The sequence below is a fragment of the Lagenorhynchus albirostris genome, chromosome 1 (genome assembly GCF_949774975.1).
Source record: "Lagenorhynchus albirostris chromosome 1, mLagAlb1.1, whole genome shotgun sequence".
NCBI lineage: Eukaryota > Metazoa > Chordata > Mammalia > Artiodactyla > Delphinidae > Lagenorhynchus > Lagenorhynchus albirostris.
Window position 1 is genome coordinate 162,461,339 of NC_083095.1, and position 285,172 is coordinate 162,746,510.

Consider the following 285,172-nt stretch of genomic DNA (forward strand, 5'->3'; position numbering starts at 1 on the left):
AGAACCTAGAAGGGAAGAAGGGAAAAGCTTTCTGCCCCTACACTGTCAATTAATTTTTTGGCCTGACTTGGGATTCCACAAGGGTCTTGTGTTCTCTCAGAAGAGATGACAAGGATCTTATCCTTCTCATTCTCATCTTCTTCAGGGACTTTGGACTTCTAGCCCCTCTGGCTGAGGCCAGGTCATAGCCTGTTGTTGGGCCCCAGCTAGAATAAGTTTATATGTTTTCTCCCTTTTCTTGGGTTATCATTCCCCCTCTTGTTTTAATAAGAATTAATTTTAGAAGAGGTGGTTTGGTGGGCTATTGGTGCCCATTTGGTGCCTTTTATATTAAACCTCCTCTTTTATATTATCTCTAATTAGCCAAGAGTATTTTTGGAACACATACTATGTGCAGAACTAGGAATAAAAAGTAAATTAACCATGTCTCAACTTTCTGGGACATGTTTGGATTTGGGATAAAGAAAAAGTGCTGGAGATGGATGGTGGTGATATTTGCACAACAATGTGAATCCACATAATTCCACTTAAAAATTATGAAAATGCTACAATGAGGTATCACCTAACACTGGTCAGAATGGCTATCATCAAAAAGTCTACAAATAATAAATTCTGGAAAGGGTATGGAGAAAAGGGGACCCTCCTACACTGCTGGTGGGAATGTAAATTGGTGTAGCCACTATGGAAAACAGTATGCACATTCCTTAAAAAACTATAAAAATAGAATTACCATATGATCCAGCAATCCCACTTCTGGGCATATATCCAGAGAAGATGAAAACTCTAATTTGAAAAGATACATGCTCCCCAGTGTTCATAGCAGTACTATTTACAATAGCCAAGACATGGAAGCAACCTAGTGTCCATTGACAGAGGAATGGATAAAGAAGATGTGGTATATATATAATACAATGGAATATTACTCAGCCATAAAAAGAGTGAAATAATGCCATTTGCAGCAGAATGGATGAACCTAGAGATTATCATACTAAGTGATGTAAGTCAGACAAAGACAAATATTATATGATATTGCATATATATGGAATCTAAAAAATAGTACAAATGAACTTATTTACAAAACAAACAGACTCATAGACATAGAAAACAAACTTATGGTTACCAAAGCGGGGGGGATAAATCAGGAGTATGGGATTAACAGATACACATTACCATATGTAAAATAGATAAACAACAAGGATTTACTGTATAGCACAGGGAGCTATATTCAATATCTTGTAATAATCTATAATGGAAAACAATTTTAAAAAGAATATATATGTATATGTGTGTGTGTGTATCTCACCGAATCACTTTGCTGTACACCTGAAACTAACATAATATTGTAAATCAACTGTACTTCAATAAAAAATTATGAAAATGGTAAATTTTATGTTATGTATGTTTTACCCCAATTGAGGGAAAAAACTTTTCAGGCAACAATACACCCTAAAATCAACTGAGGAAAACATTTACAAAGTGATAAACCAGCAAATGTAATGGAGTGCATGAATTTAAAGGGATACTTGAGTAAAGTAGACCAAACACTGAAACAGCCTTTGTGCTAGTTTTGAAGGAGGTAAAGAACCCGTAGATTGGAGAATTATAACAATGAAAGAGATGGCGTGTGCAAGGAGAACAATAGATCAGATCCAATACAAAGCAAGTTTCTAAAGGGGAGGGTCTGTCAGAAAGGCAGCCCTCACACTACTGACCAACCTGGGCTTGGGAAGTGTTTGCTGGAGGAATGAGGTGATAAGGAATCGCAGGGAAAATGGTGAAAGGAGAAGTCTCTGCAGGTGGCTGGTGACTATGAGGGATCAACCAGCCCCTTGCTTTGAGTGAGTAGAGAGGTATTGTCTTGATTCAAAGTGACTTTCTGCTAAGTATTCTGGTATTATTACTGTGAAGTTACTGAAAGGAAACTCCTGGAGACCCCTGAGGGGTGAGCTGTTGGAGAGACGGTTAGAAAGGGCCAGAAAAGGTGTACTCATTTCTGGGCCCACTGCCCGACCATGTATCTCTGCCCTGTGCAGGAGCTGGGAAAGAGCTGGAGGTGGGTTTGGGAGCAGAAGCCGGCTCTTACTGGGGAGCCCAGCATGGTCAAGGGATTTGTGGAACAGAGCCAAAAACCTGCTGGGAAGCTGATATGAAACAGGTGGCTTTCCTAAAAGGTGTTATTTATGAGGAGGACCCCAGATTTGTAGGGGGACCTCACTTAGAACAACTGGCGGATGAGCTGAGCTTTATTGGAGGCAAAGATGCTACGAACCGGAGCCACTGTGGCCTCCCAGATGGGGCTGGGGAAGAGGTTGGGAGTGGGGCTGTGTCTGATAATCTCAGCATGCCATTCGAGGCATCTGGGGCAGGCCTGGCACGTAGTAGGCGTTCAGTAAATATTTGCTACATTGAAATGAATTGAAAACCCACTTGTTTCTATTCCGTATTTGCTTTTTGTTTGTCTTCGTTTTGCTCTTAGTTTTCTGGTGAAGAGTTATGACATTTTTTAAAAGAGAAGATATTTGATTCAGCTAAATCCAGCTAAAAGGGGGTGGATCCACATCTAGAACAGAATGGCACCCCCCGCCCCCTCCGGGGGCGCTGCTAATGGCCACTCTTTCACCCTCACAGGCTCCCTTTCCTCCCCTATGCCTTCCTGCATCCCACCTCTGCTCCCATGACACGCTCTCCCTGTGTTCAGATATTGTCTTGCTAATGGCTCCCAAGTCTCCCATCCCGGCTCTATGCCTGCCATATCTAACTGCCTACTGGACATCTCCGCTTGCTTGTTCCTCAGTATCCTGCATCTCAGCATGTCCCAAATTGCACTCGTCATCTCTCCTCTCTGATTCGCTGCTGCCCCTCTCCCTCCAGGATTCCATGTATCCTTGAGACATGTCATTATGTGGACAACACCTCGAGTTGGAAACCTCAGTGCCACACATGACTCCACCATTTTCTTCATTCATCCTCAGTCTTGTGTCTACCTCAGACATGACTCTGGAATCTCACCTCACCTGTCCAAGCCTGCCCCATCCCAGCTATTCCAGATACAAACAGGTACCTCTCTGTTCTGCTGCTGGTGTCAATCAGAGGCAATTCATCCATACAGCTCCAGCCCCTCTCAGAGAGATCTAGCAAGCTTTAGAATTGATTCCTTCTGCCCTGTGCTCAAAGGAGGTACAGAACTTCCTTGGCTCCACAGATTTCTTGGGTTTCTTAGTTCCCCTCCGGAGCCCTAAGTCTCAAGAACGCCTAGCCAACAAGCTAGGGAGAGTGTGTTCCTTTTTGTTCCTACCAGTTCCCGAGCTCCTGGGGCTCTGGGTCTCACATCCACTTCTTTTGGGGGCACTATGAGGCTTAGAGCCGTGGCTGGCAACCTTGGCTGCACATTGGAACCACCTGGGGACGATTACTGATGCATGGGTACCCACCAAACCAATTAAATCATTCTCTCTGGAGGTGGGGCCCTGCCACTGGCATTTTGTCACGGCTCTCTAGGTGATTTTAATCCCCAGCCAAGGCTGTGAATGACCGGTTTAAAACATCTATTTCCACTCTCTCTGCCTTGGGGTCTCAGAATTACGCCCCCTCTCCAGCTTTGCAGCCTGGCCCTTTCAAGTTTTTCTCCAGGGATAGCAGCTTAACTTGGAATGACTCTGCTACATCCTTGACTATTTTTCATCCAACAATTCATCCATCTATTCTGTACCTGGCACTGGGAAACAAATATAACCACATGCTTAGAGTGGGCATCTATTATTTGGGGGCACCATCCTGTGTCCATTTACTTTGATTTTCCCAACCCTTGGTCTTCCTTTGGCTGTCTGTTTCATTCCTACTCCAGTCCATGGCCTTCTGTGAGAAGCTCACTCCAGGGCTACATACATGTGGCCCAGACTAAGCCAATAAGGGTGTTTCATCCTCTGGCCACAGCGATTGGCTCAGGGATGGGCCTGTGCCCCAAGTCAGGCCAGTCAGGCATAGTGCAACTCAATTCTGGGACTTTGGTTTGGGGGTTTGCTCATTTCTTGCTACATATGAATGTGAGACCAGAGCCAAGAAGAGAGCTTGTCTGAGGATGAGCCCAAACAGAGCAAGGAAAGCCCAGGGAGGGACCCTGCCCTCGACTGTCTAGTGGAGGAGGCTCACCTGTTGACACATCCCAAAGGAGCAGTAAAGCGATAATCAGTGAGTTACCTCAGGGCAGTAGAGCAGCATGACCTGGATGTCCCTGGGGGGCACTAGACTGCCCATAGGGTCATTTCTATTTTTGCCTCTTGTAGTTAAATTCTGTGGGGAGGCAGCCAGTGAGGCCCAGCCTCTCCTCAAAGCCGTTGGGTTGTTTGATGATTGACCCCTCTGCCCAGGAGCTGCAGCTTCCCAGGGCCCTGCATCGCAGGAGGTCGCTGGTTCCTCCCTCCTCATTCAGGCTCCCATCCCTTATGGGAGGCTGATCAAGACACTTCCTCTTCTTCTGTGGTGACCTAAATCGGAAGGAAATCCAAAAAAGAGGGGATGTATGTATATGTGTGGCTGATTCACTTTGCTGTACAGTAGAAACTAACACAACATTGTAAAGCGATTATACTCCAATAAAAGTTAATTATAAAAAAAAAAGACACTTCCTCTCCTTTTCTGGCCTTGGCTGAAACCTCACTTAGATCCTCCTAACAAATTTCTCTTGACTCCAGCCTTTGCCTCTCTGGACCATTCTCCCTACTGCTGCTAGAGAATATAAGATGCTAATCTGATCACACCAGCCTCCTACTTCAGAATTTTCACTCGCTCCCTGTGGCCCTCAGCATCAAGTCCAAACTCCTTAACATGCCCCTGAGGTCTTTCACAATGTGGTACCAACTTACCTCTCATGCCTGGTCACTTCCTACCACACACTATTGAGCTAAACACGTGGATATTCCCTATCATTCCCTGTATGAATCATACCCTTTAATGCCCCCATACCTTAGCTTATTGGCCTTCTCTCCCATACATCCTTTAAGATCCCACTGAGATGTCCCCTTTCTGAAGCCTTCCCCAGATGAAGTCAATATCTCATGGGACTTCATTCATACCTTGGTTACATTATATTTTGCTTATTAGGTTGTTTGAGGACATAGATTGGTCCTCAATCTATGTCAGAATTGGTGCTAAGTTAAGGTTGAATGAATGAATGAATGCTTTCAGAATCCTCAGAGGCATCTAGGACAGATAGACTTAGGAGAGCCCTGGATGAAAAGAGTAGAGGACAGTTGGGATGTTGGAAGCCATTTAGAGCTCATCTCTCCAAGAGCAGGCCCTCAGTCAGATTGGAAACAGAGGGGCTGGGGCTGGCATCTTAACGAGATGGTCCATAGTCTTCTCTGACCCTCAGGTGCCCTTCAGAGAAATGCTGAAGCTATGAAGAGCTTTGGACACAGGTTGGCAAAATGTTACCAGTCAGGAAGTGCATGAGCTGTTTCCATACAGTTTCAGAATCCTCAAACAAATTTAGTTTATTAATTTTCAGTCTTTTTTTTTTTCTTTTCTTTTTGGCCGCACCAAGCAGCATACAGGACTTCCCCGATCAGGGATCAGACCCGCACTCCCTTCAGTGGAAGCACGGAGTCTTAACCACTGGACCACCAGGGAAGTCCCCGCCGCCGACCACCATTGTTAACATCTTACATTACCACGGAACATGTCTCATAAGGGAGGAACCAACACTGGTACATTACTATTAACTAAACTCTAGACTTTATTTGGATTTCACAGATTTTTCTTCTCTCTCTTCCAGGATCTAATACAGTATTTAGTAAATCATCATGTCACCTTAGTCTCCTCTGGTCTGTGACAGTTTCTCAGTCTTTCCTTGCTTATCATGACCTTGACAGTTTGGAGGAGTACTGATCAGGTAGTTTGTAGAATGTCCCTTGATGTGGATTTGTCTGCTGTGTTTATCATGATTAGACTGGGTTATGGGCTTAGGGAGAAAATAACATACAGGTGAAATATACTTCTCATCACATCCTATCAGAGGGTATGTGATACCAACATGGTTTCTCACTGGTGATGTTAACCTCGATCACTTGGTTAAGGTAGTGCCTGCCAGGTTTCTCCACTGTAAAGTTACTGTTTTTCCCTTTCCATTCTCTATTCTTTAGAAGCAAAACATTAGGACATTAAGACCAGCCTACTCTCAAGGAGGTGGAGGAGGGGAGTGTTAAACGTTACCTCCTGGAGGGGCGAGTATCTACACGTATTATTTGAGATTCTTCTGTAGGGAAGATGTGTCTCTTCCCCACTTATTTAATGATTTACATTAGTATGGACTCATATGTATTTATTTTATATTTTGCATTATAATCCTGTACAACGTTATTGATTTTTTTTTACATCTTTATTGGAGTATAATTGCTTTACAATGGTGTGTTAGTTTCTGCTTTATAACAAAGTGAATCAGCTATACATATACATATGTTCCCATATCTCTTCCCTCTTGCATCTCCCTCCCTCCCACCCTCCCTATCCCACCCCTCCAGGTGGTCACAAAGCAGCGAGCTGATCTCCCTGTGCTATGCGGCTGCTTCCCACTAGCTATCTACCTTACGTTTGGTAGTGTATATATGTCCATGCCACTCTCTCGCTTTGTCACAGCTTACCCTTCCCCCTCCCCATATCCTCAAGTCCATTCTCTAGTAGGTCTGTGTCTTTATTCCCATCTTACCCCTAGGTTCTTCATGACATTTTTTTTTCTTAAATTCCATATATATGTGTTAGCATACGGTATTTGTCTTTCTCTTTCTGACTTACTTCACTCATTGATTGTGTTGCTCAAATTGTTCCAGCTTTGGCCATTGGGAGCTCTTTCAGTTAGCTCCTGTATCCCTTCCATGTACCGCCATCCCTTAGCTAGTGGGGAGCAGCCGCATAGCACAGGGAGATCAGCTCAGTGCTTTGTGACCACCTAGAGGGGTGGGATAGGGAGGGTGGGAGGGAGGGAGACGCAAGCGGGAAGAGATATGGGAACATATGTGTATATATAACTGATTCATTTTGTTGTGAAGCTGAAACTAACATACCATTGGAAAGCAATTATACCCAATAAAGATGTTAAAAAAACCCCAAAACATACTGCCATCCCTTCGGTTTTTTGAGTACCTCCTTACTTTCTGGTACTACAAGATGCTTTATATTGGTCTTGTATTTTCCTTGCCCCAGACGACACTCAGCCATTTCTCCAGGAGCTAACTTTTGAGATACAAGAAGCAGAGATGTGGAATGTTACCCTCCTAGGCACAGAGGGTGCACAGTGCTTATCTGCCCGGGGTGCTTGGGAGATTTGCTGGCAATACAGAGGAACAGTACAGGTGGAGCCGCTCCCTGTTTCCGTAGTTTCACAGGCTTGTATAGCTCTCTGGTGAGCCATCCACGGTTCTTCCATCTGCCCCGGTTAGAGCGCAGAATGTCCCTCAGACCGGCTACTCATGCCGGGCCATCAGACTCTGGAGCCTCTGCTGCCCACACACAGTGGCAGGAACTCCAGGTCCCTGAGGTTGTGCTGGTCAAGGTCTGGCCTCTCAGACTTCTGGGGACATCTCTGCCCTGCTCATTCCCAACTCTGGGTCTATCCAAATGCCGGTTTTTATTTTCCCAAGGCTGTTGTTTCAAAGTTGGCTTCTACCCCACCTCCTCTCTCTCATGCACGTTCAGTAGGTGTCCTTGCTTCCGTTAGAAAAAGGAGCCCACCAGGCAAGTGTTCCCTCCACCTCTCTCACCTTCCCCTGTGGACCCTTCTCCCCCCTCCAAGGCCAACGCCTCCGCCTGGGCCTGGACCCCATCCTCTCCCGGTTTCCCCAGGACCTCCCCTTCCTTCTCACATCTTCAGTCTTGTCCCCGCTCACTGGCTCTTCTTTGCTCAACCTAAAAGGATCCTCAAATCTCTTGCCCTTAAAAGAGTCTCTTCGGCCTCGCCTCAGCCTCCAGCCAGCATGGCATCCCCTTGACTGCGGGCCTCTTGATAGGAGAGACTTCACCAATCATTTCCCTTGACAACTGGGGCCACGAAGACCACGTTGATGGGAGATTTTCCACAGAAAAAGGGTGACTGTATTGGCTTCAATGGAGGGAGGAGGTACTGATAGGGAAATTAAGTGGCCTCTCTCTAGGGAAGATTCCAAGATAGTGGAATACTACTGACAAGAACCTGAAGCTTAGACAAGGCTCTGGGTGTCTGGGAAAGCTCCTGAGAGGCAGGACCCGTCCTAGGCCTGGAGTTGGGGTTGAAGGAGAGGAGGCCGCTCCCTACGGGAACAGCAGCCCGAGATTGGAGGAAAAGAGGGGCATCCACTTCCAAATCTTGTCTGATCCACCCTTTTCTCTGCCCGTAGGGAAGCCTTTGCCCAGAGTGACAGCCACTTTAATCATGGAGGATTTAACCTCACCTGGGCTCACACCTCTAGCATTGCCCTGCTTTCCGCTGACTGTGTGAAGCAGCCCAAGTGATTCACCAGCCCCACCTGTTTCACCTCACTACATCTTCCCAAGGTAACTTGGGTGTGCCCTTTCCATCAGTGGAGAGAAAGGAAACTCCCATTCAGGGTTTGGGATACTACTTGGCCCAATGCACTGTGAATCTATCTTCTGGTACTTCTATTCCAGCCGATCCTGCTTCTGCCATTCATCCCCCTTCTGCTGACTTCTCCCTTTGACACTGCCAGAAACCCGCACCCCTAACCAGCTTCACCTGGCCTTTGGAATTCAGCTTGTGATAAGTTTCCTCCAGGACCAAATGCTTATCTAGTCCTGGCTCTAAACAGACTTACCTGTGCTTACAGACCCTGGCCAATTCTGTGTATCTGTGGCCCAACCTATTTGCTAATTCATTCATTCAACAAATATATATATATATATTTGTGTGTGTGTGTGTGTGTGTGTGTGTGGTACGCGGGCCTCTCACTGTTGTGGCCTCTCCTGTTGTGGAGCACAGGCTCCGGACGCACAGGTTCAGCGGCCATGGCTCACGGGCCTAGCCGCTCCGCGGCATGTGGGATCTTCCCGGACCGGGGCACGAACCCGTGTCCCCTGCATCGGCAGGCGGACTCTCAACCACTGCACCACCAGGGAAGCCCTCAACAAATATTTATAGAGGACTTTCAGGTACAGTTTGAGGCACTGGAGAGACAATGATGGGCAAAAAGATATGGCTTCATAGAGTGTGCAGATGTGCCTGGGAGACATACTAAATAATTTCACAAATATAAATTACAAACAATAATTTCAATGAAGAAAAAGTACAGGAGTTCACAGTCTTGTCTGGGGCATTAGGTAAAGTGTTCCACAAGGAAGTGACAGTTTAACTGAGATCTGAAAATGAGTAGGAATGGACTAGGCAAAGGGGCTGGGGTGTCAGAGACAAGAGAGGACAAAATCTTCCCAGACTGACAGAATGGCATGGGCTGAAGGGAGGATGGCCAGTTGGCTGGAGTGCAGAAAGCAAGGGGAGAAAATAAGAGGAGAAAAAGCTGGAGAGGGCAATGGGGTTACAATGCGGCAGGGCCTTACAGCCATGTTCAGTATCTTGTCTTCATCCCAAGGACAGTGGGAAGGAAACCACTGGAGCATTTTAAGAAGAGTGGTATGATCTGATTTGTAATTGAGAAAATTACTCACAGGGAGTCGCTAGCCACATGAGAAGACCCTGAGGGTTAGCAGGTGAAGTTGTGGTCCCAGGAGACATGAGGGTAGGGTTGGGGTGTTGGCCCTCCTCTATATGCTTGTTCCTTGACTTTTTTACTGTCCTGAGTAAAAAAAATCCTGCCCAGGCTCATGTGGGCAGTATGTTCTCAGCAGAAAATGATCCTGCGAAAGGCCCAGAGGGGGGATGAAGATTAGGTTAGTCCCAGTGTCGGCCTTTAGTAGGGGATCCGGACCTGATACGTGGAAAGGAGATTAAGACTGCCCTTCTTTAAGCTCCACTTTTGCCATCTCCATTTCCCTTGCTCTAAGCCAAGTTGATTAAGCCCCCATCCCATCTTTACCCAGGGAAGAGCCCAGAACACCTGCTGCGGGTGTAGGATCCTCCCTGCCCTGCTGGCTTCCAGAATTTCATGGTGGGGGTACCCTGAGCCACCCACCTGGCGGTGGGCGGCAAGATGAAAGGGGGCTATAAGGAGGGACACAGCCGTGCCCATCACAGATTCTGAAGACCTTGAGCTCAGATCTGAATGTGTGACCTTGGGCAAATCACTTCCACTCCTGGGGCCTCGTTCCAGCATCTGCAAACTAAGGGTCGCCCCAAGTCCCCTCCAGCTGCGAGCGGGCCTCTGAATCCCCGCAGGCTGGATGCTTGCTCGCGGCACTGCGCCAAGCCCCCGGGTGGGCGTGGGGCGGGGGCGAGCCAATGCCGAATCTCAAAGGTAAGGGGGTGTGCTCAGGAGGGGGGTGGAGACCGCGGGGCGGCGCCGGGAGGACGCCGCACTCACGGCCGCGCTCCCAGCCCCTCGGCTGGGCGCCGGCCCCGGGGGCCAAGAGGTTACGTAAGGAGCCGGGCGGCGGGAGCGGGGCGGGGCGGATACCGCCCGAGCGCAGCAGCCCAGCCCCCGGCGGCCAAGACCCCGCCCGCCCGCCCGCGCCTGGTGGCGGCGGCGGCGGCGGCGGCAGCGGCGGCAGGCGCGCAGCCCCGCGGAATGGAGCGGCGCCGGGGCTGAGCCGGGCGCGCACGGGCTGCCGCATGTGCCGCGCGGGGAGCGGCTGCAGAGCGGGCGGAGAGCGAACACGAGAGGCCCCGTCGGAGCGGCAGCCGGAGCAGCGCCGGAGATGGGGTGAGTGAGACCGCGCCGCGCGCGCGCCGCGCGCGCCCCGCGCGCAACCCCAGAGGGGCTGCGGGGCCGCGGCTCGCGTCTCCCGGGCTCGGAGCCCCGAGAGCGAGCGCGCCCCTACACCCCGCGCCGGGACCCTGGAGCCAGCGAGCAGTCGGCTCCTGAGAGCCTGAGGCCGCCTGACTCCGCGCCCTCCGGCCCGGCGCGCGGACACCGGCCAGGGGCACCCCGGCCTGGGCGCGGACTTTCAGCTCCGCGCCCGTGGCCTTTCCCCTCCCAGGCAGCCCGGGCACGGGCGCGGGGGCACCGGGCGGGGACAGGCACCCTGGCCGGCCTCCGTGCTTCGGCCATTCCGTGGTCCCCTCGCTCCGGGCGCGATCAACTCCAGGGCCTGTGTTTTGGAGTCTAAGAAGCAGTTAGTCTTTCTGCACGATTGGGTTTATTACAAACAAAATGAAAATCGAAGTTTTCCTGGAAAGGGAACACACCAGATAATAATAATCCCCAGTGTAGTAATAGTGGACTTTGAGTCTGCTTTGAGATGACTGAGGATGTGTAGATAAGGCTTCAGTCTTTGAAACAACTGAGTTGATGCTCAGGAGAGAAGTTGAAGTACTCTGTCGAAGTGACTAATGCTTCTGAGTATATAAAGTAATTTAAAAAGCAGAATTGATTTCTCCTTGGCGTCTCTCTGAGCAGTAGGCGCTGTGAGTCAGGCAGCCGCTGTGCTAATCACAAAATTAACTCCTTACATCTGCTTACCCGATGTGAGCCCATATTGATGATGTGCTGTGCACACTCAGGGAACGGTTGCTATTCCCATTGTACAGATAAGGAAACTGAGGCCTGAGTGGTGGGGTGATTTCTCCCAGGTTGGGCAGGCAGCTGATAAGTGTTTGTAGAAGGACGCTGAGCGCATCGGCAGAGGGGAAGCCACAGCCTGCCTGTGGGCTTGGGAGTGGGGGGTGGGTAAGTGAGCCAGAGTTCCTGAGTCTCTGTGTCCCCTGCTGCTAAGTTTAGCGGCCTTCAAACAGCTTCTCAAGACCCAAAGACTGCTGCTGGGTGGGTCTAGAGAGCTTGCTTTCCTGTATGGGATTGGTGAGGAGTGGAAAGGGGAAGGATTGTCCTGGTGGCCTGACCCAGCTCTCATGGGTCAGTGGCTTTGTAGCACCTTACTCCTTACTTTACTCCAGGTAAGTTTCTGGAGTAATTCTACCAAGTGAATTTTATCTGTGTGGTCTGTAAAGTGTTTGGAGGAAACAGAGGGAGGTCAAGAGGAATTTTGAGAAGGGAAGTGTGAGAACTCCAGACCAACATGGGCAGGTCAGGGGGGACAGAGAGGGGCCAGGAGATTTGCTTAAGACATTGGTGCGGATCCAGGTTTCACACATGCAGAAGGTGTGAGTGATTCTACCAGAGGCACCCTGGCTGGGAAGCAGTTTTTCTGTAACATTGCCAGTGACCTCTTGGTCAGCGATGAAAGGGCTGCTCTTTGTGCAGTGGGAAGCTTTGAGGCTCTCAGATTTCATACTTTAAAAAAAAAAAGTATGGGAAGAAGGAGTTCGCAGATGTAGGTCTCAAGATGGAAGATAAAAGGGATCTGGGTAATTTTAACACTCTCTCTCCCCCCTCCCCCCAGCCAACACAAAACCAACCCAACACACTTGCATGATCAAAAACAAATATTTAAGTTCTGTGGTTGAGAACAAATAGTTCTGTGGAAATGAAAACGTTTACTCATAAAAGCTTAAAGAAAATGTCAGAAAATAATTTTTGTTTGTAGAGAAGCAGGGAGGAGTAGCTTGGAGATTTTGTTTAAACATTGAATATGCCTTTCATGTAATTTTAACATCATCTGATAAATATCTATTACTCACTTCTTGTAGGTAACGGTTGATTTGTAACTCCTACCTACTTCTGCCATTTTAATATATCCACCTCTTCTATAATTTATTTGAACGTACAAACCATGGCTGTAAGTTGAGATGGAGCTAAGGGCTGGGTAAGCAGTACAGACAGAGGAGGGTGGAGGGAGCCATTTTAACCGAAAATAGAACCAATGTCATCCTTTCCGAGAGTTGAGTAGGATGGAGGGGGATGAACCAAGAAAGGGCAGCCAGTAGAAAGTCTTGCTGTGATCCTACAGCTTTGTCATGGCTCTACTGTCTAGACATGACCAAGATTTAAGGGAAAAAAACAAAAAAACCCTGAGTTTATCTCTTCCCCACTTAAGATGCTTTTCCTCATTCAGATGTTCACTGCTATTTCCCGCTTCTCTTCTGAGAAGTATTTTGCATTAAGTGTGTGGTTTCCCCAGTAAGTTTGTGTTCTCACTCCCCAAGGAAGCTGCTTCATACCTTCTCCCCTTCTCAGACCTCTCTCTCCTCCCCATGCACACCTTGCATCCCTTTTCATTGACCAAATAGAGCCACAGTCCAAGGAAAAGCCTCATCTTCCTGCCACGCCTGCAGTCCCGTGTGCAGCTGCTCCTGTGTTTTCCTTCCCACCTGTTGTCCTACCAGAGGCTCACCCCTCCTGGCGGACCATTCATCCCATCCCCTTTCACCTTGTCAGGGAACATTTCTTGTTCTCTCACCTTCCTCTCTCTCCAGGGTCTTTCCCATCAGTGCACAAACATGTTTTAGTTCAGTGCTGTCCAGTAGAACTTTCCACACTGATGGAAACATTCTGTATCTGCGTGGTCCAGTACCGCTGCCACCAGCCACATATGGCTCTGGGGCACTTGAAATGTGGCTAGTGCGACCGAGGACCTGAATTTTTAATTCAAGTTTAAATAGCCACAAGCGGCTAGTGGCCACCATATCGGACAGCACAGCTTTAGCATCTCTCGTTTTACATCCCTGTCCTTCTTCTGTTCCACCTCTTTGCTCCCCTTCACCTGAAAACATCTCAAAAGAGATGTCCAAACCCACTGTCTCCATCCATTTCCTTCACCTACCATTTGTTAGCCCTTCACAGTCTACAGTCTGGCTTCTGTCCCCACCTCTTCACCAGAACTGTTCGGTCACTGATGACCTTGTCATTGTCTTCCTGCCCTTCTCAGCAGCCTTCCTTCACCATGGCCACTCCCTCCTCCTTCCCACCACGCTCTCCTGGGTTTCCCCTTCCCTTCCTGACAGCTCCTCTTCAGTCTCGCTGCTGGTTGCTCCTCTGTCTGACCTCAGTGTGATGGGGTGGGTTGTTTAGGAACTTGTCCTGCTTCCTTCTTGCTGTCAACACTCTCTTCCTAGGTAATGTTATCCTATCCCACCCCCACCCCCCATGGCTTTTTAAAATTTTTTAAGTTTTTAAATTTTTATTTATTTATTTTGCGGTACGCAGGCCTCTCACTGTTGTGGCCTCTCCCGTTGCGGAGCACAGGCTCCGGACGCGCAGGCTCAGTGGCCATGGCCCACGGGCCCAGCCGCTCCGCGGCACGTGAGATCCTTCCGGACCGGGGCGCGAACCCGTGTCCCCTGCATTGGCAGGTGGATTCTTAACCACTGTGCCACCAGAGAAGTCCCCCCATGGCTTTAAATACTCTCTATATGCTGGTGACTCCCATGTTTGTATTTCTAACACAGCCCTTTCTCAGGGCTTCCTGCTCTTGTCCACGCATGGAGCTCTTGATATTCCTTCCAGATCTCTCCTTCCCTCTTTCTTCCCCATCCCAGTCCATGGCCCCACCGTCCACCCATTTGCAAGAGTCGTCCTTGATTCTTCTCTCCCTTACCCCTGACATCCAGGCTGTCAGTGGGTCCCAGGGGTTCTGCTTCTGGGATATTATCTGGGGTGCATTCTCCTCTCCCTAGAATCATAGCTCCTACTCCAGTCCTGGCCACTGTAGCCTCCTTCCTGGACTAACTTCCTAACAGTCCCCCCAGCTTCCACTCTGGGGTGTCTCCAGTCCATTCTCCACATGGGAGCCCGAGTGATCGGCTTTTCAATCAGGTCACATCACTCTTTTCCTTAAGCACCCTCCAGCCGACAGGCAGCTGGCTTGTGCCCCGCCATCCCAGTCACTCTGGGCATCCCTCACTGCCTTCTGCTAACACTGGCCTCCTTTCTTTTCTTGCCCTGCCTGGGAGGTCTTTGAACTTGCTCTTCCCTCTTCCTGGAATGTTCTTGCCCTGACTCTGCAAATACCTTCCTCCTTCTCATCCTTGGCATTTTGGCATCAGGATCTCCTGCTCAGGGAACTTTCCTGACCACCCCTGTTAAATGCTGACAGTAGCCACACTTTGTTCCCACAATTGCTCACCACAGCACACCTGCTGTCTTTTGAGTTTTACCCCCTTGTTTATCATCTGCCTTCCCCAGTAGCATCCCTAGAGGACAGGGTCTTCTGTTTTTCACCAGTGAATCCCAACAGCTAGCACAGTGTCTAGCACCTAATAGGTCCCCAATAAATTTTTTGGTTGAGTTAATGCTTGAATGTGGTGGGCAGCCTTGCTTGGATTATGGCCTGGAAGCTGTGGATTACCTTTTATATAGCACACTAAATTGAGAGTTGCAAGGGCCAAGAGAGAAAGAAATCACATTTGGATGCAGTTTTCTTTTAATGCTAGAGCAAGCCATTTAGCTTTTATTGTGACTTGGGTTCATTTTCAGGCTGTCGGCTCTCACCCGATCACTGGGGTTGTAAATTACCTTTTTACCCGCCTGCAGAAGGCTAACAGAAAAGCCAGCTTGTCTGCTGTCGTGGCTTGTGGATGATTTTGTCAGTGTTTACAAACAAGATCTACTGTATTTCTGTTTGGCTTCAGTTTACACTCATTTGTTTTGTTCAGCCAAGATTACGTTGCGATGTAACCATCTTGGTTATCTAACACCGTGGGCCTTCTTTTGGTAATCTATACCGATTAGCTTTCTTCTGATGACCATTCCTTCTCCTTTCATTTTCCACTCCCTCTGAATCACACCTAATTACATAGTTCCTACAAATTACAGACTTTTCTTTGGGGTTTGTGTTGACTAAAATAGATAACAGTCTCTCAGATATATTGAGGAAACTTGTCTTCTCTTGGTCCTGTTGTGGGGTTTTTTGTTTTGTTTTGTTTTTTAATTTATTTTGGGCTGCACAGCGCGGCTTTGGGATCTTAGTTCCCCGACCAGGCCCACGGCAGTGGAATGCAGAGTCCTAACCCCTGGACCACCAGGGAAGTCCCTTGTTGTGGGTTTTTTAAGCTTTTTGAGGTTCGCTCAGTCTCTTCGTCTGTAAGGCAGTTGGAGAGTCTACTGGGGATCCGGGATGAGCAAACCTACTAGTTAGTTCCTGCCCTTGTGGAGTTTTGAGGAAGAGGAGATAAGCCACATATACAAGTACCAGCTTTATGTGTGAGTTTCAACAAACTATTGTAATCCATAGGGTGTCAGAGGAACTATCTGGGGAACTTAGGAAAGATGCCCCAGTACGCTATGGGGAGATGCTTAGGGAGAACATTAGCATGTAGGATCACCCTCATCATTTAGAAGCCCTTAGCGTCACCCTGAGTGTCAGAGATGGAAAAATACACAGTACTTGGCATGGGGTAGACACTAAGTAAATATGTACTGAACGAATGAGTGAATAGGAATAAATGAATCCTCACTTTGGGTTGACTTTCACTTTGGGAAGATGCCATCATTCTTGTTGGAAACAGTCCTGAAACACCTGGCCTTGAAGGTTTTAGAATGGAATTGAGGGCACGTTTGCTGCCTGTGCACAGTCCCCTGAAGGAGGACCCAGAGCAGAGCAGGTGGTTTGTTTTTGTCCGCTGGACTCAATGATTTGTGTAAATTACTAGGTTTCTTTTCTGTAATGGCTTCTGGGGAACTTAAGAGACAGATGTGCGGTCCCCCTTAGCAAATTTATCAGACCTCATCCTTTACCTTTATTCCTCATTCAGTTGTATGGCCCTGCCCTTGTTTTACCTTCACCCTTTTTCATCTACCGCTTTTTTTTTAACAAAATGTAAATAGCTTTGCTTTTTTCTAATTATAAAAATGTTACATGTTCCTACTAAAAAATAACAGCATAAAGGAGGAAGTGAAAATTACTTGTCATCCCACATTGCAGGGATAACCTCCATCAGCAATCGTATGTCTGTCTTTGCAGACTTTTCCATGTATTGGAATATATATGTCTCCGTGTCTAGATCTATGTCTACATAAAACAAGTATATTTTTATCCAAATGGAATCATATCATACATCTGTTTTGTAACATAAGTTTTTCAACTTAAAATACCTTGAATGGACATCTTTCCACGCCAATCACTATAAATATACATCATCATTTAAATCCAAAACTACTTCTGATTTGTCATTTTGCTGAATTTTATACATCCTTGCAAACCTGCTTAAGTCCTTTCTAGAACAAGGCAGGGTATAATTTAAAAAATAAAAACGACATTTTGATAATCTTTTAAAGCAGTTGTTTGCTTTAAATGAATTGCTGAAGGAAAGAAATGGTAGAGGAAACCAGGATCACAATTAACGTTGGGTAATTTGCAGTGACTGTGTAATTTTGAGTGAGTCACTGCTCCTTAGTGAATCTTGGTAAGAACACCAAGGATTCGTCGTTGTTGCTAAGGGTGTTGGTGGACCAGGACCCAGCTGCTCAAACTGTTTCTGCTTGTTTGGAAATATCAGGGCAGAGTAATTCTGCTTTAAGACCTGGAGGAGAAGGCGCTCTACAAGCAGAAAGCACCCGTGCCCACCCCTGAGCACCCCTTCTGCTGCAAAGCCCTTTGTCTGGTGGGCATCAGGCCCCTCCTGCAGAGAGGCTTCCCTTGGCGAGGGGATTGGCAGGGACACACATACAGGAGGGACGGGTACAGTCCCTGCTTCAGTTGTCAGGCAATTAAAGAAAAACACCTGGGTAAATCCTGTGACATGTTACTCAGCCAGCATTGGCGTCTAAAACCTTTGGAGAAAGACTTCCTTTTGGCATATGGAGTGGGGCTGGGAGCTCCTTTTCCCTTTGAAAAGAAAAACTTCCTTCACCTTTGTCAGACGAAAGTGAACAGCAGCCCCCAAACAGATTTACAATGGAGAAAAAGCATTTTTCAGAGTATTCGAACTCTCAGGTGTAACAAGTCCTGACCTTGTGGGTCTTGAGGGTTAGACTTTGGTTTTTTTCTAGCATGAAGATACATTAAGCAAAAAGCAGCCTCGAGAGGAATTGAGGCAAAGAGCTTCTTTCTAAATTCGCATGGGTTTGGAGACGCTGGTCCCCAAGCCCCGTGTGTTCTGTGTCTGCACTTCCAGGTATTGCTCACGCAGGCTGCCCCCAAGTCGTATTTATAGGCTTGGAGGCACGCGCTGGCAGCAGGAGCCGGTGTCCTATAGCGGGTGTGCGTTGTGTGGGAACAGTGTCAGGTTGGAAACCTCTGCTGAATGTACGATGAAGCCTCCAGAAGTTCTGCCGCCGGGTGCTGTTAGTCATATGGTATCATTCTGGTAGAATTTATTTAAATTATATTTCAAATTAGCTTGTTAGAATAAAAATACACGTGTGGGGAACACATTTAGACATTTGTCAACGACTAGAGATTTTTTTTCTATTTAAACAGTTTTATTCACAAGCCTGGTTGATTGTCTTCTTCTTCTTCTTCTGAGGAATTGGGGACTGTGGCGCCCCCTCACCCCATGGAGAAAAGCTTAGGATAAGGCATCGCCACCAGCCAAAGCAGTTAGCTTGAGAGCTGTGTAGTAAGAGACCCTTTGGTACCCAGGTGCCTCCCAGCCGAGTTGAGGCTGAGGCCCAGCTACCAGGGGGGCTCTGACGGTCCCTTTTTTGTTGCCTTGTCCTGGGGAGATCTTGGTCCAGATCACCAGTGAGGGGCAGACCTGCCCAGCCAGCCCTTTGTCCTCCTTCCTCCCTTTGTGCTCTGGGGGAAATCTTGTCTGTGGGTTTTGGGGTAGGGGTTGTCCACAGGGATCCAATTAATGAGGAATATTGTAGACCCTGCTGCCCAGGCATTAGATCCCTTTTGGGACTTTTAATTGGGAAAACTTTTAATTGGGGTTGTTGAGATAAATGGAGAACAGGAGAGTTGTTTGTCCTGGGGGGGCGTGGGGTGATGGAGAAAAGGTCCTCCTGGGGAAGAGGAATGGAGCCTGTTTCGGGAGGCTCCAAAGGGCAGGAAAAGGAGGTCTCGGTGGAGGCGGCATCAAGGCTGATTTCAGGTCATGGGCCTGAGGATGAGCTCTAACCCCTCCGAGCGGACTGAAGATGAAACTGGCTGTCTCGGGCTTCCCTGGTGGTGCAGTGGTTGAGAGTCCGCCTGCCGATGCAGGGGACACGGGTTCGTGCCCCGGTCCGGGAGGATCCCACATGCCGCAGAGGGGCTGGGCCCGTGAGCCATGGCCGCCGAGTCTGCGCGTCCGGAGCCTGTGCTGCTCAACGGGAGAGGCCACAACAGTGAGAGGCCCGCGTACCGCAAAAAAACAAGAAAACAAAAAAACTGGCTATCTCAGCAAGATGAGTCCATTGTCATGGAAGGCCACCTGTCAGGGGGGCTCAGTACAGACCCCAGCCCCCCTGGTTGGCTGTGTGAGCTTGGACAAGTCATTTTATCTCTCTAAGCTTCACTGTCTTCAGCTGTTAAAGGACTGAGACGATTAATGAGAAAAATGTGTGTAAAGCGCTTAGCACAACGTCTCACACATAAATATTTCATCAGTGGTGGCCAAATTCACCGTGATCATCATGATCATTTCCGTTTTGGGTAGGAGGTTGGCAGGTGTACTCCTCAAGGTACTCCTGAGGTACCCTATGGAGTACATGGTTGGGAATGGTCCATTCTTCATCTTTAATCCTCTTGGGCGCTCCCCTGAGTCCTCAGCTGCTGGCCAGTCCTGAGTACTGCCAAGGTTGGTTCCCTGTCACTGGGTGACCCGGAGAATATGCGGTTTGCCTTCTGAAGCTCTCGTTCGTATCACTAAAGCCTCTCCAGTCGTGCGGGTGGAGGAATGTTACCAGTCCGTGGACACGGAAGGTTAGGAAGCTGACCCACCCATCCCAACAAGAAAGCCAGTCTACCAACCAGTTGCTTTCATGGGGAGGTGCAAGTGTGGACAAAAAACCCAAGGAGCTCTCCCCGTTGTGGGCATCAGACTAGGGATTTGTGTTGCTGGTTAGGGAACCCTTCATTGTATATTCATTCTCTTATTCTTTCAAGGAATCGTGGCCATCTACCTTGTGTCAGGCACTGTTGTAGGTGCTGGGAACAAACACAATGATGACCATTCATGGTCCCATGATGCTTGCAGTCTAGTGGGGAGGTGGACATCAACCAAACATTACCTAGTGGACTAACGTGGGAGGGATATGGGACCAGGGGCCATGTGGACTAGACAGTAGTTGGTTTCAGAGGCTCATATCTCTGATTCCCACCCACTTATATGGATCTGAACTCCTTTCTCATCACCCTTCATCTGTTCATCAGCTCCTGTAGCTTTCTTTTTTATAATTAAAAAAATTTTTTTTAATTAATTAATTTTATTTTTGGCTGCATTGGGTCTTTGTAGCTGTGAGCGGGCTTTCTATAGTTGCAGCGAGTGGGGGCTACTCTTCGTTGCAGTGCATGAGCTTCTCATTGCAGTGGCTTCTCTTGTTGCCGAGCACGGGCTCTAGGCACACGGGCTTCAGTAGTTGTGGCTTTCTGGCTCTAGAGCACAGGCTCAGTAGTTGTGGCACACAGGCTTAGTTGCTCTGCGGCGTGTGGGATCTCCCCGACCAGGGCTCGACCCTGTGTCCCCTGCATTTGCAGGCGGATTCTTAACCACTGTGCCACCAGAGAAGCCAATCCTGTAGCTTTCTTGACTCTTTGACCAATGACCATCCCCTAGCTCTTGAGCACCCTCTCTGGGCCAGGCTCCAGGAGGACAGAGGTTGTTAGAACAGGGTCCCTGCCCTCCTGAGGCAGATGGATGGTGGGCAGCTAATTAGGGCAGTGAGATTAGCCCTTGTATTGAAATATGAACAAGGATGAAATGCTTAACTCTGCAAGAAGTTAGAGAAGGCTTCTTGAAGGAGATGACCTTGGAACTGAGTCTTGAAGGACGAGTAGGAGTTTCCCAGGCAGACAGAAAGGCAGGACAAGGCGAAGCATTTAGATGGAGAGAGCTTCCCATAGGAGGCAGTGGAGTATGGAGGTCAAGAACAGAAACCTTGTACTCAGGCCTGGCTTGGCCATTCGCTGGCTGTATGACTTGGAGCAAGATACTGACCTTCTTTGACCTTCAGTTTCCTCATCTGTGAAATGGGAATGATAATAGTACCAACGTCATAGTGTGGTTGTGAGGATTAAATGAAATACACATTGTGATGTGTGTTAGCTGTTAGTAGTGGGCAGGGAGGTGAGAAAGAATGTGAAGTACATGCTGAGTGTGGAGAAGGGGTCAGGAAGGTATAGACATGAAGGAAAGGCCTTTGTGCCAAGTGGTTGGGACTTCATCCTGTGGGTGGCAGGGAGCCAGTCATGGGTGAGGCTGGAGGTGGGGGGAGCAGTTAGTCTTGGTACCAGAGAATGAGGCCTGACCCCCAGGGCAGTGGCAGGCAGTGGGCTCAGAGAGGAAGAGGTGACTTGGGGTAGGAGGCAGAAACATGCTGTATCCCATGGAATTGGACTTCAGTCTATACATAATGAGGGAACACTTTCCGTTTTGAAGAGAAGAATGTTACTTGCGTTAGGAAAATTATTCCAGAGATGGTAATGAAGGGTTGCATAGAAAGTTAAGAGATTAGAGGAAAGAGACCTCATAGGAACTAGCCACAGTCAGGCAAGAAATGTTGAGAGCAGAAAGAAGATATGGCACAGACTTATGTAACGTAACCTTGCCCTGTTCTGTTCCAGATCTGAGGCGGCTTCTAGGAATGAACATAATACAATAAAATAGAAAAATATATGTAAGACACCTTGCTGGAGGTGAGAGGTAGAAAGCTTGAACGTCTTTCCTATAGAGTCGCTAAGTTAGGACACAAATTAAACTATTATTTAATGAGAACTTAGTGGGTTGGAGTTACCATGCAGAGTGTGTCTATATAATATCTCATTTAATTCTCACAACAACCCTCACTTTCATAGTTGGAGACACTGGACTTGAGAAATCAGTAATCTGTTCAAGCTCCTAGCCAGGAAGTGGCAGAGTTGGAAACCAAGTTCAAGCCTGTTTGAGAAGCAGAATCCATGTTCTTGAGATGCACTTTCTGGAGGCCAGAGACGCCCTGAGAGTCAGGTGGGAGGTGGACACACGGCTCTTGATTGTTGGAATGAGAGAAAGGGAGAGGCAGAGTTGCCAGCAATTCGGATATTTCTAGACGGTATGGCTGAGTGGTACGGTATGAGTGGTACGGTATGATGGTGGTACCATTAACCAAGATTGGGAACACAAGAGGAGGTGCAGTTTTGGGAAGGGAATTGATGAGGGTTTAGTCTGGGGTGATTATGGTAAATTTCCACTTGTGGTGTGTCATATGGAGTGGCCTCTGTCAGTAGAAATTCAGCCCTAGCACTTAGCAATGCACTTAGCAATTAGGATAGAATCAGAGGTACAGCAATTAGGATAGAATCAGAGGTACAGATTTGAGAGCCATCACCTCTGAGATGGATTTGATCAGCCAAGGAGAGAGTGGGTCAAGAAGGTGAAGATGGAACTCTGGGAAAGGATGACAGTTGAAGAGAAGGAAAAGAAGCCAGTGGGTGAGTCTTAGAGGTGATGACATTGGAGGAAGGCTGGAGGAGAGAGGTGTCGCGGAAGCCAGGGAAGAGGAGGCTGAAAAGGGAGGTGTACTCAACAGGAGTGAAGACCTCAGAAAGCTGGGTGGGGACCCAAGGTGCATGCTGCTAAATACACTGTGAGGGTGGGAGTGTTAGGGCACTGATGGATTTTAAGAGCAGCTTCAGCCTAGTGTGAAGGCATAAATCCATCTGCAGTGATTTAAGGAGTGAGCATGTGGTAGGGGAATAGAGAAGTCTGGCTGGAGATGAAGGTGAGTTTGAGGATGAGTCAGGGTAGAAGGAAGGCTGGTTTTTATTTCATAATTGAGCATGTTGCAAGTCTGAGGGGGAAGGGAAAGGAGGAGGTTGAAGGCATTAGAGAAAGATGAGAGGCAGTGAGGTTGGAGGCAGGCGGGAACTAGAACAAGAGCTTTCGGCTGGGAGGGTCATCCTTAGAGACCAGGCAAGGTACAGGTATGGAGGCATTTTGAGGCTGTGGTGGAAAGGGGAATGAGGGAGCTGGGTCGACTGGTTTTTTTCATTTTATTTATTTTTGGCTGTGTTGGGTCTTTGTTGCTGCGCGTGGGCTTTCTCTAGTTGCGGCGAATAGGGGCTACTCTTCGTTGCGGTGTGCGGACTTCTCACTGTGGTGGCTTCTCTTGTTGCGGAGCATGGGCTCTAGGCACGCGGGCTTCAGTAGTTGTGGCATGTGGGCTCAGTAGTTGCAGCACACAGGCCCTAGAGCATGCGGGCCTCAGTAGTTGCGGCACATGGGCTCAGTAGCTGTGGCGCACGGGCTTAGTTGCTCCGCGGCATGTGGGATCTTCCCGGACCAGGGCTCAAACCCATGTCCCCTGCCTTGGCAGGCGGATTCTTAACCACTGTGTCACCAGGGAAGTCCCAACTGGCTTTTCCTTCTCAGTGTGAGCTAAGGAATTGATCTGAGAACCAGGCGGTAGTTTGGGAACAGAGGAAATGGTTTGGTACAGCTGGTTGTTGGGGGTGGGGCAGGGAGTTAGCTGGGGCCAATACAGATTTGTGAGCAACCTGAGGGACTAGTTGGAGATTCAGGAATGTGAGTTTGCAAAGGTGCCAGTTGCCACAGCTAGACTACTTGCCAACATCCAAGCGACCTGGGGGCAGGAGCAGAGGCAAGCAGTCCCAGACCCAGATGATGGGCAGTCAGAGACGGCCACCCTGGTTGGATTCCAGGTGCTTTGCTCTCCGCAGCTGTCGGGGATGCTGCGTAGGAGGAGGGGAGAGCCTGCTTCATCCCCATCAGTCCCTCTTTTGCTTTCGCTTCTCTGGGTAGCCAGTCACTGTTCTGTTGTTAATAATTCTTCCAGACCTTTTCTAAAAAATGCATTAAAGTTCTTGCCAGCATGACCTCTTTGAGTAATGAGATCTGTAAGTTTATTAACCTCTGTGAGAAGTGGATTTCCTTGCTCCAGGGGAGCAGATAATCTCTTGGAGGGAATGAACATTAATGTGGTGACCCGCAGGGTCAGCTCGACACCTGAGGGCAGAGGCAGGGTGGGGATGGCTTATCTGTGCCCTCTCCCCCACCATCTGATGTAGGGTGTGTCCCATGGAAGATGGACTGAGGGCTTCTGCACAGCGCTGTCTCCTTGACCTCACTCTGAGTCTTGCAGTGGCCCAAAGCTGAGATGGTAAGAAAAACCAGACCATAACAAAACCTCATTTCTTTTGATGAGTCTGATTCTCTAAGTATGAGAAGGGGAAGGGAGGGCATGGGAGCACTGAGTCTTACGCAGACAAGAATATCTAGACTGTGGGTCAATTCACAGGGCGCCCAGCTAAGTAGCAATGATTCATGACTTCGTCTTCTTTAGTTTGGCGTTTCCAGCCTGCTCTAACCTAGCCTGACCTACCCGTCTTCTGTGTACCTGAATACTTGGCCCATGCCCCTCTATATTGTTTATCACATAAAACATTTGATTATAAGACAATGGGTTTTTTTGTTTGTTTGTGGCATGTTTTGTTTTGTTTTGTGGCACGCGGGATCTTAGTTCCCTGACCAGGGAATCGCACCTGCACCCCCTGCATTGGAAGCACAGAGTCTTAACTACTGGACCGCCAGGGAAGTCCCTATACTACAATGTTATATCAACATAATCTCATAATCTGCTTCCCCCCAGTCCTTGCGAACCAGACCAGCACAGTCCAATAGAAATATGAAGGCCACATATGTAATGTTACATGTTCTATGGTCCATTTAAAAAAAAGCGAAAGAAACAGGTGAAATAAATTTTAATGTATTTTAAACAAATACATCCAAAATATTATCATTTTAACATTTAATGATTTAAATCAGACATGGTTCCTCTTATTCCCATGGAATTTACATTCTAGTGAGGGAGACAGATTCCGCCTGTCTCTGCCCACTCCCAGCCCTCGCCTCCCCCCAACAACAACAACAACAAAACCTCTTAAAAGCATCCACAAATAAAGTAACTGCAAGTCATGCTCAGTGCCATGAGAGAGAAGCAAGGGCTGAGACTGACTTTAGAATGTATGTTTATGAGCTGCCTCTGAAGAGGTGACATTTAAGCTGCTACATCACGTGAAGAACAGGAGCAGACCATTCTAGGTGGAGGAGCAGGTGTAAAGACCCAGTGTGGGAAGGAGCTGCCCAGAATGCTTGAGAAATTGAAATCAGACCTGTGGGGCTGGCTGGCAGCAGTGAGGGGAGGGTGCCCAGTCTGAGGTTGGAGAGAAGTAGGAAGGAATGAAGGTGGACAGGACCTCATAGGCTGTGGCATGGACTATGGTGTTTGTTTGTTTGTTTGTTTTTGCGGTACGCGGGCTTCTCACTGTTGTGGCCTCTCCCGTTGCGGAGCACAGGCTCCCGACGCGCAGGCTCAGCGGCCATGGCTCACGGGCCCAGCCGCTCCGCGGCATGTGGGATCTTCCCGGACCGGGGCACGAACCCGCATCCCCTGCATCGGCAGGCGGACTCTCAACCACTGCGCCACCAGGGAAGCCCTGGACTATGGTTTTTATTTGAGATACCGTGAGATTGGATAAGACTGAAGGTTTTTTTAAAAATTTATTTTTGGCCGTGCTGCGTGGTGTGTGGGATCTTAGTTCCCTGATCAGGGATCGAATCTGCACCCCCTGTATTGGAAGCACGGAATCACAACCACCTTACCGCCAGGGAAGTCCAAGACTGAAGGGTTTTAACAGACCTGCGACACGGCCCTTCCTAATTTTTAAGAAGACTTTTCTGGTGCTCTGTGGAGAATGGAATGAAGAGGATGAGCCCTGAGCAAGAAGAAGTGATCGGGTTCCTGGGTTCCAGTTCAAAGAGGATGCTGGCTGAGCCTCAGGTTGCAGAGGGGAGGGAGTGAAGTGGGCAGATTCCACAGATGGTTTGGAGAACTTTCAGAGGGATTGGATATGGGCTAAGGTTAAGGGAGAGGGAGGAAATAAAGAGGACCCATTTGGTTTGGGGGTTAAGCAAACAGTAGGTGTAGGGAGGCCTACCGGAGGAGCAGGTTAGGTGTGGAGTGGGTGAGAAGGTCAAGTAACTGCATCATGTTGAGCCAGAGGTTGTGAGTGGAGCTGGGCAGAAGGCAGTGGATTGTACGCAGCTTGGGCTCAGCGGAGGTCAGACTGGAGGTAGATTGCGTGAGGTCACGATGGATCGGGAGGGTAGGCAGAGGGGGAGAGGGCTCAGGAACACCCACTGTCGAGGAGCCAGTAGAAGAGGAGGAGCCAGCAAGGAAGACAGAGGAGGAACGCCCGGGGAGGGAGGAGGAACTGGGGCCGTGCCTCCAGGAGGAGGGCTTGGGCATCAGTGTCAAGCGCTGCTGAGAAGTGGCCTGGGACTGGGTGCCATGGTGGCCGCTGGTGGCCCTGACCTCAAACCAGTCAGCGACGAGGTGGGGCCGGACACCAGGTGGGCTGAAAGTTGAATGGGAGGCTGGAACAGGGGTTGCGTAGGGGATGCGTGGACCACTTTTTCAAGAAGTTGACTGTTTAGGGAGCAGAGGAATGAGACAACATGAGAGGCTGTGGGTAAAGGGGGAAGGTATTTAAGATAGGAGAACTCCAGCATGCAGGAATGCTGCCCAAGATAAGCGAGGTGACAGAGGAGCCCAGGCCTTGAGAAGATGACAGGCATGGGGCTCAGGGCATCAGGGGAAGAATTGTCCCTTGGAGTGGGGAGAGGGAGGCACCCTCTCCTGGAAAGGAGGGAAGGAGGCCACAGTGGGAGCAGATAGAGGCAGGTCTGGGTGGGGTGGAAGATGCATGAGTTCCAGTCCAAGCCTCCTGTTTTCTCCATGATGTTTGAGACAAGGTCATCAGCTCACAGAAAGGGTGGAGGGGCTTCCCTGGTGGCGCAGTGGCTAAGAATCCGCCTGCCAATGCAGGGGATGTGGGTTCGAGCCCTGGTCTGGGAAGATCCCACCTCCCGCGGAACAACTAAGCCCGTGCGCCACAGCTACTGAGCCTGCACTCTAGAGCCCACGCCACAACTACTGAAGCCTGCGCGCCTAGAGCCCGTGCTCTGCAACAAGAGAAGCCACTGCAATGAGTAGCCCCTGCTCGCCACAACTAGAGAAAGCCCACGCGCAGCAACGAAGACCCAACGCAGCCAAAAATAAATAAACAAATTAATTAATTAATTGAAAAAAAAGGGTGGAGGACTGGGTGTGGGAAGTTTGAGAAGAAGAAAAAGGTGTGAAATTGGGAGCAGGTGGTAAGCCTCCCAGAGAAACTCAGGCTTTGTGGGCCATTGCAGAGTGACAGTTTGAGGTCCGAGAACATGCCTTTAAAGTGAAACATGTCCACCCAATTTTGTGATGTTGCCCGGTTGCTTGGATGTGGGCATGGGAAGCGGATGGCAGGACGCATCAGGCTGAGTGGCAGGGTATTCCCACGGGGTTGGGAACAGTGATAGCCCGTGGGAAGGGTAGGGGCCATTCAGGGAAGGAAGGGAAGTCACTGAAGGGCATGGGGAAGAAGGCATTGGACTGGCGGAGGTCAAGGGGCTGAGTCCAGGGTGCTGGGGGCTATCCGTGTGGTGACAGGAGGTGGCTGGAAGAAGCAGCTGGGCTCGGAGCTGAAGCCCCTAATCAATGACCGGATCAATGACCGGAAACACCTGGAGGCTGGTGAGGGTGGGGAGGGGAGGCAGGTGGCTGGAATGGCCTCGCCTTCAAGCGCTCAGAGAGAGCCACGTGCTGGGGGGGGCCACAAGGACACCAGTCGCCCGTCTCCCCTTGTGTTCTGCTTTTGTGGGAGGCGAGAGGAGCAGACTGGCTGTGCGTGGTGTGCGGAGTGCTATCCTCAGGGACCAGCCTAGTGTCAGTTAAGGCATGAAGGTGAAGGGAATATTCTGGCTGGACAGCTGGTGCCCGCTGATTTCAAGGACTTCAGTGAGGCCACAGAGGATTTGAGAGTGTAGGGAGGAGCGAAGGACTGGCTCCGATTTGGGGATGAACAGAGCAGGGAGGACCGAGAGCCTGGATGATGCTGGGTGACTCAGAGGGTGTGGCCTCCTAGCTCTCCCCGAGGTAAAGGGGTGGGAAGTGGGGCAGATCTTCCCGAGCATGTGAAAGACTTGGGGATTTTGAGTTGATGGTGAGTTCCATGTGAGTCCGCCCAGGTGGTGTGGTTGTCTCGAAGGCTGGCTAAAACTTTGAAGACCTCAGTCGAAGTATGAAAATAGCTATAATAGAGGTGATGGGTCTGCTTCACTCTGCATCTAGAATGTTGTATTTGGTTCTGGGTGTCAGAGTTCATCCAATTTAGAAGGGAGAGCAGAGCAGGAGGGGTCTGGACACATGTTTCCTGAGGATGATTTGAAGGAAGTTTTCTTAAAATGAAGTCCCTGTATGCAGTTCAGGGGTCTGTGAACACCCCTCCCCACAAACTGTATGAGCATTGTGTATGTGCATGTGCTTTTCTAGGGAGGATGGCCATAGTTTTTTGTGGGTTTTTGCCATAGTTTTTTTTTTTTTTTTTGGTACACGGGCCTCTCACTATTGCGGCCTCTCCTGTTATGGAGCACAGGCTCCGGACGTGCAGGCTCAGCGGCCATGGCTCACGGGCCCAGCCGCTCCGCGGCATGTGGGATCTTCCCGGACCGGGGCACGAACCCGTGTCCCCTGCATCGGCAGGTGGACTCTCAACCACTGCGCCACCAGGGAAGCCCTGCCATAGCTTTTTAATCAGATATTCTAAGGGGTCCTTGACTCAAAAAGAGATTAGAACCACTTGTTTAAAGGATTTGGGCATGTTCAGCTTAGAGAGGGGAGAATGTGGGCCAAGAGGTAGGGGGAGGAGAGAGCTGTTTCCATGTAGGTGAGCACTGCCATTTGGAGGAGGGGGATTTGCTCTTGTGGACACGTCTGGGGGAACTCCGGCCAGTGGGAGGGAGGCACAGGCAGCCAGGTGGGTGTCTGAGGGAGCCTGAGGGCACCTGTTACAGGTTGGGTATATACACAGGGCAGGGACAGAAGGAGGTGGCCTGTGATGGCTGCAGAAGCTTTGTCCAGACCTTCCTGTTCTGAGGGGCACACAGCTCTGGGCACTGCCAGGTTTTCCTGTCCTCGGGAAGACCGTGTTGTGGGCCGAGCTTCGCTGGGAGAGATGAACCCTCTGCACATGCTCAGGTGTGCGGCTCTGGGGTGCAGAGGCCCCCTGGAAACGTGCCTGCCTTTTTGGAGACAGTGCATTAACTGTCCTTTTAGGGAGTGGGCCCTCCACCCATCCTGGGGCCTCAGGTGACCCCTCTGAGGTGTGGGGACGTGTTCCTTGGGCATTGCCATGGGGTGTGCCTAGCCCCTCCCCATGTCTTATCCGGGGCTGTGAGCCCACCTTTGTGGGCCCTCAGGTGCCCACCTAGATGGCCTGTGGCATCTCTTCCAGGATGTGGAGTTGGGTGAGACGAGCACTGAGTTGGACCTGGGGTTGAGCAGTGCTTCCTGTCTTAGGGGGGCCCTGTACCTCCCTGCAACCAGCGTGTTCCCAAGCAATAGTTGGGCTCCTACCTGACTTTGGCACCAACAGAATCTGATCTGCTAAATTTGAAAGTGACTCCCATGGGACAAAACTGATGATTAATCGAGTTTGGCCTTTGTCAGGGCTTCCTCCCTGTTTTTTCTTCTCTGTTTTTTTTTTTTTTTTTTTTTTTTTTTTGCTGTACGCGGGCCTCTCACTGTTGTGGCCTCTTCCGTTGCGGAGCACAGGCTCCGGACGCGCAGGCTCAGCGGCCATGGCTCACGGGCCTAGCCGCTCTGTGGCATGTGGGATCTTCCCGGACCGGGGCACGAACCCGTATCCCCTGCATCAGCAGGCGGACTCTCAATCACTGCGCCACCAGGGAATCCCTGTTTTTTTTTTTTTAAAGCAGGCATGTTTCACCAAGGATGGAATATTCTGGAAAATTGGAATTGGAATCCCGCAACCTGATTGAAAGCCATATCCCTTACTTCAAGGGAGGGAGCTAAAAAAACCCCACTCCTTGGCTTCTCCCGTGAATTTTAAATATTCTGAAAGCTTTGCCCACAAAGGAAACAATGCCTCATTCCTTACATAATTAAGTAGAGTACACCAAGCATGGCTGTGTGGCCCAGGCCTGGTCATACTGTACCTCTGGGAGCCTCTCAGGGGGAGAGCTTGGTTGGGTGCCCAAGGAGGTTCTCCTCATAGAGAAAGGGATGCAGCTTCAAACAGCTGCCTTGCAAGCACCCGGCGAAATTGGCACAGCCCTGGAAATGTCACGAAAGCGGATGAAGGTGTCATGTGATATAATGCAAGTTTTCCCCTGAGAGGCTGCATCCATCAGCTGTTTGTATCAGCCCCGTGAATTCTTAGTTGGTCTTATTTGTCCCTTCACTGCCACGTGACTGCACACGTGAGATGACCGTGTCCTCGGGCCACATCTGCATCCTCCCAACCACTGTAGTGTTGGCACTGGTTTCTATATGTACTTGGTGGAGATTTCTGGAGACTCTGCAGGGGAGAGAAGGCTACTTTATCTTCTGGCGGATGACCCTCCCCTCAGGAGCCATGGTGGCATCTCAGAACTGGCCGATTATTTCCCAGCTTTCTTCCTGTTCTGTAATTACACAGGTTCTTTATCTGTGAGGCCACAGAATGGTCTGCTGGACAGACGTAGGTCATGCCAGACGGTCATTGTGGTGTCTTACTTGGATTCTGTAGAAGATTGAGTTCTGCCAGGAGGAAGGGAAGTAATATTTGTTGATTATCTATAGGCGTTATTTCATTTAAGCTTCATGTTTTATGGATAAGGAAATGAGCTCAGAGAGGTTACGTTACTTGTTTAACGTCACACAGCCAGGACTCTGAGTGGGCTGGTGGTTATATACGTTGTATTACTCTGAGACTTTTACAGTTCCATGACAAAAACAATCTTTGTTTCAAAAGTACCACTTGAGGTTTAAAAGAAAAGAGATGTGTTTAAGGAAGCTCTGTGAGCACACCTTCCAAAGGGCAGGGGTAATAAACAGGTATTTAGTCTGATGTGAACCCATGGCTGTTCATGCAGCTGAGTTTTCTTTTTCTTTCCTTCCTTTTTTTTTTTTAATCCAAAATGTGTTTATTGGGGTGGTTTCCCATTCATCTTGATTCAGGGTGCTTTTAGTGCTGCCTCTGTCTGAAGGAGCATCCTCCTGTAAGCCTTGCTTTTCCTCCTGTAGGCTGGCAGAGGACAGTAGAGCAGCCAACGCACAAAACTGTGCACGGCTAAAGACGGTGGTGATTTTATAGCGTCCTGGGCATTTCACATCCATGAAATAGGAATTGGGGCTCTGCACCAGGCGCTTCTTCTTGTGTTTCCTCTTCTCCTCCTCTGGAGAGGGATGAAGGAGATCCTTTGCAAGAGGTGTATTCTCGTGGGGAAGTCATCACCACCGGAATGCAGCTGAGTTTTCTACAGATTTTGCCCTGAATCTACCGAACCCATTCCTTTTCTCATCCTTCTCTCTTCCAGTTTCTCCCTGGTCCTTTTTCTCAGATTTCAGTCGAGGTTCTCAGAATGACTTAATTCTTCGGTCTTCTTGAGTTGTATGTTGCAATCACATCTATTAAGACAATGTTCAGATCACGTAGTAGGCATCTGAGTCCCCAGTAAGTAAACCTGTTAGGCTGGGTCTATGTCGGATGAGTTATATCGACATTAATCTTGACGCAGAGCAGGGTGGTAAGCTCGCCAAAGCCCACATTGCTCTCACCTGCTTTCTGGCTGTGAATCAGGATCTCGCCCACACTTGCCAGGGGTTCAAGCTTTAGCTGATTGCCTGCATTGTTTGTCTGAAAGATGCACGAGAACTTTTTTTCCCCCCAAGTGTCCTGGCAGCTTTGCTGTAGCTGGGCCTCTCCTGGCTGTAATAGAAGGAGCTGCCTGTCAGGAACCGGAGCTGGAAGGTGCTTGAGGGATGTGATTTTCAGGACTGGTTTCCCTGTCAGCACTTTATCTCCACAAATGGGAGTGCTTTTCAAGCTCCTCCATCCTAGGTGAGAGGTCAGACTAAGTCTGAAGTAGTGACATTTGGTTCTGTTTGTGCATCTTACAAAAATCGTTTGGTTTCTTTGTATGTTTTCTTCCTAGAGCAAATCCCTTACCCACGAATGGCTAAACTAACCTAGTGAGTCATGAGTGCAGCTTGAAGGGGAAGTCACAGACTGAAATTATGATCTGAAACCTAGATAGGATCTCGTTAAGTGTCTTTTGCTGGGAGGAAGTTCATGGTTGAGCGTCTTCTAGGTAATCCGTTTTTAGAATGAACTTTTTCAGGTAGCCTCTGAAACTCTTCTTGGTAACAGGTAAAACGAATTTCCCCCACATCCATGGGATCAAATGTTTGCATGGCAGCAGCAGGAAGCACTGTTTATGCTCAGATCTCCGTGCCTATGGGCTTCTGATGCTTCATGCTTGGGTTTATCAGAATCAACAGCTTTATCTAGGTCACCTGTATGCAGGTGGCAGCCAGTGGGAACAGAGCTGCATCCAAGCAGTCTGGGTGGAAGTTACCCTTGCGAGCAGCGGGTTTAGCCCAGCAATGCAGTTCTTGAGTATGAACTTTGCTCCTCCGTTCCCTCAGTTACGTAGTATTTACTGAGTACTTCCAGGGGTGACCTAGATGGATTTGACCTCTGTCCTTGTAGAGCTTACCGTATAGCAGGGGAGATGGAGATTGAATAATTACAAAAGTAAAAGTCATTCATTCAACAAGTGTTTGTTGAGTATCTCGTATACCAGGTGCTGCACGTGGTGAACCAGATAAGAATCCCTGCCTTTGTGACACTTACATTTGAACGAGACACACGATAAACCAAACTGTAACAAAGAAGTAAATTTTATGGCATATTGGAGGTGACAAATGCCATGAGCAATAGAGCAGGTAAAGGTGACTGGGAGTAGGAACCGGGCACGGTGGGTGAGTGGGTGCCAGTTGCAGAGGGTGGGACGCATGGAATGAAGATTATAGACGGGTTTGGAGTTATTGATAAATGACAGGTTTTGACAGGGAGTTGGAGAGGCTGAGGGGGGTTCAAGCAGTTAGGAGGCCAGTTGGAAGGATCATGTATGTGTGGGTCGAAATGACTGAGAATCGGGAGAGAGAGGGCCTGTGATCCTGATATCATCCAGAAACGAGGGGGACTGACACGGGGTTGGTGGTTGACAGCAGCAGTGAGGGGTAGAGGATGACAGAGTCTGATGACAAGAGATTGAAGACCTGGGACTTTGAGGGAGGAAAGAAGAGGTAGAGAGGAGCCTGGTCATCCAGCTGTGCTCTGCAGGAGAGGTACAGGGTGTCGCGAGGGCAGATGGTAGGGGTGTCTGGCCTGGAAGGGAGAGGCTGGGGAAGGCTTCTGTGATAATTTATAATAAATATGTATTTGATCTTCGTCTTGTTCCTGGCACAGAGCTCCTCAAACCCTTGGAATTTCCTGTGAAGAGAGCCTTACAGGTGTCTTGTTATGTTAATGAGGTGACTGGGAAAGCACCTGAGGATGGGGGACCCAACCACATGATTAGAGGGTTGGAACTTTCAGCCACGCTCCCCCACCTCTGGGGAGGGGAGAGGGACTGGAGGTTGAATCGATCGCCAGTGATGTCATCAGTCACGCCTCTGTAACGAAACCTCCATAAAAACCCGAAAGGGGAGGGTTCAGGGAGCTTCCAGGTTCGTGAACACGTGGGCATTTGGGGCGAGTGGCGCTCAGAGAGCGCAGGGACGTTCTGAGTCCTTTTTCTATACCTTGCTCTATGTGTCTCTTCCATCTGGCTGTTCCTGAGTTATATCCTTTCATAATAAACCAGTGATCTAGTGAGTAAAATGTTTCTCTGAATTCTGTGAACTGCTCTAGCAAATGAATCAAACTGTTGAGACCTTGAATCTGTCGCCAGCTGGTGAGAAGTGCAGGTGGTAACTGGACTTGTGATTGACATACGAAGTGGGGGCGGGAGGGGGTCTTGTGGGACTGAACCTGTAACCTGTGGGATCTGACCCTCTCTGCGGGTGGATGGTGTCAGAATTGAGTTGGATTGTAGGACACCCAGCTGGTGTCTCAGACAGTTGCTTGGTGGTGTGGGGGGAAACCCACACATTGAAATTGGGTGTCGGGACTTCCCTGGAGTGGTTAAGACTTCGCCTTGCAGCGCTGAGAATGTGGGTTCCATCCCTGGTTGGGGAGCTAAGATCCCACATGCCGCGTGGCCAAAAAACCAAAACATAAAAAAAAAAAGAAAAAGTGTTGTAACAAATTCAATAAGGACTTTAAAAACGGTCCACATAAAAAAAAAAAAACCTTTAAAAAAAAAAAAAGAAATCGAGTGCAGAATCTTAGCTTTCCAGAGGAAGTGCTGTTTGAGAGGGTGGTGGGTGGGTAGATGTGGTCCAGAAAGGTCAGTAGGGAGCACGAACTCTGGAATGGTCAGGAGGAGGCCTGGCTCACAGATCAGGGGTGAGTGTGGACAGGAGCTGGAGAGACAAGGGGGTTTCCTGAGTTAGTTGTTTAGTGCTGCAGTGGGAAGAGACCTGTTTGGGTGACTGGTGGCTGCATAGAGACCCAGGTGGGCCAGATGGACATTCTCTGTGGCCACCCGGGAGGCCAGCTGTTGAAGCACCAGGTGGGCCCGCTGCTGCCTGCTGCTCCATCTTACTGCCTGGTGGGTGGTTCATCAACATGGTCCAGACAGGCCCCAGGGGCACCTTTAGGAGTTGTGAGCCTTTGGCCAGGAACCTGAAGGTTTGGGGGACTCAGGAGGTATTTTCTGGGTTTTCTCCTGACTGTGGAGACTTTGGGAAGGACTGTGGGGTTGCTGCTGGTGAGCAGGATTTGGATTTCTGGATCATTCCTTAAGGCCTGGGATGACAGCCTTGGTAAGAGATGGATAAGGATGAACCTGTTTGCCCAGAGATCCGCTGAGGTCCTCAGGAGGGCTTCTGCCTGAACATGGTGGCAGGGGAGGCAGCCTGGGGAGGAGGGTCAGGGAACACAGGTGTGGGGCCTCATGGCACAAGTGGGAAGGGAGCCTGAGGGGTGTGTTGGGTTTAGGTGACCCAGGTGACTCCCGCCTGACAACTTTGTGTGCCCTTGGGTGCATTACTTAATCTTTTCCCCCTGTTTTCCTCTGTAAAATGAAGACACAGGCACTGATTCTCAAGGTTGTTGGGAAAATGAGGTGAGCTATGTATGTCAGTGCCCAGCACGATGCCAGACACCAACAGGTGATCAATACATGCCAGGACCTCTAGGAAATACCTTTTCCGAGGTACTGCCGAGATCTGGTGAGTGGGTCTCAGCATTGCTCTAGGACGTGGAAAGGCATTTCCTATTTAAAGACCAGATGCCTTAGGAGAGGCACACGAATTGCGCTGCAAATGTGAGTGTGCGTGGAAACCCGTGAATCTGAGGATGGAAGCTTGATGCAGAGCGCTTGGAGGAGATAAAAAGGAAGTGGGGAGAAGTCTACACACAGGCCATCTGGGCCTTTGGAGGGGACGGGCAGTGTGTCCTTGGTATATGGGAAGGAGCACGGGCTGTTCTGGGCACACGTAGGCCCCAACTGTCTGGACACCTGCTAGCTGCCTGGGTCTGCTAAAAGTCGAGTGTCAGACCTTTTCCAAAAGGGAGAAAAACCTGTAGAAGATCCAGTATGATAAATAGCCCCCATCTGATTCATCATAACCAGAGCACAGTGGGATAGGAAAACATGTCATTCTTCTAATAGTCACTTATTTCTGTCTACTGAAGACCTACCAATGCTGTGTACATTTCCTTCCAAACCTAACGAAGTATAAATGGAACTTGACTGCCTGTTTGCTCGGACCCTTTTGTTCTCTCTCTGCACCCTTCTGTCTCACCCCCTTGTTTTTTTTGTTTTGTTTTGTTTTTGGGCTGCGCCATGCGGCCTGCAGGATCTTAGTTCCCCGACCAGGATGGACCCTGGGCCACGGCAGTGGGAGTGCCGAATATTAACCCCTGGACTGCCAGGGAATTCTCTCACCACTTTGTTAAGACATGTCTTCTGGGTGCCAGGCTCTGGCTGTGACATGGCACATAAAATGTAGTCCTGGCCCTTAAGCTCACCCCGGTAGAGCTGTGCTTTCAGGCCAGGCAGAGTGCATTGGGAAAGGTCATTTGTGCAGCACCTGGGGTAAAGGGAGGAGTTGCTGGTGGAAGCCGTAAGCTGGGCCTCCAGCTGTCCTGTTGCGGCCTGGAGCTGAGAGGGTCAATATATCTCTGCATGCCTCTGTGTGTGTCTGTGTGCATGCACGTGTGTATGTGTGCTTGTGTGTATGTGTGCCTGGAAGGAAAACATTACCTAGCAGTTCTGCTGTAGAGAGGGGTTCCCACTGCTTCCAAACAAAGGTCTGCTTGTTTGCCCCGTGGAATTTCACAGGGGTCACACCAGCCAGCGACTAGTCCCTCTGGGCCCTCTGTGACTTGGGTTCACTCAAAGCTCTGGCCACAACTTCAAACACTTCCTCTATCAAGGTGCTGCAGGGGCTCTGGAAATGAAGACCTGATTCCTGCCCAAGGGGGCTTACAGTCCAATTTGGGGGGTACAGCACACCCATAGCTACCCAAAGACAAGTCAGAATAATATGAGGGCCACAGAGGAGACACAGAAAGCTGGGCTCCAGAGAGAGAATCCAGTCTGGTGGTGGACCCAGGTGCCCCTGATGGAAGAGGTGACCAAATTGCACTTTGTCTTGAAAGATGGTAGGATCCTGACCAGTGGGGGTGGGCTAACTGGGGGGTGGCCGTGAACAAGGGGGCATTCCAGGGGGAAGGCACAGCTCCTCTGAAGGCACAGGTATGGGTGAGAGGAACTTCTGTTTTGTTAATCCTGTACATTGGTGCAGGGGTTGATAGGGAAGAGGAGACAAAGGCTGGGTGAGGTCTTGGATTTGGGCTCCGGGGCTGGGGGGCTGCCTTCACAGCCCTTGTATGAATAGCTAGACAGAGCAGACGCCCGTGGTTGATCTGAATGGGGTGCAGTTGACGCTCTGTAGTACAAGGGAATCCAGCACAAAAAGGCTCCCTTTACTCGTGTATCGCTCGTTTGAGGTCCACAAGGGCTGACTTTCTATTGAACGTGGCCTGTCTCAGCTCCTGCGGGGTCAGCATACACCTGGTGCCATGCGGTTCTGCGGAGCCTCGGGCACGAATTATTTTTGTGCTCCTTCAAATGCCCGTGTTTATTTTTAAACTTGAGCCTTGGTGAGGCAGGGATGTGTCATGCAGGCTTCGCTTTTGAGTGAAAAGGTTCTCTTGGGCTAATGGAACCTGCAAAAGATGTTCCCCATTTAACACTGTCCCTTCTCTTCATTTCATGTCCCAGTGCCTGTATTCCGGCCTTATAGGGAAGGCCACAGAAGTAATCTGCTTTTTAAAAAAAAATCCTGGAAAGAGGAAACCTGCATGCAGTCTGCCAGTCTCATAACTCGCACTGGCAGATCTGTGTCAGGAGGGGCAGTGCTCAGACAAGGAGGGTCTGTGTGCGTCGGAGGTGGGTGGGAGGTGACAAGCTGGGATGTGAACCCGAAACCTGCCGTCCCCACTCCCACTTCCCACCAATGGGAGCCCATGGACAAGGGGCTTAGAATAGAACGTCTGTTATCTTTGCGGCATATGCAAGTTATAACTGAAAAGGTAATGAGATTAACTTAGAGTCCAAGAGGAAGGATTCAGCGCATGTGCCTCTGTCTACCCTTCCTCCCCAGAACCCATTAAAATGATAATAAAGAGATTATTAAAAATATAATCCTATGACAGCAAAGTGAATGGGAGGGGATTAGCAGCAGCTGAGAGATTGCAACAAATTTCTGGACGATAGAAAGCAGGTGGAGGTATGGCCACATCAGACATGTAGCAGAGAAGCCCCAGAGCCCAGTGGGCCCGAGTGGAGCGGGCCAGTCTGCCCTGCCCAAGAACCCCAGAGAGCCTCTCAACTAAGCCTGCAGGTCCATCCCAGGGCAGAAATGAGACGTGATGCTGAAAGCTGGGACTTTAATGGAAGGTCTCAGGGGAAAATGAGGACAGGTGAACTTCGTTGGCAGAGGCAAGGCTGGGGGTGTGGGTGCTGGCCTTCTAGAACAAAGCCTTCCTTCGTCCGGCGTGGATCTGGGGTCAATGGATGGTGTTTGAAGCCATGGTACCTACTCAGTTAGATTAGCTGGGGAGGGAACGAGGAGTGCTCTCACGCTGAGGAATCAGAGAGAGGAAGAGGCAGCAAAATAAACGTCTAATCAGGTAACATGGATGAAAGACAATCAATAGTAAAGCCAGGCCTTCAAGACACTGAGGGAAAATAATTTTGTAACCATTGGAAAAAATTTTTATATCCTGCAGAGTAGACTGAAAAATGTCCCCTATAAATATCAGGCCCTAATCTCTGGAACCTGTACGTGTTACCTTATAAGGTAAAAAAGGGTCTGTGGATGTGATTAAGGGGAGGATCTTGAGATGAGGAGATTATGGCGGATTATCCTGGTGGGCCCTGATGCAATCACACGTGTCCTTATGAGGGAGAGACCTAAGGAGATTTTACTATACACAGATACAGAAGAGAGATGGGGACATGAAGACCTCAGCAGAGAGAGATTTGAAGATGGAGGGAGAGGTCAAGGAATGCAACCCTAGAAGCTAGCAAAGGCCAGGAGTCGGATTCTCCCCTCAAGCCTTTGGAGGGAGCTTGACCTTCCTGACACCTTGGTTTTAGCCCAGTGAAACTGATTTCGGACTTCTGGCTTCCACACTGTGAGAGAATAATCCTGTTGTTTTAAGCCACCCAGTTGGTGGTCATTTGTAGCCCTGGGAAGCAAATACACCTAGCCCAATTCATCCAGTGTCAGGGGGGAAGAGTGGAGGCAGTTACAGGTCTGCAAGGACTTAAACGTTTACCTCCCACTCATTCTGAGGGTCTACACCAGCCAAACAAGGGTGAAGCCTATGAAGGAGGCAGTTGGGGGCAGAAAGAGAATTGGTAGCTTCTGGGAGCCTGAAGAAAAGAACTTCCAGACAGACGGCTGTGAGTGGGCCTCAGAAGCACCCAGTCCAAATTAGAACTGGAAGTCGTCAGCTCCAAGAATAATATCTCCAGGACAGAGACTGGAATGGATTCCAGGAAATGTTCAGAATGAACAAGAAGCTGGAAGACCACAAGGGTTATAGGAAGATGGGCTGTGTTTCTTTTCTCAATAGGAAAAAGAAGGCAATAGAAAAATGCCACCAAAAAGAAAAATGACCGCAAGCCTGTTGTGATCCAAATGTGAAACGCACTAAGATACCACCACCACCTGCTTTGAACAGCGGGGAGAGAGCTGGAGAGGAGAAGCTTCTCTTTGACCTGGATGCTGGGAACTTTTCCCTTGGAGGAGCACTTGGCTCTTGACATTGGAACTGTACAGAAGGAACTAGAATTCCTGGCACATTTCTTGGCTCTGCAGGGAACAATATTTATATAGTCATAATAATGTTCTCTTTTTAAATGGTGATATAGTGCTTTACTGTGGTAATGTATTAACTGAACTCTTCCTGGACATTCCATTTAATTCCTGGTTGACTCTTTGACTTTTTTTTGTTGTTGTTGTAACTAATGCTGGAGTCTGAGGTCAGTTTGACCCATGAAACCTCTTAGTGGGGAGAGTTGAAGAACTGAATTGTGAGACTAGTCATGTGTAATCATGCACCTGAGGCGCCCCAGGTGGAAGAGTGATGGCGGGATTCTGGACGGAGGTGGTTTCGTGGCCCACCTAGACTGTCCCCATTACTGGGCCTTGGTCCTCCTGGATCCTTTCCTGGTGAACAGCCTGGTGCTGCTTCCCGGAGCAGTGGCCTGTGGGCAGAAGGGGGTGTTGGGTGGGGCAGGCACGCGGCCTTACAGGTGGTGCAAACGGGAGAAACCTGAGCTTGTTTAGATGCCGACAGAAAGGATCCAGGAACAGAGAGAGGCTGTGGTTGTAAGCGAGGCCAGAGTTGCCCAATCTTCTTAACATCATGGACACACGGAAAATATTTGTACAGCTCATGGGTAAACGGACGAGACTGCTCATGGTCAGAAGTGACCAGCCCGGGCACTCCAGTCGTCCCCGGCTCTGCTGTGCACCCGAGGGTTGAGGAGATCCCCTTGTCAACAAGCTCCTTCCTCCCAACGCCATGACATCTTTGTACAAATGAGAAAAAAGCCACTTCTTTCTCAAGACACCTTCCAGACGCCTGCTTTCTGCCAGGCAGTTGACAGAGTCAGTGTGCAGAGCTTTTATGAGCCACACCGCCATGGATGGATGCCCTCCGAGTTCTGTGCCGTGCAGACTCCTGGCTCAGCACACCTGTGGCCCATTTGAGGACGCTGCTAGGAAGAAGGTTAAGGGCCTGAGCTGCAGGGGAGCGGACAGAGGCCAGAGATGTTCCTGCTGTGTGCTGGCATGAGACTCCTCAGGATTCTGCCGTGCTGACAGAGCCGAAGGTGGGAGCGCCTGAAATAGGGCTGCAGGGAGGTGAGGTGTGGGCGCCACGTTCAGGAGAGACACCTGGGCTGTAGGCAGCCATCTCGGCATCATCACGAGGAGATGGTTCTTGAAGCTGTGGAAGTGAGCGTCTGGAAAAGCTCCATGGAGAAGAACTTGGGAACAAGCAAGTAAGCCCCTGTGGATCACCCAGCACCCCTGCTAAGGTGGGGCCTGATATTCAAGTAGAACCTGGAAATGAGCCCCCAGTGGGAGGGGAATCTGAGCCCTGTGATGCCCTGTCCCATGGCTTTTGGGCACTGTCCCAACCAGATCGAGGATCCCTGGCAAAGACCTCTGACTGCTGTACCTGAGCCCTCAGGTCTGCACCCTTAGGTGCTGGATTTCTTCACCCAGTACTCACTCGGTGTCACTGCCAGTATGTGCTGTCTGGGACAGCGTCTCATTCATCTCTCTGTCCCTAGGGCCAAGTGTTAGATTTTTGAAGGGCTTTTAGGAGTGTAGATAGAGGTCTGGGCCTGGATGCTTGGAGGATGCAGGGCTCCAGTAGCCCTGCCTGCTCTTGGCCCCGGGTGTCCTTGGGAATCCACTGCCCGGGTGTTCTCCACAACTCTTGACTCTGAGCCGCTCCATGGAGTGTAGGGTCCAGTCCTGTAGAGCTCTGGCCTCGCCAGCTGTCCCAGGGACGCTCTCCGGAACTGAAGGAGGCCTGCTTTGGGGCCCTCACACCTGAACTCTTGGGCCAGATGAGCTGTTTACACATTTGCCCTTGACATTGTGGGTAATAATAGAAAGGAATTTTTGCTTCGTTGGGCACATCCGATATAATTTCCACATTACATCGAAGACAAATCATTTAGTTCAGCAAATATTTTGGACCAACTGTGTGCATGGGACTGCAGCAAATAAAAGGCTGGAGAGAGGTGCATTGTTTCTGCATGTCAGAGTAAACTCACGGTGGCTCTAGAACAAGGGATTTATTTTTATTTACTAGGCTTCCTTCTCTTAAGACATACAGTGTTTCAGCCTCATCATGTTAACCGCTAAACATGTCACTTCTGCCTTACGTGGTGCTGGGACTTGTTGCTGTCCCCACGGGGGCAGGTCCTCTCTGCTTGCGCCTTCCCGTGTGTCTTTGGCGTCATGTGCAGTGTCCTTGGGTGCAAAGGAAATGGCTGTCCAGCAGTTCCCACCCAGGGGCCTGGGAGGGTAGGAACCAGTGTCCAGGCTATTTTATTATTTCCCCAAGACAAAGGGCAGTTGTTCTGCTTTAGGCTGCTTGGGCAGGTAACTAACGTACCTTCCTTTTTGGCTGGAATCCTATCAGTTCTTGAGGCCACCTTGGTGAAATCCTGCTGATTAGAAAGCTATTTGGGAGTTATACATGACTTCAGTCATAAAGAAGTGAGAAAACAAATTATTCTTTCATAAATACTGCCTGGAAGGTCAAAATCTTTCAATCAGTGGGGTCCACAGGGAAGATACGAATAATGAATGGCCACTTCTTGGTCAGTAGGTTGGAAACCAGTGGATTAACTGTGAGTTAGAAACAAGCCCAAACAACCACTGAAAACGAGGGTTCTGGCTCTTTCTAGGGCAGTCCGTGGCTTGGAGATGTCCAGCCCAGCTCCTGCACACTCAGAGGGCACCTGGGGTCTCAGTTCTGTTGGGGCCAAGTCCCTCTCCAGCTTCTGTCATTTCTGTTCCCTTGCTAGCTAAACTTTTAAAGAAAGAACAGTTTACTGAGGTATAAATGGCATACAAAAAGCTGTACATATTTGATGTACACAACTTAATGAGTTTGGAGATAAGAACACACCTGCGAAACTATCACCACAGTCTATGCCATAAACAAATCCATTCCCTCCAAAAGCTTCCTCCTGCCCTTCTTGCTTATTATATGTGTGTGTGACATAAGAACACTTAACAGAAGATCTTTGCAAAATGGTAAGTATACAATATAATGTTAACTCTTGGCACCGTGCTTTTTTTTCTTTTCTTTTCTTTTTTTTTTTTTTGGCTGCGCGGCATGGGGGATCTCAGTGTCCTGACCAGGGACTGAACCCGTGGTGGAAGCATGGAGTCTTAACCACTGGACCGCCCGGGAAGTCCCTGTATACATTTCTTCAGAGCACCTACCCCTCTCCCTCTGTCAACCGTGGTGTTTGGGGTCCTCTCACACCTGTCTTATTTGGTCCAGGTGGTTCTACACTTGACCTCTCAGTTGGGAAGCGAGCGACACCGGCCTCTCTCTTGCCCAGACATAATTTCAGGTTGTAGCAAGGCTCACTGTCTTCACCTCACGTGCATTCAATAACCCTCATTTCTCCCTTTGCCAGAGAAAACCCCAGCTCTGTCGTCACCGTTCCCTGGTCTTCCTCATGCACACACAGGTAGCTCCAGAGCTCCCTGGATTCTGAGGCAGAGGCCGTGGTGGTCTTGTTCTGGGGAATTCCCAATGGTCAGCACAGCTCTCCTATGGAGCTGTGGAGTAGATATTTGCTAAGTTAATATATATGTTTATTAGTATGCATATTTATAAGAATGAGATCTTAGTAGGATGCTTTTTTGTAAGCTCTTTTCATTTTAATATTATATGTCCTTAGTAACATCTATAGTCCTAGTGTTGGCGAGCTTTTGTTGGAACTCTGGAACCTATGAGTTCTTGTTTGTTTGTTTGTTTTGTTTTCTTTGAAGAAGAGATTTTGAGGGACACTGAAGCCCTTCAAGTCCTAGCTGTTCTGTTCAGAAGGAAAGGGGACACAGACTGTACTCAGCAACCCCTGTTGGCCTCCTTATTCAGTAACTTCTGGATGTAAATCATTGAATGATAATTTAATGAAGTAAAGAATAAATCATGATGGGTAAAGGAAAAAAGAACATCTTTCCATGTTAGTAAGCACTGCAAGTTTTAAAGGCTGAGGGGTATGTCTTGCATGGGTATATTACACTTGATTTAAACAATCCCTCACTTTGGAGCATTTAGGTTATTTACAAGGATTGTGTGTGTGTCGGGGGAGGTGTGTGTAATAAACAGCTCTTCAGTGACTGTCCTTTTGCCCTCATACCTTTGCACGTCCTCATTTATTGCCCTTGAATAGGTTCCTAGAAGTGGAGTTGTTCGAAATTGAGTTATTTGTAGGGAGGTGGATGGACCTAGAGTCTGTCATACAGAGTGAAGTAAGTCAGAAAGAGAAGAACAAATACCGTATGCTAACACACATATATGGAACCTAAAAAAAATGGTTCTGAAGAACCTAGGGGCAGGACAGGAATAAAGATGCAGACGTAGAGAATGGACTTGAGGACCCGGGGAGGGGGGAGGGTAAGCTGGGACGAAGTGAGAGAGTGGCATGGACATACATACACTACCAAATGTAAAATAGATAGCTAGTGGGAAGCAGCCGCATAGCACAGGGAGATCAGCTCGGTGCTTTGTGTCCACCTAGAGAGGTGGGATAGGGAGGGTGGGAGGGACACGCAAGAGGGAGGGGATATGGGGATGTATGTATATGTATAGCTGATTCACTTTGTTATACAGCAGAAACTAACACACCATTGTAAAGCAATTATACTCCAATAAAGAAGTTAAAAAAAAAAAAGTGGAGTCGTTGGCTTCAGGAGAACGCATTTTTTTTTGGCCTCATGCAGCATGTGGGATCTTAGTTCTCCCACCAGGGATTGAACCCATGCTGCCTGCAGTGGAAGCGCGGAGTCTTAATCACTGGACCGCCAGGGAAGTCCCAGGAGAATGCAGTTTTAATCAATTTATTACTGATTCAATAAATTGCCTCCCAGAGAGCTCTCCTGGTCATACCCCATTAGTAGTGTAAAAGAGACAGATGCGTTCCACTCTAGCAGGCTGGATTTTTTTTTTAATGTTTTTTTTTTATTGTGGTAAAATGTACACAATATATGATGTACCACCTTTTTTTAAATTTTATTTTTTTTATTTTGGTTTTTTGGCCGTGAGGCATGTGGGATCTTAGCTCCCCGACCAGGGATTGAACCTGCACGCCCTCGCATTGGAAGGTGAAGGCTTAACCACTGGACCACCAGGGAAGTCCCTGACCATTTTTAAGTGTGCACTTCACTGGCATTAAGTGCTTTCACATTGTTGTACAATCATCACTGCCATCCATCTCCAGAACTTTTTCAGCAGGCAAGTGGTTTTTGTTTTTGTTTTTGTTTTTTTAGTCTTTGCAGTTTGATGCTGAAAAACCTCTCACTGTTTTAGCTCACAGTTCTTTTTTACTGAGAAGGTGCAACTTGCTGTCAAGTGCTGTGGACACTTTTGTGTCTCTGTGCTCTCTGCAGTCTTCAGCATCCTCGGAGCCGCTAGAGGCTCTGGACAGCTCCCTCCTTGAAGCTTTGAGCTCCCGGGCTTGGTGTTGGCCGTCTTCCCTGGCTTCCCTCCCGCTTGCCCAGCTTGCCCAGCTTGCCCACCTCTGCTCCACCTGCCCTTTCAATGCGCACTGTTCGCAGTTTTCCCTCTGCTGCCTTTGAGCTGTTGTTCTTCAGGGTTGCTCTTCCCTGCCCCGTCCTCCTGAGGCCTGCTCCATCCCAGCACACTCTGCCACTGTTGTTGGAAAATATACATAACGTAAAGTTTAGCATTAAAAAACATTTATTTATTTTTGGCCGCACCACGCAGCCTGTGGGATCTTAGCTCCCCGACCCTCGCCCCCTGTGGTGGAAGCTCGGAGTCTTAACCACTGGGCTGCCAGGGAAATCCCAAAGTTTAGCATTTTAACCACTTCTAAGTGTGTTTGCAATTCAGTCGCATGTAGAACGTTCACAGTGTCGTGAGCCTGCTGCTGCTGCCCCTCTCCAGACCTTCTTCATCGTCCCAAACAGAGGCTCTGTACTTGTTAAGCAGTAACGCCCCATTCTCTCCGGCCCCCAACCCCTGGTAATCATCATTCTACTCTCGGTCTCTATGCATTCGGCTGTTTGATTCATGTAAGTGGGATCATATAGTATTTGTCCTTTTGTGTCTGGCTTATTTCATTTAGCGGCATATTTTCAGGGTTCATCTGTGTTGTGGTATATGTCAAAATTTCATTCCTTTTTATGTCTGAATAGTATATTCCATTATATGTATGTAACCCATTTTGTTTATCCATTCATCTGTCGGTGGACATTTGGGTTGTTTCTACCTTTCGGCCATTGTGAATAACGCAGCTATGAAGATTAGTGTACGAGTGTCTGTTTGAGCCCCGGATTTCAGTTCTTTGGGGGTATATACCTAGAAATGGAATAGCTGGATCATACGGTAATTCTGTGTTGAACTTTTTGAGGAACTGCCAACTGTTTTCCACAGTCCCAGCACACTTTTTGAATAAATGACCAGAAGAGATGGCACCTGAGGCTCCTCAGGCTGAGGGACTCTGCCATGCAGGGAACCTGGACCTGAGAGTCTAGAGAAAAGGATTCAGGCAGGGGGACTGGGACAAGAACCGTTCCCTAAGGCATGTAGAGCTTGACTGTGTAACCTACCGTCTGCCTGTCGTAGTTTACTCTTCTAAGCAGTGGCTTCTGCAGCTTTTTAAAGAAGGTAGCCTGAGAGAGAGCTGCTGTTGGGCACAGAAGCAAAGACAGTGGCCAAGACAAGGGGGCAGGAAGGCTCTGGGCTGTAGGTAGACTCTCAGTCAGACTCTCAGTCTCTACCAGCAGGCACCATTGTCCGGAAGCAGCCAAGGGGCTTCCAGCTGCACAAGAGAAGTTCTGGAAGGATCCAGAGCTCTCTTCTTGTAGCTCAAGCCTCTGTGAGGTGGTCAGAGTAGCTTGGAAGCAAAGCAAGAACAGTAGACATGCTCTTGAGGCACTGGGGACTTCCATAACCACCTCTCCCCAGCCCGCAGGGATGCTGAGTTTCAACTCTGTCCAGGCCACTCCAGACAAGGGGAGAATGGCAGAGCCCAGGAGAACATCTTCCTAGTCTTTGAGATATGACCTGCCCACAGTCTACAGCTTTGCTTGTATCTCCCAAGGTTGCCTTACCTGAAAACCCTTTGCTTCGGTATTTACTGAACTCCTTCCTTGCCTCTCTCGAAACCTCTGTTTTCTGTGTTTTCAATATTTCTAAAAGCATTAAAAAAATTCTCCTGTTCATAAGAGACCCTGAAATAGGCAGCCTAGTGTGAGGTGGGTTCCTCCCTGGGACAGCAATGACCCAAGTAAGACAGTGGAGGCCCAGAGTGGGCACACATTCTGTCTGTCTACCTAGGGTGTAGGTCACCTTCATCAAGTACACCATTGTCCGGCTAGAGATGTGTTAGGTATCTGTTAGCCTCTACTTCATGCCCACTGGGAGGGCTGTAATAAAAAAGACAGACAATAACAAGTTCTGGAAAGGATGCAGGCACGTTGGAATTCTCAGACAGTGCTGGTGGGTATGCAAAATGGTGTAGCCTCTTTGGAAATAAGCCTGGCAGTTCCTCAGAAAGTTAAGCATAGAGTTACCATATGACTCTTTCACTCCTAGGTATAAACCCAAGAGCCAAGAAAACACATGGCCACATAAATCTAGTACACAGATATTCGTAGCAGCATTATTGATAATAGCCAAAAGGTGGAAACAGTACAAGTGTCCATCGACTAATGAATGGAGAGACAAAATGTAGTGTATCCATACAATGTATTAATATTCAGCCATAAAAAGGAATGAAGTACTGATATATGCTACATGAGGGATGAACCTTGAAAACATGGTGCTCAGTGAAAAAAGCCAGACACAGAAAGCCACATACTGTGATTCCATGTATATGAAATGTCCAGAACAGGCAAACCCATGGAGACAGAAGGTAGATCAGGGGTTGCCTGGGGCTGGAGGTGGGGAGAATGGAGTGACTGCTAATGAGTATGAATGGGGTTTTGGGGGTGATGAAAATGCTCTGAAATTAAATAGTGGTGATGGCTGTACAATGCTGTAAGTAAACTGAAAACCACTGAACTGTACACTTTAAAAGGGTGAGTTTTATGATATCTGAATTATAGCGCAATGAAAATAATGTTAAAATTATCCATGAAATTTAAATTTCGCCAGTTCTGTATTTGCGTATATGTATGTGTGTGTCTGTGTGTGCGTGCGTGCGCACCAAATCTGGTGACTCTATACTTGCCGCCTATTATTGTAGAAAATTGTGTATTATAATACACACATAAAATATCTATTAGCCTGAGAGACCAACTGATAGTGTAAATGAATACATCAGAAGTGCTTTTCTGAGGTATGTCTGCACCTTTGGTTTTGTATTTTACACCTTTTGCCATTGACTTGGCAAGTTACCAGCCTCTTCACACCATGCGATTCTAATTTTACACGAGTGGTTCCTAGGAAAACAAAAAGAGCTTTTTCCCCCTGAACCCAAATTCAGAGTGGTAAGCTATATGCTTAACCGCAGTTGGTTTCTAGAACTGGTACTAGGATCCCCCTTGCTGCTACCCAGGAACCCAAAAGACAAAAATGAACCACAAAACCAGTTTGCCATAGTTAGTACTAATTTGCCAGTAAAGGAAAGAATAAATCCCAGACTTCTAAATTTTTTAAGCTATAAAATTTTTTTTTTAATTGTGAAAGTGCACAGTTATTCTTTTTGAAGATTCTCTTTTGTTTAATTTGCTGATGATAACAGGGAGAGAGAGCTAGGTCTCTTTGGGCATATTGAGCTGTCTAAGGTAGAAAAGGGGATTGTCTTCCCTGCAGTGATGTCTCACGCGTGTAATTAATATATTATCCTAATATTCCTTTAACTGGCTGCTATTACTAACAAAAAAGCACTTTGCAGGACCTCCCTGGCGGTCGGTCCAGTGGTTAAGACTCGGTGCTTCCAATGCCGGGGGGGCATGGGTTCAATCCCTGGTCAGGGAACTAAGATCCCACATGCTGTGCAGTGTGGCCAAAACGTTAAAAAAAAAAAAAAAAAAAAAAGGAAAGAAAGAAAGCACTTTGCATATATTATCACATTTAATCTAAACAGTCCCTTGAGGTGGTTCTGTTAATGTTGAGGGAAGGGACTTGGCCAAGGTTACACAGATGATCAGGTCCCCCTAGGGAACATGTACTGTTCCACAGTCTGAACTAGTCTCCCCGTTACTCTTTTTTTTTTTAAATAAATTTATTTATAAGTTTATTTATTATTTAATTTTTGGCTGCGTTGGGTCTTGGTTGCTGTGCACAGGCTTTCTCTAGTTGTGGCGAGCGGGGGCTACTCTTCATTACGGTGCTCGGGCTTCTCATTGCGGTGGCTTCTCTTGTTGCAGAGCATGGGCTCTAGGCATGTGAGCTTCATTAGTTGTGGCTCGCGGGCTCTAGAGCGCAGGCTCAGTAGTTGTGGTGCACGGGCTTAGTTGCTCTGTGACATGTGGGATCTTCCCGGATCAGGGCTCGAACCCATGTCCTCCGCATTGGCAGGTGGATTCTTAACTACTGCGCCACCAGGGAGGTCCCCGCCATCCCACCACCACGCCCCCCGCTTACTCTCAACAAAGAGAAGCAGCACGATTTTGTGGAGCCTCCCTCCTCTTCTTCAGCTTTGTCTCTGACAGGTAAAAAGAGCCAAGAAAGGAACTAGAATCAAACCCAAACCCTGTTATATTCCTGACGCGAAATAAGGACTGTTAAGTCGTTTTGGTATATATTTCATATGTCCATCACTTTGTTTTCCTTTCCCGATAAAGGTTGGGCTACATGGTGGCTTCCAATATGATACGAAGCCAACTGGATTTTTGGAAAGCTCTGTCAGCCTGAATGACCCTGAGGACTCTTGAGCTCCCCTGCTCTTTCCTGGCTCCCCTGCTGCTTTCCTGACCCCTGTCCTTCATCTCTAAGGGTGGGTCCTCTTCCTACCCCTGTCCTGGGTGTCCCCCAGCTGGGTTGTCCCTCTCCTCCTCTCTGCCTGTGTACTCACCCTGCGTGGTTTCATCCACCTGTGATTTCTGCTCAGCTGCTGCAGTGGGTTCCCCAGTCTAGTCTTCTAACCTTGAAGAGTCACCCTGAAAAGGGGTCCCATTTGCCTTCTTTTTAAAAAAAAAAAAAATTATTCATTTATTTGGCTGCGCCGGGTCTTAGTTGTGGCACTCGGGATCTTTAGTTGCGGCATGCAGGATCTAGTTCCCTGACCAGGGATCGAACCCAGGCCCCCTGCATTGGCAGCGTGGAATCTTAACCGCTGGACCACCGGGGAAGTCCCCCATTTGCTTTCTAACATCTCTTCCAGATGGTCCACAGGCAAGGTCCGCTCATCATGACTCATGTTTCCTCTCAACTGCCCAAGCCAGAAAACTTGGGTCTTTTTCCCTCTTATCCTTTTCTACACTTGATCTTTAAAAAAAACCAGCTTTACTGAGATAAAACTCATGCACCGTACAGTTTACTTATATAAAATATACAATTCATTGATTTCTTTTTACTATATTCAGAGCTTGTACAATCATCAACACAGTCTAATTTTAGAACATTTTTCCCTCCTCAAGGAAACCCAGAACCTGTTACCAGTCACTCCCCATTCCCCCCATTTTATGTTTACTGTAGATGAATACAAAAGCCCTCAACATTTAAAATTGAGAACGTTATTTTTCCAGTCTTATAAGAAAATCATATCTGCTTAATTAGGAATGATGTTGCCAAGTCATACCCTCATCGCAGACGCAGGATAAAGTCTTCTATATTTTGTTTGCATTGCAGTGTAACAGGAAAATCTATGTGCACAGATGTGTTACAGCAAAAGGAAGAACGCAAACTGCTCCTTCGGCAGTATTTTGCACTCTCTTGAATTAGCTGTCCCAGGAATCGTTAATCGTTATGACTTGGCCGCTTGCCACCTGACTTTTTAGAAATCATCACTTGGATGTTTTCTGGTTCTTGGCTTTTGGTGTTCCTAGCAGGTGAATCATAAAACTCTGCTTTTTGTTTTAAAACTCCCATTTATCACCATAGATTCAGGTGGAATTACCTTTTTTAGTATAAATGTTCAATAGACCACATATAGAGTAAAATCACAAATGTATGTTGAAATCCTAGGATACCTTCCGTAGATGAAATATCATGCATAGAAGGTGCCTGTTGATTCGGTGGCTGGTTTGTAAGTGCAGGTGACATGCCCATGTGCAACTCAAAAGACGGGCATTGGTGCATCACCTGTGACCCAGCAGTCTTGAGTAGAGAACACAATCTCTTAATGATGATATCCCATAATTATGAGAACAACTACCCAAGTGCATTTAACATTTTTCCTACATATATATTTCTTAGACTGTATTTGGAAGAGAAAATAGCTTTGACATAAATTTTCCACTGAGCACAGTTGGAGACGGTGGCCCCCAAGATAAAGACCAATTTCCTTAGTGTGTCTTTCAGAATCCATGGCTATCTGGCTTCAGCCCACCCTCAGGCCTCATCTCTTCTTTTAAACCTATTTATTTATTTAGGCTGCACCGGGTCTTTGTTGCGGCATGCAGGATCTTTCAGTTGCGACATGCAGACTCTTAGTTGCGTCGTGCATGTGGTATCTGGTTCCCCGACCAGGGATCAAACCTGGGACCCCTGCATTGGGAGCATGGAGTCTTAGCCATGGGAATTCCCCAGGCCTCATCTCTTGCCACCCACTCCTGTAGCCACAAATAATACTTGCCAGTCTCTGAATATACCTCTCATGTCTGCAGAGTCATTTTCCCCTCACCTGCTAAACCCAGATTTGCTGGACTCTGGGCCCGGGGTAGAGGGGGACGTTTGGAGGAGGGGGAGGAATTTCTGTGCAGGAGTAGAAGGGTGCTGTTTGAACACGAGATGGTCTTGCAGTGTTGCTGGTGAGTGTTATTTTCTTCCTTGATCCCGTCCTTGGTCTCATCTTCCCATCATATGTTTACCTATCCTGCATCCTCAGAGAAGCCCCTCACCCACCCCATACAAATACTTGCCTTCCATCACAGATTTGCTTTTCTGAAATTCTGCCTCCCCCCTCCCCGACCACTGGGATCCTCACCCACTGCTCTGGGCCCACCACCCCTTTTGAAGAGTACGGACCCTTTTCCAAAGCACATGGCAATGGACCTCATGGGCCCTCTGGGGCAGCCCTCAGCCTGTGAACCAGTCCCAGAACTTATGCAAACCCACATCACAGGAAACCCGCAGGAGAACGTGGGTTGAGAGCTCCTGAAAAACTGTCAAGCCCTCTATGATAAAGGTAGTGTCATCAAGAAAGCCTGTCAGTGTTCATCAGGGGTACTTTCCTCATTCTGTTCCGTGATGTAAATGTGACCCAAAAAGGGAATCCCTAGTCAGTGGAGTACGAAGATTTGTGACAAATGTGACTTATGTGATATCTCTCACTTATCAGCTCTGTTAATCTGGGCAGTTTTGGGGCAGATGGAAATCACTTCAATAGAATGGGTCTGCTGTGACCCCCTTCAAGGGGCTCAGACCAGACAAGGAGATGGACTTCTGGCTAAGGTCCAGCAGGTGCAGGTTTTCCCCAGGGAGTTGCTGGTCCATTGTTCTAACAGGGTTTATGGAATGGTTTCTGTGTCCCCACTGATGGGTAATACTGCCTACATCATATACTTAATTCCTTGGACTTCTGCTTCTAGATTCTGTCTGTTCCATTAGTCTGTCTATTTCTTTGCTCATAGCTCTTCATTTCATTTGCTGTAACTTTATAATAATACATTTCAATATCTGCCTACATTATGGCTAAACCTCCTCATTGCTCTTCATCTTCAGAATTTTCTTGGCTGTCCTCTCATGTTGAGTTTTCCACATGAATAACCCTGTCTAGCTCTAAAAATAATTCTGTTGATATTTGTATTTTGTTAAATGTATGTATGTATTTAGGGGTAATTGACATCTGCGTATATTACTTTTCTCATTTAAGAACAGGATGTCTTATTTATTAAAGTTTTCTTTTGTATGCCTGAGAAGTTATCTTTACTTTTTCTGTGCAGATCTTGCTTACTTTTTAAATTGATTCCTAGAAATTGTATCTTTTTGGCTGCTACTCTAGATGGGATCTTTTAAAATCTATTATATTGTCTCTCTGGTTGTTTGTATATATAGAAAGGCTATTGATGTTATTTTTTTTGTTAGTAATTTTGTACCTAGTCACCTTACTGGATTTCATTATTCCTATTCACTTTTTCAATTGATTTTCTTTGGTGTTCTAGATGTGTGATACTATTATCTGCAAATAATGGTAACTTTATTATGGGGCTTTTGTGTGAAAGTAGAACTACAATATACTTGTGAGTTTGGTAGATTCTTTGCATGAAAGAATTGTGCTAAACCTTTTGTCCTTTATCTCCTTTTTCCCCCAGATCTTTTTCCTAGGCTCAGGGATTTGACCCTGCCAACTAGGGGCCTGTTGAGCATCTAGAATGAGGGCTGACAGCCTGATGAGCCCATGCTTCTGTTCCCTCGTGACAGGTGCTCAGTCCAGGGCCTGCATCCTGAGAGCACAAATTAGACGTCTCAAGATGCTATGGTAGGGGACTTCCCTGGTGGTCCAGTGGCTAAGACTCCGTGGTCCCAATGCAGGGGGCCTGGGTTTGATCCCTGGTCAGGGAACTAGATCCCACATGCCGCAACTAAAAGATCAAGCAGGCTGCAACTAAAGATCCCGCCTGAGGCAGTGAAGGTCCCACGTGCTGCAACTAAGAACTGGCACAGCCAAATAAATAAATATTAAAAAAAAAAGAGAGAGAGAGAGAGAGAAAGATAACTACCTTGCCCAAGTTTAAAAAAAAAAAGAAGAAAAGATGCTATGGTAGAACTCAAAGGACTAGTGGGAGCCTTTCTGGCGAGTCAGGGGGGAAGGATATTTTAGCCCCAGTGAAGGGCGTGTGCATGGTCATGTGAAAATGCAGGTGCTTTGGAAGTGCTAGCAGAAAAGCAGCAGAGCCTGTGTGGTGAGGGGACAGGGACAGGTGCTCAGGGGTCTGTGGATCATTCTGATGCACTTGGAGCTGGTCCTGTGGGGCATAGAGCCAGGGAAGGTCTTTGAAGCCGGGTGGGCAGTGCCACGCCCATCGAGCTTGGGGCTGCTCCTTTCTCTTGTGCTGTATGCATGGTGTGTGGAAGGATTCAAGAGTCAAGCCAGGTAAGCTCATTAGGGCATCCTCTGAGACTCTGAAACATGTCTAAATGTCTGTAAGGTAATGTCTGAACGGTTTGTTTTAATTCAAAGCAGGTAGAAGCAGGAATAATAAGAATCATGAGGTTTTACAGGTTCCTGTCAGGAAAAGCCTGGTGAACCTTGCAAGTGAGGGATTATCATAAATTAAACTATCATTTTTATTTTATTTTTTCTGCAAAAAGTAGTCATGCCAGTTCTTTGCAGAATCATTTCACATGGAGCCAGAAATCGTTCAAAGGGGGAGTGGTCTGTCTGCCGAGTGTTTTTCATATTCCAGGCATATGTCTGTTTCACAGTGTCTAATTATTCTTGGGGACAATTACTGTCAGGTTCCAAAATGTGTTCAGTGAGCAACAATTGGTGTTTATTCAGCTCTAAAAAGACTATGCAAGGGAACGGTAGGTTGTTATTGTCTGCCTAAAGAAACGTTCTGCCATCCGGAAACATCTGCTTTCTATTTAAAGCACTGAAGAAGGAATGGGAGTATATTTGAAATATACTCCCTAAGCATCAAACACCAAAGAAAGGAGAATAAAATTGGGTATGAAGGTAATTTCTGTTCTCTGATACACACTCTCTTCAGCTTTTCCCTGCTGGGAAGGAAAGGTGCCCTCTTGGCTTGGAAAGTTCTGCTTCTCTTGAATTTTTCTATTTATACTGATTTGCACACTTCCAGGAACTGACTTCTGTGTCCTAGTTCCAGCTCTTTTAGTTTCTCAGGTAGGGCAAGGTGCTCTTTCAGAGTTGGGGTCTGCTTTTCTGTATTTTGTGGTGAGGTTTGTTCTCTGATTTTGCTCATAAAGATGTAAAGATTTGCTGTCCACGTTGCCTGAAATCACCCTGTGACCTTCAGTTTTCTACGTGGAGAGTGCTGCCCACTCACAGCTCTGTCCAGAGGGTTTTAACCCTCTGAGAACATATACAGTCTGCTTGGGGTGCAGTAAATTTTCTGTGAAGGTCAATATGTTAGTTACCTATCATTGTGTAATCAAGTGCTACAAATTTAGTAGCTTAAAACAAAACACATTTCTGTGTATATCCTGGACAATTGTTGAAGCAAAGAATTAACGGGTTAGAGGGCTGTAGTCTAAATCAAAATATGTGGGTCTGCTCTCATCATTATAACCCCTTTTGGCAATAAAAAAAAAGGATAAAATATATCTGCATTGCCTTTACCTGGTTTTGAAAGCAGAGTGGTTATGACCTGAAAGGGAATTTATAGGCAATGGGTTTGAAAGCAGGCTGAAGGCCAAAATTTCAGAGACAAAGGTAGGTTACTTCAAGCACTTCTGATAAGTGCCAGTAGATATTTATAAAGTACATCTAGAAAGATATATTCAAAAACTACATAAGTGTTTCCTCTGGAGAGAACTGAAGGCATAGAGACAGGAGAGAGTTGTGCCTTTCACTGTATGCCCTTTGGTGTCATAGAAATTTTGTACCATGTTCACATATTATCTATTGAAAAACTGTTAATTAAAAAAATAGGAGACCTGATTCCTACTCACAGAAAAACAAAAACAAACAAAAAAACACATTTCTATGAGTCAGAAGTCTGGGAATGGCTTAGCTAGGTCCTCTGCTTCAGGGTCTCTTAGGAGGTGTCATCAAGGTGTCAGCCAGGAGTGGGGTCTCATCTGAAGGCTCGAGTGTGGACAGATAAGCTTCTAAGCAGTTGTTGGCAGAATTTCAGTTCCTCAAGGATATTGGACTAAGGGCCTCCGTTTTTCTCTGGCTGAAGGTCACCCTCTCTGGCTGGAGTTGCTGTGGGATGGTCCTCCCCAAAATGGCAACTTGCTTCAGCAAAGCCAGCAAGAGAGTCAGTCAAGGGAGTCTGCTAGCAAGACAGAAGTCACAGTCCTCTGTCACTTGCTCAAAGTGACCTCCTGTCACCTTCACCATATTCTGTTGGTTAAAAGCAAGTCACAGGTCCCACCCATGCTCACAGGGAGGGGATTACACAGGGGATCCCAGGAGTCACATCAGAACTGCCTACTACAGACAGGTATTATTTTAGGAAGAGAGTATAATGGCTAAGGGGGGGGGGTTGTCTGTGTCACTTAGAACTGACTTCAAAGCTCAGATCTGCCACTTACTAACTGTGTAACCCAAGGCCAAGGTCCTTGGCCTCTCTGAGCCCCGTTTCCCCACCTGGATCCCCATAGGATCATTGGGATCTTAAATGAGAGCTCATATGTGAAGCCTGGCAGATGGTAAATACTCAGTAAATATTAGTTGGCTTTAAACTAAATATCAGCTAAATATTAACTGGCTTTTCTTTCCATCCCCCCCCCTTTTTTTCTTTTTCTTTAAATACCATTCGATTTTTGAATTTTAGAAGAATAAAATAGAACTCTCCAGTGGCCAAGGACTTGGTTATTCACATGGAAATCCCAGTACTGTGGGTAGTTTTCTGGACCCAAAGCTGTGCCAAGCTGGCCTCCAGGTCCCCAGGCCTGAGGATCGCAGGTCTTTGACCGCAGAAGGGCTGTGGCTCTTCCCATAGTGCCCACCCTCAGCATGGGGTCTGTGGGTCTCCCTTCCTGGGTCACTGTGCTGTCTCCACGCTGGAGCAGCCACTTCCCCGCAGAGGCCTGACCACGGGACCAGGGCTGCAGCCACTGAGGGTATGGCCAGCTGAGCCAACCGTGTCTCCCAACGTCCTTGCATTTCTGGTTGGGGTCCCGCCATGGCGTCACTCCATCCCCAGAGCTGAGCGGACAGATTTGGAGATGGGGTCCTTCTTGTCTACATGCTCACCTTGACCTGAATCATGCCAGGCAGATGACTTGTGGCTTTGGCTTATCCGTGGTCAGAAATCTCTACCAGCTTCTCTTGTCTCCCTGTCCCTCCCCCACCGTCCCTCTCCGCCTTGCTTTCCTCACTCCCTCGCTCCCGTAGGCCTCAGGCACACAGAGCACTTTCAGAAGGTCGCTGCTTGACCACCACAGGCTGCTGTCTGTCCTGACCAGAGCACCTCTGCCTCTCCATGCCCTTCCCCCCAGCCTTTGCACCCAAAGATCCTGTTCTCTGTCCCTCTGTTGTCCCCTTCACGCTGTGGAAGGATGTCTTGGAGTCGTTTCCGTCATTCTGGAGGAGAGATGACAGCTGTAGGGGTGACTTCTTCCATTATTTCTAGAGTGTCTGATAATGTCTAATGTGAGTATCTCCCCAGATTCCTAGAGGATAAAAATCACCTGTAGCTCTTGTTAAAAATAGAGCTACCCAGGCCCCATCCCTGGACAGCCAGGTTCCTGCCGGGATAGATTGGGGCCCAGGAATTTGTATTTTTACTAAATGCCCCAGCTAATTCCTCTCAGAGGTTGAGGAAACACTGGTCTAAAGGTCCTAAAACGTAGACCCAGTCCCTCTTCCCCGGTGTGGAGGACACAAGGGAAGAACCGAAAGTCTGGCTGCTTCCCCTGGGAGGGCTCCTGGGTGACCATGGGTCCCTGCCCAGCTCGTAGTGCTCTGTAAAAGAGAGGCAGAGATTTTAGCATAATTCAATTCTTTTTTTTAAATTGAGGTATAATTGACATATTAACATTATTTTGTTTCAAGTGCACTACGTAATGATTCAATATTTGTACACATTGCATAATTCGGTTCTTTTAAAAACCTCTTCTGTATTCCTGCCCTTTCAATTGCTCCCTCCTCTTAAATATGCAGAAGAATTCCATGTGAGCAAGTGCTTTCTTTTATGGTGCTGTACTTGGATGATTAGCAAAACATGGTGCCAGGGCTGCAGTAGCACAGCTGGGGGATGCAGATGTCAGGCTTCCCCACGTGGATTGATTAGGAGGGCTGGTATTCGCAGGCACACATGTTCCCCCACGGGCTGGCCCCTCTCGACAACAGATGCAGGAAATTACAGTGAGAATATTCCTTTTGTTTCTACAGCTGTTACCCTGCGGCTGGAAGGGTGTTGATTTAGAATTGAGTGGGTGGGTGAACTTGGTCACTGTTGAGGGAAGACAAACGGCTTAGTGATCCACACCCCAGAGGCGCTTGCCCAGCTCCTGGGACCTAGAAGGGAAGCTTCAGGGGGCTAGGAATGCTGGGCTGTGTCCGTCTGGAAGGCTGGATTCTAGAAACAGCTGCATTGAGGTAGCAGGAAGAGCATGCCCTGGGCTTTTATTGATTCAGAGAAATAGTCATGAAAAAGTTTCCGCGTTTATCTACATCCACAATTGATGGTTAATGCCAGTATTCATGGTGTTATTCAGTATTCCTTGCATGAGGCTCAAATAAATAGTAATTTGCTTTGCTAGGAAAAAGTTTCTCTCTTTAATGAGCCTTCTATAGCCAGGATGGGTTGAAAGACAGCTTTACCTAAAACTACTCCATCGAGAGACGGGAACACTTAAAATTCACTTTTCCTTTTGATTTTATTTTTTGTTTCCGCTTGGGTGTCCTCTTATGTCATCTCTTTGACATTATGAGGATTAAAAAAATTTAATTTTTCTGATTTTGATTTAATTTTATACCTCTAATAAGTGCTTATTAAATCTATAGTATTTTATGAATGATGGGATTATTTTCACATCCTGCTGGCTTCCCCCCACCCATTTTGTCTTATTTTGGACCACTTAAAAGGATTTTCGAGCCAGTTTGCCTGAAGACCCTTTCTTCAAAAATAATTATATTAAAAAAAATTATATTTTGTAATGAGTCTATGATTTATTTTGTGTTACTCTGTGAAGTAGATACCTTAAAATATGAAATGCAGTGAAATCCATTACAGTTTTTATCCACCTGCCTTATTAGTGCTTATTGTCAAGATCTAATTAATTCCTCACTCAACAGAAAGAAACATAGATACTGTGCTAATTCGGTTAATAATCGCATGAAGAATTTACAGGCATGTGAGTGAAAAAGCAACAACAATACAGAGGCAAGAATAACAAAAGAGAGATTTGATGAACATTACATAAAACCCAAAGATTTATAAGTTGGAAACATAAAACTTTAAGGCTCGGTCAGTTATAAATGAATGCATCATTCATAAAATGCTGCAAATCTGAGAAGTATTTAGTAGAAATATAATATGAAGTCACGAATGGTTTGCAAAATCCTAAAACTGTTGCGTAATCCTCCCCGCTCCCCAGTGAATTTGTTGCAAAATCCTAAAAATGCCAACAGGATGTCAGAAAAAGAATAGGACACTTGACGGAGATGCAAAAACACCACACCGGGAGTTGCCTTCTTTTTTTCTTAACATCTTTATTGGATTATAATTGCTTTACAATGATGTGTTAGTTTCTGCTTTATAACAAAGTGAATCAGTTATACATATACATATGTTCCCATATCTCTTCCCTCTTGCGTCTCCCTCCCTCCCACCCTCCCTATCCCACCCCTCTAGGTGGTCACAAACCACCAAGCTGATCTCCCTGTGCTATGCGGCTGCTTCCCACTAGCTATGTGTTTTACATTTGGTAGTGTATATATGTCCATGCCACTCTCTCACTTTGTCACAGCTCACCCTTCCCCCTCCCCATAGCCTCAAGTCCATTCTCTAGTAGGTCTGTGTCTTTATTCCCGTCTTACCCCTAGGTTCTTCATGACCTTTTTTTTCCCTTAGATTCCATATGTATGTGTTAGCATATGGTATTTGTTTTTCTCTTTCTGACTTACTTCACTCTGTATGACAGACTCTAGGTCCATCCACCTCAGTACAAATAACTCAATTTCGTTTCTTTTTTTTTTTTTTCGTTTCTTTTTATGACTGAGTAGTATTCCATTGTATATATGTGCCACATCTTCTTTATCCATTCATCTGTCAGTAGACACTTAGGTTGCTTCCATGTCCTGGCTATTGTAAATAGAGCTGCAATGAACATTTTGGTACATGACTCTTTTTGAATTATGGTAAAAGGAATCCAAATCGGAAAAGAAGAAGTAAAGCTGTCACTGTTTGCTGATGACATGATACTATACATAGAGAATCCTAAAGATGCTACCAGAAAACTACTAGAGTTAATCAATGAATTTGGTAAAGTAGCAGGCTACAAAATTAATGCACAGAAATCTCTGGCATTCCTATACACTAATGATGAAAAATCTGAAAGTGAAATTAAGAAAACACTCCCATTTACCATCGCAACAAAAAGAATAAAATATCTAGGAATAAACCTACCTAAGGAGACAAAAGACCTGTATGCAGAAAATTATAAGACACTGATGAAAGAAATTAAAGATGATACAAATAGATGGAGAGATATACCATGTTCTTGGATTGGGAGTTGCCTTTTAAGCAAACTTCTCATTAGGCCAATTGCCCCGCAACCTCAGGGTGTTGGGTTTCAGTAACTACTCCGCTGGTGTCTCTTTTTTTCTCCTCTCTTCCCTTTTTTTATTTTAATTGTTCTCAGGCTTATGTATCTTTCTCCATAAATGATTAAAATCTTAGGTGGCTTAGAAATCATAAATTATACATAAAGTTCCATCAACTCATTCGCCCATCTCTCCTCTTGCAGAGAACAGCCCATCTTCACCACCCGAGCCCACGTTTTCCAGATCGACCCCAACACCAAGAAAAACTGGGTGCCTGCGAGCAAGCAGGCCGTCACAGTCTCCTATTTCTACGATGTCACAAGGAACAGCTATCGGATCATCAGTGTGGATGGAGCCAAGGTACCATCTCGCCGGCTCACTTGAAGTCACTTATTTTCATCAAAAGCAATAGGATACATTTGAAAAGTGGAGGGAAAAGGGTGCACCCCAAAACCCGCCACCTTAACAGAGATGTTATTGTTATCATGTCTTTATAATCACAGATCCCGCTTTTTTCTTTTTTCATTTAAAATTATGGCCAATTAAAAAAAAATTCCCTGTTAGCACGCTGTCTTCATAACTAGCATTTTAATGCTATTTTAATAATTCCACCAAGGACCTATAATGTCCTTAATCTCTCCCCTTATGGTTAGCTACTGAAGTGGCTTCCAGTTTTTTACTATTATAGATAATGAGCATCTTCATGAAACAGATAACCTCATTTGGTCATCATGCCTATTGCTTTTCGGATATTTCCTTAGGATAGATTTATGGAAGTAATGTTATAGGTCAAGATATTAACGCCTTATGGCTCTTGATGGTTATTACCAAATGGCTTTCCGAAGAGTTCTGTCTTCCAGCATGTATGAGAATGCCAGTTTGTTGCACCCCCGACAGCATTGGGTATTGTAACTAGTCTGGTTTTGGTGTTATTAGGCATGGGAGTTGAATTTTATTAAATGGTTTTGGAGTATTTCTTGAGATAATTTTTTTCCTGGTGTTTTCATTATTCTGCTGTCTTCCTCAATATTTTTGCCACATTATGATGGGAGCAGAATAAAGAAGGATTGTCAGTAGACGTATCACCAAGTTTACAAAAGAAAAAAAAAGTAGACTTGATGCTTTATAGTTTCTTTTCTGTCTTTAATCTGTGTTCATCCTGATGGACATTTTTACATGGATAATCTGCTCTCACCTGAAATTCAGTGTATCTGAAGCTGAATTCCCCTATTTGCCCTCTAAACCACCTCTCCATTTTCACTTCCCAGTCACTTGTTGCTGGAAGGAAGGAAGGGAGGGAGGAAGGAAGGGAGGGAGGGAGGAAGGGAGGAAAGAAAGAAGGAAATGGAAAAGCACAGTCATTCCCTTTTTAGTTGGTAGAATGAATCTGCCTTTGAAGTGTGTCACGTTTATACCTAATGCTTTGTTTCAAGGCCATAACTCTTGTCCTGGTACAGTCTTGCTCAGACTGTTGCAGTAGCCTTCTGACTGGCCTCCTCTCGCCTGCAATCTGCCCCTAGGTCAGCGTTCCTGGGGAGTTGGGTCAGGGCTGGGTAGTAGAATGGGGCCTGGCTGTGGGCTTCTCCCTCCACAACCCCACAACCACAGAGCAGGAGGCGTGGGAAGCCTCCGCTGACCAGGGTTCTGATGAGCGCTCAGGAAGGGTAGAAGTGCCTGGCGCATAGTAGATAGGCACCTTGTGTTTGAGGATTGACTATCTGAGAGATGCCTTTATTATTTCTTTTCTTCTGGGAGACATGGTGATCTGGCGCTTGTATTACCACTTTCCTTCTCTGTGCTTTTGAGCTGGAATCTTCTCACCCCTTGCCAGGATGTTCTGCTAGCAGTGGTGAATCAAACTGACTTGCTTTCTTTTATCTGTAGGTTCTGTGAGTTCATCCGCCATCCCTTGAGATGGGTTTGCACTTCTGTCAGTTGAGTTATCCCAGGACAGAGTGGGCTTAAATACAGATAAAGTGCATTTTATCTGTATTTAAATACAGATAAAATGCACTTCCTTAGAGGAAGCGCTTTAGTCCTATTAGCTGGGCTTTGAGTAATTTGTCAATGTGTCAGCCACTGTGTTGTACGGGTCTGCAGCTCCTGAAATCTGTGACAGTGGTGGGGTCCGAGCCAAACGAGCTAGCTCTGAGAAATCAGGTGGATGGAGGAGGGTGGGCTATCCGCCGGCTGAAGAATAGAGCTAGTTCCGGCTCAGTGCGGGGGATCCATCAAGTTATGGAGTCACTTAAAAAGTGGGAATTGGGAACCTAGGCTGTGGGGTGCCACTGGAATCCAGCAATGGAGCCTGCGGCCCTCTGGCCACGCCTCCTAAGCGCCACACCACCTGGCATTCCAGGAGCCCACCCAGAGTTCCTGCCTTACTAGCGGGGCACAGGCACTGTGACGGGGCCTTGTTCAGCGAAAGGGAGTGTCCTGTGACAGAGCATAAGGCCCAGGGGAGTGGGTAGGGACCAGCCTTAGTGGTTTAGTCCCTGTGCCTGGCACTTGGGGCCGCGGGTGGGTGGCAACTGTTCCGCCCTGAGAACTGGAGCACAGAATACCAGACAGTGGTCCCCAGGCCTCCTCAGCTCAGCTGGACCTTGCCTGGAGCTGCTCAGCAACAATGTGCAAAACCAACAGGCCGGGTCTCGGTCAGATCCTGTGCCTCCAGCCGCTCCACAGGTCAGGTGAGACATGGAGAAGGACCCCCGGGCGGTGATTTCCCCAGAGTGGTAGCAACTCTTGACACTGCCCGGTCTTCTGCACCTTCCTGCTCCCCACCCACGGCTGAGTTCCTGATCCCCCCAGCCCCAGCTTCTGCCCTGCCCCAATAATCCAGATGGATCTCCTTCCTCCCTAGGGGCTGGAGTAGGGCGCCGTCCGCTGACCTGATGCCAGTGCCGCGCTGTCCCAGGGCCCTTGTCCGCTGCCCCTCTGCATCCCACCCCTGCCTCTGGATCCTCATCCTTGCCTTCCACCACGTTGGGACAACCCCACTTTGTTTTAGGCCTTCGATTCCAAATGTTAAAGGAACTAAGATGACAGATGGTCAGATGCTTTTAGCCTTTGGGGTGGTGTCTTGGCTACACCTCTGACCTTGGGCAGTTCTAGGACCCCCGGTCCTGCCTCTCTCTCCTGGCCTGGCCATGTCACGTCTTCTGCTTGGTGCTTCTGGGCCAGCTGTCCCTCCCAAGGCGGGAGGCTGCTGCGGTCTGGAAGGGGGAGCCTGCTCTGCCCCTCCCAAATGAAGGAGTAGATGTGCTTCAGGAACAGGTTGCTGGTGTGGAAGGGACTTGGAGGTGGTTGCGAGCAAAGACCACAGTGGACTCAGCCGCTGAGTCCACCGCGGGCAGCCCACAGAACATGGGCCCCCCGTGAAGGGAGGAGGCGCAGCCAGCAGCTTTAGCAGCTGTCGTTCCACACCGGGCATGGCAAGCTCCTCTGCCCCGTCCGAGCGTTGGTCGTGCTCTACTTGGGGAAGGATGCGGGGAAGCCCTCATCTTCCCCTGAGCGCCTTTGGTGCTGCTCATCGTAGGAAAAATCTGTGTGCAGACCTTTTCTTCCTTCTTCCAAGGAAAGTATTTCATGTGTCAGTCGCAGCTGCTGCTCAAGACATACGTGGGTGGGAATACTGTGGTGCGTAGCTCCAGCATTGCCCGGAGGTTCTGTGGATCCATGTCTGTGGCGGGGGGGCGGCTACCAGGAGACTGTGCTCTTCGAGGAACGGGCCTGGCCCATCTTTGGAGTCTCAGCATCAAGCTAGAGTGGGCCACGCCATAGACATGGGTGGGTGACGAGGTCAGGCCTGGCCACATCCTCTCCAGGCCTGCAGGAGGTGTGCCGTGTCCGCAGCGGGACAGTGGGCAAGAGTAGGATCACCGCCAAGAGGGAACCAGGACCAAAACCTCAGAATGTCACCCAGGGTCAGCCCTGTGCATGGACAGGTGGGAGCCACATGAGGGGTCTCCCAGCTTCCCAGAGCGCTGATGGGAGCCATCACGTCACCGACAGCCGCAACCAACGGCCGTGTGACTGATGGTGAGTTTTTGTGCGGAACAGCCAACTCCATTTCCAGAGCATTTGTGAATTGAGCCGTCGCAGCACTTGATTTCATTGTGCTGTTGGCACTCTTTACAGACTGAGTTAATCATTGCCATCCTCGTGAGGAATTGCCTGCACCTGTGGACAAGACCTGCCTGGAGCAGGTGCTTCTCCCGGGTGCTCTGGATGGCTCCCCTGCCCTGGGTTCTCAGTTATTTATAGGATCACAGAAGCCTATCTTGGAAGAGACTTTAGAGGTCATCCATTCTACAGATATTTAGCAGCACCCTCTGTGTTCTGCCTAATCACAACGGTTTGGAGGATATAAGCCTCTGAAACTCTGACTTGTTTGGTGTTTTGTCTGGGAATGTGAAATTGCTTTCAAGAACACAGTCAGGGTCCCCTCCTCCACCCATCAGTATAGTTTCCTCTTTTTTTTTTTTTGGTCATTGTTTGGTTTTTGTTTTTTGATGTGGACTTTTTTTCTTAACATCTTAATTGGAGTATAATTGCTTTACAATGGTGTGTTAGTTTCTGCTGTATAACAAAGTGAATCAGCTATACATATACATATATCCGCATATATCCTCCCTCTTGCGTCTCCCTCCCACCCTCCCTATCCCACCCCTCTGGGTGGTCCCAAAGCACCCAGCTGGTCTCCCCGTGCTATGCAGCTGCTTCCCACTAGCTATCTATTTTACATTTGTTTGGTGGTGTGTAAATGTCATGCCACTCTCTCACTTCATTGATGTGGACCATTTTTAAAGTCTTTATTGAATTTGTTACAGTATCGTTTCTGTTTTATGTTTTGGTTTCTTGGCCATGAGACACGTGGGATCTTACCTCCCCAGCCAGGGATAAAACCCACACCCCCTGCATTGGAAGGTGAAGTCCTAACCACTGGACCTCCACCGAAGTCCTTAGTTTCCCCTTTTGGATAAATACAGAGCACCTTCTGTTAAAGGAGCAGACATATGGAAGGTTCTCAGCACACAGTAGGATTTTCGATGAATGTCGGTTTCTCTTCTTCCCTGACTATGGTTTTAAAAAACAAGAATAAAAGCATCTATTAATACCTTTTCTGGAAGCAGGCAACAAGTCTTTTAATTGCTGTAACATCCCCAGCCTCTTCTGCATTCTGACTTCCATCTCCGTGGATTTGGGGACTTGCCCTGAATAGGAACCAGGGGGCCTGCCTCCAGCTTCCTCTGAAGCCGGAGCTGCACTAGGGACTGGAGGAGCTTAGCTTTTTGCTTCTTCCAGGTACCTCTTGGTTGCATGTGCTCTGTGCATTGTGTGAGAAGTGGGTTCCAGTGATCTGCAGGAACTGAGTCTTTTACTGGGGAGTCTCTTTTTCTTTTTTCTCCATGAACGTTTCAGAGAGAATTCACAAAAAAGAGGAAGGGGGTGGGCATAAGGGTCGGGAGCCCATATTAAAGATTGTGCTTTAAAGCAGCCCCTTCATCCTTCTGAGCTTCACTTTCTAAGGGTGCTCCCCTGCCCCCCCCCCACCCGGCCTTCCCAAGTCCCCAGGGAGGCACCAGTTCTGGGTCCTGCTGAGTCCGTCTGCTTCATCGAACACCCACGCGTGCCCTTCCTCTCCACACCCAAGGCCTCATTCTTCCTTGTTCCCTCCTGACTGTCCCTTCTGTATGCCTTCACTCCTCAGGCCCTGCCTTCGTGCTTCTAAAGTCATTTTCTACCCAGGCCTCTTCCCTTGAAACTCTGTCCCCTCTTGCTGGGTGACATCCTCCACTCCTGTAACCCCAGAGTCTGCTGAGCCTCCCCCCGCTTACCTGAGGCCAGAAACCACAGGTCCAGCCACTTCCTCTGCCCCCAGCACAGTTTTCCAGTGTCCCCATGCACAGGGCACCGCCTTCCCTTTTCACAAGCTTCTGCTCACACGGGGGATTCGTCTCCCAGACAGCTTTATTATAGCTTTGCATGTTTTTTATTTTTAACTGTTTATCTGTGCCATTTAATGTCTGATAACAAAGCAAATACTCATGTACCCAACACCCAACTGAGGAAGTCTGTCCTTTACTAGTCCTTCAGAAGTCCCTTTCTGGACCTCTCCCTAATAGAGGCACCTGCCGTCCACCCTGCAAGAGGTTACCACTTTCTTGAAATTCGTGTTAAACATTCCCTTGCCTTTCTTTATACTTTTGCCACTTGTGTATATATCCCTAAGCCAGAGGTTGGCAAACTTTTTCTCTAAAGGGCCTGACAGTAATTTTCTTATGAGCTGTACAATCTCTTTCACAGCTCTTCAACTTTTCTTTTGTATCAATAGCAAGGAAATGGCCAGAGGCCAATATGTACATGAATGGGTGAAGCTGTGTACCAATAAAACTTTATTTACAAAAACAGGCAGGATTTGGCCTGAGGGCTATAATTGTTGACCCTTGCCCTAAATATATTATTTAGTTATGCCTGTTTTTGATTTTTACGTAAATAGAATCATACGGAGACCTACACTGTATGTCTTCTTTTGTGACTTTTTTTTAACTTAAGTTTTTGTCGTCATCCGTGCTGATACCTATAGCTTTGGTTAACTTTCACTTCTAGGTAGTATTTCGTTGTATGAATAGGACCATAATTTATCCGTTCTGCTGGTGGTGGACATTTATGTTTGCAAACACTGCTACTGTGAACATCCTTGTGTATTTCTCCTTGTGTACCTATGCAAAGGTTTCTCTCGGATATATACTTAGGGGTGGAATTGCTGGGTGGTAGGGAATGTGCATTTTAAACTTTGTCAGAGAAAGCCACATTAGTTTTCAAAGTGATTTTGCCCATATGTGAGAGCACCCATTGCCCCACATCCTCACCCCCACCCTTGGTATCATCAGACATATTTTGAATTTGGTGAGTATATAGTAGTAATGGTAATGCAGTTTCCACATTCCTAGTGACATTGAGCTTGTAGCTTATGTCCGTCAAACTCAACCTACCTCATTCTCTCCAGTCTCACAAGAGCGGGTTCCATTCACCTGCCCAGAACTAAGCCTCCCTCAGGTCCCATCTCCTCACCCCCACCCCCAGAATATCCCTCCCATTCACACAACCGCGCTGGGCACTCAACCGTAGCAGACCCAGAGTAGACAAAAGGTCCTGTGTGTCCACTTCCTTTCACTTCTTCTTGCATGCTTGAGGAGGGTGAAAGTCAGAAATGAGTCAGAGCCTCAGAGAGAAACAGGCAATAAGGTGGATTCCAGTGCAAGTGCAGTTAGCCAGAACCCAAGAGGAACACTCACAGAAGGAATGTGTCCTTAGAAGCTTCGATCTGCCCAACTTCTCAGGAGGACTTGGTGTTGGTGGGCTGAGCCAAGGGTAGCACAGGACAGAGTTTCCATGTTAGTGGGAAGTGAAAGAAGAGGGTCCTGGGATTGACCACTTTTTAATGGCTTGATTGCCCCAGCTGTCCGTCTTGCTGCTTTTTTTTTTTTTTTTGGTACGCGGGCCTCTCACTGTGTGGCCTCTCCCATTGCGGAGCACAGGCTCCGGACGCGCAGGCTCAGCGGACATTGCTCACGGGCCCAGCCGCTCCACGGCATGTGGGATCTTCCCGGACCGGGGCACGAACCCGTGTCCCCTGCATCGGCAGGTGGACTCTCAACCACTGTGCCACCAGGGAAGCCCTGCCTCCATTTCTTGATAGTGTCCGGTGACAGCAGGCAGAGCTCTTTACTAACTGTTGCATTCAGTTATCTGAAAAACATGTGATAAAAGTGTCTTAGCTCACACAGTCTTGAGAATTAGAGGAACTAGCACAGGGAGGAAAAGCAACCTGGAGTGCAGTGAAGGCATCAGTGCTTCATAGCTGGGGCAAGAACAGGAGAAGCACGTCATACAGAAGTTCAGAATACAGGACTTTGAGTCAGACAATCTGGGTTTTACCTCTAGGCTTTGCTACTTGCCAACTCAGTTTCTCCTGTGAAGTGAAGGTGGTAGTCATACCTCCTAGGCTTGTTGTAAGGCTTAAGAGCTGATCTAAGTAGTTTTTTAGTCTTCAGTAATTTAGTATTTAGTATTCAGGCTGCCAAGGATTTCTGCCGAGTGAGCTTGTTATTGATACTTTATAACACTGATCAATTGTTTAGTGATTACTTACATGTCTCTACCCTCTTCGTGACTACCTGCAACTTGAAGACCAGGAATCTTGACTCCTTCCTCTTTGTGTCTTTGGTTAGCAGAATACCAGGCATATGGTGAATGTTCAGTGAGTGTTTGTTGAATGAATGAATGTACTGTGTGCTGGATATCATCCTTTTACCTCCACGTTCATCCTCTACTCTTCTTCACCCTGCTCTGGTCCCTGAGGGGCTGACCCGCAGAGGACATAAGTGGGCTTGTGGGGCCTCTGGCTTCTGGTTGGGTTTGGCCAGTGGCGGGAAGTCAGAACGGCAGAGGCGAGGGCATTTGTCCCACTGGCTCCCCCTCTTGTGAGGTCACCATGTGCTGGTGTGTCCCTCAACAGAAGGTCTCCTCTCTCGTTAAGGGAGCCTGTGCTCCATGACTCTCTCCTTCCACATCCCATAGCCTCTTCACCCCCTCATCCTTTAAAGCCAAGGAGAGGTGGCAGCAGCTAGCACCAGGCCCCTGCACTGTCCATACACCCAGCTCACACCTGTCTAATTAGTCTGTAAATTAACCCTCCACAAATTATCCCAATTAGAGTGTACCTTTTCCTTCCTGTGGGGAAGCAGCAAGCCCCCATTGCTCATGGAAATTTTAAATGGTTTGAGCTGGACCCCGGGGGCTCCAGGCACTTAAAAAGGTAGACAGCATGGCTCTTCAGAGGATGTGTGACATGGCTGGCCATTAAGGGCAATCGGATGTGCGACAGCTTTGGGGAAAGAAGTAGCAGTTTTGGAAACTGTTCTCTACCTAGGAGAGACTTTCTCCCACTGATAACCTGTGAGCTCTTATTTTAGGCTGACTGTCTGTTTTTAAGTCTCTGCAATTGCCTGTTATCATGGTTGTGTGTATATGACTCAGCGTGGGATGTGCCAGGAGAGGACGAACTCAGGACCAGATATAACAGTGGGATTGCAGGCTTTACCTACTAGCTTTGCCAACAGAGGCGTTTTTAAGGAGTTACTTTGGTGTCTAATTCAGTGTTTAAATGTCGACTCTTTGGGCTGTTTCACTGCAGGTGATCATAAACAGCACAATCACACCCAACATGACTTTCACCAAAACATCGCAGAAATTTGGGCAGTGGGCCGACAGCAGAGCCAACACGGTGTTTGGTTTGGGGTTTTCCTCGGAGCAGCAGCTGACAAAGGTAATGTGGTCCTTCCCGCAGCGCCGTGGGTGCCGCGTCCAATGCTCTTCTCATTCAGTAGGTAATTGCTTGCTGAGGGATCCGGTGCTGCTTCTACTGGTTGAGCAGATTCCTCTCTGGCCTTCAGTTTTCTCCCCTCTGGCGCTGCAGGGCTGCCAAACCAGATGACCTTTTAGAAACATCAGTTTCCTTGAAAATGGAGATGTTGTTTAGAGAAGGAAAACATCTCTGACAATGCTGCTTCACAGCCTGAGGTGTAGCCTCAGGACGCAGCCTTGCCAGTTGTTCCTTCCCCAGGTGTCCGCCCGGCCCCTGCACCCAGGGTGTGTCTGACAGCCATCAGTGTCACTGACTCTGGTTGGAGCCCTCAGAGAGGGGGAGTAAGGTGACTCACGCTCAGTAAGAGTTTTAAAAGGTTTCTGCTCCCAATTTCCAACATGCATGTGGGGGGCGGGAGGGGTACCCCGAAGCACCAAGCACTTCTCAGACCCCGGATGGGTGTCCTGCGATGCAACTCGATTCTGACACTGCCTGCCTGGAGGAATCATCCAATCTCACAGGTGAAGGGCTCAGTCCTGCAGGATCTCCCCAACTTCAGACTTCAGTTGTAAGCCCAGGGTGTCACCTGTGCTTCTGACTAACCAGCTATAGATCAGAGGTTCCAGTGACCCCCTCCTAAGGTTCAATTAATTTGCTAGAGCTGTTTATAGAACTCAGAGAAACATTTTACTTACTAGGTTGCCAGTTTATTATAAAGGGGTATAACTCAGGAACAGCTGGGTGGAAGAGACCTAGGGCAAGGTATGGGGAAAGGACGGAGCTTCCACGCCCCTGCTGAAGTTTGCCACTCTCCCCAAATCTCTACATGTTCACCCACCCGGAAGCTCTCCAAACCCATCCTTTTAGGGTTTTATGGAGGCTTTATTAATTAGGCATGATTGATTCCATCACTGACCACTGGTGATTGATTCAGCCTCCAGCCCTCTCCCCTCCCCTCTATTCATGATTGGTTCCCCTGGAAACCAGCCCCCCCATCCTTAGGTCCTTTGCAAACAAAAGTCACCTCATTGACATAAACCCAGTTTTGACAGAAAGGAGCTTGTTATGAATAATAAGATACCCATTTCACCTTTATGGCTCTGAACTCAGAACTGAGGACAAGAGACCAAATACTGTGACAAAAGATGCTTGCATTGCTCTTAGTGCTCAGGAGCTGTAAGCCAGGAACCATGGAGGAAGACAAGATATATATTTCTTATATGTCACAGGATCATAAGTTCTTAACTTGGAGCCCCCACAACCCTTAAAATGTCACACAGTGTTTTGTGTGTGTGTTGCTTTTTTTCTAGGGAGAGCGTTTATAGCTTTGCTTTGCTTTCCAAGGGGTCTGGGACACGCTCTGTGGATAGTTAAAAAGGTGTTAAGGAGCAGAGCATGACTGACCACAGACTTGGAGAAGCCCAAGGACCGAGGAAACAAACTGACCACCTCTGAGAGGCCTCACCTGGCCGATGGAAGGGGCCAGAAGCTTGTTTTAGGAGAATAGGCTTCCTTTTAGGATGGTGGAGAGTCCTGTGTAGGTGTTGAAAATGCACTGGTTAAAAGCAAGACTGACTAGGGACTTGCCTGGCGGTCCAGTGGTTAGGACTCCGCGCTTCCACTGCAGGGGACCCGGGTTCAATCCCTGGTCGGGGAACTAAGATCCCTCGTGTCTCAATGCAGCCAAAAAAACAAAACAAAAACAAAAAGCAAGACTGCCTAGTTTATGTGACACAAGAACTTACTGGAAGACTATCAGAGTATCTCAAGGAATCCAAGAGAGAGTTGAAAATCCAGGAAGGGCTGGAGCCAGGCTGGCTTTGGGAATCTTGGCTAAAGGAGTTCTAGACCATTGCCTTGACCGTCCCACTGACTGCTGGGCGGGTGTTTATTGAGCTCCTGCTGTGCCAACAGCATGCTGGGCACCAAGGATGCAGAGCTGTGGTCCCGTCCCCAGAGGGCCTTACAGAATTCCGGACGCCTGGGGAATTGACAGAGCTGCTTAGTACAGACTTGGTTGCTTGGGTTCCCTGTGTACACTAAGGACTGTTTTCACAGGGGGATCAGGATGAATCAGGCAGCCACCCTGGCAGGAACTTGCTAAATGCATCTTTCATTTGTCCACTGTGTGTGCATGTGTGTTTGTACACCACATACAGACACACGCACGTTTCTAAGGAGGCCTCCAGCCCACAGACCCAGCCACAAACAAGCCCCCTAAGGAAGGGTACCCCACAGTCTGTCCTCCTCTGCATCCCCACCTATGAGGATGCTGTTCCCTAGAAGCCCAAGAAACCCAAAATGGCCTGGTGGCACGCCACACATCCTCTTATGCCACCCACTCCTAAGCATCCTTTCCTGGGTACTAGAATCTCCAGATCGCCAGGGCTCAGCAACGTGGGGCAGGAAGCAGGAATCTTAAGGGTAGCTCGCGAGGTATAAACATGGGAGATGTCATCTCCATCCCTGATCCCTCAGTCCCTGGACTGCGGCTCTGAGGAGAAGTCCCACAACTCTGCCAGATGTGGTGTTCTAGCGGGCAGCACAGCAGAGTTCTGGAAGGCCTGCTGCTTCTGCTGATAAGGTTTGTGGGAGGATCAAGAATCCCGTGGCGAGTAGACCTTGCTTCATTTCATTTGCAGAGAAGTTGGTTGGTTGGTTGGAGGTGGTGCTGTGTGGTACAGAAGGCATTAAGTAAGTTTGTGGGTCGGGGGGCCGGGAGGCATGACAGTTCGTAGTATACGTCTGTCCTGGTGAAGGTAAATTACTGTGTGCTCTGGAGGAAGGGCCCTGCGTAATCAGCTTTCCACCAGGGAGCTGGCTGGTCACTTAGGAGTGTGATGCAGAATCAGGGCCTCAGGGTGGGTCACTGCTGTTGGCAGTTGATACTCAACGGGGCCAGAGGTCAGGGTGGCCATGACAGGCGTAGGCATTGTCAAGGCCACGCCACATTCTCTCCCCGGCACCAAGGCCAGTGTGTCCCTAAGCCTTTTGAGCAAGGGCCAGGCTGCCTGGGGAAGAGAATGACTGGGTACCCATAGAGCAGCCTTCCTGCCCCTAGTTCTAAGGATTCTTTTTGCTGGAGGGTGGAGGCTTCAGAAGAGCGTTGTCTTGGTCTGTTCAGGCTATTATAACAAAATACCATAGACTGGGTATTTAAACAACAGCCTCTCACGGTTCTTTTTTTTTTTTATAATTAATTTTTGTTGAAGTATAGTTGCCTTACAATGTTGTGTTAGTTTCTACTGTACAGCAAAGTGAATCAGCTATACATATACATATATCCCCTCTTTTTTGGATTTCCTTCCCATTTAGGTTACCACAGAGCACTGAGTAGAGTTCCCTGTGCTATACAGTAGGTCCTCACTAGTTATCTATTTTATACATAGTATCAATAGTGTATATATGTCAATCCCAATCTCTCAGTTCCTCCCACCCCGCTTTCCGCCTCAGTATCCTTATATTTGTTCTCTACATCTGTGCCTCGGTTTCTGCTTTGCGTAAAAATGGTATAAGATCATCTATACCATTTTTCCAGTTTCCATGTATATGCGTTAATATATGATATTTGTATTTCTCTTTCTTACTTCACTCTGTATGACAGTCTCTAGGTCCATCCACGTCTCTACAAATGACCCAATTTCGTTCCTTTTCATGGCTGAGTAATGTTGCATTGTATATATGTACCACATCTTCTTTATCCATTCCTCTGTTGATGGACATTTAGGTCACTTCCATGTCCTGGCTATTGTAAATAGTGCTGCAATGAACATTAGGGTGCATGTGTCTTTTTGAATTATGGTTTTCTCAGGGTATATGCCCAGTAGTGGGATTGCTGGGTCATATGGTAATTCTATTTTTAGTTTTTTAAGGAACCTCCATGCTGTTCTCCATAGTGGCTGTATCAATTTGCATTTCCACCAACAGTGCAAGAGTGTTCCCTTTTCTCCACACCCTCTCCAGCATTTATTGTTTCTAGATTTTTTGATGATGGCCATTGTGACCGGTGTGAGGTGATACGTCACTGTAGAATTGATTTTCATTTCTCTGATAATTAGTGATGTTGAGCATCTTTTCATGTGCCTCTTGGCCATCAGTATGTCTTCTCTGGAGAAATGTCTGTTTACATTTTCTGCCCTTTTTTTTTTTTTTTTGATATTAAGCTGCATGAGCTGTTTGTATATTTTGGAGATTAATCCTTTGTCAGTTGCTTCGTTTGCAAATGTTTTCTCCCATTCTCAGGGTTGTCTTTTTGTCTTGTTTATGGATTCCTTTGCTGTGGACAGCCTCTCATAGTGCTGGAGGCTGGAGTCCTGAGATCAGGGAGCTAGCATGGTCAAGTCAGGTGAAGGCGCTCTTCCAAGTTGCAGACTGTCAGCTTTTCATTGTATTTTCACATGATGAAAAGAGGGCAAGAATGCTCTCTGCGGTCTCTCTTTTTTTTTTTTTTTGCGGTACGCAGGCCTCTCACTGTTGTGGCCTCTCCCGTTGCAGAGCACAGGCTCCGGACGCGCAGGCTCAGCGGCCATGGCTCACGGGCCCAGCCGCTCCGCGGCATGTGGGATCTCCCCGGACCGGGGCACGAACCCGCGTCCCCTGCATCGGCAGGCGGACTTTCAACCACTGCGCCACCAGGGAAGCCCTACGGTCTCTTTTATAAGGGCATTATTCCCAGCCATGAGGGCTCCATCCTTATGACCCAGTCACCTCCCAAAGGCTCCACCTCCTAGCCCATCCCACTGAGGGTTAGGATTGCCACATATGAATTTGAGGGAGACACAGACTTTCAGTCCATTGCAAGCATTCATGGGGAACGTGAATATCTCCAGGCTCTGGTTCGATTTGGGACCATTGTTGTAGCCATTTCCCAGATCTCTTTGTCACTACCCCTCCAGCTTGATTTCTTCCCAATCCCTCCCATGCAGCTAGGCCCTTTACCATTTCCCCAGGGTTCAGTGTAGACTCCAACTCCAGGTCACCTCTCCTGTGCACACCGGACAATGAGATGTTCCACGTCGTGCCACAGGGAGGATTTCCCTTTTCCATCATCCTCCCGACGACGGGAGGAGCACAAGCAAAATCCTGACACTGTGTGAGGGAAGCTGCAAACGGTTCACTGTTAACAGGGTGCCCAGGCGTTGGGGGTGGGGAAGGCTGATAGAGGCCAGCTGTTGGAAGGCCTTCTGTGTCATGCCAGAGTTTCTGGACTTTATCCTATGGCCTGTGAAAGATTTTAAGCCAAGAAAAAAAATGATCAGATTTTCATTTTAGGTGGATTTTTTTTCTGGCATCAGGACAGATTCGCTTGTGTTAGTCCAGATCAGAGATGATGAGGGCTTGTGTACGAGTTGGAGAGATTTAAGAAATACTGAGGAGCTAAACGGGTGGCACTCGGTGAGCCGACGTGGGAGGCAAAGACTGGGGTGGGGATGGGTGGATGATGTGACGCCATTGTTTGAAATGAGGAAGAGGAATAGGTGCTGTGAGGATCGGAGTGAATTTCTATAAGGTGGAAGCAAGTATGATGGTGAGTTGTTGAAAGAATAATTAAGCAGAGCCTCTGTCTGAAGCGGCTCTTGGGGATTGCCTGCCTTTTCCCTCTGAAGAAGTTCCTGGTGGGGAGAAGAGGGGTGGTGGGAGCCATGCCTCCCCTGCCAAGTGTCTCCTATCCAGACTGATAGGCCTGGAAGCCTCAGACTGCTGGGCAGGGTCAGATGGGGGGCTTCTGTCAGCGACAGGGTCCTGGCTGGGCCCACCTTGGCTCAATGGCCCCTCATCCCACGCAGGGCTAGAGTTCTTCACGGAAGCCTGGGATGGTTTGAGGGTTACGCTCAGCTGCCTGGAACAATTTCTTCCATCTTTGGGGGACTCAAAGTAGCTAGGAAGGATAAAGGGGTAACATATCAATGAAAAGAGTTGAAAGGAGGGAGAACTCAGCACAAAAATGAGAACCAGTTGTTAAAGTTCCATTCTTTGTGCCCCTGAGAACTGAAGAGACCTTGGGCTGCACGTGCTTCCAGGTGTGGCCACTCCTAATTTTTCCCAGACGGAAGATGTCCTATCATTAAAGGGGAGTGCCCTGTCTTCCCGAGTTACCCGGCCTCCTCCAGCGGCATTGGAGTCCCGCTTTGCGACTGTGACCTGCCATTGTCACAAAGCCGTACCAAAGAAGCCCTCAGATGTCTCCTTTGTTCAGAATGTTTCAAATCAACTTGTCCCCTTCCCTTTGAAGGGAGCTATTAACCACACACTGATAAATTACCATGATGTGAGGGTGGCACTCTCGACAAGTGGCAATTAGCACAGAGGAACTTGGGCCTAACGGGTTCCCGAGGTGTGTTGCTGAGAGGACAGCTGTGGCTGAATGTTCTGGACTTCACAGAGCAGCCACCCACAGACCTGAAAGGGGAATTGGTCATCAAACCCTATAGCTAGGCTAGAAAAAGGGACCCCAGTGTGGGTGTTTTCATTTAAGAACACTTCTCTTTTTCCCCCCAGGAGGAAAATAGATAGATACCTTTGTCTTTACTGCTCCCTTTATAAGGACCACTTCACACCAAAATCCAGAAAGTATTACAGGGACACTTTCTGCTCTTTACATAGGCTTTCCAAAATGACAGGAGCTACATTTTCCCAGAGGTAAGCTGGGACTCTGTCCACCCGCTGAAGAGGGCATAACGCCTCAGCCTACTGAAGAATGTTGAAAAGGGACTTACGTGTTCTGACAAAAGGAAGGGCTTCTGAAGAGATCAAAGGAAGGAGAACCAAGTGTAAGAATGAACCAGTTGTTAAAGTGTAGATGATTTCTGGCATATGACCTTGAGATGTTTGTCTCCATCTCATTCATTGCAGGCAGAAGGAAACGCATTCTGCCACGAAGCGGAGTGATCCAGGGTGGACTTGCTAGTGCTCTGTGATTGGTCCATCTAAACCCTGACCCATACGTGGCATTTGCTTTTGACTCTTTTCAGTTATGTCATTTCAAATTCAGATTTGTGTTCTGATGCTCACTTCATTAACTCAGTGTAGTTGTGAGAGCATTGCTCTGTCTCCTACCTTTGTGATTTAAAAGGCTAATTGTTCTTTCAGTGGGGGATATTGATCATTCTTTTGATATGTTTTAGTTAGAATGTTTTTGGCTGCAAGTAACAAAGAGGGCTTATGCTTTTCATACAAAAGAGAAGTCCTAAGGCAGGCAGTTGCCAGCATTAGTGCAGTGGCTCCGTGATATCGGGTGTAGGGCTCTGTGTGTTTTGTTTCTTTGACTGTCCTTTTCCTCATGATGATAAAATGGCTTCTTAAGCTCTATCCATCACATCTGCATTCGTGGCAAGAGGGTGGTACCACAACTCTCCCTGTAAACTCCCTTGGCAGATTTCTTTTTGGGATACTGTTATCAGTCTTGGGTCCCTAGTTCACCCTCCCACACCCACCTTCAGGAAAAAAAAATAGAGGCAGACAAATGTCTTGCCATGGTCAGCTTAGATCAATTCTCATTCTCTACCACCTAGGAAATGGCCTGCTCTAGACAAATTGAGATTCTGTTAAGCTAAGGGAAAAGAAATGGATTTTGAATAAGCAAATAGGTAGCGTCTGCCCTAGGGTCTTCAAAGACCCAGGCCAAAAAAGCCACAAATGAAATAAAACAATAGTCTTTCATTTTCTATCATAATATATGATGATGATGATTTTGATTACAAAATTATTACCACACATTTAAAAACTATAGAAAATGATCCTAATAAGTAAAGACATGAGAATTTGGCATATATTAAGAAACATTTGTGGTTTGAATGTCCTTTGATCCATGAGTTTTATTTACAGGAATCTATTCTAAGGAAATAATTGTAACTGCATCCAGAGAATTAGCTACAAGAATTTTCCTTGCAGCATCATTTATAATAGCAAAAACAAAAAGACAAAAACACCAGCCTAAGTGTCCAGCCATAGGAAATTAACTAAATAAACTCCAGTATATCCTTCAGGATGATATTGTGCAGCAATTCAAGTAATGTAATAGACGATCATATAAGTGCATGGAAGTATTGTCATATTGTTAATATCAAAAGTAGCTATAAAAGCAGATGTACAATATTCTATTTTTTAACAAATATGTGTAGTGGATGCATGTATACAGATAGGAAAAAATCGAAAGTTTATATGGTTAGTGCTTATCTCTGGGTGATGGGACTATAGGTTTTAAAAAGATATTTTTTCCTAAATTATACTTACTAAATGTACAAGCATGTGTGCTTTTTTTATAATAAGGGGGGAAATATGAGAAAGCTTAAGACTTGGAGAGAGGGGCTTCTTCACCAAAGGACGGTCATCTTGGCACCTCCCTCAGTGAGGACTGCTTTCATTCCAACAGTTGGAGGCTGTGAGTGGAAACCTCCCATCCTTCTCCCAGGGCGCCCTGGATTGCTTCCAGTTTTTCATGATTATAGTTAATGCTAGGATTAACATCTTTATATTGAAGGCCTTTTTTTTTTTCATATTCCCAATTATTTTTGAAGAATAGTTTCCCAAAAGTGATCTCACTAGGTCAGTGGGTAGGAACATTTTTTTCTCGTAAGAAAAATATTTTTCTTACAATACATATTTCCAAATTGCTTCTCGGTGGGGCTGTACCAGTCACAATGCTGCCAGGAATACCTTTGCCAGCACAGGATATTATAATTGTTTTTAGCGTTTGCTAATTCAGCAGGCAAAGAATGGTGCTTCAGTATTTTGCTTTGCATTTCCAGCAAGGCTGAACGATCTTCTCTATAAATTATTTACTTGTTTTATTTTTTTATTTTTTTATTTTTTGCGGTACGTGGGCCTCTCACTGTTGTGGCCTCTCCCTTTGCGGAGCACAGGCTCCGGATGCACAGGCTCAGCGGCCATGGCTCACGGGCCCAGCCGCTCCGCGGCATGTGGGATCTTCCCGGACCGGGGCATGAACCCGTGTCCCCTGCATCGGCAGGTGGACTCTCAACCACTGCGCCACCAGGGAAGCCCTACTTGTTGTATTTTTTATTCCTGAATTTTGCCATTTATCTATTGGGGTTTTCATATTTTCCTTTTCAATTTGTACAAACCCTTTCTATACTAAAGATAATGGCCCTTTTTCTGTTGTACTGGCCTAGCTATAGATATTTCCCCCAGGCTGTTGTTTCCCTTCTGATTTAGTTTTTTTTTTTTTTCTTTTTATATTCAAAAGCTTTCAATTGTTAGGCAGTCAAGTCTGTCACTTTTGTGATTTTCTTTTGTTTCTTACAAGTTTAGAAAATTACCCTCTCACCCCTCAAGCAGAAGTCTGATGAATGTTCAACTCTGCTTGCATCCAGATTTAAAAAAAAAAACTTACCCCTTTAACCATCGTTGATTTATCATGCTACTGGTTCGCCTAAGGATTTAAATTCATTTCCCCTCAGTTTACCAAAATTATCTCAATCATATTTTTTGAATAATTTTCTCCATTAATTTATGATTCTTCCTTTGTCATAGCTAATTTTTATATAAATGGTAGGGCCTATTCCCATAAGGCCACCTCTTTTTAAATGATTATTTACCTAAAATGTATCTGATAGAGCTTATCCTACTTCATTACATTTTAAGCTTATTTTCTGATAAAAATTCTTTTTATTCTCACCCATTTGAATATAAAACAAAATCCCCTACAGACTCAGAATTCCTTTGAGGACAGTAACCAAGTCTTTCTTGGGTATTTCAGTGTACCCAGCACAGTCCCTAGCACATAGAGATAACTAGTTAATACTTTTGAATGAACGAATTCACCCTTTTGTGGCATTCTTTTACTAAAGTTCATGGTATTAAGTCCAGTCAAGGCCAGAGAAGCTGTGCTTCTCTCTGTTGAACCCCTATCGTACACCCAGCAAAGCCCCATCTCTCATCCTCCAGTGATCCGTGTATTAGTATCCACATTTCATAGATAAAGAAACCAAGGTGCAGAGCAGTTCATTTGCCTGCGTTTGAAAGGCTGTTAAGTGTCACAGTTGGGCATCTTAGCTAAGGTAGCAGTTAAGCAGGTAAATCATAGGGCCCCGGAGTGTCCAGCACTGGCTTCAGATGGCCTGTGTTCAGTCCCAGTGTGAACTTGGCCAGTTTCGAAACCCATCTGTGCCCCATTTGTATACTGACAGTAGTAAGAAGACCTCAGGTAGCTGTGAGTGCATAGTAAGACTGTACATTCTAACCGAGTGTCTTATCTCATTCCTGGGAGTCGAGAATACATGTCCTTTTTTCCCCTTTTTTGAGATGTTCTAGGCTGTTACTGTTCACAGGCGTGCCTTGGAGATATTGTGAATTTGGTTCCAGACCACCGCAATAAAGCAAATCTTGCAATAAAGCAAGTCACACAAATTTTTTGGCTTCGCAGTGCATGTAAAAGTTATGTTTACACTATACTGTAGTCCATTAAGTGTGCACTAGCATTATGTCTAAAATAACAATGTACATACCTAAATTTAAAAAATACGTTGTGGCTAATGATTGCTAACCATTATCTGAGGCGTCACTGACTTTTAGTAACAGCAAAGATCACTGATGGCAGATCACCATGAAAGTTTGAAACATTGTGAGAATTAGTGACAGAGACACGAAGTGAGCAAATACTGTTGGAAAAATGGTACCGATAGACTTGCTTGATGCAGGGTTGCCACCAGCCTTCAATTTGTAAAAAACACGGTATCTGTGAAATGTGATAAAGTGAGGTCTGCCTGTGTAGTAGCACTGTCACCTTGAGGTCCTGTAAGGATGTGTGTTTTGACGTATATGTGACAGTTGTTCCTTGCCCCTCTTTTGTAACTGAGAAAAAGAACAGCTAAATAGTGAAGCTGAGGAGAGCTGTAAAATCAGAACTTGTCGCCCGGGCCCCTCATTCTGTATCTGCTATTCTAATCCTCAGGCCTTGTCTTTGCCTTAAAGGTTCCCATGGCCTGTTTTGGACTTAAAGCTTTTAGAATTTTCTTTTAAAGAGGAAGTGAGTACAATTCTATTTTAAGGTAAGGGCATCTCTTTGCAAATGGAAAATCCAATCAATAAGTGTTTAGCAACTGCTGTGGACAAGACTCTTGGCATTCTTATAAACACCCGAAAGTAACTGGATGTGTGGATGATTGTGGGGAAATCAGATCTGGGCTCAAGTTCAGGTTTATTATTTACTAGCCATGTGACCATGGGCAAATTTTAACCTCTCTAAGACTCCATTTTCTTTTCAGGAAACTATACATTAGAATTCCCATCCTAGGGACTTCCCTGGTGGCACAGTGGTTAAGACTCTGCACTCCCAATGCAGTGTTCGATCCCTGGTCAGGGAACTAGATCCCACATGCGTGCCACAACTAAGAGTGAGCATGCCACAACTAAGGAGCCTGCCTGCCGCAACTAAGGAGCCTGCCTGCCACAACTAAGACCCGGCACAACCAAATAAATAAATAAAATATTAAGAAAAAAAAGAATTCCTGTCCTACAGAGGATGGAGAGGAGCAAACAAGAGAATGTGTGTTAAGAAGCCATTAAACTCCTTACCTTGTAGACGTGCCTATGCTGAGGGTCTAGGGGAAGAGGGTACTAAGTAGGCCCACCCAAGACAAAACTGTGGGACACCTGGAGGGGTCACCATGATGGGTGTCAGGGGACAAAGAGAGAAGGGCCCATTGGAACTGAAGGTTTGTGCTCTGGGCTGAGTCTCCAAGAGTTGAGCTGAGGGTCATCCCAGATGTTCAGGGTCAGGTAGGAGGAGACAGACAGAATGGAGGCCCCCAAGCTCCATCCAGAGGCAACTTGTTCTGTCAAAGCCCGGCAGGGCTTTATTTGCTGACTTCTTTGCCACTATCTCCTGCTACCCAAGTCTCGCCCTCTATCTGATACTTACACAGCGTTCACACCCCAGCACCTAACCTAGGGCATGGCCCAGCTCATGGTGAAAATTTTTGTTTGCTGAAGGTGTGAATGGTGCTCAGACCATGTTTGTTGACTGAATAAGCATGACCCTGGCTGATGACATGTCCAATCTAGTTTACAAGCAACTTCGAATAAGACCCTGAGAGAAAGAGACCCTGACAGGCACAAGGACCGTCTGTAAAGAACAATGCTTTTGGTCTGGGAGCCTGGTGAATTGAGATGCTTGTGGGAGACAGCCAGCCCCACCTTCCTAAGCACAGCATGGGGAGACTCCATTAGCAGGTGTGTCTACTGAGAACCACATGCATTACCGTTTTCTTCAAATCACGTTTGACTTTTAGTTGATAGTGGGGCACAAAAACATTTAATATCATACCTTTTAAAAGTTGCATCTTTTAATGTCTTAATAAGGTTGAAAGGCATTTATAGTGCCTGCACAAAATCTCTTCCGGGATAACGTTCATATTCCAAGTGATACTCTATCTAGTTCCTAGGTTGATCCAATCAGTTAAGCTTAGGAAGCAGAAAGATGGGGCAGAATACTCCCAAGACACTCACCACAGTACCTTCTTAAGTCCTTAGGTTTGGCCTGTACTTTGACATGATTTTTTTTTTCAAGTGGGCGTAGGTGTGCAAATCTAGAACCCAGAGCCTGTTCATTCACTGAACAAACTTATTTGTGCCTGCTCTCTGCCAGGTGTCAGGGGAGGGTGCAAAGAGGAAAAGCGTGGACCCCGCCGTCAAGGAGTTCACGACATGATGTTTTTACTTACGGGGCCCCTAAAAGGAAGGCGGGTGCTCTGTCCATCCTTGCTAGACCTCACGTCTTTTAAGCAGCAGGTAATGTGATTTTTCTCTGACAGCTCTAGGTTGGTTAAATGAAGCCCTGTAGCTATGGCTTTATTTACAGGCCTGTGGGAGCAACACAGGCCAGCGTTGCCACACTGACCTTCTCTGCCTCTACTGGGTGCTTGGTGGACCAACGGCTATCACCCGGCAAGGTTTCCCAAAGCAGACCATCGTTGTTAGCTTTGTGAAGCACTCAGAGGGCGGCCTGTGCTCAGAAATAGAGTTCTCAGCAAAAGCCACAGAATTGTTGGTGGCCTTGCCACTTGGCCAGCTGTTTTTCGTTTTTCAGCGACATTTGGCTCTCTCTTGCTGTGTGATGTCAGCATTAGCTATCATAGAATGTTCTCTGTTCAAACAACGTATTGGCTGATTAAAATCAGTTGCCTTGTCAGTGACTATAAAGCAGTGATTGATATGATTGCCCTGGGATTTTAAGAATTTTTTTCTTTTAAGAAAACATTAAAACATTTTTGAAAGCAGAGAGCATAGTATAATGGGCACCCATATGCGCATCACGTAGATTTAACAGTGAACACTGTGCCACATTGCTTCATCTGTTTTTATTGCTGCTGAAGTACTTTGAAGTAAATTACAGACATCGAGACATTTCACGCCTAAATACTTCAGTGTTGATCTCTAAAGAATCACATTCCCCAACAACCACAACATCATCAGCACTTCTAACAAAATTAATAATAACTCCTGGACTTCCCTGGTGGCGCAGTGGTTAAGAATCCACCTGCCAATGTGGGGGACATGGGTTGGAGTCCTGGTCCGGGAAGCTCGCACATGCTGTGGAGCAATGAAGCCCGTGCGCCACAACTACTGAGCCTGCGCTCTAGAGCCCGCGAGCCACAACTACCGAGCCTGAGTGCTGTAACTACTGAAGCCTGCGTGCTCTAGGGCCCGCAGGCCACAACTACTGAGCCCATGTGCCACAACTACTGAAGCCCATGTGCCTAGAGCCCGTGCTCCGCAGCAACAGAAGCCATTGCAATGAGAAGCCGGTGCACTGCAATGAAGAGTAGCCCCCGCTCGCCGCAGCTAGAGAAAGCCCGTGTGCAGCAACGAAAACCCAAAGCGGCCATAAATAAATAAATAAATAAAGTAACTCCTTGGTGTCACCTTATCCAGTCCATGCTCACATTTCCCTCCTTGTTGCCCAGAAGTCTTCTACTTGGTCTGTTCAAAAGAGGACTCAGTCCTAGGCTGCACGTTGCATTTTGCTATTTTATATCTTACGCTTTTAAAATCTAGGACTGGGCTTCCCTGGTGGCGCAGTGGTTGAGAGTCCGCCTGCCGATGCAGGGGACACGGGTTCGTGCCCTGGTCCGGGAGGATCCCACATGCCGCGGAGCGGCTGGGCCCATGAGCCATGGCCGCTGAGCCTGCGCGTCCGGAGCCTGTGCTCCGCAACGGGAGAGGCCACAACAGGGAGAGGCCACAATAGTGTGAGGCCCGCGCACTGAAAAAAAAAAAAATCTAGGACTGTTCCTTTTCAACTTTTTGGATGTTTTTGTGTTTCATGACATTGACTTGTAAGAGTTCTTGGATCTTTCAATAGGGATTATGAAGTTTCTCGTGGATTCCTTTTGCACTATAGCTAAATTTCTTTTGTTGCATTTGTATTAGGTGCTGTTAGCCAGAGGTATGTGTTTTTAATATTTCGCCATCAAATCTAGCTTCAGTATCTTAGAAATTCGTTCAGATCTGACCTTGGCCAATAGTGGGTTTTTTTGGAAAAAGCATTCATTATATTCATTTCTTTTTAATCTCAAATAAAATCCTTCTTCTGGATTTATACAGGATTTATTGGCTTAAAAGGAATGCAAAATAATAAAGGTAGGTTCTGAATATCAGCCATGTGTAAGGTTAAGGAAATCCCTAATAATTCTTCTTCACGTTCAGTTTGCAGAGAAATTCCAGGAGGTGAAAGAAGCTGCCAGACTAGCCAGAGACAAATCTCAGGAGAAAATCGAGACCTCGAGCAATCATTCCCAAGTAAGTAATTTGTCCATAAGATGAATGACTGTGATCAGTGATTGAGACTCTGTTCCTTGTCACTTTTGACAAGAAATAAGAAATTTTCACAGTAGGGCATTTTGAAAACTTTTTCAACTATTAGACTGCTCACAGTGAGATGAATGTGACATGTAAGAGACTCTTGAACTTTTCAGGATGTGGTGATATATTTTGGTTGGAAAACGTTTGATGAGATTAGAGTTAATGCATGTCCCTGGTCTGGGATGTCCTCTGGTCACGGTTTAAAAACCAATGTCAATGGTCTTCCCTGGTGGCGCAGTGGTTGAGAGTCCACCTGCCGATGCAGGGGACACAGGTTCGTGCCCCGGTCCGGGAAGATCCCACATGCCGCGGAGCGGCTGGGCCCGTTAGGCATGGCCTCTGAGCCTGCGCGTCTGGAGCCTGTGCTCCGCAACGGGAGAGGCCACAACAGTGAGAGGCCCGTGTACCGCAAAAAAAAAAAAAAAAAAAAAAAATGCCAAGGTGAAGTGTTTTCTTTCTGTGTTGGGAGGTGAGGTCTGCATGAAGGATGCTCATGGACAAATGCAGGTACCTGTGCCCATGACAGAGAAAACTTGATCGATGCCAGAGAGTCCTCGTCTGTCTCCCTGTTATAACAAAGTCAGGTGGGAGGTGGTATTCCAACAGCTCTGGTTTAGCCAACGTAAATGTGGCTTTGCCAGGAACTGAGTTATCTGTCTACTTAAAAGTGTGATAATTGACTAAAAGGGACCTATTTTAACCTGAAATAAAAATACCTGCCTTCCTGACATCTAGATTGGGGTGTGTAGTGGTAGGTGGAAACCTTGACCTAGTGACAGAGTTATGTGTAGAGAGACAGGGAAAGGGAGGCCTGACGAGTCGTAGGAGCTGGGGTCTGGGATTAGGGATAAGCATGATGTAAATGCAAGGCAGCCAGGGTTCTGCCTGCCCGAGGGTGAGATGCACAGTGGGAGGAACAGAGATATACTTGGAGGTACTGTGGAGGACCTGGAATTCTTCATTAGTGGACCATTCTTAATTATTTATTGTTGGATAATGGGAAGACATTGGAGATGTTTTATAGCTACTGATCAGGAATTGACATGAAGGTTGCATGCGGGTGGTGAGGAAGTCAGGGAGGAGCTGAGGGCAGGAAGATCGGAGAGGAGGCTGTGGGGTGGAGAATGGCCAGGCCAGGCCAGCCATGGATGGATGTCGGGGCAGCTTGTGGAAAGAGAACAGGAGACATGGGCATCCTGAGCGGTCAAGATCAACACCCTAGACTTGGCCGTCAGCAATAGCTGAAGCTGAATCCTGTAAAAGATGCCCCTACGGATTTATGGAAATGAATGTGTATTAGACTTCAAGTGGGCAGGAACTTTCCTGAATCTTTGTAAATAATCTTTAATGACATCTAAATGATACTGTTAATTTAGTATACTAATTATTGTACTGAGTAATCGCTGAGGATCTGTAAAATTGGGCACTTGAAATGGTCCATAGTCTAAGGACTTTCTCTGTGTTTTTGTTTTTGGAATGCTAAGGTTATTATACAGTAAGAGTTACCAAAGATATTTTGTTAACGTTTTGGTGTGTTTCTTCCTAATATAGCTTTGCAGTATATCTTGGTGTTATTCTTTTTAATCTTTTTTTAAAAAACGTATTTGTTATGATCCTTTCCTTGTGTTTTCAAATATCCCTTTTCAAAACTATTTTAATGGCTAGATAGTATTCCAGTGTTTGCATCACAACTTATTCCATTAACCTCCTATAATTTGGGACATCGATGTTGTTTCTTATTTTTCATTAATATAAATAACACCATGCTAAGCATTCTTGCACACCTTTTGTGCATTTGATGGTTTCTGCAGGATAAATTCTTGAAGTGGAAGTATTGGGTTAAGGGTAGGACTTTTTTTCTGGTCAACAATTTTTTTTTTGGATTTTATTTTATTTATTTTTTATACAGCAGGTTCTTGTTAGTTATCCCTTCTATACATATTAGTGTATACATGTCAATCCCAATCTCCCAATTCATCCCACCACCACCACCCCCGCCACTATCCCCCATTGGTGTCCATACGTTTGTTCTCCACATCTGTGTCTCTATTTCTGCCCTGAAAACTGGTTCATCTGTACCGTTGTTCTAGGTTCCATATATATGCATTAATATACAATATTTGTTTTTCTCTTTCTGACTTACTTCACTATGTATGACAGTCTCTAGATCCATCCACGTCTCTACAAATGACCCAATTTCGTTCCTTTTTATGGCTGAGTAATATTCCATTGTATATATGTACCACATCTTCTTTATCCATTCATCTGTCGATGGGCATTTAGGTTGCTTTCATGACCTGGCTACTGTAAATAGTGCTGCAGTAAACACTGGGTTGCATGTGTCTTTTTGAATTATGGTTTTCTCCGGGTATATGCCCAGTACTGGGATTGCTGGGTCATATGATAATTCTATTTTTAGTTTTTTAAGGAACCTCCATACTGTTCTCCATAGTGGCTGTATCAATTTACATTCCCACCAACAGTGCAAGAGGCTTCCCTTTTCTCCACATTTGTCTCCGGCATTTGTTGTTTGTAGCTTTTCTGATTGATTCCCATTCTAACTGGTGTGAGGTGATACCTCATTGTAGTTTTGATTTGCATTTCTCTAATAATTAGTGACGTTGAGCAGCTTTTCATGTGCTTCTTGGCCATCTGTATGTCTTCTTTGGAGAAATGTCTATTTAGGTCTTCTGCCCATTTTTTGATTGGGTTGTTTGTTTTTTTAATATTGAGCTGCCTGAGCTGTTTATATATTTTGGAGATTAATCCTTTGTCCATTGATTCGTTTTCAAATATTTTCTCCCATTCTGAGGGTTGTCTTTTTGTCTTGTATTGTAGTTTCCTTTGCTTTTCAAAAGCTTTTAAGTTTCACTAGGTCCCATTTGTTTATTTTTGTTTTTATTTCCATTACTGCAGGAGGTGGATCAAAAAAGATCTTGCTGTGATTTATGTCACAGAGTGTTCTTCCTATGTTTTCCTCTAAGAGTATTATAGTGACTGGTCTTACAGGTAGGTCTTTAATCCATTTGGAGTTTATTTTTGTGTGTGGTGTTAGGGAGTGTTCTAATTTCATTCTTTTACATGTGGCTGTCCAATTTTCCCAGCAAGGGGTAGGACTTTTTTTTTTTTTTTTTTTTTTTTGCGGTACGCGGGCCTCTCACTGTTGTGGCCTCTCCTGTTGCGGAGCACAGGCTCCGGACGCACAAGTTCAGCGGCCATGGATCACGGGCCCAGCCGCTCCACGGCATGTGGGATCTTCCCGGACCGGGGCACGAACCCGTGTCCCCTGCATCGGCAGGCGGACTCTCAGCCACTGCGCCACCAGAGAAGCCCAGTAGGAGGTTTTGAGAGCTTTTGACACACACTGCAAACATCCCTACAGAAATGTACAATTGTGACTCCCACCAGCAGTGAATGAGAGCGTTTTTCCCTCCCGTTCCCTCCCCAACAAAGCTTTGTTGATTTGACAGAAGAAAAATGTACTTTATTGGCTTTTTAAATTTTGTATTTCTTTACTAGTGAGATTAAATTTTTTTGTTTATTAATTCTATGTATTTCTTCTTCTGTAAATGTCAATTGCATGTCCTTTCCGCTTTTTTGTGTTCATTTCCAAGAACTTTATTTTTAACATGGCTAGTTTTGAATATATACAAAACTAGGCAGAACTGGGTAAATGAACCCCCATGGACCCACAGGTCAGCTTTAACAATTAGGACTCTATGACCAATGGTTTCATCTACACCCCCCTCTCCCTCCGTCTTTATTTTAAAGCCAGTCCCAGACATCATTTCATTCATAAATATTTCAGAGCGTCACTCTAAAAGTTGAGGACTCTAGGGGTTTTTTAGTATAGGAATAGTATTAGCGTTTTTGTTTTTAGTATGCATTGAAAATATTTCCCCCACGTCGTTGCTTACATTCTGATATAGCTTACGCACTTTTTTGCGATGTAGAAATTTAGTCATACGTCATTCCCTTCTTGTCTTTCCTTTGCCTTTATTCTTCTTGGAGGCGAAATAAAATCTTTCTAAGATCTTATCCAAGACCAGATGAGGTTTCACCTCCATGTAGAATGGCTTATTACAGCAAACATTTCAGAATATTCATAACATTGCTAACTAGTCGCAGACACCCATATCTGATTCCTGGTGTTTTTTTTTCAAATGAGTGTGTTCATCTCTCTGTAGCCCCGGGATTTTTAAGTCATCTCAGCTTCTTATACTTTTTCTCTTAACTCATTCACTGTTTCTTATTATAAAACCCTCCTCCCCCCTTTCTTTTTCTTTTTTTTTTCTTTTGGCCATGCCCTGCAGCATGTGGGGTCTTTGTTCCCCAACAAGGGATTGAACCTGCACCCCCTGCATTGGAAGCATGGCGTCTTAACCACTGGACCGCCAGGGAAGTTCCTAAAACTCTCCCCCTCTTTTAATCTGTGGTTTCTGTCCTGTGTTATTTAAGGAGATCAGGTATCCGGGCTTGTTAGGTTTACCTGTAAAGTTTGAGTGAAAAGGTTCTGCGTAACGGCCCTGTGTGCTGTCTTGTGGGTAAAATGCACAGACTGTCTGGACTCCAAGTGGAGTCTCCACGGATAGTCTTGTTATTAGTCTGTGGACTTGTCAGTCTTTGCTGCGTTCTGGTTGGATGCGTTGGTTCTCCCACACTCATAACCACACAGTTCCTCATCATGCCTGATTTGCTTCCGCTGTGAGGACAAGCGATAAGGTGTGCAAGTGATTCAGTCTGGCCAGGAATCTGGGTGTGAAACCCCATCTTCCACTCAGGCATCCAGCATCAACGGAACGGACGATGAAAAGGCATCTTCAGCGGGTCCTGCCAACACACACCTCAAGTCTGAGAACAACAAGCTGAAGATCGCTCTGACACAGAGGTGAGCATGTTCAAATCCAGGTGCTGTTGTCTCCCAGGTCATCACTTCCCTGCAGCCTTTCCTACTGGGCAGGGTTTCAGGAAGTTGGGAAAGGAGACTGGGTCCTGCTCAGAGCGTCCGGTCTTGACTCCTGGCCAAAGGAAGACCAGCTGCCTTCATGGTTGTTCTCTGTGCACATCAGCATCTATGTGTGTGTGTGAGAAAGAGAGAGGTGTCCCTGTGCTTTTTTTTTTTTTTGCCATGCCACGAGACTTGTGAGATCTTAATTCCCCAGCCAAGGATGGAACCCGGGTCCCCTGCAATGGAAGCATGGAGTCCTAACCACTGGACCACCAGGGAAGTCCCTGTCCCAGTGCTTACGTTTCATTTTTTTGGGGGGGGTGGCCCGTGCCATGCGGCATAAGGGATCTTAGTTCCCCAACCAGGGGTCAAACCCGTGCACCCTACATTGGGAGTATGGAGTCTTAACCACGGGACAACCAGGGAAGTCCCTGTTTTGGTTTTTGAGAAGCCAAATTTATCATTTATTCATATATGATAACACTGAAAAACATTAAAACCTAAGAAACTATCTTGAAAATAAAATAAAATCTCACAAAAATCAGTAGCTTTTCTATATACAAACAAACATCACGTAGACTATATATTTGAAGAAGAGATTTCCTTTACAATATGAACTAGAACCATAAAATACATGGGGATAAACTTAAGAAATGTACAGGATCTTTGTGAAGAAAACTCAAATGATTTTGAGGGCCATACATGAATAATTCAACAAATAGAAAAAGTCTATTGGGAAGTGGTAGGAAGCCTCAATATTTTAAAAAGTATCAATTTCCCTTAAATTGATCTACAAATTTAACACAACCCCCATGACGATATCAACAAGATTTTAACTTTTAATGACTATACTAGCTATGCTTGTGTTTTCCTTGTTTTTTGTTTGTTTGTTTGTTTGTTTTTTGCGGTACGCGGGCCTCTCACTGTTGTGGCCTCTCCCGTTGCGGAGTACAGGCTCCGGACGCGCAGGCTCAGCGGCCATGGCTCACGGGCCCAGCCGCTCCGCGGCATGTGAGATCTTCCCGGACCGGGGCACGAACCCATGTCCCCTGCAGCTGCAGGCGGACTCTCAACCACTGTGCCACCAGGGAAGCCCTGCGCTTGTGTTTTCATATCTTGAGAATGTGGCCTGTTTCCCAAAGGCTAGGCTGGGTCTCACGGTGTAAGGCTGGCCCCATGAGCACCTTCAGAACTGCTGTCTTTGGGGGTCATTCTGCTCACCTGGCAGGGGACTCGGCCGGCTTCCCCCAGCCTCTCTGTGGCTGACAAGCTGCTTTCCTCAGACCTGCCCCGTTTAAGAACTCTATCATATTAATTCCCCCATTTTACAGGTAAGGAAACTGAGTCCCAGGTGGTACAGTGAGTCCTTGCCCAAGGTCACATGGCTGGTAAATCTTCCCAGAGGCACCCACCTCTGCAACCCAGCCAGCCTGACCAGTGCGTGGAGCTTAATTCCTGTGATCTGACAGGAATTAAGGCATTTCAGAAAGAACATAGGACCCTTAGATTCAGCCCCCTTCTTTGGACCCTGGGTTTTGTCAGATACGTCAAAGGACAGAACTGTGGCCAGCCTCTTTTACTCATCAGGTGATCTTGAAGACTATTTTTGGTTGAGTCACAGTGGGCTGCCTGGATGAAAACATTCCACCCCTAAAAATAAATGTTTTTAAATCCCAGTTGAATGGACGAGTGAATTACAGGAATGGGTGTGAAGCCATTTCCCAGAAATCAGCTCAATCATTAACTCTGAAGTTAATCACATAATAATATTTTGCTATGTTTTCAGTCTGTGGTGTTTGAAACCAAAAGTATCTATTTTCCAATCACAGTTCTAGGACCTTGAGGTGGATGAAAGATAATGCAGATTATTAAAATACAGTTGTATTTACTTTTTAAAAAATTAAAAGAAAAAAAAAGAAGCCTTTAGAGACACAACTCTCCTTAGCCAGGCAGTATTGATTAGAAGCCAAAAACTTTCTTATTTTTTTTTTTTCAGAGTGGCTAAGTCTGAGGTGGTTTTTTTTTTGTTAATTAATTTTTATTGGAGTTTAGTTGCTTTACAATGTTGTGTTAGTTTCTGCTGTACAGCACAGTGAATCAACTATACATATATCTCCTCTTTTTTAGATTTCCTTCCCATTTAGGTCACCATACAGCACTGAGTAGTGTTCCCTGTGCTATACAGCAGGTTTTCATTAGTTATCTATTTTATACATAATAGTGTATATGTGTCAGTCCCAACCTCCCAATTCATCCCACCCCGCCACCCTCACCCCCTTGATAACCATATGTTTGTTCTCTACGTCTGTCTCTATTTCTGCTTTGCAAATAAGTTCATCTCTACCATTTTTCTAGATTCCACATATAAGCGATATTATGTGATATTTGTTTTTCTCGTTCTGACTTATTTCACTCTGTATGACAGTCTCAAGGTCCATCCTCGTCTCTACAAATGATCCAGTGTTGTTCCTTTTAATGGCTAATATTCCATTGTCTGTATGTACCACATCTTTATCCATTCCTCTGTTGATGGACATGTAGGTTGCTTCCATGTCCTGGCTATTGTAAACAGTGCTGCAGTGAACACTGGTCTCCAAAACAGGAAACAAAAGCAGCGTTGAATGGGACCGGCAACTGAGGGCAACCTGATTCCAGTTTGTTTTTTCAAACTTCACTGATCACAGAGGATTATCATGTGGTTTGGTGATAATGTGGACGCGTCCCTCGGACCTGAGGGGACCTAGGGTCGGCCAGGGCTCCCTCACACATCCTGCGGTTGGAACCCCAGTTCTGCCCTCAGGGGACTCCCAGCCCCTGTCTCCTCTGTCCTCAAGTCCTCAGCTCTCAAATCTGGACCCAGGCTGTTCGTTTAAACCTGGGGTTGTTGGGCTCCAGAGAGGGGGTGTCAGGAGCTTGTTGAAAGTGTCCGCCGCTTTCATGAGAGTGTCAGAGGGCCCGGGGTCCACCCCAGCACTTCAGAACCTACATCCCTGAGGTTCATTTCAGGAAGGAACGGACATGGGGCAGGAGAGAACCGTCCTGCGGCCAGGGGTCAGTAGGGAGCAGACGGGGAAGGGGTCTCTACCACAGTCTGTGGCTTCATTCTTAGTTTCTTTTTTTTTTTAATTGAAGTAGAGTTGATTCACAATGTTGCGTTAATTTCTGCTGTACAGCAAAGTGACTCAGTTATACATATATATATATATTTATATAATTCTTTTTTATATTCTTTTCCATTATGGTTTATCCCAGGACGTTGAATATAGTTCCATGTGCCATACAGTAGGACCTTGTTGTTTATCCATTCTGTATATAATAGGTTGCATCTACTAACCCCAAACTCCCAATCCATCTCTCCCTCAGCCCCTTCCCCCTTGGCAGCCACAAGCCTGTTCTCATGTTTGTGAGCCTGTTTCTGCTTCATAGATTAGTTCATTTGTGTCATATTTTAGGCTCCACACAAGAGTGATATCATCTGGCATTTGTCTCTGTCTGACTTACTTCCCTTAGTATGATAATCTCTCGTTGCATCCATGTTGCTGCACATGGCATGATTTCATTCTTTTTTAGGGCTGAGTTCATTCTAAGTTACATCTCTTCCTTCTCTGAGAATTCTGTTCTCTTCTAAAGTGATGCCTTGAGAAAATCACCCAACAAGGCAGCATGTTCCCACTAAAGGGAGGTGCCAGGCCCACTCAGCACGTGGTTCTCGCTGCCAGGCCACCGGCGGGAGAGGGTGTGGCCCCGAGGCATGGGCTGAGGGGGTGGCCGGGTGCCCCCTCCACAGGGCAGCCGGGTGGACGGTGCCCACACTCCCGGTCACCGCCTGGCCCCCGCCCTGCAGCGCTGCCAACGTGAAGAAATGGGAGATCGAGCTGCAGACCCTGCGGGAGAGCAACGCCCGGCTGACCACGGCACTACAGGACTCGTCGGCCAGCGTGGAGCAGTGGAAGAGGCAGTTCTCCCTCTGCCACGACGAGAATGACCGGCTCCGGAACAAGGTGGGGAGGGCCGGGGTGGCCGTGACCTTCCTCTCCCCACTGCCTCCCGCTTGGCCTTCGGTCCCATGTCCCAGGGGCAGGAGGAAGACCCGCTGCTTCTCCCTTTGTCCTCCCCTCCGCCTCCCTGCCTGCCTTAGTGGGAACGCTACTATGTACAGAACTGACTGATTACCTTTCCTGAACCAAGTTTTAAAATTGCAATCGCAAAGGAGAAGAGAAATCAATGGGAGATTGCAGCTTTGTCTCTCGCAAAGATCACCCTCTGATGCGAGCTGTGGGTTGGCCTTTCGTGGGTGGCCTCCCTCTGGCATTTTCTGTGGTTCCGTGATCTTCGGTAGAGAAAAGGGATCCAAAGGGTGAGTGAAGAAAATAGATTCAGGAGATGGTGAGGCGTGATTGCTCAGAAACCCTGCTTCCCTGCAAACTGCTCTTTCTAAAAATGTGAGATAGGCAGCAAGGAAAGGAATACGGCCCTTGACGTGTGAGGTGGGCGGATGCGGACGGGCCTCGTGTGCCCTCTACCCTCCTACCCTGACATGGGGGCTTTTCAGTTTTTTTCAGAATTCACCCACGCCCTTCCCTGTAATTAGTCGCTCATGCTCTGCTGTTGGGCTGAGTTGATGCGGTTGTTTTAGGGTTCCCAGGTGAGGTCCTGGGGTTGCTGTGCTGTTTTGCTGGTCAGCACTTTTATCCCACAGTCGGTGAACACAGTCTGCTCCGTAAATGCAGGATTTCAGGGTACGGGTCACATTGAGATTGGTACTCGCTCCCCTTGCCCCCGTTTATAACCCGCCCACCCGTTCTGAGTGGAGCCCCTGGAAACCACTCCCCTACTTCACGTCTTACTTCGGAGCAGGTGGCATGTGAAACTGCCTCGTGTCGTTTTTTCATAAAGTGCTGATGGTGAGGGGCGCAGGCCAAGTGCTGACTCCGCACCTTCCCTTCTGAGGCTGGGCTCATCTGCTTGGCAGAGGGATTGATTGCCCTTTGTTTCTTTTTCCAAGGGCAGAGCTGAGTTTCTCACTTCGCGTCTGAGTGTAAGAACCAAAGAGCCGTGCGGGGTCGGGGGGGTGGGGCGTGGAGGAAGTGCGTGCAGTGGAACCTACTCCCTGTGCGGAGCGTCAGCTTCCCTGGGCGGGAAGCACTGGGAACTTGATTCCCAGGGCGGGATGTGGACGTTGGTGGGATCTCCGGCAGCTCCTGTGGCTGGAGGTTCAGATCCTGAGGGCTGGTGCAGGTCACCTCTAAGAACTGTCCTCATGTTGACCACCTAGTGCCCTGCACCCTGAGGACTGCCGCTGCCTGCTTGTGGGGAACCCCATCAACACGGTGCTCTTGTGTTACTTGCTGGTTACACCCCTGCTGTCCACTCTGCACCCATGCTTTGGCCCCTGGGAAATGCCCAGTGTCAGAGGTGTCAGGCTTGGGAAGGAGAGAAAGATGCACTCTGGGGATGTACCTCAGCCTGCACTTGTCATCTCTCCAGGAAGAGGCCCACGGGCCAGGCCCCTTCTGCGTGCATCAGTGGGGAAAGGTCATCTTGATTTAAAACGTTTGAAATGTCATTGAGTCCCAGTTGGTAGCCACTGTCCCACAGAGTTGCTCGGTTCTCTACCCTGCTCGCTTAACCCCTTGAAAAGCAACAGAATCATTCAGGGCATGATTAAAATGATGTGACGGTCATTCTGCGAAGAAGCAGATAGATTCATGGGACGTCTGGCCCCGACTTGTGACAGATCCTTAAAGCAAACCTAAAGCTACCGTCCTGTGACTGTGAGAGAAAACCAGAGGCCCAGAGCATACTGAAGCCAGGTTTTGTGACTTCTGTGGCTTTGTTGGTGTTAAATGAGGGCATCCTGTGCCCACAGGAGCAAACAGCCCAGGGGGAGCCCCATGGAGTTTGTTTGTAGCCACGAGGAAAAATTTATAAGTGGGTTAATTTATGGTTTACTTTAAAAGAGCTGTGGTGACCTTTTGTTTAATGATGACAGTAAACTGGCATCCCTGCTTTAACATGTGATATTCATTAAAGATTGGCGAGCTGGAAGAGCAGTGCAGCGAGATAAACAGAGAGAAGGAGAAGAATACCCAGTTGAAGAGAAGAATTGAGGAGCTGGAGTTGGAACTCCGAGAAAAGGAGACGGTGGGTCGTGGGGCTCCGAGCGGTGCTGCTTGGCGTCCCCTGGGCCTTGGCGGGTGATCTCCACCCAAGGACACGGCAGGCAGCTGTGGGGCATGTGACCGGCCCTGGCAGCTGCCCGGATCTCAGCACAGAGACAGAGCCAAAAGCTACACCAGGGCACAGATAGTCCAGAGCAAAGGCCTGACCGTTACCCTCTGCAGCCTCCTTGTTGTACTTATTCTATAGTCAGTCGCTCAGGTCCAAGAGGGAGCTGAACATTTGCAAAAGCACTCGGAAACTTTCATAGGTGGTCTTTTATCAGAAGTTGCGTTCTGCCGTCAAATTAATGCAGCGAGAACCCCCTGTCACACAGTCATTTATTTTCTGGGGGACGGGACAGCTAAGTACAGCAAGTCCCCTACCCACGAACGAGTTCCACTCCTAGAGTGCACTTGCCTAAGTCCAGTTTGTTCGTAAGTCCAACAGAGTTAGCCTAGGTATGCAACTAACACAATCGGCTGTATCCTACTGTACTGTAATAGGTTTATCATACTTTTCACACAAATAATACATAAAAAACAGACACAGAAACCAAAGGAAACGTTTTTAACCTTGCAGTACAGTACTTTGAAAAGTACAGTAGTACCAGCTACATCACTGCTGCTTCTACGCTTGCTTCCGGACATCCTGGGCATGAAATAAAGACACTGTAGTACTGTACTCTCTACAGTACTGTACAGTAAAGTACACAAACGCACAACCACTTGTCAAGGATGCACACACGTGACGATGTACACCAGACACGTGAACTGACTTACATGACTGGACATGTGAACGCACATTTGCATCTTTGAAAGTTCACAACTTGAAGGTTCATATATAGGGGACTTACTGTATACAGAGGGTGGAGACCATGGGCAAGTTACCAGTCCTCTCTCAGCCTCGGTTTCCCCATCTACGAAACAGGAATCATACTTCTCTTTTCATGGTGGTGTTCAGCCTTCATGCATTAATTCATGGAACATACTCAGCCTTTAGAATTACCTCGTGTGTTAAGTATAACATCATCGCCATTATTATTTACGCAGACAACACAGGTTCCAAAAGCTGCTTCCATTATTGTATGCACGAGTTGGGGATTTTCAAGAATACATTTTATCTGACTTGCTTTCACATTCTTTTTCCAATTTCTGTCTCCTGTAGGAGTTGACAGACCTCCGAAAACAAAGTGAAATCATACCTCAGCTCATGTCAGAGTGTGAATACGTCTCTGAGAAGTTAGAGGTAAGGGCGGGGAGTACGTTCACCTGGGCTCAGATGAGAAGGCATCCACTGTGTTACCCATTTCTCCGAGGCGTCTCCCTTTCACGCCTGGCTTGGTAAAGAAAAGAGACTTTGTATTCCTAGAAAGCCAGCGTAACTACATGCCAGATGCCAGCTTTCCTCCCGGGTGCAGACTCAGCAGTGTTTGTCTTCTGTTTTCTCCACTTATACGAAGGTGTCCTGTGCATAACCGTAGTGTAGGTGACTGTTTCCTGCCCACAGAAGTTCCTACAGAACCACAGAAGGGTGCGAAGCAGGGGACAGAAAGGAGGGCTGAGAGCCTAAGATCCAGGGGCTATTGCACCTCCCCAGCCAGTGACCTTGGACATGACCTTGGACAGCCCCCCCCCTCCCCCCCACCCTGCTGGCTTCAGATTTCTGATCCACCTGCTGCATTTCTGAAGGAGGATTTTCAGGTCCTCCTTCACCTCCGAGGTTCTCCTCACTTCGAGAGCTCTTTGTTCAGGTATACAACCTTGGTATTAGTAACTGGTTCTTGTACACCCATTCAAAAATTCTCATTTTATGCCCATAAGATGAAAGCTCTTATTTGGACTCACAGCGGTCCCGCCATTGGGAGCTTCAACGTCTCCATGGCAACACCACGGGACGGACAGAGCACAGACCTACTGTCCCTGCGTCTGGCACGGCCAGTCCTCCCTCGCTGACGGCCAGAGGCTGGCCTGGGGCCAAGGAGACCTCGCCTTCTCAGTGGAACCGGGAGAAACAAGTCACTCTTCCATTTGTGCTATTTCTCACTCTCTCCCAGAATGGAACCCAAAGGGGGCCTCTGCTGACCACACTGGGCTTGGGGCTGAAAACCCCATGTGCTGGGATTTCAGGCTTCCTCTGCTGGGCACTTTGTGAAAGCATCACTTAGCACCAGGCTTCCTTGGGCAGGATGCTGAGTTCTGTGTTCTCTGTGGGGGCATCGTATCAAGGCGAGATGCTGGCCGTTGGTACCTCTGCCAGAGAACAGCTGGAAGGAGGGGCACACACCTGATGCCAGGGGGGGTGGGGGCAGGACAGTTAACACCTCCAGGGAGGCAGGCCCGCCCGAGGGGGACGGACAGTCTGGCTGTCTCAGGTCTCAGCGGGGCTCCTCCCGCTCTGTCCCCAGACCCTTCTTTCTCTCTCGCTTTGCTTCAGGCGGCAGAGAGAGACAATCAGAACCTGGAAGACAAAGTGCGCTCCCTGAAGACGGACATGGAGGAGAGCAAGTACCGCCAGCGCCACCTGAAGGTGGAGCTGAAGAGCTTCTTGGAGGTGCTGGACGGGAAGATCGATGACCTGCACAACTTCCGCCGGGGCCTCTCCAAGCTGGGCGCCGACAACTAGGGCTGCGCGTGAGTCCCCAGGGTGTGTGTGACACAGAGTAGCACTAGGACATCCTCCCGTTCGCGTGGCTTCTGTAAATGCAGGCGCGGTTTGTCACGTTTCCAAACCAGGGGTGCCGTCCACGCTCTCCTCTCCAGAATAGAAACCTCCCCTTGCTTCTCTGGCCTTGCGAGGTCATGGACAACTGGACGATTCTGACTCAGGAATCCAGAACTAGGTCTACCTTAAACATTTACGCAGTCAGGGCAGGGATGTTTATAACTTTCTTAAGGGCTGTTGCAACCATATGAACTGGAAAAGTATTTTCTAATTCAAGTATGAATACCCTTTCCAACTCCTGTTTTTTTGAGTAGCGTTCAGAGTATTCGAATGTTCACCAGGCACCAATGTGTGGGGCGTGGTGATAGCAGTTTTCCTCTCAGTATATACAGAGATGCTTTAAAGCAACCACTGAGTAGAGACTTGTCCCAAGAGAGAAAACGCACTTCTGGTGGAGGCGTTTTCTGGCAGGGGAATCGCCTGCATCCACTCCGCCCACTTCCACCCGCCCCCAGTTTGTAGGGTTGCGACAATGTTCCTTTTCTTGGTTTTAATTTCTGAGCAGGTTACTGTGCTGTGGGGACAGCATGCAGCGAGGGTGCCTAGCACAGTGCCTGGCACAAAGTAGGTGCTTAATAAATATTTGTTCATTTAAACGTATAAACAGAATTTAGTGTTTTCATCACATCCCCCATCAAGCCCCTGTTGGACAGTCCACCGTCCTGGTGCACTGGGTCGTTATCAGGCATGTATGTGACTTTGTGGACAGACTCGTGGGTTGGCTCAGGTGGCCCTGGGGCCAGGAGGGTGGCAGTGGAAGCAGCAGGAGCTGGTCTGAGGCCCCCACCTCCCAGCAGCCCATCCATGGTGCTCTGCCCCTGGGGGCCTCTGACACTGAGATCACCCTTCCTTTCCAGGAGTGAGGCCTGTGGCCTAGGGATTCTAGGACCACTGACTGACCCTGGTATAGGGGCTGCCCAGGGCTTGGGATCTAGGGTGGGATCCTCTGTTGGGTTTAGACAATTGAAAAAGAAATCACACAGGCCCGTGAGGGAAGGAGTGGGCTCAAAGTGGCTGAGCCTTGGCCTTAGAGGAGTTCTGCCCAGGTCTGCCTCCTCCTGTTCCGGCTAAGGAAGGGACCAGAGCCATGGACCTCTTCTCTCTTACTGAGTTTCTCAGTGGGGCCAGTGGACATTTCATTTGCCCCACGCATGGCAAGATGGTCTGAATCCCTGGCCGTCGGCATTTCTAAATCCCTTTGAAGGAGGGGGAGGCTTTGCCGCCCCCTTACCTGCTTTGAGGACCACTAAGAGAACTTCCCCCTCTAGAAGGATTTTCTCACGCATTAGAATTGCTCCCTGCTGAATTGTTCAGATAAACAATAAAATAGCCTGAGGAGGTGGGTAGGGTACACACGGATGTGACCCGGGCCCCAGGGTGACTTTACAAGTCCTGCTGCTCTCTTTCGTGTAGCTGAGACCATCTCCCTGAGCAGGGAGGTCTTATTTAGGATGAGGAATGCACCAGGACATGTAGGGGAGACCCGCAGGCTGAGTGGGGCAGCTCAGGTGGAGTTCACTGGGCTGGTGGCAGATGGAAATGGAAAGCGTGGTCAGCCCTCCTGCTGATTTGTGACTGGGCGCTGCTGGCCCTGCCCTTTCCCTGGAGCTCCAGATGGCTCTCAGGACAGCGGTAGCAGCTCTACTGACCTGGAGATCAGAGAGCTGGGCTGGCCGTGAGTTGGCCTTGTGGCCCAGCAGGGGCTCAAGAGGATTCTTCTCAGGCTAGGCCAGTCCACCTGCCCAGGAGCAGCAGACACTGGGATTCTGAAACCTCCGCTTGGGTCTTCTGATGCCCACCACCCCTGTCTATGCGGCAGCTTATTCATCCAGAAGGAGCTGTCTTGACTGACTGGACATGCTCAGGTGACGTATTCATCGGAGGATAGAGTTGTCAAAGCTACTTGCACATTCCGGGCAGTGACTGGAGAAACTAGTGGCAGCAGTAGAGCCATTAGCACGGTGGGCTGCTGTGTCCCTGTGCAGTTGAGACCCATGACCCCCGCTCACCAACCGTGGAAGAGTTTGGTGAGCGCTTGTAGGCAGTAGGTGAGGAGCTGAGAGCCCCACGCTATGTGGCCCCAGCCAGCTTTACACCATCAGCCCCGGAGCTAAGAGCAGTAGGGGCTCCTCTAAAGGAGAAGCTAAGTTGGGCTCAGCAGGGAAAGCACACCTTTACAAAAGCCCTGGACTTTCAGTTCCTTCTGCTTTTCTCTAAAGGTCTTAAGCTTTCTTCATTTACTTTCTTTAAAAAAAAAAAAAAAGGCCTGGGGACAACCTAGACAGTCTGTGGAGAGGCTAGCCCTGTCTAACAGCCTCGGGATAGAAGGAGAATGACCTGCTGAATTCATCCCAGTTTCCCTTGAGCCAAGCCCTTATTTGTTAGGACGTCCAGCTCCAGTCTCAGCACTGATGCCCTTTGGTTGGCGTGATCTGAAGCCAAGTGCAGGCAGGGCATAACCCTTGCCTCACAAACACCCCATCCCAGTCGTGCTGCTGGAGGATTTAGAGCTAGGACTGCGTCTTTGTTTCCAAGTGATGTCTCCTGATTTGACATCTCCAAGACTGGCTGCCTGAACCTCAATTAGCTTTTTTTTTTTTCCTCTGCATCTGTGAAACCTGGGGCCTAAAAAAAGCAACGGAAAATTTGGAATCCTTTAACCATAATGATCCTTAAAAACAATTTTCATTCCAAGTAAAGACCCACTGGATGCATGATACAGTTGAGAGCGGCAAGGGGAGATAAAGTCTTCCTAGTGCCTCGGGAATAGAAAACCACCTGAGGGACAGGCTGGGACAGTGTGGTCAGGCCTTGAAAGAGAGCCAGCGTCCACATGAGACCCAGAACTTGTACACTACCCTCCCTTCCACGCTCCCCTGCATGCCGTCACTTTAGACCTCAGCTGGGTGAGAGAACGGGGCAGAGATCATTCCCCATTTTGCAGCGGAAGCAGAGACAGGTGACTCACCCTGAGTCACCCAGCTAGTGAGCAGCAGCGCGGGCTGCATCTGGGTCTCCTGAACCCTGGTCCAGTGTCTTTCTGCGAGTCATGCTCTCTTCTCCCTTTAGTGACCTTTGGGTGCCAAGAAAAAAAAAACTCTCTTGTGTCCTGATAAGAGCACATTGCAGTTATACTGTTTTAACATATGTCCCCAGCAAATGACAACTTATAAATGAATGAATCAGAATTACATTTACATTCATTACAGCAGTAAGTTCCACTTTTGAATGATTCTGCTTTCGTAGGGATCTTTCCAAGAGATTGTTGGTTAAAATGATGTTGGTGCTTTGAGAGGCCAGAGCGATGAGACACATTTTGGGTTCTTTGTTGATGGCTTTCGTGGAGGCAAAGCAGTTTGTTCAAAACAAGCAGGAGGCCCCCAAATGGCAGAGCAGTAAACAGAGTGATGGCGGGGCAGGTGGGGTGTGGGGGGATTGCCCATCACTGCCCAGCCCCTTCCCAGACAGGAGCCAGCACTGGGGAGGGAGCAGACCAGCCAGTGGTTAGAGCAGGTTGAGTGGCACCTGACGGGCCCCGGGAGGAATGTCCACAGCGGGTAGTTGGTCTCCATCCTGCAGTCTCATCATAGACATCTCTAGACTTGGGCGGCCTACGGGCACAGCCTGGATGGTGGTTGGCTAATGCCTGGCCAGTATTTACTACATTTGACATAAAACATCAAATAAAGGGTGCGGGATATAGTGCTACTCAGAGGCGTCACCATCGGCCTGTTGTAAAAGGACTCCTTTTCTATAGGCAAGACTGCTTTTCAATAGAAATCGGGGGCAACTTTGGGTGAGAGCCAAAGCCAACCGCAGGGAGTGCCAGGGACGTCAGGTGTGGCCAGCTGTGCCCTTAGAAGGCAGGCAGCCGGGATGGGACTTAGCAGAGGCGCTTGACAGAGGTTGCCCTTTAAGACAGAGCCGGCCGCTGCATTCTGCTCATTGCTGAAAGTGGCCCTTTGTGCCATGTGTCCATCTAAAAGCTATGGGTTCTTTTATTCACTCGAAAGATCACTGGATTTTGAAGCACTGGTGATTTAAACTAGAAGCCTGCAAATCAACATCCATATATATTCTTAAATGACATGCATGGTTTAAAAGAATTCCAATTTCTGCATACATAGTTTCCCCCAAATAAATATATATTCTTGGGATGGTGGGGGTGACGGCATGGAGAGAGAATCCTGTATAGAAATGTGTGTTGTTTTACGTGTCTTTTTCATACACCTATCTCAAGAATATGGGTTTTTCCAGTTCCTCTTTAAACACCAGCCAGGAAGAAGGTGATTATGGTAAGACTTTGGCAGCCAGATGATATGGTCTAGTGAACTTTTGGAGTGTGTGTGAGTGTGTGTATGTGTGTGTGTGTGTGTGTGTGTGTGTGTGTGTGTGTGTGTATGTGTATTGGGGGAGGAAGCAGCAGGGGGAAGCAGGAGAAACGACAAGGAAGGGTTTTCAATTAAAAAATATATGTATAGCTAAGAGGAGTCTTTAATAATCCTGGCGGTGATGTTATATGTTCTGGAATCCGTCTTTGAGAAGAGCTTGTGGGTCTTTTGTTTTGAGCGGAATTGTACAGTGCCCTACTCTCTTTGACGAATGCAGAGCCTTGTGAAGAGTGCCCCCACCCCCAGGCCACACAGACCCCGGGCGCACCTGCCAGGAGCCCAGAGAAACCACGGTGGAGTCCAGACTGTGGGACATTTTGGCGGATGACTGACAGGTCCAATGATATGCAGCTGTGGGGAATGTGTCACTGTTCTTACCCTATGGACCACTTTTAATATAAAATCCTGACTTTAAATAAATTGTTGTAGCAATGTCTTATGGTGTGACAGACAGTTAGGCACTTCTTGCATCAAAGGTAAGAATTTAACGATTAGCATGAGGTGGATAAATGGACTCTCCCAAGAATACTGTTTTTTTGTTTCTTTTCCCTTTTCAAATGCCTTTTTGGTACATAAATAATATATACTTTTCTAAGAAGAAATGAAAAAAATCACCTGTTATTACACCATCTGATTATAACCACTGTTAACATTTTGGTATATATCTTTTCAGACTTCTTTTCTATGCATCTATAGCTGTTTTATTACTGTTTTCATGAGATACAATCATATTATACATATACTGTTTTATAACTTGCTTTTTTCCCTTTTAACACTATATTGTAAATATATTTCTATGTCAGTAAATATGTAACAGCATCATTTTTAACATCTATGTAGGTTGTACCTTGGGTACTTGTTTCCAGTTTTATACTGTTGTACTCAAGGATATGACGGAAATCCTTTCTTCTAACACCTTCATGTACGTTTCAGAATATTTACTTAGGATAACTTGCTAAAATTGGACTTGCTGGCTCAAAAGTGTAATGGGTGCTACAAGCACTGCTCCGTCTCCTCCTCTCCCTCCTGGGCACACAGGAGATGCCACTTACCAGCTCCTATAGTCACTCAGGGCCCTGGTGCTAATGCTGGCCAATAAAGTGTGAGCAGAAGTGACATGTGCAACGTCCAGGCTGAGACTGTGAGATGCCCCCATGCAGGTCTCCAGTCTTTCTGTTGCCTTGCCCCAGAGGTGGTGATGTCCCAGTGCTGGAGCCTATGTCAGCTGGAGCCTTTGTCAGCCTGGGTCCCTGAGTGACTGTGTGGAGAGCTCCCCTTCTCCCGTCATGACACCCCCCTCCCCACTTGTGTGGATTTGTACTGTGAAGAAAGAATAAACTTTAAGTGTTACACTATTGGGATGTCAGGGTTATTTTGTTACTGCAGCATAACATATCCTGACTAACAAAAAGGTATGCACATGTTGGGGACTTTTAATATATCTTGCCTCAAATTGCCTTCCAGAAAGATGATACCAAATTATGCTCTCACCAGCAATGTGTGAGAATGTCCGATTCCCCTCTTTCACAGTGGTGTTCCCATGGGGACTGGGGGGGCTAGTTTTGATATGCATTTTTTTGATGACAGTGTGACCCTCCTAACCAACATATTTATTAGACTATATTCTTTTGTCATTTACCTATTCGTCTTCTCTGGCCAATTTTCTCACAAGGTGTTTGTGTGTCTCATTGATTTCTAAGAAGTTTTTTTCTCCCTATAAATATTATTTTTTAAAAGTTGCATGTATTTGGGGCTTCCCTGGTGGCGCAGTGGTTAAGAATCCGCCTGCCAATGCAGGGGACACAGGTTCCAGCCCTGGTCTGGGAAGATCCCACGTGCTGTGGGGCAGCTAAGCCTGTGCGCCACAACTACTGAGCCTGTGTGCCACAACTACTGAAGCCCGCACACCTAGAGCCCATGCTCCACAACAAGAGAAGCCACCACAATGAGAAGCCTACACACTACAAGGAAGAGTAACCCCTGCTCACTGCAACTAGAGAAAGCCCGCACACAGCAATGAAGACCCAGCACAGCCAGAAATAAATCATTTATTTTTAAAAAAGCTCAATATATGGCTTAGATTGAAAAAAAATTTTTTTTAGTCTAATCTATCTTTTCCTTTATGGTTGCTGCCTTTGCTGTCATGCTTTTGAAGATCTTTGGAATTCTGATTCCAAGGTTGTATTAATTTTCACCGGTATTTTATTCTTGTACTTTTATTGTTTTGTTTAAGCAATTAAATCTATGATCCGTGTGGAATTTATTTTTTAAATTACCCCAACATCACTTACTGGGAAATCTATCCTCTCTCTACTGATACAAAATCCCATTTTCACTATATATCCAATCCTTATATTTCTTTTTTTTTTTTTTGCAGTACGCGGGCCTCTAACTGTTGTGGCCTTTCCCGTTGCGGAGCACAGGCTCCGGACGCGCAGGCTCAGCGGCCATGGCTCACGGGCCCAGCCGCTCTGCGGCATGTGGGATCTTCCCAGACCAGGGCACGAACCCATGTCCCCTGCATCGGCAGGCGGACTCTCAACCACTGCGCCACCAGGGAAGCCCCTCTTTTTTTTTTTTTAGAAAGCATTTTCTTTTCTTTCTTTTTTTTAAAAATTATTTATTTTATTTATTTTTGGCTGCGTTGCTGCACGCAGGCTTTCTCTAGTTGCGGCGAGCAGGGGCTACTCTTCCTTGCGGTGCACGGGCTTCTCATTGCAGTGGCTTCTCTTGTTGTGGAGCACGGGCTCTAGGCGCATGGGCCTCAGTAGTTGTGGCTCGCGGGCTCTAGAGCGCAGGCTCAGTAGTTGTGGCGCACGGGCTTAGTTGCTCTGTGGCATGTGGGATCTTCCCAGGCCAGGGCTTGAACCCGTGTCCCCCGCATTGGCAGGAGGATTCTTAACCACTGCGCCACCAGGGAAGCCCTCAGTCCTTATATTTCTTTAAGCGTACTTCTGAACTTTCTATTGTGTACATTCTGGCACTGGTACCACATAGTTTGATCATCTCAGATTTAGACTAAATGTCGCCATTAATTAAACGTCTTCAAAAATGTCCTAGTACTTTTTGTATATTGACAGTTCCAAAAGAAATTCGGAATCATTTTGTAGCATTTAGAAGAGTTGGAAATTGGATTGTGTAAAATTTATAGGTAACTATAGAGACAATTAACATCTTCATAATATTTAACCTTTCATTTCAGTAAATTTATAAAGTATTATGTTCCTTAGTATATTTTCTCTAGTACAGGTAATTTTTTGTAGTTGTGGTTACTGTGGTAAATGAGCTCTTTTGTCCATTATATTTTCCAACTGCTTATTGTTAGTATAAAGGTACATGACTACTTTTTTTTTAATGAAAATTAAATCCATTGATTTTTTAAATTTAAAATATTAAACAAAAGCTGTGTAAATGGTAGCATTATGAAAAAACATAATATGGAAACTGAAAGTCCCCCATAATTAAAATCCCTCTGCCCCCAAGATAAACAGTCAACAGTTGACACATAGTCCTCAAATCTTCTTTTCCTAAAGTATGTTTTATCATTTTGACCATATGATAGAACCCTTCTGCTGCTTGTATTTTTCACTTGGCAATAGATCTTGGACATTTCCTGTTGGTACCATATCAATCTACCTCATTCTTCTTAACTCTGCATAGAGAGTTCTGTGGTGGTTTACTAGTTTGTTTAACTTGGCAATTGGTTATTTGTTTATTTTGTAGCTAGCCAATTACTGAAGTTCCTTTCGTTTTAATAGTTTTGTTGTTGTTATTGTTAATTCTTTTGCCTTTTTCATGTAGTTAATAGTTCTGAGTAGTGATGATAACTTTACCTCCATATTTTTAATAATCTTATTTCACTTCCTTATCACACTGACCAGCACTTTTTGAACAATGGTAAATAACACCTATATAAGTTGTGCCGGTATTGTACATTCTTCTTTATATATATTTTTTACTTGGTGAGAATACCTCTAGTGTTCCTCCAAAAGTACAAATTTGACTCTTAGTATGAGATATTCTTAATATTTGAATTTATATATTAAAGTTATGCCCTCCTCTTTCTAGTTTGCTGAAAGTTTTATCAGTAATGGTTGTTGGAATTTTATTAAATGCCTTTTTTTTTCACATCTGTCAAGATGGTCAAATGGTTTTTCTTTTTTTTTTTTGCGGTACGCGGGCCTGTGGGATCTTCCCGGATTGGGGCACGAACCCGTGTCCCCTGCATCGGCAGGCGGACTCTCAACCACTGCGCCATCAGGGAAGCCCAGTTTTTCTTTATCATAACTTAATATGAATCATTTAAATAGATTTGCTAATGTCAGACCCTGTCTGCATTTCTAGAAAAATCTGATTTAGTCATGGTATATTATTCTTTCAATATATGTCTCCACTCAATGTTAACAGTGGTTATTTATGATGGGTTGGTTTATGGTAGACTTTTATTTTTTGTTCTTATCTGTATTTTCTGATTTTTCTACATGGCTCTCATATTACTTGTATAATAATAGTAAGAGCTTTAAAATAAGAAAATTACTCTGGATTTGGTTTGCTCTTATTATTTTGGAATTTTTCAAAATTTTAGGTGGATAGTTATATAATTTTTTTTTCTGCTGTCTTTATCAGGTATTGGTGTTGGGTTTGTGTTAACTTCTTTAAAAAAAAAAAAAAGAACTTGGGAAGCTCTATCTCTTTTTTTCTATGCCCTTGAACAGTTTAAATAATATTTAGAATTTTTTGCTCCTTGAAGTTTTTATAACATGTATAAATCTGTCTAAGTCTAGTGCCTTTTTAGGAAATAATTCTTTGACAATTTTTTCAATGTTTTTCCATGCTCATTAGTCTCTTTAAACTTTCTTCCTTTTCTGTAAGTTTTTGGCAACTTAAACTTCCAAAGTAATGATTCTGTTAAGATTTTCAAATTTGCTAGCCTGGAGCTGTCGTATTTTCTTTTCTTATTCATAACGTTCTGTGTCTGTGCTTTCCCTTTTTATTCTGGGACTTCAAATCTTAATTTACTGTTTTACCATTTTATGATTTTTTTTGGTTTGTTTTTGTTCTTATTAATTTCCTTCCTTTATTTTATTATTTTTTCACCTTCTCAAGTTGAATGCCATTTTAGCTCTTTCCTGTTTAATAGTAGATATAGTTACTAGCGCTCATAAGGCTACATGACTTTTCTTCTGAATATTTCTTTATCCATTTCTGTTAAATTTTTAGCTATGGTGTTCTAAGTTATAAATAACTTGTAATTTCATATTTGACTTTTTTTTTTACTTGAGTTATTTGAAATTAACTTTTACATTTCTAGATAGTTTGATACTTTTTGTTGTTGTTATTAACATTTGTTACAAGTGTTGTCAAAGAGGGTATGGCCTGTACAATTTCTGCATTTTGGATTTTATTGATGTTTTCTTGGGACTTAATAAATTGTTAATTTTAATCAATATTCCCAGGAAACTGGAAAAGAAGATATATTCTTGGAAGGGAACAAAATTAAATCTGTATGTATTAATTTGACCTTATTAATTATAAGCTTATGGACCTTTAATTTTTGCTTACCTGATTTGTTAAAGACTAAGGAAAGTGTGTTCAGACTACTATTGTATTTCTGTCTATTTCTCTTGTGTTTCTAACAGTTCTTGCTTTATGTGTTTCCGTATGACGTTATTTGGCAAATTATCTTTTTATACTTAAGGGAAAAAATATTTTCCTTTAAAGACTTGTCTACCTTTGTGGATTTTACCTGATTTTGTTGTAACAGAGTTGTTTATGTAGAAATACATAGTTCAGTAAAATGTTTGTGTCTGTTTTTAAGTCAACAAAAATCTTTCAGAAGCCCTTTGTGTCTTAAGATATTTTGGAAACTCTGGATCTCCCCAAGGGTAGGTTGATGTTCTCTAGGGTGACTTCCTGAGTCAAAGCAAGGAAGGCAGTGTGGGTTAAGGCACGTAAGCCTTTGGAACAGAATTAGGGTTTGGGGTGGTTTGCCAACATTTCCAGTGTCTGCTTCAGGGCAGCCCCGTGCTTGGTATGGTTAGGGGTCACCTGCCCTCCAGCTGGTCACCTTCTGCCTCGATGGGGTCAATATTGAAGCTTTTCTTAACCCAAGAGGCACTTTTCTTCTGCAGGGCTGGCCTTCTGAGCAGAAGGCAGCAGAGGGTATATGCTTATGTTCCTGGCTGTTGGGGGAAAAGCGAATCTCGGAGACCCATTCTACCGGAAAAGATTTTTCCAGAGCTATTCAAGCAGATTATTCACATGGCAAAGTCTGTGCCCGGCAGCGAACCAACTTTTCCCCAACACGTGGAGGAGGTGTGAATCTCAACTCACAGCTCAGGAGTGAAAGATATACCACCTTCTCTGTTTTCCCTTCATTCAAGTAAGTTTCTGTTTTGGGCCCTCGTTCTACCAGGCTCATGCAGTTGGATCTCAGTCAATCCCAGGACTCCCTTTTCTCCAGACGTGAGTTTTCAAAGGCTGAGGGCTTGCATATTCCCAGGGTGGTGGGGGTCAGGGGGTCTATGTCTGTTGAGATGTCCCCTGTTCCTGCCCTCTCACTCCACTACCGCTGTGTCACAAGAATTCCTCACAGGTTCCTGTGCTGCAGAAATCTCCATGAGGCTGTCCGAGGCCCTCTCTCCACGCAGCCATCCCATGTCTGGCAGCAAAGGTTTCGGGTGGAGGGTGATTTAACTTAGAGGGACTGCTAGATGAACCAGTGCGTGTTTGCACAAGAGAGCACGCTAGTGAGCGGAAGTGATTCTGTGGGCACCCATGCCCGCTTGCTTTGCAGGCCCTTGCACCTCACTTGCAGGGGGCGGGGAGGGGCTCCGGCCCAGATCCCCACATCAACCACCTCCCAGAGGGGCCTCCTTACACCAATCGGGTCCTAGGCTTCCCTTCTCCAGGGCGCTTGGGAAAGTTGACCTCGCTCTTTTGCAGTAATCGTCCCGTGAATGAAGCTTTCCTTCCCAATTCTTGTCTTGCTCCTGACTACTCCTTTTCCTTCCCCTCCTCCTCCTGCCCTGTAGTGTCGGGGTCTCCAAGGATCCGGCCTGGGCCACCTTCCTGTGACATTCTCCCCTGGCAGTTCCAAGGCTTCCCCACTCCGCCTTGTCCCAGCCTCCTGGAGTCAGTTTCCCTCTGTCCAGTGCTGCCCCCTATCCACCTCCTGATCCCTGACCGTGGCATCTCCCCCCTCCAGGTGTTGGCACCATCTGTGTCCTTGCCCTTGCTACCTGCACAATGAGTCACCATATTATGCTTCTTCCTCTGGTTATCCCAGTCTCTTCACTCCATCACTGCTTCTCTCACCAGACAGTCCCTATCCTGTTCCTGATCCCCTCACTCCAGGATCTCCTCCATCGTCTGGTGCCTTTTAGGTAAAGCTGCCAGAGGCCTCTTCCTAAAGCTTGAGTCATCAGGTTCTAGCCCCCTCTCTCCATCCTCCCCCCATGAGGTCACACTAACCACCTTCCCTGGTCCTGCCCAGGCCTTGCTGGTGCATCCTCTCTGTGCTCTAGTTCTTGCTCTTCCCGCTGCCGGGAATCCTTTCCCGTTTCCAACCCCATTTCTCTTCTTAGACCCAGCTCAAAGGCCTAGGCCCTCCAGATTAAAATCAGCCACTCCATGGGGACTTCTCATGCTTCTTAGAGAGCTCTTTTCACACTTACAGCTTTTTTTTTTTTAACATCTTTATTGGAGTATAATTGCTTTATAATGGTATGTTAGTTTCTGCTTTATAACAAAGTGAATCAGCTATACATATACATATGTCCCCGTATCTCCTTCCTCTTGCATCTCCCTCCCACCCTCCCTACGCACGTACAGCTCTTAAATCATTAATTCGTGTATTCATTTAACAAATATTTCTTGAGCACCTTTATGCCCCAGGCCCTGGGAACACAAAGGTGAAAAGACACACATATTTTCCACAAATCTATTGCATTCCAGTGGAACCGTGAGGTGATACATTGCAGGTGCAAATGGAACTCAGCTGATGGGAGGATTTGTGAGACTTCCCCTCAAGCAGGGCTCTCACAGGTGTTCAAGAACAGGAGTCAGGGTACATCCTGCTTCTCCAGAGCTGGGGTGACCCTGGGCCACTCTGAAGACTTTGTGAGACATCCAGCTCCAAGGCTTTTCGTCTTGGAAGGAACCTGCAATGACTCTAAGTATGCCTGCCTCACTCTTCCCTTTCACAGCCCCCTCATTTCCTGTCTGACTTGTATATATTCGTGTTTTTCTAAGGATGGTCTGCAGACCAGCTGCTTCAGAGCTATCTTGGGTTTCCCAGAAAAACCTCCTGGATTAGCATTTTTGCAGGCCAGGCCTTGCAGTATGCATTCTAGAAGCTCCTTGTGCTAGACAACAAGATGATGGCTCCCCAAGAGGTCCACATCCTAATCCCCAGAACCTATGAATGTGTTACCTTACCTGCGAGAAGGGACCTTGCAGATGGACCTTCAGATGGGGAGAGTTTCCTGGATTATCTGGGGGGGGGGCCCAATCTAATCACATGAGTTCTTAAAAGCAGAGGACCTTTCCTGGCTGGGGTCAGAAAGAGATGGTGATGGAAGAAGAGTCAAAGAGATACCATGTTGCTGGCTTTGAAGATCAATGAAGGGGCCACAAGTCAAGGAATGCAGGCAGCCTCTAGAAACTGGAAAAGCTTCTAGCTTCTCCCCTAGAGCTTCAAAAAGGAACACAGCCTTGTTGACACCTTGATACTAGCCCCGTGAGACCCATGTAGGACTTCGGACCTATGGAACGGTAAGATAATAAATTTGTGTTGTTTTAAGCCCCTATAATTGTGGTAGTTAGTTCTGGCAGCAATAGAAACCCGATACGCTCCTCCCATGAGTTTACATATCTAAGAGTTGAGAAACTCTGCTGTACAGTGAGTCCCCGACATGCAAACGAGTTCCGTTCCGAGAGTGCGTTCCTAAGACCAATTTGTTCGTTAAGTCCGGCAAAGTTAGCCTAGGTACCCAACTAACACAATCGGCTATATTGTACCGTACTGTAATGGGTTTATAATACTTTTCACACAAGTAATACATAAAAAACAAATACACACACACAAAAATAGTACTGTACGGTAAAGTACACAAAAGCACAACCACTTGTAGTAGATGCATGTGCATGAAAATGTACGCCAGACACGTGAACTAACTTACATGATTGGACCTGCGAACGCATGTTCCCATCTTTGAAAGTTTGCAACTTGAAGGTTCGTATGTAGGGGACTTACTGTAAAAATTCACTCGGCTACATGGTTTCACATGACGGGTGGCCATTCATCAAAAACCTCTTGATTCTGGCTCCTGCTACTACCTGCTTGATTCCCCAATTCAAATGCGGGAGAGGGAATGAATGCACAAATGAGTCAGTCAGTCTGGTCAGCCCGGCTCATGGTTTTTCACTCCGGGACAAGCCAGAGGAGGCTTCCACTTATGGATTGGCTGTCCTAGCATCAGCTTTAGCCAGAGGGCCCAACTCAGGCTCTAAAACGTGGGCAAAGTGGGCTGCCCTTGTAGCCAGGGCTGTGGGTTGGGGGAGGCGTTGTGACTGGTGTCCAGGACAAGGGGCAGTGGTCCTAGAGTGGGGGAGGGCCCGGGAAGACTTTGGAGAGGAGGACGCGATGGAGTTGAGACTGAGAAGTGGGTGTGGATTTGCCGGACGGGTGGCAGAGGGCTGGGATGCCCCGAGCGCTGAGGCTTAGGAGAGCAGGGCCATTTGAGGGCAGCCTGCTTGGTATTGCTGGAGTAAAACCTGTGGTGGGGAAGGGGCGGAGGGGCAGCAGCCAGGTTTCTGAGGGGCAGGCTGGAGAGTGGAGCGGGACGTCGAGGGGGGAGGTGGGGATGGATTGACGGCACTTTAGCGGGTGGACTGCACAGGTTTGAAGCTGGACGATAGCAGACAATACTTGACCCTCCCCTCGGCTCTGGATCCCCTGAGGCCAGAGTCTGGACTTAAGCCTTGGCTGGAAGAAGGGGGGAAATGGAGAAATGAGGGAGAGAGGATTCCAGAGAAGTTTGGGTGCACGTCAGACAGTTGGGCGAGGGGTTTCAATTGGAGAACTCTCTGGAAAAGGATCTTTTTTTTTTTTTGAGTCTTCTCATCTTTGGCAGGCCTTAGAAAGCAAATTCTGAGAATTATCCAAGTCTGAGTAAGCTCACTGGTGTCTCAAAATACTGAAATTACAAAAATTAAAATAAAAATACCAAATTGCATAATAAGCATAAGAAAGTCCAGCAGAGCTCTGATGTTGCCATTTTTAAAAATACCAGATTCTTTCTAGAGAAACTTTTTGTGCTGAGCTTGGCCTGTCTATGGTGGAGAAAGAGGCCTGGGAGGCTGCCACTTGGCCTGCCGCTGGGATTTGCGACTGAGGCCCGGCAAGTAGCCAGCAGGGACTGTCCCCCGTGCTGCAGCACCGCCCCCGACACACACACACACACACACACCGGGAACCTGCAAAAAGGAAAGGGAACAGTGGGAACAGAGGCTAATGCCGGGTCAGGGCACCAAGGCCTGGGCCCCGGGAGCAGAGTGAGGCACCTTCGTGTACAGGAGCTGGATCTGGGTCTGCAGCACTTCAGGTCAGGGAAAGTAGGACACCTGACGGAGCCACGGGTGACCTGGCAGTGGCCACACTGAAGGATCTCCAGCCATGCACGGAGGTCCAGGCTGCAGCTGCTGAAGGACCCAGACCCCTCCCAGCTATGCCAGCTGAGGCCCCTTGGAGTTAGCTAAGAAGAAACTCTAAGTAGGAAGGGTTTTGGTCTATAACTTTTCTTTGGAAAAGGAGGGTCGATTCATCTTGTTCTTTGTAACCCAGGATTACCATGGCAAGAGTGAGGGTGATGACATTAGTGGGGATGCTTTGGACAATTTGAGAAATGAGGAGACTGCCTTGTATGGGTCTCTTCCCCTTTCCTAATTTTAACACAAAGCAAGGAGGAGAAATGATTCCAGCATGAGTGCCTGAGGGAGACAACACTCTTCCCCCACCCTTAGTAGTTGCTTAAATAAATGTTTAACGTTTTGGGGATTTTGTTGTTGTTGTTGTTGTTTTTGGTTGAGTTGGGTCTTCGTTGCTGCACGAGGGCTTTCTCTAGTTCAGGCGAGCAGGGGCTACTGTTTGTTGCGGTGCACAGGCTTCTCACTGCAGTGGCTTGTCTTGTTGCAGAGCACGGGCTCTAGGCGCACGGGCTTCAGTAGTTGCAGCTCACGGGCTCAGTAATTGTGGTACGCAGGCCCTAGGGTGCGCGGGCTTCAGTAGTTGTGGTTCGTGGGCTCTAGAGCGCAGGCTCAGTAGTTGTGATGCACGGGCTTAGTTGCTCCGTGGCATGTGGGATCTTCCTGGACCAGGGCTCGAACCCGTGTCCCCTGCGTTGGCAGGCGGATTCTTAACTGCTGTGCCACCAGGGAAGTCCCGTTTAATGTTTTCAATAAGATTTCAGCTAAACCCAGCCAAGGGAGGGATGGCTGTGTTAAGATATTATGTTTTATTTCCTCATGAGTGACACTGATGCATTATAAATAGTTCTTTATTATGAGTTTATATACTGCCTGATACATGAAATACATTTCCTTTAAAATATTTAAAATAATTCCTGCTTATAAGCAACTTATTCGGATTATTGTTAAGATAATGTTCACATTCAAACCTTTCAATCCCAGGAAACCACTACACACACTCGGGAGGAACGGTCAGTAGTGCTGTTTACCATAGCAGTGTAAACGTTTTTCAGAATAAGGGAATGATTCTAGATTATCCGTGGTGAACAATAACTACCATTTTCTTATGCCAGCAGTGCTCACCGTGCGCTCTTAGATGCGTGAAAGGCACCACGTCTCTCCTTCCTTCTCTGACTTTAAGAGCTGCAGCGTTAAATAAAGCTGCAACGTCACACACCCAGCCCTGCTGATCTTTCGGGGTGTTATGTGGCCAGTCTACCAGCACCCCATGCACATCCTTTTCCAGAACGAGCCTTGGGCCTTGGCGAAGAGGCTAACGGTCCCACTCGCCGGGGTTCTGCTCATCACGATCGTCGTCCTCCGAGTCAGCAGATACTCTCTTAATTCTCTGGAGCGCCGCCTTGATGCTTCTCTCCAGGTCGCTGGTGGGTTTATTGCTGGGGCTCGGGCCAAGGTCAGGGTGAACTTTCTTCAGTTTGACCCCTTGCCTTATGGCAGCCAGAATGTGCTCATTGACTGAGGCACGGGGAGGGGACAAAGTGGGCGCTTGCGCCTTCTGGAGAGGGGCCCTGTTATGCCTTAAGGAGGCCAGCACTTCATCCATCGACCCTGAAATTGAGTAAACAGAGCAAGGAGTCACGAAATCATACCCTTTCTCCCTGAGATGCCGAGACAGTTTTGTACTGGTTAACAGGGTTACGTCACCCATCAGTTAATGCGATGACGTAAACAAATCATCATCATTCCATTAAACAAATGCTTTGATTATCTACTAGAGAGGTCGACCATCAGCTCCCTTTCTGAATCCAGGATAGTCTAATTGCTAATATTTTACCTTGACCACTTATTTTCCAGTACTTCTTCAAATCCATAGCAACTCCCAGGCACAGTCAAAAGTCAACATACCTTCTGTTTCTCAAGACACAGGTGTTATCATCCTTTTGTGTAACCCTGAAGATAGTTATGAATTCCTGGGGTATTAAAGTAATCCAACCCAATGTGCACTGACAGCTCTAAAATTGTATCTCCTCCATTTCCCTTCCCACTTAAGAATTTTTTTTAACGTACCCCACTGTATTTCTCCAACTTCAGTCTCGGATATTAGTCAGTGATGACTCGTTCTGTGATAATGAAGCGAGTAGGTTTCTACACATGAAAAGGCTTAAAGCAAACCTTTAATCAGTAGCTCAATGCACCCAGAGTGGGTGGCACTGGCACATTTCTCTGTATATAGTGTGTTTAATTCCACCCATATTATCCTGACGTAACCTACGTGCTCTACTTTTGAGGGTGTGAAATGCTGTCAAAACACAGATTAGATCAGAGTTTCAAGGCCTTGGTGAAGAGAAGCTATTTTTCACTCTGGCACCTTGAGACCCCTGCGGAGGTAAAATCTTTTACCACCTGCTGGAGACTGGGGCATGACTGTAGCCACTCATCTAGGGATCTTCTATATGAGGCTTCAAGGTGAACAGTCATTTCTAGTTCAGAACTGAAAGGCCATGCCGTGGCTAACAGGACACTTTGGATTTTAACATATAACTTGTTATTACATTTCCCTTCTAGGAGTAATAAGACAAAGTTTCACCATCGAGGGCATTTTATTATTCTTTCCAGTGAACTGAGGCAGTGTGTGTGAGCTGATCAGGGCTTCCTACACCGTGGGCTACACCAGGCCGGCAACAGGGCTCCCCCCGACAAAGCCCTGCCACGTCCCATCTCTCGTCTAGGCCCAGGCACGTGAGCTCTCGCTTTCATTTACACGATGTTGCCACAGACCCCATGGAAATGGGCCTCCGGTCTCTACCTAAGAGCGTGCACATTTTCCTTTGTACCCGGCTCCAGGTGCAAAGAAACCTTGAACTCAGAATAACCAGAGTACGCATTAACCAGAACCACAGTTTGGAACTGTTCTGTTTGTATAATTCACATCACCTAGCACAGTCCCCTTGTATGCTCTAGGCATAGGTACTCAGGCATAATCTGTAAAACAAATGTACACAGCATTTTGATAGAATTTAAACACAAACACACTCCAGAGCAGTGGGCTCTGAGTCTGGGCAGATTTCAGCCCGTCTCCTCCATAGTCAATGTCTAAATCATAATTAGAATAACGAGTAGAACGATAGCCCTCATTAGACAGAAATATTCCAGTGTATTCACTGTGCTATACTTGCAAATGCAAAAAAGTGGTCTACTATTTTTCTGACCGCTTCATTTTAGGAAGATTTCCCGTCGCATTTATCAAACTCAGATTTAGCCTATGCTAACTTTGCAATAAAAGAGTGATAAGGCAAAAAAAGACTGAAATATTTTAAGATCGTAGAGAGTTCTAAAAAAGATTTTGGGGCTTCCCCGGTGGCGCAGTGGTTGAGAGTCTGCCTGCCAATGCAGGGGATACGGGTTCGAGCCATGGTCTGGGAAGATCCCACATGCCGCGGAGCAACTGGGCCCGTGAGCCACGACTACTGAGCCTGCGCGTCCGGAGCCTGTGCTCCCCAACAAGAGAGGCCGCGACAGTGAGAGGCCCGCGCATCGCGATGAAGAGTGGCCCCCGCTTGCCACAACTAGAGAAAGCCCTCATACAGAAACGAAGACCCAATACAGCCAAAAATAAATATATAAATAAAAAAGATTTTGATTTGAAGATGAAGGCTCCTAAAGCTAGAACGCTCCAACCACCTAACCACCCCTGGTGAGCAGGGACACTTCGGCAGATTACCTGGGCAGCTAAGACTGTCTGAGGAACCACACGGGCTCTCAGCGGGCGATTCGCACACTAGAGGAAGCGGCTGATCATCTTTCGCTGAAGTCCTGAAGTGTAAATTCCGATGATTTGCAGATTGAGAAGAAAAGGGCGGAGCAGGGAGGGGCGGTGGTGGTGGTGGTGGCGGTGGCGGTGGCGGTGGCGGAGGTGGCGGCAGTGACAACTCCTCACTTGATCTGCAGTGTGTATGGGCACCAACTGGAACAAACGTCTGAACAGGGATGTTTCTAGCACAGTCTTCATGCTCAGGGGTTCTCACGTTACTAACTTCGGCTAAGGGAGCGCTTCTGGTTTTCCTAGAGGACGGATGGATCACCGCCGTCATCTGAGAAGTCGGCGGGGACGTCTGCCGGGGAGGTCCACTCGGCAGGTGTGCAGCCACAGGGTGCGAGCGAGAGCTCTTCAGGACAGAGCGACCTGGACATCTCTGAAAATGAAAAACTGCCGTGAGAAACTTGCTACAGACGCAAACCGTCAAAATGCTGAAGCTTTCTGTAAGTGAACACTGAAGCATTTCTGTGCGTGGATTATTCTAATTCACAGAGAGGCTCCTTCTCACCATGTACCGCCACCCTTGCTACTAAATCTATTAAGGAATAAGCATTTATATCCTTTCATAGAATACTTTCTCTGTAATAAAGATATGAAAGGATATATACAGATGAAAACATTCATCATATCTTTAGTATGAAAAATCAGAAACTTAGTATCAACGATAGCTGGAAAAAATTATGGTGAATTTAAAGTATTAGGCAGCCATGAAAAATCATAAGTAGTGCAAAGTCCAAAACATCCTTAAAAAATGCAGATGATCTGGTGTTAAATGTATAACCAGGTAAAAAACAGAGGTATGAAAAATACCAGCAGGGTGGACCTCAAAGTGACAGTTAAAACAGGAATTATGGATGTTTCTCTAATTTTTATGTTTAGAGCAAATTTTATAATTTAAAAATGTGAATTAAAGAAGTTCTGATGAACGCATATATGTGAAATCTAGACAAATGGCATAGTTGACTTTATTTGCAAAGCAGAAATAGAGACACAGACAAAGCAGAAATAGAGAACAAATGTATGGATGCCCAAGGGGAAAGGTATCTTGTTGGTATCACACAGTGCACCTTCAGTACCTCATCCCAGAATTATGTCTGGGAGTGGGTGGTATTCTCTTTTGGGTCATTATGAAGGTGTGTGTTGCAGGTGTGTGATGAGAACAGGTTTATGTTCTACATTCAACGAATTTAATGTTACTTTAAAGTAAGTATTTACTTTTTTTTTTTAAACCTATTCACTTTTAATAGGGCGCAAAATTATACTTACATCACAATGTTTCCTTGACCAAATTTTAAAGACTTCTTTATTACAAATGAGGAAACAGCTAAATCTAAGGGCAATTTAACTATTTTCAGTTTTCCCTGCCAGCTGACACCATGGTGAGCAGAGTCACACCACCTGGTCAGGGGGCAGAGCAGGAACCCTAGTGTGCGGCAAGGTCAAAAACATCATGATATTTCTAATATTTTTGATTTTTATTTATAGACTACAAATAATGGCATTTGGGAAACATTTTATGTCCCAAATTTCTGTTCCTAATACTTTATACTTTTCTCCTAGGATGGGTGATCTTCGTTTATTTCTCCAGACGATGCAGGCGAAGTGATTATTTCTAGAACTCACCTCTTTAAATGCTCTCAATCGTTGGAGTGTTTTTTGGCGCTCTTGGTTTATCCATTCTTTTTTCTTTTGCTCCTCCTCTTTTTTCTGGTCTCTTTTCTGTATTTAAACAAACACATACTTGTAAACTTCTCAGAAGTTCTGAGAAAGAGAGGGACTGTCACCTGACCTTATTGCCTCCTCTGGCCCCCACGTCTGCCCCCCACGCTGCAGGGCCAGACAGCGCTGTCCCCTCACGATCAAGGCTGACGGGGCAGCGGAGCTCCACTTTGCACAAACTTAAGCCCGTGTGTCATGTTATGCAAATATAAAACATTTTTCTTCAACCACTCACCCTCTGAACGCTATGATGCTGATGAAAATATTTTATGCTTTCTTCAGCCTGCTGCAATCTGAGTCGATGATTTTCTTTGCATTGATCCTGGGGGAATAATATAATTTCATAGATCTGTTTTTCACTTGGTTATAAATTGAACGCCACATGGTTTTTAATATTACCATGGGCTATAGCATAAAAGGTTAAAAGAAAAAAGCACTGCATTGGGGCTGCAGTATAAAGCATTTATTAATAGGAGTTATGGTGTGGCTCATTGCTTCTGCCTTCTCCTCGGTCACGTGATACGGGGCAGTGGGCTGCTTACGGGAATCCCTCCTTCCTGGTAGGAGGGCCACGGCTGGGATTTAGTGCTTTGAGAGATGAAAAAGCAAATCCTCCAAACAAGTGGAAATGAGAGGACATACAGGCAGTCCCACATTCCTAAGTGGGATGTGTCCTAAGGATCTGTTTCAATGCAATTATTTTAAACACATTTCCCCATAATGTTCTAAGTGATATCTCCAAATATACCTACGTAACACATCCAACCTACAAAACCTGAAAAATTATATTAAGAACTACATCTCAATTATGCTTAGCCATTCTTAGTATGTTACCTTTTTATGTAATCACGGAGTGTTTAAAAATTAAGAACAAAATCACTCACCGCATATAAGGATTGAAATGAGCTGAATATTATCTGACTGATATTTTATAATCAACAGTTCACAATAAAATTAATTTTAGCATTTATTATAGCTGATTAGAAGTTTCTACCTATTGTGGTTTTTAAAATACCTGTGTAAGTAATAGGCATTCAATAAATAGTTGTTGAAAGACTTAATTAAAATCTAAAGATGATGGCAAAAGCTTAAATCCAAAAGGAAAAAGAATCTTAAGAAAAACATTTTAAATGTATTTTAATTGTATCCACTGATAGCTACATAAACACACACAAAATTAATCATTGATAAAAAGCCTTATTTTCAATAACTCTTTATCTTTCATAAAAGAAGAGACCCTTAGAAGGGGTAAGAAAAGAAAGCTGCCCTGGGCACTCCCACCTTTCTGTTCCTGAGACGGGCTCTTCTGGCACAGATCCTGCCCCGTTTAGATTCCAGCTGCTGGCACTGCCGGCTGAGTTCCTTCACCTCCAGATTCTTATCATCCTGCAGCCCCATTACATGATCCATGACTTTAAGTTCCTCTGGATTTTCACACGGATCATAATAGATAACTTCATCCTGTTTATCTAGAAACATATTAATGATTTCTTAAAAATATGTCTTATTATTAAAAATAATGCATACTTTTTCTAATGTAAGGAAAGTTAAATATCCTTGTAATTATGATTAACATTTATGTATATGTATATCTATGTGTACACACATACACACACACACAACTTATATAGCTACACATATCAATAAACAGAATTCTTAGAGAAACTTTTCCATGTGATGGAAATATAATTTTAATGGCAACACAGTATTCTCAAATTTAAGCACTCTCTGTTGTTAGAATATTCCAGTGTTCTATTATTATCAATTTCACTGTGATGAACATCTGAATATAAATCTTTGTGTACATTTTTTATTACTTCCTTAGCAGATGAATATTTAAGGCTCTTGATGACTCTTGTCAAATCACCCTCCTCCAGAAAGGCAACTTACATTCCACCAGCAGTATATCATTAAGGTGCCTTAATGATATTTAATCTTAATTACATATTGATTTTTTAAAAATACATGCTAACTGTAACAAATTCAAGCCCTACAGAAGTACACAAAATAAAAAGTGAAATTTCCCTCTTCCTTCACCAACTCTTTGGCATCTTATTCCCAGAGGAAAACATGGACAGTTTGGCATGCATCCTTCCAGATTAACTTTTTTCTAATAGAAGTTTTTCCTAAATATGTAAAATGCTTATAACGTGAAGCTACTGTAAAGTTTTTTGAATATCTAGGATTAAATTAAATGTTCAGGATCTATATGAAGAAAATAACTAAACTTGGAGGAACTTTAGGGAAAAAAAGACTTAAGTAAATGGAGAGACATACCATGTTCTTGGATGGGAAGATTCAAAATTGAAAAGATGACAATTCTCCCCAAATTATCTCTAATGTTAAGTGCAATCCCAATAAAAATTCCGAGTTTTTGGGGTTTTTTTGTTTTGAACTTGCCAAAATGATTCTAAAGTTCATCTGGAAGAATAAAGGAGTGAGAAAAGTCAGAAAATTTTTGGAAAAGTAGAGTAATGAGGGAAGTACTTGCTTTACCTGATACTAAAATGTACCTCCAAGGTACAATAATAGAAACAGCATGGTACTGGCACCAGAAGCCACTCACAAATCAGTGAAAGAAAATAACAATTCATAAATAGATCAAAACAAATATGATAATTCTGGATATGAGACAGGTAAAACTCAAAGCAAAGCAACAGGGGAAAATATTTTTAAAAACTAGTGATTGGGACTGCTAACAATTTGGGGGGAAAAGTTAGATTCCTACCCCACATCAAAATAAATTTCACCTGGATTAAAGAGCCAAATGTTTTTAAAAACAAAATCATAAGAATACTGAAATAAAACATAAGTAAATACTGATATAATTTTGGGATAAGGAGGTATAACACCAAAGCAGAAGACTGATAGAGGTGACTTCATAATAATTAAATATTCCTACAAGGCAAGAAAAAGCAAATGACAGAGAAATTATTTGCAACATATGACAGATAATAGAATAACATCTCTAATATAGAAAGGGAATGTTCCAAAGAAAAATGGTCAAAGGCCATGAATAGGCCATGAATAAATGAAATACAAATGGCCAGTAAACATACAAAATTGCGTTCAACATCACTTGTGATTAAATAAATGAAAATTAGAAGATGCCATTTTTTGCTCTCAAGTAGGTGAGAATTTAAATGAATAAGTATGGGGAAAAAGCTATTTTTATAATCAGCTGATGGGAGCATCATTTTGTACAACCTGTCTAGAGGGCCATTATGTAGAATGAAATTTAGAAATTTAGAAAATAATAGCGGTGCAGAAAAATGCATATCAAATGATTCTTGTAGTTTTTTTTTAACAAGTATGTGTCAAAATGTAAAACATGCATTGTCCTTGACCTGATTCCATCTTTAGAAATTTATTCCAAGGAAATAATCTGTTGTATACACAAAGACGTGTAAAGGAAGGTTCTTCACTACAATGCTGTTCACAACAGTGAAAAACTGGAAATCCTGCATGTCTATACAATGGAATACTATGCAGCCATTAAAATTTTTGATGGTTTTATTACTTACTGAAATGGAAGAATGATTATTATGTATTAAGTGAAAAAGAGGTTACTGAACAGGATACATAGTTCTGGTTTAAGAAATTGAAAGATTTATAAACATCAGCATACAAAAAAGGCTACAAAGCTATAGAGCCTAAGTATCTCTAAACGATTTAACTGGGGTAATAATAGTTTCCCTTTGTTTTGCTGTGTGTTTACCAATGAATATATTATTTGAATAATAAAGTACTAAAGGGAAACTTTGTTAGAAAATTTCAGATATATTAGACAATATACAATAATTGATAATATAATCTGTATTTCCTTGAATGTGTAATTTAAGCATATATACATTTAAATATATGTTTTACCTTTTATAAGTCTTTTAATAGAGTCCAACTGTGTAACAAGCAGTATTTCTTCATATTTTAATATCTCAAATTTAACCTCGTATAGTTCTAACTGAACTTCATAATATTGTATTTCTAATTCGTCTACAACATTTATTTTTTTTTCTTGTTCTGGAAGATCTTCTATCTTGTTTTCATGAAAAAAATAAGAGCAAGTTAAAATAATTAGTACATTAAAGGCAAACTTTACAAGCATTCAAGTTATTTTCTATTCCTTGCTCAATATCAAATATAAAAAAAGCAAATAGAGAAGAAACACTTTTCCATTTCATTTAATGGGATAAAAATGCCTTCTTCAATGTTTGTCACAAATACTTTATCTCATCCCTGAAATATATGAAAACATTTAGGTTTTGAGAAAAATAAACGGCAATGAGGTATTTACAAATGTTTTCTGCTTTAAAGTCATAATGTTACAGGAAAAAAATTAAGTGACTATGCTTCTAGGATAAAGCACCTCTTTGATTATTCTAAAATTGTGCTGAAAACACGGCTTGATTGATTTTAAACTACTGAGTACTTGATTGATTTTAAAGTACTACATCAGTACTGAGTTTGATGTTATCGTCAAGTGAATCCTACAATATAATATTTCACAAACAGGGACCTCCTTGGTGGCGCAGTGGTTAAGAATACGCCTGCCAGTGCAGGGGACACAGGCTCGATCCCTGGTCCAGGAAGATCCCACATGCCGTGGAGCATAAGCCGATGCCCCACAACTGCTGAGCCTGCGCTCTAGAGCCTGTGAGCCACAACTACTGAGCCCACATGCCTAGAGCTTGTGCTCCGCAACAAGAGAAGCCACCGCAATGAGAAGCCAGCGCACCGCAAGGAAGAGTAGCCCCCGCTCACCACCACTAGAAAAAGCCTGCACGCACCAATGAAGACCCAACAAAGCCAAAAACAAATAAATAAATAAACAATTAAAAAAAAATAATATTTCACAAACATTTTGACCAAAGGGAAACTTCACAGCCAACCTTCCACAGTCTGCAAATTCTTATCTACTGGAAGATGGTGTTGGAATAAGCAAAGAAAGGAAGCTCTTTCACAATGCCTGGAAAGAAAGATTCTACCTAAAATAAAAGTATATTTTTAAAAGAAAGTTTCACTTATCTTTGTCTCACCTTTCCCTGAATTTCAGCTCTTTTGTGACTGAAACACAACTCTTTGGCTCTCATGAGTTGCAGAGTCTCCCGAGCTAACATCAGCTTGAGTTTTTCTAACCTGGGAGTTGCTGTGGCCCAGGCAGCCTGGCCAAATCTCTTCTCATCCTGTGCCATTTGTTTCTGCATTCCTGTTGTATTGTAATTAATAAAATAAAACATAATTACAACTCATTAAAAACAGAAAAATTTATCCTGAACTAATTCTTTGTTTATTGCCTCCCATGTTACCTGCAAAACATCCCTTTTAAAAGAAAAATTCTTGTATTTTAGTGAATTTTTATTGTCATAAAAATAATGCATGGTTATTGGTATAAAATTTTAGATAACTTCATTTAAAAAAAGAAAATAATAAATCATGAATCTCACTTACTTAAAGCAATTGCTGCTTATATTTTGGTGCATATACTTCTAGACTATTTCTATGTTTAGCTAGACAGACAGGAAGATATAGTTTGACCAAAACAAACAAACAAAAAACCCCCCCACAGGATCATCATTCTGCTTTATATCTTTTTTATTTCACTTAATATATCAGGGAACTCTTGCTATTCATAAAAATAGTTATAGAGAATCATGCTTACTGCTACATGGCATTCCATTTTATAAATGTACTATAGTTCAACAAACTGACAGACAATAAGTTGTTGCTATTTGGGTCTACTATCAACAATGATTTAAGATCAAAGTCCTTCACCCAGCCCACAAGATCATATGGTCTCATCCCTGCCTGTCTTGCTGGCATTATCTCACACCACATTCTCCATTCAGGCATACCTCAGAGATAATGCAGGTTCAGTTCCAGACCACCACAATAAAGCGAATATCACAATAAAGTAATTCACATGAATTTCTTGGTTTCCCATTGCGTATAAAAGTTATGTTTACACTGTACTGTGGTTTATTAAGTGTACAGTAGCATTATGTCTAAAAAAACAATGTATACTTGAGGCAGGAGATAGACGGGCCCCAGACTACACAGTTTCTCCCCTGTGGACAGAAACTCTGTAATAGCAGAAACTCCATAAAAGCAGGATAATGGGGACTTCCCTGGTGGCACAGTGGTTAAGAATCCACCTGCCAATGCAGGGGACACGGGTTCGATTCCTGGTCCAAGAAGATCCCACATGCCACGGAGCAACTAAGCCCGTGCGCCACAACTACTGAAGCCCACATGCCTAGAGCCCATGCTCCGCAACAAGAGAAGCCACTGCAATGAGAAGCCTGTGCACCACAACTAAGAGTAGCCCCCGTTCGCTGCAACTAGAGAAAGCCCGTGCATAGCAACAAAGGCCCAACGCAGCCAAAAATTAAAAAATTTTTTGAAAAAAAAGCAGGATGATGGAGGAGTCTGGGCCCTTACCAGATAAGAGATAAAAGACCACATATTCCTCATTCTCAAAGTCAAGGAGAACTTCCTGACTACACATGCACAGAAAGGCTCCTTGGAGGTCAAAAAGGGAGGGGGCGCCACCTCACAGTAAGTGATGTCAACCTACCCTAGGCCTCTAGAATCCATCTTGGCTAAGAGATGCGCACACACACGGGAGGATCCTGAGATATACCAAATACAGACTCAGAACCAGGCAAAGCAAGATGATTGGTCAAAGGAAGAAATGCCCCGTAAAAGTGATTCAGACTACCACGAGGGTGCGACTCTCTCTGAGCCCACCCGTGTGTCTATCCACAGTCACTGTCCTCTTTTTCCTTCTAATAAACACTTTACTTGCTTCACTACTTTCTGTCTCTATGTGGAAATTCATTTCTACACAGCTGACAAGGCCAGGGCTTTGTCACTGGCCACTGGTCCCTGGTGGTCTTGTGGCTAGGATTCAGCGTCCTCACTGCCACGGCCTGATCTCAATCTCTGGCCGGGGAACCGAAATCCTGCGTCAAGCTGCTGCAGGCTGAGGCCATCTGAGATCACATACATACCTTAATTTAAAAATACTTTATTACTAAAATATGCTAACCATCATCTAAGCCTTCAGTGAGTTGTAATCTTTTTGGAATAATAACATCAAAGATCACTAATCACAGATCACCATAAAAAATATAATAATAATGAAAAAGTTTGAGATATTAGGAGAATTACCAAAACGTGACAGAGACATGAAGTGAGCAACTGCTGTTGGGAAAACAGCACTTGCTATTTTACAACAGACTTGCTCAGTGCAGGACTGTCACAGACCTTCAGTCTGTACAAAACGTAACATCTGTGAAGTGCAGTAGAGTGCGGTGCAGTGAAGTGAGCTATGACATGAGGTGTGCCTGGACTGTGCTCCAGCCCATGGCTTCCTCACACTTGGCATACTTCCCAAGTTCCTCAGACTTGTCAAGCTCCCAAAAACCAGAGGGCCTTTGCAAATGCTACCCCTGCCTGGAACACTCTTCCCTCACTGTTTTGCTTTCTCCACTTCCATTTACCCTTCAGATATCAGGGCAAGTGCCACTTCTCAGAGGCCTTCATTGGCCACTCTGATTGGGCCTAATTTCTCTCTCCTAAGCTCTCAGAGCCCCATGTTTCTCTTCTTCATGTGGCTTGTTGCCACTGCCATTTTCCATGTGTTTGAATGAATATACAATTAATATAATTAAGGTTTTTCTCCCTTCACCTGACTGTACAGTGGCTGTTTACGCTTTTCCTTATATTGAATCCCCAGTACCTAAAAAATACAGAACCTGGTGCTTAAGAGGCACTCAAATGTTCTCCGAATAAAATGAAAATTACATGTATCTTAGTATAGCATTTTAAATTATTACCTGCTAATGCTTCTACTGTTTTTTCAAAATAATTCACTGTAATATCTTGAATCGAGACTATAGCTTCTTCAGCCCGTCTGGTCCATTCTTGGGCTTCCTTCTGCAGGGCAACTATCCTTTTAGGACCCAGACCATCCTCATCCAAGGACTTCTATAGAAAGAAGGGAAAGTTGTATTAGTAAAAGGGAATAGTAACGTAGAGCCATTAGGAAATCGAAAGGAAATTGGTCACACGGATTATTTCAGCTACTTTTATTACTACTACATAGTCAATTAAACTTCACTCATTCATCAGTTCCTTACTGAGTATGAATAAGGCTCTAAGTGGTGCATCCTTTGGATGACAAAGGGATACTCTGAAGTATAAAGGGAAAAAACCCTACTTTTACTTTGTATTACTCAAATAACTTTTTCTGTAAGGGAATGCTGTCAAGTTATGTTTCTCTATTAATAATGATACTCGATTGTTTGAATGAGATCTGTATTGTTAAGCACTCAGCAAAAGCCTGGTACATGACACTCAAGTGTTAGCTGTTGCTGTGGTTTCTTTTAGGGACATGGCAGGAAGCTTTTCAATAGTGAGATTCTTTTCTGAAGGGCAAAAGTAATACAGTAACCTAAAACATGAATGATCGTGACATATACTACGTCATCTAGTATCCAATTCTTCTACCAAGCATAATTTAGTGACATAAGAAATATACCCAGGTTAGCCATCAGGGAAATGTAAATTAAAACCACAATGAGATACCACTTCACATCTACTAGGATGGTTATAATCAAAAAGACAGACAATAACAAGTGTTGACGATGATGTGGTCAAATCGGAACCCTCATTTACTGCTGGTAGGAGTGTAAAATGGTGCATTTATGGAAAATAGTCTGGCAGTTCTTCAAAAGGTTAAACAGAGTTACTGTAGGGTCCAGCATATCCATATATCCAAGAAAAATGAATACATATGTCCACATAGAAACCTGTACACAAATATTCATAGCAACATTCATAATAGCCCAAAAGTGGAAAGTTACAAATGTCCATCAATTGCTAAATGGATATGTAAATGTGCTATGTGCATATAATGAACATTATTTGGCAATGAAAAAAATGAAGTTCTAATACACACTACAACATGGATGGAACTTGAAAACCTGATGCTACATGAAAGGAGCCAGACACAAATCATTCCATACGATATGAAATGTCAAGAACAGGGAGATTTAGAGGCAGAAAGCAGATGGGTGGTTGCCTGGAGTTGGGGGGGAATGGGGAATGCATATGGAGTTTCTTTTCAGGGAGATGAAAATGTTCTGGAATTAGTGCTGGTGGTTGCAAAACTCTGAATATACTAAAAACCACTGAATTGTACACTTTAAATAGGTGAATTATATGGTCTGTGAATTATATCTCAGTACAGCTGTTATTTAGAGAAAGAAAAAATATACACAGGAAGTAAAGACAATCCAAATAATAGATTTGCAAAATAATGAACAGAACAACTTTCTCCACAGGTTAGGCTGGCATGAGTTTCATCTAAACATGATACCATTTTTATGGTAGCCCGGCAGTGGCCATGAGTGCATGTGTGGAAGGATGGCCCAGTGCAGGGGGCAGAGATCAAGAGATCTCTGCTGTCTTCTGATTCCAGCTGGTTTAGAACCAGAGAAAGCTACTGAACCTCCCCACCCACCTTGGTTCCAGATTCATTTATAACACTGGAATGATAATGCTTATTCTAACTAGTGTTCCATGGCTCAATGAAATAAGAGCAATGACAGCATTTACTAAAGTTTAATTTACTGAATTACAATCCAGGGCCTTGCTATTTAAATTTTCATCCTATTTCTCAGAAGTCTGCATGTGTCCTTAGAGGCTGAAAATAAGCTAAAGTAAATAAGCAACACATCAAAAACAAGTCATCACTTCCCTGGTGGCACAGTGGTTAAGAATCCACCTGCCAAGTGCAGGGGACACAGGTTCGATCCCTGGTCCAGGAAGATCCCACATGCCACGGAGCAACCAAGCCCATGCGCCACAACTACTGAGCCCGCACTCTAGAGCTCACGAGCCACAACTACTGAGCCCATGCGCCACAACTACTGAAGGCCGCGTGCCTACAGCCGGTGCTCCGCAATAAGAGAAGCCATCGCAATAAGAAGCCCGCACACCGCAATGAAGAGTAGCCCCCGCTCGCTGCAACTACAGAAAGCCTGCGTGCAGCAATGAAGACCCAATGCAGCCAAAAAATTAAAATTAAAATTAAAAAAAAAAGTCATCAGCAAAGAAAGTGTGTAACCCTTGAAAATCTGCAGAAATCTTAATGTATTAAGACGACCGATGTAAAATGTCTTCATCTGAAATCAATTTAAAAAATAATAAATTCAATATATCTACAATATAACTAAATATAGAGTAAACCCGAAGTGGAAACACAGATTGAATCTTAAATGCAACTGAAGAAATAGTATACGATAAAGAATAAATCTCATAAAGTAAAAATATAAAGAAAACGTACCAAAATAGCAAGCTTACATGAAGTTGCAAGTTCTCGCATATCCCTGAATGGCTGCAGTAAATACTGGAAGAACATGGTTGCAGCAGTAACTAATTCCTGGTATGCTTCATCTTCCTCTCGATACACTTTCATTAATGCTACCATGGTGTTGGCTTTTTCATGCCCTTGAAGCACCTAGAAGGCAAAATGTAAATAAAGCTCACGTGTGGACAGTATTTATAAGATCATACCAAACCAACAAAGCTAAAGAAACCTGAATGTTCTAAACTTTAATGCGTCAATTTAAAATACTGATTAAGGGCTTCCCTGGTGGCGCAGTGGTTGAGAGTCCGCCTGCCGATGCAGGGGACGTGGGTTCGTGTCCCGGTCCGGAGGATCCCACATGCCGCGGAGCGGCTGGGCCCGTGAGCCATGGCCACTGAGCCTGCGCGTCCAGAGCCTGTGCTCCACAACAGGAGAGGCCACAGCAGTGAGAGGCCCGCGTACCGCAAAAAAAAAAAAAAAAAAAATACTGATTAAACATGAAAATGCTATTGTTCTCCAACCAAAGTGCCCAGTAAGAATGGCTAAATAAATCATGGTATATCCACAGTAGATTATTATTACTATAATCAATCATTCAGCACTGTGCTTTTGAAGACTGTTTAGTAACTGGGGACTTACCAGGGAAGCCCTGGGGACTTTTATAATAATAAGTGGGAGGTGGAGGAGGATGCAGAGTTGAAAATTTTATCTTAACTATGTTTTCTCTAAGTACTCAGAGAAAAGGACCAGAAAAAGGCATCAAATAGGGGGTAGACTGAGGATATATTTCATCACTTTTCCGACCATAAAGGTTTTGTGAGGATGTACTCCTTTTTTAAAAGCTCATAAGGACACAGAAATGCCTCCAACTACTTCTCCAGCATGCCAACTCTCTTAATTCCCCCAGGTTAATATTGCCACCAAACCCCCAGCAGATTCAGTTAGCATCACAAATGTGGCTCTAGCCTCTGCAGAGTGCTTCTTCTGAGGCAGGACAGAAAATAAACTGAGCATTTATAATCTAGATAAACTCATTTGGTAAGAAATTACCTTACCCCCCAGGAGAAGAAAAATAAAATCAAGTAATAGTATAGACTTTTTTTCCCCAGACAATAACCTTAAATTCTTCTATTTCCTTCCCTCCACTTAAGGATAAAGTGATCTATGTTCAGCTGACATTTTATCCAGGTGATAATAATAGGATTAAAAAAAGTTTCCCTGAAAAATATTAAAACACACAAAAAAGTAAACTTAAGACAACTGATACTTTTCAGTCTTATTGCTTAGACTATTCAGAATTCAAACCATTCAGCTTCACTTTATATACACTAGCAATATTGGCAACTGGTCTAATTCTAGAATCAATTGCTTTCCTGTTCTAAATATGAGCTGAGTATTAAGATGATCACATACACTTCCATGGATGCAGTATATTTTATATTTAAGCCCTCCTCTGCCCACCTGTTACACGTAAACAGGTGAACCACACAAGTGTCAACAGCTAGCCTAACAGTATGAACTATACTGGTGCCATAGTACCTCTGAATGAACTTCAACTTGGGTAACGTATAACTTTTACAATAGTAACATATGTTAGTTTAAGGAAAAACCACTTCTGTCAGAAACTGGTGTCTAAAAAATAAAAGTCTTTCTGATTCAAAATGATAAAGTTGGGCTTCCCTGGTGGTAAGAATCTGCCTGCCAATGCAGGGGACACAGGTTCGAGCCCTGGTCCTGGAAGATCCCACATGCCACGGAGCAACCAAGCCCGTGTGCCACAACTACTGAGCCTGTGCTCTAGAGCCCGCAAGCCACAACTCCTGAAGCCTGGGCCCCTAGAGCCTGTGCTCTGCAACGAGAGGCCACTGCAGTGAGAAGCCCTCGCACCGCTGCAAAGAGCGGCCCCGGCTCGCGGTAACTAGAGAAAGCCCGCGTGCAGCAACAAAGACCCAACACAGTCAAAAATAAATTTAAAAAAGATAAAGTTGACTGGCCTGAAACTGCTCTGTGGTTTCCTCACATTAAAAGTGAAATTAGGGGCTTCCCTGGTGGCGCAGTGGTTGAGAGTCCGCCTGCCGATGCAGAGAACACGGGTTCGTGCCCCGGTCCGGGAGGATCCCACATGCCGGGGAGCGGATAGGCCCGTGAGCCATGGCCGCTGAGGCTGCGCATCCGGAGCCTGCGCTCCGCAACGAGAGAGGCCACAGCAGTGAGACGCCCGCGTACCGCAAAAAAAAAAAAAAAAAAAAAAAAAGTTCATTCTATATTTAGCTTGAGAGGATATAATTAAGATTTTGAAATGTGGCTGGATTGTTCTCTTACACCTCCCCCTCCTCAAATGAAGGCAGAGAAAAATCATTCAGATTAAGTACAGCGTATAATGAGAAAAAGGCGAGCAAGAGGCATGTCAGGGTGTGGGATAGAGCACTAAATCTTGACTCAGGAGAGTCAGCTGGTTGTGGATATATGAGCCATATATCTTAAACCCTTTGGTGAATTTGTGAATCCCCTTCAGTTCTGTAAGCTTACCACTCAAAAAATGAATTGTTCCATCTCGCTAATTACCTCTTTCAAGCTTAAAATTGCACTCATCTTGCTGCTGTTCCACACTGATGAAGACAGCTCACATCCTGTCGGCTGTCCACTTGACCGAGTCTTTATCACCTAAAAAACCTGTGTCCTAGAAGCACCTTCATCCTCTAAAACATTTTGTCTCCATTATCGGTCTTCCCTCATACACAGAACCTGTCAGTGTTTACCTTCAGTCTGTGTTGTCATCTCCTACACGGATGGGATATTTCTAGTTTTGCTTTCAGTATTCTCTGGCACTTCCTGTCAAAACAGCCAGCTCCACCAGCATCTTCAGGGGAAAGGTTTAAGGGCCTACCCTGGCTCCTAACTGCGATTAAACTTTGATTTAACTTAGTCCTCTCGCTATAGGCCCCACGGGGCTTCCGCGGAATTCCCCTCGATGCTCCCCGACAGGTGAAGAGCACCTGCGAGGCTGCTAGCCCTTCCGCGCATCACGCTGTTAACCTGCTCCTTCCCCGCGCTGGTCTGCGGAAGGACCCCCCTCTCGCACTCGTCCCAACCTGGAAAAGGGCCCGAGGCTCAACCGAGAGGCAGAAGGACCGGGCGACGGCCCGGCGGGCGCGTACCTGGCGCAGCCGCGCCCCCGCCTCGTCCCGCCGCGCGCGCAGGACCCGCTCCCGGAACTCGCGCAGGCTCTCGCAGTCGGCCGCGCATCCCTCGGCGGGGAAGAGCGCGTCGCGCACCGCGGCGCCGCCGCAGGCGTCGGCCGCCTGGCCCAGGTAGCGCTCCAGCTGCCCGCACAGCTCCTGCAGCGCCGCCTCGCCGAGGTCCGTGCGCGCCGGCCATACCAGCGTCCACAGCCCGAGCCCCAGGCCCCAGGCCCCGCCACCGCCCGCGTCCAGTTCCGGCGGCAGCCGCGGGAAGCAGCGCTCCAGCGGCGGCCACAGCGCCGCCAGCTGCTGGTGCGCGCCGCGGAGCCCGGCGGCCGAGAGCAGGCCTGCCCAGCTGGGCGGGGGCGCGGCGGCCTCAGACACGGGCTCGGACACCAGCTCGGGCCCGGGCTGGCTCCCCTTACGCCGCCGCCGCTGCGCCGTGCGGTCGTGACAAGTCACAGCGAACTTGCCCTCCACGTCGTTCCAGGCCACGAGGAAGCGCAGCTGGTGCCGCTCGGGCTCGGCGAAGAGGTCCTCGCGGACCGGCACCCAGCCCTCCAAGCTGTCGGGTTGCTCGTCCTCCATGACCGCCGGCGGTCAGCGCCCGGAGAGCTCGGCTCGCCGGAGCCTGGTCTCCCTGCACCCCCAGCCACTGGACTGTCCGGACCGCGTCATTTTTCGCTGAACTGAAATCGGCGTCAGCACCCCAGCTGCCGCAACCCTCGGCACTTTTGATTGGCTGCCCGCGGCCTGTGAGGCTTCCAGCACGCTTCCGGGATTGGTTGGGTGATAGAAGGGAGAGTTCGCGACAACCAATGAAAAGGTCAGAAGGTCGCCGCTCCGAATCAATCAATGTCGCAACCTCGTCTGGAGCCCGGAATGATCACTCTTGCCTCACCTTTTCCACCTGTGTACACACTGACGTTGAAAAAAATATTTGTTAAATGAACGAGTTATTGTCTTAGCCTCCTACACTAAACTGTGAACCTCTTGAGAACGCAAACCCAGCTAGCTGACTTGGTCTTCTATTACTGGGTAGAAGCCACAAGCTTATTGGTATCAATTCAACAAGCTTTTATGGAATGTTTGCTGTGTGCCTGTTTTGGGAGGCTAGGCGCGGAGGGGGCATACAAAAAACGTACAGTCCCTCCGCCTTCAAAGCATCCCAGCTCCCAACCAACATGTTTAAATATAATCGGTGTTCTAACACGTCATTTTAGAGATAAGGAAACTGAGACCCAGAAAAGAAACGTTTCTTAAGATACACAGACATGTTTATGTATGACTGATTCACTTTGTTATAAAGCAGAAACTAACACACCATTGTAAAGCAATTATACCCCAATAAAGATGTTAAAAAAAAAAGATACACAGACACTTAGGCAATTAGACACTTCAGACCACCTGGCTATTGAAGACCTGTTTACGGAGATCAGGAGGTGTAGTTTGCAGGTAGGGATGGAGTGTGGGTTGGAGCTGAACCTGTTCATACAACAGGGTATAAGACAGCACAGGGCTCTACCCAGGAAATGTACAGTGTAGACAGAAATACAGTACATGTCAGCTCCCGTCCTGTGAGAGCACTGCTAGAGGGGTAGTGGGGTTGGAGGACCGAGGGGGAGGAGCGAGAAGCCCAGGGAGCGGGGAAGGAACCTTCATCAAAACACGGTTTGTGAGGGCTTGATTCAGGAACTAGTGAAAGGGCTTTTGAAGTTTTTGAGCTGGGAACGCCAGGAATCAGATTTGTACTTGCTATTATTGCCCAAGGTAAAACAACAACAACCCCCCTCGCCCCCCCAAAAGAAAAAAACCAGGGCCAGGCTGAAGCTTTGGTTAGGGGCATCTCTACCCCCCCCCCAAGATAATCCCAAGGCATCTAGCAGCCTCTGTGGAATGTAGCTTGAAGGTCTAAAGGTTCCTCTATCTGAAGGTCCCTCCCTTTAATGTCGAGGAGAGGTGGGGCTATGGGTTCTTGGATTCCCAATAGCTACTCTGGCTGTCACCCAGTCCTCCTGGAGAGCTAACCTTCTAGCTGAAGTGATTTATTTTTCCTCAAACTGTTTTTTAATATATCATTTTATCTAATATGATTTCTTATAATTCTTTAATAGTCTATTTTAATATCTTTGAATATTCTTTACAGTATGTCTTTACTGGTTTTGTTTTATAATCTTATTTCTATTAGTCTTTCTAAATTATTTGCTTTTTCAAAATGAAAATAGCAGGCTTTCTAATTATAAAAGAAAATTTTATTTCTTGTGAAAGGGGAATAAATGTATATATTCTTAGAAAAAATGTGGAAAAGTATACACCAAACCTAATAATTGTTGTTACCAGGATGCATGACTGGTTTACATTTACTTTATGGTTCTTTTGTAGTATTTGCTTTTTTCTCAGCCAAGTATTATATATTATTTTACAATAAAAAATAATTTTAAAAAGTAATAAAAGGTATATATAATTATTATAAAATGGACGAATCAAAGCTATAAATAAAATAACTCAAAAAAGATAAACCCTGCTTTCATTTTGTGTGTGTGTGTATATATACGTGTATATATATATAATTATATTGTAATAATATTTTGCATACTCTTTCTACTTACAAATATATTGTGGACATTTTCCACATTAAAAATATAGGCATTGGGGCTTCCTTGGTGGCGCAGTGGTTGAGAGTCCGCCTGCCGATGCAGGGGACACGGGTTTGCGCCCTGGTCCGGGAGTATCCCACATGCCGTGGAGCGGTTGGGCCCGTGAGCCATGGCCGCTGAGCCTGCGCGTCCGGAGCCTGTGCTCCACAACGGGAGAGGCCACAGCAGTGAGAGGCCCGCGTACCGCAAAAAAAAAAAAAAAAAAAAAAGGCATTGGGCTTCCCTGGTGGCACAGTGGTTGAGATTCCGCCTGCCAATAGAGGGGGCACGGGTTCCAGCCCTGGGCTGGGAAGATCCCACATGCTGCGGAGCAACTAAGCCTGTGCGCCACAACTACTGAGCCTGCTCTCTACAGCCCGCGAGCCACAATTACTGAAGCCTGTGTGCCACAATTACTGAAGCCTGTGTGCCACAACTACTGAAGCCCACGTGTCTAGAGCCCATGCTCTGCAACAAGAGAAGCCACTGCAATGAGAAGCCCGTGCACCACAACAAAGAGTAGCCCCCACTCACCACAACTAGAGAAAGCCTGCGCACAGCAACGAAGACCCAACGCAGCCAAAAATAAATTAATTAATTAATTTAAAAAGGTATCTACATCATTATTTTTAATACTTGCCAAAACTGAGTTGACAGTATTGTGATTTATTTAAAGAGTTCTATATTGGTAGGAATAGATTAATTTCAATTTTCTGCCAATATAGATAATGCTGTGGTGAACATTCTTGTACATATATCTTTGCATAATTTATTCTTTCAAATTGTTTGCTTTTGATATTTTATTTGGCTTCCAATATTTTTATTGTATAGATAACTGGCAGTAACAGTGTTTTAAAAATGAAATTTTGATTAAGGTTTCAAAAAGCAATAGATGTAAAATTCTGAGATCAAATCACCACATGCAAACTTTTCAAGGAAATGGTCCAGAACCCAATTCATGCCCTCCACCATTGGAAGAAAATAAAAAGGGATCAGAGTGAAGAAAAGAGGGTATTTGAGAGGGAGACTGGTGGAGCGATTTTTCTGGAGAGAGCTATTGTTGGACTGGATGGGGAGAGTTGGAAGCCCCACCCTCTATCCCCAAGCCCAGTGTGGGGTCTTCAAAGGGACCCTTCAGGTAGCTCGCTGTATTTCCTGCAAGTGGGCCAATGGTGGCCTGAGGAGAAAAGATTGGCTGCTTTGGTGGCAGAGCCAGGGGGAGTGGCTGCATTGGAATTGTCTGCACCCCAGAGTTTGCCAGGACCAAGGATGGAGCCTACATCCCAATATCCAGATGTGGGCCAGCAGGACGACAGAGCCAGCAAGGAGTCACCTAGATCCTGCCTGAGAGAACCAGCTGCATGGGTCAGGAGACCTCATTTGAGAAATCTTGGAGGTGGCCCACCAGGGCCTGGAGGAGGAGTGCAAGGGACCCCCTGGAATAGAGCGGTTCTCAGCCTGGTCGTGGGAACTCCAGGGGAAAGGGCTTATCATGGTAAACCCTAGAGATATACAAAAGCTCAGAGAGACAGAGAGTGCTCTAAGCACCTGTCTGCCCCAGAGAGCCAGAAGCTAGCACCCACCCTCTGTGGCACCAACTCAGATAGGAACTGTCTTATCACCTTAGCGCCTCCTGCCCCTGGCAAACAAACCAGCAGCTAAGGGAGGAGGTGTGGGAACAAGAGGCCGACCTCATCCCCTCCTTTCCCAGGGCAGACTTCCAGCTACAGAGGCCTCAGCTGGGGAGGGGAGAAGATTTTGATGCTGGCTAAACTAAGTTTGACTTTTTAAAAAATTTATTTATTTATTTATTTTCAGCTGCGTTGGGTCTTTGTTGCTGTGCGTGCGCACTTTCTCTAGTTGCGGTGAGCAGAGGCTACTCTTTGTTGCGGTGCACGGGCTTCTCATTGCGGTGGCTTCTCTTGTTGCAGAGCATGGGCTCTAGGCACGCAGGCTTCAGTAGCTGTGGTGCATGGGCCCAGTTGCTCCGCGGCATGTGGGGTCTTCCTGGACCAGGGCTGGAACCCGTGTCCCCTGCATTGGCAGGCGGATTCTTAACCGCTGCACTACCAGGGAAGTCCTCTAAGTTTGACTTTTTAATTAACGTATTGGACTGTACATTCCCTTACTGAATGGAGACTATGCCTTCAAGCGACCCCAGGACTCTGTGTTACCTAAGAGGGAGCAGAAAGTCACGGGTGTGCTCGATTTTTATCCAGAGAGGGGAATAAATGAGTAAACGTTCAAGGAATAGTGGGAGAAAAAAAATTAAGTTGCATTTGACTACCTTCAGATTTGTGCTTATTCAAAAGACTCTGGGAAAAGCCCCTCAGGCCAGGTGGAAGGTGCACAGCCTGGGGACTCTCAGAAGTCCTCCTTCTCTGTGTGGCCTGCAGCCACCCCCCTGCCCTTGCTGTGACAGCCCCCAGCTCTCTATTCATGACCATACATCAGGCCCTCGGTGGAGCCACCGGACTCCAATCCCCACAGTAAATGAAGTAACTCAGGGGACAGCATGTAACCTCTCCTGGTGACACTTGAGCAGTCAGCAGTGGGCAGGTCTATATTTGGGCTTTCACTCATGAAAGGCCTGTTGCTATTTGCAGCCGGAGCCAGCTCGTGTTACCCTTGCCTTTGCTGCTCCACTTGTAGAACCCTGGGCTAAAACAGGCAGGGGTAGCCCGCGGGGCACGCAGAGGTCACAGGGAGGGAAAGCCTGCTGAGCACGGATGCAGTTTTCTAGCAGTTATCCAGAGCCTCCGAGTTAAAAGAAGAATTTATGGATCCTTAAATTAACAGGCAAGTTTTTGGATAGGCATTCTTCGAATGCAAATTGTATATTAGAAGCTCAGTAACTTAGTACCAGAGTGTCAAAGCAGTATCTTTCCTTTAGGTGGGAAGAGATATCATCTTAAATGACAGATGTGTACATTGCAATAAACAGTGCGAACATTGCCTGTGCCTTCTTGGAGCAAGGATTCAAGAATGTGGTGTTGGTATGGGACGCGAAAGCCTCAGATGCAGATAGAGAGAGGCTGGTGATTCTTGCAGTGTGTCTTTAGGGTATTTTTAGTACAGGGGTCCATTTGTTAGAACAGTTTGGAACCCTAAATGTTGATACCATTTGGCTATGGTATCGGGTTGATAAATACCTTTTATTTGAATCTGCGTGTGCATGCTGACAAATGATAATTTTATGCTTTGATTCAAATACTGAAAAACAGCTTTGTAATCAGTTTTCATCTGTTATGCATACCCCCTCCTCCTATAGAAAGTTTTCAGGTGTGGGCTGTGCTGATTTGAGCCATCTTGCAAAACTATACAGCTAACACTTTAAAGCAAGTTTCTTTAGCTGTGGCTGAGAAATTGCCAGGGGCTACATTGGTGAGCTTCTAAAATTGTAAGCAAAATTATGTTTGTGCCCTTATGGGCTCACTTTTGGGGAGAGAAGTCACAGCTTTCAGTAGATTCTCAGCGATATCCATGACCCATAAAAGGTTAAAAAACTTTTTGGGGGGTGACTTTTCTAATTAAAGCACAGGAACACACCTCCCATATAAGACTTAGGCAAAAGTCTTTTTTTTTTTTAAACTGTGGATCAATTGCATAGAGTAGAAGCTACCCAGCTAATATATTCGTTATAGACTTGATTTATTACATTTCTCTAAGCCTTGGCTTTACATTTATAAAATGAAAATTTATTGTTAATATTCCTTTCTCCCCCAGTTGTGAACATTTTGTTAAGACATGGAAAGAGTCTGGATGTTGAGGGGAAAAGGGAGTGTCAACCGTGGGGTATGTTGCAATACTCCTCCTTTGCTACCCAGGTCCCAGACCAGTTTGTGTTGGTTTATTCACAGGGCAGATGCTGGCGTGGAAGAATTTGTTCTTATTAGCATCTGTGCTCAGTGGTTTCCAGTCTTCTTGCCTGTTTAACGCTTTGATTTAGTGTTTCACATTCCAGCAACAGGCTGAAAGAGTTTCTCAGGATGATTTATTGCTAACACAGAATTCTGGTTTTCTCCCTTTTGGAAGCACATGGAAATGTAAGTGTTATTTTTAGCTGGGCTGCTCCTCAGCCCATAGGTGGTATGGTTTTGTGGGAAAATGGGTCCAGATGCAACTCTTTACCTGCCTGGGTTGAGTCCAGCACTCAGAACGGCGCTGGATACTGAGTAGCCCCAGATCAATCCTTGTTAAATGACATCAGCCACAGTGAGCCATTTTTCCTCACAGGGACTCAGTTTTGCCATCGTAGAGTCAGGAAATTGAGTTATATGCTTTCCAAGGGACCCTCCATCCTTAGAATTCACATCTCTGCCCAGGTTCCTTGGAAGCTCTTGCTGTAAGAAGGGGTGATCTCATAGCCAGTGCCCGTGTCTGGATGTGAGGCTGCTCTGCTTTGGTGCCTTCTCCCATTTTCAGCTGTCTTCAAGGGACAGAATGATCCCACTGTGGCCACAGGTGATTCTACACTGCTCTGGTCGCTGTGGGTTTTCCCTTTCTGACCCCAGCCCTCCCCCTCCATGAGTGACCAGGTGGGAGACTTCTAACCTAGCCCAGGTGGGAGACGCTGAGGTCCTAGTAATAAAAACAATAATAGTAACAGTAACAACAATAACAGCAGCTAACATTTATTGAAGACTTACTTTGAGCCATGTACTGTGCTGAGCACTGTACACACATGTCATTTCCTCTGAATACCAACTTTATGAGGTAGAAACTATTAATAAACCCATTACACGGACTCATGAAAGTAAGGCCTAGAGAGAGGATTTTCCCAGGGTTACACGGCTAGGAAGTAGCAGAGACAATGCAAACACAGGACTTTCTGAATCCAGACCAAAGTGACCTCAAGGAGAGGTAAGGGGAGCGGGTAGAGGGATGTTACCTGGAGATTGAGGAGACAGAACCAGAATTAATTGGACATTAGTTAGATTTCAGGATGTCAAGGATGAGCTCCTGGTCTCTGATTTGGGTGCTGATGGGAGTGGGTTACTAATGGCTATTAGGAACGCAGTGGTCCTCCCCATGGTGGATGGGCGGGGAGCTCTCAGCAGGAAGAACAGCCTGAGCCAGGGCCTTGTGTGGGACTTACATGAAAGGATACTGAGAGAGGTCAGAAGGAACAGCAATGTCCACTGGAGAAGGCCAGGCTGTGTGGGGAGGTAGAGCTAGGATATGAGGGGTGGGGGATAACTTCCCTGATACCCAGGGGAGTTGGGACTTGCCAGCAGTGGAGCCCTCAGAATACAGGACATATAGACTTTCCACATCCTCCTGGGCAAAGCAGCATGGTGCTGTGCTTACACTAGGCAGGGACTCTCCTGAGGAGAGCCATGGGGTGCACAGCCAGTGGACCATAGAGACAAAATGGTTTCAAGGAGGATTCCTGCCTACAAGGTGACACTCAGGTGTGATACTAGAGCCACAGAGGGAAACTGTGTGATTTTGGTCCATGTGACCGGAGCCTGTGCTTTAAGAGGGGGAGGTATCCTGGGGTCCCAGGACAGAGGCAAGTGGTGTCTCTGAGAAGCTGTGCACCAGCCCAGATGGGTCAATCACTTACTCACTTGTCTGGGGCCTCCTTTCCACCAGGAATCATGTCTTGCTCATTGGACCACCAGCATCCAGCAGTCCTGTTCTCTCTCTTTTTTTAAAAAAAAGATTTATTTTATTATTTATTTATTTATTTAATTTATTTTTGGCTGCATCAGCTCTTAGGTGCGGCACACAGGATCTTTGTTGAGGTATGCAGGATCTTTTCTCTCTCTAGTTGTGGCATGCGGGCTCCAGAGCATGTGGGCTCTGTAGTTTGCTGCATGCGGGCTCCCTAGTTGAGGCGTGCAAGCTCCGTAGTTGTGGAGTGTGGACTTAGGTGCTCCGCGGCATGTGGGATCTTAGTTCCCTGACCAGGGATCAAACCCGCATCCCCTGCATTGGAAGGTGGATTCTCTACCATTGGACCACCAGGGAAGTTCCAGTCCTGTTCTCTTGAATCCACCTGAATCCACACCCCTCCAGGCCCATGAACAGTCAGGGCCGGTGTCAAGGATGATGCCCAGCGCCACAGCCTCTGAACATGGTGGGGTCACCTGTGATCTCTGTGTGAGTGCAGACTCCCAGGTCACTCCGTGTTGCCCCACAGCGTGCTGGGGCAGGACTTCTGAGACTCTGGCCTGACCAGGTGGGACCTGTAACACCCCTGGAGCAGAGAGAGCAGCCAGGAGCTAGGAGTGAATACAGAAGTGCTCTTAAGCTCGGAAGACCTGCTGCTGCTGCAGGCCTGTAAGAAGCCCCTGGAAGTGTGACCCTCCCATCCTCTCAGCTTCTATTTCCAGATCTAATTGCCCTCCATCTCATTCCCCTCCCCTGCCCCCATGATGTTGTACTAGAGCTCAAAGCAAATGTTCGTGGTGAGACACTACTTCTATGCAATGGGGTTCTTCTTCCCCCACCCCCAGCTTTATTGAGATATAGTTGACATATAACTTTAAGTAAGATTAAGGTATACATGTGATGATGTGATGCACATATTTATTGCAAAATAATTACCACAATAAGGTTAGTTACAGCCTCCATCACCTCACATAATTACCTTTCTTTTATGTGTGTGGTGAGAACGTTTAAGATCTACTCTCTTAATAAACAAATGGGACCTGATGAAACTTAAAAGCTTTTGCACAGCAAAGAAAACCATAAACAAGATGAAAAGACACCCCTCAGAATGGGAGAAAATATTTGCAAATGAAGCAACTGACAAAGGATTAATCTCCAAAATTTACAAGCAGCTCATGCAGCTCAATATCAAAAAAACAAACAACCCAATCCAAAAATGGGCAGAAGACCTAAATAGACATTTCTCCAAAGAACATATACAGATTGCCAATAAACACATGAAAGGATGCTCAACATCACTAATCATTAGAGAAATGCAAATCAAAACTACAATGAGGCATCACCTCACACCAGTCAGAATGGCCATCATCAAAAAATCTACAAACAATAAATGCTGGAGAGGGTGTGGAGAAAAGGGAACCCTCTTGCACTGTTGGTGGGAATGTAAATTGATACAGCTACTATGGAGAACAGTATGGAGGTTCCTTAAAACTAAAAATAGAACTACCATACGACCCAGAAATCCCACTACTGGGCGTATACCCTGAGAAAACCATAATTCAAAAAGAGTCATGTACCACAATGTTCACTGCAGCTCTATTTACAATAGTCAGGACATGGAAGCAACCTAAGTGTCCATCGACAGATGAATGGATAAAGAAGATGTGGCACATATATACAATGGAATATTACTCAGCCATAAAAAGAAATGAAATTGAGTTATTTGTAGTGAGGTGGATGGACCTAGAGTCTGTCATACAGAGTGAAGTAAGTCAGAAAGAGAAAAACAAATACCGTATGCTTACACATATTTATGGAATCTAAAAAAAAAAAAAAGGTTCTGAAGAACCTAGAGGCAGGACAAGAATAAAGACACAGATTTAGAGAATGGACTTGAGGACACAGGGAGGGGGAAGGGTAAGCTGGGACGAAGTGAGAGAGTGGCATGGGCATATATACACTACCAAATGTAAAACAGATAGCTAGTGGGAAGCAGCCGCATAGCACAGGGAGATCAGCTCAGTGCTTTGTGACCACCTAGAGGGGTGGGATAGGGAGGGTGGGAGGGAGACGCAAGAGGGAGGAGATATGGGGATATATGTATATGTATAGCTGATTCACTTTGTTATAAAGCAGAAACTAATACACCATTGTAAAGCAATTATATCACAGAAAAAGCATACAGTAAGTGCTCAATATGTAGTAGCTACTACTAATATTGTGTTTACTGCTACTATTATTCTTTCTTTCGAGATTTTGTGTACCTCCATTAAAATAGTGGACCTCATAGTCTCTACATAATGAGTACTCTGTTTATTTTACTTAGTATCATATAGTAAGTCTTTCTCCAAGCTATCATTTGCTCTCCCTAATATTTTAAAGGCTACATTATATTCTACAGGATGTACGTTTCCTTCTTTACTTAACCATTCTCCTAATCATTAGCGCTTTACAATTTTTTTGGCTATTATAAAAAAAGGTTTTGGTGGACATTTTTACATAGAAATAATTTTTTCCACTGTATTTTTTTTTTTTTTTTGCGGTATGCGGCCCTCTCACTTCTGTGGCCTCTCCCGTTGCGGAGCACAGGCTCCGGACACGCAGGGTCAGCGGCCATGGCTCACGGGCCCAGCCGCTTTGCGGCATGTGGGATCTTCCCGGACCGGGGCACGAACCCGTGTCCCACTGTGCCACCAGGGAAGCCCAGCATTTTTAAAGCTCTTGATCCATGCTGTCACACTTGTTTTCCAGAAAGGTGGGGCCGTGCATATTCTAACCAACAACATGTAAGAGTACTCACTTCACTGGACCCTTACTCAGCCTTGGGTATCAAAAGGCAAAATGGAATCGACTCATTTGTTCTCTGCTACTCATAAGGATGAACTATTTTCCAAATGTTTTTGTACAGGTAATATATGCAAAAGAAATTATTTTGTAAATTCTCATTGCTCAGTAACCTACTGAGATTTTTCTTTCCAATTAATTCATATAATTTGTTTAATAATAATTGCCTGAAACACTTGCTATTATTTTGCCTTTTGAGATTTTTAGGTTTTTTCAGGTCATTTGTTAGGTTTTTAGTTTTTTTCAGGTCATTTGTTAGTCAAATCAATTTATGTGTTCGTTTTTTTTTCATAATTTCTCCTGTCTCTTTTAAGCTTAGGAAACCCATCCTCCTGTAGAAAGCAAACCTTTCTTTACAGATTGTTTAAAGTGAAACTACAACTGAGCTGCTCAGATGATTTTTTGTTTTAAATTGTGAATAAGTTGAGCCCAATTTAATGACCATCTACTGCAACGACCTTCTCATAAATGGGGTTTTGTGTTCTAGGATCCAGTGTATCCACTAAGAACTGTCCAGGAAGAATCCTGCTTGTGCAGAAGTGCTGCCCAGAGCTACGATGGAGGAGGAGGCGGGAGAAGCACCAGGGCTGGGCAGGCCCGCTGCTTCCAAGGACTTCCACTTTCGTCACATGGATCTGTATGACTCTGAAGACAGACTGCAGATCTTCCCAGAAGAAGACACTCAGATGAGAAGAGAAGTAGTTCAAGCCGAAATGACCAATGAGCCAAGACAGCCCATGCAAGGGAAGGCTCAGAGAGACCTTGGAGAGGAAGTGGATGAACTTGTCCATCTATATGGACTTGAAGATGATCACGAATTAGGGGATGAGTTTATTGACAAAAGCACGCCCAGAATAGAGGTTTCAGAGTATCCTCCTTATATGATGATGGGGAGAGAGCCACTGAGGGAGCAGAGAGACTGGAGACTTAGTGGCGAGGCTGCGAAGGCTGAGGACCTGGGCTTCGGGGCATGGGGCTCGGCAGGCCACTGCCGGGACTTGCGGGAAGCCTATCGGTACACCCACGGCCATGCCAGTGAGGAGTATGAGTGCTACGTTATCCCAGAGGAGGAGGACGAGGAAGAAGCTGCCGATGTCTTCTGTGTCACTTGCAAAACTCCAATAAGAGCATCGGGGAAGGTTCTTGTTGAGCACAAGGAGCATGAGGTGACCCCGCTCGGTAAAGCACTGGAAAGTGCCAAGGTAAATAGATCGCCCTAGTCCTCGTTTCTCTGGATATTGCATTTGAATCTCAAGTATGTAGGCAGGGAATAAATCTAAAATGCCTTCTACAAAAGAGAGAGAGAGAGAGAACATAGCATTAATGTCTTCTTGGGATCCTTTGTTTGATAGGATGAAATTCACAAAAACATGTACAAATTGGAAAAGCAGATTATTGAGATGGAAAATTTTGCAAGTCACTTGGAGGAGGTTTTCATCACGGTGGAGGTAAGAGCACGCTTGATGACCCAGTCAGATACACATTGCTTCCATCAGCTGTGTCTGGTATGAGTTAGGGAATCTGTTTTCTTGGAACATATGGTGTCAGTACTGCTCCTCTTCCCTCACCCCTCTTTCTGCCCTCCTGTAGCACAGTGGGCATGCAGCTGTGGAAATGATTACCTGGCAGCATTCCCTACTGAACTATTAGCTCTCATGGGCTGGGTCTTCGGTGTCTTTATAGCTCCGGTCCTACTACAAGGTAGGACTCCTTCATGGGCCAGTCTGATAAGGCATTGCAAGACACCCATCCTGTCATTGATAAGTGTTCCTCAGCTGTTACCTATTTCTCACAAGATCAATAAGTTTCTGTGCCTGTCACCAAACATGTCACGGTCCCCTGGGTGTGCCTAGTAGGTGTGAAGTCCACTGCTGTGATAGCAGCATGCAACCTCGCCATCCAGATGAGGTAGCCCAGACATAAGGACCAGAGGACTTCCTGTGTCCCCTCTCTTCATGTGGATGCTCTCCTTCTATTAATGCAGCCTCAGATTGTATCAACAGGAGCAACTCATAGGAATGAACTAAGCCCTGGGCCCCCTTCCTGTGAAGCTAGACTTTCCTCCCCACCCCCAGTCTTAAAAGGGAGGGCAGCTATTCCACTAATTCCCTATGGAAGGCACAGAGAAGGGACAAGAAGCCCTTCCACATCTAAGCATAGGGTGGTGGGTGGTAGGGGGGCAAGTATACAACAGCCAGGACAGAACTCCCTACCCTCTGTACTGCCAGCTCACTCTCAGGTCAGAGCAGCTTCACCCTCAGTGAGGACTCTAAGCTCTTCCTTTTACACTCAACACTGGTGGGGGTCACCTACTGCTTTTCCCTCTCTTCCACCATTCTGAGCAAGTCTTAGAATGTATACACAGTAGGTGCTCAGTAAATACTCCCTGAATGATTGATAAGAGCCTCTTCTTTGGAAATGTCTCTGTTATCTAATAAGGATGGGATAAATCAGAACCCACAGAGCTCTCCTGGGCTTCCAATCTAATTTACGGGGACCAGGATTTGATATGCTTTAATTAATGTTTCTTACCCACTGCGTTCCAGGATTAAGTACTGGCACAACCCTTCTCTGCCTTCCTGCCTTTTCTCATCTATTAGGCGGCACCACCCGGCTTGTTCCCCTTCCCCTGCACCTTTTTCTTAGTTGATATGAGAATCTGGGTGATCCTGATGTTTGTATAGTCCAAGCATCAGGGAGTGGAGGTGAGTGTTACGAGATGTTGAGAGCTCAGGAGGGAAAGATAGGTGGGATTCTCCCAAGGCAGACATCTCCATGTTAAGGTCCAAAGTTCCAGTGGCAGGCTGACTCATCACTGGCAATCTTCCTGGTCGGTTGTCATGGTGATGGGAGGTGGCTAAAACAGAAGTGGGTGGGGTATGGGGAAGAGGACTGCAAAATGCGGCCAGCAGAGAAAGCAGTAATTCTTGTTAAGATTATTGCTGGGGTTCTAGCTGGAGACTCCTGGTCCTAGCTACCCTTTTGTCCACCTCAGCACCCTGGCAAGCAATGTTAAGACAACAGGGAGGGACTAAAACATCTCTGGATAGATACATTTTCATGCCCCAAATAACTCTGTAGTCAACATACATGCAGTGAAATGATGGCTGAGATCAACTATATCTTGCAGGAGAATTTTGGAAGACAAGAAAAAAACTTTGAGTCACATTACAATGAGATCTTGGAAACACTTGCTCAAAAATACGAAGAAAAAATACAAGCTCTAGGGGAGAAAAAGAAAGAGAAGCTGGAAGCCTTGTATGGACAGCTGGTCAGCTGTGGAGAAAATCTTGAAACCTGCAAAGAACTGATGGAAACAATAGAGGAGATGTGTCATGAAGAGAAAGTTGATTTCATTAAGGTCAGTAATGAAGTGAAATAATGAACTGCAATGACAAGTATGATTAGAGTAGGTTAGATTGTCCCCTCTCTGCCTGGAGATGCTGGAACCAACTTTCACGGTCAGCATCCATTTGATTCCACTGGATGTATCACCATGATGATACATCCTTCGTCTCTCTGCACAGCTTCGCCATGAGTGGCTAAGCAGGTTCATACACAGCTGACCCTTCCCTCCACCATTGCTTGGCTAACACCAGAGACTCATCACTGTCCTCTGTCCTGGTTACCCAGAGATCTGTGCCCTCATCGTGAAATGGGGCAAAAACAGTGCTCTGAGGGGACTTCCCCGGCAGTCCAGTGGTTAAGACTCCGCCTCCCAATGCAGGGGCCACGGGTTCGATCCCTGGTTGGGGAACTAAGATTCCACATGCTGCAGCCAAAAATTAAAACAAACAAAAACAAAACAAACAAAAAACAGTGCTCTGAAACTTTTCTGGCCAGCTCAGACAGCCTCCTGGAGGTCTGGGGAGAAAGATCTCCAGGCTAAAAAGGCACCTCCTGTTTCCCAGTTACAAGTGCAGCCATTATACATCTCACTTCATAAGCTCAGACATGCAAAAAAAAAAAAAAAAATCCATCTCTTGATACCCTTGAAATCCACTTCAATTTGACCCCAAGTCCCCATGTAGCCAGACTGTGGGAATTTCAAGCTCAGAGCTGGGGTCTCCTTTCTTTACAAGGTCCCACAGGAATATGGGGCAGCAGTGGGGTCCAGTATGTGAGGGAGGGGCCCTCAGCCTCCAGAGCTTCCTAGTTACCAAATACAGCCTTTACATTGGCCATGCCACAGGGGTCCCTCCAAGCCCAACAGCGCCTCCTTCCTGCCGTGCTTGGGGTAGCCAGGGAGCCGTGACCCAAGCTGGACAGCAGGTGGGCAGACACCATCAGAGCCCTCAGTACTACTCAGACCTTTTGAACCAATGGTTCCTCAATATCACTGTAACTTAGTGACATAATCCAGAATGTGGAGAAAGTGATATATATGAAGACGTCTTCTCTGTTATTTATGATGGTGAGAAATTGGAAACAACCAAAATGTCCAACAGTAGAGTGAACGATGGAGTTTCTATTCAATGAACTGTTACACAGTCTTTCAAATTGATGATCCAGAAGACCATTTGTAACCTGCAAAGTGCTCACATAATGTTAACGGGAAGAAACTATACAGGTGTCATAAGAGTCATTTTTCTTAGGGCTTGGGACATGGCTGATTTTTCTCTTTTACTCATTTCCAAGTTTTAACATATGTTTATATTATTATATAGTTTGAAAAAGAAATTTATTCCCAAATTCAATTCAATATTTTTTCTCTTTCTCCTCCTTTTTAGGATGCTGTGGCTATGGCTGACAGGTAATACTTTTGTTCTGACATGTTTTCTTTTTCTGTTCCTTTTACCTCTAGATATCCAACTAGATATCAGTTCCACTTGGTTATATGCTCCCAGTTTCAGCTTTTGTGTCTGCCCCTACGAGTAAATAGCACTGGCTTTGGAAGGACAGTATGGGATCACAAGGACCCTCTAGTACCAAATCTTAGAATCTCCGAGCTGGAAGGGAGCATATGATGAGGCCTAGCCTGCAAGCCCAGGGTCAGATTTCCTCTCTGAGCCCCTCCTTTCAGCAGGAGGAACAGAGATCATCCCCAGCATCCCCCAGCTGGGCCAGGGCCCAGACCGTGTGCTGCGGAAAGCATGCACGTTATAGAGTCAGACTGGAGTTTAGATCCTGCTATCCCCATGACCTTGGGCAAGTCCAACCAGTCTAGGACCCACCTTCCTTACCTACAAACAGGGATAGCTTTATGGGAATAAAATCAGACAATGTCTGTAAAGCAACACGAACACTGAAGCTTAATAATATAAGGGTTAAGAGCATGAGTTTTGGCAAAAGACAGACATGGTTACAAATTATGCCTCTGCTACTTACAAACCCTGTGACGGCCAGGAGCATGCGCAGGAGACCCAGAGCCCTGGTCCATGGTCATCGACTTGAGGGCACTTGACCACGTGGAGAGGGAGCCCCAGAGGGGCTGTATGTCTTTGGGGCCTGGGGTGATGTGGGGTGGGAACTCCCAGGTCAGCATCGGAGGATCTTCCAGATGGTGTGGATCTGGGGCTCATAGGTAGACATCCTCCCGCCCCCTACCCTCTGACATGACCCCACCCCTTCTCCTCTCCTCAAAGGCGTAAACCAACCTGCCCATCCCCGTGGGTGACCTCGTAGGTCAGTCACTGAAGCAGATGCCAGCAGGCAGCCCGCAGCATGTTAAAATAAGGAAATAAAAGTTCATCCAAGAGGCCCTCGTTGCTTATCACTAGTGACCCCCGAGGAGAATGCCCCTCCATTCTCGTTAGTGTGTCTTTTTATACTCACAGACTTGGAAAATTCCTGAAAACAAAAACAGATGTGGAAATCTCGGCGCAGCCTGAATTTGAAGACCAGACCTTGGACTTCTCTGATGTGGAGGAGCTTATGGGCTCCATTAACACCATCCCAGGTGCATATCTCACTTGTGTGCATACTTCACACCAGTTTCCCTGAGCTTTGAGTTAGAAACTTTGATGGCTAAAAAAAAATCATAAAGATTTAGAAACAGGCATTTTCCCCCCACCAGCTGCATAAGCTTCATGGTTTTGTCTTTATGACTTGTAAGGGTGAAAACAGAGGCTGACCTTCCTGGGGTAAATACCCACCCTCACTCTCCAGGGTGCCAACATCTGGCCCCAGAAAGCCTAATTTACTCCAAGCAAGTATCCCAAATTTTATTTCCTCGACTGTTGTATTTATGTTCCTCCCAGGTGGCTGTTTTTAGCATAGGGTTAAGAGATGGGCTTTGGAATCCTATGGAGCTGGTGAGAATCCCAGCCCTGCTACTTCCTAGCTGTGTGACCCTGGACAACTTACCTAACCTCTCTGAGCCTTGGTTTCCTTGTCTGTAAAATGGACATAATCATGACTCATGGGGACATGGTAGGAAATAAATAAGGTAATGTATGTACAGCATGTCACATGGTGCCAGGTAGCTCTTAAAAATCTTATTGTGATAACTTATTTTTAAGAATGATACTACAATTTAGCTTTTACTGATTGCTCACCTTTCCTTTCTCACCAACACCCAGCAACATTCTGAACAATGTTTTGTATATCATTTTTGTTTTTCCTTTATACAGATTTTTAAAAAATAAAAATGGAATTGTTTTGTAATCTGCTTTCTTTTTTTAGCAAAACAATTGTGACGAATATTTTCTCGCACTGATAAATTATTCTACAACATCACTCTGATGGCTATATATCTTAATCTGTTTACTTAATCCTCAACTGTTGGATGCCGAGACGTTTGGATAGCTCAGGACTTACAAACCATACCCCAGCCTGAATTGCTGTCACCAACCCCACCTCCTCTAGCTTGTGTGGATTGGTCAAAGCAGGAACGGACATACTGGTTGCTTCAGGCTCACGGTTGGGGGGTTTGGCCTTCCCATCCCTGTCCACTCTGGGCTGCCTCTTCCATCTCCAAAGCCCAAGGATGCATTGAGGGATTGGTTGTCCTGTAAAAGGGGCCATTCCCAATTCATACCTCTACTTAAGGCTCCTCCTTTGTTTTGTTTTTCTCTGTTTTCCTTTTCTAGCTCCTTCTGCTCCAGTGATAAACCCACAGGCCCCCAACTCAGCCACAGGTTCCTCAGTCCGAGTGTGCTGGAGCTTATACTCCGATGACACCGTGGAGAGCTATCAGCTATCCTACTGGCCAGTGCAGGACAGCTCACCTGGGAAGGACCGAGCAGGTGAGGCTCTGTCAGGAACAGAACCACGCTCCAGAACAGTTAAGGCCTCTCAGAGGCCAGGGCCCTGCCTTCCTGGAGGTTGGGAAGGTAGAGATGGGATGAACCTGCACAACTGGCTCCTTGGAGCTGTCACGATCTGGGAACTACACAGAGGATGGGATGCAGGCAGGTGAGCATGGCAGAAAGGAATAGGAAGGCAAGTTGGGGCCTGACTGGGGAGGATCACAAGGCAGGCTAAGGTATATGGACTGTATCTACCGCCGTCGGGTCAGAGTTGTCCTTGGGATAAGTCTCTGGCTGCACTGTGTGCAAGAGGGGAGGGGACACCCCTCCTTGAAGAGGCCCAGCTGGATTGGCTGGGTTCTAGCAGGTCCTGGCATGTGAGCGCGGGCTGGCTCTCCTCAGAGCAACCCTGTGTTGGGAGAATCTGGAGGGTTACTCTGCAGACCCCCATGGGGGCTGAGGGGGGTTCTGCAGCCTGGGAGGGCTGCTCCTGATCTGATCCACATTCCCAGATGGAGCGAGCTGCTGGGAATGGCCCCCAGCCTCCACTGTGGGCAGCTCTTGGCCCATTCTCTTCCCAGGGAAATGGAGCTGGCAGGCCTGGGGTTAGGGCTGAGATACCTGCCTACCCCTCATAATAGATAAGCCAGTCTCCTATTGAGAAGGGAGAGTCAAGAGAGCAGAGGAGGGGACTTCCCTGGCGGTCCAGTGGTTAAGACTCCATGCTCCCAACACAGGGGGGCATGGGTTCGATCCCTGGTCAGGGAACTAAGATCCCACAAGCCGCATGGTGCAGCCAAAAAAAAAAAAAAAAAAAAAGAGAGAGAGAGCAGAGGAGCCCCAGTTGAGCATCTGAAGGAATCAGGGATTAGGGCCAGCCTGGGAGGGCCTGTTCTGTGTGCATGGGGTCAGAGTGAGATTGCTGGAAAGGGATTTAGAGATCTCCATTTTATGGATGAGGAATCTGGGACCTAGAGAAATGAGCTGTCTGTGGGGACACCGTGAGTTACGGCAGAACCAGGATGAGAATCAAGTCCGCAGGCTCCCTGCCCAGAGCTCTTCTCCTTGTACCGGATCGTGCAGGTGGAGGGTTCTATGTGCTGAAGGGGAGGATGGTTTATCTGCCCAGGGATTTGGAAGGAAGGGGAATCCTTGAGAAAAGTAAGTTTAAGCAATGATGAGGGAGAGTGAGGGTGGTCAGAATAAGGACTAAAGAGGGAGTTGCGGCGGGGGGGGGGGCGAGGGAAGGGGAGATTTGAAAAGGGAGATTGTGGACCAAAAAGTCAGATCTGATTGATCAGTCAGTTTTTGCCACAAATCAACCCTGTTAGTACCCTCTGCAGAAGAGGCCATTGTGTTGGGGCTTTGTCCTGGGGATGAATAAAGATCTTTAATGGATCACTTTGTTATAAAGGAACTGATATCAGAGAGTGGATTAATGACTTATTACTGCCTTTCAAGAGTCTGGGGATGTTTGGACGTGTATCAGTTAGCTTTTGCTGTGTAACAACACCCCCAAACACACACATGTACACAACACATTGGCTAAAAATGACAAATATTTACATTCATTCATTTGTTGGGAGGGGCAGAACAGGGGTAGAAAATTCAGAGGTACAAACTACTATGTATAAAATAAATAAGCTACAAGGCTATATTGTACAGCACAGGGAGTATATCCAACATTTTATAATAACTTTAACTGGAGTATGATCTATAAAAGTATTGAATCATTATGTTGTACACCTGAAACTAACATTGTAAATCAAAGGTACTTCAATTTTTAAAATGACATTTATCCAAGAGTTTGCATGCCACAACTAAGAAGCTCGTGTACCACAGTGAAGATCCTGTGTGCTGCAGCTAAGACCTGGCACAGCCAAAATAAATAAATAAAATTTAAAAATAAAATAAAATGGCATTTATGATTTATTATAATTCTCTGAATTGGCTGGACAGTTCTTCTGGTCTGGGTCAGCTTGGTAGGGCTGGATGGGCTAGGATGGCCTTGCTTATATGTCTAGGGCCTCAGCTGCAACGGCTGAGGCCTCTGTCCATGTGATCTCATCCTCCAGGAGGCTGGCTGAAGGTTGTTCCCATGGAAGTGGAAGCATTCCTGGCAGGAAGAAGACAAGGCCCCTGTGCACCAGCACCTCCCAAATCTCTGTTTGTACCATGTTTGCTATAGTCCCGTTGGCCAAAGCAAGTCACATGGTTAAGCCCAACTTCAAGGCTTAGTGGGAAAGACCAGCCCTCTCAATGGAAGGATCAGCCGAGTCACGCTGCCGAGGGGCATGCATACACAGATGGGAGGAATTGGTGGCCAGTTCTGTATCCATTACAGGGGAAATAGATTACAGCGCAATGAACTTGGAGCCAGTTGGCCTATTTTAAGGTTGAATACTTGTCTTTATTTTTTCCCCAGAGTTTACGATGACGGTCAAAGAAACATATTGCTCAGTGACAAACCTTGTGCCAAATACCCAGTATGAATTTTTGGTCACAGCTCAGAACAGGGCTGGCCTCAGCCCCGCCAGTGAGTGTGCAGTGTACATGACAGGTAAGGAGGCCATCTGTTTCTGTAGCAGGACCTTCACTGAAGGGGACACAAGAGTCACAGCTTCCTTGACGTGGCAGGGCTCTTGATTTCACTTGGAAGGGCAGGAATACCTTTGCATTTTTTTCTTTCATTTAATACACCAAATCTATATGCCTGATATGGCAGGGACATTTTCTCACAGTTGGTCTCAAAATATCAAAAAGTACTGCTCTTGGACACAGTACCATTTGAACCTTGCAACCATCCTCCATTCCAGGAACATCTGAAAGGGATTCCCTGGTGTCTCAGTCCATTTGGGCTGTTATAACAGAATCCTACAGATTGGGTGGCTCATAAACAACAGAAATTTATTTCTCATGGGTCTGGAGGCTGGGAAGTCCAAGATCAGGGTGCCAGCAGATTCAGTGTCTGGTGAGGACCCTTCCTGGTTCAGAGTCAACTGTCTTTTTTGCTGTGTCCTCACATGGCAGAAAGGGGCAAGGGAGCTCATTGGGTTTTCTTGTCTAATAAACCCCTTTGACCCTCATGACCTAATCACTTCTCAAAGACTCCAGATACCATCACATTGGGGAATAGGTTTCAACATATGAATTTGGATGGGGACACAAATGTTCAGTCTATAGCTTTCTATTGCACTGAATCTCTTGTAGGAAGAGAGTGCTTGCAATGTCTGCCCATGCTCTGGACCACAGGGCTGGATGTGAACAGGTTTGTTCATCTCTCCCTTTCCCCTGCATTTAGCGCCTTGTCCCCCCATTATGAAAAGCAAAGAGATAAGGAGCTGTGAAGAGGCTGCGCTGATCTGCTGGGAGTCTGGGAACCTGAATCCTGTGGACTCATACACGGTGGAGTTGACCCAGGCAGAAGTGCCGGGAGCCTCGGGTGTAACTGAGTGAGTCATGAGGGGCGTTGGCTGGGCACGAGAGGCCTTGACACAGAGACACAGCTTAGGATATGTGTGGAGTCCGGAGAGAAGGTCAGAATTTGTGACACACAGGAACCTTAATTTTGTGAGAAATAGCTGGAATGCTACCATTGAAGGTGAATGATGGATGAGTGAATAAATGGTAAACCTCAGGTTTGCTTTCTTAGCACAACCAAGGTTTACCATCATTCATTCAACAAGTATTGAGCGCATAGGTGGCGCCTGGGCGTTGGTGAACCAAACAGACAAATTCCCCACCCTTCCAGAGCTAACAGTCGAGTGGGGGGAAATAAACCAACACCAAGAAAACAAATGCTTAAAATACACAGTGCTATGAAGGGAAAAGAAACTCAATGAAATAGGGAATGCGGTGGAGGTGGGGGCTTACTTTGGAAGAGTAGATGTCTGAACTGAGACCTGATGCGTGGGAAGGGTTGAGGCCTGAGACAGTGGATGGAGGCAGCACCTGGCCCCTGGGCAGGCGTGAGCTTCCTGTACTGGAGGAACCAGGAGACCCACCTGGCTGGAATTTAAGAAGTAGAGAGGACTGTGAGAGGCAGAAGTAAAAGAGATTAGATTTCAATGTACAAAGAACATCATGTCCATGGTAGAAGGCTGTCTGGAGGCTCACATTCCCCTTTGGTTGGCAGAGATCTGGAGGGGTTCACAGATAAACGAAGGCTGTACTCAGTGACCACAATGGCCTGCAGATCCTACGAATCTACAGCTGTGTACAGTGGAGGAAACATGGATGTACCTCTGGGTTACAACCAGGCAGTGCAGAAGCTTGTGGAAGGGGAATGAACCAGGCAGCCCGGTACCAGCCACCAAGTCCCAGGGGCTGCCCTGTTGTGTACCTACCCAGCTCTGGAGAAATGGAAGAGAGGGGTTTGGTGTCAACAGATTCTTCCATGCTAAATTCAGGGTTTGGGCCGTGGCCATCTATCCCACCCACCCATTTGCCCCAGGTAGAATCCATATGTCCACAAGAACATCAGGGCTGCTGACCTTGGCTGCTGATCTACTTCTGGGGATCCTCAGAAGCAGGGCAGTGAGTCCAATGGTCTGGCCACCCGAATGGTTTGGATTTCCTTTGCAACTTGTGCTGATACTTTAAGGGCACCTGATACCTGGGACCAGCCCATTATGATTGGGGTCATCAGAAGGCTGGTCAGTGACCTAGGTGATCTGGGATGGTGCTGACTCTCCTAGTATAAACCTAATCATGGCATCCTGTTGCTCTGGAGAAAAGACAAAATTCCTTCACAGGCTCTGGCCCCTTCCTGTCTCTCCAGGTTAACCACACCAGCTCTCCCTCCCTCTCTGGCCCCAACCACATTGGTCATATTTTAGTTCCTCCTACTTTCCATGCTTCTTCCTGCCACAGGACCTTTGCACATGCTTCTTCTATGTAGGAGACTCTTCTACTCTCTTTTTATCCAATTACCTCCTCGTCATTCTTCAGAGTTCAGCTCAAAAGTCACCTCTCCCCTACTATACCTTCTATAGTACACTGTCAACTTGTCATGGTTACCATCTTATGTTTCTTCCAGTGATGGCTTGAGAAATGCCTCTCTTCTAGACTGTAAGTTCTATGAGGGCAGAGACTACATTAATTTTCCCTAAGGCCTCCCTATACAGTCTCTGAAACCTAAGGTGTTTAGTTAATACTTATTGAATGAAGGGACTTCCCTGGTGGCGCAGTGGTTAAGACTCTGCACTCCCAATGCAGGGGCCAGGGTTCGACCCCTGGTCAGGGAACTAGGTCCCACTTGCATGCTGCAATTCAGAGTTTGCATGCCACAACTAAGGAGACCTTGAGCCGCAACTAAGGAGCCAGTGAGTTGCAACTAAGGAGCCCGCCTGCCGCAACTAAGACCCAGAGTAACCAAATAAATAAATAAAATAAAAAATACTTATGGAATGAATATGTAAAAGTGCCCCTCTGCCCAGAGCTGTAGCCTCAGAGTGACCTGGACATCCCGGCCTCGCCAGGTGTGGGTGTTGTATCTGTAAATGGGCATCACCCTGAAGGCTTCTCTTTCCTACTGAACTGAAATGGGGTTGGCAGCTGCAGGAGTACAGACAGTGGCAACCATGGGCTTGTAATCCTGTATTGTACCACTTACATAAATCGGATTATTCCCAGTAGGTAGCTGCCCTCAAAGAGGTTAATAGCAGTGGGCTTCTGTGGGCCTTTCAGCTCTAGCCAGATCATTTGTTCATAAACGCAGACTGAGAGCCTGCTAGGGGCCCAGCGCTGTGCTTATGTAAGTGGTACTTGACCCCTGCCCTCAGAGAGGTTGTGGCCCTACCAGACAGACTGAGACACATTGGATTCAACTGCATGCATGCCCCTGCCATGCAGCGCTAGACAAGGTGCCTGGGACACGGGGTGGGGAGCTTGGAGGGGAGAGAGCCACAGACAGAAGGAATACAAAGAAATGAGGAAAGTGGACCTGAGTGGGAGGGAGCACTGAGGGGGTCAACACTCCTGCCTGCACCGCTGCTGGAGGGCAGAGAACAGGGGTGGTGGCGGGGGGAATTAAAAATCCCTGCTTTGAAAGGGAGGCCTGGTGCTTGGGCCTGGCTGCCCCGGCCCCAGGGTGACTTCAGCTGCCTCCTTGCCCAGGTCTGTTGTGGGCATTCCCACCTGCGAGTGCCTGGTGCAGCTACAGCCCCGGCAGAGCTACACCATCTACGTGCGAGCCCTCAACGTGGGGGGCCCCAGCGCAAGGAGCGAGCCTGCTACAGTCCACACCACAGGTCTGTGACCCCCGCCGCATACTCTCTGGGCCCAAAGTGACCCCCTTGTAGCAGACCCAGGGCTGCTATGACTTCATTGTTAAATCGATAAATGTTCACTGATATGAACACATGGCAAATCAGGCTGGGAAGGGGCTCAGGGGTGATCAAAGCCCTGGGGTCCCATTTTACAGAAGGGGAGACCGAAGGCCCAAGTCATACAGCAATGGGGTGGCTGAGCAAGCATTAGAACTCAGGGTTTTTCTCCATGACCTTCAGGTGGACTAGAGGCTTGTCACACTGGACCTGGGTGGCCCAGAAAGCACATTTCACACAGGCTGAACACCACCCCTGGGACATGGTCTTTATGAAATTCCCAGGAAGAGCCATGGGCCATGGATTATCTCCCTGCTATCGGCCCAAACATCTCCTTACCCACAGGCCCAACGTAGCTCTGGATGCCTTAGTGGGTGCCCACATCCACGCCAAGCTCCCACCCCCTGCCCGCACTTGCCATCAGCACGTCATGGAATCGTCACATCTCATGTTCAAGTCCTGAGTCAGCAGAGATATCACTAGAAACATTCCATGCATCTCCTGCTATCCCAGCACTGCCACGGCTCTGGGTTCTAAGCTTTGCTAAGGTGTGCTAAAGCCAGGTGGCTCTTCCCACACCTCACAGAGCAAGCCCAGCTCAGGCCAGCTGCAGACTGGGTGACAGGCAGGTAAGAAGCAGAAGGAGGGAGCTGGGCCCAGGGCTCAGGGGACATCGTTCCTTTGGCTGGGATCTTTCACTGAGGGATGTAGGGTCATTTTGTCCTCATTTCCACTACCAGGAGGAAAGGTATGCGATTAGTCCCCACTTATGTTCCTTCCACAGAAATGCGAAAAACAAGTTACGTGGCTGCCGAAGGCGGTAGGGGTTAGGGCTGGGATTGGGACTCAGGTTTTTCTTTTATATTGTGATGGAACTTTCCTTTGGTTGATTGGCATTTCTAATTTCTTGTGCTGACTTGGTGTTTTGAAATGTCAAACTCTGGCTGTTTCGATAAAAGAGAACAGAGCAAAAGGTACAGTCAGCCCTTGGTTATTATTGTCTCTGAATTCCTTTGTTCAAATAATTTGTTAAGAGTGTACTTACAAAAAACTTGAATAAACATGAATCGGCAAAAGACATATCTATTCGTTCAAAAAACGATCCTTGGGCTTCCCTGGTGGCGCAGTGGTTGAGAGTCTGCCTGCCGATGCAGGGGACATGGGTTCATGCCCCGGTCCGGGAAGATCCCACATGCCGCGGAGCGGCTGGGCCTGCGAGCCATGGCCGCTGAGCCTGCGCATCCAGAGCCTGTGCTCCGCAACGGGAGAGGCCACAGCAGTAAGAGGCCCGTGTACCAGAAAAAAAAAAAACAAAAAAAAAACGATCCTTGTTTGGGCCTAGAGAGCAGGCAGTAAGGGCCATGCCTGTCAGCTGCAAGGTGGGAACCTGCCTCCCCCTGGTCCATCCGCTCAGATAGCAAATGAAATTTCCAGGAGCATCGAATTGTGGAAATAAATGTGGACAGCTTGGGGCTTCCCTGGTGGTGCAGTGGTTAAGAATCTGCCCGCCAATGCAGGGGACACAGGTTCGATCCCTGATCTGGGAAGATCCCACATGCCACGGAGCAACTAAGCCCGTGCACCACAACTACTGAACATGCGCTCTAGAGCCCATGAGCCACAACTACTGAAGCCCGCGCGCCTAGACCCTGTGCTCTGTAACAAGACAAGCCACCGCAATGAGAAGCCCGCGCACCACAATGAAGAGTAGCCCCCACTCGTTGCAACTAGAGAAAGCCCGTGCACAGCAACCAAGACCCAACGCAGCCAAAAAAGAAAAAAAAAAGTGAACAGCTTGATGGCGAGGCCTGAAGTAGAATTTGAAGCAATGAACATGACAGAATGGGAACTGAGGAGCTTGACTAAGAGACAATGATGGAGAATGAGTTACTATGTCCCTAAACAAAGGATTTTAAAAAAAACTAATTTCTTATTAAACCCATTCGGTACCTTTTTTTTATTTTTGATGTGCTTTGTTTTAACCATGACTTGGAGAGGGTTACAATCTCCTTCCTTCTCCCCAGCTGCCCTAATTGAAAGTTGAATGTGGAATTCTGCTAACCTTTGTCAAATTGATCGTTAAGAATTTCCTCAATTGCTATTCCTCTTGGCAAGTAGGTTAGAAATTCCTGTTCACCAGCAAGTATTTACAGCCTCCTATTTAAGGGCGCAGCCACTGGAATCAGAGGGGCTTGGGGTTCGAATTTGAGTTCTGTCATCTGCCAGCTGACTTCTCAACCACCCTGCACCTCAGTTTTCTTCTCTACAAGATGGAAATACTAACCCCTGGGTACTCATAAGGAGTGAATGAGATAAGAGTTACTGCTTAGCTCAGTACTAGACTCACAGTAACCCCCAACACATGTTAACCGCCACCATTATTAGCATGAGGGTCACTACCACGCAAAGTCCAGGCTCACGTGTATCGTGCAGGAAGCTGAGTCGGCCATGCGTGGTGAAGCCTCGGCCCGCACGGAGCGCAAAGTGGAGAAAGCAGAGGAGTGACTGGCTGTTGGGGGGTGTATGTGTCTGTGTGCTTCCTCCCCTCGCAGGCAGCTACTTTCGCCTGAACGAGCACACCTGCCATCCCTGGCTGACCGTTTCTGAAGATGGGCTTACAGTGGTACGAAGTGAGAGGAAAGCCTCCGCCAGGGAGCCACTCCCCAGCGACACCCGCTTTACTAGGTACTGTATCAGCCCCTCACCCACCTGAACAGTCTGTGAACCAGCCTAACACATGCTGTTATTCGGGTAAAGTTGGATTATGACACATGCAGCCTTGAAGGGGGCTTCAGGCTCACTCCAAGAAATGAGTGAGGGGGAGGGGATGGTGGGGAGCGGAGGCTGGGGAGAGGGGAGTAGGGGGTCTGGCTGGGGCCAGCAGAGGAGACGTGTTGTGGCCTCTGAGGTGGAGTCCTGGGCTCCCAGGGCTGGAGGGTCACACCGTCAGGCCGTGAGAGAGCAGCAAGGACCCAGGTCCCCCAGTGCTTGGCCCAGAGCTCTCTCTCCCACACTGTGATACTATCTAACAAAAGCCCTGGTGAAAAACCAGCCCAAAGCTGGTGGAGGGAATGGTGGTCGTGCTAGTGCATGACCTGAGAGAGGGCCGTCCATCAAAGATGCGCCTTGTCTGTCTGGATCTGCGCTATCTCCAGAGCTTAGTACTCAAGATCAAAATGATGTATTTGTAACTCATTTCTTTCCAAATGCTTAAAGAAAACTTAAAATAGGGGGCAAGGGACTTCCCTGGCGGTCCAGTGGTTAAGACTTCACTTTACAATGCAGGGGGTGCGTGTTTGATCCCTGATTGGGGAGCTAAGATCCCACATGCCTCGTGACCAAAACAAAACCAAAAGAAATAAAGAAAACAGAAAAAATATTGTAACAAATTCAATATAGACTTTAAAAATGGTCCACATCAAAAAAAAATCTAAAAAAAAAAAACGGGGCAAATATGCCCTACTGAAATAGAAAAATCACAGCGATAGATGAAAAAAAAAGAACACAGCTTAACTTCAAGGGCTAATTTCTGTTTCCAAGATTAAACATTAAACACAGCTCTTAGCTTCCTGGTAATCAGGATTAAAAGAATTCTCGGTGGGTTGGTCTTAGAGTCAGGAGGATCTTAAAAGGAAGGAAAGGACTCTCTTAGGGGGGCCAGAGGGGCCACCGATGGAAAACTGCATCCAGCCTCCCTGCCTGGGTCCTGGACTGTCCTGCAGCCGACACTTCCTCTGACACTCGCTCCCTGCTGGCCTTCTTACTGCATGTGTGTTACATACCTACTATATGTAAGTGTTAGCGTGTGACAGCAGAACAGCACACAGTACAGTGGAACACAACTTTACCCTTTCCTGCCTCTGCCCACTCAACCCAGGGTTGGGGGGCACAGAGAGGATTAAGAAGCAATGAGGTCCTTACCTGCGTTAAAAAAACAGAATGCAACTGATCAAATCTTAAAGAGCTTATTGGCTTTTTTTCAATAATTCATGAGTTGGGCAGCCTCTAATCTACAGCATTTCTATGGTGGGTCTCCTTCATATGTGGTCCTCTGAAAACACACACCTTTGACCAGGCCACTGCTACTTCACTCTTTGTGTGGATTATAAGACAGCTCTCTGGGTAGACACAGCCTCAAGCATCTTCAGCTTCAACCCTTTGGTGTTGCACTAAAAGTTGCAAAACCAGTTTTTGGCCATGTCTTTTGAAAGTCCTGTGTAGGTGGTCCAGCATCTCATATTGTAATATGGGAGTACTTACCACCTACTGTTCCGGTCTTGGCTTTTGGGGTTCCAGCCAAGCTGAGTTAGAGTCCCATTTTAATATCCTGTTAGCAGTACATCTGTTGACCCATGAAACAATGTGCTGTGTGCTGGGGGTAAAGAGACAAAGATAGTCCCTGGGCCTCCCTACTGGCACAGTGGTTAGGAATCCGCCTGCTAATGCAGGAGACACGGGTTCGTGTCCCGGTCCGGGAAGATCCCACATGCCACGGAGCGGCTAGGCCCGTGAGCCATGGCCACTGAGCCTGCGCGTCCGGAGCCTGTGCTCTGTAATGGGAGAGGCCACAACAGTGAGAGGCCCGTGTACAGCAAAAAAAAAAAAAAAAAAAAAAGTGTGAACTGGGGAGGGAGGGGGAGAGGCAGATGGGGAACAAGGAGACCAGAAGCAAGTGCTGGCCAGCTCGTGAACCTCAAGCATACGGTTCCATCGACCGTGCTGTGTTCTGTTAGGTTTCAGTCCCTTTCTTTTTTTTTTTTTTGCCACGCCTTGTGGCATGTGGAATCTTAGTTCTCCAGTCAGGTACCGAACCCACACCCCCTGCAGTGGAAGCGCAGAGTCTTAACCTCTGGACCACCAGGGAAGTCCTCAATCCAAGAATCTTTCTTCATGAACAAGTGAACCAAACCTTTTTGTTACTATAAAAGTCCAATCACTGTAAAAAGCAAACAGAACCTTTTCTATTGGCTTGTCTCCTCCTCACCTATAACCAGCAGTATAATAATCCTCTTCTAATCTTCAGCATCAGTCAAGTGAGCTTTGATAGTTAGGGCCGTGCTGCTTTACAAGTGGGTGTTCAAACACCTGCCTCCACGCTTCTAGACCACCTACTGACTGACCCCAGCAGCTGGTGTCACTCACCTGCACAGCCAGGCTTGGGTCACCCCAAATCACAGATGCTTCTACTTTCTAAAACCAGGTGTGTTGCTGTCATGGGAAACCTAATTCCAGTCCGAGGGCGCCATTACTGGGAGGTGGAGGTGGACGAGTGTTTGGATTACACGGTGGGTGTGGCCTTTGAAGATGTCCCTAAACAGGAAGACCTGGGAGCAAACCGCCTCTCCTGGTGCATGAGGCACACATTTGCATCATCAAGGTAAGGTGAAATCTGGATACCCAAGATTAAAAGGTGCTTTGAAAAGAACAGAGCAAGAGGTTTCCACTAGTAGTAACTAAGGCCCACGTTATGTTTTCTAAAATATGCTAAGATATTTCAGGACTCATTTCCAGCCCCCTTCCCTAAAGTCCAGATGGAAAGAGAAAGCAGCTCTGGGTACTTCCAATAAAATAGCTAAAATTCATGGAGTACTTATTCTACGCTAAGCACTGTTCTACACTCTTACACATACTATCTGGTTTACTTCCCACAATTGTATTATCCCATTTTAAAGATAAGAAAGCTATGCCCCACAGCAGTTCAATAATCCAACCAGCATGGATTCAGAGCTTGGATTCAAACCCAGGCAGTCTGGCTCCAAAGACAGCATTCTTCACCACTAAGTGATTGGTTTTGCATTTATGTTCAACTTCATTGTTACTAAATGAATAGTTTGATTTGAAGCCCCAATTCCATCTTTTTTAGTAGATGTGGGCAGAGGCTTAATGGTTATGGTTAATTCCGGTTTGCTTCTGTCGCTAAGCATTCTATCCTCTACTGGAGTAGTTCCATAAAGCTGGGAAAATCCATGAGGCCCAGGCCAGTAGACATTTCGGACTTAGAAGGCCATGGGTGCAACCACTCTCCATCTCAAAAACTGCAAAAATTTTTACCACACCAGTTTCCCAGTACCGTGGGTACTATGGGGCCTCTGATCCTCGGCTTGCTGAATCCTATTAATGTTTCATCCAATGTTTTGTGCCCAGGAGCCTCCATCGTGGTTAGTTAAATGTTGTCATGCCTAAGCAAAGGTGAGAAGAGCAACTTTCCTCCTGTAAGATATTAAGACTAAAATCAGCTCTGCTAAACCTCAGACCCAGCTTGAGGAATGAAAGAAATCCCGTTCACTGAGCCACATACTGTTTTTGGATATTCTGCCTGAAGTAAGACTAAAAAAATCAGTCTCCTCTCCTAGTCGGTTAAGAACAAGGGGCAGGGAACAACTGAAGGCGCATACAGGATGAGGAGGAGTCTGTGTGGAGTGGCAGAGGTGAGGTTAAAAGACAGAAGGGTGGGAACACAAGACAGAGTGAAAAAGGAAGGGCGAAAAGCCCCATGCTAGAGCAGAAGTTTGTAGTCCCGCCTTGGAAAGATGTCTGGGGAAGGGGGGTGGGTGGTGGTATTTGTGTGTCTCTTAACAGTGGAGGACTCGTATTTTTTGGTTCATAGTCTTAGACTCTATTGGTGGTGAGAGGGAAAGTAGAGGGAAGGGCTCATTCAGTTTCTGTTGACTGCTCAGTTAAGAAAAAACAAGGTGAACTGGGATGGAAAGAGGCTGGCTTGTTCCGACACATCTGGATCATATTCTAAGCGTTCACCCCAGCCATGTGGACCAGCATGCTGGCACACAGAACTTCAAACATCCATAGGGGGCAGAGCTAGGAAATTCCTGTGGCCGCCTTTGGTGTCAGCCATTTTCAAAGCACAAAGAAGTACCCTCCCTTCATGAGAGGGTGCTGGTGCTATACAATACTGAGTGGTGACAGGCCCCCAGGTGCCCCCCTTAGTTTGAAAGTTTAGGAAAGGGATGCCTCAGAGTACTTGTGCACAGATTATACCAAAAGGCCCAATTTATTACATGAAAGATCATGAGGTTTCCTGTTTCAAATGTCTTTATTACAAGGGATTTACACATCTGAAACTTGAAATCCACATTTTTAAACGTATTTCTATACAAATTTTGATGCAATATGAGTTTATGATACTGTATGTTAAGTTTCTGCGGTTAAGTGGCTGCTCAAAAACAGAGTTTTGAAATATAAGTTTCTTAGGACACGTTTTAGAAAAGAGATACATAGTTTGAGAAATGGCCTGTTACTTTGATAGTCATTTAATAAAAGAAAATGATATAATTATAGGAGTATTTGAAAATTGAAAATGTTCTGTAAACAGCCCATCTACAGAATTTCTGAAGCTTTGTTATATCAACGTTTAATCTTTAGGCATAAGTATGAATTTCTACACAACAAGATGACTCCAGATATAAGGATAACGGTTTCCCCAAGGAAGATTGGAATTCTATTAGACTATGAAAATTCAAAATTGTCATTTTTCAACGTGGACATTTCTCAGCATCTGTACACGTTCAGTTGTCAGCTTCACCTATTTGTGCATCCCTGTTTTTCTTTGGAAAAGCCTGGATGTCTGAAGGTACACAATGGCATTTCAATGCCAAAGCGCGTCACTTTCTATTAGACCCTTCGGATGCCCAGCTTCCTGTCTCTTTTCTGTACCTACCCCTCTCCCAGCCACTCACGCCTCAGCTGCCTGAACTTGGCATTCAAGCACCATGCACCCAGCTCATCACTTATGGTTCATGTTGTTTATCTGCCAGACTGTTGTGGGGGCATTCATTTCACCTGACTTGGATCCTGTGTGCTGCCACCTGTGTGATGCTAGGTTAGTCAGTTCTGGCTGTAAAATGACGGCTCAGACTAAATGAACTCAAAGGTCTCTCAGGTTGTCAAACTGTATCGGTCTATCTGTGTATATGCAAAGTATCTGAGTCCCCAAGGCCTACAGAGCTTGGGGGAGAAGGAGGGAAGTGATACATAAGTGTTAGTGGCTCCAGGCGCCCCAGCACTTGTGACATTTCATTAGTCAGCCAAGAACAGGTGTAAGAAGGCAGGAGGCCACCCACAAAGAGAACCAGGGTAGCCACGTGCCGTGCTCAGCAGCCTTCTCTCCTGTTTTCCCAGTAGTCAGTGGCACTCCGGTGAGGTTTCTCCCACCGAACACTGTTTCTAAAAACCTCCTCCTCTACTTCATGGTACTTACGCTCTTTAATTTTGAAATGATCTTTGTAACACCTAATTCCATGAAGGCAGGACAGTATCTGTCATGTTCATCACTCAAACCCCAAGGGCTAACACGTGCACACCAAATACTTGTTTCATCCAGCCACTGCTCTTCGGCCTCTCACTGCTCTCCATGTGAGGGCTGGCAGGGCTTGTTCAAACTATAGCAGAAGACCTATGGCAGGAGAGGGACAAACCTGAGGGGGGGCAGCATGAAGGAAGAGAGGGGCAACTGTGGCTAGATGGCAAGACTGGTAAAAATGCAACATTACCTACTACTACATGCTTCCTGGTGTCACACAGCAGCCTACACATAAATAATAATAAATGTGTTGCTTTCACTATGTGCACGTTTGGGGTAGGGGGGCTAAGGTCTGGTAAAAAATAGACAACAGTTGCAACTGATTCTAGGAACTGTCCTATAATGTAAGGAGAACCAGATTTGAAATCAGAAGACCTGAGTTTGATTGCTATTTTGTAGCGACTCTGCGACCACTGAAAAGTCACATTATCTCCCTGAGCTCTGTTTCTCTTTAAACAAAGAGAAAAATAATATTTGTCTTATAGGATGGGAGATTTAATGACAAACATGAGAATGCATCACAGTGTATGACATATAGCAAATGCACAACAATCTTTTAAGAGAAAACATCAGTCTACCAAGTGCAAAGCTGAGCCCTGGTAGGAGAGGTGGTCTCTAGCCAGCACCTTTGGGCATCCTGCCTCACTGGTCTCATGCCATTTTGTGACCACGATGCCCAGCTCCCTTGGCTGCATTTCTGGTTCTCCAGTTCAAGTTTCCAGTTGCCACTTAAAGCTCTGCACACACAGCATTTTCATGCTTACCAGTCAAGATGCAGAGTAAATGACTCCACCTGTAAAGCAATTCTCAGGGACAATTTAGTATTGTGCCCTGTAGATGCTTCTCTAAACATATATGCCCCTGATCTCATCACTTAAAGTTTTATGTTAACTGAAAAATCTTTCACTTTAAAGATTTTCACTTTCATGTTTCCCAGTACACTCAAAGTCTGACACAAGGAGCACCTCGTCTCCTATCTCAAAACTCTGCCTATTGGTATAAACAGAAGTTCAGATTCTTGAATTCACAACTCAACTTGAAAATCTTAAAGCTCGTTACAAACACACACACACACCCCTCTGCCCTGCCAACCTGGATCACTACCCTTATATAAGGAAGATACAACCAAAGCAAGCACAGAGATGGTTCAAGTTACAAACAATTAAAATATATGTGTGTATTATCAAAAATGTTATCAGCTACTAAAAAAGAAACTACTGAGTAGGAAGTAGGACATCACAGATAAAGTTTGAATTCAGGATTCTAATAGGCTTTATTTCACATGTAATATAACATGGATAAAAACTAGGCACCTATAAGGTTCTAATAAAATTTTATTTGATCAAGAAAAAAATGGTGTAGAAATAGCTTTGATTTTTTAAATCCACTTAATCTAAATAAGGCAGATGACCAACTTCAAGCATCACAATTATTCAGCATAAAGAACCTTTCTTTAAACATGTTTCTCATCTTCCACAAGAAAAAAAAAGTCTAGAAAAAAACCAAAACAAAACTTTTGTTTTTTGTAACATATTCTAGTTCCTTAAAATGCCAAGAACAATCTGCTGGAACTAAATTTCAATAAGGGGCAGGATTTACCTCAAGGCCATGTTCACCTGCAACCTGCTGATAAATCTGTTAAAAAACAAAACAGAAAAAGATTTTTTAAAAAAAAATCAGACCATTGTAGCCACAATCCCTCATACTGGGCAAAAGATACCAAAATCTGTTCTTTTCTTAGCTTTACCTATATCACTTTATAACTCTTGAGCAAGTTATTAACATAATCTTTGGCTTCCCCACCTTAACAAAGGGCAAAGAGAATATGTAAAACCACCACAGAATCCTGGTGTAAAGTAACACGGGTTTAATAATTCAACATACTCAGAATTTAAGGCACCTTTATTAGATGAGATTGTAAAGCTGGTTACAGACTTCGGATACAAAATGACACTGGTTTCTGGTAAAATTAAATTGCCTTTTATTTGGAAAAGTGTATGTTTAATAATTGACTTCCTGCTGATTCAAACAATATGCAATCACTTGTACACATGCAATAAAGTAATTTCTGAAGCATGTGCTTGGTCATCAATTTGCTCTTCTCATCCTCCAAAATGTGTTAAAATCTTACGTGGCTCACACAATGGCAGCTGCCCCCAGCACAATTCACCATGATGTGGCATTCTGTAAATGAGACTAGGCTGGTCTCTATCCAAGGTTTAGCTACCAGAAGACTTCCTGGGGCTTCCCTGGCGGCACAGTGGTTAAGAATCCGCCTGCCAATGCAGGGGACAAGGGTTCGAGCCCTGGTCTGGGAAGATCCCACGTGCCACGGAGCAACTGAGCCCGTGCGCCACTACTGAGCCCGTGTGCCACCATTACTGAAGCTTGCACACCTAGAGCCCGTGCTCCTCAACAAGAGAACCCACCGCAATGAGAAGCCCATACACCACAACAAAGAGGAGCCCTCACTCGCTGCAACTAGAGAAAGCCTGCATGCAGCAATGAAGACTCAACGCAGCCAAAAGTTAATTAATTAATTAAAAAAAAAGACTTCCTGGACCCTATGAAGACTGTACTACAGGAAAGGTCCTCTCCTCCACTTTCCTAACCAACTTCTCCAACTTCTAGTCACCTTCCTATCAATTAGAGTAAGATTCTCATGGGTTCACTATGTCTTTCTTCACCCTGACTCATCTGTAAATTCACTACTCCTATTTTCTATAGTAAGACAATAGAAAGTGTATAACTGCTGTTGGTAGATAAGTAGGTCTTGAATTCAGTTTGCAAACAAGACCTGTTCTATCTACCTTTTCATTTAGGAGGCTAAAAGCAGAGTCAGCTTGACTTCAAGGACTCTAATTTCTTAGTCTCCAGAAGAACATGACAAGTCCAGCTTTTAAAACACTGTCCTCTAGCATGTCAAGATATTGAGGGAATGGTAATCTATTACTTTTATAACTTCAAGCTTTAAGAGATTTGAACTCTTGCATATGCTTGCTTCATGGCAACCAACGCTTAATGAATCTAAATGCAAGGTAACAGTTTGTGGGCTTCCCTGGTGGCACAGTGGTTGAGAATCCGCCTGTCAATGAAAGGACACGGGTTTGAGCCCTGGTCTGGGAAAATCCCACATGCCATGGAGCAACTAAGCCTGTGCGCCACAACTACTGAGCCTGCGCTCTAGAGCCCATGAGCCACAACTACTAAGACTGCGTGCCTAGAGCCCATGCTCCGCAACGAGAAGCCACCACAATGAGAAGCCCGCGCACCGCAACAAAAGGTAGCCCCCTGCTCGCCACAGTTGGAGAAAGCCCGCACACAGCGAAGACCCAACACAGCCAAAAAAACAAAAAAGATAACAGTTTGTGATTTGGAAAGACGACACCCAGTCAGCATCTTTTCTGTCAGTTAGGAAGTCTCCCAGAAGGAGCGTAACCATGAGTTGGGCACAGCTATGCCCCAAGTTAGTAAAATGTCCCAAATATTTTAGAAATGCTACTGAACAGGGGCTAGTTCATGTCTTTCTACTTCAGGGCTTGTTTTCTGCTATTCCCCAATCCCAGAAAAAAATTAAGCCCAACTAATTAATTGCTTTTTCTTCATTTTTCCCACACATTGATAGATTCAGGTTTTTCTGCTCTATTTCCACCTCACTCAAATCCTGGTAGAATTAAACTATCATTTATTTGAGTTATGCAAATTCAACTAAACAGTTTGCAGCTGATTAAAACAACATGCAGTCATTCAGACATAACCGGTAAAAATGTTTTTATACAATGAACTTGGATTCTAACCTTGCTGTCTCCCCTGTGCTCATTCCTAAGCCTAAATGTGGGTCTCTTCTTTGAAGCAGCTTACAACATGTCCTTATATTCAAATAGACTGGACTGGAGACAAGAATATAATCCATTCACTGGGAAAGAATCCAACCAACATAGCTGAGATTTCCTAGCTATGCATTTAAACAAAGCAGGAACTTATTTTTACAAATGGATTTACTGAGTACACACATCACTTCTTGGTAAAGCCATCCTATTATTCGGCCACACAGAAAGATTTCTACCCTCTGACTTCCCTTCATATCCCAAATACCCATCCAATTAAGGGGGAGGGGGCAGTGAGAGAGAAGGAAAACAAGAGAAGCACGATCCAAAAATAAGGAAAGAGCTCTGGAAAAGACACTTGATAGTGTCTTTTGTACAATTTATAAACCAGCCACAGATTCCTGGGAATCTGGAATGAACACCACCCCCACCCCCAGCTCCTTGCCCACCCAAGTAATGCCTGTATAAAAGTTACTTCTTAGAAGCACTGCTTAATTCCTCCCTCTCCCAGGCTAAGTTCCACATACTCACCTCCTTCAGAATACTTAAGTGGCTATACTGCCACCATGACCTGTGTCTACTCCGCTTGACAGTAAGCAAATCAAAGGCAGGAACTGTGCCTTCATAATCGCTGAATGATCAGAACATGGAAACAACAGTGTTCTGCTTTCACAGAGCTTATATATCTGAAAAGAAAAGGAGACATCAAATTGTCTTCCAAATTAAAAGAAAAGCCTCTTTATTAGAAAGTAGCTTTCAAATCTGTGTGTACTGGTAGGAGCAGGGGGAGTACTTCTCAACCTTTCTTTTGTTCCAATACACCTGAGGGATCTAATACATAATCCCATTAGTTAGCAGTGCGCCATGGTGACTTATAATATGGGCAGAGTGGGAGGGGCTTAGAAGAATCTAGGGGGTGGGGAAGATGTGTGTGGCCTAGAAAGCTCCTCCCCATGACTGCAAGAGATCTTTGACACATTTAATATTATAGTTTTGACTACTCTTAATTAAGAGAGCCCAAAGGTCTACAATATGTTTACTTAAAATGCTCTGAAACATAAATTTGGTTCATATCCTCTGGAGGCTGGTGAGTGGAAGCCACCCCCTCGGCCCTGAGCTTGACAGATGTTCTGATATCACAGCACAACAGGACTCTGGCTCTCTGCTGGTCTTAGAATCTAAGACTTTGATGGAGGAAGTTATATGCCGTTGAGGTAATGAAAAATTTAGGGACTTACAAAGATCACAGGCGATTCCTTCTCAAATGTTGTGTCCTTTTTTTTTTTTTTTAATACTTTTTTTTTTTTTGGCTATGCAGCACGGCCTGTGAGATCTTAGTTCCCCAACCAGGGATCAAACCCGTGCCCCCTGCAGTGGAAGCATGGAGCCCTAACCACTGGACAGCCAGGAAATTCCTTTAAGTGTCTTTAAAAAACCATTTTATGGGAAAGATGTCCTCACAAGTAATACAAAGTAACAATTACAGTAGCTCAATGCCAAACAACAGCTCCACTCCCTGAGACAACCTTGGCCAAATTTATGTAATACCCGCAGGGTGAAAAATCAGAAGGAGGCACTCCTCATTACTGAAATCTCATCCTTTCCTAAAAAGTTGATGGCTGGCTAGAATTTTCAGGTGGGATCCTATGTTTCACTCCTTTAAAGCAGAAAAATATGTTCCCAGCCCTTCAGAGAACTTCAAGCCAATTTCCCCAAAATAACCACATATAACTGTCAAAGATTTCTGCAAAAGAGAAGGTGTTTTAAACACCAATTACCTACTTATGTAATAACTATGAACTCAGTATAATTCCAGTAGAAATTATAGAAATATAAGACTGTCCCTGTTATTCCTTTTTTTTTCCGGTACGCGGGCCTCTCACTGTTGTGGCCTCTCCCGTTGCGGAGCACAGGCTCCCGACGCACAGGCTCAGCGGCCATGGCTCACGGGCCTAGCCGCTCCGCGGCATGTGGGATCTTCCCGGACCGGGGCACGAACTCGTGTCCCCTGCATCAGCAGTTGGACTCTCAACCACTGCGCCACCAGGGAAGCCCCTTGTTATTCCATTTTTAAGGTGATACTTCTGCTTATGTCACAATCACTTGCTACAGCAATCATCTAAAATTTTTTTGAAACATTTGTATAGAGCAGTTATTCTTAAAAGTCTGGTCCCTGTAAGGGCCCCTGAGATCCTTTCACTCTAACAACAGAATGTGTGCTTATATATTCTTGTGTTTAAAGACACCTCTCAGTTTTTAATTTCTAATACCATAAATACTGATATATATATAACACACATAAATGAGAGCTCTTTGGAATCCTCAATAATTTGTAAGGGAGTCCCGAGAGCAAAAAGTTTGAAAATAATTTATATAGAGTAACAGTGGGTCCCTCACAATGAACATCTAGTTGAATGAGTTTCTCAGTGGAAAGACTTCCCCTGTGTGATGCTAACAGTTTTCAATATTTGCTAATGTTCAGGTTGTTTTCTAGACCTCTTAGGCTTTCCCACGTTCCTACAAGACATTTCCACCTAATAATATGGAAAAGATGAGAGAGAACGCACAATACTTTTAAAGAGCACGAGCACTAAGTGCAGTATTACTTATGCAGACAGCTGAGGTGTGACTGCAATGCCCTCTACAGCATCTGCCCTGGACTTGCGGGCAACTTAAGAGTTCTTTATAGCTAGTTTCTGATTCAGACAGTGTTTTGAGTAAACACTTCCACAGATTGTTACAGTAAATATTCATAGTGAGAACTCAAATAGTTAGTGATAAGTCTTCCAAGGTGAGCATATACCTATGAACACCAGGCCTTTCTGTGTAAAGGTATGTAAGAGGTACGCAAAGTTTCATCTTCACGTTTTGTTACTACACATACGTTCCTGAATAGGAAATGATAGATGCATCTACATTTATAGAGTATCTAAAATGTAAATAAATGACAGTTCTAACTCCTGACACATAGTGACTTTGCCTTTGATGGATTCATACTGCACCTAAATGTACACCACAACCCTCTTCACTCCTGCTCACTTCCCCCCAAAAAGACTTGTTCAGCAATCCAAAGAGATGGTATGGTGTGGAGGAAAGAATTCTGGGTTGGAAATGAAGAAATGTCACTTCTAGTCCCATCTCTATCACTAACAACCTGTGTTACTTTCAGCCTGTCTCCTCTCAAAGACTGAGCTTCAATTTAAGATGAAAGGAGGGGGGACTTCCCTGGTGGTGCAGTGGTTGGGAATCAGCCTGTCGGTGCGGTGGACGCGGGTTCGAGCCCTGGTCCGGGAAGACCCCACATGCCGCGGGGCAGTTGGGCCCGTGCGCCACAGCTACTGAGCCTGCTCTCCGGAGCCTGTGATCCACAACTACTGAAGCCCGCGGGCCTGGAGCCGATGCTCCGCAGCGAGAGGCCGCTGCACTGAGTAGCCCACGCACCGCAGGGAGGAGTGGCCCCCGCTCGCGCAACTAGAGAGAGCTCGTGCACAGCAGGAAGGACCTAATGCAGCCAAAAACAAACAAACAAACAAATAAATAAATAAATAAAAGATGAAAGAACGGGTATGGTTCTACCTCTAATACCAAGTGACTCTGCTGGCCGATTCAGGAAGCTTAAAAATTACCAATTGTGAGTGTACTTTTTCAAATTAATGCAACAGGCGCTGCTGCCTCAAGCAGGAATCATCGATTATGAAAGTCTGGGTTTGTATAGACCTTCACGTTGCATACCTTCCTCAACACAGGACAGCGCCCATGGGAAATTTCACCTACTGAATTTTTTTCTTAAACTGCATTCTGAGTGTGGATTTCTCTCTTTCACATCTGTCCCCACGACAGCTCCGTGAGTACCAAGCTCGTTTTTCAGACGAGGTCCAGAAAGCGGAGGACGATGACTTAGTAATGAGACCTAGGTCGCCGGTGGCGCTGACACGGCGACAGATACACCGACCCCTCACCTCTACTCCGGTTCCCCTCCGCGTCTCCTGAAGCCCGACACTCCAGCCAGCCTGCCTACAAAGACGCTGTTGTCATCCGCCTCGCCGGGTGGCCGGAGATCGGCCTTACTTTACGTGACAGAAGACGCCCGCTCTCCGGTGTCCGACCTCGGCGGCCACTCCTTTCTTCTTCCGGCGGAAAAGAGCTCTTTCCGCTTTCCGGGGCGCCGGGAGGAAGTCCCGCCCCACGCAGTAGCGTGGGGTGGTGCGTCGGGTCGAGGCGCCGTGCGCAGGCGCGGAGAGAACTAAGTGGTTGACGCTTTCTGGGAGGGCTGCCGTACTCCCGGTAGGGTGGTCTAGAGCCGCTAGGGACGCGGGTTGGGGGAGGGGTGTGTTTGTTGCTGGGTCCACGGCCGGAGAGGCCTGGGAGTCGTTCAGTGGGGCTTGAGAGAGCGGGTTGGAGACCCCATCTATTCAGAAAACCCACTTCTCCCACGGGGATCCTCCGGGGAATCGAGGCCCACTACCCCCCACAACTGCCCGTGTTTCTGGCCTTGCTCCACTTGCCCCTTGCTGTATTTAGTTTCTTACTGTCTTTCGTTTATCTGTGTAGCCCCGTATCTTGCCGCAATAATGGCTACCATTTGCTGAACGTTGGCTGTGCATCTCACAGCAGTAGCTCATAAGCGCCTGGTAATTCTTGATTAGTAGGACTGTTGAAGCTCACTCATTCCTTTACCACCGCCGGGATTGAGCGCCTACGTAGTCCTGGGCTGGTCTATGGATATGGCAGTCTTTGGGTTGGGAAGGTAAATTAGAAATTAAAATTGCTGTTGTCTTAGTTTCCTAGGGCTGTCATAACGGAGTGACACCCATTGGGTGCCTTAAAACAACAGGTATTTATTTTCTCACAGTTCTGGAGGCTGGAAGTCCGAAATAAAGGTGTCAGCAGAATCATGTTTCCTCTGAGACTAGGTAAAACCCTTCCTTGCCCCTTCTTAGTTTCTGGTGCTGTCCAGCAATCCTTGGTGTTCTTTGGCTTGTACCTGCCTTCCTCCAGTCTCTTAACTCTTTTCTCATGTTGTGGTCTGTGTCTCATCTCTTAAAAGAACACTAGTCCCGTTGGATAAAGGGCCCATCCTACTCCAGTATGACCTGATCTTAACTAACTACATCTACAATGACACTATTTCCAGATAAAGTCACATTCTAAGGTCCAGGAAGGACATGAATGGGGTGGGGGTGGGGGGAATGTGACACTGTACAACCCAGTATAGCTGTCAAAGAGCTTAAGAAGTAGGCAAGCCAAATGCTGACGATAAATAGCTGTAGTACAAGTGAATTCAAATATAATTTCATTGGATCTGAGAACTTTTCATGGACATTTGGTCTATCCCCTTGATAGGTGGGTATGATTTGGATGTGCCATCATAGACCATCATAGACAGCATGCTAGGCAGACAGACATCACAGACAAGCACAGGTTGGAATGTAAAAAGAAGTTAGGTTAAAGCAGGAGGGATCTTGAATACAGGCTGGAGTTTGGAGTCTGTTTTGTATACAAAATGAATAAATTGAGTGCAGGGGAGTTGTGATTTGAAGATTAATTAGCAGCTTGGGCCAGACTTACTTTGTGTTACTTATTCCAGTTTAAGAAGTCGTATACCCTATCCTCTGAGCGTATCCTGTGCTTTTTCATCCTGGTGTCCCTGATCATGCTGTCCTTTATTCCTGGAATGCTACTTTCAAGCTGCATGATTTTTGCTTGTTGATTTTTTTTGTCATGGAAATTGTGGTGTGAAATGAGGTGGGGGAGGAGAGTTGTTCAACTTTAAAAAAATGCTTTTAATTGAAGTATAGTTGACTTACAATGTTGTGTTAGTTTCAGGTGTACAGCAAAGTGATTAATATATATATTCATGTATTCTTTTTCAGATTCTTTTCTACTGTAGGTTATTACAAGATACTGAATATAGTTCTCTGTGCTATACAGTAGGTCCTTGTTGTTTACCTATTTTATATATAGTAGCAGTGTGTATGTTAATCCCAACCTCCTAATGTATCCTTCCCCCTCCTTTCCCCTTTGGTAATCATAAATCTGTTTTCTATGTCTGTGTCTATTTCTCTTTTGTAAATAAGTTCATTTGTATCAGTTTTTTAGATTCCACATATAAGTGATATCATATAATATTTGTCTTTCTCTGTCAGACTGACTTCACTTAGTATGATAATCTCTAAGTCTATCCATGTTGCTGCCACACATGATGTTATTTCATTCTTTTTTATGGCTGAGTAATATTCCATAGGTGTGTGTGTGTGTGTGTGTGTGTGTGTGTGTGTGTGTGTGTGTATATATATATGCCACATCTTCTTTATCCATTCATCTGTCAACGGGCATTTAGGTTGCTTCCATGTCTTGGCTATTATAAATAGTGCTGCTGTGAACATTGGGGTGCATGTATCTTTTAGAATCGGAGTTTTTGACTTTTCCAGATATATGCCCAGGAGTGGGATTGCTGGATCATATGGTAACTCTATCTTTAGTTTTTTAAGGAACCTCCAGACTGTTCTCCATAGTGGCTGCACCAATTTACATTCCCACCAACAGTATAGGAGGGTTCCCTTTTCTCCATACCCTCTCCAGCATTTATGATTTGTAGACTTTTTGATGATGGCCATTCTGACCTATGTGAAGTGATACCTCATTGTAGTTCAACTTATTTTGTATTGTTAGCATCCCCCTGATTGAAAAACCTGATAAATACAGCACAAGGGGAAGAAAAAGAAATGCTAGAGACCAAACTCACATAGATACAAAGCTGTAAAGTAAAATATTAGCAAATTCAATCTTGCACTTCATTTGGAACAAGAAAGCACTTATGAAATGATTTAATATTAGAAAATCTGGGACTTCCCTGGTGGTCCAGTGGTTAAGACTCTGCCTTCCAATGCAGGAGGCATGGGTTTGATCCCTGGTCGGGGAACTAAGATCCCACATGCCGCGGGGTGTGGCCAAAAACTGAAAACAACAAGAAAAAGAAAGAAAAGAAAATCTGTTGCTATAAATCATTTGTATAGTTTAGAGGTTTAAAAACTGTATGATCATCTCAACTGATAAAATGTTCTCTGAAAAAATTCAGTATCTACTTAAAAGACTTTCAGCAGAATTGGAATGGATAAATAACAGTTGATAAAAGGCACCATAAATCTATAGTAAATATTGTACAGAATGATGAAACATTAGAGAAATTCCCATTAAAGTCAGGGAAAAATGGATACCCACTTTCACTGCTAATTTCAGCATGGTGTTAGATTTTCTAGCCAACGCAACAAAACAAGAAAAAGATAAAAAAGATTAGGAAAGGAAGAAGCAAAAATATTATTTTCAGATGATGTGATTTTCTCTCTAGAAAATGCAGGAGAATGAAATGACAAACTGTTAGAACTAATTAAATGGTTCAGCAAAGTGGCTAAATCAACATATAAAAACTTAAAATTTTCTTACATACCAGTAATAAAATAGAAAAAAAGGAACCTGTCAGAATACACTGAGCAAAAGATGTACAAGAATATTATGGGAAATATGAAATATTATTGAAAGACATGAAAAACCTAAGTAAATGGAGATTTTCATGTTCCAGGATGAGAAAATTCAGTGTATTAAAGATAAAAGTTTATGACAAAAATTTTTGAAACAGTGCCTATCAAAATACTGATAGGCTCTTCAAATAACTTTATTTGGTCAAAGTATATTATTCTTTTGATACACTCCTAAGTGTCATTTATTGATATTTTATTTAGAATATATCTCATTAGTGAGATTGGTATGTAGGTTTTTTTGGTACTATGTTAATTGTATGTTGGTATTTAAAATTATATGAGATCCCTTAAAATAAGTTAGGGAGCATTTCACATTTTTCTATGGTCTGAAATAATTTAAGTAACTTTAGAATTATCTGCTCTTTTAAGACTGAATAGAGAACTTGGTTGTGAAACTATGTTACATGAAGCATTATTATATGTGAATTTTAAACAAGGTGTCTACTCTCTTCTATGATAATTGAATTATTCATCTTTTCTACGTTTTGTGGATCAATTATAATTTGCTTGGAAGTCATCCATTTCCAGAAGGTTTTTCAAATTAGTTGTCATTGTGTTAGACATAGAATTCTCTTATGATTTAAAAAATCTGTTCTGCACATGTGGTTGTTTACTTTTCTCATTCCCAACCTTACATAATTTTGCTTTCTTTTTTTCTAAGTCAGGCTCACAAGGGATTTGTCTATTTTGTTGAACTTGTCAAAGAACCAGCTTTGGAGTTTGTTTTTCTGCTGTTCTATTTTTCAGTTTCAGTTTTTGTGATAATTCTTCATCCTACTCTCTTTTGTTGTTCTTTTCTAACTTCTAAATATGGATCTAAGATTCTTTATTTTTTTCTAAGTGCCTTCATTTTTAATCTTTTGTTTTTTGTTTTTGTTGTTGTTGTTTTTTATATGTATTTATTTATTTTGGCTGCTCTGGGTCTTAGTTGTGGCATGCTGACTCTTAGTTGTGTCACGCATGTGGGATCTAGTTCCCTGACCAGGGCTTGAACCCGGGCCCCCTGCATTGGGAGCGTGAAGTCTTACCCATTGGACCACCAGGGAAGTCCCTTTAATCTTTTGTTTTTAATGAAGACATCTTAAGGCCATAAATGTGCCTCTGAATACAGCTTGTGTTGTGTTCTATAGCTTTTAGTTTAAAGTATTCTCTTTTTCATTCCTCTTTACATATGTTGTAATTTTCTCTTTGATCCAAGGTTTATCCAGGACTTGGTATCATTAAAAAAATTTTTTTTTCAATCATCTTTTTATTTTTTCTAGTTTTATTATGATCAGAGAATTAGGTTCTGTACTTTTTAAATTAAGATTTTCTTCCTTGTCAAGAACATAGTCAACGTTTACATATTCCATGGACATTTAAAATATGCATATTTTCTACTTATATTTGGAAAATTCTGTGTTTCTATTACATCAGGTGTACTGGTTTTAGTATTCAAATTTATTGATTGCAGAATTCAATTCTCTGATATATTTCCTAGATCAGTCTAATTATAAAAGAGGTGTGATTGAAAATTCCAACTTAAATGTATCTTAAACTAGTTTTTCTTGCATTTCCAAAAGGTAGGTTTATGTATTCAATTGCTATGTCTTTGGTTTGTACAGGACTATGACTACTCTATCCTTTTTGTAAATTGTGCCTTTTCCTATTTAGTGCTTTCAATTTATATCTAACCAATATACCCTTATCTGAGGTTAATGTTACTGTTCCTTCTTGCTTCTCTTTACCTCTGTCTGATTTCTCATGGCTTACCTCTTTATTTTCAGTCTTTCATTTTACTTTGTTTCATTTCTAGTAAAAAAAAATATAGCTATAACAAATGAGCAATTTGAATTTTCTTTTTCACCTAGAGAGTTAAGCTGCCATGCAGAAGCCAGCTATCGTGATGAGCAGATCATCAGATCCATGGTGGCTTAGAGCCGGGATACTTTTCTTTTGCAAAAAAAAATTTATATTAAGATAAACAGTAGTTTACAGTTTAGCTTGTGATATCACTATTGTAAAATATCATTAAGTACAAAAAATAGCCTAGAAATATAGCCATCAAAATCTTGACAACAGACTTCTCAGGCTGCTCAGTAATAAAAAACAAATGCACTATTGTTAGGATTATTTACATGCTATATGGAATTGACCAAGGACCAAAAGCCTGTCATCTCCTTAGCTAGAAACAGTGTACCAATGCTCACAACCCCCTCCCCTTTATCTCAATACATTTGGTAGCTTGATGCTATAAAAAAACACCCAGCTAGCTCCTTTTAGATATATTTCTGAAAGGAAAAGGGGAGATCAAGAAATGTCTCAAGTAGAACAGCCAAATCAAACAGAATTGCTAACCAGTCAGGGCTTCCTTGTGACTCCAACAGCTGCACATGTGTGCCCTCTAGTGCTAGGTAAATGAGCAGGACTGCAGGAGCGTAGATGCTCCTGATAAACTGACTGGACATCTTTTTCTTCTTCTTCTTGAGTGGCTGTTGCCCACTGTGAACTCTCACAGTAAACTAATCAGCCCCCTGCATTCTATTCCTTTGCAATTGTCCACATAAATGGACACATCTAGACTCACTCACAGATGCTATGACCCCTGAAGACAAAAATCTGGCTTTTTTAAAAAAAACTCTGTACCCTCCATATTACTTAGCTTTGAAAAGCCATCACCCAGACATTGTTGCTGAATTTGAAAGGACAGAGAGTTATATGAAGAAAACTTGTTGAAAGTCCTGAAAAACAAAAAGGAAGGCTTAAATGATGGAAAGGTGCATCAAGGCCTTGAGGATTCAATACTATAAAGATGTGATTTCTCCTGAAGATACTGCAATATTTTTTCTATCAATTACTTTCATTTTATCAGTTACTCTCATTATGCTCATATCAATTTTCCAGGAGAACATTTCACACTTTCCCCTGTCTCTTCAGAACTCTCCCCACCTCCTTGATTTCTTATTGATAATATAGAAGCAATAAGGAGATAACTCCACACTCTCAGTCCTCCCTCTGCCCCCATTTGCCTACCTTCCCAAATCTGTCCCATATAATCTCTCCCGTTAGTATGGATCAGTCTGGGCTCTTATTTACACCCAGTCCCTCCATCTGCGAACTAGATTCCGTCTCCTCTCAACCACTCAAGGAGACTGTGATCCTGCCATTATTCCTCTCTTCTCTGAATTGTCCACTTTTCCCTTTCTACTGGATGATTCCTGTTAGTTTACAGATAGATTATAATAACTGCTGTTATTTACAAAGATATCCCTCCTTGACCCAATATCCTATTGCAGCCCCTACTCCATTTCTCTGCTTTCATTTACAGCAATAACTCCTTGAAATTATAGTTCATTGTCTTTATTTTCTCATCTTCTATTGTCTTTAACCCCCTCCCATCTGATTTTCATCCCCACCATAGCAAACCATTCTTGTTATGCCTCCCATAATCTCTTTTTTTGGTTGTTTTTTAATTATTTATTTATTTTTGGCTGCATTGGGTCTTCGTTGCTGCGTACGGGCTTTCTCTAGTTGCGGCGAGCGGGGGCTACTCTTCATTGCGGTGCACGGGTTTCTTATTGCGGTGGCTTCTCTTGTTGCGGAGCACAGGCTCTAGGCGCACGGACTTCAGTAGTTGTAGCACACAGGCTCAGTAGTTGTGGTGCACGAGCTTAGTTGCTCCGCGGCATATGGGATCTTCCCAGACCAGGGCTTGAACACGTGTCCCCTGCATTGACAGGCAGATTCTTAACCACTGTGCCACCAGGGAAGTCCAGCTCCCATAATCTCTTAATCTTGACATTGAAAAGTGTCACAGACAATTCATGGTCTTCATCTTATTCCTTTTCCCAGCAGCATTTGAAACAGCTAATCTCTTTCCCACTTCCTGACATTCTCTTCAGTTGTTCCCAGGGCACCACACTCTCCTCGTTTTTCTCCTACCTTGCTGGCTGCCCTTTCTCAGTTTCCTTTGCTTAATTCTCCTCCTCCTTTTCCTCCCAAGCCTTAATCTTAGAATACCCCAGGGTACAGTCCTTTTTCCTTTCTACACTGACATTCCAGTTGGTTTCCTCCCATGTAATGACTTTAATCATCTCTATTTTAGTGCACCTCAAATTAACTCTTTAGTCTTGGCAGTTCCCTAGAACTCTACACTCATACATCCAGACATTAACCTCACTTCTCCGATTGATGTTTTTTTTAAAAAAATATTTATTTAGTCTTAGTTGCGGCTCGTGGGCTCCTTAGTTGCGGCAGGCAGGCTCCTTAGTTGCAGCAGGCAGGCTTCTTAGTTGCGGCTCGAGGGCTCCTTAGTTGCAGCACATGGACTCCTTAGTTGTGGCATGCGAACTCTTAGTGCGGCATGCATGTGGGATCTAGTTCCCTGACCAGGGATTGAACCTGGGCCCCCTGCATTGGGGAGTGTGGAGTCTTAACCACTGCACCACCAGGGAAGTCCCTCTGATTGATGTTTAATACATATCTCAACCTTATCAGGTCTAAAATTAAACTCTTGACTTCCACCACTCTCAAACCTGCTCTTCCCATAGTATTCGTCATCTTATGATACCAGCATTCACCCAGTCACTCAGGCCACAAACTTTGGAGTCATCTTTGATGCCTCTTTTTCAGACACATTCTACATCAAACCTATCAGCAAATGAGTTCTACTTTAAAATATATATACTGAATCTGATCACTTTTTTCCCCCAATATAATTACTAACCTAGTCCTAGCTACCAACATCTTTGCCTGGATTGCTGGCTGAGCATCCTAACTGGACTCTCTGTTTCTACCCTCATCTCTCTCTACCACACAGAAACCAGAATAATCCTATTGAATCACCAGTCACTCTCCTGTCCCAAACTGCCCAGTGACTATTCATCACACTTTAAAATAAAATCCTGTGTCCCTACCATGGGCTTCAAGGCCCAATGAGATCTCTGCCCCAGTCTGCTTCTCCAACTCATCTCCTACTACTGTCCCCTTTGCTCTCACCACTTCAGCCATTCTAGCTTTCTTATTCCTCAAATATGCCAACTGTGTTCCTACCTCAGTGACTTTGTACTTGCTATTCTCTCTGCCTGGAACTACCACCCCCTAAAATGTATGTGTGACTTGCCCCTCACTTCATTCTGAGGTAGGGTTACCAGATACAATATAGGATGCTCAGTTACATTTGAATTTCAGATAAACAATAATTACTTAGTATGTATGTTTTGAATATTTGTTATCTGAAGTTCAAATCTCACTGGGTGTCTTGTATTTTTATTTGTTAAATCTGCCTTTTCTGGAGCTTTTATTGTTTTAGTTCATGGAAGGGGCTGCCCATTCCTGGCACCTCCCTCAGTCTCAGCTTTCCCACTGGCACAAGCCTGTGCCTCAGGTGTTAAAACACAATCCCTAAGGCATATATTTGGTTCAGTTACTTTGTGGATCACAGGGCTTCAATTCTCATTGTTGTAGCCTCTTTATTTAGGGCACCTGAATATTCTCTCTGAGCAGGACCTTATAGGGCTTTCCCCCATAAGGGGGGACAGACAGCACCCCCCCATTATTCCAGCTGCCTCTTGTTTGTAGAAAAACTTTAGCCTCCTACACCTTCCCCGAGTTCCAAAAAATAAATTTAATCAGAGAAGTGAGAAAATGCAGAAAGAAAAGAAAACAGTCAAGCAAGACAAAATAATAATAGTTTAGCCATTAAACCAAGTCAAGGACCTTTAGTTCTTCCTCAAGGTCTATAGATAATATTCTGAGCCGAATCCTTTGAGTTGTTTTGCAAATACTGAAACCCCCACCAGGTGGAAGAAGTTAACTGTATGCTGAACACAAGCACATAGACCCCAGACCGGTTGGAACCAGAAGGTTGATGATGTTGACTCCCAATTACCTCACCATCAACCAATCAGAAGAATGTCCACAACTGATCACGCGCCCCGCAACCCCCCTCCCTCACCCTGTCTTTAAAAACCTTTCCCTGAAAGCCATCGGGGAGTTTGGGTCTTTTGAGCATTAGCTACCTGGATACCTTGCTTGGTGCCCTGTAATAAATGCTGCATTTTTCCTTCATTGCAATCTGGTGTGATAGATTGGCTTTACTGCGTTGCGGCCAGCAGATCCAAGTTTGGTTTGGTAACATATACATTATATATACATACACACATACACACTTTTTTTTTTTTTTTTTTTTTTCCCCCGGTACGCGGGCCTCTCCCTGTTGTGGCCTCTCCCGTTGCGGAGCAACAGCCTCCGGACGCGCAGGCTCAGCGGCCATGGCTCACGGACGCAGCCGCTCCGCGGCATGTGGGATCTTCCCAGATCGGGGCATGCACCCGTGTCCCCTGCATCGGCAGGCGGACTCTCAACCACTGCGCCACCAGGGAAGCCCCCACATGTTTTAATAAATATTTATTTACATTTATATAAAATAGAAGCAATCGGGATATATATATATTGGAAGCAATCAGGATAGAGAGGGAGAGAGAGAGAACCAACTCTCTCTATACTTAAAGCCTTCTGCTTTCAGGCTGAACTATGTGTTTAGTTTTGGGTTTTTTTTTACTATGTTACTTTTTTAAAAATTTTATTTATTTATTTTTGGCTGCGCTGGGTCTTCGTTGCTGCGCGCGGGCTTTCTCTAGTTGCGGTGAGTGGGGGCTACTCTTCCTTGCGTGCAGGCTTCTCATTGCAGTGGCTTCTCTTGTTGCAGAGCACAGGCTCTAGGTGCGCAGGCTTCAGTAGTTGTGGCACGTGGGCTCAGTAGTTGTGGCATGCGGGCTCTAGAGCACAGGCTCAGTAGTTGTGGCACACGGGCTTAGTTGTTTCAAGGCATGTGGGATCTTCCAGGACCAGGGCTCGAACCCGTGTACCCTGTGTTGGCAGGTGGATTCTTAACCACTGTGCCACCAGGGCAGCCCTGTTTTTTGTTTTTTAAAAAAAACCTGCCTCACCTCACCTGGACAGTAATAATGCTGCAGTGAACATTGGGGAACATATATCTTTTCTAATTAGTGTTTTCTTTTTCTTCAGATAAATACCCTGCTAGATCATATGGTAGTTCTATTTTTAGTTTTTTGAGGAACCTCCATACTGTTCTCCATAGTGGCTGCACTAATTTACATTCCCACCAACAGTGCATGAGGGTTCCCTTTTCTCCATGTCTTCTTGTGCATAACCTTGTTAAGATTACATATACTGATTAATGACACCGAGGTCTAAATGTACAGGCAGCCCCTCACATCATGTTTATGGTTTCACAGTTTACTTTGGCAAAAACAGTTTAGCATATAGCTGGAATTGTATTCTAAGGAGTCACAAGGAAATTTGCATGGAGTCATGGATTTTCCAATGGTAAAGATTATGTTCCTTCTTTATATATTTCAGGTGTCCTGGGAAAGAACTTTGTAATGATGAAATAAAATCCATATTTTATGGCAAGATGAGAATAATTTAAACATAAATTTTTTCTTTGCCCATTTGGGCATCCTCTCTTCCCTTTAGTGTGTGTTATGCATCTACATTAACCAGACCCCTTAGGAGATAACATTCCTCCTTAATCTTGCAAGGGGTCACAATGACCCATGACCCACTGCTCACTTTATATGTGTACATCTGGATTGTGTAAACTGTAAATTATACATCATTTGATGTATAACCCCCTTTGTCTCAAAAACTTATATAACTGTGCTTTGACCTCTAACAGGTGGACGAGTCCTCAGAGATTTCTCAAAGACTCTCAGGTTATAATCTTCAAGTTGACTGGAATAAAATTTTCCATTTCTTTCTTAGTACACCTCCCTTTCTTCCTCCTCTGTAACTCCTAGAATTTCGGAGTCGTGAAAGAAACCTTAGCATCAAGGTCGAAAGTCTTGCTTTACAGATAGCAAAACAGAAAAGCAGAGTGTTGTTATCTCTACTGTCTTACCTGCGTGAGCTTCGTGGAAACTGCCATCATTCGTCATCTGTACACTTTAGTCAGTGTTTGGACTCTGATTTCTCTCAATGCTAAGCTGAATCTGAGAGCAAGAGCGACACCTTGACGAGAAGAGGAGGTGATAACAGGTTTCCCGTGTGACGAATACAGAGGACAACTCCTGGATGCTTGGTGTGTGATGGTTTTTAAATCAATTCGACACCTGTGTGAACATAAGGGCGTTAGGGAGACAAGAGAAAGGAGACCCACTTTGACAGCAGGTGCTGCCAGTACATTGGAGGAGCATTCTTGGGTGAATCACTTAAATGCGTGATGTTCAAGAAAGGGACGTACAATTCTCGGCAAGTGCCTCCTCCTGCCTCACCTCACCTGGAGAGTAATAATGCTGCAGTGAACATTGGGGAACATATATCTTTTCTAATTAGTGTTTTCTTTTTCTTCAGATAAATACCCCGCTAGATCATATGGTAGTTCTATTTTTAGTTTTTTTGAGGAACCTCCATACTGTTCTCTATAGTGGCTGCAGTAATTTACATTCCCACCAACAGTGCATGAGGGTTCCCTTTTCTCCACATCCTCACCAACACTTGTCTCTTGTCTTTTTGATAACAGCCATTCTAGCAGGCGTGAGGTGGTATCTCACTGTGGTCTTGATTTGCATTTCCATGGAGATTCGCGATGTTGAGCATCTTTTCATGTGTCTGTTGGACATCTGTATGTCGTCTTTGGAAAAATGTCTATTCAGGTCCTCTGCCCACTTTTTAATCAGGTTTTTTTGATTTGATGTGTATGAGTTCTTTGTATATTTTGGATATTAACCCCTTATCAGATATATCATTTGCAAATATCTTCTCCCATTCTATTGATTTAATTTCAGCACTAGTTTTAACTTTCAGGAGGTTTTGTCCTCTGTTACTCTTTCATAACATCCTGTTACTGTTTTAAGGGTGCAGTTTTCTCACTCTGTGTGTGTCTATGTGCATGTGTGTGCGCATATGCATGCATGTTCTCTCCTGTTCCCTGAATTGCTGTTTTCAGTCTTTACATTAGAAGCTTCTTCAGCTGTCTGGGAGGATCTTGACTGTGCATATTTAAGAATGAGCTAGCAATGAGCTCTCTGTACTTCGGTGAGATGTGTCATTGGGCCAAGATGATGGGACAGGAATGCTGACATTCTGAATGGAAGAAGGCAGGGTATTTTCTATGGAGCCATCAAATTTATTTAGTGAATAATGTTTCATTGCTACCATTAACAATGGTAAAATCTGAGAGGTAATATCCAAAATTATATGTTTTTATTTCTTTAGACATCTCTGTATTTTCTGAATTTTTAACAATTAGTGTGTTTTTAATAACCAGAATATATATAAATCTATTTTTGAAGTGATGACTATCTGTATACATAAAATTTTGTGTATGTCTTGACTTCTCTAAGCCAAGTGCCCATATTTAAATTATTTGTTCAGGAGAATACATTATTTGAAGTTTTAAATCCATATTTTCAAATATTCTCTCCAGAAAGAATGCAAATATATATTTACCAGCAGTATTTGACAGTACTAGTTTCCTAGACCCTATTGGAGCCAAGGAATGATAGGTCTTCACTCATTTTTTCCTTGTTAGCCAATTAGATAGGTTATCACTTCTGGTGCTTTCTACAAGGCACACCTCATATGAATAGCACTCAAGGAGTTAACCTTTTCAAACTGTTATTTGTACACTCTCCAAAGTTTTTCTTTGCTTTTAACTCTTTTTATGTCAACTTTTTTTTTTTTGTCTGTCTGGTTTATTTTCTTATGAGTAGTTATCAAAAGAACCACTTAAATGTTTGGAGCCCTTCTTTTCTGAGTCCATAAAAATCTGACAACTAAAACAAATTCCTGAATTCATCAGATTTCAAAATGATTTTTCCTCTGGTTGAGTCAGTATAGGGAGGGAATTAGGAGTTCAGGACTTCAAGCCAGACTGCCTGAGCTCAAATCCTAGCTGTACAACAACGTCTGTAACCTTAGTCTAGTTAATGAACTAGACTCATTTCCCTCATCTATGTAATAAGGACTATGTGAAACTATCCATATAAGCATGTGACACAGTGCTGGTACATAAAAAACTCTTAAGTTATGTTTATTACTATCATTGCGACAATTATAAGAAGGAATACTCCTGGATAGGTATAATGCTATGGACTGAATTGTGTCCCCCCCCCGATTTATATATGAAGCCGTAACCCTCAATATGATGGTATTTGGAGGTGGGGTCATTGGGAGATAATTAGGTTTAGATGAGATCATCTAAACCTAATTTAGGGGCCCTCATGATGCGATTAGTGCCCTTATAAGAAGAGAAACCAAAGAGTTCTCCCCCCCACCCCCCTAATGTTATGAAATAGCAAGACGACAGTCATCTAAAAGCCAGAAAGAGAGCCCTCAGCAGGCCTCCACTGTGTTGGCACCCTGATCTCAGACTTCTAGTCTTAAATACTGAAAGAAAAAACTGTCAAGCTAGAATTCTTTACCAATTCTATACCTTCTTTCAAAACAAAAGGTATACCAATTCTATACCCTCTTTCAAAAGCAAAAGTGAAGTAAAGACTTTCTCAGACCTATTAAAGCTAAAAGAATTCAGCAGCAGCAGACCCTCCCTACAAGAAATATTAAAGGAAGCCATTCAGGCAGGAGGAAAATAGCACCAGATGGAAACCTAGATCTACTCAAAGAAATGAAGCACATCAGCAATGATAATTACATGGATGGGTATTTGTTTTCTCAAACAGAACAACCTGTTCCTAGGAAGAGCTATTCTGTTCTTATGACACTACATAACTGAAACAAAGAAAGAGTTAAGATATTATGTTTTTCCAGTTTCTGCTTGGAATTAGATATGGATCATTCCCTCCTGTGTTATAACTCCCTTGACTGAGCAAAAACATCTGGAAAGTCATTTCTGTGACTTTAGCCAACAGTTTGTTAGTCATTATCCATTTCTTCACTAACCTGGAGTGTACATAGCAGTAGGAGGCAGATTGTTTTCTTAATTTGTTTTCAGTGTTTCACCTCATTTGTTTCTGTGGTTATGAAATGAACAAATTCTCTCTTCACTCTGAGATGCAAAATTTAAAACTTTGGTTCACCAAAAGTTTTAAAAATAAAGGTGAATTTGTGAATTGTATAAGTATCAGAATTAAAAGCAAAATTTTCTGCTTAAACTACCACTTAGGAGCAAATAAATTGTGTACGTGTACTATAAGCTCCTTTATTGATCCTAGGTTTGTCTTTTTGAGATTTTCATAGGCTTCTCCATTTCAGGCTCACATATGGCTCTATTGCTTACTTTCCAAACTTCAGTTTGGTCGTTTCTCACCTATATGTGTCTTCACTGTATGTTTGAAACATTGAATGTTTCATTTATGGTTACATACAGATAGAAACTCATTATCTTTTGAAGAAACCAATTTATGGCAATAATCTGTGATAAAACACTATTTTAGAGGAAAAGTGGTTCTTATTTGTTACAGCCTGTTTGTTGGTTGGGCAACCAACCAATTTAGCATTCCACTGCAGGCAGGAACCAGCTGTGGGGTGGGGAGAGTAACATAATCAAGAGCAAGGGATAAACAGGTCCACTATGCTTTTCCTAGGCTGTGGGAAGGGTCAGTTGGTGAAACACCACCATCTTGTCTGGACACTATGAGAGAAGTCCCACCTGGCCACTGGGGAAGATAGGTGATAGACAAGATAGACAAGAAAGACATTGGTGATGATTTTCCTGATGTGAAGACCTCTAAATGTATTCCCTCAGGATGACCCTGAATAAAGATGAGAGAAGGAGCTTTATCTGTAATAAAACATTCTCTCAATAGCCTATCAGCCAAACAAACTGCAGTTCCTCCGTATTTACTCCTGGGGTTCAACTGTCAGAACATCAGGAGTCTGGTCTTGATTGTGCCTTTTGAACCTTGAAAAAGACCACTTAAAATCATTCTGTCTATAATGCTTACCTGTACTTGTTTTGAGAGCATCAAATAAATTGTTAGAGCATTTTGAAAGTATAAAGTGAACACGAATAAAGAACTAGGGTGGAAGAAACCTTAACTCTCAACCTACTTCAGTTAGGAAAGGAGATTTGAAAGGATGCCTGGGGACAACCCAATTAAAAGGATTCTCAAGTATCAGTTACCTCGATCTCTTTTTATGTCCCCAGCTTTTTTTTTTTTTTTTTTTTTTTGCAGTACGCAGGCCTCTCACTGTTGTGGCCTCTCCCGTTGTGGAGCACAGGCTCCGGACGCGCAGGCTCAGCGGCCATGGCTCACGTGCCCAGCCGCTCCGCGGCATGTGGAATCTTCCCGGACTTGGGCACGAACCCGTGTCCCCTGCATCGGCAGGCGGACTCTTAACCACTGCGCCACCAGGGAAGCCCTATGTCCCCAACTTTTTATTCTGCCTGCTACCACCTTAGTTCACATTCATCTCTTAATTATTCTTGTGCTCTCACCCAGCCACCCCAAAAAACCTGCTTACCCTGTCTCCGTTATCCTTCACACTGACCACTAGTTATTCTCTAAAACTTACCTAATTACAAAATTCCTATGGCTTAGAAACCTTCAGTAGCTCCTCAGGGGACTACAGGATGGATCAAATTCTTTCCACAGTATATGAGGTCTCTTGCAATCTACTTCTCAGGTGTTTTTTTTTCCCCCTTGGGCTACGTTGGGTCCTCGTTGCTGCGCGCAGGCTTTCACTAGTTGTGGCGAGTGGGGGCTACTCTTCATTGCGGTGCGCGGGCTTCTCATTGGCGGTGGCTTCTCTTGTTGCAGAGCACGGGCTCTAGAGCGCAGGCTCAGTAGTTGTGGCGCACGGGCTTAGTTGCCCCGCAGCATATGGGATCTTCTCGGACCAGGGCTCGAACCCATGTTCCCTGCATTGGCAGGCTATTCTTAACCACTGTGCCACCAGGGAAGCCCCTTCAGGGTTGTTTTAAACATTAAGTTTATATAATGTCTGACACATAGAATTCAATATATCTGGTATGGTGAAATAATAACAACAGTAGCTGTAGGCTAAAAATTCATTGAAACATTTCCTAGACTGAGGAATATACTAGGTTTCAGTATCTAAAAGAAAATATCTACAGAGAAAGACCATTCTTATAAACCCGAGAAACCACTCTCTTGAGGGCAGCCTTGGTGAATGCAGCAGGAGTCAAGACACATCTTTCACTTTGTTTCCTTCCCTTTTCTCCATGAAGTGCTGATACAGTCCCAGACTGTAACCTCCAAGGGAGGTTGGACCATGCCTTTTATTTGTTTTGCCTTCTACTTCTTTTTCTTCTCCTACTGTACTAGTGAAGGAAACCAGACTATGTCACCTCAAGACATGCCACTTTAGTATATTGATGATTTTGAATTAAAGGCAAGAAGAAATAGTAGGTGTAAGAAGGACACTCTGACCCTCCTTTTCTTTCTGAAAGCAGGAGCTAAAACTCCCATGTGAAAAGTACTTTCCCTGTACCAGAAGGAGGGAAGACATTCTTGTCATCAGAGATGGGGAATCTGGGGCTGAGAAATCTATACAAACAAACCTTATTAAACTAACCCTTATCTTCCTAGTTACATCTTGAATGGAAAAATTTGCTTTTCCTCCTGTGTGATTCTCCTTTACTCTCACACTAGTACCACAGTCACAAAACTTCTGACAACAGACTGTGTGGGATTTTGCCCACAACAAGCAATTCTTTGAAACCAGCTGGGTATCCTACAAATTAACTCAATTCTGACACTATCTAACTGGAGATAGCTTCAGATCCCACAGGTTAAGGGCTTAGTCCCACAAGACTGCCCCCATGTTAGATGCCAACCTCAAGTACTAGGTCCCCAGGTTACCTACAACTTCTGTCTGACTTGGCTATAAATTGGAGCCTCCCACGATCTCCCCTGTCTCCACCTTGGGTTCATTTAGTTTTTAGAATGGCTCATAAAACTCAGGAAAACAGTTTACTTACTACTGTAAAAAATTAATAAACAGAAGGGGGAGCTCTCATGCCCTGTAATGGTAGCTGAGCCCAACAGGAAGAAAGCTGGCTCTTCTTTCCTGGCTAGGACTCAGCCAGTGAAAAGCCATGGACTCTGTTTACTATAGCCTTCCCAACTTCCTTTTTCTCCCTCCCAATAAAAGCATCCTCCTTCCCTTGCCTTTTGAGAACGTTCATGTGGCTCTCCCAGGATTGCAGACCTTGAATTGAAGTTCTCTGCGGATACTAAATAAACCCATCTTTGCCTGAGAAATATCTGTCAGTCTATTTGTTTCAACACCGTTTGTTATAAAAGGATACGATAAAAGATACAGATGAACATCCAGATGAAAAAGATGCATAGGGCAAGGTACATGGGAAGGGGTTCGGAGCTTCCATGCCATCTCTGGGCATGCCACTCTCTCAGCACCTCCATGTGTTCACCAACCTGTAAGCTCTCTGAACTGTATACTTTGAGGATTTTTAGGGAGGCTTCATCATGTCAGTATGATGTATCACTAACTCCATTTCCAGCCCCTCTCCCCCCTCTGGAGAATGGGAAGTGAGGCTGAAAATTTCAAGCTTCTAATCATGGCTTGATCTTTCTGGTAACCAGCCTCCATCCAGGAGCCCACCCAGAGTCACCTCAGAACAAAAGACACTGCCAGCACCCAAGAAATCCCAAGACATTTAGGAACTGGGGCCAAAGACCAAGTATTAGAACAAAAGATGCTCCTAGTGCTCTTATCACATAGGAAATTACAAGGGTTTTAGGAGTTCTGTGCCAGGAACCAGGGGCAGAGATCAATTTATGTATTTACTATTATATCAGACTTCTTCACCATTTACTATCCTGAGCTCAAACCCCTTTGTCTTATCAATTTTTCACAAATTTATTGTTTCTTTGTCTAAAAGGTATAAAAGCTTCCTGCTCTGGTCACTTCTTTGGGTTTTCATTCTCTTGTGAAGGCTCCCATGTACATGTAAAGATTTAATAAAATGTGCACACTTTTCTCCTGTTAATCTGTCCTATGTCCATTTAATTCTTAGGCCCAGCCAGGGACCCTAAAAGGGTAGAGAATTTTTTCCTCCCCTATACTAGATAATACCTTCAGTACAATGTTGAATAGAAACATTAATAGCAGACGTCTTTGTCTTGTTCTAATTTTGAAAGCCAGCTGTATTAATTTCTGAAGGCTGCTATAACAAAGTACCACAAACTGGGTGGCTTAAACAATAGAAATTTATTGCCACACAGTTTTGGAGGCTGGAAGTCTGAGACCAAGGTATCAGCAGGGTTGGTTCCTTCTGAAACTGTGAGGGGAAATCTGTCCCATGCCTCTTCCCTAGCTTCTGGTGGTTTACTGGCAGTCTTGGTGTTCCTAGCATTGTAGACACATCACCTTAGTCTCTGCCTTCATGTTCAGAGAGCATTCTTTCTGTGTCTGTATCTGCCTCTGTGTCCAAATTTCCTCTTTTTATAAGGACACCAGTTATATTGGATTAGGACTCACCCTGATGACCTATTTATTATTATTTATTATTATTTTTAAAATTTGGAACGCTTCACGAATTTGCGTGTCATCCTTGCGCAGGGGCCATGCTAATCTTCTCTGTATTGTTCCAATTTTAGTATATGTGCTGCCGAAGCGAGCACTGATGACCTATTATTAATTTAACTAATTACATCTGCAATGACCCTCTTTAAATAAGGTCACATTCTGAAATACTGGTTAGGACTTCATCATATGAATTTTTGTGGGACACAATTCAACCTATAACAGAAGCTCTAACATTTTATTACCATTAAATATATTTGCCATGATAACCTTTATTAAGTAAGTTCTCTTCCATTCCCAATTTGCTAAAGGTTTTGACCGTAAGCAGATGTTAAACTTTGTTCAATGTTTTTACATAATTAACAAGATTTAATATATGGCTTTTATTCTTTAATCTAGTAATGCAATGATTTATACTGATAGATTTCCTAATATTAACCCATGCCTGAATTTTGAGAATAAACCCAACTTGGTCATAATTTTTAATACATTTCTTGATTCAGTTTGCTAATGTTTTAGAAGATAGCTTTTCACATCTGTGTTCATAGGAAAGATTGACCCATAAGGTTTTGTTTGTTTGTTTGTTTGTTTTGTTTTTTGGTACGGTCTTTGTCTGCTTTATATATTGTTACAATAGCCTCATAAAATGAAGTGGGGACTCGGACAGATATTACTAGTTGTTTCAGTTTGGAGTGATAAAGTTCTGGAGATGAATGGTGATAATTGTTGCACAGCAGTGTAAATATACTAAATGACACAGAACTATACACTTAAAAATGGTTAAAGTGGTAAATGTTACATTATGTATAATTTACCCCCACACACACATACACACAAAACCAAACCCACAGCTAAAATCTCTCTAAGATCAGGAACAGGACAAGGATGTATGATCTTGCCAACTCTATTTAACATAGTACTGGAGGTTCAGGCCAGGGCAGTTAGGAAAGAAAAATAAATAAAAAGCATCTAGGTTGGAAAAGAAAAAGTAAAACTGTCCCATTTAAAGGTAATGTGATCTTATATTTAGAAAATACTAAAGAATATCCACAAAAAACTGAATAGAGCTAATAAACAAGTTCAGCAAAGTTGCAGGATACAAGATCAATACACAAAAATCAGTTGTATTTCTATACATTAACAATGAACAATCTTAGAATGAAATTCAAGAGACAATTCCATTTACAATAGTATCAAAAATAATACATAGGATTCATTTTATACAGGGAAGTGCAAGAATTGTATACTGAAAACCACAACACATTGTTGAAAGAAATTAAGAATTAAATAACTGGAAAGATATCCAATGTTCATGGATTGGAAAATTTAATATTAAGATGGTAGTTCTCCCTAAACCGATCTACAAGTTCAACACAATCCCTATCAAAATCCCAACTACCTTTTAAAAAAGAAACAGAAAAGCTGATCCTAATATTCATATGGAATTGTAAAGGACCTTAAATAACCAAAACAATCTTATATAAGAAGAATAAAATTGAAGGATTCACATTTCCCAGTTTCAAACCTACTATAAATCTACCACATTTAAGACAATGTGGTACTAGCATAAGACATAGATCAATGGAATAGAATTGAGAGTCCAGAAATCAAACCATATAGCTATGGTCAATTGATTTTCAATAAGTCTAAGATCATTCAGTGGGAAAAAGACTACTTTCACAAATGGTGCTAGGATGACTGGACATCCACATGCAAAAGAATGCAGTTGGACCTCTACCTCATACCATAAACAAGAATTAGCACAAAGTGAATAAGAGGCCTAAATGCAAAAGCTAAAACTAAAAACTCTTAGAATAATACATAGATATAAATCTTTGTGACCTTGTATTAGGCAATAGTTTCTTAGATAAGACACCAAAAACACAAGCAACAAAAGAAAAAATTAGATGAACTACATCAAAGCAAAAAACTTGTGTGTGTCAATGGATACTATCAAAAGAGTGAAAAGACAATCCACAGAATGGGAGAAAATATTTGTAAACCATATATTTGATAAAGGTCTAGTATCCATAATATACAAAGAATTCTAAAACTTAATAATAAAAACACAACCTAATTAAAAATGCACAAAGGTATTGAAGACATTTGTCCAAAGAAGATATACAAATGGCCAATAAGCACATGAAAAATGCTCACCATCATTAGTCATTAGAGAAATGCAAATCAAAACCACAATGAGATACCACTTTACACCTATTAGGATGACTGTAATCAAAAAGACAACAAGTGTTGGGAAGAATGTGGAGAAACTGGAACAGTGCTGATAGGAATGTAAAATGGTGCATTTGCTTTGGAAAGCAGCTGGATAGTTCTTCAAAAAGTTAAACATGGAATTACCATATGACCCAGCAAGTCCACTCCTAGGTATATACCCAAGAGTAGTGAAAACGTAAGTTCAAATAAAAACCGGTACATGAATGTTTATAGAAGCATTATTCATAATATTCAAACAGTGGGAACAACCCAAATGTCCATCAACTGATGAATGGATAAACGAAACATGGTATATTCAAACAATGGAATATTATTTGACCATAAAAATAAATGAAGTACTGATATATACTACAATATGGATGAATCTTGAAAACATTATGCTAAGTGAAAGAAGCCAGACACAAAAGGCCACAGAATGTATAATTTCATTTATATGAAATGTCCAGGCTAGGCAAATCCAGAGACAAAAAGATCAGTGGTTACTAGGAGCTGGGGGAAGGTAGAGAGGAGAATGAGGAGTGACTGCTCGGTGGATATGGGATGTTTTTGGGGGGTGATGAAAATGTTCTGGAATTAGATAGTGGTGATGGTTGCACAAGCTTATGAACATACTAAAAACCACTGAACTGTACACTTTTAAATGGTGAATTTTATTGTATGTGAATTCTATCTCAATAAAAAAGGTACAAGACTTGAACAAACACTTCACCAGAGGGATTATACAGAAAACAAGTAAGCACATGAAAATATGTTCAACATATTAAGGAAATGCAAATTAAAACTATTGTGACCAGAGAAGCCCAAGGAGATATTATATATATGTAATATTTAGTTGGTAATATGTAATTTGGTATTTAGGATGGATGGATGTAATGGCATCTAGCACGGAATCCTGGAACAGAAAAAGGACCTCAGCAAAAAAAAGTAAGGAAATCTGAATAAAGGATGGACTTTGGTTAATAATAATATATCAATATTGGTTCATTAATTGTTCCATGTGGGTCATACTAATATGAGATGTTAAAAGGCTTAGTTTTTTGGGATGGTATAACTGTTCTATGTTGATTGTGATGAATCTACTAGTGTGTTAAAATTCATATAAATGTACAACAAAAATAGCCAATTCTTCCTTCCTTCCTTCCTTCCTTCCTTTCTTTTTAGCTGCATTGGGTCTTCATTGCTGCTTGCGGTCTTTAGTTGCAGAGAGAGGGGGCTACTCTTCGTTGTGGTATGCAGGCTTCTCATTGCAGTGGCTTCTCTTGTTGTGGAGCATGGGCTGTAGTTGCGTGGGCTCTAGTTGTGGCCCACAGGCTTAGTTGCTCTGCGTCATATGGGATCTTCCCGGACCAGGGATTGAACCTGTGTCCCCTGCATTGGCAGGCGGATTCTTAACCACTGTGCCACCAGGGAGTGGGGCTACTCTTTGTTGTGGTGTGCAGGCTTCTCACTGCGGTGGCTTCTCTTGTTGCGCAGCATGGGCTCTAGATGCACGGGCTTCAGTAGTTGTGGCACGTGAGCTCAGTAGTTGTGGCTTGTGGGCTCAGTAGTTGTGGCTCGCGGGCTCTAGAGTGCAGGCTCAGTAGTTGTGGCAATGGGCTTGGTTGCTCTGCGGCATGTGGGATCTTCTTGGACCAGGGATCAAACCCATGTCCCCTGCATTGGCAGGCGGATTCTTAACCACTGCACCACCAGGGAAGTCCCTAAATGTTAATTTAAAAGAAAAAATTAAAAATTATTTGGAGCAATCAAGAGCCAACAGAACCTGGCGATTTGACCCTGGAGTGAAGAGAACCACACTGGATGAGCTCTGTCTTTCCAAAGCTTTCCCCTTAGGGCCCTCCCCCATCTGTATAGTGTGGTGTGGCTAAACCTCATGCAGAAAGCCACAGAACTTCTTGGCTTAAGACATCAGTGGATAAATTTCAGGGTGGAGCAGCTGGAAACTGAGGGGGGAATACCCCAGAAAGGAGGTATCTACAGAGAGGGGATCCCCTAAACCTGCACATAAAATTCCTACAAGGGACTTCCCTGGTGGCACAGTGGTTAAGAATCCACCAGCCAATGCAGGGGACACGGGTTTGATCCCTGATCCAGGAAGATCCCACATGCCACGGAGCAACTAAGCCTGTGTGCCACAACTACTGAAGCCCGTGTGCCTAGAGCCCATGTTCTGCAACAAGAGAAGCCACCGCAGTGAGAAGCATGCGTACCACAACAAAGAGTAGCCCCCGCTCACCACAACTAGAGAAAGCCTGCACACAGCAACGAAGACCAAACACAGCCAAAAATAAATAAATAAAATAAATAAATTTATTTTTTAAAAAATCCCACAAATCCTTGGATAACTCCTTACTGCACATCCACTGGGTGAGACTCCAAGGAGCCTAGTGGGAAACAACAGCCGAAAGGGAGATATTTCTGCTGCTGTGTACTGCAAGGGAGACAAAATTTGTAGTTTGATTTCCACAAATTTAAAGGGGCTTGGTAAATGCCTTTAGGCTGCCCACTGAAATTCCATAGGGGCTATGCCTTAGAAGACTATGGGGCAGGACTAAGGAATTCACCCTAATAATAATGGTGAAACTTAAACAGACTCGCCGTAACAAAGGGGTGAGCCAGAACTCCACAAGCTTCAGGTCAAGTTCAAGCTATTAATTTGACTGCTTGCTAATACAAAAATCAATGTTCTTCAGGAGAAGATAAAAGAATCCATAATCTGTACAATGTATCATCTCCAACGTCCATTATACAAATTTTAAAAATCCTAGACATGCAAAAAAGGAAAATGTAGCTCAACATCATTAGAGAAGTCAGACAATGACAGTAGATACCTACACCACCCAAATGTTGGGGGGAGAAAAAAACCTTTAAGCATTTATTATAAATATCTACAAAAAACTTTATGCAAAAGATAATCATAACAAATAAATAGATGGAGAATCTTAAGAAAAAAGAAAATTATATTTAAAAATAGAAATTCTAAAACTGAAAATAAGTAAACAAATAAATGACTGATTTTGGGACTTCCCTGGTGGCACAGTGGTTAAGAATCCACCTGCCAATGCAGGGGACATGGGTTCAAGCCCTGGTCCGGGAAGATCCCATATGCCGCGGAGCAACTGAGCCCGTGCGCCACAGCTAAGCCTGCGCTCTAGAGCCTGCGAGCCACAACTACTGAGCCTGCATGCCACAACTACTGAAGCCCGCACGCCTAGAGTCTGTGCCCGGCAACAAGAGAAGCTACCGCAATGAGAAGCCCGCACACCACAATGAAGAGTAGCCCCCGCTCGCCGCAACTAGAGAAAGCCTGCGCACAGCAACAAAGACCCAATGCAGCCAAAAATAAATAAATAAATAAATAAATAAATTTATTTAAAAAAAAAAGACTGATTTTAACAGCAAGTTGAAGTTGTCAGAAGAAAGGGTCAGTGAAAGTAAAGAAATACCAGGAGACATCTCAGTCAAAAGACGAGAATAAAGACTGAAAAAAAAATGACATATCAAACAATATTAAGGTGATGGTATTAACTGGAGTTAGAGAATGAGAGGAGAGAGAAACCAAGGCAGAAAAATGTGAAGAAATAATGGCAAAAATCCCCGAATTTGGTAAAGACAAAAATGTATATATTCAAAATTCTCAGGGCACCACAATGAGATATAACTGAAGACAACCACTCCTAGGTACGTCATAGTCAAACTGCTGAAAACAAATATAAAATCTGAATAGTGAAGATAAACAATACATGACATACTGGAGAACGATAATTTGAGTTATCTTTGATTTTTCACCTGGAACTGTGAAGGTCAGATGACAGTGGAGGAAAATCTTTAAACTGCTGAAAGAAAAAGATTGTCAATATAGAATTTTACATCCAATAGGATGAATGAAGTTGAAATAAAGTTATTTTCAGATAAAAGAATTCATCTAAGAGAATTCATCCACCAGCAGATCTGCACCACAAGAAATGCTGGAAGAAATTCTTTAGGCTAAAGGGGAATGATATCAGGGAAAATCTTAGACCTTCATGAATGAATGAAGGGATCAGAAATGGTAAATATCTGGGTAAATATGAAAGACTCTTTTCTTCCTACTTTATTTAAAATGCAGGACAGTTTAAAGCAAAAATTATGACATCATCTTGTGGAGTTTCTAATGTGTGTAGATATGATCCATACAACAAAGCATAAAGGATAGGGCAAGGATTGTAGTAAATGGACCTATTTGATTATGAGACTTCTACATTTTATGTGACATCGTACAATATCATCACTAAGTAGATTGTGAAAGCTTAAGTACATAGTTATATTGCAGTACTAGAGAAGCTACTAAAATATAGACAAAGAGGTACAGCTGTCAATATGTAAAATGAAGTTCTTTTTTTTTTTAATTGGGTGAAATTCTTTAAAAAAAAATTGAATATGCCCAAAGAAGACAGAAAAGGAGAAGAAAGGAACAAAAGTCAGAAGGGAAAAAAACAAATAGTAGCTCAAAATCCAACCGTATCAATTATTACATTAAATATCTATGGAACAACAAATGGTTCAATTTAAAGGCAGATATTACCAAAATGAATAAAAAAGCAAGACTCAACTATATTCTGTCTACAAGAGATGCACTTTAAATATAAAGACACAGATAGATCAAAAGTAAATGAATTGTAAAAGATATAGCTACAAATAGTGAGCATATCAGATAAAATAGACTTCAAAGCAAAAATTATTAGCAAAGATGAGGAATGACATCCATAACCATAAAGGTTCAATTCATCAGACAGACATAACAATAATCAAATGTTTATGTATCTAATAATAGAATTTCAAAATCCACAAGGCAAAATTTGGCAGAATTGAAGGGAGAAATGGACAATTAATCCCTCTATTAATTCATTGAAAAACTACACAAGAAATCAGTAAAGACATAGATGATCTGAGCAACATTATCAACCACCTTGACCTAACTAATATTTATAGAATACTGTACCCTAAATGTGCAAAATGAACATTTTCAAGTGCATATAGTATATTCACTAATATAGACCATAGGTTAGTCAATAAAATAAGTCTCAACAAATTAAAAGGAACTGAAATCATACGAAGTTTGCTCTCTGACCACAATAAGGTGAAGATGGGGCATCTGTGTACCCTGGAGGCCAGTAAGGGGAGAAAGGTAGTTTCAGATTGCAGGCACAAGTGGCACTGCAAGCACAAGCGGGTATGGGGTAGGGGCTGAACACCAGGAGGAGGGGAGAGAGCTGGGTGGGGGCACCAGTTACCCACCCCAGGCCCCAGCCTTACGGTCTCTGGCTGCCACCTGTCCCCAGAGCTGCCAGGAGGAGGGAGTGCTGCAATCAGAATGGCCCAGGTGGTGATGCTCAGAACAGGGCCCCTGGGCTTCCTGCTTGGCTCCTTTGTCTGCCTCAGGGGCGGACAGCTAGTCTTCCCTGCTCTGGCCACAGAAGGAGAGCACCTAGCAAGGTACAGAGGTGACGACTGCAAGGTGAGCTGCTTGGGCTCGGGGCTAGGATTCAGGTGGGATCACTGGGCCAAGGTGGGGGTGGGGACCAAAGGTTTTGTAAGAGAAGGAAGGGCCAGCCCAGGGTGTGCTGGGGACTCAAAGGAAGGGTCTGCTCTGCCCCAGTGGGGAGCCCCAACCCTTGTTCTGGCTGGAGATGGCCGGCTGAGAGCAATGACCCCAAAACCTTGCTTCCCACAGAGGAACCCTTTGTCCAGGGCTAGACTGAAGGGGGACAGGAGGGGCTAGGCCATAGCCACACCACCAAGGGCCACCACAATGACCCCACAAGCCCTGTGCTCAGTGGTAGGACCTGACTGGGTGAGGTCCTTCAGGGATTTCTGGGGGAAGGGCAGGGCCCCAAGGAGACTGCCTGTCACCCCATACCCAGTTGCAGGGCCACTCTCACCGCTGTTCCTCTGAAATTCTCCATCAGAGTGAAAGGAGAAAGAGATCAGGTCCCCAGTGAGGACCCCCAATGGGATGGGCAGCATTTCAGGCCAGGTGCCCAGAGAATGGGATGCTCTGTCCCCTGGGCTCTTGCTCACAGCTCTGGGACCTTGCACAAAGAAAATGGCAGCTTGGCTCAATGAAAGCCAAGGGGAAGGTCAGGAAGAATACAGGGGGTCAGTAATTCCTGGTGGTGGGGTCTGGGGAAGCGGGTGCTCATGCCAGCAGCATGAGGGAGGCAGTGCTATACAGTGGTTAAGGTCATGGGCGCTGGAACCAGACTGCCTGGGCTTGAATCCTGGTTCCCCCACTTACTAGTTTGTAACCTTGGCAACCTCTCCAAGCCTGTTTCCCTTTCTGTTAAATTGGAAGGATAACAACAGTATCTATTTCATTACATTACTGTTAGGGCTAAGTGGGGTTTTAGCACAGTTTCTGGCAATAAATATTATCATTATGGATGGAGCCCCACATATAGGCCTAGATCCCCTAACTGAAGGGTCACCTCCTCATCCAGACCCTGACTCAAAGTCCAGGGGCCCAGCTGATGGTGGCCAGAGTATTCACCACTGGGGAACTTTTCAGAGGGAGAGTCAGGGGTGGGGCCCTGCTCTCCAGAGCCTTTCCAGCTGCGTGATTTCCTAAGAGCTCTGGGGCAGGGCTCTCAAAGAGGCAGCCAGTTTCTGAGGGCCCATTGTTTTTCTCCTGTGAGATGAGAAAGACACTTTCTCCCCACCCCTCCTCCCTTGACGCCCAGCTCTGCATGCTCAGGTGCAGGCCAAAGATAAACAAAAGCTGCCCATCTCTCCTTGTCTTGCTCACAAAGAGCTCTCAGTGCCTCCCAATGGTTCTGTGATGCCCAGCCTTCCAAGCTTATTATCCCCAATTCACAGATGAGGAAGTTGAGGCCCAGAGGGAAGAAGTGGCTTATTTGATGTCCCATACAGAGAAGTGGCACAGCCCGGACTTGGTCTCCCAGTCCTGTATCCAGTATTGCAACAGACTCATGGGCACGCCAAATGCATAGCCACACATTGACGCACAGACAGACAGTCCCACGTGCACCGTGCACAGCCTGAGTGGGGAGAGGCCAGAGGGGTGGTGGTTTGGACCCTCACTCCTCAGGAGCCAGGTGGTGACAGCTGTTTGTTTGGGTTTTTTCCCCTCCCTAGATAAGCTTCACATCCCAGGTAACTGGAGCAGAAATCCTCAGCTTATCTTTTCTCCAGGTGGGGTTCCTGCTGCCCCAGTAGGGGCCAGGACAGTCCACTCTCTTCCACAGCTGTGACCTCTGCTTGGCCCAGTGGGTATGGGGGGAGTGGGAAGCAAGAGATGCTGCTGGTGGATTTCAGGAGAGTGTGACCAAAGTCCAAAGGGCTGTTCACATGACTGGGTCCTCCCTGTGGTCTCGAGGTCAAGAGAGATGGGAGAGGGGAGACCTCAGCCTAAGGTAACCAACTGTCCAAGTTTTCCTGGGTTCTTGGGATGTAGGGTTTTTAATTTTAAACCCTGGAAAGCCCCAGGCAAACTGGGATGAGGTGGTCCCCTGAGTCTTCCACAGCTCCCAGTTTGGGAAAATTGAGATTCACTCCGGAATATGTAGAGGATACTATGGACTGGGGCCAGGAGGGAAGGGAAGGGTCAGGGGCAGGGGAGGCAGGCCCTACTTTCACCCCCTTTCCCAGGCTCTCTCTGAGACCAAAGCTCAGGCACAACCACGCAGGCCATCCTCCCAGGTCCCCAAAGCCCTTTGTTCCCAGTAAAGATAGGAGAAACCTGAACTAAATGTATTTCTCACTTCCTTATAGAGGAAAAGGAGGTAAGGGAGGTGACTGATGTTTAGGTCAAAGGGCACACGAAAGAGTCATGCAGACATACATTAAGCTGTGTGCACTCCAGCAAAGTGTAACTTTTGGAAACCTGTTTCTTTATCCTGAAAATGCAGATATGTTCCCATCTTGTGGGATTGTATGAAGCATCAATGAGCAGCAGCTTAATAGATGTTGGTGGCTGAGATTGTGGGAGGGTCTTTCTCCTCTCAGACTTGGCAGGAGATGCCTGTCTTGGGTCTAGATCTCACCCAGGTTTCTGTTTCTTTCTTTTTTATTTTATTTATTTTATTTAATTTATTTTTTGGCTGCATTGGGTCTTAGTTGCAGCATGTGGGATCTTTCATTGTGGCAAGGGCTCTTCATTGTGGCACACATTGTGGCACACGGGCTTCTCTCTAGTTGTGGCATGTGGATTTTTCTCTCTCTAGTTGTGGCATGCGGGCTCCAGGGTGCATGGGCTCTTTAGTTGAGGTGCTTGGGCTCCAGAGCACGTGGGCTCTGTAGTTGAGGCGCGCGAGCTCAGTAGTTGTGGCACGCGAGCTTAGCTGCCCCATGGCATGTGGGATCTTAGTTCCCCGACCAGGGATCAAACCCACGTCCCCTGCATTGGAAGGCAGATTCTTTACCACTAGACCACCAGGGAAGTCCCCCAGGTTTCTGTTTCTTCAGGACTTCTGCTCCTCTCAGGTTCACATGCCCCTGGTGTTGCCTCCAGGGAATGGCAAGATGGGAGATGACTGGGAAAGGGGGTCCTAAAGGAGGAGGAGGGGAGGGGAATGGCGAGGTTGGAATTTGAGATGAGAAGAAAACGTTGCATAAGGAGGAGGTCTCAACTGCTGGAAACTGAAGGGTGGCTCAGGGCAGAATTTATCCATGATATCCAGGCCTCTGAAGTTCCTCAGCACAGGGAGGCATGTGTGGGGTAGCGAAGACATTCACCTCAGGCTTAGCCCCAAGCCAAGTCTCCCTGAGCCCTGGGTGGCCCATCTGACCCAATGATCAGAGGCTTCTCCCTCATCCCAGCCTGCAAACACCCGGTGGTCTGGTCCATTTCTCCTCCCAGGCCCTGACTGGGGCAGTCAGCACCATTAAGTTCTTCCTGTCTGAGGCTTTCCTGGGTCAACACTTAGAGGCCGTGTAGCACCTGAGCCAGGAGACCTCTTCCTGGTCAGGTTGGTGTCACCCACTGGATGCTGGTGCGGGGCCCACGTGGGCGTGTACTGCAGCCACAGAGAGATCATCCACTTTGAGGGTGAGTATCTCATCTGGAACACAGGCCTTAGTCTCCGAACAGAGGCTACCCATCAAGCCCAGCTCCACCAGTGGGTGGGCCTCACGGGGATGAAGACTGCAGGTCCTGAGCTCATGGTGTGAGTCTCTGAAGACAGGCAGTTGGGCACCCAGGGTATGGGGCTCAGGGCCGCGGGATCCTGGGAGATAGGGATGCAGGCTGGATCTTGGGGCTGGAGACACAGGACCTGACCTGGCTCTGACCCGCACTTGTCTGGTGATCCTTGTCTGGTGATGCAAGAATCCTGGTGGCCGCGGGCCGCTCATGTTTCTTGGCTCCTGCGAAGGGGTTGTGTCCAAACAACGGCAGCGACTGCTGCTGCGCTCCCGCTCGCTTTGGAGGGTGCTGTGTAGACAGGGCGGCTGGAGCACCGCATATGCAAAGCCTTGGACGCTGACCTACCTCCCTATCACCCCACGCACAGCAACTGCGTGCACTCTGCACTGCACTGCTCGGCCTAGAGCCCAACCTGGACCCCCTACAAATAGCCCGGAGTCCCACTAGTTCAGTGTGCACGGCCCAGCTACCCATGCAGGACCCCACGTCACCTCCAGAGCCAGTTAACAAATGCAGCTAACCAATGCGTTCCTGGAAAATTCAGGCCCTCCCTCCCCACCCAGGCCACGTTCTTCAAACTCAAGATCCACTTTCCTCTGGCAGACCCAAAGCCCCCAGAAGCAAACTAGGCCTGCTAACTCATCAAGGTTCTACTCCTCTGAAACCCTTTTGGGTTCACTCCAGGAAGATCCCAGCTCACAGATACTGGGCACATCTATTTACTTCAGCCTACTTCAGCCAGGTGCTGCCATGGTCCTGGTCAGTCCCTATTCCCATTTTCCAATGGAACCCACCTACAGAGACAAATTCCACCTTTCCGGCCCCGCCCATTTCCACCCGGGCCCACCAATTCTGGTTCTGGAGACACCTGTATCCTAATCTATAGATCAAGACTCAGCCCTATGGACCCTTCCACACTCCGTATCCAGGCCTTCTCACCTTCTCCCTGAAGTCCAGCCAAAAGACCCCAGCTATTCAACCTGATGCCCCAAAGTCAACTAGAACCCACCCCTTCCCCCAACCCAGTCACCACTTTCCCTCTGGATCCAGGCCGTCTTTCCTTGGGGTACCTTGGGCCTTGGGGGAGGAGCTGAAGGCCTCACATGATCCAAGAGTCTTGGCAGTCACACCAGACCCTAACCCACCCTCTTCCCTTCCCCTTCTTTCCTAGGTTTCGGTGGATGTGGACTTGACCGTGGACTAGCCATGACCTCAGGCATTCCTGGGTGGGCATGAGGGCTTCAGAAATGGTTATTAAACTATTTTCCAAAGCTGAATTCGGGGTTCACATTCCCCTCTATTCTGTCCCCATTTCTCTACATCTGCATCTACATCTACAGCAGCATGCTGTAGGCTCCTTGGCGCTCTTGGACCAACCTTCCTTAAATTCCAACATCTCCAAGAAACCCTTTTGCACAGCTTTCTCTTACCCCTCCCCCACCCCCGCCCTTTCCTTCCACAGCGTGGGCGAGCATCCGCGCTAGTATCTGGGATGAGTGGAGCCCCTAGAGGCCGTTCCACCGAGACCCGGTGGTCTGTGGTAGGTAAAGACGTTCTGCATCCCCAGAAGGCTGTCCCATAATCAGTCCAGCAACCTCCACCGCCCCCCCCCCCAGACCTGGAGCTGCATCAGTCCCTTTAAAGGGCAGGAACCTTCCTTACTGGGGGGTGGAGGGATTTCCGAGGGATTGGGGCGGGGCCAGACCCTGCTACACCTCCCCTCCTGCTCCCTCCTCGGACACGCCCTCCGCTCCGCAGGCGCCGGTACCTTTAAGAATCTTCACGCGAGCATCCCAGATTGATAAATCCGCGCGCTGCCTCCGCCACCGCAGGTTGCGGCCTTTGCGGAGCCCAGGCCGCGCAGCCGACTTCGCCTGTCCGGCCTGCGTTCCCTTCCTCGGTCCCTGCCGCATCCCGGAGGCGCCGCGACCATCCCAACGAAGCCCGCGACCTCCCCTGCCGCCCCATGTCGGCCGCCCCCGCCTACAGCGAAGACAAGGGCGGCTCTGCTGGCCCCGGGGAGCCCGAGTACGGCCACGACCCGGCGAGCGGCGGCATTTTCTCCTCCGACTACAAGCGGTGAGGGAGCCCGCCGAGAGGGTGGCTGTGCCCGGGCCGGCCTGGAAACATGCGCTCCGGTACCATGGACAGCGCACAGGCCAGTCGGCCGCGCCCAGGCCGGGCCCCGGCGGCGCGCACCGGAAGCCTGCCCAGCCCCCTCCCGCCGCGGTCACGGGCCTTCGCGACGCCCGTCCCCAACGGCAGTATCCCGCAGTGAGGGGCCGGCCTGCGACCTGGGAAGGGGGTGGGAGGCTGGTGGGGGATGGGCCAGCCGTCTCTCTTTCTGGAGGACCAATCCTCTCGCCCCAGGTGTTTCTGTTAGTAGGTTTGGATTACACGCGTTCTCCGCCTTTTTTCGCGTGTGGCAAATTGACTCCAAAATAACGTGGGTGAGGGGTCAGAACCAGCAAGCTTGAGCCTGGGGCCTGTCCAGGAAGGCCCGTCCTGGAATAGACTCAGAACCTCCCAGGCCTGGCCTCTCCTACAAATCCATTTTCCCTCATTCTGGTCCCCATGTTCTCATCCCCATCTCCCATCTAGCGCTCACACTCCTGCTCCCCACATTGCCCCTATAGTTCAGCCCTACCTTAACTTCCCACTCTTCCCTTCCGCCTTTGGCTCATTCGTTCGTTTATTCGTAAATTTTGAAACAAGCCTTTTTAAGGGCCTACTGTATCGAGTCTCGTCCTAGTCACTGTGAATGCAGCCATGAACATGAGACAGTCCTTGTCCTCAAGTTGCTCTAGAGGGGGACACAGGGAAGAAGCTGTCAGTGACAGTTCAGGGTAGCGGGGGCTGTCAGAGCGGTGAGAGGAGCTGGTCCCTGTGCCAGGAGAGAAGGGACAGGGGAGAGCCAGGGATGTTTCAGGCAGAGGAAAGAGCTTTTAGCAAGGTGTGGACGTGAAGGAGAGCTAGATCACAGGTTTTGTAGGTGCTAATACGGTGAGGGCAGAATCTCTGTGCAAGCCACCAGAATGACCAGAAATGAAGGTCGGGAGATGCCAAGGTCGGGGGGGGGGGGGCGGCGCAACTGAAGGGTTCTAAGCAGGCAATAGCAGATTTGCATTTTAGAAGGATCCCAGGCTGGGTTGTGGAGAAGAGATTGGAGGGGTGCTGGATTCAGCAGGAGACAAGTGAAGGGGGCTGAAGTTAGGGGGGAGGACATGATGGTGGCCGAGACTATGGGCGAGGCACAGGACTTGAGGGCTATTTTAGGTGGTAGAAGCCCCAGACGTGATGATTAACTGGGGGGAAAGGTAAGAGGAAGGGGCTGGGAGAAGATAAGGATAATCTCAGGTTACTAGTTCTTGTAACTGGATAGATGGTGGTGCCATACAGGGTAATTGGGGAAAAAGACATTACAAGCAAATTTGTGGAAAATAATGGCTTTTGACATGCTGAGATTGTAGACTCTGAGGTATAATACATTCAAGTCTAGTAGGTAGCTGGATGTTAGGATTTGGAGTCCAGGAGATTATTATATATATCCATCAAAGCCACAAAAGGAAGCCAAGAGAACCTAGGGAGCATGTAATATAAAATGAGTTCAGACAGGGCACAGGTAGGAACCCTGAAGACATGGAATTAAGAGTGACCAGAGAGCAGGGGAAAAGTGTTTCAAAGTAACTGAGAAAAAGTAAGCCAAGGGAAGGAGGAAAAATAAAATGTAGTTTCAAGAAGGAAGCGATCAGCAGTGTCAATGCCCACTGAGGTCAACTCAAACAAGGAAAGCAATCATGACCATTGGTTAGACAAAGAGCAGGTCAACCCCTTCTTGCTTTACTCCCCACCTTCTGCCCTGGGAGAATAGTTCTGGCAAAGTCAGAAGAGGAGGGGCTAGATTATTTTTCCCCAACATTCTATGATGAACAATTTTAAACATACAGAAGAGTTGAGTGAATAATACAATGAATGTGTGCCCTCCCTCTAGATTCAACCATTGATGACATTCTGCCATTTTGCCTTATCTAACCATCTGTCTATATTTTTGGCTGAGCCATATAATTTGTAGACATCGTGGCGCCTCAGCCCTAAATTCTAATCAGCATGGGAAGCCAGATTAAAGTGAATAGAGGAGTGAAGGGGAGGTAAATAAATAAAACACAGTGGATGGGAATTTTGCTTTCAAGAAGTGTGACTGTAAGGGGGAGAGAGGGAAAGAGTTGCCAGAGGAGAACATCAGTTCAAGAAGGTTTGTTTATTTTATTTTTGTTGTTATTTTTGTTTGTTAATTATTAGGATGGGAGAGCCCAGAGCAAGTTTAACTGCTGATGGGAAGGAGCCAGCCGTGTGGGAGAGGCTGAAAGGAATTGAAGGAGAGAGGGGAGGGGAGGCTTACAGAGCTGGGTGGGAGGATTGGCCTGGCCTCAAGGAGGACCAGCTCTGCCCAGAGGGAGGAGGACAGGAGAGGAGAGAGTAGATGCAGATGCTTGGGAGCTGCGGGGGATTTGATCTAAAGCCTTTATTTTCTGTGAGAAGCCAGTAGTGAAGCTGCAAAGGCAAGGCTGTGGGTGGGAATTTGAGGAGCATCAAGGGGGTTTGAAATAGAGCAAATAAACTAACCACTCCTGGCAGGGTAGGGGCTGAGGGGACAAGAGGGCCAAGGATGTGAGTAAGAAGCAGATTGGAGGGGTGGACCTGGGGGGCCTAGGCCAAGTATGGAGGAAGGAGAGATAAGAGAGTGCTGATAGGAAGGAAAAAATCAAGGAAATGGCCTTGGAAAGACAGGTGAGGATCAAGATGGTTAGGGTCAGAGTGAGAAGGGTGTACAAGATTTCTGAGGAAGAGCTGTTCTGAGGAGGCAGAGGTCCAGTTGTGGCATGAGAGTGGAGGAGAGGGATGCCCCACCTCTGTCTGGATCAGCTCTCCTGCCCCCTAGTCCCCTGCCTGGAGATTGGGGGTTGGCCCTGTCCCCAGTCCCTGCCCTCCTCCCCATCGTGAGTCCTTGTCTCTGAGCAGTGAAGAGGAAACCAGAGCCTCCCTCCCCGCCAGTGTCTAGTTTCTGAGTTTCGGGGCGGGCCGTCTGGTTACAGTGACAGGCATCCCCAGCTCCCTGGTCAGCTCAGTCCCATTTTGGAGCAGGACCTGGTGCCCAATGCAGCGATTCCTGCAGCTCCCAGGGGCCGTGGTGAGGCCAGGGGGCAGAGGGGCTGATGGAGCTGATCAGGAGGCTGCCAGCCCTGTGCTGGCCCCTGAAGGCGGGCCCCCACCCTGGTACCAGGCCCTGCAGCCGGAGGAGCTCCGGTGGCTGCAGGCGCCAGAGGAAGACACGACCCCAGAAACGTCCCTGGAAGGACCTTGCCTAGAGCCTGGCCAAGGCCACAGCCAGAGGCAGCCACTACGGTACAGAGGGGCCCCCAGAGACCCTCACCCAGACAGCCAGGAAGGCAAGGGGTGGGAAGCTGCCATTCTCAGCCAGGGCCCATTTAAGTCCCACCTCCTCAGCAGGAGGACTGGGCCGGCATTTAGGGTCTAGGTGGGAAGCGGGGGGCATCAGGGGTACTGTATGGGGGACTGAGAGTTTGAGTTGGGGGAGATAAGCCTAACTCCCTGGAAGCTCTGAGGGGAAGAGGATAGTAAAATATTTGAGGGTGGAGTAAAATATTTGACCTTTTCCTCCCCCCAGGTCCTAGCTAGAGTGGGTTCTGGGTGAGGTTTGGAGACAGGATAAAGCGTTTGGCCACCCTCTCCTGTCTAGTGGGTTGGAACTTGGGTTGTGAGGGGAGGGAGGAAAGTGGATATCAGGTGAGATGAGTATGTCTGGCCTCAAATGCCATGTTTTACCCACCAGCTGGCTCCAGTGCCCCTCGCCCCAGAGAGTCCCTCAGGCCAGGGGTCAGGTCACAGTGAGAGCAGTATAAGGGGATCGGACTGCGGGAGATTAATGTTTCATGGCCTTAGAGTGTTGCTGTGTATCTCTCCCTTCTTCTCCCTCTTGGGAACATAAGCTGGTGGGAGTGAAGATGAGGGACCCAGGGTGGTTACACCCTAGGAGGGAGCTGCTGTCTTTCAGGGGGCAGCTGACAATCCTACCTGTGCTATGTCCGCTATGTCCCCCCAGTCCCTCCGCTCCCTCGATTCCCCTTACCTAGGGCCCTAGAGCCTTCAGGAGCCTGGAAGGTGGGTGGGTGGGAGAACTGTGGGTGCCACAGCACACGCCCTGGGTGTGTGCATTGGACACGGGCCTGTGGCATCTGTCGGGGTGGTGAGTACACCCGGGTGCGAGGAAGCCTGCTTTAGAGAACTCCCAGAGTTAAAGGGGCTGGGCAAACTCTGACAGGTCCCAGTGAAGTCACCCCAGGCTGGCCAGTGAGGACGCCCACGTGACCCCTCAGAAGGAGGTCAGAGGATCATGAGGCTGGAGTATTTGATCCCTTAAAAGCCTGTATTTATCATCAAGAATCTCAAATGGGAGCCCACAGGCCATTTTGTCCAATGAGACTGGAGTAACTCAGTCTTGTCAAAAAGGTGCATGTGTATGTGGTGTGTGTGGTGTGTGTGGTGTGTGTGTGTGTCTGTGTGTCTGTGTGTCTGTGGAGGGACGTGTGTGGGGTATGTGCATGTCTGGATCGGGGGTGGGGAAGTCGTGGTGGATATGTGTCTGTGGGCGTCTATAGGGATTTGTAGGTGAGGTGTGTGCGTCCATAGGTGTGTGGGTTTATGTGTTGAGAGTATGTTTTTGTGGGAAGTGTCTGTATGTGTGGTATATATGTCTGTGACTGTGTGTATTTCTGTGGGGGTTGTGGGTGTGTGTCTGCAGGGTTTTTTGTGGGTGTGTGTGGGTTTATGTATAGATTTTATGTGTCTGGGGGTTGTAGGTGTGTCTTTGGGGGTCTGGGTATGTGTATGGGGTACAGGTATGTCTGCGGGGAGATGTGGGAGGGTATCCCTGGTACCATATCCCTGCGGGGGTATGTATGGAGGTTCCTGGGGGTGCAGTGGTGTGCGTCTATTTGGGAAGGTGACACCCAGCTCTGTCATTCTTCCCACACCCTCAGTGCTGCCCAGGCCCAGGTGAATGGTCTGTATCTCTGTCTACAGCCATGTGTCCTGAGTTCAACACACCTAGGAATTGACCACCTGGTTTGTGTTTAGGAGGGTGACAAGGTGGTTGTCTTCTGACCCTGGCTTGGCCATAGGGAGTAGAAAATGTCCTCTGGTTTGGGGGGACATCTTCCTGAATGGAGGAGTTCTGATCTTTTTTTTTCTTTTCATTGGAGTATAGTTGATTTACAATGTTGTGTTAGTTTCTGATGTACAGCAAAGTGATTCAGATATATAGAGATATATATAATTTTCATATTCTTTTCCATTATGGTTTATGACAGGATATTGAATCTAGTTCCCTGTGCTATACAGTAGGACCTTGTTGTCTATTTTATATATAGTAGTTTATATCTGCTAATCCCATATGCCTAATTTATCCCTCCTCCACACCCTTTCCCCTTTGGTAACCATAAATTTGTTTTTTATGTCTGTGAGTCTGTTTCTGATTTGTAAATAAGTTCATTTGTGTCATATTTTAGATTCCACATATAAGTGATATCATATGGTATTCGTTTTTCTCTGACTTACTTCACTTAGTATGATAATCTGTAGGTTCATCCATGTTGCTGCAAATGGCATTATTTCATTCTTTTTTATGGCTGAGTAGTATTCCTGAATGGAGGAGTTTTAGATCAACTTGAGTGGGGCAGGACATCTTCTCCTGCCCTCATCTGACAGCTAGCAAGTCCTCTGTGTTCTGTTAAGCACTCACACATTTCTGCAAAATGCAGCCCTATGACTAGGTGCATGTTATGTCAGGTTCTTTTCTTCCTCTTAGCATTTAGCACTTACTTATTTCTCAGCATCAGCACCAGTCACACTTGCCTCTTTATGACTATTATCATGCTCTTCCCTCTCCTAATATTGCTACCTCCAATTTCTGATTCTCTATTGCTTCTAAATGTTTCACTTCTGTGACTAACTTTGCGCACACTGCTTTTTAACTCCTACCATTGGTGATACCTCTCCCAGCTGGGTTCTCATGCCTAGGTCAAAGCTATGGATTATCTGAGTATCATCTGGGAGATTAGAGAATGTACAGTTCTCCATACACAACCGCTCATCACATTTTGGAATTGCCTGGGCAATATATGAGTGCATCAGTGGTCCCACTGCTCTATCAGCTGTGTGCAGACACATTTTTCCACGGGGTTACTCACACTTCTCTGTTCACTTCTTTGACCACCAGCCCCTGGATCTCTGAGTATGGTCAGGCAGGTTGTTCACTGCTCAAGGGCACATGGCCAAGGAATACCAAACAATGCTCCACCCACTGAATGGGGAGCAGCAGCACAGGGCTGTGTCTACCTGGTGGGGCAAGCGGGTGGCAGAAGGGCTTGCAGTAGCCCTGACAGTGAATACTGAATATAGACCCTAAATTTATATCAGTACTTTATCTATTTTGAATATTAAACTTTTATTCACCATATCCCAAATATTTTCCTTTCTGTTGCTATTATGGGCTGAATTGTGGCCCCCTCAAATTCATATGTTGAAGTCCTAACTCCCAATACCTCAGAATGTGACTGTGTTTGTAGATAGGGCCTTTAAAGAGATAATTAAGTTAGAATGAGGTCATTAGGGTGGGCCCTAATCAAATATAATTCACCTGTTATAAGAAGAGGAAATGTGGACACACAGACCCACAGAGGGAAGACCATGTAAAGATATAGGAAGACAGCCATCTACAAGCCAAGAAAAGAGGCCTCAGAAGAAACCAACCCGCTGACACCTTTATCTCAGACTTCTAGCCTCCAGAATTGTGAGCAAATAAGTTTAGATTGTTAAGCCACCCAGTCTGTGTTACTTTTACGGCAGCCCTAGCAAAGAAACACAGTTGCCTTGGTTTTTTACTTTCTTAAATTTAGTTTACATACAAAAGCTAAAAAAAAATAAACCTAGTAATAATAATAAAAAATTATTATTACTGATAATTTTATGACCTTGAAAATTAAAATTTCCCCCTCTTCCATATATTGAAATAATTTAACTATTAAACAAATGTGGAATTAATTTTGGTGTGAAATATATGAACAAGTTAAATTCTTTGCTACATAGCAGTTGTCCCGACAGCATTTATTTCAGGGGAGGAAAATTTCTTTCTCCCATTGGTGAATTATTTGTTCCTAATGTATCAACTTAGATTCATTTGTGAAATATCCCCCCTATGACTCTTGACTTTCTACTTTTAACCTGGTACCATAGGGCTTTTATCGTTGTCATGTTGTTTTGTGTTTTGAATTCTGGTAGGGGGAGTTGTCTGTCATTGTTCCATTGTTCTCTTGTTCTCCCCCCAAAATTCTCTGGCGTTCTTACCAATTGATTTTTGTTTCTGGATGAATTCTGCAGTCACTTCAGGAAGTTTGACAAAAGGCCTCCATTGAAATTTCAATGGCCATGGTATGAAATTTGTATATTGGCTTGGACACTACCTTTATTCCCCTCTGTCTTGTGTGAGGGGTTATTTATTTAAATTATCATTTACCTCTCCCATTAGGGTTTTATAACTTTCTTGAATGACTGTTGAATGTGACAGGTCTGGCCTTTGTGGTAAGACCACCTCAACAGACTCTGGAGAATCTGGGACCCGTCCAGTCCTTGGAATCAGCTCACTCTGTGGGGTCAGGGCCTGGGACCACACTCGGGGAGGACAAGGGCATCTTGCTCTTGTTTTGACACCCACCTCCTTTCCACTGGCTCCAGGTCCTTCTCATCTATCCAACTGGCCATTTCCTGGGAAGGGTCCCTACCTTTCCCACCCCAGATCCATCCTGTCACCTCCTGGCTGTATTCGTTTCCCAGGGCTGCTGTAACCACAAACTGGGTGACTTAATAGAAATTTATTATCTCACAGTTCTGGAAGCTAGAAGTCCAAAATCAAGGAGTCAGCAGGGCCTTGCTCCATCTGAAACCTGTAGGGGAATCCTTCCTTGCCCCTTTTTAGCTTCTGATAGTTTGGCAATCGTTGATGTTCACTGACTTGTAGATGGATCACGCCAATCCTCTGTCTTCACAAGGCGTTCTCCCTGCGTCTCTCTCTTCACAAGGTCATCTTCTTAAAGAACACCAGACATATTGAATTAGGGACCAACCCTACTCCAGTATTACCCCATCCTAATTACAGCTCAAACAATTCTATTTCCAAATAAGGTCACATTCTGGGTACTTGGGGTTAGGACTTCAACATATCTTTTATGAGGGGGGCACAACTCAGCCCATAGCACTGGCTGGCCCACATGCTCCTCCCACCCCTAAGTCCCCTGATGTGTATTTTACCACCTTCCCTTCTGGTCGAGTCCTGCTTTCCCTGCCCAGGTCCCTTCTTTCTGCCTGGACCCTACTGATTGATAGCCCCACCCCCCCTGCTGTGCCCTCAGCTGACCTCTTGTTTCTCCCACCAGGCATGATGACCTGAAGGAGATGCTGGACACCAACAAGGATTCCCTCAAGCTGGAGGCCATGAAGAGGATTGTGGCGGTGAGGGGGGAAGGAGGGGCCTCCCTTGGGCGAGGGGCCTGGGGATCAAAGAGCAGCTCTCCTCGGCTCCTTGTGGACCTTCTCCTAATGAGAGCCGGCATCCTTCTTCTCCCCCTTCCTTGACCCCACCACCAGATGATCGCCCGGGGAAAGAATGCCTCAGACCTGTTTCCTGCCGTGGTGAAGAACGTGGCCTGTAAGAACATAGAGGTGAGCGCTACCCAGTGAGGGGTCTCTCATGCCCACCTCCACCAGGTGGGCATAAATAAACTGGAGCTGGTTGGGGGTGAGGAAGGGAACAATCCAGTCCTTGGGGTGGGGGGGCAATCTGCTCAGAATGTTCCTGGTCCAGGAAAAGACACACCATCTAGACATCCCTGAACTAGATGTGGATCAGAGCAAAGGAGCCAGGGTACACCCAGGGTGCTTTCCCCATGGACCACAGCCAGCTGGGGTGATGACCTCTCACGGGGTGGGGGCACCAGTCCCTGCTGAGAAGCCCACTCCCCCCCAGGTGAAGAAGCTTGTCTACGTGTACCTGGTGCGCTACGCCGAGGAGCAGCAAGACCTAGCCCTGCTGTCCATCTCCACCTTCCAACGCGGCCTAAAGGTCAGAGGTCTCCGTTTGCCTCCCTGGAGTCTGGGCCTTGTGGGTGCTGTATTGGAGGAGTGAACCCAGGGAGACGTCTGAGCATGGGGGGACAGGCTCTGGAGGCCTTTTCCTACCTGCCTAAAGTTGGGAGAGTCAGAGGAGGCTGTGATGATGGCTGCCTCAAACGTGAACCACTTGAGCCCCTGACATTGGCCCTCACCCCCATTGATGTAAAGGGACTGAGGCCCACAGCCAGGCGGAAGTCTGCCTTCTTAGGACAGGGCTGTGTGCGGGGAGCTGCTGACCTGGATTCCTCACCTCTGGGTGTCGGAGCCTTGGCACTGGCAGGTTCACCTGGTCTGTGTATCTATCTGTGGAGAACAATGGCTTTGGAACCTTTTCACCTGGAACTGGGTGAGGAGGACAAAAGGGTTTATTGAAAACAAATGAGCTCCATGGAGAGGAAAACCACAAAGTTCATCGAGCAGGAGAGCAGCCTCAGATGTGGAGACTGGGTTCCACGGTCAGCACAGAGAACATAAAGATAAGACCATTCCATTTTCAGTAAGTTCAATACAGCCAATGATTCCTTGAGCGTTGGGACACATTGATTATTCTGTTTAGCACCAGAAGAAGTAGTTGACTTGTCTCAGATGCCCCAGTGTATGTAAAATATCCACCTTTAAAGACCTGGATCACATTTGTTGTGGTGAAATGCTCTTTGAGGCAGGCAGAAATTGAAATCACCCAAGGGAAGGGACAGTGGGAAGAATTCAAGTCCCTTAGAATTCAGTGGAGAGACTTGCCTGGTGGCGCAGTGGTTAAGAATCCACCTGACAGTGCAGGGGACACGGGTTCGATCCCTAGTCCAGGAGGATCCCACGTGCCATGGAGCAACTAAGCCTGTGCACCACAACTACTGAGCCCATGTGCCACAACTACTGAAGCCGGCGTGCCTAGAGCCCATGATCTGCAACGAGAAGCCACCGCAATGAGAAGCCCGCGCATCACAAGGAAGAGTAGCCCCCACTCGCCGCAACTAGAGAAAGCCGGCGTGCAGCAGTGAAGACCCAACGCAGCCATTAATTAATTAATTAAAAAAATAATGCAGTGGAGGCTGAATCCCCCCACACTATTTAAACTGAATATTCTCGCCTTTCGTTTTGTATATTAAATGCAGGCATGATAGTCTCCACTGGGTGGTTTTCTGGTTAGGATAAGATTTCTTCTGGGTAGAGAAGGCAACATCACTGCTGTTCTATTCTCTCCCCAATCAGACTCTTCAGCTCTGATTACAGCCGTTAACTCCTCTAGTCTTTCCACACGTTTAGTTCAAATTCCTGTGAGAGGGACTCTAAAAGGTCCAGCTCATCTTGTCGTGTTCAGCTGGTGCTGTAGGCCGTTGAGCAGACTGAGAGTTGACTGCCAAAACCCGGGGCGCGCGCGCCCCTGGTTCAATCTGCTCTGGCCAGCAGGAGGGGATGACAGAGTCTGCTTCTCTGAGGTGGGGCAGAAAGCATGGGCACTTGCATATACCATTCTTTCATTCAGCAAACACTTGGGTATTTCTATGCCAAACACTATGCTAGGTTATTTTTAAAGGTCAAAACCAGGACTTCCCTGGCAGTCCAGTGGTTAAGACTTCGCCGCACTCCCAGTGTAGGGGGCACAGGTTCGATCCCTGGTTGGGGAAAATCCCACATGCGTGGCATGGCCAAAAAGAAGTCAAAACCATACAATCTATCAGAGTGGCTTGACTCGGGGTTAAATCATTTTATAAGAAACATTCTGGAAATTTTGCACGGATTTTTACTTTGACCTGAGTTTCTACAGTCTGCCCCTTTTCCCTTTTTGGAAAACCAGAGCTCATTTAGTCCATCTCAGTGCAGTGATTTCTCTAGAACAGTGGTCAGCAAACTTTTCTGTATACTGCCAGGTGATAGTAGTTTAGGCTGTGCAAGCCATCCAGTCTCAACCATGCAACTGGTCGATTTTGCCCTTGTATGAAAACGGCCATAAATGAGTGGGCATGGCTGGGTTTGCATACATTTTTATTTATAAAAAGGGCAGAAGACAGATTTGGCCTGGGGACTGTAGTGTGCCAACCTTTGCTCTAGAACATCTCTGACGGGTCATCTCCACTATACAGACCTCACTCCTTCATAAGGCAACTTGCTGCGTCTTAAGACAACTACAACTGTTTTTTGTTTTTATTGAAGTATAGTTGATTTACAATGTTACATTAGTTTTAGGTGTGGATTACAACTTTTTTTAAACCATTATATTGTTTTGAAACCTCCATCACCATAATTTTTAAAAATTTATTTCAGGCTCACAGAAGGCATAAAGAATAATATAATGAATATATACCCAGCATAAGAAATGAAAGATTTATCAAACAGCCAAAGTCCCCTATGTATCTTTTCCTGCTTATTATTCACATACATGTCTTTATTCTTTTATTACTTATTATGCATTCCTAAATAATGTATAATATTGTTTTGTAAGCAGTATCTTATATGTGTTCCTCTAACACTCACTTTCTTTTTGTTATTACTACTGTTAGCGGGGGCTTTCCTGCACATTAGAACCAGCCTTTTCTGTCAGCCCAGGCTGAGGCTCTGTTTGCTTTGCAGCCCACTAATGTTGGCTCACTTCAGACAAACCTCCAGTTGGCAAGCAGATAATCTAGGTCTCCCTATATCCTGTCTTTATGCAATTGGTTCCTTGAATCTCCTATGAAACCCTACTATATTCCATTTTATAAGTTTAGCACAGGATCCAAGCCAGGGTGATTCTGAATCTTAATTTTGTCCTCCTGATTTTGTGTCTTCCTCCAAGATGCTGATAAGCTATTCAGACCAGGGCAACAGACTATGAATCCCATATATCATGCTTCCAGGATGACACTCATCTGTTAGTAAATCTTCCCGCATTTTACCAAACTGTGGATCCACCTAACTGCAATCAGCTGGTATTTTCCCATCTTGTTAGGAAGGATTTTAGCAGCAAGAAAATTTCTTAACACCTTTCATGTGCAAAGGGCTGTGGTTATCCAGAGAGAAAATAGACATGAATTCTGCTCTTAAAATGCTTACGTATTAAATGAAACAAAAGGCCTACATCAAAAATGGCAATCCAGGAAACGCCATGAGAGACTCCCACAAATGCTTTGCTGAAATCAAGATACATACTGTTAATAGCTACCAGCCTAGTTACCCTAGCAAAACGAAAAAGGGATTTTGGGGGATAACTTCCTGTGAATCCATAATCATTTCCAAATAAAGTGTTAAATAAAAAAGGAAAATAGGTTTTAGCAGTGGATGTGATATGATTTGACTCACAGACTCCTGCTTTTAAAATAAGTGCTTTGAAACCATCTGTTTAAAAATTAATTCCAGAATTTTAACAGGGATTACCATAATTTTCACCTGTAATTTTGTGGCTCTTCTCTTTCTCCATTTTAGAAAATCAGGGTAGCATCTACCCTTTAGTGTCCCAGCACCTCTCCCACTGTCCACCGTCCTCCAAGATTAACGGTAATTTACAGCTGCTGCTGCTCTTGTAATCTCCTGATTACAATACACTGTCTAAGGCTCTTCTCAGGTGTCTATAGGATGCAATAAGAGCAAAGAGAAGAGGCTTACACACCTATTCTCTCTCTCTTTTTTTAAAGCAATCAACAACGGTGTAATACCATTTTTGTTATTTATTTTTGGCTGCGTTGGGTCTTCGTTGCTGTGTACGGGCTGTCTCTAGTTGCGACAAGCAGGGGCTACTCTTTTGTTGTGGTGCGTGGGCTTATTGCCGTGGCTTCTCTTGTTGCGGAGCACGGGCTCTAGGTGCGCGGGCTTCAGTAGTTGTGGCTCGCGGGCTCTAGAGCGTAGCCTCGGTAGTTGTGGTGCACGGGCTCAGTTGCTCCGCGGCATGTGGGATCTTCCCGGACCAGGGCTCGAACCCGTGTCCCCTGCATTGGCAGGCGGATTCCTAACCACAGCGCCACCAGGGAAACCCCACACCTATTCTCTTTTAAACACTGTGGAGGAAGAGGAAGAAGGGCAGGTTTGAGAGGTTGCTGCGAGAGAGGACTGTAAGGATGAACCCTCGGAAAGGGAGACCAGGTTGCATTTGCTGGCAGTCCCCTCCAGCATAAACACAAAGACACCCTCCCCCTCCACACACTCCCCTAAGGAACAAGAACTTTAGGTGTTCTGAAAGTTTGCCACTCTTCCTGAGAGTGAAGCAGCCAATGCCACATACGTTCAGGTGTCAGATTTCTGCAGCAGGGCCGAGAGTCGGTGCCTTCAGGCACCTCCCCCCCAGGTACCCAGCACTAGCACATCATCCAGGCCCCAGGGAGGAGGCAGGGAAGCAAGAGCTGGTGGTGACTAGGGACAGTGAGTTCCACAGGCGTGGCCTCTGCCCTCAGGCCACCTGCTGCGCTCTTATGGCTCTGCCTCCACCTCTACTCTTAGGACCCCAACCAGCTGATTCGTGCCAGCGCCCTCCGCGTCCTGTCTAGCATCCGTGTGCCCATCATCGTGCCCATCATGATGCTAGCCATCAAGGAAGCTGCCTCGGATATGTCGCCCTATGTGCGGAAGACAGCTGCCCACGCCATCCCCAAGCTCTACAGGTATACCCCAAGCCCCCGCCCATCCCTGGCCTCTCCCAAGTCTTGCAGGCTGCTTTTGGTTTTGCTTGTTCTTTTTATTTTGTTTTGTTTTTCTCTTCAGATGGTTTAAGGCAGTTTGGGGAACTGACAGAGATGGAGGACATTGAAGGCAGTGGCTCATACCTCTTTATGAATAGGGTTGGGGTGAGGGAGGTGAGCACAGCTTGGGCGGATATTGGGAAGGCTGGAGACGGGGGAGGGGCAATCCCGCTCAACAGTTTCTCCCTCAGTTTGGATTCTGACCAGAAGGACCAGCTGATAGAGGTCATTGAGAAGCTTCTGGCGGACAAGACCACGGTGCGTATGTGGACACACAGGGACGGGTGGTGAAAAGGAGCCAGGAAGAGGCCCCTCTGTCCTTCCTGTTCATGTGCTCTTGCCTCTGTCGGTTCCCCAGCTGGTGGCGGGCAGCGTGGTGATGGCCTTCGAGGAGGTGTGCCCAGAGCGCATCGACCTGATCCACAAGAACTACCGGAAACTCTGTAACCTGCTCATCGACGTGGAGGAGTGGGGCCAGGTGGTCATCATCAGCATGCTCACCCGCTACGCCCGCACGCAGTTCCTGAGCCCCACCCAGAACGTGAGTGGCCCAGACCCCCAGGCGGGACCCCAGCCCTCGCCCTAGCAGAGTGGGTAGGCGGGTCTCCGGGAGGAGGTGCCCACTGTCTCGCCTGTCTCCCCCTTCAGGAGTCTCTGCTGGAGGAGAACCCCGAGAAAGCCTTCTACGGCTCCGAGGAGGACGAGGCCAAGGGCCCGGGGTCGGAGGCAGCGGCCTCCACGGCGGTGCCGGCCCGAAAGCCCTACGTCATGGACCCCGACCACCGGCTGCTGCTGCGCAACACAAAGCCGCTCCTGCAGAGCCGCAGCGCCGCCGTGGTCATGGCGGTGGCGCAGCTCTACTTCCACCTGGCGCCCAAGGCGGAGGTGGGCGTCATCGCCAAGGCTCTCGTGCGCCTGCTGCGCAGCCACAGGTGCGCGCCCGCCCCGCCCACGCCCGGGGGCCGGCTCGCCCCGCTTCCCCCCGACCCAGAGCGCCTGACACCCTCCGCCCCAGCCCACCTATTCCCCGCCCAGACCCCAGTCCTGCCCTCCCCGCGCTGGTGCCCTCCCCACACCGATCCTCTCCACCCTCCTATTCTGCCCACCTCCCTTCTCCCGACCTCCTGCCCCAGCCGAGGGGCCCAGGTACCTCTGACCCCTCCTCTTCGCAGCGAGGTGCAGTACGTGGTGCTCCAGAACGTGGCCACCATGTCCATCAAGCGCCGGGTGAGCAAGTGACCAAGGCCTGCCCTCGCGGTCCGAGGAGTGTCTCCTGCGGGGCTAGGGGTACTGGGGAAAGGCAGGATGGGGGGAATACCCTGGCTGTGCAGAGTGTGGGAAGGAGAGACCCCAAATGCAGGTGGAGAAGCAGGGCCTGGATCCCGAGGGCCGCTGAGGGAGGAAAGCCTGATGAAGAAAGACCGAGTTAGATCTGAGAAGGAGGGAAGAATCCAGGACTACAGGACCGTGAGGGGCAGGAAAGATGCTGGGTCCTGGGTCAGGAGAGGAGGAGGGGTGCTCTGGAGGAGAAGCAGGTCTCAGGCTGAGGTGGAGCTCCCTGGGGCTGCCTCTCTCGTGCCAGGGTATGTTTGAGCCGTACCTGAAGAGCTTCTACATCAGGTCCACCGACCCCACCCAGATCAAGATCCTGAAGGTGAGTGATGGACAGACGTGCCTGTGGACTTTCTGTCCCCCACCCCCATGACCCACTTGAATATCCACAGTGGCCACCTTGGTGCCTGCCTGTTTCAGGGGCTGAGCCCACCGTTGCTCCAGCCAAAAGTGTTTGCTCAGGAAGCCAGGCTAATGATAGTGGGGAGACAGGGTGAACGGAGCTGCCCTTTGCCCAGTACCTGTTATACACCTGCCACTTTTCACATATGAAGTAATTCGATTTTCATAATCACCTCAGGAAGTGTACATTATCTCTATTTTATAAAAATGTAGACTTAAGGAGATGAGGTAACTACCGAAGGTCAGGTCTGCTACTCCCAATTCATACTTTCCCTTGGGACTTCCTTGGTGGTCCAGTGGTTAAGACTCCGCGCTTCCAATGCAGGGAGCTAGGGTTCAATCTCTGGTCAGGGGACTAAGATCCCACATGCTGTGTGGTGCAGGCAAAAAAAAAAAAGCATACTTTCTCTGCTGCAGTCTCTGTCTTCTACCCACAGTGTAATTACCCTCACACACCTACGCCCTCAGGCTGTCGTGCAGACATACCACCACAGAAAAGGCGGCAGGAGCCCATACCCACGTTCCATTCCTGCTCTGCCTCATTATTGAGTAACTTCCTTCAGCAACAGTTAATTCTCCTAACCCTTCTGAGCACCTATTGTGCATCTCATGGCTAGATCTAGGGGTATCTAGGGGTACAACAGAGAACAAACCAATCAGGTACCCTGCCCTTGTGGAGCTTACAAAATCTCGCTGGGGTGAGGAGGAGACATTGGGCAGCTAATCACACAGCACAGGTAAAAATTCACTTGTGAAATAGGATGTAAAAGGAAAGTGCAGAGAGCTGTATGAGCATAAATAGGTGGACCTGATATAGTCTGGTGTCAGGGAAGTTTTCCTTCAGGAGGGGAGACTTGAGCTGAGGACTGAGACATGAACATGAATTCTCTAGGTAAATGCAGGGACAAGAATGGGAAGAGGTGCTCCACACAGAGGAAACAGCATATGTAAAGGCCAACAGGAGGGTTGTGATGAAAGGCCTGTGTGACTGGGGCATAGAGGGTAAGGGGGAGAATGGTGGGAGATCAAGGACTTACAGACCATGGAAACGATGTTGGTCTTTATCCTAAAAGCAACTGGAGGCTTTAACTTTTCCTTGAAGGTAGAGAGGTGACATGATCGTACTACAAGCATACTCTGTCAGGGAGTCCATTTAAGAAGCAGACTGGTCCTCCTGCATTTTGGATAAGTTTCATGATCTGTCAGTTCTCTCATCAGTCTAAGGATGATGCAGGGCTGTCCCACCTGAGGAATGTTTTCTGGTTGGTGAAGTGTGTGTTTGGAGTGAAGGTTTATGAAAGCACAGAAAGCCCACTGGCCACCCTGCCCATTTTCTGACTCCCTGCAGCTGGAAGTGTTGACTAACCTCGCCAATGAGACCAACATCCCTACTGTCCTACGGGAATTCCAGGTACGGGCCAGGGGCCAGCTTATAGTCAGGCCCACGAGAGTTGTCCTGCAGCTCCTTGTGCTTATGAGAATCGGCCTGGTGGGGCAAACCTTCTCTTAAAAGCCCAAAGTGGAGAAACTTATTTTACGTCCCCTCCCAACGCCTTCTACTGGCTTTGGGTTAGGGAATCACTGGGTGACGGGTGAGGCTGTCATTCCTTTTCCCAGAGTTTAGTCTCTGACATGATGAGTCATTGAATGAGGGGTAACAGCTTTCTGGAAGGCCACCCTCAAGCCTGCAGAGTCACTGCCGAGTCAAGTCTGAGGGATCACTGCCTTCCGGGGGTCACTCTGTTGTGGTGTCCACAGACCTACATTCGCAGCATGGACAAGGACTTTGTGGCAGCCACGATCCAGGCCATTGGGCGCTGTGCAACTAACATAGGCCGAGTCCGTGACACCTGTCTCAACGGCCTGGTGCAGCTGCTGTCCAACCGTGATGGTCAGTGTTTGTCTGCATGTCCAACTTTGAGGACTAGTGGGTGCTGCCTGCATGTCTGACTCCGATGGCCAGTGGGTATCCACCTGTCTGTCCAGGAACAATGTGTGTTCATCTGTCTGTCTGCCTCAATTAGTATCCAAGTGCTCTCACGTCTCTGAGGGCCACTGGAGAAGCACAGGGGGTTGAGGAACACAGCCAAGGGGCTGGGGGCATTGCAGGTGTGCCTGTTCATTGTGTGTGGTCATCTGACTGTCCCGGGCTCATTTCCTGTCCTACAGAGCTTGTGGTCGCAGAGTCAGTGGTTGTCATTAAGAAGCTGCTGCAGATGCAGCCAGCACAGCACGGAGAGATCATCAAACACTTGGCAAAGCTCACAGACAACATTCAGGTCAGGGAGTGACCCCGTTTCCTTTCTCAACCCAGTGTCCTCCTCATGATTTTAAGACCCTATAATTAAACACTAGCCTTAATAAAAAATCAACTTCCAAACCTTCCCTACTGGCTCGAAAGGTCTTAAGGTGGGAGGAGGGGAAAGATGAGACCATGTGACCCTGGTTCGCCTTCCCTCTGGGGATCCCTTGCTGAGCTTCAGCCTGTACCACCACTCAGGTTTTCTCTAAAGTTCTGGCCGAGGGTGGCCAATTGACTAGTCCTGTATTTTTGTGTCACACTGCCAAGTTGAAACATTCAAGCAAAGGCATTCCTGAAGATTCAGGGAGAATAACAAGGCAGTAAAGCATTGAGGGTACCATGGATCCAGAAAATCAGTCTTTTATACTAAACTGTGGCTGAATTTGGGGCTTGAAGGCTCTGCCCATGCTAATGAAACCCTAGGGAAGAGGGGAGATGCTGCCTGGGAAATACCCAACCTTTAATCTCTCTCCCATCACCTCCCACTCCTATTTCCAGAGAAGCCCACGATACAACAGGCCAGCACAGATGGGAGGAGTGCCGATTCCTTGGCAGACCAGGTGCCCACCCACATTCCCACGTTTACCCCAGACCTGACTCCTCTCCCACACCCACAGGTGCCCATGGCCCGAGCCAGCATCCTGTGGCTCATTGGCGAGTACTGTGAGCACGTCCCCAGGATTGCACCCGACGTCCTGAGAAAAATGGCTAAGTCCTTCACAGCCGAGGAGGACATCGTCAAGCTGCAGGTCATCAACCTGGCAGCCAAGCTCTACCTGACCAACTCTAAGCAGGTACAGATTGAGAGATGCCTCCTAAAACACTCTGGGCCCCAGAAACAGCCCAGGCAGTATTCTGTGGGCCCTCACCAGGTAGGCATAAACTTTAGCACCTCTTTCTTTTTTTGTCACTTTTTTTTCTTTTTCGTATTTTATTTTATATCTATTAATTTTTATTGCAGTATAGTTGATTTACAATGTTGTGTTAGGTTCTTCTGTACAGCAAAGTGATTCAGTTATACATATATCAGCACCTCTTTCTGAAGAGGGAGTTCAGGACAGGTGTCTGGTCTGCCCAGGTGACCAGTGTTCCCCCAGTGTCCACAGCTACTCCAGGGCCCCAAGGGCCTAGTAGGGATGGTGACCACTGTTGAAGAGGCTCTTCTATGGGACTGTGACTTCCAGTCTGGCAGTGGGTGTGTCCCTACCTGCTGCCTTTGGAACACTGGGGCCAGGGGGAGGGCCCAGCAGTGATAGGCACTGATGGGAGAATATGTGTCCCAGGAGATGTGGTCTCTGCTTCCTCCCAAAGCTTGGTGATGCTTTGCCAGTCTATGCCGGGGATGAGAGGGCAAGTCTCTGCTCAGGCTTGGGTGGTATTGGCAGCCATTGTCATTACTAAGGTGAAAGGTTATGAGGGGCACCATAGCCAAGGACATGGCTCACCTGAGCTGGAATATCAGGATATTAAAAACCTCTTGAGTGTCCAGCAGCCTCTGAGATGGTCCCAGGAGATTCTGCTAAAAACAAAGTGTAATGTTCAGAGCTTCTCAAGGTACTGGGGACACCAAGCACCCTGACAGTTCCCACACACAGTTAAGTGAGGCAGGGGTTGGCAAACTACCGCCCATGGACCAAGTCTGGCCTGCTGCCTGTTGTTGTAGATAAAATTTTATTGGGACGCAGCCACGTTCATTCATTTGTTTATTGTCCGTGGATGTTGTCGCTGCGATAGAGTCCATATGGCCTGCAAAGCCTGAAATAGTTACTCGCACCCTTTATAGACAGAGCTTGCCAACCCTTGGAGCAAAGCACCTGGGCCGTACCCTGTAGATTGTGGTGTCCCTGCTGGCCTGAAGGTGGCCTCTTTGCCGTCCCGTGGAGTCTTTGGATGTGGCACTTGTGCGTCTTCTGTGGCTCCTTTTTTTTTTTTGCGATACACGGGCCTCTCACTGTTGTGGCCTCTCCCGTTGCAGAGCACAGGCTCCGGATGCGCAGGTTCAGCGGCCATGGCTCACAGGCCCAGCCGCTCCGCGGCATGTGGGATCCTCCCGGACCGGGGCACAAACCCGCATCCCCCGCATCGGCAGGTGGACTCTCAACCACTGCGCCACCAGGGAAGCCCATTCTGTGGCTCCTTTGATCCACGGTGGCTAGAGTGGGCCCCAGGGACGCAAGCTGGGGAGGCAGGGCCATCACGTGCCGGGACTCTTGTCAGGAGCTGGAAAGGACAGCAGTTGTGTAGAAGCAATGAGGGGCTGGATCTGTGGGTGTGAGTATTGTGGGAGAAGCAGACTGGAGACAGAGAAGTTAGAGGGAACACCACTGGAAGCCTTCAAACAAATATTTGTGTGCCTCCTTTATTCAAGTGGGAGGAAGGAGCAGGTTGGAGAAACGTTTGAATAGATGAAGCAGCCTGGGTGGGTAGCGCCCTGGTAGAGGGGGCGTCTGAAAGGCTCAGGACTGAGCCAGAGTGGTGCTGTTGGCATGTTTTCATTAGCCTGGGTGTGCTCACGTGGCATTTCCCCAAGTTGTCACTGTTAGCTACATGCACATTTATTCATGAATTTATTTAACACGCATTTCCCGAGTACCCACTATGCCTGGCACTGAGCTATGTCCTGGGGTGATGACAATGAGTGAGACATGTTTACTGGCCTGCAAGAGCTCATAGCCAAGTAGAGGAAACAGAACAAAACGCAGAGCAATAAGGGCTGGAGTCAGGGTTGGCACAGAGAGCTGTGGGTATATATATAGCTGAACGCCTCTCCTAGGCAGGACACAGGGGTCCCAGCCCCCATCAGGCCACCCAGAGTAGGCTGTTCAGGCAAATGGAACCTCCAGGCACCCTTTACCCTAAGGCCAGTCCTTCCAGGTGTAGGCCCCTTAGAATGGTTCTTTGACTCGATAACGAGAGCTTTCCTCCTTCCTACCCTCCCTATCTTTCTCTCTTCTTTCTTCTCAGCCTGTTCTGGGAGTGGTGGAGGAAGGGGAATTCTTGGCACACTAGGAGAGAGGTGGTCTGGATGTGTCCATGTCCGTCCTGGCAAAACAGCAATGATACTTCCCCATCCCAGTACCAAGGGTGACATTCTGGACCTGCCACAAGGCCACAGCAATCCCAGCCATCCCTGCCACCTGCTGAGCCATCCATTGCCTGCCAGATTCCGGCCCAGGCTGAGGCCAAGGAGATGAGGGTCCAGGCCTGGATGCAGCACTGACTGGCTCCTTCACCAGGGGAAAGTCACTTAATGACTCTGATTCTCCCCTGTAAGTGGGCGCAGTAGCGCCCACCTCTCGGAAGGGTTATGGAGATGACATGAGGTAGTGAAGCACCTAGCACGGTATTTGACACTAGAAGCCACTCCGTACATGGTGGCTACCACTGTCATTTTGTGACAGGTTAGACTAGGTCAGGATCAGGGCAGAAACTGAGACTTGTGGTCCTGGGATATGGCTACCTTGACTGCAGGCTGTGAACCCCATATGACTTCAGCAAACCCATAGGATCGCTGCAGTTGGCTCTGATCTCATTAGGACCTTCCAGGGAGGATCATGGCCTCTGAGACCCCTGGGCTGCTCAGAATCTACTATGTGGGTCAATGGGGCGTGAGGGCAGCCCCTGCCAGGGGGATGCCCATGTGTTCCCCCTTTCTCTTTTTGTCACCTAGTTCCCCCCGGGTGATGGAGCCTAGAAAATGTGAGGTCTAGCAGAATGTTCCAGACCTTCACTCTGGCACCTCAGGGTGGAAAGATTGGCCCAGCCTGGACTAGGTGGTGTAGGAGTGGGCCTAGGGCAGTGGGGGCCACAAGCCTGAGGAAGAATGGCACCCAGGGCCAAGAGGGAGGTTTCCAGAAGGGCAGGCTCTGTTGCTGGCCAAGTCAGTTGTCAGAGTTGGCGTTGGGAGTCAGGGCCGGGGAGGAGGGAGAGAATGCAGGGTCAGGCACAATGGCAGCTTGGGAGGGAAAGTCAGGTGAGGCAGCAGTGCTTGGAGCTGTTGGCCAGAAGAATCTGGTTCGTGGACTTCCCTGGCGGTCCAGTGGTTAAGACTCCACACTTCCACTGCAGGGGACACAGGTTCGATCCCTGGTCGGGGAACAAAGATCCCACAAGCCACAGGCATGGCACAAAAAAAAAAAAAAAAAAAAAAAAAGAATCTGGTTCAGAGACCTCCTGTGTCCCCACCCTCTGTGATGGCTACTGACCCACTTCTTGTCCCCCAGACCAAGCTGCTGACCCAGTATGTGCTGAGTCTGGCCAAGTATGACCAGAATTACGATATCCGAGACCGAGCACGCTTCACCCGGCAGCTCATCGTCCCTTCGGAGCAGGGTGGGGCCCTCAGCCGTCATGCCAAGAAGCTCTTCCTGGCACCCAAACCAGCTCCAGTCTTGGAGTCATCCTTCAAAGGTGGGAGCTGAAATCCAGAGTAACCTTCCTGGGGGAAGGGGAGAATTGGCCAGCAACCCGGTCCCAGCCCTTCCCCCTGAGGTCTCAGTCTCAGTCAGGTACCAGCCTTTGGTGGGCAGGACTTCTGGAGAAACGCCAGTCCTGTGCCCCTGGCCTACCCCTTTGCTCATCCTGCAGCATCCAGGGCTTGCTCTTTCACCCGCTCACAACCACCACCACCGTCAACTCACCTGAGTCTCTGCCCTCCCAGGCAGGATGGGCGTCTGGTTTCTCTCCTCTCGGGCTCTCCTTTCCATCCTACTCCCTGAGCAGGCACTATATGTATCAAGATTTTACCTACCAACGGCCCAGGAAGGCAGGAAGTAGAACTCCATACAAAGGAGAGCTGTAGGGACTTCCCTGGCGGTCCAGTGGTTAAGACTTTGCCTTCCAATGCAGGGGGTGCAGGTTCGATCCCCGGTTGGAGAGCTAAGGTCCCACATGCCTCGTGGCCAAAAAACCAAAACATAAAACAGAAGCAATGTTGTAACAAATTCAATAAAGACTTTAAAAATGGTCCACGTCAAAAAAATCTTAAAAAAGCAAAAACAAAGGAGAGGTGTATGTTTGTAAGTGTCCTGAGAAGGCGGCTACCAGCACTCACTGGGCTGTCACTGGAGGTCAGCCCAAATCCTCAGCCCCAGGCCCTCTGCCTTGCCTTTTCTCTCGGTCTGGTCTCCTGTGACAAGGGCTCTGAGAGATGTGGGAAGGGGAGGGTCCCCCAGCTGACTCTCTGGACCCAGGAACCTACTCAGGAGGGGAACTTCCTTCACAAAGCTCGGTTCTTCTGCGTATCTTTTTGTTCTGCTTTGTCTTTCCCTGGACCACGGGAGCAAGGAGATTCTGAGGGATGGGGCAGATGTGCAAACCTCCCAGGAAGAAGGGGAACGGTCCCTTTCTCCTCCCTCACACCATCCCCACTTACAAGGCTCTGGGTTGCCCTCCTCTGCCTCTGACTCCCTCCTGCTCCCATTTGGACTCACCCCTCCCCACGGAGTCCCCAGCCTGACCAGGCACACCTCCCTGCCCTTTGACCCAGCCTGGCCAGCCTCTTACTCATAGTTGCTACCCTCGCCCCAAGCAGGCCTCTTTCCTGAGCCTGGCTGTGCAGCAGCACCACCCCCGTTGCCCTGGGAGAGAAGCCACACCCGCATCTCTGCTTCCCCAACAGGCACCAGGGCAGACAGGCAGCAGTAGCTCTGGGCCCAGAAGCCCCTCCTGCCCTCCTCTGTGGTCCCAGCTCCCCCCACCCCTCAGCCCCTGCTCTAGTCAGCCATACAATCTTTTTTGCAGCATGTGGGCCTGGAGATTCAGTCAGGGCAGAAGAGCCATTAGGGGACGTGTCCACCCCTCTCTTCTGTCTAGCTAGGGAGTTCCCACCAGAATCGCCACCCGGCCCCACCTAGGAAACAACTCCCAGGGCATTTCCTCACTGCCACTACTGACTTGACCTCTCACCCTGTCCCCAGACCGGGACCACTTCCAGCTGGGCTCACTGTCCCACCTGCTCAATGCCAAGGCCACGGGCTACCAGGAGCTCCCAGATTGGCCAGAGGAAGCCCCAGACCCATCTGTGCGCAATGTGGAGGTCAGCAGGGGTGGAGGGTGGAGCTGTGTGTGGGGAAGGACAGACAGCAGGGAGCCCTGGGAGTGCCAGCCTGGCCCTCCTGACACCCTCCCCACACGCAGGAAGAAGATCTCTCCCTTATTGAGACCCATGTGGGCCTGTTGGGCGAATACACCAAGGTCCCCCCGCCCTGTGTGCTGTGTGCCCTCTGCTCTGTGTGCAGTGCTCTCTCCCAGCCTGTGCTGCCCCCTCCCTCCCCCTTGTATGCTGCACCCCTGTGCCGTCCCTACACTCTGTTCCTTCCTGCTGGCCGTGCCGCTCTGTGAGTGCCTCCCCTGCGTGGACAGGGTCCCTTCCCTCCCCCCATTATTCCCTCTTGGGGACAGGACCAGGTGGGGCCCTGAGAAGAGCCAGGGTGAAAGATAAGAGGGGCTTGTGCTTTCCTTCCCTCTCCCCATCCATGATTTAATGGCTCCTCGCCCTCCACCCCACAATCTCCAGGTACCTGAATGGACCAAGTGCTCAAACAGGGAGAAGAGGAAGGAGAAGGAGAAACCCTTCTACTCAGACTCTGAGGGAGAGTCAGGGCCCACAGAGTCTGCAGACAGTGGTGAGGAGATGGGCAGAGCTGGGGCCCTGTGCTCCTGCCTGCGTGTGTGTCTTGTGGCTGACTATCGGGCACACGTGTGTGCTCCTGTATTGGATGGTCACGTGTCCAAGGGGGTGGGCGCCTCCTTGTGTGCACCTATATGTGTGCTTATGCACTTGAGGATTGCACGTCCCAGATGTGTGTGTGCTTGTGTAGGTCTCTATCCACGCGGGTCCATCTGTGTTCCAGACGGTCTGGTTGGTGTCTGGGGCCGGGAGCAGGTCGGGGGGTTGGAGGGAGAAGAGGTGAGTTTGCTGCTTCAGTGCAGAGTCTGAAGCTGGGTGTCCAGGGCTCCCCAGGAGGCCTGCACACGAGGGAGGGAAGCCTGAGACAGTCCTTCCACAGACCCTGAGTCCGAGAGTGAATCGGACAGTAAGAGCAGCAGCGAGAGTGGCTCTGGGGAGTCCAGCAGTGAGTCCGACAACAAAGACCAGGATGAGGACGAGGAGAAAGGGAGGAGCAGTGAGAGGTAAGATGACTGGGCGGCTCCAGGGCTCTCCCTTGGAAACGAAGGGCTAACCCCCAGCCTTAGCCAGTCTCCTAAGAGTCCCTGAGCCTCCTCAGGAGCTGTTCTGCTCACGTGATGGCCGCAGGAGGTCTCTGCGTGGGGCGCAGCATGAAGCAGCAGTCAGGGAAGGGGCCCGAGCTGGTACAGGCGGTCTAAAGCCCTCACTGCGACCCAGGCATAGGAGCTCAGGTGTGGAGTCCACTGGCCCAGGCTCCCCACCCTCACCCCCAATGTCCAAGGCTTTCCCTGCTCTTCTGTGACGCAAGAAGGGGTCATCCAGGCTGGGCCCAAGCCCTGTTTGCCCCTTTCCTCCAGTGAACATAGTGAGGAGGAAGGTAAGAAGAGGAAGATGAAGAAGAGGAAGAAGGAGCCAGAGGGACAAGAAGGCGGCTCGTCCTCAGAGGAGGGCAGTGACTCCAGCAGCAGCTCCTCAGAGTCTGAGATGACATCAGAGACAGAGGAGGAGCAGGCGGAACCTGCCTCCTGGAGGAAGAAAACAGTGAGCGCCTTGGGGCAGGAACAGGATGGGTGTATGGACCGGGGCCCTCCCCAGCCTCTGGGCCAGGCCCAGGCATCTCCCCATAACCCAGCCCGGGCCAGGGTGCTCCCCTTCCACACTCACATCCCGCTTTTCTCTTCCAGCCTCCCAGCAGCAAAAGTGCCCCTGCAGCCAAGGAGATCTCCCTGCTTGATCTAGAGGACTGTGAGTTTGGGTGGTAGAAGTCACAGGGGGAAGGCGGCCTGGGGAGTATGACTTAGGAAGGGCCATGGGCGCTCTGGGCTAGGTTCCTCGGGGGTTTGGGGTGGGAGGAGCAGACAGAATCCATCTTTGGGCCTGAGAGGGCAGCAGGACAACCTCTCCAGGTGTGGGGCTGGGGTCAAGGATGGATATCTCCATGGAGCCACCAGGCTGCCACGTGCCTCACTGTCCGTGGTGCTGAGCCGTCTACTCCCTGGGCCTTGGGCTCCTGCTCGATCCAAGCCAATTCCACTTTGCCTCTCCCTTGTCATAATGTTTCTCATATCCTCCCACAGTCACCCCTCCCAGTGTCCAGCCTGTGTCTCCCCCCACGGTTGTGTCCACCAGCCTGGCTGCTGACCTGGAGGGCCTGACGCTCACAGACTCCCCCCTGGTGCCCTCGGTGAGTGGGATGGGGAGGGACAGGGCTGGGGCAGGGACACATCTCTGTGCCGCATCCTACGGTATGGATTTGTGTGAAGGGGGTGTGATGGAGGGATGGCTTTGAGCCTCCGTTGCTGTGACCACAAGTAGGGACAAGGCTGGGATGGGCTCTCGCCTTGTTGTTCCTTTCCGTACTTCCCCTCTTCCTCCTCCCCTCCAGCTGCTGAGTCCAGTGTTGGGTGTCGGGAGACAGGAGCTGCTGCACCGTGTAGCTGGCGAGGGGCTGGTTGTGGACTACACCTTCAGCCGCCAACCTTTCTCTGGGGACCCCCACATGGTGTCTGTGCACATCCACTTCTCCAACAGCTCTGATACCCCCATCAAGGGCCTACACGTGGGCACCCCCAAACTGCCTGCTGGCATCAGCATCCAGGAATTTCCTGAAATCGGTGCGGAAGGGCCTTGGACGTGGTGGAGAAGGAGGCTTCTGGGTGGAGCTGGTCTTTCTGTGGCTTCTGAAGCCCCCCTCTGTGCCAGGCCAGGGTCTAGGCTGTGGGGGTGTGGAGATAGCATCTAGCACGATCCACGGACAAGACAGACTAGGAAATGAGCAAGTGCGTCTCAGGGCAAGAGGTGCTTGAGCCTTGGTTGTTTCAGCACTGACTTAAAGGGGGTGAGGGTGAGTGGGGGAAGGGTGTTGACATTTCAGGAGAAACTCAGGAACAGTCTCTCCAGGGGCTCAGAGGGCCAGGAGTCCATAGAGGAGTGGTCAGCTCTGCAAGTGGAGGGGAGAAGGGGTCAGGGTTCCAGACCTATCAGGTGATGCTGTCTTTCTCTCCCCCTTTCCCTGCCTCACACTGCTGCAGAGTCCCTGGCACCCGGAGAATCTGCCACTGCTGTCATGGGCATTAATTTCTGTGACTCGACCCAGGCGGCCAACTTCCAGCTGTGGTATGTTTCCAACTCATGGAGCGGTAGGAGGATGGCTAGGGAGAGGTGGGGTCAAAATAAACTGGAGCTGGAGGTGGTGTTAGGTGGGGCCACATCACGATCTGGTGTGTCTGGAAGGCATCCCAAGACCTCAGGTCTCTTACCTCCCTCTCCTGCTGCCTCCAAGCCCTCCCTTCAGACACAGTGCGAGGTGAGGGGAGAGATGCTGGCCTCACTCCCTCTCCCTCTGTCTCCTCCTACCCTTCCCAGCACCCAAACCCGACAGTTCTACGTCTCCATTCAGCCACCTGTTGGGGAGCTTATGGCCCCTGTGTTCATGAGCGAAAATGAGTTCAAGAAGGAACAGGGTGAGTGTTCCCTGGAGGTGGGCAGGGAGGGTGCTCAGGGCCACCCACTGGGGCTCATGCAGCTCCACCATACAGTCACACTGAGGGAGCCTCAGCTCCTGCAGATGGAGGCAGGCCTCACAGCTCGTGGCTCCAGCAAAGGCTTCACGGAGCCTGGGACACTTCAGTGAGGCTTTGGAGACGGTCCCAACTCAGCCAGGCAGAAAATTCTAGGCCAGAATTCCAGCTGGGGGAAACGTTATGAGTAGGTGTTAGTGAAAATTTACAGGAAGAAAGGAGGGGAGCAGTTTGCTTTAGGGCATAGGAGCCCTTAGCAATGGTGAGTAGTGAAAACAAAGCTGAAAATATGTGTGGTCTAGTTTCTGGAAGCCTTGAACGCTATGCTAAAGGATTTCGGTCCCAAAATTTCAGAGCTGGAAGGGGTCACAGAGGTTATTGAGTCCAACTCCGTCGTTAGAGAGGTAAGGACTGTAGACTTCGTTTTCCTAGCAGTAGAGGAGTCACTGAAGTTTCTGAGCAAAGACGGGGCCAGGTTCGGACTCCTGCTTCAGAAGGAGAAATCTGGCAACACTTACAGCTAGGACTGGAATTGAGAGAATCTGCAGCAGGAAAAAGAGGCAGAACAGTGTAAGTGGGAGGCAACATGGGGCTTCATGAGTCCCGGCTTTAAGTTCTGAACGTGCCACTTGCTTGGTATGTGACCTTGGACTAAATTCTGTGCCTAGTTATAAGGCTATTACAGTAGATCTAATGAGAGATGGTGACCAGGATTAGAACCACAGCAAAAAGAATGAAAGGCTGAGGTGGGGGAGAGGGAAGCCATGGGCATTTGCCCTAAGAAAGTGGAGAGGGAGACATATAAGCTGGCTCTAGAATGTCTGGCTTAGATACTAGGGAGAATGGCAGTGCCGTTCACCTAGACCAGGGGTTAGCCAACTTTTTCTCTCATGTTGGGTCATAAAGCAAATGTTTCAGGCTTTCTGGGTCATGTGATCTCTGCTGCAATTTGCCGTTGTAACCCAAGAACAGCCACGGATAATACATAAATGAATGAGTGTGGCTGCATTCCAATAAAATTCTATTTATGGACACAAATTTGAATTTCATACAATCTTCATGTGTCATGAAATATCTATCTTTGATTTTTTCCCCCAGCACTTAAAAAATATTAAAAACAAACAAACAAACAAACCATTGTGGGCCATGCAGGTGGTAGATTGTATTTGGCCTTCAGGCTGTAATTTGCCAAACCCCTGACCTGGAAGAAAGAAGAATGGATTGGGCAAGGGAAAGGGGGGGGACGATCTTGGACAGTTTTGGAGAGGCTGCTTTTGAAATACATTTGGGAAATTCAGGAAGAGGTGTTTAATATGCAACTGAAAATGTGGGTCTGTGCCCAGGAAACACTTCTAGGCTGGAGTCAGGAGCATAGCGGTGATAACTGAAGCTGTGAATATGAGTGAGATCACCCTGGGAGAGAGATGGGTGGGAAGATAAGAAGGTCAGAGACCTTCCCTGAGGAAAACCTGCCTTCTTCGGGAGAAAAAGGAGGGGAGGGAAAAGAGAAGGAACAGTGAGAGGTGGGAGGAGATCCACGAGAGATGAGGAGGTTGAAGAGGGCCTTGGATGGTCTGCAGGCCAAGATGACCAAAGACCTTCAGATCCAGCAGATAGGAAGCTGCTGCCAACATCAGAGAGAGCGGGTCATTGCGAAAGGGGGGCAGAGGCCAATTGCAGTGGGTTGAAGGAGACCAGGGCTTGGGGACATGGAGTCCTCTTTGGAGGACCTTGGCGGTCATTGGGGAGCGAGACACAGCACTAGCATGATGACGTATCCTCTTTCTACAGAGGACTTCTTAGGATCGAGGAGACTTGATATGGAGAGACTAAAGGTACAGGGACAAGAAAATGTCACTAGTTAGGAGCGGAGGGCATGACAGCGACAGGAGAGGGATGTCCGTTCTCAAAAGGAGGAGAAGAATGGCGGAAGTAGCAGAAGGAGGAGAGAGAGGCTGAGGAGAAGGTGGGCAGGAGGGCAGACGGAGGAGCTCGCATGGCTGGGTAGAGCGTGTGAGTGGAGAGGAGAGGTCAGACCCGTAGAGTGAGGGTTTCTTGGGGTGCTGTGAGTGCCTGGGGACGCGACGAGTCCTGGACAGGTTTGGAGCTGTTGCCACATGTGAAATTAGGGGTCCACCTGTGAGGGCTGCATGTGACAACCGGACTCTGGCCTGTGGGGTGAGGACCACCAGTGATCTCTTTGTGAGGACTTGGCCTCCAGGAGCTGGGAGAGAGTTGCACTTGGGTTGGAGGGCCAACCAGGAAAGACGAAAAGGTGGAGAAAACCTCTAAGTACTGACTGGCCACCAAGTCCACTGGCCACTCCCAAGGGGCTGGTGGCCCAGGTGTCTGACAGTGGGGAAGCACCCAGTCAGTTTCTGCTCAGCAGTATGGATAGAGCCCTGGGTGGGGTGGGAGGTTGACCAAGGCTCTCTGAGGGAGGGCCAGGTCCGAGAGGGAAGTAGCCCCTCCTCAAGACTGGTGAGGGAGATTCAGACCTGCCCCGCCTGAGTAGAACCTGGTGAGGGTGCTCAGTGGGCAGACCCAGCGGTACCCCCCGTGGCCTTTGCCCTCATCATAACCTCTGTCCCCAGGAAAGCTGTCGGGCATGAATGAGATCACAGAGAAGCTCACGCTGCCAGACACCTGTCGGAGTGACCACGTTGTGGTGCAGAAAGTGACTGCCACTGCCAACCTGGGTCGTGTCCCTTGTGGGACATCTGATGAGTATAGGTACTGACCACCAGCAGGGGGACGAGATGGGCTCTCGGTCCTGGTTTGAAGGAGGGGCCCCGTGCCTCAGGGTTGAACTCATTCCTCTACCCCCACCTCAGGTTTGCAGGGAGGACGCTGACCAGCGGGAGCCTGGTCCTGTTGACCCTGGATGCCCAGCCCACTGGAGCTGCCCAGCTGACAGTCAACAGTGAGAAGATGGTGATCGGCACCATGCTGGTGAAGGACGTGGTACAGGCTCTGACCCAGTGATCCTAAGTGCTGTGACCTCTTTGACCGTCCCTTGTCCCTCCCTCGTGACATCTACACTGTTAGCCTCTCTCTCTCTCTCTTCCTCTCTCTCATATCAGACCCCTCATTCCAGATAGCATCCGGGGGTCCTCTCTCTCTCTGGTCATGACCAGGCTCCCTCCCAATTCTCCTCCCCATGGGTTCCTTAGTGACCTGTGCAGAGGGAGATGGCAGGGCTCCATTCAGCTTTGTGTAGCTATTTATGTGGCAAAATCTCAATAAAATGTCTTCCCCCTAGATGCTGGCTCGCCTGTCCTTGCTCGTGGGTTCTGCCTAAGGGGGTTGGCGGGGGCGGGGGGAGAGCTCCTAAGAGTGACTGTCTGACCCTTGTGAATGATCACCACTGACCTTCTAGGGGAGGCTGTGACTGACTCTAAGAGGTGCCTCTGGTTGGACCCCCAAGATGACCATCTTCGAGTCTCCAGGCATCTCTGTGTAAGAGACATCCGATCGGGGATGGGGAGGTCAGGCTGGAAGAACTCCCTGGTCCTTTTTTAGGAGCCTCTGCAAAGATGCCTCTGCGACATCTGGCAGTCCCTTTTGGTTCCCCTCATGGGCCCTTGGGAAGGAGAACTCATAATGTGGGGAATTCTCAAACGTAGCTGCAAGGTTCAAAATATGTCAACTACATCTAGATATGGGGCCTAGGGCCCCACCTAGCTGGGGAGATGACCCACCTGGCCATCTTGAAGAAGGAAGAACAGGAGATGTGGACCTGTGCTTCTCAAACTGCCGTCCATCAGATCACCTGGGGGGGTGTTATCATGCAGATTCAGATGGGTAGGTCTGAGGTGGGGCCTGAGAGTCTGCATTTCTAACAAGATGTCAGCGACCGACGCTGTTGCTCCATGGACACACTTGAGTGGTGAGGATGTGGAGCCTCCACACCTGGGACAAGCCTTCTAGGGGTGGCAGTGAGGGTCAGGGCCCCTCCCTGATACCTTTCCCGGTGAGGAAAGAGGCTGAGCAGCAGTGGTTCCTAAAGGTGTAAAAGGTGTTCCATGAGCATGTGTTGTGCCAAAAGAAAAAAGAAAAGTTTGTAATCATGTACATTCAGGAACCGTGGATTGGCATACAGGAAGTTTATTTCCCACAGGCCTTCTCAGAGCCTTTATTATGCTAATATGCATTGTGAGCCCCGCCCCCCACCCCACCACTCCTTCTAAGAAGGGCTACAGCTCACAGTGTTACCCTTACTTGGTTTTGACCTTGGGATGCCTTTGTCCCAGGACACCTTGATTGACTGTGTTACAGGATGCACACTCCAGTGATAGTCTGAGACGTGGTGCCTCAGCCCTGATCCTCTGTAACCAAGACTCTAGTTCCTTGACCACACCTCCCCACAGCCCTGTCACTGAGCAAGTCTGTTTAGAGAAAGATGGGGTGAAGCAGGTGTGGCCCTCTTCTCAGGGAAGGAGAACAAAGGCAGTGCCAGGGGACAGCCCTTTCTCCGACTCCGGGGACTTGCTGGGCTCCGTGGCACCAGACAGCAGCTGGGGCCACTGCTTCACTGAGAGCCTTGGGGCCCCAAAGTCTCCCTGGGATCACTGTTTTTGTTGCTGCAGGTTCTGAGATGGGACTGATCCACCAGTCATGGGTCACTCGAACGGTGGACTTGTTCTCATTTGTGTCTCTGAACCAGCACTGCCCGCAACAGAAGAAAGAAGGTGGGAGCAATTTTCTAAGAAATTAGAACAAGGACCATCAGATAATTCTTTTTTTTTTAAATTAATTAATTTATTTTTGGCTGCGTTGGGTCTTAGTTGCTGCGCGCGGGCTTTCTCTAGTGGGGGCGAGTGGGGACTACTCTTGGTTGTGGTGCACAGGCTTCTCATTGCAGTGGCTTCCCTTGTTGCGGAGCGCGGGCTCTAGGCGTGCGAGCTTCAGTAGTTGTGGAGTGCGGGCTAATCAGTTGTGGCTCACGGGCTCTAGAGCGCGGGCTCAGTAGTTGTGGCGCACGGGCTTAGTTGCTCCGCGGCATGTGGGAACTTCCTGGACCAGGGCTCGAACCTGTGTCCCCTGCTTTAGCAGGCAAATTCTTAACCACTGCGCCACGAGGGAAATCCATCATCAGAGAATTCCTTACCAACTTGGACTTTGCAGCAAAGGCCCCAGAGTGGATTCTGTAGGAACCAGAAGTATATACGGCATGAACTCTAACATCCCTCAAGGAGCTTACGGCCCAGATTCCCAGAACCTCTTGGAAAGGGTACCAGGATCTCCAACCCTGGGTGAGAGTCCAGAGCACGGGAACCTTAGTCACAGCCCTGTGTTGGTTTCTCTGGAACGTGTCCCAGGCCGTGGGGTTAGCAATAACAACCCTTCTTAAGAAGATGATTCTCGTGCGTGAGATTGTCTCAGGGGAGAGGCAGGAGGCAGGAGAGCGAGGTGTAAGCAGGGAGAGTCCGAGTCAGCAGCTGGTTGGGAGAAGGAGCCCAGCTGGGAAGGCTGGGACTGCGGAAACAGGCAGAAGTAGCAATCTTCAACCCAGGACGGGGAAGGGACCCCATTGTCTTCTAGGGAATGGTCTGTGGGGAGAAAACCTCAGTCAGAGGGGAAGGGAGAGTAGCTGCCCCCACCTCAGCCCAGCCCAGCCCATATCTTCCTGGACTCTAGGTCCATGGCCGAACCTTCCACAGCCCTGCCACGTCGGCATCCCCAAGTGAGTCTCTGCAGGGATAAGACAGGGCCTGCCCGGGACACACTGGTGGAAACAGATCAGACATACAGGACCTGAGGGGGACCTCACTTCTCTCCAGAACATTCTTTCCAACGCATATCATAGCCTGTGTTTTCTCACTGATCCAAGTCTCTGCCACTGTGGTCACAGGCCTCCTGGATCTTAATGTGTCCCATGAGAAGCACTGAGGGGCAACCATGGAGCTGTGGGATTCATGTGGGGCCCAGGACCTCAGAGCAGACTAGGAAGGGCTCTTAGGGCTCTGCTGGTGCACAGGGAGGGTTCAGGGGAGAGGGCCAGGTATAGACAGAAGCACGGGGACTGGCACTGAGGCAGAATGTGCCCCCGGCGAGGGTCAGGTAGAGCATTAGTGAGGACTCAGGAGGTCCAAGTGTGGTCTGAGCTTGACCACAGGCCTTGACAGGTCAGAGGACAATGAACACAGTGAGGGGCTGAGAACAGGAGCCCAGTCCAGGATGGCTTCCAGGTGGTGCTCCGGCAAGTGGCTAAAAGGAATGGCTTCAGTTTTTGGCCAGGTTGCTGTAGCTAGCTGGCTGCAATGACTGGGGAACAGATCCATCTAGGGATACTAAGGAAGCCACTACAAGGACCCCGAGCGGGGGGCATTAGCTGTGCCCGTGCCTGAACCCCCCAGCCTGTCAGCCCCAGGGCAAGCCCCTGGGCTAGTTCAGTACCTTCTGCTGGGCATCTTGAAGGTCACCTCTCAGCATAGCCTGCAGATCAAAGGGGTGGGTGTTGGGTATGTAACTCGCTGTGACAGGATTTTCCCCAGCCTTACTGGGCAAAGAAGGAAAAATAGGAAAGTGCTGGACCCTCCCCCTGACCCCCTCCACCGAGGCCTGGCTCCTGGACAGCCAGGATCCTCACCACCAATTTCTTCCCTGCCTCCCCAGCACATTCACGTCCCTCTTGGTCACTCTAATTCCTACCATGGCTCCACATGCTGGGGGTAGGGGTGGGGAAAGGCCTGCCTTAGGCCCCTCCTTCCTCATCAAGCATTTGAACAGCCAACAAGTGCTGGGCACTGTGGTGGCAAAGAAGCTATGGGCTGATGACCAACCAGGACTGGGGTGTGAACCGTGGAGGGACTGCTCAGCCCAGTAGGTCCCGTCTCATTCCACCAGCCTGCAACTGGCTGCAGAGCCTGCTGGATTGGGAAAGCCCCAGCTCAGGGGTGGGGCAGGAGAGCGGCTGAGGGAGGGTGTGCATGGACCTGGGTCCTCAAGGAGGTGAGCTGGGTCTTCCTTCTATGATGGCCTGATCACTGTTGTCTCCCAGGGTCAAGAGAAAGATGGTGAACCAGCGCCTAAAAGGATGAAGCCCAGGATGGGGTTTGGAGAACAGGGGGTAAAGTGGGGCACATCCAAAGGAAAAGCAGTGAGCACCTTCTTGGGTCTTCTGCTTGATGGTGCTGCCTGATCCCGTCGTCTCCTACCCCACTGTCTCTCCCCCATCCCACTGACCTGTCCACTAAGGAAAAGCACTTAGGGCTGCCCTGTTTGATCCTGACCATGATCCTGACCCACCCCCACCCTGATTGCCCCATTACAGCTGAGGATGCTTTGGGGTCACTGAGGCTTGGGATAGTGCTGAGAAAGGTAAGCAATGCTGGGGATTACTTCTTATCTGAATGCCACTTTCACCCCGAACGTTACTTCTTATCTTGCTGCCAAGGACCCTCTAACTTTAGCCCCTTTTCAGATCTTCCACCCATGAGTCCACCTGAGCGGAGCTTCCCAATGGTGCCTGGAGAATAAAGGTTGCCAACAGCTCAGAAAAATTCTTCTGTCTGGGATCTTCCCAGACACGTATGTCCCTGTCTTTGGGACTGTTTTTTTAAAAAAACTTTCAAGTGTACTATTCATACAGTAAATTGTGCAAATCACAAGCGTGCAATCTGATGAGTTTTCATAGCCTGAACAACAACAGCATCCAGGTCAAGAAACAGAGAGCAATAGCACACCTCCCTCCCTCGTAACCCCTTCCCGTCTGGGGCCGTGTTGTATTTCACTCAAAGATCGATCACAGAGCTCTGAAATGGTTCCACAGCAGTCTGCAAATGGCAATGTCATCCCAGAAGGCCAACACAGACTTGTGTCTGGCAATGCCAACACGGTGGCGTATGCTGCTCTCTGGGGCTACTGGGGATGTGTTACCAACGACCCCTGTGGCAGGGGCAGGGTGTGTGGAAATAAGTGGGGTTGTTTTCTTGTTTTGACTGAAGGAAAAATGTGAGGAAACAGCTCTGGGGAAGAAAGAACTCTTGAGGGCTTGGGCAAGGTGACCTTGATCGAAGTCTTGATGTGCCAGACCCCAGCATCTGCACTTGCAGAGGAAAGGCAGGAGGCTGGGAGAGGGTGAGGCTGGGTGAGGGTGAGGCATGGTCCTTCTCACTCGGACCAAGGCAAGACTGAGACCCTGGGCTCCTGACAAGAGTGGCTGCATACTCTCCAGTAAATCCCTAAACTTCAGCTTCCTCAGCTGCAAAACAAAGGGGAGGGACACTCAGGCTCCCACGTCCCTCCTTGCGCTGAGACCCTAGGCATCCTGTAACCCCTTTACAAGCGTTTCAGGACAACGGGCACTCACCTTCAACTGCGATCAGTGAGGTAGCCGACCTCCAACGATCACTGCTTCCTGGCATTCGCACCCTGGTGTCATCCCCTCCTACATCTTATCAGGGCTGGTGTGTGTAAACAATAGGATACTGTAGACAGGAGAGTATGTCATTTCTGAGATTACCTTATGAAAGTCAATGCACCTCCATCTCAGTCTCTGTCTCTCTGGTCATTTGCTCTGGAGAAAGCCAGCAGCCCTCTGGAGAGGTCGGTGTGACAAGGAACTGAGTGAGCTCGAGGTGGAGCCAGGAGGCAGATCCAGGTCCAGGCAAAGCTTCAGATGACTGCGGTTCTGGCTGAGAGCTTGACTGCAACCTCAGGAGACAGCCTGAGCCAGAACTGCCCAGCTAAGTCAGTCTTGGAGTCCTGACTCTCAGAAATTGTGTGAGAGAATAAATATTTGTTGTTTTAGCCTGCTTAGTTTTGGGGTAACTTAACAGCATAAGTTAATACAATCCAGCCCTCGACCCATGTCCTAGGGTATTGAAAAAGTCCTCAGAGGAAGCCTGGGCCCCCAGCTCTGGCCTTCAGAGCAGTTTGCTCCCACATTCAGTGTCAGTGGCGTGCTGGAGCTGGCTCATGCTGGCTCGTGAGCGTCGACTGGTATCATACTGATGGTGTGAAATCAGCCACGGCAGAAGTATTTATGCCACAGAAATAGGTGACTACTGTAAATGACTCCTCTCTTGCAGCCAATTGTCAAACATTTATCAGCACACCACTGCCCTTGTCTCCATCCCTGTATCTCTTTAAACAATTATGATATATTTCACGTTTAAAGAATAAAATAACAACCTCTTGTGTACTGATCACCCATTTTAAGAACTAAAGCACTCATCAATTCAGCAGACACCCCCTGTATCCCTAGTTTCACAAGCTCTTCCCTCCCAACGTGAAGTAAATCACTATTCTGAATTTTATGTTTATCAAGGCCATGCATTTTTTGGTACTTTTACTACATACAGATGTGTTCCTAAACAATATATTGTCCTTTGTGGTAGTAATGTACTGCATGTTTTAAAATTTTATATAAATGGCATTGTAGAGTATGTGTTCTCTGATATCCTACTTCTTTCTCTCAATGTTGTTTATGAGTCATCCATGTTGATATGATTAGCTTTATTTCATTTACTTTTACTTATATACAGTATATTCCATTGTATGACTAGACCACAATTTATCAATCCACTCTCCTGTCGGTAGGCATTTAAGGTATTTTATTGGGTTGGCCAAAAAATTCGTTCAGGTTTTTCCACAAGATATTATGGAAAAACCCGAAAGGACCTTTTGGCCAACACAATATTTTATTTTTGCAATTAAAAAAATTATTTTTTTATTTTTGCAATTTTGAATAACACACCTATCGGCATTTTAAACTCCTGCCTCTTTTAACACGTGCGAAAGTTTCTCTAACACATTTCCCTGGGAGTGGCATTCCAGGGTCATAGAGTATACATACCTGCAACCTAACAACATTGCCAAATTGCTCACCAGAGTAGCTGTACTTCAAGTCAAGAATGTTCACAGCACCTTCATTTATAATAGTCCAATTCACATTGCCAATCACTAGGAGAATGGGGAAACAAATATGGTATATCCATACAATGGAATACTACTTAGCAATAAAAAGGACTTAACTACTGCTACCTGCAGCAACATGGATGAATCTCACAGATGCTATGTTGAATGAAAGAACCCAAAAGTTTATATGAAGTCCTAAAACAGGCAGAATGAGTCTGTGAGGAAAGCAGTTAGAATATTAGTTGTCTCAAGGAGAGGTGGATGAAGTGGGAAGAGGTATGATGGAACCCTTTGGGCTTCTGGAAGGATTCCATGCCTTGACGTGGGTGGTGGTTACCTGGGTATGTATGTAGGTAAAATACATCAAGCTGTATACCTAAGATTGTGCACTCTGTGTGCTCTCTGTATGTGGGTTGTTACCCTCAATTTAAAAAATGTAGAAAACAAAAGCCACAACCAAAGTGGCTGAACCAGTTTACACCCTCACTGGCAGTGAGCCTGCTACTAGGATAGTGAGACTTTTCATTTTGCCTATCTAGGAGGTGTGAAATGGTATCCTACTATGTTTCCCTGGTTATTGGTGAGCCATTCCCATCTTTTGCCCATTTTTCTATTCGCCTCATTGTAAAGTTCTTATATATTTTGGAAATGAGTCCTTTGTAGATCATGTATTGCAAATATACCTTCTACCAGTGTATGACTTGTCTTTTCAAGTTTTAAACATCTTTTGATAAACCAAAGGTTTAAATTCCAATGTGATCAAATTTATCAATTTTCCTTTATACTCTGTGCTTGTTGTTCCATATTTACAGAATTTGCCTGCACTATGAGGTAATAAAAATATTCTCCTAATACTGTTTTCTAAAAAAATTTCCAAGTAATGCTGTATACATTTGTATTTTTAACCCACTTAAAATTTACATTTGTGTATGATGAAAGGTGGCGCTGATCTACTTTCTTTTATCCCACTTAAATGAGCAGGAAGAAGAACAACATGGTTTCTTCTGCACAGAGCTTGGCAAAGCCAAGTAGACACTATGTGCTCACTTTACCTTGTGGTCTTGAGTTCCTAAATGAATCTCCCTTCTGATCTTTTCCAACCAGGAAAATTATTTTCTCCCTGCAGTGTCTTTTCTTCTTTTAGCTCTCTGCCTGCTGTGGAGGCACTGAACACCTGAGAATATAAAAGAATCCAGGGTCCCCCCTAGTACATGCATTTAAAACTTAGTCCAGCCAATTACAGTTACACTTAAAACCTGTATTGTAAATCTGGGGCCTGACTGCAGAGATGGTGCCAGGCATAGCTGGGCTCAAAGGGTATTTGTTGACTGGGAGAATGGATAATGCTGCCTGTTTGTTCCTGCTACTTCTGCCAGTGACCAGCTGTGGGGACCTGACCAAGTCATTTAATGCCTCCACCTCTGCCCCTTTCCACACCCCTCCCTGTGGATCATGGACATCTTCTAGTCAGGGGTACTGTTCTTCCTGTATAACCTGCAAGCCTGGCCAAGTCAGGGCAGGGAGACAGGACTGACCAAACACATGACTATATGTGCACTCAGCCACCCCTTCCTTCACTGTCTGGTGAGGGCTGGGGTCAGTCAGAAAGAAGTGCACACCTCAGGGTGCTGGACATTTTGTACTTAACTGGTTAAGGCTTCAGGCACTGAAGCCAGAAGACTGCCTGGGTTTGAGTCCTCACTCTTCCACTTCTAGCTGGGAATTCTTGAGCTAGTTACTTAACTTCTCTGAGCTTTAGTTTCCTTGTCTGCAAATGGGTTAACAGGTAAAACACTTAGAACTGTGCCAAGCACATAGTAAGTGCTCAGTGAAGATCAGCTATTACTATTACCTGCAACAGAAAGTTTAGGAAGAGGGATTTTATGCAGCAGAAATTTCTGTTCCACGTCACCTGAAAGATCATTTTCTTCTGGCTGGGAGTTTTAAAATATGAAAGAGCTCCCAGATACTGTTCCCTTGGGCACTGTTCCAGGTTTCGGATTCTTATCTTCCTCAGCTTTGGGTCAGGGAACAGAAAGGGATGGAAAGGATGAGCTGCATGAGGCCCCTGGACATGCTGGGCTTGACTCTTTTAATTTGAATTAGTGACCAAATTTAAAATTAGGAAGATTTCACATTAAAAAACAAAACGAAACTGCATTTCCAGCTTGTCTTGAAAGATCTGGCTGGGCTGGGACATCATTCCTGCACGGTATCCAACAGATAACTGCCCTTTTAGATGTGCCTTGGGCCTTCTTGGTGCTGTCATCCACCCTCACTTGGCTCCTGGGCTGTAGGTATTTGGGTGTGGCACCCCCTGAGAGGACAAGCAAGATACACTACCTCTGATGAGTTGTCCTATGCTGTTTGTGGGCCAGGGTGAGACTTGTGGGCGGGTTGCTCCTAGAGAAGGAAGAGCCCCAGGTAGGGCCTGGAGTGGGAGGGTTCCAGGGAAGCTAAACCAGAAGGTGTGGTTTCCTGGGCAGCTGAAATGGGCCATCTTGAGGAGGGAGGGCAAGTGGGTAAGGGGTGCCGGGGCCCCGTCTTGCTCTGCCCCTGCAGCCATCACCTCTCTGCCCATGACCTCAGCAACCCAAGGAAGCTCCTGAACGGGGATATTCTATGGATGGAGATTGGCCAACTCTCATTGCTAACACTGGGTCCTTCTGTGGACTTCTCCTCCAGCATCTGTTTTTTTTTTTTTTTTTTTTTTTTTTTGCTGTACGCAGGCCTCTCACTGTTGTGGCCTCTCCCATTGCGGAGCACAGGCTCTGGACGCGCAGGCTCAGCGGCCATGGCTCACGGGCCTAGCCGCTCCGCGGCATGTGGGATCTTCCCGGACCGGGGCACGAACCCGTGTCCCTTGAATCGGCAGGCGGACTCTCAACCACTGTGCCACCAGGGAAGCCCTCCAGCATCTGTTCTTACCCTCACCTTCTCCCATTACTGTAATAACTCCTGCAATCGTAGGCTAGACCTTGCCTTCCTCTCCTTCCATTGCCTCTGCACTCCCTCCCCTTAGCCATTAGATCCAGGCCAGCCTCACCAGCCTGCCGGGAAGGCAGCACACTTGTCCTCTCAACTTCCAGGAAGAACCTTAAGCATAGTAAGTGCTTTATAAAATAGTATTATGTTGATGAGGTAACACATGTACAACCCTTGGTAATGCTCAACAAACGCTGATTCCTTTCCTCCCCACCCCAATCCCTTGTTTCCCCCTTTTTTTCTGTCAAACCTCTACTAAGTCTCTAGTAACATCTCAAAATTTTGAGACCTGATACTGCCATTCCCCTGTTTACAATTCTTAATAGTTCCCTGCTGTCTGCAAAATAAAGGCCTTTCACAAAGTGGGCCCAAGCTTCCCTCCTGCGGTATCGACACGCATTATCCTCCATCCTGGGCAGATTGAGCCACTCTGTTCAGTCCTCCTTCTCAGTCTTTGCTTGATCTCCCTGCCTGGAACGCCACCTCCGCCTCTGTGCCTGACTGGGGCTTCCGGTCCGCTCCCGCCCCGGCTACCCCAGGACGCCTTTCCTGACAACAGCCCAACCCACGGTGGTCTCTCTCGCCCTGTGACCCCCGCTGTCTCTTGTCCCCTCTCCGAGAAGTTTCCTATTGCAGCCTGGAAAGAGCGTCGGAAGCGGTTTCGTCAGGTAACTGTGGTGCAGAGAGGACCCCTGGTGTCTTTGGAACTTTCCGGAATCCCCAGACGCCCGCGCACCCAACTCCCCACCCCACCCCCGTTCCAGCACACGGAGCAGCCAATCTAGAGTGAGTGTGCCTGCTGGAGCCTGGGAGTGAAGGCTCGGACATGGGCGCGTAGGGTGGGCTCTTGCCCTGGAGGGGTCCTTGGAATAAAAGGAGCGTGGACGCTGTAAAGACGGCTTTACTGACAAAGCACATGGCCGCCCCGTCGCAGAAGCTTGTGAATCGCGTCCTATTTCATAAGGGTTAAACTGAGGCCCCAAAGAGGTAAATGACTTGACCAGGGTCACTAGGTGAGTGGCATGCCCCACTTGGGCCCCTGGCTCTCGTGTGTGTGTGCGTGTGTGTGCCTGTGTAAGCCGTGGCCCGCAACGGCTGCAGCCGCCGAGCCCGCCTCCGTTCGGGAGCCCGGCTCCGGGTGGGCGGTGGAGCCCTCCGCCCGGCCTGGTGGAAGGGGCGGGGCCCCGGGCGGGGCCGACACAGGTGCTCCGCATACGGCCGGCGGGGGGGAAGGGGCGGCTCCGCGGGGCTTTATAAGCGGCCCCGGGTGCACGGCTGTGCGTGGCTCGCTGCAAAAATAGTGCCCACGTGTCTGTACGTCCCTCGCCGCGCCGGCCAGACGCCTGCCGGCCGGTCCGTCCGTCCCGCTGGGCCACGCCAGCCCCATGGCGTTCCCGCTGGTAAGAGCTGCTCACCGCCAGCCCGGGCGGGGCTGGGCGGGGCCGCGGTCCGTGTCGCGGCAGCTAACGGTCCGCGCGCAACCTCGGCCGGTCCGCGCGCAACCTCGGCCGGTCCGCGCGCAACCTCGGCCGGTCCGCGCGCAACCTCGGCCGGTCCGCGGTACCCTCCTTTCCCGCCCCCACCCGTGCGCGCAAGTCCCGGGCGGGGCGCGGGTCACGTGCCCGCGAGCGTGGGGCCTCGTGGAGGGGTGTGTGGCGAAGGGGGGGGTAGGGAGCCTCCTCGTGACTCAGGGCCTTTGGGCTTAAAGGCGCCGCGGCCCTCCGGGGGCGGCCGGTGGGGCCTCCGAGCTGCGTTACAGACGCCCGTTGGCCTCGAGTGTCTGTCCAGACGGGAGCAGACCGGACGGAAGGGCGCCCCCGCGCCCGGAACATTTCCTTTTCCCGCAGCCGTCGCACGTGAGAGTCTAAGCCACAGGCGCTCCTGGGAGCTCACGCGCCTGGCAGCGACCCCCGCGAATCTCGTTCGTACCCAGTGGGCAGCGGGGAAGGGCGGCCGGGGCGGGGCGGGGCTGCTGGCGGCGAAGACCTTTGCGCTGGGCCTCGGGTCAAGGGAGAGCGCCACGACGGCAGTGGGCGCGTCTCCTTTAAGGCGGAGGGATTAGGCCCCTCGTGCCGTCCGCGCGCGCTTCTTTGGCCCGTGAGGTCACGTGGCTTCACACGTTCGTTAGGCGCAGGAGCTGGAGTTCTGGGGCGGGGTTGGCTAGGTAGGGTCGGGCGCTGGAGGGTGGCCGGCACGTGCAAAGCGGCTTTGCGCTGGGGAGCCCCGCGGCACAGAGGTAGGTCCTGGGGGCATGGGCGGGGGTCCTGCAGGCCGCGGAGGTGCCCCAGGCGTGGAGCTGACCTAAGCCGCGCCAGCTTCGGTTTTCCCCACCCCGAGTTCTCTGACCGCGGAGAAGCGTGCGTGTGGCCTTGGCTTTGTCATTCTCTCAGCCCAAGATCAGACCAGGTTCCCAGACTCGGGTGGGTGTTGGCGCGGGCCCAGCGCTGGTTTCGGGTTTGGCGGAGCAGTGGCTGGGGGCACAGCCTGGTTGCTTCGCTTGGTCAGCACGCAGGTTAGAAAGGCCTGTGCCTGCACTGAGCCCCCGGGGCGGGGAGGGGGGGTACTCAGACCAGGAAAAGGTTACTCACCTTTGGTTGTCCCACTTGGCGTCATTCCCCGGTTTTTTCTTCGCGTGAGTGTTGTCTGCAGTCAAGTCGACCCTGACTTTCTTGCGTCATTCCCAGAGGACCCGGGCAGGCCAGGGTCCTTGTAAGTGGCCCAGCGCCGCCCACAGGACTGAGAAAGCCCGAGCGGATACTTGCGCTCTGGAGCACGTCCTCGCGTGCACGGGTTATTTTTTGGTGGCATTTCGCACGGTGCAAGCGGTCCTGCGCTATGATTGCGCTCGCGAAGCAAGTGGGAAGCACGGAGACTCCACGACAGCGCTCAGAGCCGGGGGTGCCGGCTGTGAACCCCTCCCCCACCCCACCCCGCAAGCCCGGCTCTGCTTAGCGCTGCATTTCGTTGGCAGCTGCCTCCGGTCTCCCTGGCTACCGATCTGCTGCCTTGCTCTCTCGCTGGCACCTGAGTAAACTGCTGGGCGAGGGGCGAGGGGGGTTCGCTGGTATCCACAGGTGTACCGCCTGCCTCTGGTCTGCCCCTCAGGTGACGGTGCTGACATGTGCCAGCTGGAAGTGTCTGTCTCCTGAGAATAGTTTGCACCCTTCGGCTCAGGTTCTGTTTGAGCTTAGGGACACAGGCTGGGTTAAAAACAAAAATAAATCGCAACAGGCGGAAGGAAACCTTGGAAACTTCAGGCTGGTGGTGGTTTTCCTGGTTGGTTGATTGGTTTTTGTCGTAGGTAGAAGGGAAGTGGAAGGAAGTTCTGCTTCTGGAGCTCCGTGGAGCTCAGGGCTGTCGGAGCTCCTCAGGAGAGTAGAGTTCAGGGCTGACCGCGGGTCTTGGAGCGTCCTCGTTGAGCTCGCTTTGAGCTGCACTGTATTCCCGTTGCTGCAGTTTGGCTTTTGCCACAGCGATGTAATTTAAACTTGAGGAGTGGTTTGGCAGTACGTGCTCGGTTTATAGAACTAGGATTAGGAAGTTGACTACCCTATAAAGTCAGTCTTTATAGTATAGAAATACTTGCCATCCCGCCTCCGGAGGGTTGTCTTATAAACATCCCGCTGGCCCAGGCTCCCCTGTGGGGAAGGGGAACTGTGCCGGCCTGTACAGCCGGCAGGAGGTTGGAGAGCGAATGCGTGTGTCGAGTGACCATGGAAACATGAGCAGTTTGGATTGAGCCTTAGGCACTTGGTGCAGGAATGTTTCTGTGGTCTTGTCTTTCTTTCCTGCGGTCCCAATACCAGTGTCTGTGAGTCAGTAAGTGGAGGAAGGTGATAAAAGTAGTGCGGCTCCATGCTCAACACCCAACTTGTTAAGAGGTTAATGATAATAGCTGTCTTTGTAAGTTTTTTCAGGGGTGACCAAGCAACTTATTTTGTTTTTAATCCTTAAAATGGGTTACAAACCCAAATCCCTACAGGGGCCTGAGGTAACAGAAATGAGTAAATGGAAAGAAAGTAGAGTAGTGCCTACTGAACTACAGAATTTGCTTAAAGGAGAGCCAGTAGCCTGGTTCTTGGCCATGCAGAAGTGTGGGCCCAGAGTTCATGGATCTTTGACTTTTTTCCTAGTTAAGCTGCCAATCTCTGTTTTTTACATGTAGCAATTAAAAAATTGAGAACACTGGATGGTTCAAAGTCTCTGAAGATTGGATTCAACCTGAGGGCTAGTTTGGGGTCTTTGTCTTAAAACATCCCTTTTAGATTTTCTCCCTATTTTGCAGATGATGAAACAGGCTTAGAAATCAAGTCAGGAGGCTATCAAGTGATAAAACCAGTGTGTGAACCTACGTCTTTCTGGTGCCATAGTTGAACCTATGGTATTATGTGTATTCCCGTATGTCAGAGGGGTCAAGGGGTTATTGGTGGTGTGCATTGTATAGAAATGCAGTGGTCTATGGGCTGGTCACATTCATAGGCAAAGTGAGCCTTAACTGCATTGGAGGGCATCTCTGGTTGCTGTGGAAGTCAGTGTGGGTCTTCTGAGCATTAGCACAGCAGTGTTGATGTCAGGAGGAATGTGCTGTGTCTATCATTCCATAATGTGTGTCAGAGCAGTTAGCTGATTCTGAGAGAGCCAGAGGTCTGGAGAAGTCAGGCTCCTCCCACTGTGGGGGTGACCCTCCCAAACCTCTACACAAAAGACTGTCCTCTTTCAGGACAGTTAAATTTCAGCAACATTTCCCTTCTGAGACTAGGCATATTTGAAATTATGGTTTTGTAAGACCTGTGAAAGTAGAATGGGGCTTATTAAATCTCACCTTTTTTCTCTTAGCTAAAATTTCCATAATTCTGTCTTTTAGATTTCCAGGCAGAATTAATAAGGGTTTTAGCAGTATGTGGTAAAATCTGGGATAAGCTCCCAGGGCATAAAAGAGCCCTGCACCAGGACTAAGGAGCTGGCGTTTCATTCTGGGCAACACTTAGAATCTTAGTGTATAATCCACGGTAGCAGATGTAAAGGGATATGTACCTTTATTTCTGTATCTTATTCCCAAAGGATTTAAAGCATAAGGAAGTGAAGAGCATATTCTGAGATGTTGTCAAAGGAATATTTCAGTGAGAATGCAGACTCACATACACACCAGAAAACTTTTTTTTACCTGTGGTCTGGGAAGTTTTTGGAAAGATGGAAACTTTAAAATGTTACTTGTCCCCAGCTGCTGCTTTAGCTACCTTTACAGGCCAGGGTCTCAGCTGCGAGTTCAGTGTTTGTGAATTTGGTGAAGGGGAATCGTGAGATGACTAAAGTAGCTCTCTGCTCGTATTCTAGTGTTTATATGCTAGGTAATATCTGTGCAAAGTTTTTCATTCATTGTTTTCAGCTGAATGTTCCCTATAATTGTTAGGTGTTTGTTTAAAGGGCAGATTAATTAGTGGGTAGTACTTCTGGCTTGAAGTTTGGGATAGAAATGCATACCAAACCCAGATATTAGTGTTTAGGCTGCTGTCTTCAGTAGCTAGTGGTGGAGGCAGTAGAAGAATCATGGGCTCAAATAGCAAATTATTTTCTCTCATATGGAAGAGCTCTACTAATCCCATCCTGTTCTGCAAATCTGCTTTTCCTAGGCAGTATCTAAGCTGTACTGACTCTGGGGAGAACTTGCCAGAAAGCCTGGGGGTAGGGGATGAGGGATAGGAAGAGGGTTGGACTTAAGAGGTTGGAGTGGAGGAAGTTACATAAAGAATTTTTGCTTCTCTCTGTTGTTTGAGTTAAAACCAAGATGCATTGCTTGCACCCTTTCAGTATTTGGATACTGCTGACCCCGCCTCCTTTGCCCCACATACTGCAGCTTTGAAAATGCCCTTTTTCTTTCCTGCCATTGTTGGAGCCTGATTTTAGTTATACCTGTGTATGAGAGCTTGTCATCTTCTGGAAGCACACAGATTCCAGGTGTTGAAAGTTTTTATGTTCAAGATAGGACCCCCCAAAACAAGGCATTTTTCAGTTACAGTAAACTGGCTGAAAAGATTGAACTAAAAAATACATAATATGTATAATATTTCATATTTTTCATAGGGAAATTACCTGACTTTGCATAAGAAGTCAGTATCCAAATTTGAGAGTGTTAAATTTACATTGTAGACAAAATTTTCAGTTTTGTTACTGAGATTTAAAAAGACTCCTGTTAGGAACTATTTTGTTTACTCAGTATATAATGTGTTTTTAAGTAACACAGGTGTGGGGGAAATATTCCTGATTAAATAGGGTTGAGCTTTGCTTTCAGCGGTGCAGAAGAACGCTTAGGCATGGATAGCTTTTGAATTCTACTTCACTTTTCAATATTCCTGTATGGTTAGAGTACCCTTTTGATTTTTAAGGCATTTTGTGATGACTTTCCTTGAGGTAATTGGAGAATTCCCAGAGGGCAGGTCTAAAGATTGATTTGTGTGCTAAAAATGGGTCACAGTTGTGTGTAGCTGCTGATTCTGGGAGTAACTTGACTTATAATAGTGTGACTGGTTTCTTTATTCTTGGCCAGCATAATATCCTGACAGGTTTAGCGCCGTGGCCTGAAGTTTTCTTTGATAAAGGTGTGGGAGTAGCTCTCCTCTTGTTGAAGGAAAGCATTTACCTTGAAGGGCAGGTTGGGTTTCTTTGTGTCTTTTGACAGAACACTTAATCTCTTACTACTTAACACCTGTGCTCTCTGCATTCTGGCTTTGTGCTCCTGGCTTCTGGCTCTGACACCATCTGTCTCCTGAGTCTGCCCTTTCTCCTGAGACTTTTTTAAGCTGTACGTTTGGAATTGTTTTGAAGCTCAGGAGGTGTTGGAGACCTGTCTGCCTCCCAGGTATAACTTGGAGTTGACACCAAGCCTGGATTATAGTGTCTCAGTATGTTCACGGATGAGGAGAATTAAGCTTAGCACGAAAAATGGTTATATACAGTGAGAGGATGATAGAGCCAAAACTGGAACCCAGGTCTCTTTATTTCCAGACTAGTGTTATTTCTGGAATTCACGCACCTTGCTCTTTGTTATATTGATCTCTCATTATCTTTCATTTTACTTAAAATTTCCACTTGGTTCATAAGACTCTGGTTTCCTAGTTTTTCTTCTTTTCTCTGGTCTTTTCTCGTCCTGGCACTCACAGGCTTCCTCCTCCTCCCCGTGGATGCCACATTCCTCGTGGCTCATTCTGTTGGCTCATTTTTGTTCTCTTTTACAGAGGGCCTGTGTGTTCCTATAGCACCAGGTCACGTTTTAGGTTGAGCTCTTTTTGCCCTGATTGTTCTCAAGAACCATAGTTCTGATTAGCTTACTGAATGAATGTGTCTATCTGAGGCATATTAAACCTAGAAGGTCTCAAAACGACCAATTTCTTCTTTTTCCTCATCTTCTGGGGCTAATCTAATTATATCCCTTCCACCCAATTACTAGTCAGTTTTTTTCTGACTAGGGTCTCGTGTCCTCTTGGGGGAAAGAACTGTGTTTGGGTGTTTTTTTGTTTTAATTTTTTTTTTTTTTTAACCCTGAAGGCCCCAGTACAGATGGATGCTAGGTAAATACGTATTTGTAGCTTTCGTTCGGAAACCTCTCCCCAGTTTCTGTAACGATAAAGCCTTGATGTTATCTAACTCTTGTCTCCCTTAACTCCTGTGTATCCTTTTATCCGTTCTCCATTCCCATTGCTAACACTAGTTCAGGTCTCCCTTGGATGAATATTTTCAGTCTGCTTTTCTACCTTCCTCCTCAGTTATTCCTGCCTATTCAACATCTACCGCTCTGTGTGGAGCTGTGTCATAGTAATGTAATGGTCTTATTGTTCCCAGACACATTCCTCAGACCCGCGGCCCTTGGGTCTTTTTTATTTTTGGCTGTGTTGGGTCTTTGTTGCTGCGCACGGGCTTTCTGTAGTTGCGGCAAGTGGGGGCTATTCTTCGTTGCGGTGTGCGGGCTTCTCATTGCGGTGGCTTCTCGTTGCGGAGCACAGGCTCTAGGCTCTAGAGCGCAGACTCAGTAGTTGTGGCGCACTGGCTTAGTTGCTCAAATCTTACAGTTGCATGTGGGATCTTCTCGGACCAGGGCTCGAATCCGTGTCCCCTGCATTGGCAGGCGGATTCTTAACCACAGTGGCACCAGGGAAGCCCTGGTCCTTGGGTCTTAATGGGTGGTTGTATCTCCCAAGCTGAATAGTGAGCTCTGGATGAGAGGGTATTTTCCTGTATCCTTTCTCATCCCCTTTCTCATCCCCTACACACCTCTCCACGGAACAAATAGTGAGGTGTTGCTGATTAAATACAGGAATTTTAAAATGAAACTCAAACTTCCTTTGGATTTTTGGACTTGAAGAGGCTGAATTTGTCTCTGCCGGTCAGGAGCTTACGCCAGCTGCACCACCCTGCTGCTTTTCCCGCTCATATTGCCCTGCCTGAGTTTGGGAGGCTCTTTTAATGCTAAAATTTCTGAATGTGTCAGATGGAGCTGAGAACAGTATTTCCCTGCCCTTGGAAGAGGCTCCCCCCACAGCTTCAGAGTTGGCACAGAGCAGTTCCCTGACCTGGTCTCTCCTCTCCTCCTCTCTTGTTTTTCAGGCTGCCTTGATGCAGAAGGAAGAGGAGAGCCAGGCTGGGATTCTGACTTGAGTACTAGTGCCCTGTTAACCTGGTTGACTTGGGGAAAGATTTTCAGTTTTGCTAAGCATGTCTTTTTCTTTGTAATGAGACTCAGACAAGCTCATAAATTTTTGTGACGAACAAAGAAACTGGAGGGTCTGGATGGTTGGTTATATAGGCCCTTTTCTTGCCCTCTCCAGTTGGACTTAGCTTCCTTTACCATCCCTCTTTTCCAGTTATTGAAGGATTGTCCTCCTCCCTATTCAAAGAGCAGTTTTGTGTCTTGGTGTCCATCTTCTCTCATACCTTTAGGACCTCTTGGTCAGTTGTCCCTGCCACATCTTTTATCTCTGTCTGTAAACGTGGTCATCTCTCTCTCATGTTTAGACTTTTCCTAGTACAACAGCCCCTCCAGCAACTAGCCTCACTGGCTTTTCTTAGCTTCCCCATCAAGCTTTTGTACAGAGTAACCTGCCCCCCCCCCAGTCTTTACTGCCTCACCCTTTATTCATCTCTTAAATCCTTGAGATCTGATATCATAGGATCCTGTTCCCTCTCACACATTCTGTTCTGAAGCTCTTTTTAGCAAATTTATTTTGCCCTATCAAATCTTACAGACGTATCTTGAGCCTTTCAGGATGTTTGCATTCCTGCTGAGATGTTCTTATAAGATCTTTGAAAAGTGCAAATTTGATCACCTATTCTATGAGGCAGTGGTTCTCAAACATTTTCATCTCAGGATTCCTTTATACTCTTAAAATTTTGAGGACCTCAGGAGCCTTCACGCATGTGAATCATATCTGTCAGTATTTACCCATTAGAAATTTAAACTGAAAATAAATTTATCCATTAGTCATTTAAAAGTAAAAAATCTATTACGTACTAACAATTGTATTTTCCAAAACAAAACTGAGAAAAGTAAGCATTTTTCTATACGTTTGTTAACCTTTTTAGTATCTGATTTAATAGAAGCTGGATTTTGTTGTCTGCCTCTGTAATCTGTTGCCATACGTTGTTTTGGTAGATGTATATGAGGAAAATTTGGTCTCACATAGATACGTAGTTGGAAGAGGAGAAATATTTTAATAGCCTTTTCAGGTGATTTGGCTTTTCCTCTTTGGCGCCAACAAGCGGTAACTTCTTAAAGGTTCCAGTTGTCCTTCGGTATCCATGGGGGATTGGTTCCAGGACCCCCCATGGATACCAAAATCCGGGATGCTCTAGTTCCCTATGTAAAATCACACAGTATTTGTTTATAACCCACGTAATCCTTCCATATACCTCAGATCATCTCTAGATGACTTATAGTACCTAATACTATGTAAGTAATTGTAAATACAACGTAAATGCCAGTTAAATAGTTGGCCAGTGCATGGCAAAATCAGCTTTTGCTTTTTGGAAATTTCTGGAATATTTTCCCCTAATAATTTTACCCTGTGGTTAGCTGAATCTGCAGATGAGGAACCCAAGGATATAAAGGTCCAACTGTAGTTGCAACATGAAATCTGAAGCTGTATGGATGTACTCTTCACGCTCTGTTATGTTAAAATGCATTGGTCTGTCTTGCACTTTGGATGTCATCTACCCATGTCTGATTTTGTAACATCATGTTTTAATCATTTGACAAATGTTGGTTCACTGAGTTGTGCAGTATTGCAAATACTGGTTAATAGCACCACCAGTCTCATCAGAAAAGTCTTTTAAAGTATTGAGGAAGGTGTCAAGTTCAAGTGGTGGCAAATACAGTTTTTCCAGAATTCTTATTTTTTTCTTCCAAGTTCAAATTTTATCATTAGCAACAGATACTGACAATGATTTATCTTTTGAAGCTACTGGCTTAACTTTGTTTTCAAGAGAATGTTTGCCAAATACCCAAAATTGATAACCATAGTATGTCAGTTGTTTCTTCAAGTATTACAAAAATTACTTCATGGGAAAAAAAAAGAGGCTAATTCTTCTTGAAACTCAAACACAAATACTTAAAAAAAATTTTTTTTAAAAAAATTCTTATTTTTTGGCTGTGTTGGGTCTTCGTTGCTGTGCGTGGGCTTTCTCTAGATGTGGCAAGCTGGGGCTACTCTTCATCGCGGTGCATGGGCTTCTCATTGTGGTGGCTTCTCGTTGCGGAGCACGGGCTCTAGGCTCATGGGCTCTAGAGCGCAGGCTCAGTAGTTGTGGTTCACGGGCTCAGTTACTCCGCGGCACGTGGGATCTTCCCGGACCAGGGCTTGACCCGTGTCCCCTGCATTGGCAGGAGGATTCTTAACCACTGCACCACCAGGGAAGTCCCCTGTCTCAGAGAATATTGAAGGCATGTACTCAAGGGTTGAGATTTAATAAAATTTTTACTGTTTACCCAAGGACATAGTAAATCTGGCTTTTTCTGGGAATTCATACCATAAGGAATACAATAAATTTTGCTACAGTTTATTGGCATTGCCTTGATTTCTGCTAAGGTGCCAGATTTACCTACTTCTATTGCTTTTGTATCATCAGTGCAAATGTCAACACAGTGAAAAAATAAACTGATATCTTAGAATTATGAAAATAGTTTTGACTTCATGGACCTCTGAAAGGGTGGGTACCCAGACCCTGCTTTGAGAACTACTGCCACAGAATAAGGTCAAGTTCCTTAGTTAGTGTATAAAGTCTCTCATGGTCTGACTTCAGCTTAGTGGCCACGTTTGAGCCCTTCCTGGTCTATTCCTTGAACTTTTAAAAAATTGGGTAGTAACATACATGCAGTAAAAGGCACTAGTGTTAGTGTATAGCTTGATCAATTTTTACATGTTTATATAGTTTTATGTATTTTTACTTATTTATGTTTATTATTTTTATATATCACAAATCAAGATGCAGAACATTTCCAACACTCTGTAAGGTTCCTTTGTGCCTTTTATCCCTTCCCCTCTCCACACACACACACACACACACACACACACACACACACAGTTAAATACTGTTCTGATTTCTGTTGTCATCAGTTGGCTTTGCCTGTTTTTGAACTTCTTATAAATGAAATCCTGTAGCATGTACTCTTGAGTTTGGCCTTTTTTTTTCCCCCACAATTTAGTTTCTGTGAGGTTTCTGTAAGTTGCAGTGTAGTACAGAAGTTTTGTTTTTGCTGTATACCTTAGAGATGTGAATAATTATCCATCTTACACGTTACAGATGTGAACAATTTAGACATGCTTATGGGTGTGCAGAAAAGAGTTAAAATAGCAGATCTCACTGCTGTCCTTTGGCTGGTGTCTGGGAACTTGGATTTTGAGTTGCCACCATTCCCAGAACTGGTTAAGAATGATTTACTCTACATAAACTATATTAGGTATAGTAAAGCATTGGCTTTAAGTATAGTAATATGGTTTAGGTATAGTAATATGCCTGTTTGGCAAAACCTTTTAACCTACCTACTATCCTTTCTAATTTCTATGTATGTTTATTATTAGGCTTATGATATAGCTTATAACTTACTTGTTTATGTGCTTGTGTTCCCATTAGACTAATTCCTTGGGAGCTGGGGCTGTCTTATTTATCCTCTCTCCTCAGAATAGCTCCTGGTGTATGGTGAGAATGTAATCAGTAAATATAATTGTAATCTTTGGGTCCCCAAGCACGAGGTCATATTGTTCATGGCTTCCTTGTTTTTTGTTCATGTGGAATTGTCTCTGCTCCAAACTTAAAATCCCAAATCCTGAAATGACTTTGAGTGGCCAAGAGCTTTGACAGTGAAAAGAGATAGAATTGATGAGTGAATATTGGTTTTGTTCTTGTCTTAATAATTAAGAAAGGAGTTACTACAATTTATGGAGGTTTTGATGGAGGTGGTAGAAATACCTATGAAATGAATATAATATGGGTCTGCTTTTCCTGTGGTATCTGTATTGAGTGCCTGCAAATTTAGCAGATACTATGTTGGGTGCTACTTTGATAAAGGCCTTGAACGATCTTACAATTTATCAAATGCAGAGCTAACTATGCATACAGCATACAGTTTGACAGGTAAGTGTGACAAGAGCTACAGTTATAGTGACCATGTGTTTTACGTATTCTTGAGCAGTCTTGGTATTAAGTATTCCCTTAATGTTCTCATAAACCTGTCCTGGAAATTGTAGTATTTCCTTTTCCAGGCTGAGTTTATAGAGCGAAAAGAATATTGGGCATTAGATGCATTCTGTAGAAACTGAAGAATAACCAGAAAAGTAAAGGGAGAGCCAGGAGAAAGTGGTTCCTGAATTAAATGAGTGGAGAGTAGCCGAGGATCAGACACCCGAAGATGTCAATCAAGTAAGATAGATTTGAAGTATCGGTTGGGTTTGGCAACTCAGGTCATTAATGTAGTTTCTTTTGGGGGGAGAAGGACATGCTGGCAGGATATTACGGGTTGAGAGGAAGGATGAACAGGAGGTTCAGAAGTAAATATGGCATATTTTCTAAAAGATTGGTGGTAAAGCAAAAGGAAGAAGGCAGTGGCTTAACAGAATGTTTTAAATCAAGGAAGATGTGGTTTTTTTTAAGATGAGAGAGCCTTGAGCATACTTACTAATGGGAAGGAACCAGTGGAGAACAGAGAGGGAAGTGAGATCATGAATGAAGAGGAGGTGGTATCTTGAGTCTTGTATCTGGTCTCTTTCTGCAGATAAGGACCTGCAGCCTTATCTCCTTTATTCCTGGTGAGCCTCCCTGCCCAGTCTTGTTCCTGCACTCCCTTTCCTTGAATTTACTGTGTTCTGTATCCACTCTGTGCTTGTTCTTTGTCTATTATGTTCTTCTTCAGACTTGCTTATTGAAATTCTGCTTTTTCATTAATCCCTAGCTTAAAAGTCTGAATTGTTAAACCATCCTAGGTACCTTAAATATACTCATCTCTTCTGTAGTATTTTGTACTTACCTTGATCTCCACTTACCTAGCTGGTTGTCTTTCTTTCTCCCACTTAGCTCGTTCTCCCTAGGGCATGGATTATGTTTTACATATTTCAGTAATCTCAACATCTGACCTAGCAGGTTAGTATTTATGAAATATTAGACTATGTGACACTGTCATTTTGTTGGTAGAAAGGGTAGGATATTGACAACTTCATATGGATCAACCTAACAAATTTTTATTCCTTACATTCTTGCACAGAAGACTTGAGGTGGAAGTTTAAGAATGGACAAGCAAGGACCAAGGAGAAAGTTAGAGAAGCATTTCTTAACAGCTGTAGAGTCATTGAAATTCAAACAGAAACTGGCTTTGAGTGACCAGGAGACTAAAGCAAACATGGAAACTTGGCTAGATTTACATTTTCCCATAATGTAAGGAAAACATCAATTCCTTAGGGGAAACTGTAACATTTCCTTATCTTGGTCTGAATGACATTTTTCTGAGTGGGTAGTCATACAAGTGCTGTTCGAAATTGTGGTAAACAGTATCCTCAAAATCCTGAGTGTACATGCTAAAGAGGTTTTATTCAGCTTTATTATTACTTACTAAAAAATGAAGACCAAATTGCCAAAGTACATCTCAGAACCACTTTTTTTGGGATACCTAAGTATATTACTTTCTTTTGCTGTACAATAGGTTAAAAAAACCAAAATGTTCAAGACAGTGCTATTAACTAAAAATATCTGGTTAATTAGAAAACTTTATTCTCAGAAAAATGTTTAGCATGAACGGTTTTGCAAAGGGAGTCAGTGGATTCCAATCCATGGAACCCCAGGCTTAAAACTCCATCAGGAGGAGTAGATAAACTTGTGTCCCATTCAGACAGTCTTCCATAAATCTTTCAGCTGGCTTTTGAGGACTCAGGTAATAGTCTTGAAGTGGTCTGCAGTGTAGATATTTTGTTGTTGATTAAAGGCAAACTTAATGAAAACAAACCCAGAAGGTGGTAGAGTTGGCATTCATTTGTGACAAATATCCACAAACCAGGATTTTGACCTGAAGGAATGGCCATTTCATCACCATGTTGATCCCGGGTTATATGGTATTTGAAGACAAGGCCAGGGTTTCTAAAATAGGGCAAATCTAGATTTGTTCTGGCATACAAATAGGTATAACATTTTAGGATCTTATTCCTGAACTAGCAAACATAGCTGCATGGTGTGGGTTCAGATTTTAAAGAATTATGAGTGGTAGTTTCAAACCATTAAGGCAAAAAATCCTCTAGTTATGTGCTGTAAGCTTCTCTGTGAACTTGATTAGGATAAGTTGAAAGCATACTTATGAGTAACAGTGATGGAGTTGGGAGACATTTGTCCCTAATAAGTTATCGAGCGTATCCAGGCACTTTAATTTCTCATTACCACAAAGTCTGCAAGGTAGGTGGGTACTCCATTTTCTACCTAAGGCAACCAAGGCTCAAAGAAGATACTTAAGTGGTAAACTTAGTATTTGTACTCCAAAGCATATAGACCTTCTTTCCAGTCTGCTCTCTTCTCCCATACCTAACACTCCGCCATGCTGGACCACTTTTGATAATGCTGCTCTGTTCTCTGTGTTCTTCAGACCTTCGTCGTACCCTCACTTCCAGGCACATTCTCTTCCTCTGAGTCCCCTCGGCTCAGAGGACAGTGTATGTTTACAGCACATTGTAGCTTGTGTTGTGATTGTTCATGACATAATCAGGTCTTAGTTCCCTTTCTAGACTTCAAAAATTTTTTTTGACTGAGTCTCTGTCTAACCTGCCTACCCTTAGAATGCTGCTGTAGGTAGCAGGCAATTGGTTAATGGTTATTAGGCAGGGGATGAATGAAGCATGTAGCCTTAAGATCCGCAGATTGATTATAAGTGCTTATTATCTTAGCCCTTGTGAAGTTGCCTTAACGAAGTTGAAAATCATCTTAGAAATCTACAGTTGTGAAAAGGGCCTTGTGTCAGTGGATTTAACCATTCTCGGTGGGACCTCTCTGGAGGGCTTGGGAAAACAACCTTGCAGGACTCTTTCAAGAGCTTGAAAATGATATGGAACTCAAGTTTGTCCCTTTAAGGCCATCCTGCAGAGTTTGTAAAATTGTAAATGTTTCTGGTCATTCTCATGCTTATACCTGGATTTTAATAGGTTAAACAAAATAACACCAGGCTTTTTAAATTTTGTTTTGAAGTTATCACCTACAAGATCTTAGGTGCTAGTTTCCTTACTTGGTCTGTTTCCCCCCACCCCAAGGTAATTGGGAATGATATAACTGATGAGTCAGGCTCCCCTTAGAAGATTCAGTCTGTCAGCCAGTATCTCATTGCTTAAATGTCAGGCATGGGATGTGGTGAGTGAGGGAGATTGAAAAGTGAAGAATGGTACTTAGATTTCTGTCTAGGGCACCTGGAGGATGGTGGTGTTATTTGCTAAGACAGAGAATACCAAAAGAATCACTTGGGTGGGGGTTCAGTTCATGTTTATGTATCTGGGAGTGCTTTTCTCATTCAGTAATGTCTTACCTGAGTTGTAAGTACTTTTAATGATCGTGTGGAATTGTATAACTTATTTAAACAATTCCCTTTGGGTGGTGTTTGTACCACTCTTGGTCCTGACCGTGTCTTTTCCTGTGATTATATCTTCAGATGTAAAAATGGTAGCTACCATATGCCAGCACCATCCTAAGTGCTGTAAACATCTCATCAGAAGGTTGGTAGGTACTCTTCTGCCATTTCACAAATGGGGAAACTGTGGCACAGACATTAATAACTGCCAGTAAATGGCAGAACCAAACTTTTTAAACAACTGTATTGAGATATAATTTGCATAACCGTAAAGTTCACCTTTCAACTGTAAAGTAGGTGGTACTCCATTTTGTACCTAAGGCAACCAAGGCTCAAAGAAGATACTTAAGTGGTAAACTTAGTATTTGTACTCCAAAGCATATACACCATCTTTCCATACATATATTTACAGTTTTGTAACCATCACCGTAGTCTAATTTTAGAATATTTTCATAATCTCAAAAAGAAATTTTGTACCTATTAGACACGACCTTCTAACCTGCTCCCCACATCCCCAGTTGAAGGCAGCTAATCAACTTTATTTTTTTTTTATAAATTTATTTTATTTTAGTTTTGGCTGTGTTGGGTCTTTGTTGCTGCGTGCGGGCTTTCTCCAGTTGTGGCGAGTGGGGGCTACTCTTCGTTGCGGTGCACAGGCTTCTCATTGTGGTGGCTTCTCTTGCTGTGGAGCACGGGCTCTAGGTGCACAGGCTTCAGTAGTTGCAGCACGCAGGCTCAGTGGTTGTGGCTTGTGGGCTTTAGAGCGCAGGCTCAGTAGTTGTGGCACACGGGCTTAGTTGCTCCGCAGCACGTGGGATCTTCCTGGACCAGGACTGGAACCCGTGTCCCCTGCATTGGCAGGCGATTCTTAACCATTGCACCACCAGGGAAGCCCCAACTAATCTACTTTAGATTTGCCTATTCTGGATGTTTCATATAATTGGGCTCATATAATCTGTGGTCCTGTGTGACTGGTTTCTTTCACATAATGTTTTTGAGGTTTACTTGTGTTGTAGTTTGTATCAGTACTTCATTCTTTTTTATTGCCAAATAATCTATTGTGTAGATAAATTCAAGATTTGAACCAGGTGTGTCTGGTTCTTAAAGCTCATGTTGCTGCTACCATGCCATTCTACTTCCTATACATGTCCCATTATGTTAGAAGGTTCTTGAGGCAGCATCTTACATTTCATTGTTTCTCCCTCTTATGGTTCTCTCAGGGTGCCTTGCTTAGAGTGAAGTATTTTAATATATAGGCAAGAAACCCAAGTCCTTGTTAACTTTAACTTGTGGTGTTGGATTAGAAGAAAGGAGGTGTGAAGTCTCTATTAAAAGGGAGAGTAGAGGACTTCCCTGGTGGCGCAGTGGTTGAGAGTCTACCTGCCGATGCATGGGACACGGGTTCGTGCCCCGGTCCGGGAAGATCCCACATGCCGCGGAGCGGCTGGGCCCATGAGCCATGGCCGCTGAGCCTGCGCGTCCGGAGCCTGTGCTCCGCAACGGGAGAGGCCACAACAGTGAGAGGCCTGCGTACCGCAAAAAAAAAAAAAAAAAAAAAAGAAAAAGGGAGAGTAGAAAATCTAAACATCTTTTTTCTGCATCTAGGAGGAAGACGCAGGAAGGATAAAAGATTGCTGGGACGATCAGGAAGCACCTGCGCTCTCCACGTGTAGCAATGCCAATATCTTTAGAAGGATAAATGCCATATTGGATAATTCTCTGGATTTCAGTAGAGTCTGCACTACACCTGTAAATCGAGGAATCCATGATCATTTGCCAGGTGACTTAGATTTGAAAACTTGGATGTGCTAGGCATGTGTACACAGCTGTTTCTAGGCAGCTTCCTGGTGACGCCTATGAAGAATGACCTTGAATCTCTGACAACACTTACCCCTTTTGTAGTTTGCCTTGTGGATTGGGTCCCCTTTGGGGTGAAGACTTCCTTCGATTATAATACAGAAATCTTTTTTATGATTCACAAGACGATTAGGTGAAAAAGGTCAAAGTGACAGGGCTATTTATATATACAATTACAGTAGAGTCACATATGTTAAGATAGATTTTCTAATAGCTGCATTAGGAAAGTTTAAAAAAGTGTAATACTTGATCTAACCCAGCGTAGTCAAAATATCGTGTCAACATGTAATCAACATAAAAAACTTTTAATGAGATATTCTTTCATTAGTACTAAGACTTCAAAATCCAGTGTATATTTTACATTTACAGCACAGCTCAATTTGAATTAGCTTCATTTCAAGTGCTCAGTAGCCACATGTGACTAGTGGCTACTGTATGGGATGGTGCAGCTCTTCAGTGTTTTAATTTCTTTCAAAATGAGTGCAAGTCAACAAGCATTTGATTTTTATGATATTTAGTATATTCCACAGAATAGTTGGGGAGAGGGGAGCATCTCCTGAAGATGATTCTTCACAAGGAGGCTTGGGTGTCCTAACAGTGTTTCATAATCTTTTTGTGGGAGTTGCAACATATTATAGGAATGTTGATGGAATATTTTTTGTTTGAATTATTTTAGATGAAAGTGAACGTGTTTTTAATTTTGTAAACGGACCTTGAAAATATTTGGTAAAACACAGATTCTCAGAACAAGGACTGGTAATTGTTTTTTAGTTACAAATTCTTTGATTTATTTTTAACTTGGCCTTGGAAATAATTCCCACAAAGATGTAGGAGCATGTGAACATAAAGTAGCTAAATGTTTAAGGGAGAAGTCCATTAGGAAGGAGATGGCCCCATGGAATTTATATTTATTAAATTGTGCTGGAAGGGAAATGAGAGAAGAGCATGGGGGCTGGGAGGCACCGGTGGGTCTTGTCTCTTCTAACTTCCAAAAGAGTATACATGTGATGTTTTCTGTTATTTGGAGTCAGCTGTGAGCTAACCCTTATTCTCTAGCTTATGCTGAGTTAAAAATTCAGAGAACCTGCTTGCTATGTATGCGTTGTTTTTTCCTTTTCAGAAAGTTGCATGAGTTATATTCCAATAAGAATGACACTCAACAATGACTTAAATTTCACTGGGTTGCTTCAGACATGCTGGAACTTTTATGGTTTATAGCAAAGTATTTTTCAGCTAATGCTAGGTTGTTGACTTGTGTGAGGGGAAGGCTCCTGGTCAGTGAGACAGGAGCTTTGAGGAGTGTACGTTTGCAGTTGGCCAGGGCGCCAGGTGGCCTCGTTGGCAAGATGCCAGGTGCTGGTGAAAGTGTTACCATCCCACTCTGCCCAGGTCACTGACTGGCCAGACTACAAGGTACAGACTTCTTGGCCTCTTCAGGGTCTTCTCAGGGCACGGGTTCAAGAAGAGTACCTTGAAGAAATAGGGAAACCTGGCTTGTAAGGTTGCCCTTAGGCAGTGAGATAAAGTAGATAGTTTTTCCAGCTGTAGGGCAGAATGGTACCTCCCCAAATGCCTCACAGAGTCCTCCTGGGGGGCTCAATAAGGAAAGCAGTACTGCAGTTTGAAGGGACCTCAAAGGATTGTAGGAGAGGTTCTGGTCAAGGTGTTCTGGGCTGTCCTTCGCACATATCTAGCCCCGACGGTATGGTCAGCTCTCTCCTTGTCCCCACCTGAGATGTTGGTGCAGGGCTGTGGGCTCTTGGTCTTGAGTGGTGAGGCAGGGCTGCCTGGCCTAGAGCAGAGAGCAGCTTTCCCAAGTTTCCCCAGCAGGAAAACCCACCTTGTGGTTAATGAGCAAGTAAACTTGGGCATGTATTTTCCATGAGGAACTTCAACGTGAACTTGCAGCTTCTGGTCAGAAGTAATCCTATTACCTAAGGAGATAATCAGAATGATAAAAACCTAAGAACAAGGGCTTCCCTGGTGGCGCAGTGGTTGAGAGTCTGCCTGCTGATGCTGGGGACGCGGGTTCGTGCCCCGGTCCGGGAAGATCCCACATGCCGCGGAGCGGCTGGGCCTGTGAGCCATGGCCCCTGAGCCTGCGCGTTTGGAGCCTGTGCTCCGCAACGGGAGAGACCACAACAGGGAGAGGCCCGCGTACTGCAAAAAAAACAAAAACAAAAACAAACCTAAGAACAAGATTGGTTATCACAGTATTATAACTAGGGACAATTTGATGACAACAAAAGCTGAAGTAACCATGCAGTGGAATGCTTTGCAGTTATTGATATGATGTTTGTAGAAGACTACTTAATGATATAGATAACCACAGTACCTGAAGTGAAAAAGCAAAGTGCAAAACAGTATGGTCTCAGGTATGTATATATGTATAGAAAAAGACTGGAATGACAAGACATAAATGTAGCAGTGAAGGTGTAATGGGTAATTTGTTTTCTGTGTGCTTTCCCCCACTGGTTCTTCTGTGACAAACATGGGTTTTTAAAAAATAAATTAATTAATTAATTTATATTTTTTGGCTGCATTGGGTCCTTGTTGCTGCACGTGGGCTTTCTCTCTAGTTGTGGCAAGCGGGGGCTACTCTTCATTGTGGTGCGTGGCCTTCTCATTGCGGTGGTTTCTGTTGTTGCGGAGCACAGGTTGTAGGTGCATGGGCTTCAGTAGTTGTGGCTCATGGGCTTAGTTGCTCCACGGCATGTGGGATCTTCCCGGACCAGGGCTCAAATCCGTGTCCCCTGCATTGGCAGGCAGATTCTTAACCACTGCGCCACCAGGGCAGTCCCCAAACATGTTTTATAATAAAAACAACTTGTTAAAAATGGTGTATGTTGGCACAGTGTTTCACATTGCTGTTTGAATTTTGCGTAGGCGAATTTAATTTTAATTGCACACCTTGTTTCGTATAGGTATACCTAACTTTGCAATAGTTATGTACCATTTATTTTTTTCATTTGAGCAAATGTTTGCACTGTCATTTGCAAGGCTGTGTGTTAGCTGTGACAAAATTTCATTACATATAGTATGCAGTGAGAGTAGTATCAGAACTACACGCTCAGTTGATAAGGTATTATTGGGAAAGTGCTGTGGCAGGGTCAAAGGAAGGAGAGACTGTACTGGTTAGGGAACTAGGAAACACTTTTGGATGAAGTAGCATTTGAAACGTGCCTTGAAGAGAAAGCCATTTCATTGTAACTGGATGTTGAGTAGATTTTTTTTTTTTTTTTTTTTTTTTTTTTTTACTGTCGCTTCAGAATTAGCATTGGGGTCCAAAGCTGAAATTGAAGAGGTGTTGTTAAATGACCTGTGGTACAATGACAGTCCCCAAGAGTTGGAGCCAGGTACACCTCACTGGCTTCACAGATACGAAGAGGTCACAGAGCTGTCCCTACTACCACAAACATCATCTCAGCCTTTCCCTGGTCTGTGTAAGAAGACTGCTTAGGGAGGGCAGCATTTGAAGTGATTCCCTCCCCTCTTAGTGGAGCACAGTGGGGCGCAATGCTGCTTCCGCTGTCAAGCCAAGCGAGTTTGGAAGTGTCTTCCAAGAGAAGCATTTGTATAGGTTGAGGGGGCTTCCAAGAAGGAAGGCAAGGTTGAGCCCATTGTTAGGCAGCAGACTTGCTCTCTGTCCTTGACTGAGTAGAGATGAAAGAGAAATTGAGAGAAGATGTGGGGCAGGGAGGGAGGAGGGTGGAGGGTGGCTGGAGCTGTCTGATTCCCACCAGTTGACACACAGGGAAGTTGTGACTTTCTGTGGTTCAGGAGAAGTTGCAGAAGGCCTGAGCTTTTGGGCTAGCATCCCACCAAGATGGCCCTTGTTGTTGTGTATGGGGTGGTAGGAGTTGGGATGGGGCTGGAAGGGTAGGCTAGAGCCGGATCCCTTACACAAGCAACTCGTCATGAGAGGGGTGTCTGCTACCTAGAGGGCCCTTTCCCCACTCCCTGGTCCCTTAAACCATAATCTATCAATATTAAACTCTGAGGAAGGAGGGAAATGGGCTGTAAATGGACATGTGATTAAAGCATAAATGAACTGAGTATTTATTTAGTGTCTGTAAAGTGTGAAAATTGGTAAGATGAGGTTAAGGCACATCTTAACTACTGGATGGGCTGGAGGCAGTGACTGGAGGAAAAAGTTTCATGTTAACTCCCTGAGAAAAGGGAAAGATTAGTCAAAGTAGTTCACAGTAAGGTGTGGGACTGAAACACTGATTAAGATTTTTTTATTTAAGTGTAATACACATACAGAAAAGTACATATCATAAGTGAAGAGCTCACACCGTCTCCAGCTGAACACAAGCATGTAACTGGCACCCAGATCTAGATGAACTGCTGACTTTCAATTTAGGACCAAAGAAGTGTATAATTGTACAGATGTATTGAATTTCTGACTGAGATGGTTTCCTTTTTTATTCTGGAGTATCATCAGTAAATTGTCTGAAAAGCTATTCTGAAATAAATTTTACTGTATTCAGGGACTTCCCTGGTGGCACAGTGGTTGGGAATCTGCCGGCCGGTGCGGGGGACGCGGGTTTGAGCCCTGGTCCAGGAGGATCCCACATGCCGCAGCGTGACTGAGCCCGTGTGCCACAACTACTGAGCCTGAGCTCTAGAACCCGTGCACCACAACTACTGGGCCCGTGTGCCACAACTGCTGAAGCCCGCACGCCTGGAGCCTGTGCTCTGCAACGGGAGAGGCCGCCGTGGTGAGGGGCCCGCGCGCTGCAGCGAAGAGTGGCCCCCGCTTGCCGCAAGTAGGGAAAGCCCGTGTGCAGCGACAAAGACCTCATGCAGCCAAAAAACAAACAATAATAATTTTACTATATTCAGCCCCAGCTAACATGCGACAGTTGAAATTACTCTCGGGAAGTCTTGTTTCCCACAAAATAAATATTTTGTAGAACCTTAATATATGGTTTTAGCAGTTAAATCCAAGTATAACATACATACAGAAAAGTATGTATGATACTTTTACTATGATAAATATGCAAATTCAATGAATTTCCACATACCAAACCCATCTTGTATATATCCACTCATATATAGAGGCAATAGACCAGAAACCCCCAGAAACTCTGCAGTCTCTTAACTAGTGAAGGGTAAACCACCATGCTGACTTTTAGATGCATACATTAGATCTGCCTGGTTTTGAACTTACATAAAAAGAATCATAAATATGTACTCTTCAGCTGTGAAATTCATCCATATCACAGCCAGTAGTTGTGGATCATTTGTTCCCATTGCTATACTGTATTCTGTTGTATGAATATTCATTCTGGCTTATTCATTCTACTGTTAATAGACATTTGGGGCCATTATGAATAGTGCTGCTATGGAGCATGTCTTTTGGTGAACTTATTTCTTTTGGGTGTACTCCTAGGAGAGTGTTGGCTTATAGGGTATGTGTGATTTCAGCATTAATAGATGCTGCCAGTTTTTCACAGCAAGTGCACCGGTTTACACTTGTGACAATGTCAGATGGTTTGGGTTAGTTCCACATCCTCACTAACAATTGGTATTGTCTTTTTCACTGGTCATTTTGGTGAGTATGTAATGGCATCTCTATTGCGGTTTTAATTTTCATTTCCCTGATGACTCATGAAGTTGAACACCTTTTCATATGTCTGTTGACCTTTGGATATCCGCTTTCCTGAAGTGCCTTTTCAGGTCTTACCCTAATATTTCTTTATGGTTACCTGCCTTTTTCCTGTTTACTTGTTGCTGTTTCCTGTTTACTGTTTATATATTCTGCATATGAGTTCTTTGATATATAGAATAAAAATGTTTTCTCCCAACCTGTAGTTTGTCTTTATACTTTTTTTTTTTTTGCGGTATGTGGGCCTCTCACTGTTGTGGCCTCTCCCGTTGCAGAGCACTGGCTCCGAACGCGCAGGCTCAGCGGCCATGGCTCACGGGCCCAGCTGCTCCGTGGCATGTGGGGTCCTCCCGGACCAGGGCACGAACCCGTGTCCCCTGCATCGGCAGGCGGACTCTCAACCACTGCGCCACCAGGGAAGCCCTCTTTATGCTTTTAATTGGTATATTTTGAATAACATAATTTAAGTTTTAATGATGTCCAGTTTATCGACTTTTCAAATATGGTTAATGCTCTGTGTCCTGTTTAAGAAATGTTTCCCTATTCCAAAGTCATGAAGATATTTTGTGTCTCGTTTTAAAAACTTACTGTTTTACCTTTCACTCTTAGATTTCCAACCCATCTGGGATTAATTTTGTACATGGTGGAAGGTCAAGATTCATTTTTTTCTGTATAGATAGCCAGTTGACCCAGTACTATGTTGAAAAAAAAATCCCTTTTCATTGCACTGCTGTCACCTTTCTCATAAATCAAGTATATATGTTGTATGTGCATATCGGTTTTCTTCCATTGAGCTGTTTATCTGTCCTTGTCTTAGTTACTACAACTTTATAGTAGATTTTGATATTTGGTAGTGAAGTCCTCTGGCTTTGTCCTTCATGATTCTTGGTTCCTCTTGGATTTTTGCATTTCCACATGGTCATAGATTTAGCTTGTCAGTATCACGTCGTTCCACCCCCCCCAACCCCCACTCCCAAACCCTGCTGGAATTTTGATTGAGATTTCATTGAATCTATGAATAAATTTGTAGAAAATTGGTATGTTGATGACAAATCTTTGAATTCATAAAGTTGGTGTATCCTTTCATTTATCAGGTCTTTACTTTTTCTCAATGTTTTATAGACATCTTGGACGTCCTTTTTTAGGTTCATCTCTAGGTCTGGGTAGGTGTCTGTCTAATGCTACTGTAAATGATTTTTGTGTGTGTCGTTTTCTGTTTAGTTGCTGCTGCCTGATGGTCTTTTCTAATGTGGGCTCCAGAGCTGGATATACATACTGTTGAGTTTTGGAAATTTGAGTCCCTCTTACATGCAAATTTAAGTTTATGGTATTCTGTTTTCTAAATGTTCTGTAGTTTCAGTCTGTGAGTGGTTTTATTCACTTTTGTTGATCCATGTGGTTTTTGGAGGATATATGGAGAGATTTGGATTTAGGCAGCTGCCCATTTTCCAATAGGAACCAGGAAATCTGATCGTGCTGATCTTGTTTGAAAAAAATATGCATGTGCGTTTACACACATATCTTGGCAAAATGTACACCAAAATTTTTTATATTAAAATATTAATGATGTACACACCTTTTAGAATGTCTGAAATTAAGAAGACTGACCATGCCGAGAATGACATGAATGTGGAAGATCTGGAACTTTCATAAACTGCTGGGGGGAATGCAAAATGGTACAACTGTTTGGAAAACAGTTTGGTAGATTCCTAAAAAGTTAAACACTTACCTACCATACGACCCAGCAGTTCTACTCATAGATTTTTTAAAGAAAATTTTGTTTTAGAATAGTTTTTGATTTATAGAAAAATTAAAAAGTAGTGCAAAGAGTTCTTGTATATATTCCCATCCAGTTTCCCCTGTTGTTAACATCTGACATTAGTATGGTGAATTTCTGTCACATTTGTCACAACTAATGAAACAGTGTTGACACTATAGTGCATATTTAATTTTGATTTTCTTATTTTTTGCCTAATGTCCTTTTTCTGTACCAAGATCCCATATTATATTTAGTCCCATGTCTGTTTAGGCTCTTCTAGACTGTGACAGTTTCTCACTTTCCTTGTTTTTGACGACCTTGACAGTTTTAGGCAGTACTAGTCACACTCAACAGAAATGAAAGCGTATATCCATAGACAGACTTGTACACAAACGTTCATAACCTCTTTATTTGTGATAGCCAACAAAGTGGACACAACCCCAATGTCCATCAGTTGGGAAATGGATAAACAAATGGTGGCATGTCCATACAAAAGAATATTATTTATCATTGTGTGCCACAGCATAGATGAATCTCAGGATAATTATACTCAGTGAAAGAAGCCTGACAAAAAAGAGAATATACTTAAAATTCCATTTACATAGGATTCTAGAAAATACAAACTAGTCTGTAGTGACAGAAAGCAGATCCGTAGTTTGCTGGGGAAAGGGGCACAGGGACGGGGAAGGGGAGGGATTACAAAGGGGCATGAGGAAACTTGGGGATGATGGATATATTCATTATCTTGATTGTGGTGGTGGTTCCATGGAAGTAACATACTGAAACATCAAAATTTGCGCTTTAAATATGTGCAGTTTATTAAGTCAATTATACCTCAGTAGATCTGTCAACATTTTAAAAACAGCAGTTATCTCTGAATGGTGGGATTTAAATGTACTTGTTTTGCTTTTGTAGAGAATTTTTTACTGTTAAATATTTCAAAATAGAGAAACGAGTAGAAAATCAATTATCTCTGTGTATCTACCACCCATCTTTAACAAGTGTTAAGATTTTGACATGTTTGAAACTTTTTGAGGCAACATGAAACATCAAATAAAACTTTGTGTTTGTTGTGTTTGTCTGTTTCCCCTAGTCTCCTTGAGGCCAGCGCCATCTTTTTAAAAAAATATTTATTTATTTATTTGGCTGAGTCGGGTCTTTAGTTGCAACGTGTGGGATCTTTTGTTGCAGTGCAAGGGCTCTTTGTTGCGGTGTGCATGCTTCTCCCTAGTTGTGGCATGTAGGCTCCGGAGTGCGTGGGCTCAGTAGTTGCAGCATGCAGGCTCTCTAGTTGGGGCACGCGGGCTCTAGAGTTCACGGGCCTAGTTGCCCCGTGGCATGTGGGATCCTGGTTCCCCGAACAGGGATCCAACCCCCGTCCCCTGCTTTGGAAGACGGGTGCTTAACCACTGGACCACCAGGGAAGTCCCCCTACTCTCTCTTCTAGAGATAACAACTCTCCTAAAGTTGGTGTATTTCCTTTATACTTTTACGTATTTGTCCATAAACATTGCTTTGTGTGTTTTAATTTTTTATGTAAATAGAACATACATTCAGGAAAGTACACAAGTATACAATGGGGTGAATTATCACAAAGAAACACCCATGTAACCGTAGCTCAAATTAAGAAACAGAATGTTACCAGCACCTAAGAAGACCCCTTATACCTCTATCTAAATGTCGTGCTTTAAATCAGCGGTCCCCAACCTCTTTGGCACCAAGGACCCGTTTTGTGGAAGACAGTTTTTCCTCGGATGGGGTCAGGGGAGGTGGTTCAGGCGGTAATGTGAGCGATGGGGAGCGGCAGCTCGCTCGCCTGCCTGCTGCTCATCTCCTGCTGTGTGGCCTGGTTCCTAACAGGCCGCAGACTGGTACTGGCCCGAGGCCTGGGGGTTGGGGACCCCTGCTTTAAAGGTTTACATAAATAGTATAACATATATTGTCTTTCTGGTATATGCTACCCACCCCCAGTGTATCATTACATTTACACTGTGTCCATATCAATATTTAAGTCAAACCAGTGCATTTGAATTGCTGTGTATTAGTATTTTACATAAATATATACATTATTTACCTGATCCTCTGCTGGTAGATGTTTAGGTCTCTTCCAGTTTTCTGCTGTTGTAAACAGTATTTTGGTGAACATCCTTGTTTATATCTCCTTGTGTGCATGTAACAAGAATTTCTTTAGCATATGTGCCTAGATGTGAATTGCAGGGTAATTAGGTATACTATCTTTAAACTTTAAGTTGCTGACTTCTTTTTCAAAGTGAATTTATCAATTTACAATCCAGTCAGGATTTCATGAGAGCTTTTCTCCATATCTTTGCAGACCTTAATTATTGTCACACTTCAAAATTTCAGTCAATCAGGGTATAAAGCTAACTTAATTTTGTTTTTGTTCATATTATAAAATATTTTCTTCAGTTAAAAGAATACATGTAGCATATATGATCTGCTGTCAACCCAAAAAAGGTCTCTAGAACTGCGCCCCAGGGTTCTTTTCCTTTATACTGTCTGGTGCATTTCTTGAGATTTATATATTAGTATATAATTAAAATCACTGAGTTAGGTGAAATCATGGAGGGAATGCTATTCTGGTACATAGAAGAATTGTTAAGCAGAATACTTAATTGAGTATTCTCTACCTAGAAAAAAAATCCTACCCTTTTTCAAGATTGGCTTGGTTATCACCTCTGAAAACTTTTTCACATTCTTCTGCCTAACGTGTTCCATTGTCTGTTTGATCTTGCTCCATCTAATAGAGCCATTCTTGGTTCTTCCAGATTGTTTGTTAACCCACTATATGGTGGTATAAATGTAAACACGTATTCTGAAGTGGGGAGGTTAAAGTATAGTTTTGAAAAAGCATATTAAATTTGCCCATTTCATGATAAACCTACACAAAGTAAAGTGCAGGCTCTGGATGCAGGTTACTTGAGAACAAATGGTGGCTGTGTTACTGATTTGCTCTAACCATAGAGATTAAATTTCTGTAACACAGGCATAGTAATAGTACCCATTTATAGGATTTTCGTGAAGCTTAAGATACGTGTATTGAGTACCTAGAATAATGCCTATAACTGCACTTACTAAATGGTGGCAGTGATTATGATGGTGTGTGTATATGAAGAATGCAGTCATGAGAGCATTCCTGGGGTCATGTTTTGTTTTCTTTTTAATTAATTTATTATTTGTTTTTGGTCGCATTGGGTCTTCGTTGCTGTGCGCAGGCGTTCTCTAGTTGCGGCGAGTGGGGGCTACTCTTCGTTGCGGTGCACGGGCTTCTCATTGCGGTGGCTTCTCGTTGTGGAGCATGGGCTCTAGGTGCACGGACTTAAGTAGTTGCGGCACATGGGCTCAGTAGTTGTGGCTCACGGACTCTAGAGTGCAGGTTCAGTAGTTGTGGTGCACGGGCTTAGTTGCTCCGCAGCATGTGAGATCTTCCCGGACCAGGGCGTGAACCTGTGTTTCCTGCATTGGCAGGCAGGTTCTTAACCACTGTGCCACCAGGGAAGCCCTGGGGTCATGTATTTTTAAAAGTTGAACTACTGGGACTTCCTGGTGGTCCAGTGGTTAAGACTCTGCGCTTCCACTGCAGGGGGTGTGGGTTCAATCCCTGGTTGGGGAACTAAGATCCCTGCCTGCTGTGTGGTGCGGCCAAAAAAAAAAAATTTCAAATAAAGTCTGCTCCCACATTCAGTATTGATAACATCTAAGCGTTTTTTCTTTTTTATTGTGGCAAAATAAAATTTACCATCTTCACCATTGTTAAGTGTACAGTTCAGTGCTATTAGATATATTCACATAGTTGTGCAAAAGTCACCACCATCCATCTGCCTAACCCTCTTCATCTTGTAAAAAGGAAACTGTATACCTATTAAGCAATAACTCCCCATTCTTCCCTCCCCCCAGTCCTTGGCAACCCCCATTATATTTTCTGTCTTTATGGTTTTGACTACCTCAGGTAAGTGGAATCATACAGTGTTTGTTTTTTGTGACTTACTTCACTCAGGGTAATGTCCTCAAGGTTTATCCATGTTCTAGTATTTAGCAGAATTTCTTCCTTTTTCAGGCTGAATAACGTACTCCATTGTACATATGTACCACATTTTGCTTATTCATTCATTTATCGATGGATACTTGGGTTGCTTCCACATTTTATCTATTGTGAACAACGCTGCTGTGAATGAACATGGATGTACAAATATTTTTTTTGAGATCCTGCTTTCAACTCTTTTGGGTATATATCAAGAGGTGTTATTGCTGGATCACATGGTAATTCTATTTTTAATTTTTTGAGGAATTGCCATACTGTTTTCCACAGAGGCTATACTGTTTTACATCCCTACGAGTAGTGCACAAGGGTTGCAGTTTCTCCACACCCTCACCAACACTTGTTTGCTTTTTTTTTTAATGTAGCCATCCTAATGGGTGTGAGGTGTTACCTTTTTTTGTTGTTGTTGTTGTTTTTTGCGGTACGCGGGCCTCTCACTGTTGCGGCCTCTCCCGTTGCGGAGCACAGGCTCTGGACGCGCAGGCTCAGCGGCCATGGCTCATGGGCCCAGCCGCTCCGCAGCTTGTGGGATCCTCCCGGACCGGGGCACGAACCCATGTCCCCTGCATCGGCAGGTGGACTCTCAACCACTGTGCCACCAGGGAAGCCCAGGTGTTATCTTATAGTATTGATTTTCATTTCTCTAGTGATTAGTGATGTTTAGCATCTTTTCATGTGCTTATTGGCCATTTCTGTATCTTCTTTGTAGAAGTGTCCGTTACAAGCCCTTTGTCCACTTTTAAATTGGGTGGTTTGGTTTCTTGTTGAGTTTTAGGAGTTCTCTATATATTCTGGATATTAATTCCTTATTAGATGTATGATTTGCAAATATTTTCTCCAGTTCTGTGGGTTGACTTGTTACTCTGTGTCTCTTGATGTACAAAGTTTTTACATTTTCATGAAATCTGATTGTTTTTTCTTTTGTTATTTGTGCCTGTGGAGTCATAGTCAAGAAATCATTGCTAAACCCAGTGTCATGAAGGTTTTGTCCTGTGTTTTCCTCCAAGAGTTTTATTGTTTTAGGTTTTATATTTTGGTCGTTGATCCACTTAGAGTAAAATGGTGTTGGGTGAGGGTCTAACTTCATTCTTTTGAAGGTGGATATCCAGTTCTCCAAGCACCATTTGTTGGAAAGACTGTACTTTCCCCCATTGAATAATCTTGGCATTCCTGTTAAAAATCATTTGACCATATATGCAAGGTTTTATTTCCAGGCCTTCTATTCCATTGGTCTATATGTCTGTCTTTATGCTAATACTATACTGTTTTGATTAGTGTAGCTTTGTAGTAAGTTTTAAAACCAGGAAACGTGAGTCCTTGTGTTTTGTTGTTCTTCGTCAGGATTGTTTTGGCTGTTCGGGTCACTTGAGATTCCATATGAATTTTAGGATGGATTTTTCTGTTTCTGCAAAAAAACGTTATTGGGGTTTTGATAGGGATTGCGCTGAATCTTTAGATCACTTTGGGTAGTATTGACAATTTAACGATATTAAGACTTCCAGTTCATGAACATGGGATGTGTTTACATTTACTTATGTCATCTTTAATTTCTTACAGCAGTGTTTTGTAGTTTTCATTGTACAAGTCTTTTATCTTCTTGGCTAAGTTAATTCCTAAGTATTTTACTCTTTCTGATGCTATTATAAATGGAATTGTTTTTGTAATTTCCTTTTCAGATCGTTATTTGTGTATATAATTGCAACTGGTTTTTGTGTGTTGGCTTCTTATCTGTTGCTTTGCTGAATTCATTTATTAGTTCTAACAGTATTTTTGTGGAGTCTAGGATTTTCTGCATATAAGAGTGTATTCTCCTCAGAGATAATTTTACTTCTTCCTTTCCAACTTGGATGCCTTTTATTTATTTTTCTTGCCTAATTAATTGCTCTGGGTGGAACTTCCAGTACTGTGTTGAAAGAAATGTGAAAGCAGGCATCTTTGCCTTGTTCCCGATCTTAGAGAAAAGCTTTCAGTCTTTCACCATTGAATATGATGTTTTCTGTGGGTTTTACATATATGGCATTTATTATGTGGAGGTAATTTCCTTCTATTCCTATTTTGTTGAGTGATCATGAAAAAGTGTTGAATTTTGACAAATGCTTTTCTGCATCAACTGAGTTGATCATGTGGTTTTTTTCCCTTCATTTTGTTGATGTGGTGTATTACACTGGCTTTTTGTTTTGTCTTTTTTGTGTGTGTGTTTTTATTTTTGTATGTTGAACCATCCTTGGCTCTCCAGGAATAAATCCAACTTGGTCATGGTGTATAATTCTTTTAGTGTGCTGTTGAATTCTGTTTGCTAGTATTTTGTTGGGGATTTTTACATCAGTGTTCATAAAGGGTATTGGTCTGTAGTTTTCTAGTAGTGTCTTTTTATGGTATCAGGATTATGCTGGTTTCATAGAATGAATTGGGAAGTGTTCCCTCAGTTTTTTGGAAAAGTTTGAGAAGAGTTGGTATTAATTATTGTTTAAATGTTTGATAGAATTCACCAGTGAAACCATCAGGTCCAGAAGTTTTCTTTGTTGGGAGAGTCTTGATTACTGATTCAATCTCCTTACTAGTAATACATAGATTCAGATTGTCTGTTTGTTTGTGATTTAGTCTTTGTAAGTTATGTTTCTAGGAGTTTGTCCGCTGCATCTAGGTTATCAAATTTTGGGGTATATAGTTGTTCACAGTACTCTTTTAATTCTTTTATTTCTGTGGAATAGGTAGTAACGTCCCCACCTTCATTATTGATTTAGAAATTTGAGTCTTCTCTCCAGGTTTTCTTAGTCCATCTAGATAAAATTTCATTTCTGTTGATCTTTTCAAAAAACCAACTTATGATTTTATTGACTTTTCTGTGTTGTTGTTCTGTTTTCTATGTTGTTTATTTCTGCTCTAATCTTTATTATTTTCTTCCTTCTCCTAGCTTTGGTTTAGTTTGTTCTTTTTTTTAGTTCCTTAAGTTGTAAAGTTAGGTTGTTGATTTGAGTTTTTTCTTGTTTTTAATATGATCTTTTATAGATATAAATTTCCTTCACTTTTGCTGCATCCCTTAAGTTTTTGTATGTTGTGTTTTTCTCATTTGTCTCTAAATGTTTTCTGATTTCCGTTCTCATTTCTTCTTTGATCCATTGGTTGTTTAAAAGTATGTTAATTCAGTTTCCACAGTTTTGTGAATTTTTCAGTTTTACTTTCGTTATTATTTCTAACTCCATCCTGTTGTTGTCAGAGAAGATACTTTGTATGATATCTTTTAAAATCTATTGAGACTTAATTTGTGGCCTAACATATGGAAAATGTCCCATATGCACTTGGAAATGTGTATTTGTTGTTGGGTAGAATGTTCCATATAGGTTTCTTAGATCTAGTTGGTTTATTTTGTTGCTGAGGTCTTGTATTTGCTTATTTAAATGTCTTCTGTCTGGTGGTTCTGTTCATTATTGTGAGTGGGATATTTAAATCTCCAGCTATTAGTGTAGAACCATCTATTTCTCCCTTCAAGTCTTAGTTTTTGCTTCATATGTTTTGATGGTCTGTCATTAGGTGCATAAATGTTTATAAGTAGTATATATATCATCTAGCTATATTGAGTCTTTTATTAACATATAATGTCCTTTTTTGTCTGTTTTAACCTTTTTTGACATAGTCTATTTCGTCTGACATTAGTATAGCCACCACTGCTCTCCTTTGGTTACTGTTTGCATGGAATATCTTTTTATGTCCTTTCACTTTCATTCTGTTTGTCTCTTTGGATCTTGAGTCTCTTGTAGACAGGACATATATGGGTCATATGTTTTTATCCATTCTGCATATCTGTCTTTTGATTGGAGAGTTTAATCCAGTGGTCCCCAACCTTTTTGGCACCAGGGACTGGTTTTGTGGAAGACGATTTTTCCACGGACGGGGCAGGGATGGTTTCGGGATGATTCAAGTGCATTACGTTTATTGTGAACTTCATTTCTATTATTATTACATTGTAACATATAATTAAATAATTGTATGACTCACCATAAAGCAGAATCAGCGGCTGTAAATACAGATGAAGCTTCGCTTGCTTGCCTCCCCCGCTCACCTCCTGCTCTGTGGCCCAGTTCCTAACAGGCCACGGACTGGTACTGGTCTGTAGTCCGGGGGTTGGGGATCCCTGGTTTAATCCATTTACATCATTTAATTGCTGATAAGGAGAAGATTGACATTTGTCATTGTGTTGTTTTTTTCCTATATGCCTTATAGCCTAAATCATGTAGAAAAAGGATACAGCTACAAACCATGTTACAATCAAACTAGGTTTTATAATTTGCCCGTGTATTTACCTTTATTGAGATCTTTTTTCCTCCATGCAGCATCAGGTTCCTGTCCAGTGTCTTTTCATTTCACCTTTCAAGACTCCCTTGAGTATTTCTTGCAGGACAGGTTGGTGGTCCTGAGCTCCCTCAGCTTTTGTTTCTGGAGCTGTCTTGATTTTTCCCTCACTTTTGAAGGACAGTTATGCTGGATACAGGATTCTCAGTTAACAGTTTTTTTCTTTTAGTAGTTTGACTGTATCAGCCCTCAGTTTTCTGGCATCAAAACCTTTCGATAAGAAATCTGTTGATAATCTTACTGAGGATCCTTGTAAGTGATGATTTGCTTCTCTCTGCTCCTTTCAAGGTTCTCTTTGTCTTTGTCTCTTAAAAATTTGATTATAATGCGTCTTTTTTTTTGCGAAACGCAGACCTCTCACTGTTGTGGCCTCTCCCGTTGCGGAGCAGCAGGCTCTGGACGCGCAGGCTCAGTGGCAATGGCTCACGGGTGCAGCCGCTCCGCGGTATGTGGGATCTTCCTGGACCAGGGCACGAACCCGTGTCCCCTGCATTGGCAGGCGGACTCTCAACCACTGCGCCACCAGGGAAGCCCATATAATGTGTCTTGATGTGAGTCTCTCAGTTCACCTCACTTGGAGTATTTTGACCTTCAGTATTTATATTCATTTAAATCAAATCTCAGAAGTTTCCAACCATTATTTCTATAAATATTCTCTCCACTTCCCTCCCCACCACCCCACTCCTTCTCTTGGGCTTCCCATGATGCATTTGTTAGTCTACTTATGGTGTCCCACAGGTCCCTGAGGTTCTGTTCACATATCTTAAATCTTTTTTTCTTTCTGATCCTCAGCCTTTATAATTTTCATTGTCCCATCTTCAGGATCACTAATTCTTCTGCCTGCTCAAATATTCTTTTGAATCCCTTTAGTGAAATTTTCATTTCAGTTACTGCATTTTTCAGCTTCAGAATTTCTTTTTTTTTTTTAGGCTGTCTTTTTTTTTTTGGCTGCACTGTGTAGCTTGTGAGATCTTAGTTCCCTGACCAGGGATTGAACCTGGGCCATTGGCAGTGAAAGGGTGGAGTCTTAACCACTGTACTGCCAGGGAATTCCCTAGGTTTTCTATTTCTTTATTGACATTTCCATTGTTCCATTTCACACATTGTCTTCTTGACTTTACATCTTCCTTTAGTTCTTTGAGTATCTTTAAGACCATTGTTTTAAATTCTTTGTCTAGCATATCTGCCATTAGGTCTTTTTCAGGGACAATTTTATTGATTTCTGTTTTTCCTTTTTTTTTTTTTTTTTTTGCGGTATGCGGGCCTCTCCCTGTTGTGGCCTCTCCCGTTGCGGAGCACAGGCTCCGGAAGCGCAGGCTCAGTGGCCATGGCTCATGGGCTTAGCTGCTCCGCGGCATGTGGGCTCTTCCCGGACTGGGGCACAAACCCGTGTCCCCTGCATTGGCAGGCGGACTCTCAACCACTGTGCCACCGGGGAAGCCCAGTATATATTTTTAACATTGAATTTTAAAAAATATTTATTTTATTTATCTTTGGCTGTGTTGTGTCTTCGTTGCTGCACATGGGCTTTCTCCAGTTGTGGAGAGCGGGGGCTACTCTTTGTTGTCATGCGCGGGATTCTCATTGCGGTGGCCTCTCTTGCTGTGGAGCGCCAGCTCCAGGTGCACTTCAGCAGTTGCAGCACGTGGGCTCAGTAGTTGTGACTCACGGGCTCCAGAGCACAGTCTCAGTAGTTGTGGCACACAGGCTTTGTTGCTCCGCACCATGTGGGATCTTCCCGGACCGGGACTCCAACCTGTGTCCCTTGCATTGGCAGGCGGGTTCTCAACCACTGCATCACCAGGGAAGCCCGCAGTACAGTACCATTAACTGTAGGCACCATGCTGTACATTACATCCCTTTGACTTATTTATTTTATAACTGGAAGTTTATACCTTTTGAGTGTCTTCACTCACTCCCCACTTCCACCCACCCCACCTCTGACGACCACCAATCTATCTCTGTATCTGCGAGCTTGGTGGTAACTTTTTTTTTTCATTTTTAGATTCCACATGTAAGTGAGATCATATAGTATTTGCCTTTCTTTGACTTATCTCACTTAGCATAATGCCCTCCGTACATGCTGTCACAAATGGCAAGATTCACTTTTCTTTTACAGCTGAATAATATTCTTTGTATACACACCCCCCCCCACATTTTACTTACCCATTCGTCTGTCCGTAAACACACGTAGGTTGTTTACATTTCTTGGCTCTTGTAAATAATGCCACTGTGAACATGGGGGTGCATATATCTTTTCAAGTTAGTGTTTTCGTTTTCTTCAGATAAATACCCAGAAATAGAATTGCTGGATCATATGATAATTCTAGATTTAATTTGTTGAGGAACCGCCATACTGTTTCCTGTAGTGGCTACACCAATTTAAATTCTCACCGACAGTGCACAAGGGTTCCCTTTTCTCCACGTCCTCACCAACACTCATTACTTTTTGTCTTTTTGATAATAACTATTCTAACAAGTGTAAGGTGATAATCTCATTGTGGTGTTGATTTGCATATTCCTGATGATTAGTGGCATGTAGAGCATCTTTTTATATACTGCTTGGCCATCTGTATATCTTCTTTGGAAGATGTGTATTCAGATCCTCTGCTTATTTTTTCATTTAATTATTATTATTATTATTTTGCTATTGAGTTGTATAAATTTTCTATATATTTTGAATATTAACCTCTTATCACATATGTGACTTGCAGGTATTTTCTTCCATTCAGTAGATTGCTGTTTCATTTTGTTGGTGGTAGAATTACTGACATGCTTGACATTGGTAATTTGTGCTTTTTTTTCTTTGTCAGGTTTATTAATTGTTTTAAAGATGAACTTTTGGCTTTGAATTTCTTACCCCACTCTCATACTTTTATATGGCATTAGTTTTTTTCTTTTTTTCCTATTGCTTTCTTTGGGTTTTATTTACTGTTCTTTTTCTGACTTCTTGAAGTGGAGGTGCTTAGAGTATGACATTTTAGATAAAATTCATGTATAATATGTCCACCATTTTAAAATGTACAATTCAGTGGTTTTAGTGTGCTCACAAAATTCTGAAACCATCACCACTACCTAGTTCCAGAACATTTTCATCACACCAAAAAGAAAACCCCTACCCATTAAACATCACTCCCATCTGCAGTTCCCCCATTGCCTAGCAACCACTAATTTACTTTTGGTCTCTGTGGATTTGCCTACCCTGTATATTTCACGTATGGAATGATGTAATATGTGATCTTTCAAGTTTGGCTTCTTTCACTTAGCATAGTATTTTCAAGATCCATCCATGTTGTACCATGAATCAGTACATCATTCCTTTTTCTGGCTGAATAATATTCCATTATATGGACATGTTACATTTTCTTTATCCATTAAGATGATGGGTATTTGGGTTGTTTCTACTTTTGACTATTATGAATAACAAACACTGTTAAGAACATTCATATAGAAGTTTTTGTATGGAAATATGTTTTCAGTTTTCTTAGGTATATACCTGGAGTGAGTTTGTGGATCATGTGTAGTATCTCAGTGTTTAACTTTTTGAGAAACTGCCAAACTGTTTTCCAAAGCAGCTGCACCATTTTACATTCCCACCAGCAATGTATGAGGGTTTGAGTTTTTCCATATCCTCATCAGTACTTTTTAATTATCTTTTTGATCTTTGTTGTGGTGCTTGGGCTTCTCACTGCAGTGGCTTCTCTTTGTTGCAGAGCACGGGCCCTAGAGCGCGTGGGCTTCAGTAGTTGTGGCTCGTGGGCTCTAGAGCGCAGGCTCAGTAGTTATGGCACACAGGCTTAGTTGCTCCAAGGTATGTGGGATCTTCCAGGACCAGGGATTGAACCCGTGTCACCTGCATTGGCAGGCGAATTCTTAACCACTGCGCCACCAGTGGAGTCCCCCATTGTTTTTTTTGATTTCTCTAATGATGTTGAGCTTATTGGCTCTTTTATATTTTCTTTGGACAAATATCTCTTTAAATCCTTAGCTCATTTCATAATGAGGTGTTTTTTTTAACTGTTGAGCTATGAGTTCTTTATACATTCTAGATGGTAGACCCTGATGAGATGTATGATTTGCAAATATTTTCTTCATTCCGTGGGTTGTCTCTTTGCTTTCTTGATAGTGTCCTCCTTTGTAGCACAAAAGTTTTTAATTTTAACGAAGCTTTATTCATCTATTTTTGCCCTGCTTTGGTTGCTAGTATTTTTGGTGTCATATCTGAGACACCATTGCCTGATCCAGTGTTGCAAAGATTTATCCCTTTGTTTTCTTCTAAAAGTTTTCTAGTTATCACACTTAGTTTTATGATCCATTTTTTGCTAATTTCTGTATGTGGTGTAAGGTAGGCGTCCAACTTCATTCTTTTGCATGTAGATACTCAGTTGTCCAAGAACTGTTTGTTGAAAAGAATATTCTTTCCCCATTGAATGATCTTGGCATCCTTGTAGAAAATCAGTTGACCATCAATACAAGGATTTATTTCTGAACTCGCAGTTCTATCCCATTGATAAAGCCAGTACCACACAGTCTTTATTACTGTAGCTTGGTGGTAAGTTTTGAAATTGGGAAATACGATTCTTCCAACACTGAGATGGTTTTGGGTATTCATGGTTGCTTGCATTTCCATATGAATTTTAAGATCAGCTTGTTAATTTCTGTCGAAAAGGCAGTTGCGACTTCGATCTGTAGATCGATTTGGAGACTGTTGCTATTTTCGCATAAACATGAGGTAGCTTTAAGTTTAATTTCTTTCAACAGTGTTTTATAGGTTTCAGTGTCTTGCACTGTGTAAGTCTTTTTATTCTTTTCGATGCTGTCGTAAATGAAATTTTTTTTCTTAATTTAATTTTCAGATTATTCATTGCTAGTGTATAGAAATAGAATTGATTTTTGTATATTGATGTTGTACCCTGCCACTTTGCTGAACTCATTTATTAGCTCTAATTGTTTTTTTGTAGATATCTTAGGACCTTCTATATCTAAGATCATGTCTTCTGTGAATAGAGTTTTACTTTTTCCTTTCCAATCTAGATGTCTTTTATTTGTTTTTCCTGCCTAATTGCCTTGACTAGAACCTTCAGTACAATTTTGAATAAAAATTACAAGAGTAGGCATTCTTGTCTTGTTCCAGTCATAGGGGACAGCTTTCAGTCTTTGACCATTAAATATAATGTTAGATATGGGGTTTTGGTAGAAGCACTTTATAAGGTTGAGATTGTTCCCTTCTGTCCCTAGTTTATTGAATTTCTTAAATCAGGAAAGAGTGTTCTGTTTTGTCAAATATAATACTTTTTATGGGTCGGTTGAGATGATTGTGTAATTTTTGTCCTGGTATGGTGTATTTTACTGGTTGGTTAACATGTTGAATCAGCCTTGCATTCTTGGGAAAAGTCTCATTTGGTCATGGTGTATAATCCTTTTTATGTGCTACTACATTTGCTTTGTAAGTATTTTGTGAAGGATTTTTGTGTTCATATTCATAAGGGATATAGGTCTGATTTTTCTGGTGATGTCTTTATCTACTTTTGGTATCAGGATATACTGACCTTATGACTGAGTTGTAAAGTGTTCACTCTTCCCTTTTTTGGGGGGGAAGATTTTATGAAGAATTGGTGTAATTTCTTTTTAAGCCTTGAAGAATTCACCAGTAAGGCCATTTGGTCCTGGACTTTTCTTTGTGGGAAGTTGTTGTTCAGCCTCTTCGCTTATCATAGGTGTATTCAAATTGCCTGTTTCTTCTTGTGTCAGTTTTGGTAGTTTGTGTCTTTGTAG

The 285,172-nt window shown here is 46.0% G+C and overlaps 5 protein-coding genes, 4 long non-coding RNA genes, 2 other non-coding genes and 1 pseudogene across 25 annotated transcripts in view; 6 read left to right on the plus strand and 6 right to left on the minus strand.

Annotated features, from left to right (window-relative positions):
• The first annotated feature begins 10,616 nt into the window (after positions 1-10,616).
• Positions 10,617-103,660, plus strand: HOMER2 (homer scaffold protein 2). 2 transcript variants are annotated; one of them, XM_060157643.1, is made up of 10 exons: positions 10,617-10,799; positions 60,091-60,247; positions 69,090-69,221; positions 83,928-84,020; positions 88,865-88,971; positions 92,876-93,032; positions 95,065-95,175; positions 96,358-96,438; positions 97,627-97,823; positions 102,523-103,660. In XM_060157643.1, exons 1-9 carry the CDS (start codon positions 10,795-10,797, stop codon positions 97,813-97,815), a joined length of 1,032 nt encoding a protein of 343 aa, XP_060013626.1. In that variant the 5' UTR covers positions 10,617-10,794; the 3' UTR covers positions 97,816-97,823; positions 102,523-103,660. The 2 variants fall into 2 exon arrangements, with proteins under 2 accessions (XP_060013626.1, XP_060013635.1); XM_060157652.1 differs by lacking the exons at positions 95,065-95,175; positions 102,523-103,660 and having other exon boundaries at positions 97,627-98,540.
• LOC132503913 (small ribosomal subunit protein eS27-like) lies at positions 31,138-31,383 on the minus strand (annotated as a pseudogene).
• A 1,333-nt stretch (positions 103,661-104,993) lies between the features above and the next one.
• Positions 104,994-115,750, plus strand: LOC132525191 (uncharacterized). 4 transcript variants are annotated; one of them, XR_009542198.1, is made up of 4 exons: positions 105,000-108,687; positions 110,186-111,080; positions 114,131-114,439; positions 115,581-115,744. It is a non-coding gene; the product is annotated as an uncharacterized LOC132525191 (long non-coding RNA). The 4 variants fall into 4 exon arrangements; XR_009542197.1 differs by having other exon boundaries at positions 104,994-111,080; positions 114,128-114,439; XR_009542199.1 differs by having other exon boundaries at positions 105,004-111,080; positions 115,632-115,750.
• WHAMM (WASP homolog associated with actin, golgi membranes and microtubules) lies at positions 113,848-172,992 on the minus strand. 5 transcript variants are annotated; one of them, XM_060157688.1, is made up of 14 exons: positions 172,827-172,992; positions 169,399-169,553; positions 166,640-166,675; positions 164,939-165,133; positions 154,271-154,405; positions 128,903-129,076; positions 126,390-126,540; positions 123,588-123,757; positions 122,422-122,587; positions 119,833-120,020; positions 118,787-118,873; positions 118,456-118,551; positions 116,737-117,208; positions 113,848-114,623 (listed from the first exon to the last, which is right to left on the minus strand). In XM_060157688.1, exons 4-14 carry the CDS (start codon positions 164,978-164,980, stop codon positions 114,328-114,330), a joined length of 1,977 nt encoding a protein of 658 aa, XP_060013671.1. In that variant the 5' UTR covers positions 164,981-165,133; positions 166,640-166,675; positions 169,399-169,553; positions 172,827-172,992; the 3' UTR covers positions 113,848-114,327. The 5 variants fall into 5 exon arrangements, with proteins under 5 accessions (XP_060013671.1, XP_060013662.1, XP_060013689.1 ...); XM_060157679.1 differs by lacking the exons at positions 164,939-165,133; positions 169,399-169,553 and adding an exon at positions 132,085-133,029; XM_060157706.1 differs by lacking the exon at positions 169,399-169,553.
• LOC132525205 (uncharacterized) lies at positions 116,647-123,819 on the plus strand. Of its 2 annotated transcripts, XR_009542202.1 has the most exons (3): positions 116,647-116,835; positions 117,082-117,275; positions 123,064-123,819. It is a non-coding gene; the product is annotated as an uncharacterized LOC132525205 (long non-coding RNA). The 2 variants fall into 2 exon arrangements; XR_009542201.1 differs by lacking the exon at positions 116,647-116,835 and having other exon boundaries at positions 116,930-117,275.
• FSD2 (fibronectin type III and SPRY domain containing 2) lies at positions 137,405-172,395 on the plus strand. Of its 2 annotated transcripts, none has more exons than XM_060157721.1 (13): positions 137,405-137,543; positions 143,695-144,409; positions 144,560-144,655; positions 146,338-146,568; positions 147,938-147,960; positions 148,985-149,106; positions 150,239-150,394; positions 152,823-152,957; positions 153,699-153,849; positions 156,515-156,648; positions 159,276-159,408; positions 161,924-162,100; positions 172,037-172,395. In XM_060157721.1, exons 2-13 carry the CDS (start codon positions 143,765-143,767, stop codon positions 172,056-172,058), a joined length of 2,025 nt encoding a protein of 674 aa, XP_060013704.1. In that variant the 5' UTR covers positions 137,405-137,543; positions 143,695-143,764; the 3' UTR covers positions 172,059-172,395. The 2 variants fall into 2 exon arrangements, with proteins under 2 accessions (XP_060013704.1, XP_060013699.1); XM_060157716.1 differs by lacking the exon at positions 172,037-172,395 and adding an exon at positions 164,104-167,116.
• On the minus strand, positions 167,791-167,917 carry LOC132506277 (small Cajal body-specific RNA 15). The gene has a single exon (XR_009535768.1). It is a non-coding gene; the product is annotated as a small Cajal body-specific RNA 15 (non-coding RNA).
• Positions 172,993-191,873: 18,881 nt separating the features above from the next.
• Positions 191,874-191,980, minus strand: LOC132505448 (U6 spliceosomal RNA). Its single transcript, XR_009535420.1, has one exon. It is a non-coding gene; the product is annotated as a U6 spliceosomal RNA (small nuclear RNA).
• A 12,766-nt stretch (positions 191,981-204,746) lies between these two features.
• Positions 204,747-236,063, plus strand: AP3B2 (adaptor related protein complex 3 subunit beta 2). The gene is made up of 28 exons (XM_060157662.1): positions 204,747-204,799; positions 205,092-205,338; positions 213,768-213,843; positions 213,979-214,053; positions 214,358-214,453; positions 218,911-219,071; positions 219,341-219,407; positions 219,508-219,690; positions 219,798-220,081; positions 220,322-220,376; positions 220,732-220,803; positions 222,232-222,294; positions 222,642-222,774; positions 223,053-223,162; positions 223,803-223,979; positions 227,409-227,595; positions 229,104-229,222; positions 229,324-229,380; positions 229,703-229,811; positions 230,196-230,319; positions 230,674-230,857; positions 231,001-231,061; positions 231,394-231,500; positions 231,702-231,930; positions 232,348-232,432; positions 232,682-232,779; positions 235,431-235,569; positions 235,671-236,063. The coding sequence occupies exons 2-28, from the start codon at positions 205,226-205,228 to the stop codon at positions 235,819-235,821; spliced, it is 3,315 nt and encodes a 1,104-aa protein (XP_060013645.1). The 5' UTR covers positions 204,747-204,799; positions 205,092-205,225; the 3' UTR covers positions 235,822-236,063.
• A 1,519-nt stretch (positions 236,064-237,582) lies between these two features.
• LOC132525250 (uncharacterized) lies at positions 237,583-241,566 on the minus strand. The gene is made up of 4 exons (XR_009542209.1): positions 241,151-241,566; positions 239,775-239,867; positions 239,236-239,274; positions 237,583-238,388 (listed from the first exon to the last, which is right to left on the minus strand). It is a non-coding gene; the product is annotated as an uncharacterized LOC132525250 (long non-coding RNA).
• Positions 241,567-242,586: 1,020 nt separating this feature from the next.
• Positions 242,587-248,395, minus strand: LOC132525257 (uncharacterized). The gene is made up of 3 exons (XR_009542211.1): positions 248,274-248,395; positions 243,753-243,874; positions 242,587-242,745 (listed from the first exon to the last, which is right to left on the minus strand). It is a non-coding gene; the product is annotated as an uncharacterized LOC132525257 (long non-coding RNA).
• CPEB1 (cytoplasmic polyadenylation element binding protein 1) overlaps positions 247,538-285,172 on the plus strand; it is a 100,041-nt gene continuing 62,406 nt past the window's right edge. The window contains exons 1-2 of one of the 5 annotated variants that reach the window (XM_060157784.1): positions 247,538-247,606; positions 263,366-263,540. Coding sequence is in view for 1 of the 5 variants with exons in the window: in XM_060157755.1 (XP_060013738.1) it covers positions 261,850-261,909; positions 263,366-263,540 (235 nt within the window). In the remaining 4 variants the exon portion in view is untranslated. Of the gene's footprint in view, positions 247,607-247,812; positions 247,922-261,847; positions 261,910-263,365; positions 263,541-285,172 lie in introns of those variants that run through there. The other 4 variants (XM_060157762.1, XM_060157755.1, XM_060157777.1 and 1 more) reach the window with 4 other exon arrangements.

Bases quoted from the DNA above. Each gene is read 5' to 3' on its own strand.
- HOMER2 (XM_060157643.1), top strand. The intron at 60,248-69,089 runs GTACCATCTCGC...GTTTCACTGCAG, and splicing joins TCAGTGTGGATGGAGCCAAG to GTGATCATAAACAGCACAAT. The intron at 93,033-95,064 runs GTGGGGAGGGCC...TATTCATTAAAG, and splicing joins ATGACCGGCTCCGGAACAAG to ATTGGCGAGCTGGAAGAGCA.
- FSD2 (XM_060157716.1), top strand. From the start codon at position 143,765: ATGGAGGAGGAGGCGGGAGAAGCACCAGGGCTGGGCAGGCCCGCTGCT. The intron at 149,107-150,238 runs GTGCATATCTCA...TTCCTTTTCTAG, and splicing joins CTCCATTAACACCATCCCAG to CTCCTTCTGCTCCAGTGATA. The intron at 156,649-159,275 runs GTCTGTGACCCC...CTCCCCTCGCAG, and splicing joins TGCTACAGTCCACACCACAG to GCAGCTACTTTCGCCTGAAC.
- WHAMM (XM_060157679.1), bottom strand. From the start codon at position 132,696: ATGGAGGACGAGCAACCCGACAGCTTGGAGGGCTGGGTGCCGGTCCGC. The intron at 129,077-132,084 runs GTACGCGCCCGC...TTTGCCTTCTAG, and splicing joins CGGGGGCGCGGCTGCGCCAG to GTGCTTCAAGGGCATGAAAA. The intron at 118,874-119,832 runs GTGGGAGTGCCC...TTATTCCCCCAG, and splicing joins CCCGTCTCAGGAACAGAAAG to GATCAATGCAAAGAAAATCA.
- AP3B2 (XM_060157662.1), top strand. From the start codon at position 205,226: ATGTCGGCCGCCCCCGCCTACAGCGAAGACAAGGGCGGCTCTGCTGGC. The intron at 220,082-220,321 runs GTGCGCGCCCGC...TCCTCTTCGCAG, and splicing joins CGCCTGCTGCGCAGCCACAG to CGAGGTGCAGTACGTGGTGC. The intron at 231,062-231,393 runs GTGAGTTTGGGT...ATCCTCCCACAG, and splicing joins CCTGCTTGATCTAGAGGACT to TCACCCCTCCCAGTGTCCAG.